General features: G+C 45.2%; 1 non-coding gene across 1 annotated transcript; it reads right to left on the bottom strand.

Moving 5' to 3' along the window:
- Positions 1-282479: 282479 nt before the first annotated feature.
- TRNAL-UAA (transfer RNA leucine (anticodon UAA)) lies at positions 282480-282562 on the bottom strand. Its single transcript has one exon. It is a non-coding gene; the product is annotated as a tRNA-Leu (tRNA).
- Between the last annotated feature and the right edge of the window lie 5796 nt (positions 282563-288358).

The raw sequence follows: 288358 nt of genomic DNA, 5'->3' as shown, positions 1-288358 counted from the left end.
CATGAAGAGAGGAAAGACGCACACCGCAGTGGCTGGAAACTTTTAACATGACATTGCAAAGGACCTGAATGTGGGTGGCTTGGGCTGAATTTTAATCACCAGGCACCCGCTTTGCCCTAAGTGGAAAGGGTGAGTTCACAGGACTGATAGGAAAGCTGCTGTTTGAAAGAGATCTATAGAAAATGTCACTTTCTTCTAATATGGACTTAGGAAATCTTATGAAAATAGAATGATGAAAGAAACATATTCCCAGAAGTAGGTTCCTCCATGAAGAAGAGCTCTCCTGAGGGGAAGACTGAGATCTTTTCATGTCTTTTAATGCTCTATTTTCAGTACTTTTAAAAGAGTACTCATTCTGAAAGCTTTTTTCTTTGTTCACTTCTTTGATTACTATTGATTTGGTGTTATGTGGTTGGGAGTCCTTTTAGGTGGAAGGGTTTAACTGACTCTTCTGGTGGAAAGGTTTTTCCAAAGAGAATGTTGCTGCAGTATTTCCTTTGGATGCTCAGAGTTTGCATTCAGTACACCTGGAAGCATCATGCAGCCTTTTCACTGGGGACTCAGACTGAGGCACAGCTAATTCAAAAGCTGTCAAATATGCATTTTCTTATGGGCAAGAGTGTGGGGCAAAATCACAGTCTGCATTATCTTACTCATTTCATCAATAGGGTTGTTCATTTGAAGGGCCTTCTTGGGTCAATGGGTAAATATTTTAATTCTTTCTTCAGATGGAGCAGGTTAGAGAAGCCTCTTTATAAGTGTATTCTTAGATAGATTTCTGAACTGAAACTTCTGTGGATTCAAAACTGAGCTTCTGACACTAAAAATTGTGCATTGGCCTCATTCTAAGGCAAGAGAGTTAATCTGTTCTGGACAGACAGGCCCTTTGGAAAACATTAATTTAAAAGTAGAAGGAAAAAAACACCCTGAAAGACATTTTCTTTATTCACAGAAAACAGAATGTCATGGAGAAAATGATGAGGGAGTGTGTGTGTAATCATGTATTTATTTATCTGAATCCCACACTGCAAATTTTGTAGGTACAGAAGATGATGAGAAAGATAAGGCACTGAAGTGATTGTTTAAACTGAAATTGAGTCTCACTGACTGCAGAGTTTGAATTAAACAAAAATAACCCAAAGCAGCAATGTAATAACCTTAAGTGAGCCACTTTTTTAAGCAGCTTATACATAATGGAATTCTCTCAGCTTTTTACAAATGTTCCACATACGTTCAGATAATCATCAAACTGATGGGCTTTCCTTGCAGACAGCTGAAAATAAACACTGATCTCAAAATGTGAGCATGTCTTCTTTCTTTTCACCATACATCTAGCTTCTATATGTTGTTCTTTATCAAAGTATCTGAGTGCTTTCAGTAGACCAAAGCATCCTGGTTTTATAGATATATAAATATGTTTTATAGCCACTATAGGGATTTCTATGCTACAATACACTAACAGTTCACCCAAGCAAGATACTCTGGCTATAACAGTGATCAGTGCTGGATGTTTCAGTGTAAAGAAGGACTGTAGTGTCTCTCTGAACTAGGTAACCTATAAATTGTTTAAAATTACCAGCGCTGACTCCTTATTATTTCCTTCTGGTGAGTGCCATTGTAGAGATAATATGCCAATAAAATAATTATTCTTAATTCTTAACTACCATTTTCAATTTCAAAGACACAGGGTAAAAGCAAAGAGCAACCTAGAAAAAAAAAATATGGGAAGATAAGGACAAAGGCTGGACCCTTCTATCTCATTAGCCTACCTATCATCTCATTAGCCTACCTATGCAAAGGGAACACCTGGATCTAGATGGCAGCACTTGGGGCATTGCTGAGAAGAGATTTAGACCCTTTGGCTTTGCTGAGCCAGGTGGGCAGCAGCAGCAGCAGAGTTTAGAAATGTACTTGTCCATGCTCTGTTACTAAACATTTTCCAAGCACCACCGAGAGCCGCTCCTTCAGCCGAGCTTGCCACATCCTCGGCTTCGAGTCTCACGGGCTGCGGAGCACAGCAGCCAGCGAGGTGCAGCATGGCGCCTGATGACAGAAGGCAAATGTGGTGCCTGTGCTGATGCAGTCTCTTTCTATCAAAGGGAAAAGTGCAGGGACTTGAAAGAGACTCCCCACGACTGAATAACACAGTGTCAGTTCCTCTAATGAATGCCGATCCTGAGTGCATGATGGGTAATTAGTGACTTTGATACCTGTGGGGAGCAGGTCATGATTTTGCTGTCAGGAGCTTCAGTGCAAGGAGACACATCATTAATCCAGTCAGTGCTGATTATTACCATACCTGCTCAGTGCAATTTCATATTGCTTTTGGGGCGAAAACCAAAAATAATGCATAGGGGTTGAAGAGTTTATGTCTCTTTTTTTTTCTTCTCTATTTTTGTTTTGTTGAGGAAAAGAAGAGCACCTCTGTGTTTTCACACAAAACTGTCTCTCTTATAAGGAGAAGAAAATGAGGGAGGGAAGGAACCTGACAAGTATCCACTGAAAACAACTCTTTAAACCAACAAAGCGCATCCGCAATGTGCCTAGATCAGTAGAGATCAATAGAAGATGATGTTACTGTGATGTCTGTGTATGCATTTGCCCATCTTACTTGTCCAAGATAGGAACAACACGTTCCTGTTAGATACATCCCAGGAGGCAGAGGAATTCAGCAGACCTCCCCGGTTCTCTTAATAAAATACTGAAGGAGTCAGAAAGATAGATGAAAAGAGAAAGAAGAAATGTTAGAAGAGGGCTAGGTTACATCCTTAGGAAAGATGAGGTAGTTCCACTGGCCGCAGTTCAGAAAAACACTTAAACGTGCAGGCTGCAGCGGTCTGCTGAGCCGTGATGGAGCACCGAGCGTCTTCTTGTCTCCCAGTGTCTGAGAAATACGGGCAAAGCTCCACTGGAGATGCGCAGTGCACATACAGCTGGGGATGCAGGACACATGCTGGGCTGCACTGGGATCTACAGCGCTCATCAAGGTTAATGAGGGGTGGCTAGTTAAGTCACTGAGGCCAAGGGCTGAGTTAGTTATACACATATCTCAGTACAGTGCCTAATTCAGTAACTGACAGTCAATCTCTTTCTTCATTTTAAATACAGTAGATATGGTATGAGCCCAAGCTTTTGCAAAAATGGGATGAGAGGGAGAAGGAAGAGATTAACTCAGAACTATTTGTGCATTTGCCATGGCTCACGCATGCTCGCTTTGTTAAATAGCTTTTCCTGGTGTGGAAATGCACTGGGTGATTTATTTCCTTTTCATAAATAAAAGATTTGGGATGGAAGAATGGCTGTTTTCTTTTATACAAGCTATTACACCCTAATGGTTGAAGAGAAGGTCTCAGTTCAGCTTCCTGTGGACTGCTTTAACTTGCTCTAATACCTGCTCTGTGGGGATCTGCTGTTGATACCAGTGTTTGTGCAGCCCCTGACCTGGAGGATTTGGATACCTCAGTATCACTGGTGATCATTTTACTTTCACAGGTCCCAGAAAATGGGAGGATAGGGTGGATTAAGTCACCTGTCCAAACTTCAGGGTAAGTATGAGGTGGAGCTGGGAATGACTCTACGGTCTCCTGAGTCCCGGCAGAGTGCTGGTCCCACCAGGCTCTACTGCCCTTCTCCATGCAGGACCATATTGGATACTTCTCATTGCACCTCATCCTTCCCAGCTATGTCAAAAGGCAGCAAAAACCCTTTCCCCAGGAGCAAAGAGAGCAAGCAGAGTAAGCATCATCCCAGTCCGACAGCTCCTGGGGTGTCCTGGGGTGTCCTCACCTGGGGACGACATGCCAGCTAAGGACTCAGCCTTTTTCATGGTTGCTTTTCAGTTAGAGCACACTGGTAGCAAAGTTTTGTAAGGGAAATTTGACCTTCTGCTGTCCAAACAAACTGTAATTTCCAGGTTTGGAAGCTGGTCTCTTGTTAGTAGTACATTTCTTGTCTGGAAGAAGATTTTTCTACCCCAGGTTATTCTCTGTGTGCACAGAGTGTAGTTAGACTTTTAGTTGGCTTTTCCTCCAGTGCAATCTTCAGTTAGTGCTTATTTATAACATCAGAGACATGAAACTTTTCCAATAATGACCCTGATAATTATAGCCGTCTCATTCAGTCTTAACCGACCAGCGATTGTATCCTGATTCAGGATCAATGGAAAGTTAAAAGAATATACTTATTAAACCCAATAAGGATAAGTTACTAGTTAATGATGTGAAAATTATGTCACCAATAACTGTGTAATTACATTCTTATTAATGCATTCAAACATCTTGCCATTTAATTGGCATTTAACAAGCTCATTATAGCAAGATAATTAGATAGCCATTAATTGTTAAAACACCGATTGACGTGTAGTATGTTAATAGATGTCTAGTGTGGTGTAGTTGTCTTGCTATATGGTAATTTAATGCTTTCATGCTCCTATGTCGTTTAAAATACACAAATGTAATGTATTATAAAATGATTGTGTATTTATTGGCAAAGTCATCATGACTGAATCAGAGTCAATGCGTTATTTGCATACGTGTTTATCTTACATTTCAGTACAACCTCTGCTGGTATTTGTAGGAACTACAATAAACAACTAAATTCCTGGCACCTCCTTTAGTCACTATGTTACAAAACGAAGCAGACGTGTCCAACCTGTGGTTCATGACCAACATGTGGCTCTTGAACCGCATCAGAGCTGAGTTCCCTGACCAAAAGAACAGCCCTGCTGGAAAATCCTGAACCTTGGTAGAAGGAAAACAGTGCTAGTCACTGAGGATGGCATCATTAGCATGCCCAAGGGTGCAACTATTTGTCAAGCCCAACCCAGCAAGATGCTGGTACCCCATGGGGAACTGTTGTCACCTCCCACCCGTGAGCCGCTGCCAGAGCGTGGGTCTCTGTCTGCGGTGTTGGCCACACAATGATTTTGGTATGCCACTTGTAGGATCAGGAAAGTTGATGCTTCTCTTCTAAGACGTATGGTGCCTGAAAATCTTATCATATGTACAATGGTAAAGCCTAGGCTCTCTTATTCTGAAGTCCTGACTGCATGTTGCTAGCAAGAGGGCTTGAGGAGTGATCTGGGGTCTGCCTTGAGCAGTAATTTTGTTGATGGCTGCTAATCGATGCACAAACATACTGACCAACCCATTATCTTAATTATCCTTCCCTATGTCATGCCTGTGACAGTTCGGTTTTTTGTGACACTCAGAAGATGATCTGGAATTATGTGCTGTCCACTTGATGTTAGAGCTTGTTCACATATGCATAATACATACCTCTTTTTTTCTAAGAAGTTTGTCAGATGCGTTGAAACAGGACAGATAGTTTAAGGATGTAATATTATTATTATGTGCATTACAGTAGCAGCTAAAGGTCCAGCCATAAATCAGTTTCCCTTTGTGCTGGGCATTGCATAAACAGAGAGAGAGGGATGCTGTTCTGAAGACCCTGCTGTCAAAATGGACTGGACAGGAAAGGGGCTAGTGGTAGAAAGTCAATGTCAGGAGGGAGGAGAGGGCAGAAATTAATATTGCAATCTATGCTAACACATGGAGACAAAAAAGGTTTTGAAGTGGTGCTCTGAGATGTCCAAAAAGCAGAAAATGAAAGTCTAGCTGCTGCCCCAATTCTCTGCATGGCTCTAAAACACTGCCATGAGTAGCCTGTTTCCATGGCACATCTCAGTTCTCCAAGTCATCCAGCACTTCCAGCCCTTGTATCTCTATTAACACCCCAGCATAGCCTGCGTTGCTGACAGTTCCTCTGCTGCACGGAGGTGTGGAGATATTCAGGTCTGCAGGGAGGAACTTCCGGGGACTGACTTGTCTGTTCTCAGGGTAACAAGTGAGTTCACTGTGCAAAACAGGAGATCTCGATTAAGCATAGGATCGTACCAGAAAAAATGAATTAACTTATAGTACATTTCCCCAGCTACCACAGGATTGGTCCCAATGGTGTATTAAGTGGAAATGATAATGTGAGCCTGATTGCAATGATGACGTGAATATTGTTAATGTTGATATCCCCAAATTAGCTCAGAGGGGGAAGTTTCATTTCGAATTTTGCAAACAGTGTGTGACTACTGTAACCTTTAGAAGAATTCTTTTAATTCTTTTTCCATTATTTTTAATTTGAAAGAATAGGAAAATAACAAGAATGACTGGTTCACTAAAAATAGACATTACGTGACCATGGAAATACGAGCTTTCCTTGAGGAGACAGTCAGCACTGCAGGGTATACAACATTGTGCTTTATTTTGCTTAGCTGTGGCATCATTCATCCAAATGTAGGTAGCTCAAAAAGACTCAGAAAATGTGATGAGTCTTTATTTGGGGAAAGTTTTAGCAAGGCACTAAGGCGAATGTTTTGTTTCTTCCAGCCATTACGATAAGAAAAGAGATTTAAGGCATCGAGAGGTAAAGAGGACAGATTGCTGTGAAAAACTTAGGAGTGGTAGAGTTGTGGGTCAGCTGAGGTGCGCAGTGCGAAGCAGTGAGGGTGGAAGAGCAGTTGCAGTGCACAGGAATGGGATGTTGATGGGTAGTTGAAGATTTAGGGTTATTGGGAGAACTTTGCTTGGGTCCATGAACGGGGTGGGTGGGGACTGTGGATTGGAACAGAGGAACATGCACAGATTTTTGGATGGTGGGGCAGGGGTTAGAGGGCTGGGTTGGGGAGGGATGTAGCAAGATGGGGGTGGGCTGCCAGAGCTTGGCCCGCACCGTGTGAGTGCCCCAGGAGGGTCTTTGGCTGGCAGCGAAGCAGGCAACCGATGATGGGCTTGGGGCTGCGGCCATGACATGATGGAAGAAGCCCTCTCACCATTCTCCTCTTGGGACTGTCTCCGGCAAGTGTAAATCCCCGTGCCATTATCTATGGCAAGTCAGCAAGAGAGCATTTATCAAAATGCAAACCTGATCTGTAGCAAAAAAGGCATCTCTGTAAGTCCAGGTCAAATAAGCTCAAAGGACAAACTTTCCTACGGTTCAGGTAACTTGGAGAAGTGCCCTTGAATGCAGTGGGAACACATGGAGATGAGCAGAACAGGTTGCTCACCCCCAGGCATAGTAATTCCTGTGTTTTCTCCACCTCTCCTTTTTATTTTGAATTAGCAGCCAAGAGCAGGTAGGCAGCTCTTGAAATCATTTACTTACAAGCCCTGATACCCATCTGGGATCAGGACAGAAATCAGATTAAGCTTGTTTGTTTGTTAAATGTTTGGGAAAAAATGACTTGTTCTAATAAGGGGCAAGGTCTGAAATCTGCTCCCCGAAGCGAACAACCCTTGTGCTTATCTGCAGCAGGAGCCTGAGTAAACTCCAATCACACCAGACTCTTCCCTCACCACCATGCTGCCTTCCCAGCCTTCCAACTTGCCCTTTACCTCCCACCACACGAAAAAGAAGGGATTAAAGAAAAAAAAAGTACTCCTAGCAAAATGCCAGGGTTTAAAATTAAATTTAAAACAGTTTAATTGCCTAATTGCTCAGCTATTTTGTGCAGTTTATTAACAGAAGCAATTCTTCGGCAGTCATGCCAACATAGCAGAAAATTGGCATTTGAGCCAGCGGGAATTAAAGAGGCAGAGTGCGGAACTAAAACAAAAAGAATGCCTCGAACCTAGTGGAACAGACATTTGAGGCTTTCATCTCATTTTTATCTCACTCCCTAATCTGCTGTAGAAAGATCAAGGCTTGGTTTTGCTTTTTAATGTGGGAATGACAGTTGCTCATCACCAGTGTCTTTGCATTTGGAAAAGTACTGGATTTCCAAAGAAATGAATGTCTAAGGAAGCAGCACATTTACAAAGAAAATAAAATGCAGTTCTTGCCAATAATATTGGCATCTTTTAAAAGAGTTAATTTGATGGCATTTTTCATAATAAACCTCACTGTTAAATGTGTGTATGTGTATTCAAACAAAACTAGCAAATCATGCATATAAATGAATGCATGCACTGACTGAATAGAAGAGATTAATATTCAGTTATAATATACCACACTCATCATATGCTCTTTCCTTACCATACAGAAAGAAAAAAAAAGAAAGGAGAGGAAAGGAGAAAGCAGTCATGATGCAAAATAAATAATCCAATATTTATTGCCTGTAAAAGAGAAATTCTAGTTGACTATGGATGATGCTATTGCTCTAATCTTTAGGGCTGCATCCAAGTACCCATCTGTGGAGCTGTCAGTATGTCCTTGCTGATGTCTCCTCTCTTTTTTTGGGTAGGCAGCCACTTGGGAAGCAATTGTCAGGTGTTATACAGCAGAGGTATTAAGAGCAGAACCCTGGACAAACTACTGGGACTTCAGTGTAAGTTTATTTCCTTTGTGTGTGAAGGATGGAAACAATTCACTGCTTTGAGGAGGATTTCTATAGCTGTGATGAACCTACTGTGTCATAACTAACCCTGCCTCAAACTGAGAATCCTGTGCGCAGTGATGGTCGCGATGATACCCAGGGCAGTTTTTGTTACTGGTGTCAGTCAGGGTCAGAATTATACCCCAATGTATTTAAAGCAGTCCTGTTGGCCATTGTGTGGCTAACTGGCATATGCAACTGCAGGAGTTATGTTCACAACCTTAATTTCCTGCTGGTGCCTGGTAAATTGAGGCCACTTAAAAGAAGACACATTGCAGGTGAAAATGAGCCAGAGCAGAGCCCTTCATTTCTGTGTTTGAAATGCATTTCGAGATGCCCCTTTGCATTTACAGGAAGGCCTGCTTGAAATAGCAGTTCCATCCTTCCAGCTATACGAACGTGCCACGGTAAATGGATTTTTCCAGATTGCATTCATCCTGTGCAATTTGGCAGATTTCCTGGAGAAACCCAGAGCATCCTTCCTGTTGGTACCCATCTCCAAGGCCACCTTGGAGGGGGCCGAGGTTGGGGTGGTGGTGAGCACAGCCCTGCCCTGTGGGGCTGGCATGGAGGGGAGAGAAGAAACCTCTGTGGTGTAGCATCACGCAGGGGCTCCTGTTTAAAGCTCTGTGTCTGCCCGCACGCTAACACACACAGGCACCAGCAGCTGGTGAATGATCAAGGCATGACTGTACCTGGGGAAAAAAAAGGGCAACACTTGCTAGATTTACTATGAGCATTGTCCCCAATAAAAGTGTTTCTTCAGTGAGATAATCCTGATGCCTACAGTGCTGATTGTCGGTAGAGTGAAAAAGAGATGCCAGCCAATCTCACCGGGGCTGTAGGCTCTCAGAGAGCCAATTGAATGATAACAACTTTATCCAGAATACTCAAGGCCCTGTTTCTACCCTAATTTCATCACTCGGATATCTCAGCTTTTTTCCTCTATGTAGAAAGGAGAGGATACGGTTAATCACACACTGTGGGTGAAGCCTGCTGTAGGAGAGCTAGGTATTATTCAGCAATGGAGTCAGAGAAGTCTAACTTCTCCCTGCTTGAATTTTTGCAAACATCCCCACCTCAGTTCTAGTTCAGCCAAAATATCTTTGATATATTTTGACATATGACATTTTTACGTATTTCTCTATCTGAAAAACTGACATTTTCCATGAGAAGCAGATATTTCCTGTGAATAGAATTATTTAGGTGCTAATTGTTTGTTTCAGAAAGCCAGTTTCAATGGAAAATGTTCACAGCGGCTCCATTCTTTCATCATGTGGAGAACAGTCAAATTTGCCTCCTCTTCTGGTGAGCTTTCATGACTCCATCTCTCATTCACGGTCTGCTTGTTTCAGCCCTTGGCTGTAATTGTACAGGGAACAAATGTAGGTAATGGCCAAATTTCCATATTCTCAGGGCAGAGAATATGCAGTGGGCCTGGTGATATTCAAACAAGTGGGTGGGATTTCAATCTAGAGATGAAGGGGAAGCTCCCAGTCTTATCATCCATTCCCTGCAGGTACGAAGGGATGAGATGAAGAACTTGTTTCTTCAAGTAACGGACAATTGGGATTTCTTCTGGATTTTAACCTCTCATCTAGAAAAATGGTGAACTGAGCACTCAACTTCCTATCTGCTTGAAGCTTCTGACACCAGGTGATGACGACACATTTATTTTCTCTCAACATCCCTGCTAATTTTGCTGTACTGAGATGGTTTATCGCAGGCCTTGCCTTTGTTGCTAAAAAAAGCGCATAGTCCCACGGGAAAACACATGTGCTTGAGCCAGCATGCACCTGATGAGGGCAGAGAGGACACGGAAAGTAAAGCAGCACAGGGTTGCTCTGTGAGCTGCAGGACGTCGCAGCAGCAGCAGGCAGTGCTAAGAAGCATGGAAAGGCATCCTAAGACCTGAAAGCTAAGATATCTCATGCCACCAAATGTCACCCAAGCTCTGTACGCCGTGGCATGTGGCACCTGCTGCTATCCTCCTGCTGCCGGACCTGGTGACGTGCCATGAAGGCAGCAGCCTCCGGCTCTCCAGAGTGCCCAGAGCAGGTACTGTGGGAGATGGATCACAGATGCTCAGTGTGCTCAGGAATTGCTGCTCCTGCCTCAGTAGCACATGAAAGAGAGCCTTGATGCACCTGAGAAGAAAGAGTTTACATTACCAAGAGCTGTGACCTACTTTTAAACTCTCTCTCTTACAGTGTGGTGCAGGTATTGAGCGTGGTGTTCATACCCGGCTGCTGACATGCACTCTTGCAACTTAACACCCAAGGGAGAGCACATTTCAAACACAGCAACAGCCTGGTCAGTGCTCTGGGGAGTTCCTAGCCATTAAATCTAGATCTCGTATAGCCTGCAAGCAGCCCCAAAGGCATCTGCTTCACACCAAATTTCCACTGATTTTGACCCCTAATTCACTTTTATTCTTTTAAAGATCGCAGCTTCCAGCCCCTGGAGGCAGCAGCTGCTGGAGGATTCACACAGCAGCCTGGGACTCCTCACGGCCCCAGAGATTTCCAGCTGAACTGGTGCCATTTGCTTTCTGTGTTGCAGTCTTTTTGCCAAGTGCATGCCCTAATTTTCTGTCCTTTAGGTCTGGCACCAGTCATCTGCTTGCAAATGCCCCACAGCACAAAGTCCACCTCTTTTCTGTGCTCCTTCTGTGATCTCTCTCTTTGGATGCAAACGCATGTTTGACAGAAGTCAAACTCCTCTGTGCCTCATGCCCCAGAGGGGTGACCCAGAAAAGGGACCGCAGGTAACCCCTCAGACCCATCTTTTTGTGTCCATGCCAAAACTCAGGGTATGGATTGCCCAGATGATCTTCAAAAACCAGTGAGGAAAAAATGGTATTTCAGCCTACTGACAATAGTAAAGAATACTTATAAAACAGGTTTGGGAAATACATCCCAATCCCCTTCCTTCGCATAGCAGCTTTGGTGAATAGAAAAGTTGACATGCAAAGTAATATTTAGTTTTGTTTTTTCAGCTTTATTTAATCACAGAATCACAGAATCACAGAATCACTAAGGTTGTTCTGGTCTGAAAAATGTTGCTGACCCTCCTCAGCTGGGCACAGGGTAACCACATCTAGCAGGCACATGTCTGGGAGAAGTTGCAGCAAGACATCTGGTGTCTGACAAAGCCTGGGAAAAAGCCAGCCCTTCATCGTTAGTGGAAGAGGAGCAGCAGGAGGGGACATCTCTGGCAGAGAAGGTCCATTGCGTTGTGTTAGGTGCAAACATAGGAGCACAGTTTGCCTATTGTGCTGGAGAGGCATTCAGGAGAGTGTGTGGCATGATGGTGGGACATACCAATGTGCAACATCATAGAGCCCTCCAGAGCCTGGGAAATGCTGGATGGAGACTGAAGATGGAGGTCTTCTCTCTCCTCACTTTTCTTTTGCTGCTGTCTCTGAGTTTGCCTGGAGGGCACCGTCTGATATGGCCGGGATGGAACGCTCGCCCAGGATGGTTTCCACCACCCAGCAAGAAGGAACGGGTGGGAGATGGAGGGTTTTGATGCTCATGCAAGTAGGGGTAGAAAGAAGTGAGGTGTAATCTCCACCACAAATCTGGCTGAACCTCTTTTAAGGATAAAAGAGTAGAGTGAATGAAGCAGGAAAGATCAAAGTGGAGGTATTTAGATGTGGATTGGAACTGTGAAAAAGGTTTGGCCTTCAGGCAAATCCAGAATTAAGCTCTCATTTTGGGTTTGATGGTAAATTCCCACCAGCAGATCTGCTGAGGCGTCCATCAGCCTGGAAAACACATGATCTGGTCCTGAAAAGCCAAGTCTTTTATATGTGGGTTCCAAGTAAAGGATTAACACTTTAGAGGGAAAAAAAAAAATTGGATCCAAGTATGCAAATCCTCACCACCCACAGTCATATATTAATATAGCTTATAGATCAGAGGGAGGTTACGCTCAGGTCATGTCTCTGTTTTCCAGTGTATCCTTTGGAGGCAGAACTGGGAAACTAACAGCGCCCGTAAACTTCTCTAATCACTGAAATTAACTGGAAAATTCAGATGCGAATGCACGGCAGAACCCCCATCTTCCAAAGTTGCTGAAATTTCAAATCCTACCTGTATCCCAGGAAAAAATTTCAATATTGAGCCAATTTCCTAGATTTTAACGTCTGTTTCCTTCATGTTTTTTTAAATAAAAATAATAGATAGTTAATATGACAGCCCAGTGATTTAGTTCCTATTGAAAAGTAAAAGTGTTATGACCCTGCATGCAGGCAATGTATCATTTCTTCTAAAAAAACCCCAAATGATAATTTCTTTTAACAGAAATGTTTTCTTTGGCTAATCCACTTCTTCAGTCTGTTCTGCTCAAACTGTTTTTCTGAGAGGACTAGCATATGATACAGATCTTATAGGATGTTTTATTTTGGACCAAGTAATTACATTAATTGGTACAGCCAATGATCAATGTAAATTAAGAAAAAAACCCAAAAACTACAAAGGCTTACCATTTCAAAGCTTTCCAAGAAAATATTTGAGTAGTGAAGCCATTTTAGGCATATAGTTAACCCTTCCATCTGCAGCTCTGTCAAATAAATCCTCTCGTACGCATGCACTTGCACAATAGCTCCATTAATTTTAACTGGTACTGTCATGGGACCAGAGAAAGAAAAGAAGTAGTGCAGTTCACTACCATCCTTCTTTCCCTCCCTTCCTCAGCTGAAATGATGAAGAATGGATCATGATAGAAACACTCTTTATAACCTAATGGATGTTTTCACGGAATACTACAGAGATACGCTGTACTGGAAGGCCCTTCTAGAAGGACATGTGGGATGAGTCCTTCCTCTTGCTAGACCCACTGGCCAACCTCCCCTTGTGCCCTGCAGATATCACATCATTAGGGCCTTCTGTGATGGCCTGGGATACAAAACTTGACTTATGGGAACAGGAGTCCCAAATGTGAACTACTCAGGGCCAGGCTGGGATAGATTTCCTCCATAGCTTTGGAGTGAGCAGATTGTCAGATTAGTAATTATCTGTGCTACAGTTTTGATGGCCGCAAGAAAGATGTGGTGCCTGTCCTGAAACACTGAGAAACTGGAAACATTATGGTTTGAACAGCTGTTTAACACAGACACTTTTGAATCAGTCATTTCCTCCTGCCCCAATAACCTTTCTCCTTAGCGAAACCTATCGACTCTAACATTGTCAGAAGTGACCACGTTCAGTGGGAAGCCAGGGATGCATCCGTCTTCTGACAGTAGGAGCTGCTGTAGTATTGTGCATGTCCCTGCAGACACCCAGATTAACGGTTTGACCTGGTTCCAAACGCAAAAAAGTGTTTGTGGCAGAGGCTTTGTCACAAAAGGCTGCCAAAATATTCTGCCAGACAGCAATAAACTCAATTTACATTATGACTTAACACTTCCATACCCCTCGTCCTCCTGCCAAGTATGACAACATAACATGCAGAAGCCTGCAGCATAGCGTAGGAAAAAAAAACCTCTAACGTTTTCAAGCAAAAAATTCCTGTGAAAGACCAACTGACTTGCTCGGAGACCTGCTGGAAACTTCTGGAAAGCACTGTTAATAATGTCCTTTCCCCAGAAACTACCTCCTGCCTGGCTCAGGGTATGTACAGAAGATGCTAGGCAAAATCACCATGCTGTGTTCCTGCAACGTTTCCCTTGTATCAAGAAACACAAAGGTCTTGGCTGGTCTCATCTGACATGGCTGTAGCAGAGCTGCTCTGTGGCTGCTGTTGGACCCAGCATCTTTGACCTGCTGTTGCTGGGGCCTCACCAAGGAAGACTTTTTTGCCCTGGCATTCCCATGCTGCTTTGCTGAGAAGAGGCTCTGCCTTTTGCGGTCAAGCTAGAGCCATTTTTTGCCCTTGCCTGTGCTGCAGACAGCTGCTCCACCACGCTATGGAAACCTCCTGCTCACCCCAGTCTTCCATCTTCCTCTTTCACTTTTCCTTTGCCAACACTTTTTCCTCCTCATTGTCACCTGGGGCTGAGATGATTTAAGGTTATGTGAAACTCATGCTGTTTAAGAAGCGCAAAGGGAATTTCAGTTGATAATCAATAGTTTCCTCTTTGCTGGTGTAGGTATACACTAATGTTAAGAGCTGCAAAGTATTACAAACTGTTTTGTTGCTCGTGTTGTTATCTGTGTTTAGATCTGACTTAACCAGCACTTCAGAGTATTTTTGAACTCTTGAGAATATTTTGCTCAGTTCCTGAAGAGCAAAGCCAACAGTCCCCATTAAGGAAGCACAACAGATGTCCAGAGGACACAACGAAGAACGGTTCATGGAAGCAGTTCAATTGCTGCTGGAATTCTGCTGTCTTCACCAGTTGCTCTGCTGCAGTGACCTCCAAACTCTGCTAAGGGCATTAAAAACACCAGAGCCAACTCTACTCAAAAAATATTTAACATGAAGGGAAACAGGTTCAAATGGAATGAAAAGCAGAGCATCAGCAAATTGTAGCAAAACACAAAATTTGCCTGTGTTTCCAGAATAATGAATGTATTTTGACTACATCAGCTGTGTCTATCCATGCAGTAGCCAGCCATACTAAATATTTTTAATGTATACAGCCATATTTTGTCTCCAGCAACAGACTAATGCTGTAATCTCTGCATTAAAACCCTAGTATTTTCTAACAAAAGAGATCCATGTCTGAACAGTTCTGATGGAGCTCCTCTTTTCTTTTTTTTCTGGTGCAGGTAAATTCACCTACATGCACATGGATTCTTATATGACCTCTTACTCCAAATGCTCAGCCTCCTCTGTCCTAATTTTAACAGCTAATGACAAAGACCTACCTATTTTCCTCCTCCCCAGACACAGTTGTGTCTCTCAGAAAGGCCTGGTGACTGTTGTACTCCAGTATATTTGAAGGAAGAATTCCTTGTTAATATGGCTTTCTGGAAAGTAGCCTGTTTGTTTATGGCTAGTTCAGAGGACAGGCAGAAAGTGCACACAGATTTCTGGTTGTGGACGTAGACACACCACAGTGTTTTGCAGTTGTTGCTCTTAAGTTCACAAGCAGTTTGGGACAAAAACTGTGCTGTGCAGTCCGGTTCTTATTTTATGATGAGCAGGTACAGAAAACTGTGTGATTTCCCAATGAGAAAATGGTGGGCACAAGCTTTCTGAGCTGGAAATGAAAATAAAGAGCATTCCCATGTGTGTAGTCTGGAACAACACCCATCAGTTTAACTCCAACAGGAAAATATGATGGTCTCCTGGGTGTCTGGAACTGTCTCAAACAACCCACCCTTCTATTACTGCTAGTGATTTGCTTTCCTTTTCAACACACAGATGCAGTTTTATCAAGCACCAAGGCTCAGTAACAGAACAGAGTTATTCACTCTGCAACTTCTGCCACCAAATCAGCCACTGTGGCCATCACCATGAGCTAACTCCATCAAAAACATCTTTGGTGATCCAGGGGGAAGAGGTTAGTGGTCCAGCTCAGCTCCTGCCAGGGAATGGTCTACAACAGTAAATAATGCACGCCTGAGGCTAGGCTTGCATCGACCTTGCTGTTGACAACCCCATCAAATAGGCTAAGGACTGGTCCAGAGGACTGTGTTCCTTTCTTGCCCTTAGAGGGTCGTGGTCCAGAAGAGTCACCCTGGGTCTATGCTCCATGCTGAACCTATGTGGATTTGTGGGTTTTGGTTTTAGCAGCTTGTCAGGCAGGCTGCTTTCACTAGCATAAGGACTGCTTTTTAAAGGAATCTACAAGGCAAATATCTTTTGTCTCCCTTGTTCTGGTAACAAAGGCAATGCAAATTACTAGGAAGGCTGAAATGAAAATGGAGAATGAAAATAATTAAACCCCTCTCCCACCAGCCATGCTGGGCTTGGCTTTCTGCTCTAGCATTATACAGTTAGAGTCAGCAGGAGCAGAGCTGTCAGTAAGAAGGACTCTCAGGGTTATCTTAAATAGTTCTAATGTAGCTAATGTTTTTTGTTGTTTCTTCCATGTGCCACCAAGTGGCCCCACATATCTGTCCTGTCAGTTCAGCACAGTCTATACAGTGAGCTACACTCTGGAGCCCCATGCATCTTGTCAACCCAAAATTAGCAATCGAAATAAGCCTTGCAAAGTACGGGGTATGTGCTGGTCCCAGAAAGACAAGCATATGCTTTTGTTGGGCCCAGACACTCATTTCTTGGTGCTGGAGAGCTGTTTAGATGTGTAAACATGAAGTTTAATGGTGCTGGGATACACCTAGCAGGGAAAAATTGCTGCATATTATTTTCTTTGCGTCTTCTTTTTAATGAGTGGATGTAGCAACCCTGAAAGAGCCAAATATTAGTGGAGATTGGAGACAGGAATCCTGAGGGCAGATACCCTGCCGATTCCCCACACAGCTCTGCCAAGGCTCTTCATTCCTGACCTGAAATGGCTTTGTTCTGGCACAGAGGCTTAACTCTGCCTGTACTCCTTTCTGCCTGTGCTCGCTTTCAACAACATTTGGCATCCCTTACATCAGCTCTGGAGCACCCTGTCTAAAGACCTCTCTCCTGACTGGCACGATGCTGTAGTTCACCAACCCATATAGCTATGATGAAGCCCCTTCTCCTCATCTTCTAACAGATAAAGGGTGAGGCACTTGTCTTGCAACCTCCTTTGCTATCACAGGTCTGCTTGAGGATGGACAGCTTCTCCCGATCCAGAATGGTCAAAGATATGATGCATATGACAGAGGAAAATGGGTGAAATCACTCAGCTGGATATGACTAAAGCCAGATATGAATCCTGGTCTCCCAAGATGAAAATCGCTTACATGTGACCACCCTGGAAAACAGTATCATGGGAGAATTTTGCAAGCACTTGGCACTGATTCCACTCTGCTCCCCTTAAGTCTGTGGGATCACAGCCCTTGTAGGAACAGAGCTTTACCCTTATGAAGTGTTTAAATATTTTTGACTGATGAATTTGCACATTATATATGTGAAGCCATATGTGACTCTGTCGGAACCGCTCCAGTTTCCTATCCCTTGCAATGTGTTGTGCTGCTTTTAGCACACAGAAACATACGCCTCCTATCACTCATATTGACATGCCATCGGTTCCATTGGACCATTTCTCAACCACTGGAGACTGGAATAGCATGGCTCAAGACAATGGATTACTCCGATTTATGCCAGATTCAACTTTTCTCTAAAATGATTAATATGTTCAAAACAGTGCCACACTGGGGTGAAAACAGGACCATGTTTTTGGTCCTTTTTACTTCAATACAGACATCTTTCAGACCTGCCTGCTGTCCATATTCAGCTTGGACATTGCAGTGACTATTTTCCATGGAGAGAAAGCCTAGAGACTGAGAGCAATGGTCTCTCTAAATTGTAAGTCTGTCTTTGGTGCCATACTAGGAGCTCTTAACACAGACATAGGGGTCCTAGGCAAGGAGCCCTGCACAAAACACTGTTCAGATATTCAGCAGAAAGAAAACCCCTGTCCAGAGCTGTTACAATCAACATGCTCAGCATCCTACTTACAAAGGTAAGCTTGGCTCTGCACCCAGCTGACAAAACAGACTAGCAGTTCAGATACCACAGGGAAGGTGCAGTATAACCTAAAAGAACAGAGTAGAACATACACCTAGAAAGCTCCTTATGTCCATTAATAGTTTTCTTTTTTTCTCCCCTGTGAATAAAGTCATAGGGAATAATAATGGACTCTGTGCTTGTTAGCAGCAAAACACTGCCATTGAGTTTTCTCCAAAACTCCTATCCTCCATCATGCAGTATCCAGAAGAAAAAGGAAAAGCAGTTCAAAGGCAGGAGGAAGTCGAAGTTCAACTTGTTGAGCAGAGCTTGATACCTTTGAATCTCATTAATATTTATGTAGGTTGGGAGAATTGAAACTCCATGCAACAAGTATGGAATAGATGTACTCAAAAATCCACTCATGTATAGACACACAGACATATCTTCCCCTGTACAAGTTAGTGGTACCTGATTCTTTACAGTTCTTACCAAATCATTGTGCCTCAGTCAGAGTTACACCTCATTTCCCCCTCCCCATAAATATATTACGATCACATAATGTTTTAATAACCTCACAGGAAAATTGAAAATAAGGCAAAGATGACAACTTATGGATATAAGTTTTAAAAGCCTGGGTTTTTTTATGCAGTCATTAAATGCTTCGAGTTGAACAAAAGGTAGGCTTATAGCTTTGTTTAGCAGCGAATTGGAAATATGATGAAATCTATAACTCTGGGAAAATAAAACTGACTTTGTCAACTAATCTTCCTTCCATTAGGCTCCACAATTCAACAGGCAATGATACTTTTTTAAGAGAATCAGTAGATATCTTGATGAATTCCCAGGCTGACCATTGACGGCGATTTCATCACATCTCTTTCATTCACAACTACTTTTAGCAAATATGCTCTTTACTGTGATTGATGGGAAAGGAATGCATATATACGAGGATGCTATGAAGAAATAAAGCCACTTCTTCAGCTTAGCTTCTTAATATGATTCTGCTTTTGTCTTAAAATTAGGGACTAAATTTTTACATGTGCTGATTTTGAACCATCTGTACCTTATTTGCTGGAATGCAACCCTTTGTTAAAACCACCTTCCAACCTGCTGGCAGCAGCTCTGAACTTTGGGAAATAATGGCTGAACTTGGCATCAGGTCTGAAAACCAAGGGTTAACCTTCACAGTTAGAACAGCCCAAACCAAACCCACCTCATCAGGAGACTCCGAATTCAGTTGGCACCCTTAACGTCTCTAACCCTCTATGTTGGTTCATCTTCCACAACAACCACTCGTCCTACAGGATAGGTGATTTTGGAGCAGTTCACAAGGAAGCAGGTGGCGTCTTTGGGCTGAGAAGCTTTCCCAGAGCAGTGTGAAAGTCCACAGCACAAGAGAAGCAGTCAGAAGCAGCAGCTGACAGGCTGGTGAAGATGCTCAGTGTGTGGAATTACAGAAGAAGCTCTGCAGGTGGCTAGAAAATTCACATGATGACTCTTCATGGAAAGAAATACTAGTCACCTTAATAAAAAAAAAAAAAAAGGTGCTCTGTGAGGCAGAATGGCATCATTAAAGTGCTAATTCTTTCTAAGAGTGATTTATTATCTGCTGAGCTAATAGATCAACAAAGCAAAACACAAAACACAAACAGTGGGTGTGATATGCTGGAAAGTCACCAACCTGATGAAGATTTACATGTAGTGATGAGAGGGGAAAAAGCCATCACTTTCCAATTCAACTCATCTGAACTTGTGCCAGGCGCAACAAGGAAATTGTGAAGATCTGGTGCATGCATAATCCGTATGAGTACATGTGTACAACGGTTACTGTGAGAAACGCAACACATGCGGAGATGCTGCACTGAATACAGGTCAATGTACAAACAGCGAGAAAGAATGATGGTGGAAGTTGGGTAGCACAAAGCCAAGGATAATGAGAAAGCCTTTGTGTTTGCGTGTGTGTCTGCATGTGTGCTGGACTTACGCTTGCAGGGGTTGTTATGAAAACAAGCTTCATCTGACAAGCTTTTTATTACTCCCGTTTAAGTATAAAATTAGGCCTAGACTTGAGCAAAGAACTCACCTTGCCTTGAACAGCCCTAGGAGGCAATACCAGAAACACAGGAGAACAGAGAGCTGCTTTGGGATAGCGTAAGCAAAATATCTAGGTCCCACATCGGCCTCTCTGCTTTCACTGTGGATGACACCCTCAAAACCCCTCTAGCCCCTCCTGCAGCCCTTTCCTTTTCCTCTTTCTTACCCTTCAGGGTGGAAACATCACACAAGTGGTGACAGCAGCATATTTCAAGAAAATGCTCCCTGAAGTTTTTTGTAAGGGGTTAAAGACCCAAGTCTGAGTAGCTTGAACAGTCCCTTTTGGTAAAGTGGCTTCTTGAAGAGCAAGAAACTTGGTCTTAGACACAGGACTATGTGGCAAAGTCTCATCCTAAGTCAGTAGGAACAATTTCTCTCTCACTAATTTGTGATCAACTTTGGGGAAACTCAGGGGATATTTAGCAAGGAACACAGGTGAGGAGAGACTTCAAGAAGCTCTCCTGTTGGCAGAAGACAGGCTAGGTAGGAGCACACAGAGCAATTCCTCTTCCATCTACCAAAATACTGGCACTCAAAAAATTGCATCTCTTCCTTACTCCCCTTCTGCAGCATCACATGACCTACTAGCCAGAGACAGAAGGACCTCCAGACCATCCAGGGGAATGGACATCCTTATTGACTAGCCATCATGACTTCCCAATGTCCCAGACCTCCCATCACTGTTTGGGCAGCTCAGCCCTCCGTGGAGCACCACTGAGGAGCTCAATGCAACACCCAACCCAGCAGCTGAGCTTCTTGACGTAGTAGCGAGTAAGAGGAAGCTGATCATGGTATAATGCAAGTGCGGCACCGGTGAAATATCTACCATATTCAGATATATAAAGCAGCTCTTTCTCAGGCTATTTGCTAATAGGTCAATGTTGCCATCTCTGTTACCCACCCACCCTTAACTGTTTTGAAACACACACTGGCATTTGTCAGTGAGATGGATAGTATGTCTTTTAGGCCAGAGATGTATTTTGGGCTGTAAGACCATGTAAATCATCCTAGAAGCAAAGGCAATGTCACGTTTTCTCCTCAACTGCAATCAATAGGGGTTCAGCATGGAAAAGAAGGTGAGCACCTGCACATGTACACTTTGAACAGACCCAACACCATCTTCCCAATCCCAGGCTTGGGAATTACAGACTTCGTAGGGCAGAATTATCCATGACATAGAAAAGCAGATGAAGACTCAGAAAAGAAACCCTTATTAATCAATAGCTGATCTCTTTAAGCAAGTAATTTCCAAATTTAGGAGCTGTGCTAGCACTGGGAGACCCAGTAGGGATTACAGCAGCGGTTTTATAGCACAGAGTTCCACCAACATGAACTTAATTTACTGAGTCTTCAGAAGGAGGAGGATGAAATCGGACTGTGGTACAAATCATGTTACTACTGTAAGTTTAGTTTGCCAGACACAAATATTCTTCTAGCCAGGTAGCCTAGTGCTATAAACTAACATATGTCACACTGCCATAGACCCGCAATTTAAAGTTTCCATTTCACTCAGTGGGAACTAATTGTTAGGTTCTGGCTTCTTCTGTTTTCTTTTTAATGTCAAACACCCATCCACTGAGAGCTGCAAATAATACCTTCCTAAGGGTAAATTGTGAGCTCATTGCTCGTTTAAGTCACATTGAGTGAGAATACTCCCTAGCTGTGCTCTGTGAATCAAAGACAGAGCACATGCAATCATCTGAGGCAGCAGCAGCAGCAGCCACATTTCCCAGAAAGCTTTGGGAAACCTGACACAATTACCGATCAATACCCTCTCCAGTTAATTGATGAGCCATGGAGCCAAAAGGGAAAAAGAAAAAAGAAAAGAAAAAGGCTATCAATAAATAATCTTGGTTAGGAAACTGAGGTCTGAGAAGAGGTGCTTGAAGTTTAAGGGAGGATGCCTGCACCCGGGAAGAAGAATGAGGGTTGAGAAGAGGAGTGTTCTCAGATAGATGTGTCTTTTGAAGATAATGGGCATAACAGAAACTGAGTAAGATGCAATGATGAACCTCAGAGAGACTGAAACCATTGGGTCCCAAAGGCAAACATCTGCTCATTGCTACAGAATTGCTACCCGAGATTCTCATCCTGACCCTCTCCTTATTCCCACTCTGGGAAGCTTTCCTCAATCCCTACCTACACTGAGCCAGGTCTTCCTTCACTTATTCAAGGTTGAAAATCTTTTCTGTGTAAAAATGGGTGGCTCTGAACTGGACCCAGTTTAGGAACCCAGCTGGTGCATTCAGCCCAACTCACAGCAGAACAGAGCCGTGCAGCTTGGCAGGACTAAGCACGGCAGAGGGGACGGTCCCAGGAAGGCATTAGCAGAAAAGTCAGATGTTCATCAACAGAGTTTCTGAGGTGGTGGTGGGTGATGAAGGACTGGAAAGGCAGGAGTCTGAGCCTCTCATTCCTGAGGGGAATAAAACTGCAGTTTTGTGCTTTAGTGAGTGTATGTGTGAACTTTGAAGAGGAGGTCTTCACTTTTATGAGCTGGAAATTCACTCATACATGTAAAAATAAAAATGAGATACATCTATAAAAAGAGGCCTCTGATTCCCTTAAGACGCTCAGAGACTCTTGAGGACCTGCCAATAAATTCTTATGAGCATTATGTATAGTGGAGAGAAAACTACCTCTGTGAACTGAAGCCCAGTGCTGCCCCAAATACATGTTACTCATTTACCCTCTTGCAACATAAATGCTGTGCAGGTTAACACACAAAGTACTTTTCTCCATTAAACCAGTTCCAGACCCCCTTCACCAAGCCCAGTTAATGAGCTGGGTGAAAAACTTTGAAGAGGCTGGAGAACAGAGCAAGCAGGTTCACCAAGAGGGCACAGGGCAGAGGCAAGGAAGTGCCTGGCTGCTGTCATCTGGCAGTGATAGCAGCAGCCCCACTGGCTGCTGCTTTTCAGCCTTGCTATGTCCAGACATCTGCAGACACACCAGCCATCATCCATGAAACAGTTTGGTATGCTAGCAGGAAAAAGAATCATCATCAGGTAGACCTTGCTTTATGGCCCTCTAGTCTTTACCACCCATCAAAATTCAACGTATGCTCTCTTTATTTAGGTCTTTCAGAGTTGCAGCAAAGGAGTTATGAAGGGGATTTTCTTTTTCCTTTAGCAGAGAAGGCTGGGACAAGGGATATATGAACATCTGACTCACCCTAGGCATTATCCATTTGCCCAGGAAAGTGCTAAAAGTTGCTGTGCACAGGGAGAAGTCTTCAAAGTCAGAACACAGGACATGTGGTACCCATTTATTCCTCCCTGTGCCCCCAGCAGGAGATACTCTGGCTGGAAGGCAGTGTTGTCTCCTGTAAGTCTCACGCAGTGGGGCCTCTGGGACAAAGGATGCAGGAGGTTCTCAGCACAGTGTTTCCATCCTGCTCAGGCTAAGCCAGGCATCACTCTCAGGGCAGAGCCAGTTTAAACCAGTGCTTTCCCAAACAGCCATGGTGAAAAACTCCAGCTGTAGGAAAGCAAGAGGGAGGTGAACTTGTATTTCTTCTAGTAGGATAGTTAATTATCAAAGAAAGCATCAGGGAAGTTGTGGTCAAGGCTCAGGGCAGGGAGTTTTGGATTGCTACCCTATAACATACCTCTTCTGTGACCTTCCGTGACCAGCTCAGAGCCTGAGTGCCCCATTTAATGAAGTGCACTTTGTCTACCTCTTCTAAAGAGAGGCAGAGCTCTCCAGGGCAGAGAGTAACTTTCTAAGGATTTTCGTACCACCTCTCTGTGAGTACATCCCCCTGCAATTAGGGCTGTAATTGCAGCTTTGCAGAAATATCCACCCTGAAGTTCATCTCTCTGCTCATGTTTGGATATGAGACAGTCATTGGCACTGGCCAGAGCTCCTGGGTAAATACCCTGGGCACCAGCTGGCCAAGGCAGTTTAATCTACTGCCACTTCGCAGCTATCAGTTAGGTGTTAGGCTTTCACTCTTGGGGGAAGCTAGCTCAGCACAGCCACATGGACTGAGATTAGAGCCCTAAACATGCTGGTATTACTTCAGTCTTTTGCAATACCAGCAGTAAGTAGCCTGCTGCTTTTAAGTCAGTGGATCAGCAGGCGGTGCAGACCCCAGTTTGGGGTAGGACACAGAGGATGCCCTCCCAGGGGTTATCAGACCCCTCTCCCTCCCAGCACACCTGCCTTTCACCCTGTATGTCCAGCAGCTCTGCACCAGTGCTTTCCTCCTGCGGAGAAGGAATGCTCAGGCAGAAGGCTGAGAAGGACCATGGCTTGCTTCCCATGTTCCCTCGCCACTGCTGGAGCAGTGCAGGGATGGACATAGCACTGCCCTAGCTTTGGGAGGAGGGAGGGAGGCTGCCAGAGGACTGGAAGCATGGTACTAGTATTACAAATACGGCCTCTATCACTTCCATATGTCGGTATCATTGACTACCGTGTTGGTCAGGAGTCACACTGTCTGTCTGTCACCCACTGCTAATGCAGGCGGATGCAGAACTGGGACCAAATCACCCTGTAGAAAGGCTGAGCCCAGAGTCCACCTCATCCCAGCTGTGGAGAGACTCAGAGCCCACAAATTAGGCCAGGCATCTCTCTGGGCCTGAAACTCAGGTTGCCTCTCTGAATACCCGCTGGAGCTCCGCTCCCAGCTCTGCGGTGCGTTTGTCCTGTCACTCCGGCTTCAAGTCACTTCACTGCATATGCCACTATTTCACCTCTCAGAAAACGGGGCAATATTTGTCCTGACTTGTGTCTTATCGGTATCAGGAGGCTTCATAACTGACAGCCAGGATAAAGGTGTTGAAAAGGGCTCCGAGCCTGTTGCTTTTATTGAACACATGGGAAAGGCTGTTTTATCAGCTGTCACATGTAGTAAAGACAACACCCTCTTGTCTTTTGGCCGAGGAGCTGACATGCTTTTGTGGGTAAACCTGGCCTTTTAAGGGGCCATTTCTGAGCCACTGGTTCGTGCTGCAGTCGTCTGTTGATGGCAGGAATTAGTGCAGGGCTTTACCTGGTTAACCCCCTGAACGCTGCGGCTGCGGTGAGGGACTGTGCATCTCCCCCCATCAGCGCAGAGTTTAATGAGCAGCCCCTGCAGAAGCTCGCTAGTTTCTAAAGGAAGGAAACTATGTGTGTGCATGTGTGTGCACACATGTGTGCGCACGTAGAAATAGGGAAGGGGGAAAAAGGGCGCCCCTTTGAAACTCCTTCTTGTTCTTCCCTTTGATGTGATGGCAGGGCTGGTGCACACACACACAACTTCATCGCTTTGATAAATCTGTGCCTCACAGGCAAGATTTCAAAGAGAATTTTCAAGCACCTTCCCTCCCCTCTCCTGATGAGTTTGAGCAGGGAAGGAGGGAAGCTGGGTGGAAGTGGAGAAGTCAGGGCATCAGCTGTGGAAGGTGCAGATGTGATAAACATCGGTGGCACTGAAATCGGTTTTGGCTCAGGCACGGGCAGAAGGATAGGCTCTCATCTTGCTTTTGTCTTCCACGTTGGTGGAAGGTGCTATGCCTCTGCGGCAGGGTCGCCAGATGTGCAAGTGAATGCTCTCATGGGTGGGAGTGGAGGGTGATCAAATACTACTCCCACCACCCTGGGAGTTTGTTGTCGATTCTGGCCTGTTGGCACGGAAAACAAAACCCTGCTATGATTTCTATTGACTCGCCTTATCATTTGGAGCCTGTAAATGAGGCTGGTGTCTCTTGTCTTGTGAGCGGTGCAGTTTTGCAGAGACCGGGAAGGGATCCCTGTGCCCCTGCATACGGGGGAAGAGAGGCTTCCCTCTATCCTCAGCCAAAAAATGAGATACTGTCTGGGTCAGAAGCGGGATTTGGACGTTATGATTAAGAAAGAGTCTATTGTAGGAGCTGGAGGCCTCCCAGGAGGAATCTGGCTTGAGAGTTTTAGAGTGAAAAAAGGGCACATGCAGGAAGAGACTGCAAACTCTAAAATGTTTGCAGGGTGAAAATTCAGTCCCATTAAAGTCACTGTGAATTTTACCATCATGTCCAAAGGTGGCTTGTTTGCCCTTTTTGGTCTAAAAGCCTCAGCTGATGCGAGAGCACGTCTTGCACGCATCAGCCGTGCAGAGTTCCGTGCTGCCGTCCCCATCAGCTGCATGGGCCATCCTCCCCTGAGCAACACACACGTCTGTACCCATACAGGAGTGCTGAAATACACCTTCACGTGCCTGGCATGCTAATGGTGGGTCTTAGAGAAGAGTCAAGGGAAAGAGGACCATTGAAAACTACCTTTAATGTACATGCAGGTAATGATCTGCATGCAGGCACGATAAAATCATCAAACAACATGAAATCTTGTAAGGACAGATTTGCTTTTGCTCTGGGAACATTACCAATTCTGATACACGCACAGCTCTGTCCGATCCTTTTCAAGAGCAGAAGTGGTGGCGATGCAGGTGGTACTTAAAAAATTTAATGCGCCTCTCCCACAAAGAACATCTTTTCTGCCAGAATATATGTGGCAGAGTTTAGCTTAACATACATGCCAGCTCCAAAACCTGCTGTTTTATTATGGGAAGCTCAGGATGGATGGACAACCAAACAGATAGATCATGGGGATCTGGAGAAACCGTGGGAAAATTCTCATAAAGTTCCTCTTACTCCCCTCAAAACGTTCAGTTCTTTGATTCCTCCTGTTCACATTTCCCTTGAAATTACGCATTTTGATGACAGTCCATTAAAAAATCTTTTTTTTTTCCAAGAAACCCCTACCAATGTGATTTTCTTAGTTGTTTTTTTTTTTAATGGGATAATAAATTACCTTCAAAAGGGATTTGAATTTTTATTTTTGGAGGAAATTGAGTAATTTTGTCATGGCAAAGTTGAGAGTAATTTGGAAGTCACTGTCAAATGTAGAGCAATACCCAATTCTTTTTCCATGTGAAACATTGCTTTCTTGATCTTCCCACAAATCTCTTTTATTTTTCTCTGCACATTTTTTATAACCACACTTTCCCCAAACAACTTACACACAGATAAGCAAAATAGTTCCTACAATATGATTCTCATGCATCTATCAAACCCCAGACTTCTGTCAGGGATACAAAAAAAAAAAAAAGACAATTATTTTATTTCTAATAGCTTAACAACCTATCCATTTCATTTTATATTGAGGGATTTGAATTTATTTACAGAGATGGTGGAATACTTGGCTGAATTAACAATTTTTGCCTGGTTTATAGCGAAAGCAGAAAAACCCTCCTATTTCATCTTTTATGTGATATTATAAATCAGCTTAGGAATTCTATGGTTTTCTACTCTAATGTACTGATAGAGCAGCATAAAGGGCTTTAGCATGAATTGGAAAATGGAAGTAGTCACTATATACAACATATTGCCAGCAAGCAATATGACATCAATGTGTTCTTGTAGCAGCAACATATGGTTTCCAAAAAAATCCATCCTTAAATATACATTGATTTTACTGAGATGGGAAACTTAGAATGAAAAACCTGTAGGAGAGAGGGTGGTGGACCTCAAATCAAATATTATGATCTGCTGAATCGAATCTAAATTTTAGATTGATCTCACAAGCAGCAGATTCTTGCCTGAACTTCTGTAGTGATTTGAAAAAGATGGTGTTCAGGAACTTTGCATATTACCACAGAGATATGCAGCCAAATTACCTCCATCTGGATGTGCTAGAGCTTCTCCTCTGACTACAGTGCCACAAGGCATCCTCAGAGCCCTGGTATGATAGATTATCTTGGGAAAAGGAGTTCAAAAGCCAGAAAGTACCTGAAATAAACCAAAATTAAAAATGCTGATATTTCCTAATAGAAATTATTAAACTTTTTATGTTGCCAAAGTTGTCTATTTTGCATCAACCCGCTCAAAAACAAATGTTGTAATGTCGGAAATTCACACAGGGCTGCAGCTTGCATTTCCCATTAGCTCTAGCAACAAGATATTTATGTAGAGCTTGTCATTGTTCCATTCAAGTCTCTCCTAAACTTTAATTAATCTGTCCTTTCAACACCCCTGCAGTCCTGTAAAGTAAGGATACAGCTGGTATTCCTTTTTGCATGATTAAACGCCTTGCCCAGGGTCACCCCAGGAGTATGAGGCAGAGCCAGAAACACAGCCTAGCTATTCTTAATCTCAAAAGGCTATCCTTCTTCAAATCTCAGCCTTTGACAAATCTTGGCAGAGGTTCAGTCAAGTCTCATCCTAAATTCCTTCAACAGTCAGTTCACATTCACTAAGAGCTGAGCTCCAGGGGCATACGATATTCAGCCAGGCTGGCTTCTGCATGTTTTCTTGGCCAATACGGCTGAGGGATGCCATATCTGAATCAAGCCAAGGCTTTGAATTTTTTGAAATTCATCCACTGCTCATCCTTACTGCTCACACCTCCAGACAAAGGGATGCAACTGCTCTTCTGTACAGCTAGAAGGAAAAGGAACTTCTTTTTCTGCATTTATTCAATCTTATTTAGCTCCTTTTCTCTCTCTTCTTACAAAATTTATAGCATACAAGTAAGCTATAAAAAGCAATGAGATGCAATTTATGCAAGTAACATGTTAGTGCACCATAAGTTCCTGTCCCTTCGATGAGTTAGGCTGGGATAAATTTTTTTGTCTGGGTTTCATGTTGACGTCTTTAGGTGCTGGCTAATGCGGCAGGTGCCAACTGGAGGGAACCTAAAGTATTGGCCTTGCAAATCAAGGTCAGCTAGCCATATAAAGACCTGACCAAAATACTGCCAAATGGCAATGTCACTGTTCTACTTTGCCCAGGGGAAAGTGCAGCCGTAGCCATTTGTTCCCTTCCCGGCACTCTTTGGTGCAACACATCTGTTGCTTCAGCTGCTATCAGAGCCTTTGGCAACTCCCTGCCCCTATCTGGTCTTTGCCAGCCTGCTTTGCATGGTAATTTGCATACCACATCCTTTCTGTGTGAAATCATGGCTAATGAAACAGGTGGCTGTCATTATTAACTGCACTTTGCTAACTGACTCCACTCCAGCACCACTACTTCTTGCAACATGCCCCGTGCTATTCCGTCCTTCCACTGCACTGGACACAGCCTGCTGATGCCACCCTTTTTCCTGCAGTCCTGCCATTCCTCCAAAAGGAAAGAATAGGCTGCCACCAACCCACCCAGCATCCCCTTCCTGCAAGCTGATTACCCCCCCAGCCCAGCAATTCTTAATCCAAACACTCTGCCATCCGTGGGGAAGGGGAAGAACAGGTGGACAGATGGAGAGGGCTGGAAAGGCTGGACAATAGCAGTGCCACAGCCACAGGAGATCTGTTACAGCGGGACCTCCGCTATGGCACAACTGCCGGAGCAGAGCTGGAGATGCTGGAAGGAAGAGCTGACCTGTGGGGTTGGTGGCCTGGCCAAGCTGGCCCCATCCCTGGCTGCTTTTTTCATCACATAATTCATTTCTCGCCTCCAGTTGCCAACGAGTAGGATTGGCCTAGGGAGTTTCAGTCTGAGCAGAGCTTTGTGGAACAGTATGAAGAACAGTGGAGAGAGAGCTATCACTCAAGAGCATCCTTGTTCCTGCAGAGCATGGCACAGAGTGAGCTTCCCTGGGGGCAATTCACTCATCGAGACATGAAGTCAAATGGAAGGACCACATGGTACTGTGGGTCAGTGCCACCAGGCAGCTCTGAAAGGCATCCTTATCTTTCAGTGTCAAACCCTCCCCACTGGACCACTAGCCTCACTGAAAGGCTTCTTGTCACAAGGTACTCAAAAAGTATGTCTCACTTCTATTTGTGCTTTAATAAGTTATGTTCTGGTCCTTTAGAGCAAACCCTTGAGAGGACATTTCAGAGTCCTCTTTGTCTACTGAGGAGATCAACCAACAATTTGAATTGAGGCTGGTTTTGAAAAAGCAGGGAGAAATTAATGGTGTATATTTTAGCATAGCACATGGCATAGATATGGTTTCTTTTTATCCTGCCCTACAACAGAATTTCCACTGTCCTCAGTGAAAACATTTCTGTATTAATGAAATATATTAAACATTACTGTAATAAACAACCATCACTATGTTTCTTGGGGCTCCCCCAGTCATGGCTCACTGTACATCATTAGTAGAACAGTAAAATAAAATTACAGCTTTATAATAAAAGAACACATTCTGCATGGTAATTTACCCCTTCAGGAGACATCCTCTCAATTCATTAGATTACAATACCAATTTTCTACAGTTCTTTGAGGAATACAATTTTGAACATGATACGCTGCTCTTGAGTCCTCTAAGGAAGAGCCACCATTCTCATTTCTATCAGTGCAACTTACACAAACATAGATATGAAATTCAACAAGATTCATCTCCATTATGGTTCTTCCCAAAAGATCTCTCCTGGGTCAAAGGACTGACGCAGAGAAACTTCAAGCTGCTCCTCTTTCTGCACCTAAACATTGTGCTAAACAAGAAGACTTGGGTAAGTTTTTTAGAATCTGCTGCAAACAAACATCGTTGGCTATGGAAACACCCTGTATTCAACAATGTTGTAAATTTGGACTTTGAGTCACCTCAGGTAGAGATTTACTTGAATAACCTTTTGCTGTGGTCTGAACTCACATTTGACCTTTTCTTTCGTAGGTGGTATGGAAGTGTTACAGTAACGAGAGCTTTCACTTGAAGGAAAGCTCCGAGAAAGGGTCTTCTCAAGCTGTATGTCACTACAAAACACAGAGTGTTTTTATGACCATGATTTTCTTTGCTCAAAGTCTTACACAGCCTCAGATCCTTGAAAATTCTCCCTTTTGTTTGTTTGTAAGGGAAATTTTGCAGGAGAAATACAATCCATTCTAAAACACATAAAACAACCCTGGAGGAATTTCAGAAGTCCAAATATTTTGCTTTTCTCCTTTAGTTACATTCCATTTGCTTGTTTGGTTTTTTTTTTTTTAGAAGTTCTTTGCATTCTTATGTTGGAATAATAGTATCTGAGAAACCACAGTCATGCCTTTTCACAAACATAATGCAGTTAAGAAATAAGTAGTAATTTAAGAATGCTCTTAAGATAATCTTGCATGGCAAATCCCTTTGTTTATGAAGATTAGAGAACACATGATAAATTTTTAAGCTCAGCATACTTTGAGTCATGGTGATATTGAAGACACATTCATGGACTTGCTGTGTCATTCTTAGCATTGAATACACCCAAGAAAAAAGATTCTTTTTATAAACTGATAAATCCTGTGCCACCTGGGCATAACCCATTTCCCTATTGACCAGTCAAAGTCATGGGGAGTTGAAGGATCTACCTGGAGACAAGAAATGATGGTTTCCAACACCCTTCCTATCAGGTTTTATAGGGTTCACACAAGAAAACCCAGTAGTTCTGGACCATCAGTTATGTTTCTATATCCCATATGAGATGATAGTTCTGCACTAAGGATGATAGTTGTCTCTCAACTTAAGCTATGAAGACCAAGAACAGGTCACGCGGCAGGGAAGACTTCTGTAGAACAGGAAGAGGAGGAAGCACTTGACAAAGCCGAACAGATTACCTGATGCTCATCACACTACTGATGGTCATTGGAGCTAGCGTATTCCTGCTCAGTGAGAGCCAGTCAGAGCTGCAGAGAGAGCTTCATATCTGTGCTAGTTTTAATTCTTCATATTCCCTAAAGAAAATGCATCCCATCCTCCACTCATGTACCATCCGTGGAAAAGGTTAAGAAACTCTTTAGCAAGGAGCAGCATACCACTGTCAATCTCTATAGCTATGACTGTTGCCATTTGCAAGGGGCTAGGGAAGTCAGGAAGCTCTTAGCCACTGACAAACGATTTCACCCAATAAACGATGTTGATATTAAGCTTTTAAAGGCTGGTAAATCTTCTGCTCTATTAAATCCAAAACCATGGAACCCATTAATTGGTGTCTTTCTTACAGTGAAGCACTGGTTCTAATTTGGCATATATTTTATGGATCACTCTACCCCTTGGTTCATAAAAATGATCTGACTTCTCCTCGCCTCGCTGGTCGAGGCCACTTTCCAAATGCCTGTCCATAATCTTAGATGAAAAATGATAGCCCTGGAAAGGTGATGTGTCAGAGGAGCGTGAGATGCACCGACACACATGCAGATGCGAGGCAGCAATCTGCTGAATTAAAATTACAGAGAGAGGAAATGATGAACCGTCTCGTTAACTCAGCTTGTCACTTCGATGGCCTCACTCCATGTAAATAAATAGGGGATGGGAGAAAAAAAAGAGCATTATTAAAGCACAGCTAAAACAAGAAAGTACTTGGGTCATCACCCACTCTAAGCGACATCACTAATGATATAGCTGTAACCTCATGATGGCTTGGTCACCCTGGCCTGACCATGGCACTTCTAATGTGTGATCAGATCCTGCAAGAGTCTGAGCACTGCTAGGGAACCTCTCAGCACGCCCAGTTCCTCTGTATTGATCATTCAAGGAATTCATCCAGACAATGCTCAGTGCTTAACAGAAAAGACCCCACATTAATCTCTGACCGTTTCCTTTTTTTAAAGCTTGAAGCCATATATGTTCTGTATTGGATTTTTTTTTCTCTTTAAGATTCTCTCCAAATATTGAACGAGCTTTGCAACACAGAGACTTTTCTACCTACTTTTAATCAGCTAGTTAAATACATAAACAAGCTGAGATTTCAGGATGCTCCAAAAGCTAAGGTAGCCGTTCAATACCAGCAGCTCAAAATGATGAATATACCACACTTACTTCTATCTGAAATGCAGAAAGCAGCTTCACACTTTAATAAAGCCACCAGGAAAACTAGAATGAAAAAGCTAGCCACATCATGAAGCAAAAACCAATGTGATGCTTTTGGAAATGGTGTCTGACCTCATGTTAAACAAGATCCTCAGTAAATCACCAGGAACCATTACTCTAGTGAAAGGGCCAACTTTCTGTTGAAAGGCACACCGAGGCTACCAGCTTGCAAGGGTCCATGTTCAATATGGCACTTCTTGTAGGAGGAGCAATACAAGCCCAAGGGCCCTTGCTTAGCTCCAGACTTGCTGGTTCTACTCTGTATTCCTAATTACACCCTGAAATTTCTTTTTGTCACAAGGTAGTTATTTCTTTTCTTATTCCAGCTTTCTTATACACTTTTAAAGCAATGATAGTACCTTCCAGCATCCATCGAAGAGCTTTGTACACAAATGTATATGCATATGTCCATATCTACATCTACCTATCTATATACATACAGCTACAACTGGACCAGGACCTCTCCTGTGATTCACTAGCAGCTCGCTGAGTTAAGGAGTTGTGCCAGTTTTTCCTACGGACACAGGGTTTTGTCCCAAACCCTTTCCTCTTAGCGTGGGAGGAAGACTCTCAGCTGAAGTCAATGCAAAGACTTGAAGAAAGAGTTTAGACCTAAATATTTCAGGGACCCAGAGCAATATTCCACACAAGACTGCTGGTAACTTGGGAAAATGATAGTAAAATAATGGTTAAAAAAAAAAAAAAAATCTTTTCCCCTTCATCCTTTCCTTCTTTACTGAAAATGAGGTAGGAAAAGGAGGCATTGCAAGAGCTCTGAGTGGCCTTCTTTGAATTTCCCCATCAACTACTATTTCTGCAGACTTACTTCTGCTCAGCTGCACATCAGCTGCACCGAGAGGGCTGGAGCACTGTGTGAAAGGCTGGTCTCATGGGCTACCCAGGCTGAGCGAATGCTAAAGCCTTTCCAACAACATTGTTCTCAAGTGGTTTCCTCATTTTATGGACTTCAGAGGTCTCAGTTATTTCAATTATGGATAACATGATCCACTTATCCAGCTGCCTGTATAAGTTCTCAGAAACTACAGGCTTTTTACCTTTTGTTTCTCTATTCTTCTCTATATATTGCATTTCCATCACTGTGCGCTACTATCAGGCTCTTCACTATGACACTATAGAGCAAAACTTGTCCCTAGAGACTGCACTCAATTTGAATGATATCACTAGCCAAATTTGATAGCCATATACTGCAAATTCTCAGCCATCAAAGGGGTTTCAAAGGAAATGTAGGAATTTGTTAAATTTTGTTTCTTGTTTATGTTCCTACTTTTCTGTCAAATACTTAGGGAGCACTGGTGGAGATGGGAGGGACTTGCTGGCAAAGGAATAGCTTTCCATCAAAAAATCAGATCAGAGGTCAGAAAAGGCTTTTCCCTGAGACATGTATGGGCATTCCACCTTTTCAGGCCTGGGTGTCCGTGCTGCTAATAACATTTTCATTGAAATCCACTTCCAGCCATCAGTTACAAGGCTCTGACTGAACCCAAATAAATATGACTACAGGCATGCCATATACGTTACTTCTGAGCATACCCCAGACCTATTTGGAGCATTCATTTAAAGCATACATTTTCACTGGACTGCTGCTGATTTGGTAAAAATCACTTTTCTTTCATCCTAACTCCTGAAAACCTTCTGCAAACCTGTCCCTCGTGCCCACAGCTGCTCAATGCTCCAAGTTGCTCGTGGGTTTTCCCCTACCCGCAGCCAGATGGAAACAGGCTGCAGGAGCCAGATGGCATGCAGGGAAGTGCACTTTGTTGTCTGCACCCATGAAGGAGTTGTCCTCTGGTAACCTTATCCATCTCTTCTGGTTGTCTTCTCCATCCTCCCTCAACGGTTCACCAGTGGTAAGAGCTCTCTTGCCCTGCAGACACAGGCTCTGCTCTCTGTGCTAAAGGAGGGTCCCATTAGCCCCCCCGAGGTCTTTATTGACATTTGGGGCAGCTATACACTGGTGGATATACTTTCGTGATCTCATCTTGATGCCCCTTATTGAACACAGCTTACAGGCAGAGGTGTGTGAAGGGTAGGAAAGAGAATGGGTGTGAAAGAGGCATTTCCTATCCGTATTTCTTTCCGTGTCATGAAAACACACCTCAATCCCCTGTAGCATTTAATCAGATCCCTTTAACTTTCCTCCTAGAGCACAGGGGGAGGGGGAAAGTCCCTGGCTAAACCCAGAATGCCATTTTGTGGCAATTTATGAACAAACAAGCTTCCCATCAAACCAATCCTTAGAAATGTCACTCCAGGTTGGCACTAAGCAGAGATTAAACGATGGATTGTCAACCTTCCTTTTTTATTTGATGTTTTGAATCTCACTGCTCCTCTCTTTCATTAAAAATGAACTAGAGGGAAAAAAAGCAGAATAAAATAGAAGCCTTTTACATCTAAAAGTCAAGATAATTATCTCTCATATCCAGCCCACTCCTCCAAGACTCTGAATGAAGCCATCATTAAAATCTGTGTCCATCTGGTGACTTTTCCACAGCTAATTAGGTGAAGAAGCTGGTTAACAGATATGTTCTGCTGAAATCTCTCTCCTCCTCTTTTAAAAAACTTCCAGACGTGGCCCATGTACAACCTGGTTGCTGCTTGTTCTGTCCCTCAGGTGCTAGGAGAACATGAGAAGAGACACAATGGGAGATGGCTGCTTTGGTGAGCTGCTCACCAAGGCCCTTTCATGGCATCAGGGTTGCAAAAAAAGGAGGAAGCGGGTGCAAGAGACAGCAGGTTTGACTTCCGCTGTGCGGGAAGCCCTTTCGGGAGCTGGTCGGATGTTTTGCTGGCAATGTTTCAGTGTGTTTCTGCGTGGGGCTTCTTTTAATACTGTGATTTTCTCCCTGTGGTTTGTCAGGCACTCAGCCAGCCTACTAAAGACTCTCTACCAGATACCCATCTGCTGCATTTGTTAGAGCTTGTCACCCTAACACCTAGGGGCTGAAAGGTATTGATTTCTCCTGTGTCCAGATGGATGGTTTGCGGGATATCCTCTCCTCATCCCGACCCTGCACCGGCTCTGCTCTTGGCACTTAGAGGACTGCCAATTTTCAGGATAGCCCCAAACTCACAAGGCGGCTCCTGTGGAACCCTCCAAAACTGAATGTTGTCCATACTGGCTATTATAAATACAAGTGGAGGAGTGAGAAAGTGCACTGATTACACTCCAGGTACAGTACTGTAGGCAGCACCGATCTTGGAGTGCTGAAACCTTCTCTAGGGTCACAAGAAAAAAAATCAGCCACCCTTACGCCTTATAAGAGATTGGATTTCATGTGAAGGACAGTGGGCAAGTATCTGAGTGTGGCAACTAATGATTCTGCCATCAAGGACCCAGGAGTTCTGGCCACTTATACACATGGCACATTGCCCAGAGTCAAGGATGGCTGACTGATGGACTTTCAGAGCTCTCTGTCCAGTCACTCATCCAACCTAGTTTTCCCTTTGCAGGCGTAGTTGGCAGAAGCCTGCTTCCCTCTTTTACAAAAATCCTGGGGCTCATAGCTCCACAGCTTATAGCTCCGTAACTCACAGCATGACACACAGCACTCCAGTTTTGTGATCAGGCATGCAAGTAATTGCTGGCAATGCCATCCCATGTGTGTGTGCAACATAACTCCATGACTACACACACATCCAACACAGGAGTTGGAATGACCCATGGGATTTTTGAGGGCTTTTCTGGTATAATACATGGTCCCCCCGGTTGAACAGTTGGGCCCCACTGCTTTGCTGCTCAGCAGTCTATATTTAGCTGTGCTGCTTGAGAATATAAACCCCTGAGAGTATGAACACTACCTTCCTCGCTCTCTGGCAAATGTCTGCTTCAGTTTGGCACAATTACATTAATATAGTCATAATTCCAGAAGGACTGTAACAAGTGAGTAATACAATAACTTCCCAATCTTCTCTCAAAAGGTGCAACAGAGGCCACAAAGACTCAAGGAAATCAGGACACACTGACCCAAAAAGTTCTGTCTGTCTTTAATTTCTCTGATTGAATTAATGAGAAGAGAAGATTACTGGAAGGATTTTCATTTTCATTTACTTCCAGAGTCTGGGTACAAATGTTAAGAGAGCCCAGAAGGGTTAATGTTCACTGGAGTTCATCTCTAGCCAACGACTCCCTGCTGCTCCTAGATTTACATCATGCAATTGTCATTATAGCTAGAGGTGAGAAAACTTGATAAAATGAGCCCTGTATGGACAATGGATTGAAATGGAGCTTGGGAAAGAATTGTAGCAAGGGAGGGATTACAGGCCATAAATATATCACAAGAAAAGGACTTTTTAGATACAATCATAGCTCACTACAGCATCATCTAAACTGCTATACATCCTGTTTTGTACTCTACCATTCATGAGCAGTATAGGAAAAGCTGTACAATTCAAACACACAAAGAGAATGAACAAAGACTATTGCCTTTAATGGTACTGCAGTTTTCAGGAACACTGGGTTTCTTCAAGGCCACACAAGGAAGGTGCTGAGCCAATTAAGATATTTTTCATATCTCGTGATAAGTTCACTGTATTGGAGTTAACTCTGCCTTGTACATCTTCATCAACAATGCAATATCCCTCATACCAATTTAATTTTACATTGCCAGCAAGATAAAGGCAATTTATAAGTTTCAACGAGCGCAGCCTGGCTGGGCTCCAATCCAATCCAGGGAGTGTAACGTTTGCTGGGGAATTGCTCGAGACCTTAATGTCTGGCATATGGTGAGCTGCTTTCATTTCTGACCTGTGCAATTAAGGTCAGCGGCAAAAATTACATTAAAACAGTTCTTTATTAATCATGTTCTGTCTAGGGCAGATGACGATGACCTCTAAGCACAGACATCCGGCAACCACGAAGGAAAATACTGTGAGTCTCAAAAGCCACTCAGTAACAAAGCTTTGCGGTAGATTTTCTTTGGTGCTTTGCCCATGGCTTTGAAACAATAAAGGTTGGTGGTCAAGTCTTGGGGGCAATAACAGGCAATCAGTGCTCGAGGGAGATCTTCATTTAGAGTGTGGTAGATTTCAGAGGGACCTGAGAAGGGAAATCCATGGAGATTTTTTATGCCTCTCTCCTCTATTGGTGAAACAGGTACTAGTTCTCCAAGCAGGTGCTAGTTTCTGAAATGGCTCTGGGTATTTCTTCAGACATATGACTGCCCTAAAGACCAGCTGCCCTCCCTTTTGACATGCTGTGAAAATGGTGTTGCCTGGAAGCTTGGAGTTAGCAAAACTTTTATTTTCCTGAAGCTCGGCTCCCCATTTTCCCCACAGAGGTGCAAATAGAAATAAATTCACAACATGCTATGAATTTGTATCATGCAGTAGGGAGAAAGAAGCCACCCCTCCTTGCTCCAAAGGAATACCTATACAGTCTTCTTCTGGACCTAATTCAAAGCCCACTTAGAGTCTCAGACATTGGTTGTATCCATTTTTGCTTGGATTCTGTCTTATTCTGTCCTGAAACATCCCCTGACCTTGCAATGTGAGAACTTGCAGCAGAGGTCTGTGGAGCTATTGACCCATTTGAACCCAAGTGACCATCAAGTCATAATGAGAGACTCTTCAAATCAACATGCGCTTCATCCTCTTATTGATGAGGCTGATTGTTGCAGTTTTTTGCTATACAATTAATGCAGTGATGTTGTGGCCCACAGTGTCATGAGCTCATTCCCATTGTCTGGAAGAGAGTGAGGCAGACCAAAGGAGCAACAGCCTGAAAGGCCATATCATTAAGTAATGCCCCAATGATGACTCTGACCTACAAAAGGGACACAGTGCCAGAGTCAGTAGAAGCAGAGTTATGCTGGATCTGAAACATGAAGTAGTACAAAAAACTCAACGCATTGGAAATGAAATGTAAAATAGAGGAATCCAGTCAAAGGCAAAGATGAATTTCTAATTTCTATAAAGAGAAGTGTGTAAATGAGGGAAAGACTATCTGAGCCCACATATCTTTATTCCAGTGTTCACAAGCATCTGCATTAGGAGCTAATAATAACAATACTATCTCATCTCCCTTCTGTTTGTTGTACATTACTAATGCTAAAAAAAGAGGAAAAAGAATGAAAACAAGGTGTTCCTTCCATATTGTTCATTAAAACCTCAAAATAGATTCAATTTAAAAAGAAAACAATAGCCAAAAAGTTCTGGTTTACAGTCAAATATGTTTACAATCTCAATTAATAAAATGAGGAGTAAAGCAGGATTTCACCAAAGCTGGCCAGCCATCAGGAAGCCATTCTAGTAAGATTCTCCCTGAAAACACCAGGCTGGTTTGGTTTGGGTTTTTTTCTGCTATCTTTGCAATTTTATGGATGGTGCAAATGCTGTGAATTTTTCTAGCAGCTTTGGTGTCTGCTTTCTTGCCAGGGTAAAGGCACACAGAGCCTCCACACTGCTGCCGCAGCTCTGTCCCAGACTGGAGAGAAGCAGATGCTCTGTAGATTTCACATCCGTGTTCAATGTTAAATAGTGAACCAGACTTAAACAAATTATTGAGAAAACCCTTTCAAAATTGAAAGCTGTGTTAACTATCCCACTCTTTGTGGGATCATGCTTCCAATTTGTTTGTTAAATTTCAAGGTTAGCGAAGAATCACTGTCATGGGAGAGGTTTTTGTTGGTAGCAAAGGTGCAGGAAAATTTTTTGGGAACATACATGTTCTGCAAGCAGAGATGGGGCACAGCTTTGTGTAAGCCAGGCTGAAAATGCTTGGGAAAGCACCTTGGATCCTTGGATTTGATAGGCCTCAAAGGTCACTGACTGTATCTGCATTGTGTTTTCCAGTTGCTGTGTGAACTAGCAGACATCGGGATGCTGAAACCTTGGCCTCCAAAGTTAAAGGAACCCCTTCAAATTACTTCACCAACATCAGGGCTGTAGCCAAAATCTTGCTGCTCATTTTGGGATGAACTTTGCCACGTTGGATCTTAAGCTATTGAGTGTGAAAATTGTTCATGGAGCAGGTGTGTATTTGCTTTACACATGTAACAGGGCAGGCACAACTCCCTCTCACAAACCATCCCACTGTGACTCTTTGGGAACTTCCATTGCTGGTGCTTAATGTCCCTGAAACTCTCTGAATAGGAGGCATCTGTTCCCAAACAAATGTCAGGCTTCACTCCATCCTGCCTACTGGCAGCACAGCCCCACTGTTATGTCAAGGAAATGTCAATGTACAGGGTTCCAAATGCTTTCTGGCCAGGACAGGTATGAAAACATCAAGAGGCTCATGAGAGGACACTTAGTAAGCTGTGGCTTCCACAGAAGCCTTTGCTTGCTAAAGACTTGTTACACAGATTATTTGTGTACTCAGATCTCTGCTGCTTCTCCCACTGACTACAGCAGACCTTTGAGACCCATGTTCCCATGTAACATGAGAAAGGATGCGTGAAAAGCTGGGACAGGGCTGAAGCAGTCTGCTGTTGGGAACACCCACCTTTCAGCCAGAACTGAAGAGCTTTTCTAGATCTGGTACTGCTGTGATAAACTCTATTTAACATGCTTTTACAGCAGAAATGTAAATCCTGGTTTCATTGGCTTCTGAGCTAAAGTATCAGGCCATTACCAAGCCTGAATGTGATTTCGATGAAAGTTTAAAAAATGCTGTGCCACGCTGTGTCTGTCTGTCTGTGCGTTGAGCAGCATCTCACAGCAGCGGTCCATAACCTTTAAAGATGCTGTGCCTGGAGGTGGAGTGTGCAGCTGCGCACCCCCATCCTGCCTGCTGTCCCTACACACGCAGTCATCCTACCCTGGCTTGCTGGAATTAGCCCTATAAGTTTTGCCTTGAATAAATGTCTTTGTCCTCCACCACCTCTCTGAGGATTATTTTCACTCTGTTTTGTTTGGGTTTTTTTTAACTAATCCCTTTTTATACGTTAGCTGCGTGCTACCCTGCCCTTTCACCTCGCTGGTGTGACCTCTTTCTCTTTCCATCTATCTGATATGTGTAGCTCAGGACTTCTGTTATCCCCGTGATAGGTTTATTTATCACACTCTAATGATTCTTCTATCCACGGTCTGCGTCTCAAAGGCTGGCTCTCGGGGAAAAGGGTGAGAGGTTGCTGTGTAGCAATCTTTGTTTATTTTAAATCACAGTAAACCACTTGAGCTGGAGAGGTGGGAAGAAGAAACCTGTGTTATCTTTTTTTTTTTTTTTTTTAAATGGAAAAAATATGCCTGCAGCCTGGGCTTCTCAGCACATGAACTTTCCTAGCCGGAAACATCTTACTGGTTGAGAGAGAAAGAAATATGCAACTACAAGATGTATTTTACCCCCACTTTATGTCTTGAGCGAGCAACAATATGTGACACATAGATCAAGATAAGTAGCTGTGCAGGCTCACATTGCAGTGAGCATGCTGACGTGATGTATTCCAGGCACAGATGAGTTCACAAGCCAATGCTTTATGCCCTTGGTCCCAAGACCATTCGCACCAGGCATGTGCAGGACCGACTCAGTCTCATGGACTGAGCTGAACTGAATCTGGCCTGGAAACAGGGCTGCTTCTCTCTGTAAACAGCTGGAGAGGGCAATGTAAAGTTTCTCCGGGTTTTAGGCTGACTGCAGGGTAAGATGTAACACCAGCTGCAGAAAGCCAGCTGATGCAAAGTTAGCCCATCAGTGTTTTTTGAGCAAATTTGAACTATCAGAGCAAGCATCCACCAAATTAGTGCTTCGCATCATGCAGCCACAGCGTACCTGGTCCAGTACTGGAAGCTTTAAATCTGGATTTATTGTATTACCAAACCAGAGGTGTAGGAGTCTATTGGTGTGGTGGGAAGTGGTTACATGTCTTCAGTCCCATGCCAAAGTGACCTGTACCTGACCAGAGTATGTTATATAGATATCATCAGTAGGAAGGCATAGGATACTGCCTGACATTTCAGTCTGCGTTGGGGATGAACAACAAACATCTGTCACAAACCTTAACAGAGGACAGCTCCTGTTGGTCAGTGCACCAATAAGAATAGTAACAGGACTAAAGATTGCAGAGATGAAAGGCAATTGGTAAAACATCTGCAGTGTTCAAGGTCCTAGGAGCTTTTCATCCATACAAGTTAAACAGCCCTTCATTTCTCCTTCTAATAACTTACAAGCCCATTAAAAATATATATCTATGTATTCCCTCACCCCTAACCCTCCCCAAAACCAAATCTTTAACCAGCTACACCTTTTAATGCAGAATCAGCAGCAGCAGCAATGAAGAATGACCCTGTAATAGCAGCCCCAGTGAGGCAGGAATTTTTTTTCCTCTGCAGCTCCGATTGTGCCTTTGAAACATCTTTAAGCATTGGAGCTTTGTCCTTTTCATTTCCTCCTCCTGTTCGTGTATTTTCCAGATAGACTCCCTGGAAAAAGTGTTTTCATTGTTATTAGCAAGTCAGACATTTCTGCTCTTTCCTAAGGTATACGTTATCCTCCTGGGCTGTGCAGTCATATGCTGCTTTGTGTCTGGACAGTACTTGGCACATGTACTCCCTGTCCGAAAATGAAATCTCAAGGCACCACTGCAATGCAAGGAATAGTCACGGTAGAAACAATCATCCTTTTTAAGAGCTCTTCTTACTCCAAAATATCCCCCATACATAATGTCTCAAACTTAGCTCTTAAATTCAGGATGACCCAGAGATTTTTAACAGAAGAGCTGATGGCAGAACTTTAGTCTGCTGCTGATAATTTTTATTCCCCTTCATTAGAAAACCATATCCATTAGCTGACTGATTTTTATGGGTCTTTTGAGTCAGTGTTTTGCTATATTGTCTTGGCTTTTAGAAATGTCAGCTCTGTGTTGTGGCACTGGTGAGGACATGGACAGGGGCTCGGGCAGGTTTCCCATGCAGCTCCATCAACCGACCTCAAATTGTGACAGGCAGCATCTCCTGCCAGTCCAGCCTTGCCTGCCCCCAAAACTCTGTCAAAGAGCCCCAGGCCTGAAACTGCCTGTCACCCCAAGAGATCACGAGGGGCTGGAGATAAAAGGACAAACTTCTTTCACCAGTAAAAAGAAATTGAGCCTTGAAGGCAGCTTCCAGAGGAGAAAGCTGGTATATTAATGTCTTCTATCCTGGAACAGATCTCAGTAAAAACCAACAAGCCTTACAGTACAAGTTTCAGTATTTTCTGTACAATCCTGCTAAGCATTAGTTATAAATCTTATCGAGTGATAGACTGTTTGTTCTCACACAAATAAAATAACAAATGGAGTGGAGATCGCAGAGAGCTGACAATCACTGCGGGCAATGCAACACTCAAGGCCCTTGGAATCAGAAGAACTTTTCAGCTCAAGAAGCTTAACAGCTCTTCATTTCTCTCTCCAGGAACTTACGAGCCCATTAAAAATATATATCTGTGTATTCCCCTCCACCCAGAAGCCTTCCTCCTTCAACCAGCTGCACCATTTAATGCAGACTCAGCAGCAATGAAGAATGGTCCTGTAGAAGAACCCCAGGGAAAGAGCTTTTTCTTTCTTTCCTTCTTTTCTTCCTTTTTGCAGATCCAGTTGAACCTCTGAAATCTCTCCAAGCACCTGGCACCTTGTCTTTTCTTTTTTAATTTCCTCCTTTTTTTGTGTTTCTAGGCAAGGTAGCTGCAAGAAAGGCTTTCATCTTCATTAGAGCCATACGTTTCTGCAGGTTCATTAAGCTCTTTTTTGTTGCTATTGGTGTGCACTTGTCTGCAACAAGAAAAATAGCCTCAAACATCATTAGTCTGCTAAAGAAAATTTCAGTGCTCTTTCCTGGGGTTTTGGGAATTTGTGCTGTGTTGAAACTTCAGCAAAATCAAGAATCTGACATCAGGCTTCTTCCTTTATTCTTTCTTATGCGCCTTATGATGGACATCGTTCCTCAGGGCCCAATCTTGCCTTTACATAAACTGTGTTGTAGTCTTAAATATAAGCCAGGGCAAACCAAGACCCTGATGTTTTTCCAAGGCAGCAACACACCTGCAATGATCGCTCCCTGAGGCGTGAGCTGACCCATTCATCATGAGGGGTGTTGACTCTACCCATAAAAATGACAGCTTAAATGGTATTTAATGATATTAGCTATTTCCCAGCTGATCATTTTAGCAGATTCATTCAGCCATGTGCAAGTTGGCAAAGCCTGGGGCGAAAGGCCACACCTGGCCATTCAGAAACAGCCCCCTTGGTAGCTGAGTGCAGGTGAAATCAGGGCCCATTTGTTGAAAAGCTTTTCATATCATGTCAGCTATCGGGAGGGCTCCAGGACTCCACTCTGCTGACCCCAAGGCACACAGACACAGTGTGTGCAAGTTCGTCCTAATGGTTTTTGGCTTGTGATCCTCTTCTCAGCATCTGTCCTGCTTACATTTGAGGCCAGTATTTTTTCCTAATTTATAGACTAAATAAATGAATCCATGACCTCTCAACAGACACCCCACCATTTCCTGCTGAACACCAGGATTATTTCTAGCTGAGTGAATTAAACAGCCTGGAAACCCCAAAAGAGCACTTAGGTGCCAGAGCCTGCATGTTGGTCCTACAGAAATATTGGCCACTGCTTGAGATAAAAGACATGTCCTACCATACCAGGACTCTGCTCTCAAGGACAACTCTCTCTTAATCAAACTCCTAATCACAGAATCACAGAATCACTACGGTTGGAAAAGGCCTGTAAGACCATCAACTAACACCACCATGCCCATTAAACCATGTCCCACAATGCTTCATCCGCACATTCCTTGAACACCTCAATCAATCATACGTCAGTCAATCCCCAAAGTCAAATTTATGTAAACACCATACTCATCTAAATACTCTAGCCACTTCACCCATCTTTTTAGATAATCCCAACTCCCAATGGGCTCTACTGGCTCTTCCCAGTATTTCTGTCTGTATGTGCACATATACTGACAACTGTTTTAATCTCATCTGCCTGTTTTCAGCAGGACCTACAAGTACCAAGGTTATCCTGCTTCTAACACCTCTCTCCATGGAAGGACCCATAAAATTTTTTGCAATAAACAACAGATCATCCTCTGCTTTCCTGGCTGTGTTTCATATATCTTCTGCAAATGACCAGTCAAGTGACAAGTTCCTGCTCTCATAAACTTCTTAAAGTGCCTTCCAGAGACATGGTGGGCTCTGCAGTGTTCTTAGCTTGCCATTGATCTCCATGTACATGGTATAAAGAAATAATCTTAGCCATGCAATAAGAAATTGGAAAGGAGAATGTATTGTAAGCATATTTAATCAAAAAAGTCCTCAGATGTAATTCCTCAAACTAGACAGAAAAACTAATTGAACATAATAACTGTGATAAAGCTCTCTGTACTTCATGACAGAGGCAGCACTGTTGGCTGAGCTTAGTCTGGCATTATGGCATATGGGTTACACAGAGAATTGTTTGCAACCGTAGGAAACAGATTACAGCCTGGACAGGCTTAACATAGACTATGTGGCCACGAATTCAACTTCCTTAAAGTAACAAGTGATTTTGAGAGATGTAGACTATATGAGGTTGCTGTATACCTAAGTGACTACATTTTTACCTTCCTCTTTAACAGTTTTCACTCTGCTGATTGGTGTTGTGAATTCAAAATTTATGGCGTCTTGAGTGAGACAGGAGATTCAGGGAGAGTAAAATAAAATGTAATTTCACATCAAAATAACTCACAGAGAAGCTGCTTCACTGACTGTGAGATTAATTGTCATATTTAATGCATTATAAACCTCTACTTGTTAATTTATATCTAGTCACCCCAAGATTTCCAGGCTGTTGCACCAGGCAGTTACTGATTCCAAGGTAGCTTGCTCTAATATTTAGGTCCAGTATGGCTATAATCCATTAGGATCTTACTACTCAATTACAAAAGGATCATTAAAAAATTATTTTATCCCATGGCATCGATAATATATCAGTTCTTCAAGACCATGTTTTATTCTGCAATGACTGACTGTGCTTTAGGAGATCAGCTTCAAAACCTTGCAATTTTGTTTTGGAAAACCTTGAAACCTTTTGAGACCTTGTTTTTGTGCACCCAGACTCCTGAGACCCATCCCCAATTCAATCACCTGCACAGATGAACACCTCTTCTTCCCCCGAATCTAGGGCTGTCCTTGTGCCACAAACCATTGGCTAAAGCATTGAGAGGCTTATGTCTGTTTGCCCATCAGCTCCTTAAGAATGACCCCTAAACATTTATTATTGTCCACTGTTAAAGACAAGAGATGAGGCGAGCTGGATCTTTGATCTGACTTGGCACAGTCCTCCTTGGAGCATAGCTTTGGCTCTCCTTGTAAGTCAGTCTACCTGTGTGTAACAGGGATGAGGGGCAGGTTTGGTAACGGTGTAAAATGAGAGTAGTATTACTGGGGCTGTGTAAAGCCAACATCCATGACATAGGAGTGAGGCTCAGAAATCTGTCTCGCAAAGGGAATCAGCTAACTCCTTCAAGATTGTCTGGATTTACGTGCCATGTTGTATTGTTGCCGCTGCACATTAAGCACATTTTCCTTCAGACAAGGGCGGATCACAACAGGCAAAGGAAACCTGTGTTTCAAGCAAATTTGAAGACTATCCATGCATGCTTTAGAGGCACAAATTAACCCTCCCCACACAGACAAACCAATCAAACAGCAATGTCATAAACGTGGAGACATCAGAGTGCAATATTCCTCTCTGACTCTGCACACCATACACACACGCAATGTTCATCTCCGGGTCAGTGGGAAAGTTAATTAGAAGAACGGAGTTTCTTGTGATGGAAGATACTGCCCTGATATGATTCTGAGTCCCCTCTCCGCTTCTGATGAATTACAAGTGACAGCAAGGGAAGTGAAGGACACCAGCAGTGACAGTTTGTCAGACACTCTCACTCTGCGTACCTTTTTTTTGGGTGGGTAACTTTTTCTCCTCTGTTCATTTTGCACCACTCACTATGACTTCCCTCATCCCTTCTGCCTCCTCTCCCTTTCCTTTCATTTGCCAGCAGGTGACTGGAAGGTGAAAGAGAGGGCAGCCCCTTTGAGCTGACCTCATGAGCTGCAAAGGGAGGGATTCGGACAGGGACGGTGCAGGAGGCATCTGGACAGAGCTTTCAGATGTGATAATCATGCTGCTGAGCAAACAACATCTGCGAATCCTGCTGGAGCATGTGCAGGACTGTGCACTGGGTTGTCGCTTGCCTCCAGACAGACAGGCAAAAAAGGAACCTAGCAGTGAAATATTTCTTTTCAAGAGGTGGTTCTTCTTTCCACCAGCCTATGCACCTCTCTGTCAATCAAGAAGTCAGCAAGTAGACTGGAACAAGGCTTAATCATTCACAGTTCTTTAAATCTTCTGTGTATTTTTGGAAGTTGTTCATCTACCACTGCAATGTTCTTGCTTTTCTCAGGGGTGTTGTTACAAGAGATGGCTGCTATCATGCTGGTACAACATGGGCTGGGCAGCAACACCCTCTGCACAGTGTGATTTCTCCCTTTAAAAAAAGAAGAATTTTAGTGGGTTTTCCACTTGAAATATTTTGAGGAAAAACTTTTTTTGAAGTTGTAAACACATTTCAATGAGTTTCAGAAGAAGAAAAGTCTGGTTTTATTTTCTTGCAAATGATTGCAAGGTAGCTTGGTTTTGGATGAAAAAAACTTGGGGGCTGTGGAAGTTTTATCAGTGCAGCAAATGCTCTGTGAGTGATTGGAGTGTACTGCACTTCTCCCAAGTACTTCTCCTGCACAGAAGCAGATGAAACACGTGGGGGCCATGAGTCTTGATCTTGAAGCCGGAATAGGGATTTCAGCGCTTATTTCAAAGGATGGAAAATTAAACAAATAGTAATAGAGAAGAGTATATGTTCATGAATCAGATTATGACCATGCCTGAGTGAAGACGGTTGGTTGTTAACTACACTCCTATTAAAGTTCATATTCTGAAAGGCTACACAGCTGCTAAATAAAAGCTGAAATAGATTTCTGTGCTAACTTCAAGGTCATGTTTCTGCAGCATTATGGAATACATTAAAATGCTCAATTTATGCCCTGTAACTCACCAAAAATATAAATGTAGCTTATATTAAATAAACCTTTGCCAGGATCTCTTCCACTCTAACTTTTTCTCTCTTGCCCTCTATATTTAATAGAAAAATGTATTTCAATATGAGAAGCTTTTCTTTACTATATTTGCTCTTTCCTCAGTGGAAGCCATCGTTGTCCTAAGGAAAAAAAAAATATATAAATAGATTTTATCTTTCCAAGTGAATGATGAATCAAAGGTCTCAAGCTTTCTCTTGTCCACAAAATACACTGACCTCAGTCCAGCTATTCATTGTCCCTAGCCTAAGAGAGCAATAGTAACAGCCCTAAGCCTAAGTTCTTTGCCTGTGAGTAGGCACGTGCCATATTGTGTGCAAGTAAGCTGGTTCCTCTTCCTTTACTTCCAGCTTAACCCAACATGGTGAGGAGAACTCTCACCATGCAGGGGCAGGAGTTTTGGATAGCAGAATTTCTAATCCATGTATTCAAGGACCATCCAAAAAATTACAGTAAGGCACTGGAGCATAAATGAGAACAACAGATGCATTTCTTTGTTGTTATTGCCTGCTGCTGCAGGAATTAAAGGAAAATGCTATGTAATTCATTAAGATGTGCTAGAATCCTTTAGGGAATGCTTCCACCAAGGAGAGTGCAGCACCCTGTTAAAAATGACCATATGGCTCTTAGGCTGGAGTGAAATTACATCTAACCAGCTTGGAGCACTCACAGAGATTGGTCATCTTGGCTCCTACCAGGGAAGCTATAGCTTCAGAAGTATATTGAGTGGGATGTCTGCTGAGTTTGTGCTTCTTTCATAGTGCATCCATCAAAATCCTTGTAAGTGAGTCCTTCCCTGCACCCTTTCCATAGGAAGAAGAAGCAGCATTTACCCTTTGAGGTAGGCTGAGACTGGAGTAACAGGCTTGGCCACCCCTGAGGTTGGGGAGGCTGAGCATCAGCTTGAGATGTCTCTGAATTAAACTGGAAATACCTCATGCCTTGCGGTGCACCTCATGTTTAAACTTGTCCAGGTATTAGTCCTTTACCATGGATGGTGCTATGGTCCAGTTCCAGAAAGACCGGCCAAAGCCCCTTGCCAGAGCACTGAGCACTGTAGGATAATCCAGAACCACAGGTCCCTGTCTGGGAAGAGTGTCTGCGGGCTGAAGTGCCAAAATAATCATTATTTTACCACCCTGCTGTTAAGTCCTCTACTGCACGGAGACCAGCTCCCAACCATTTACCTTGCTTCTTCCACCCAGACTGAATTTCACAGGACATGTATGCTTTACTACCAACAAACCCCCTCTCACTCTTTCTGCCACATCTACAGTGCTAGTGATTTTCCTGGCTCTTGCAGACCTGACAATGAAGCAGAGAGGCATTTGTTCACCTTCTTGCTACATCCCTTGGGCTGACTGGTGGCACCGTGTCCCATGGTTTTTGCCCTGAGCTGCTCTGCCAAATGGTTTCACATTTTGAAGTAGGAGAGGAAGCTGTTTCCTGCAAACAGATTATGAATTGAAATATTTCCCTGAGCTCCTGTTCACAGGATTTCTAATGCACTGGGCATCAGCTTAGCCCTCTGATGAATCAAAGTAATTTTGTAAAAATGGCACCTTAGAGTTGCATATATATTGTCCCTCTACAGCTTCCCTGGCATATTTATTCAGTTTACTAGTCAAAACTAGTTTCATGCTACACTAAGCCCAGCAGGGTCAACACCTAACCTATGAAAATCAAGCTGTCTCTTTTCTCTCTGCTTCATACATCATCATCAACCAAAGCTGGATAATAAAAAGCAGATTTTGATCCTGGAATGATTATTGCTGCTGCTGCTGCCACCTGGGATGTGGCAGGAAGAAAGACAAAGAGGGGAACACGTGAGTTTGCAGTGGTTTGATCCTGCAGACCTGGGAAAAAAGGAAGTGCAGTGGTACTTGTCATGTACAGTGAGGGCACCATGTGGACAAGGGCTGTGGGTGTCTGTGGTGAGGCTGCAGATATGGCTGTGGCTTGATGTGGATGTACAAAACCACACAAGCACAGAGAGGTTGGAAGAGCTGCAACCCAAGGGTCGTGGCAGTAGGATCTCTCATGTTCTGGTGAAGCCTACATTAAAAAACATCTAATCAGTGGCCTTCTTGGTTGCAGCCAGGAAGTAAACAAATACCAGGAGCCTTGGAGAGTTGATAGTTGTGTGGTATTTGTGTTAGATTTCTGTGATGGACCCAGGAAACTGCTGCCAACCAAGACTAGGGACTGACCTTTCAATGGACCTTCTGGGAACAGACATCATGGAGATCCCCGGTATTTCAACCATACTTTTCAGGACCTCTGAGCTAGAAGCTTCACACAGGCTGTGAAACATCTGAGAAGGCTTCAAGAATAGCTGAAATATTTGGGCTGTGTGAACCGTGAGCAAAGGCTTGTCTGCACGTAACACAGATAGGAGAGGAAAGGAATAAAGGAGTAATTTAGGCTGCTCCTGTCCAGGGCTGCCAGACACTGAGCTCGCTCTGTGACCAGCAGAGAAAATCAGGAGTTGTGTCTGGCTATCCAGCCATAAGCCATGCATATGTTAATTCAAACAAGTTACGCATTTTAAACTGATCAGTGTTTTCTCCACTGTTTTTCCCTGACTCTCCCTGATTTTCTCCACTGACAGCTCTAGGATGGTAATGTGATCACTCCCTTAGTACGGCAGTGAGCATCAGGGCTGTGCTTTGAAAATGGCCAGCAGTCCACAGCTTTTCTGAGGGATCAGGAAGTCCCAAGGCCCAGGACATCTGGTTCTGCCAGTAGCTGCAGAAGTGGGTGCAACAGCAAGGGTGGGTGAGGAAGCTGAGACCAGGGACATATACAGATCCCCACGCAGATGCATGCACTGATACTGTCTGCAGGTGTCACTGAGACATTCCGTCTTTGGCTGACAAACCCAGCAAAAACAAGCTTTCCAGAATGACCGGATACAATTCTACAGCTTGAGATAAAAAACCCAAACAACCCAAGATGTGGTAAGCAGGAGCTGAAACATCTCTCATCCTCTGCAGAGCAGGCACAGGGGGAGACTTACAGCACACACGCACATGCTTATTAAAGTTTTGAAATCATAATTAAAAGCATGCATTTCCACTGTGTGGCATATGCTGAGCTGCAGATTCAGAGCTGTACTTACTCCTGCCTGCTACACCTGCCCTGCTGCACAGTGCAGCTCCACGGAACTTCATCTCCAGTTGTCAGTTTTACATATCGCTGTGTTTAGCATGCAACCAGAGCTCCTCACCTGCCTTTCACTGGAACTCAGCATGGCCCCCCTGCTATTGATTAATTTGTGCTAATTAAAACCAGCAGTGTTTCTGCAGAAAAGAAAGATGTGTAAGTGTCAATAAATTATGGGAAATTTCACAGATTAAAGATTGCCAACTTCTGCTTGAAAATAACTAAACAAATGCTAATGACTCTCCAAAGAGCCCAAATTCACTAACAGGGCCGCATGAATGGGCTCCAGCACTCTTCTTCCATTTCAGCGTAGCTAACATTTACAGCGATGCTCTGTCTAGGTTACAAGCTGAAAGACTTTATTTTTTTCAACATAGATATTTCTGTTTTTAAAGATAATTTTTTCATTGCTGTTTGCTCCTCCTTGCCAGCTACTCAAACCAATAGGCTGAATCAAGATTTTTTAGTGCCAACAACATGGCAACCCTACAAAAATCCCAAGCAAATAAACACAGGAATTGTGACAAGCCACCAAGCCAGCAGTGCTTGTTAGCAGCTGCTGGTAATAAACCTGCTGGAAAGCAGGTGCAATGAAGGAAACTTTGTAAAGCCATAACAAACAGCTGGGGACAAGCCTAGCTTTTAAGGGGTGAAACTGGATTCAGAGACCTGAGATAATGGTAATTCAGAGCAAAGTCAGATTTCTGTTGCCCCAAAAGCTGGGGTCACAGCCCAAGTGAGCAGGCAGCAGCCCACCCGTGGGCATGGTGGCACTGTGACGGCTCTCTCGCACTTTTCTGTCCCTGCTGTAGTCTCTGTCCTGACATCACTGCTCCAAGTTTTCAATACAGCACCTTTCCTTGGTGCCAGGGAAGCCAGCAGATTGCCAGGGCAGTTTGAGGAGACATTGGTTATCAGGAGGAGCCTCCCAGTCTCTGCAGCTCACCATGGACTGATTATCCTCAGGGCTTACAGATGCGCAGTGGCTAAAATCCAAATGCACCAAAGTTTTGCAACTTCCTTGCAACTGAGGATGCAGACAGCATCAGCAACAGGCTTTTCAGCAGGGACAGTGCACTTACTGATTTTCAAGTGGGAGGAGTGAATTCCCTGGGAATGAGAAGCGTTATGAGGCCTGACACAACGCCAGCGAGGCTGAGGATGTGGGGGCTTGGCAGTGAGAGATGTGTGTGTCATTCAGGGTTAGGTTTAATGTTTCCCTCTTGCCCTTGATCTTCGGAGCTGTGCGAGGGAGCAGAGGGGAGGAAGAGCTTAAATGTCAGCTCTGGACCAAGGTGGGTGAATTCCCCAGCATTAGCAGCGGCTGGCCAGGATGAGGTCCTGTCCTGGTGGGAGCATCTCATCAGACGTGCTGAGAGCAGCTATGACAAATCAGGAAGCTCCTGCGGTTGGCTTGGTGGGATTAATTAACTCCCGCATTGTCGCTGCCTCCAATTAACTCCGTGGCTGCAGGCTGGGCCCTGCTGGGTTTTGGTGGAGAAGGACCGAGAGGGTGGCAAAGGCTGGTGTGTGGGACCTGCGTGGCAGCACAGGGGCGGGAGCAGAGCAGGGGCTTGACTGCACACATAGAAAGAGGAATGCAACTGGAAGCAGATGGAAATGTGATACAAACACAATACTGCAAAGTCACGCAGCTGGGTGCTACATAAGTAAGAATTTCTACTGCAGAGCTAGGAAGGGAAAGGGGGACCCCTGTCCTTTGGAAATGCTTCTGTTGGAAGACTCAGATTTATTAGTCAGTCGCAACAGAAGAAATCTCATCAGAACCAGTGTTTCCATGAGAAACAGGGAAGTACTGATGCCACTGTACAAGGCAGTAGTAAGGCTGTGTATGGGATATTTTGTACAGGTTATGGTTACTCATAGTCAAGACAAAATAGTCTAAACTGAGAAAGGCACCAAGAAGAGATGTCTGTTGAGAAGAGGCTGTTAGCCTGGCGTGATGGGTTTCAGCCTTTGATCTGTGGCCTCTATTTTTAAGGTCTCTAGACCTTAAAAATATCCCCCAAAAGAATTATTTGATTCCAGAACTGGGTTGCCACATGGACCAAGGACGGAGATAGGACTGACTTCTCCATAGGGAGTGCACAGTATGAGACTGAGGGTGTGTTTTGCTCTGTGGCTCACACTGCATTTCACTCCTACTGAAGAATGTACATGTGGTCCGATGTATACCTTAGGCTATAATGAATTAACCTCAAAAAGTCCATTTCTATCACTGTGACCCATAATGACCAGTATCTCAAGATGAAAAGGAGTTTATAAAATTGTGGTACAATTTAGCATTAGCTAAATTGTAATTGTAATTAGCTAATTGAAATTTAGCCTGTTGTTTGTTGCAGGAAAGACAAGAAAACAAGATTGACAGTTGTGGAAATGTTCAAAGGGCTTTAATCTATAGAAACATCTTATCAGGTATTTTATACTACCAGCTGCCTGATCTGGCTAAAAACTCCAGAAGCTGCACTCAAGAATCCAGTTTATGAGAACTGTGGACTCTTTATAACCAATCCAGTACCCAGCTGTAGGAGGGTGGACAACGCTGCACTGGTATACCCAGAAATCTGGGAGGGGATTCATTTCATGTTCCAAGTCAGAGAACTGATCCACTCATCATAGGTTTATTTTACAGGCTAGAAAGAATAATAGGCATCTTAAAGTGCAGTTCATCTCATCCTGATATGGACATTAGGACGAGTGCCTGTGTCTCTCCTTGGCTATAATTGGAGCCTGGGGTGCCCAGCTCAAATGGAAACATCTGCCTTGTGGATGTGAGATGAATCCAACCCCTTGCATACAGAGACCAAGGGTCATATTTTTGCTTTCCTCCTCAAGAGAGACAATCCTTTTAGGCTGTTCCTATTCTGAATTGCTCAGCATTTTTCTAGATGGGTGCCTATGTATTTCTCTGTGGTGTTTCAGGGCTCTCTTTCCAAGCACATGAGCATCGTGCCTGTCTGGCTGCCTGCCGTGGGCCAACAAGTATCCTCATGGCTGTCATGGGTGCTGTGCTCTTTTGTCACTCTTCCAGCTCTTGGGGAAGAAGCTGTGAACTCTGTTGTAGAGAGGGAGGAAGGCATGGCCCACAGAAGGGTAATGGTCACTCAACCCACTAAGCAGGAGAGCTGGGCAAAGGCCCCAACTTCTGATCTTCAAACTGTGCTGTCTCTCCACATCACACAATGGCATGCTTGTAGCTGAGATGGGAGGAAGAACAAGCAAGGGAGACGTGGGGTTTAGGTTGTATTGGAAACTCACTGGAAGGAAATTACAATGTCAGAGGCATTGAGTAGTGGGTGAGGCATTAAACCACGGTCATTTGAACTGAGCACGAAAGTTCATGTTCAAAACAAAGCACCTGCATTTCTTCCTTGGAAAACACATGTTCAGATTTCTTGGTTGAAGTGGATAGTTTAAGGAGATAGTGTGAACAAGGTATTTTTCACACCCTCCCCAGACCCCTAAGTCAACATCTTGCCCTCAATCCCAAAGCATAAATGATCATATTTGCCTAGACTCTGAAAGACAGCAAGGCACTAGCAGTGCAGAGACAGGAAAAACATCATGGAAGAGCCCTGGGGACAGCTCAGGTACGAGGTAAAGGAGCAGCTCGGCCAGTCTGTACAGTGGCACGTGCTGAAAGGAGTTCAGAGTCCAAAACAGAGGGGCAGAAGGTTGTTTCAGAGGTGAGGAAATTGCATGGCAAGCAATTTAAGTGGATGAAGAGGCACAGAGGTGTATCCCTCAGGTGGGGCACCAAGAACTGAAACTGCAGAGGCTGACACTGGTCAGATGGGAAGTTCATGGGAGAGCAGCATGAACCTTGCACAAAACCTGCTGCCCAACATCATTTGTCCCCTGGGAGTCCTACATCCACTCACAAAAAATTTAGAAGAGAGAGAGAGAGCTGTGTCGGCATAAAAACAGCTCCATTATGCATGGACTGTTGGCTTCCCTTTATTGCCAGCTCCTCTGGATTCATATCAGGAAGTCTGGAAGCTGCACATCCCTAATGAAAAGCAGAAGATATTCATTATTAAATCTGTAATGTTCAAATGCAATTGGTTGCTAGAAAATTTCAAGGTCTGTTTGAGTGATCCCCATGCAGCAAAACCAACACAATACAAACAATGATGAAGCGGCTCTGGCTGAGGCTGGAGATACATGTGATTGTACCAAAACTTGCACTGGATTTGCTTTTTGCTGTCTCCAAGGCTGCTGATTCACCTAAAGAGGTGACTTCTGCCCTCAGAGGCTGAGGGTGGCTTCTTAATCTGCTCTTTTCTCCTGAGCTTAGCTGGAAGCTCAGTAGAAAATATTGGGTATATGACTGACAGTGTTGAGCATAGTTGTCATTAGCCAGGCACTGAAGTGATAATGGAAGGATTATAACTTCTATTGACTCAAGGAAAATTTTTTATTTTTTTAATCCCAGAGATGTCTGTGTTTAGGACCTAATGTGCAAGAACAGAGGTGCTATGTGCTTGGCCTTCACTTCTCCTTTCTGTGTTCAGCACTATGCTAGGATCAGGCTCTGCTTCTTTCAGTGTTTCATGGCTTGGAGACTTGGGGGCTGCTTCTCCATGGGAGTCAGACGTGCCCCAGGACCATCAGACTTTCTCTCCCCAGACTTCCCTGCATGCCAGGAAAAACCTTTCCTTTTATTAAACGGTCACTTGGAAACATGTCCTCTGGACCTCTGTAACACCATCTCTCAAACTATGCCATGAAACCCTTGGTTCCTGCCAGGCTGTGGGTGCTCTGCAGTAATTCACAGGAAAGTTGGGTGCTTACAAGATATTCCACTACCATGCCTTTAAGAACAACTATATTCCTGCAGTAAAACATGCCTGAGTATCAAACCACTCATGCTGAAAACAGACTGAGCTCAAACTCAGGGAAGATAAAATGCAAATAAAAGTGAGTATTTACAATGTCTAACTAGACAACACAGTGGCAGGTGAAGAAAGGCAAGAAAAACCTAGTTAATCCAGTAATACAAGTATCAAATCTACAAAGTCTCTTTCCTTCTCTCAGCTAGCACTACTGACTGGCTGGATTTGCAGCAAGGGCCTGATGGTGCGGCTTCTCCAAAAGTGGGACTTCTGGGGAAAACACAATGACAATACAATCCAGACAGGCAAGTCTAGAGAACACCAACAGACAGTTTCAATATTCCCCTGTCTCTGCACACTGGGAAGCTTTATTCATGAAATGCCTCTTATTTTAAACTAAAACAGTACCTATTATCTGGTCTCCAGACATCTCAGAACAATGTTTTTCAACAAAGCTGTAACCAGGAGTGCTGTACTTCTCCAGGCCTCATAGCTCTCTCTATTGCTGGAAAACTGGGGGTTGCTTTTTAAGTTGCAGACTAGAAGCAGGGGATGTATTTCTGCTTATCCCAACAGGAACATTTTAGGCTTGAGTTACATTAGAAGAAATATTCTGAGGCTTCTTAAATTTTCAAGCCACCTTCCCTTTATTCATCATGAAAATTATTTTCATGGTAAACCAGGAAAGTTGGTTTGTCTTGTGAATGTGCAGATGAAACCCTTGTGGGTTGAGAGAGGATGAGAGAGCCATGAAAAACAGCTGCCTTGGGTCTGCTGAGGAGACATGAGCAAGCGCTGACGAGATGCTGAGCTGACCAGGAATTGCATGACCACATCAGGATGGCATTGAGCCAGAGCTAATATGCCGTGCTGACAGGCTGGGTTTATTTAGCTGCTTGAGCTCCGTGCCATGATACTGCAGTCATATGGGTGCTGGTCAGCTTTGAGTGTGGGCAGAATAAATCTGTGCCAGTGGGGACAAGTACACCTGCAGCCCCTGTCTCCTTCCCACCAGTCACTCAGTCTGGAAGGAGTGAAGAAATGTGTTGCATTTTCATTCCCATGTTCTTAGCGCTTGCCAGTAGACTTGAAAACTGTCCATCTTTCCATTTATGCTTTGCAGAGCAGTTTGAACTTCATGGATAAGCAAATATGAGCACTTTCTTATAACCAGGAATATGTCCCATCTGCCCCATCTTCTCAGCATCTAGCAAAATGCTCCAGTAATCAGTACTCAATAGTTGCAGAGCAGTATTTGAGGGTTAGAGGTTGGGCTTCCCTTGCTGTTCTTGAAACAGAAGAAACACATCCTGGTCACCCACTTTTGAATCTCCAGAGGTGGGTGGCTAAGACAAAGATTTAGCCAGAAATCATGGCAATTAAAGCTGGTTGAGCAATGTGCAACTCCTGGCAAAAACCATCAATGGAAGTACAAAAAGCGTCTTTTTTTCTAAATTCAGTATTTTAGAGGAAATTCAAACCCTGAAATATCATAGCCACAAGCAGAGATATTTCACATTAATAATGACCCTGTGGTATTTCATGCAAGTCAGACTTCAACCACTGCAGACTCTCACTGTCTTTGTAGGTGAGACCTCCTGCTTGCTCCTTCTCAGAGGGTTTCCTCCCTCGCAGAGGGGAGGCAATGCCCCCAGGGAGCCTCTGCCATGCCCCACCACAGAGGAGGCAGCAGATTTAGGGCATTTGGTCCATGGTGGGGAATGAGAACGAGAATTGCTCTGACAAAATCCCCTGTGTGGCAGCATTTCCAAATCAAAGTATTTTAATAGATACACAAACACACATACACTGGGGATCGGAATTTTTTTTGGCTGAAGTATTTAGGGTTGCAGTCAAAATGTTTTCATTTTTTAATATTTGTTTTTGTGAGGAATAATTGAAGTTTTTGCTGCAAAGCAGATACTTCACACAATAAACATGTCTTTTAAAAAAAAACAGTTTAGAGGGAAAATTTTCAACCATCTGTCTGGCTGAAGGACTATTGAAGAGGGAATACCAAGGGTTTTTGTAGATTTTTTGCAACTCTTCTAGACCCATTAAAAATCAGAAGCTTTGACTCATGTGAGAAAAGGTGAAGGGCACAGAAAGGAAAACAAAAGAACAGGGTCAAGTGAAATGCCACAGTCAAAGGAAAGTAGTTCTGAAATAACTATGAAAATTTTCAGTAGCCATTTTCTATCTTTCTAGTGTGTTTATCCATATAGAGCAATGGGGTATTGCTGACTATACTTGAAAAGAGAAGGGGCTACATTGTCATGTTGCTGTGGAACAGTGCTTTTCTCCATCAACACCGTCATTAAAATAAGCAGGAATATTTGTGCAGTGCGGTGCTCTTCAAAAGCAAGCATCAGCATCTACATCTGGCCCAAACAACTCAGTAGAAATTCCCCTATGCCGTGAAGCTGTGAGTTGGTTCAGGTGCACTCGCAAAAGAGAGAGAACAGCAGCAACTGGTGGTTTTTCCCCGTGGCTGGCAGCCAAGGCGTTGATTATCATCACGCAAGCAAAGGATCAGCTCATCAGGGGCTTGTTTCTCTGTGCAGCTAAGGAGCTTGGTGCAATAGAGGTTAGCTTGATTCCAGGAAAAACAGCCAAACTGGCTGGCACCGTGGGCTCCACCTCACCTCTCCTCCCAGGGCGCACCCCCTCTTTTAGCACAAATCCTCTGGACCCAGAGGCAGTGGGTAAAATGTTAGTGGACCCTCCTCCACCCCCTCTGTCAGGCAGCTTTATGTGGTTTAGCCCTTCCAAAAAAATAAAAAGAGGAGGGGGGAATCACTAAACATTTTCTATTTCAAAACAGATTTCATCTTCCATAGAAAGTAATACTGCCTCCAGCCATGTGTAACTTATTTTTTATCCAACGGAGTATATGGGCTTATAACTAGATCCTGATAGGAACCCGGGTTTAAAACATTATTCACAGCAGGTTATTTGATCTTTATTTGCTGAATGCACTCAGCTGAATCCCTATCTCCAAACAATATGAGAAATAAAATGCTGGGCATGCTTCATTGGCCAGCCAGCTCATCTTGATTTGCAGAGACGACTACATCCCTCTCAGCAGTTTCAGAGACGTACCGTATCCCAGGCACTAAGACACAGTTTTTCCTTCCTCTTTCCCCACCTGAACATTTATCCTTTCTTGCTTTTCTCCTTCCCCCAATTAGCAGCTTTAAAAAACACTCCAGACCAGCCCTTTCCTCTCACTTCACGATGACTTTTGGGAAATGGTGCCTTCCACTGCATATTTGGGGGTGCTCATTCAAAACCACTTGCCATCTGTTCTTGCGCAGAAGGTCAGATCCCTGCTCAGGAAGCCATAGGACTTCATGGCAAGATGGGTCACCTGAGGAAATATGGGTTGGTAGAGGCTGTGAGACCCTGCCAAAACTACTGCTACTTCATTTAATTAATATAACTGCTGTGACACATGTCAAGGCTGACCTTGTCTCTACCACATCAACTCTGCTGCAGCTCTAAGCTGTGCCACAGTGGACTTGGACATGGCAGGTGGCACTGGGACTGCTTCTTTCAAGAAACCCCCTGATGACTACAAACTGGATTCATTACAAAGCAGGATGGGTAAGGCTTTGCTGTCCTGAAAGAGAAGCCAGAGCAGCTTGGGGAGAGAGGCTGAGCTGCACGCAGAGGTCAGGTTCTTCATTCCCTTTGACTTTTGATGAGATACGCCTTTGAAAATCCTCCCTCAGACATCCCAAAATAAAAGTCTCCAGCTTCCAGGCCAGAGCCCAAGCACAAAATATGCTTCAAAAACTCCAGCGTGGACGTTCCCGCTGTGGCAGGGCTTTGGGGATGGTGAGCAAGCCCTTGGTGGACACGGCTGTAATGGGATGGTGTCATTAAACTGGCCAGTGTTCTGCACAGCTATTGCAGATACAGCAGGCCAGGACCACTTTTCACATGCATATCAGTAGCTCTGATGTTTCCTTCCCTGGGATGCGTTTCAAAGCCTATTGGCCCATCACAGCTAGCTCCTCCTGCTTCCCTTTCAAGACGCATCAGGAGGTCATCTTGCTGCCGGGCAATGCGTAGATTGTGTTCATTTTCCCTGGGTGACAGCAGAGCAGGTTCATTGACCCAGCTGAATGTTCCTTCACACAAACACGAATGAAAACCACCCCCTGTTGTCATTAACCAACTCGCTGTACCATGCAACGTGGCAGATTTGGCCCTGTCCTCCGTACAGCCTGGGAGTGTCACCGAGCCTGGATGGATGTTGCAGCAACTGGGACAGCTTGGTGTTGGCTCTGTGGTCTGAGAGCAAACACTTAGGTTGTGTATAGTTCACTGGGAAAAGAGGGGGAGATCTGAGGAGGCGAGAATTATATGTCTCACTTTTCTTTCCCAGTAATTAACCCTGGAAAAGAGAAGAATAAAAAGAAACACAAACCAAACAGTCAGGGATGCAGCTTTGCATGGCTAGATTAGAGTCACAGTTGGCCTCTCCCCTTGGGAACACTACTCTGCTATTAATAAAAAGATAAACAAGTCTTTTTATTTATTTATTTTCCCTTCTCTCCCCAAGTGCTTTCTCTTCTTCTGCTTCAGGGAGCCCTGCTCCCTTCCGTTAGCTCTGCAGAGGGAGTGTTTGCAGAGGGAGTGTTTGCAAGAGGCTGCTCTGGGAAAGACAAAAATCAAGGGTGGAGGGAGTGTGGGGAAGAAGAAAGTGGGTGAAAATTATTTTAACCATTTCTAGCAATCACATCACCTAGCAGGACTGGCAGAAACAATGCCCTTCATTTATTCCTCTTCTGCTGCTGCAGCTGCAGGTCTCATTCCCACAGGCTTCCTCTAACTCCCTGAGGCCACCCTGCCCTTGCAGGTACCTGTCTATCCCTCTCCACCCCTGGGGGCAGCTGTCTGGAGCCCCCTTGCTGAGCCAGAGACAGCCTTCTGGTTTTACTGGGTCCGTGTGGGAATAGGGGCTGTCAGGCAGAGCATGTGGGGGAAGAGTTACCCACCGAGGAAAAGCTAATTGCCCGTTTTCAGACAACGTGATGTTTGTATCTATCTAAACCATCAGCAGAGTGCAATGGATCTCAGCGGTTCAAGAAAACATAGAGAGGAAAAGCATGTCAATCAACGTCAGGTTACTTGTTTTGGAGGGGATTTTTGCCAATTCTGTGGGCAGGAATGAGTATGGATTGAACTGTGATAATTCTGTGGTAATTCTTTATACAAATTAGGCATTCAACTGAGTCTGAATTTTAAAAATCCGCCTTAAAAAATTCTAAATACCTGAAAAATATTTCACAAAGCTCCTAAATCAATGATGAAAACTATTTGTCAGGCTTCTTTGCTTGATCCTTAGAATGGGAAAAATGCAGATTAAATGGGAGAGCAAACACAGAACTAGTGTTGAGCTACACACACGCCTGGGCACTATGTTTGTGCATGTTTGGGGGATCATCTCATCAGTGCCTCCAGCTGTGTTCTGAGAAAAGTTCGGTTGCTGAAGGGCAGGAATGATTTGGAGAAGGTCAGAGCTTGGTGTGTTACTCCTTATTGCTCCAGAGACATACAAACTTTGAGCAACAAGCAACAGTCATCAGCATGGAGGTACCCATGATACAAGTTGTCCCTGTGCTCTGCGTGTCCCCTGGGGGAGCTTGCAGAAAAGAAGAAGGAGATGCCTCAGTGCTGCTAAGGGATCACTTGCGCTGGCCGCACAATCACCCTTGGCAAGCCTGGGTACCAGCCTGACCTGCTTTTTTCCTGGTAAGAGCAGAGCTGCAGGGCAGTGAGGAATGGAGAAATGGGAAACCAAACCACCAGGTCGCTGCAGGGGCACCTGAATGACAGAAAGGAATATCCCAGGGTCTCTACTCAGATATGACGCCAGCCACTGCTTCATCAGGGACCTTTGTCTCCTGGATCATCCCCCTGGTCTTTCCATCAGTTCTGCGTTGAACTTACTTTAAAAGTTTGGGAAATAAAAGCACTTTCTGCCTCTTTTTCTCAGCAAGCGTGGAGCAGGAAAGGGAGAGCGGTGGCTGACACTGCAGCCGGGGTGTTAACAGTGACATTAGCTGGAAAGGGGCAGCCAAACCAGGATGTGTAAAACCCCACCCAGGCTGCCCTTTAATTTGCTGTTACATGGAGTGGAAGATTTGAAAGCATATTTCTGGGTAATTAATTCAAAGAGTGATTCTAATGGCTAATGCTGTCAGTTTTGACTGCAAGGGAGGTCTGGGGCTGGAGCAGGCAGTGAAGGGAAAGGAAAACGCTTGGAGGTCAAAGGCGGATGTTAAAATATTTTGACAGCCCACATCAAAGAGGCTAACTTAATGAAAGGCTTTGGCTAGCACCTTCCAAGAGGTCTGAAACGGAATCCATTTATTTTTCTCCAGTATAGCATACATGGCTTGGACAGTGGCTTGTCCATAAATCACCATTCTCCATTTGGTCAGCAATGCCATCAGTCAGTGCCCACCAGCCTGCTCTCTGTGCCACTGCAGAAGCACCAGTAAGAGGGATTTGGTGTCTCTTGAATTTAACTCCTAAATTTTCAGTGACACGTAAGGTAAGCTCTGCCTTCATCTCTACTGATTATTAAAGCCAGTGCAACAAACGTCCTGCACCTGCGTATGGAAATATACCTGCTTCATGGTGCTGGGGAAATGAAATTAGGAAGCTCTATTCACAGTGTTATTATCTCTAGCTGCTTGGAAGGATTTAATCAAACCACTGCAGCTTGCTGATGAGGATGTCCGCAGCTTGCGAGTTTGGTTCTTCCTGCACTACATATCCCTGTGGCATTTACTAAACTCCTCCATCCTACCCCAGCAGGCCTAGAGTCAAGCACAGAGTTTGCAAAGGATTTGCTGGGGACCATTCTGCTGAGGTTTTTCAAAAGACTTGGTCAGGAAGCTGGAAAGGCACAGCTCCTGGCAGTCGTGTTCACTGGCTTTCACTGCTTTTTTGTGCTTCAGAGAACATTCAGAGTAAACAGACAGGGAAAGAAAACTTGTGAATGTGGAAAATAACTGGGTGGATATTTGATTCAAGTTTAAATTTTGAAACAAGGTTTGGGTCAAGTCTTCTCCTTTTGACCTGCTTTGCCTGTTTCCAGAGGTGAATTGAGTTCCTGTGATGCATCAGTTCATCACTTCAGCACCTACAGTTCCTACACTTGTAACAGAGTGTGTTGATAAATTGGAAGGCACATCCTTCATTTTCTGTCCTACACTTTTGTGCAGGACTGTAATCATGGAAAAATCTTTTTTCATCCCAGGCCTGGGGTGGCTGCACTTCAAGATGGGTGAAGGGATGCCATGTGCCTGTACCAATTGCGGACAGACTCACAGGGGTTGATTAGACCAAAGCTGGCAGATTTCCACTCCAATTCACTGCATCCATTTTGTTCAGCTCTCTAAAAAATACAAAAAGAAAGACTTCTGTATGCAGACATGGACATATACAGAACGACAGGTGCCAATACCTATGGTATAGACCATCACAGAATTTGGAGCAGAGTCTTACCAGTCTGGGGCTCCCAGAGTTTACTTTGAGTAACAGGCTTGTGGGTGGTGGTGGAAGACAACATCCTCCTCTGCGTATGTGCTTGAAAGCTGGTGTATCACCAAAGGACTTGTATAGCACTAGAGATGTGCAAATCCATCCACAAAACAAACACACAATTGCACATTTGCTTTGTATGCAGACTCTGTCAGTCCATAGATGAATTAAGCAAGGGCTTGCCCCATTGGCTAATCAGCTGTATTTGGGCATGCACCTGGACTTACTGCAGCGCTAAATTAAGCATACGTCTTCAGAGTCCAAAAATGTCTAGAACTTCTGGTCATGTCAATATTATTTATTTATTTATTTCAGTTCTGTAAAGCTCCTTATCCAATTCTAAAGAAGGCTGCATACCTGCAGTCAGTCCGTCTGAACACATTTTTCATTAGCAGTGCTCCAGGATCGCAAATGAACAGCAGTATCTACATATATATGCAATTAAACCATTGCTTACACAATATCCACCTCCAGGCACCCCAGGAAAATCAATAAGTAACATTCCTGGATCAGCAGCAGTCATCAGTCCCTCTTGGCCATCCGTAAATAGGCTCTCACCCCCTGCCCCAAGTGAAGGATGCAGGTGACAGAAGGCAGATGCAGCCCTCGCATTCCCCTCTGAGCAGCTGACAAAATTCCCTTTCTCCCCTCTTGTGATAATAACGGCAGGGATGGCACTGTCAAGGGTTTGCCGGCGCGTTCTGCCTTGCTGGCCAGCGCGGGCTGCTCTTCCTTCACGCGCCGCTGCCATGGAGCTCTGTGCAGAAGTTGCCTCCAGCAGCCCTTGCCAGCCCCCTTGATATTTAGGATGCCGAGTGCTGCATGAACAATAAGACTGAGGTGCTTGGGAGGAAGTTGAAACAGCTCTTCTCTCTCCCAGACTGTGACTGGCTCTCACTGGTAAAAAATAGGAGAGATTTTCGTTTAGCACTTTATTGTGAAGGGACATGGGGCAGCTGAGAAGAATTTTTCCCTCCCTGTTCCTTCTTGTCCGCTTCTGCGAAGCCAGAGAAATCTTCACCTGCTGAGGGAGGGTGTGAAAGCACACAGCAGGTTTTGCAAATGTCCATTAAGAACATAAGGTACACCCAAGACTTCGGTGTTAACTCACAACCAAGCTTTTCATGGCAAGGGCGTGAGAGCAGGTAATGTCAAGCAGAAGCGCCCTGGGATCAGAGGCAGCCTAGCAAAGCTGAGTTTTACTGATCAGGGGAAGCAGGACGAGGAAGGCAGCTTTGATTCATTCCAGCCCCCAAATATCTCTGGGGCTTTGCCTTGCTCTGCAAAAGTCTCCCAGGTCTGCTTGTTCCTGTGAGGTTTCTTTTGTCTTGCGTAGCAATCTTACAGCAGTAGCTCCTGAATGATATTAGTTGGGTTAAAGCTTAGAGCTGGAGAACATCTCCTCTCATTGGGAGCAGCAGTGAAAGACCAGATTGAAGAAACTAGATCAGAAATGAGCACAGTTATTCCTAGAGCACCAAAATCACCCAAGTACCTGGGGGCGCTTAAAAAGCCTGGTATTTAATCCTTGCACCACACAAAATAATTAGCATAGAGGAGAGCACATAATAGTAGTGTTTCAGATTCATTTTCACATGTTGTTTTCTCACTAATTTTTCATTTGGATACTTCTACATCTTTATGTTCTTTTTTCCCTTGGGGAAACTGAGGCATAGAGCAATGACAAGACTTGGCTGGGGTGGTCTGATGAGGGCCTGGAATCCATATTTTCACAACCCTGAAAACCCAAAACCAGGGAGTCCCCAGCTGCTTGTGGGCAGCCGGGTGAGGGAGGGTAGGTAGAAGCAAAAAAAATGCAGCATGGCTATTATCTCCAATGCCTTTAGAAATAACCCTTTATCCTGGTGTCTAGCAGAGCAGTCCTCCTAACTTGTTAATGCACTTGCTTGAAACCGTTGCCCTTAAACTTCTACCAGTGCTGAAGTTAATATACTGCCCTTTGCCACATCAAGCGAGGCTGTGCTGTAGAAAGCTGTACTGGGCTGATTCATGGCAAGGCTGTATAATCAAGAGATGGGGAAAACTTGGGAAGTGGCTCTTAGGAGGTACCTCCTGGGTTGAGAGCAACTTCTTTTTATGTTTGAAAAATATAGTATTTTTCTACTAAGAAAGGAGAAAGTGATGTCTACAGAACTTGTACAACTTAAAAATTACTTCAGGCTTTCTGTGAAATCCCCATACTTTTGCTGATGAGAGGATAAAATACCAGACATCTGCTCAGAACGAACCAGGGGAAGAGGGAGAAAAAGCCATCCCCACCACTACTGCATAGAGATGCTTTAGAAAGAGCCAGAATTTTACGTCAGATTGAGGATGGATAAAATGCTGATGTTGTCCCCGATCCTAAGAGCAGCTTCTAACCTATGATTAGAATGACTAATCTCACTTTCTCATACACACAAATACATACCCTTCACCCTACTAAGGATGGGTTTATCAGCCAATGTTTGTAAGATCAGCTCTAAGCTGGATCTTAGCAGATGCAGCTGAGCTGCCTATTGCCCTGTCCTGAGACTTGTCCAGATCCTGGAGCAATGCTGGCAGACACTAGAAAAATGCATAGTTTTTTTGGCAGGAGTGAAGAGGTGCAGTGTGGTGCCTTTGGAGCAGAGGCTGGAAGGGGCTGGGGAGCACTGCAGTGGCAGAATGAGTCCAGCAACTGGAATAAAGCCCAGAGGCCCCATTTAGAGCTGAGATTCAAAGGGACCTTGACTTCATAAGGGTCTTGTCTTAACCCCATGCCACAAAACCTCTGAATCCCAAACACAGCACCATTCAGCCATAGTACCAGTGAGCTTGTTGTGAACAACATTCACTTTTTGGTATGGTGCAGAGTGCATGGGACTGAATATGGGAAACCACATCTGCACAGGGGAATCATGCTGCAGGCGATATGCTAGGACTGGTCTTTTGGGAATGGATACAATGGGCAGTGGGTCAGGAACGAGGTTCCTGGAACAGCTTCACCAGGGACTGAAGAATGGGAAAACACTGGAGCACAGGTTGGCATTACGCCACATTGGCAAAGCTCTCTGGAGTGCTGGGGAATGGAGAAGCAGAGAATGATTTGGGCCAGGCTTCATCATCTGCTAAAAGTGGCGTGCATGTGTGAGGGCTGGATAACCAAGGCTCTGGCAGGTAGAGGGATAAAAAATGGCTTTTCTGTTATGTTGCAAAACTCAAAATTTCATGGGGAAAAAATATGCATGAATCAAACTAAAACAGAGCATTTGCAGGAGGAAGGATTCAACTTCCTGAAAAAAATCATTTGGGGGCTAGATTGACATGCTGCATTTGAGCTGAAACAAATAGTTCAGAATGTTTGACCCTTATTTCTTCAAAACTCTTTTTGAAAATTCATTATTTAAATGGAAAATGCCATTTTCAAACAAAAAAGTTTCCCTTAAAAATAACTTCAAAATGAAACATTGCAACATTTCCAAATATTTATTTCCCTTTGAAGGTGTTGAAATGCAGTGTTTCACACTTGCCTACAGCTTTGCCCTGCTCTTTTTTATTCAGCCTAAATAATTTTCTCAATGTAACCTGAGCAGTTTTAGTTCCCTTGAAGTTCTGCTTTTTGGGATAAATTTACAATTTCCTGAAAGAATACCTTTTCAATTTTACTTTAGACTGAAGTAAATTAGCAGAGCTGTTTTGGGGAACGAAATACTCAGTTTAGTTCCTGCTGTTAGAACTGCTGATGGTCTCCATTAACAAAACATCACTTTCAGAAGACATGGGCTCATCTGAAAGTGCATAGAAGAGAAGACCTGAAAACAGAGCTGAGAAATGATAAAAGAAAAAAAATTGACTGCATAAAAAGGCTACTGACATTTATGGGATTTTTTAAATAGCATTTAGATGGAAAGCTGGTTCCCCATTTTTGTACATGCTGGTATTTTTTCTCAGGCTATCTGAAATTTCAGGAGTTAAGGGGAGAAAAAAATCTTGCATTGCACCATATATGCCAAAGAAATGCAATACAATCTGATTTTACTTCTTTCTCTCACGCCTGAATGTGCTCATTTTTGCTTACAAAAGGAAAGACACAAAAGAATTGTAAGAAAAGGAATCAGATGGTGCCGCCCGATACTGTTTCACAGCTAAAACGTGAAAACAAGCCCAGCTTCTTCTGCCGATACTCAGGTCTCAGAAAAAGGGTTATTATTCTTTTTAAAGGGAATTCTCTTAAAGGGAAATTGCTCCGAATTCGATCAAAAGCACCATTTATTGTAACTTAGCAGAGCGGTTGCCTCCTGCTGCCAAGAGCACTGCCATGTGCCTTTCGCCCATCTCTTTAGCAGCATTGGCTCCTGGATTCACTCTCCGTGTCTCCTACCGCAGCTACATCCTTTGCAGATGGACCCTAAGGAGGGAGTTGCTTGTCGGGGTCTCATCACTTCATTATCCCCTCCTTGGATGATGCATGACCTTGAGAAATTTCAAGGTCATATGCCTGCCCCAATGCTGGATGGTACATTGCAGGCAGCACAGTGGATGGAGCACGCGGGCTTGCGAAGGCAGCGAGCACCCAGCAGCAGGCACTGTCCCTCCTGCTGGGCGGTCCAGGCTTATCCCACCTCCAGCTCCCCACTGAAAGCCCAGACCCCAGCTCGAGGGAAACAGAGCGAGACAGCACATGGTGTGCTGCAAAGACTGTACCAGGACCTATATTGCTCTCAGAAGTCTCAGTAATTAGGAAAACAAATGGTGTTTTGTGGCTTGCTATTGTTACATAAATATAATTTCACCTCCTCCTGTGTCCAAGTTTCTGGATATTCCACACGGTGTATAAGCACAAATAGATTCACTCCCTCCATCCCAGCGCTATAGCTCCTCTCAATAGGTGGGTTTCAAAGGACCAAATCCCTCACAGGCACTTTACAGAAGGCTGCTTTCCTCTTTCTCCCTTGCTATTCCTTCCTTTGCTTTCCAGAATTTAGTGGCTTTTTAGTTTGCTCGAGAGAGGGTGAAGGCCAAGAGAAACTGTAGTCCTAAAATCATCTAGTCTGAATGCTTTGTGCCTTTCTCACATGCTGGCAAAATAACATCTTAGCACAAGTGGAAGGAGACGCACTTGGGAATGATTGTTTTTTTTAAGTTCTGTCTCGGCAAACAGCCACTTACAGCATTTACTGTCTGCCACATAGGAAAAAACTACATCAGTCCCCCGTAACCAAACTAACGCCAGCCTCACAGTCTGGTTCAGCTAACGTGACCCGTCATTGCAGGCTCTCCTGCGGTTTCTATCAGGGTTAAGTCTCATCCTCCTGGCTTTCATCCTCAAATGTCGAGCACAAATTGAAACAAGGGAAAATGCTGCAGAAAGTTTCCAGCCACAGCTGGCAGGGCTGAGGCCCCACACCTAGGCAAACGGGGCAGCTGCTCCTTCGCTTTGCAAAGCCAGCTGCAGAGCATGGGACACCAAGGTACATCACTACCTGCTGCCACATCCCCCCAGACTGTAGCACCACCCCTGGTTGCCATTGAGAGAAAGCTGGTTTACACTGCTGCTTTACATCTGCTCTTCGGTTCGCAGTTTTCAATAGCACAGCAACAGGCTTCAGGAAATCCAGGGTCTGGCTTGCCTTACAAGCCTTGCACTGTCTCAGCTGAAAGGGAGCCCCTGCCTCACGTTTATGTATCAAGCAGAGCACAATACTCTAATGAATCCAGAAAACCTGAAGTCTAGACTTTGCTCATCACCACTGATTTGCTTTATAAACCTGGGTGAGTTACAGGGCTTATCTGAGAAACAGGAAGCGTTTGAATGGTTACTTCTAGCCACTTCCATAAGCTTTCAGATGAAAAGCTGTCAATGAAAACATCTCAACGAATGGGGCTTTATGCAGCTTGTGGTTATCTGAATAATCCTTAATACCAGCTCCCTCTTCCTGCCTGATTTCTGCTGTGGTTAAGAAGCCTAAAGTAGTAAGATTAAGAAGCCTAAAGTAGCAAGAAATATGCCCTAAAGCAGTCAGCTAAGGATCCTAACTTAACGGGAACATCTACAAAGGACTGAGAGCTGGAAAATTAGCTTTGCAATATTGGCTGCTGTGTCTCAAGGTACAAAGGGATTGCTCCCAGGGAGGAGGCAGCAAGAAGGAGCAAAACCTACATATCCTACTGCCCCAGCTCATAGGGCAGAACCCCAGCACAGTTTCATCCAGGAAGATTAGCACTATCCTGAAGCTGCTCTAACACATGCTATGAGACAGGCCTCACTTTCCCCTGCCCTACAAAAGAGATCAAAGTAGCCCAGAGCCAGCTGTCTCCACTACAAGAACAGTCTGCCAAAAAGCAAGGATCTGACCCTAAAAGCCTCCTCCAGCATGAGCCATAATAGGACCACCCTTCCTTTCCCCAAGGCATGACAGCAAGATACACGCCCAGCCCACCAGCCTGCCCTCCTGCCTTTTCCCTTTTATCACCTGCAGCAGGGCCTGAAAGCTCATGGAACGCAGCTGGGGGCATCCCACCAGCCCTTAACCCTTCCTTCTCTGCTCTTCTCCCACAAAACCAGAAGAAAAACAGGGTAAAGCAAAAGACACACAAGTGGAGCTCCTTGAACTTTGTAGGTACAAAATACCTTCGGGAGCAGTTGCTAGTCATAGTGAAGTGGGAACTTCTGAAAATGCAGACCAGGGGAAAATTCTGCCCTGAAGTTCAGGAGGGCAAGAGTTACATCAGCAATTCAAAAACATTTCTTTGCCCAGATGGTGCCTTGAACATAAACTGTCAAAGTCATTACTCTGACTTTATTATCAGGGTTATGTTTTCTTTATTCCTTCTAATATTCCATATGCTGGTCATATAATACATTTCTTTGTATTCCTCTTCCCTTTTATTCTCTTTGTTTGTTCCATTCATGACTTATCACCTTCTGGTGCAATTTAATTATTGGATCTATATTATTAGTACCTTTTTTTTTAGAATATAATAAAAAATTTCAGTACAAAACACTGCAAGTAATTCAATTTCCATCAGTGAGGAAGTTGGACACATTCAATGAAAAGGAGGAGAGTACCTGACTATAACATTTTTAATAAAAATATAATAGCACTTTGTACTTTTTAGCATCTTCTATTTGGAGAACATTGTGGCTTCATAATTATTAATATTGCTTAACTTTTCCATTGCTCTTTTCTTCTATAGCTTTCACAGCACTTTCTGAAGGTGAATCGGTATCAGCCTCTCTATTTTGTACCCAGGGAAAAAATGTGAAAGCCAATACAATCCAGCCAGCCAGGATTACTGCTGGGATGAGATCCCAGGCATCCTGGAGCCCCAGACTAAAGCCATTTCCATTGGATTGAGCTTTCCCTCAATATCAGCCACTGCTCATCCCTTTCCTTGAGTGCTAAACAGCCCTGTCTCCTTCCTAGATCTCCTTCAGTTACCCACAAAAGACTGGGGGCCATTGCTCCTCAGACTTGTGTCTGCTTTTGTGCATTCTGCCTTGTCCATATCTGAATTGGACTGTGTGTTTCTCTGGGCAGGACCTATGCTCTCGCTGGGGTGGGAGAGCTTCAGAAGGACTTGCTGCAACAGGAGACAAAAGCAACTCAACCCCAGAAGCCCTCTGAAGACTTCCTCAAACATCTCAGTTTACTCTTTAATCACCAGGGACAGATTCCTGGTCTGAAAAGTCAGTTTCTCTAGAAGCAGAGAATCCCAGATTTGATTGACCAAATCCCCAGTGACTTGGAGGAGGTGAATAGGGGTCAATAGTTCTTGTCTAGTACAAGATACCAAGCTATCAGGTTGCAGATTTCACACAAAAACAATGAAGCGGTTCTTCAAATTCCATGGAGCTGAGCTGCAGGACATGGATCCTATGGATGCTGAAAGTTTACATGGGTGCAAAAGATTGCCTGGATAAATCCACAGCAACAAAATCCGCTAAGAACCATGAAGTACAGAGGTGCCACCTCGGACTCAGAAACTCCCTGAGCTACAAACAGTCTGATGCAGTGTTTGGAGGAGGGTAATCATGTGGCCTCTATCCTGTTCCCTAGGCATCAGCTACTGGCCAGCACCAGAAATGGGGTGCTGGGCTCACAGTACGCTTCTTGGCAAGTACCAGGCAAGGCACCCTGGAGAGAAGAGAGTCACCTGCCGACCCAGATGTACCCACATCTCAGCACATACCATTTGATGGGAGAAACTCTGTATGCAAGGCAAGATTTACTTTTGCCGGCAGATCCCTTTGTCTGTGTAGTGGCTCCCTGACTTATCCATGGGTGCAAGGATCCTCTAGATTGGGCCTATGGATCTATATCCTGAGCAGGAAGCAATATATTTTGCTATGCATTCTTTTCAATTTCCTTACTCCCCAGTAAAATGGAAACTTAATCTGTAAGAATTAATGTCGCCAAATAATGTATATGATACTTCAAATTGGCCTGTTTGCTACTTCTAAGTTCTTCCCAAAATAGGTGGGTTCTTGCTTTTCCTATCCATAAAGATAGTTCTGCTCCTGAGGCTCCAAATGCAGCACTCAGAATGACAGAAGATGTTATTTTCTGATCAGTAAAGTGTTTAGAGAAAGAGCTTTCCTTATTTTTCTTCTTCTTCAAATACCAGTCAGTTTTCTTTTCTGTAGATCAAAGCTTTTATGGCTTTTTTTGTTTGTTTGTTTGTGCATTTGTTTCTTAGGGTCAGAAATGATTTAGAACACAATGGAGAAAAAGAAATCACCTTTTCTTTCCCTTTTGTTTTTTAAATGAAACCACTAAAACCATTTTCAGCTTCAGAATTATCACCCAAACTCAAAACACCCACAAAAAATGAGGGGGGAGAAAGACAGAAAAAAACCCTGGAAACACATTCATGAGACTAGCATGTGTGTAGCAGATTTTTTTTTTTTTATTACTAGGGAATTATTGTATCTGCAAGCCAAAACAACAGCACTCCCTGATGCCAACTCCAGCTGTTCCTCCCTTGTAAAATTTATGAGCTGTTTTCAAGAGCTTGAATAGATCTTGTGATGGAAATTCAGTGTAGCCACGAAGATATTTTTAATTGCTGCGATGTTGTCAGGTTTCCCTGTGACACAAAGCGTGCTGTTAGTTGGCTGATTAGAAAGTGTACTCCTTGAGATGCCAGCCTGCTGGGTCACTGAGCTAAAGTGAAAAGTCCAGCCAGACTTCAGATCTACTCCAAATCCTTGCTGGGAACACTAGCAAACAGGCTGACAAAGACAGGCTGAAATAGTTTTAAACAGGTTTCAGTATCTTCCCAACAAGTCCTCTACAGAGCTCCAAGTGGTGTCCTGCACCGTAGGCAACTGCAGCTAAAATGCTCATGCCCTGCGAGGGATTCTGGCTGAGCCTGAGGTAGATACAGCAGCCTGGCATCAGTTCAAAACATCTGGCCTCACTATCTTTAGGTTGTGATGTAAAAGTGACATGCTGAGCACGTTTTGTCATTAGAAGTCTTCTAGCAGGTATCATGAACGTAAGAATTTTGTCTCACCCAATCAACATTCAGATTTCATAATTATAATTTATATCTGTTCCTTCCCTAAGGAAAGACTCAATTATTTATAAAATCCTAGAAAAGACCATGGCTTTTCCATGGACAGACCATGCAGCAACATCATCAGTCCTGGACAGGTTTTTCAAAGCTAGGCTAGATATTGCAATGTTCAGCTAGCTGGAGGCTATTAGCTCAAGTACTCCACCCTCCATACATGCTTCAAGCCACCAGAAATAGAGAAAGAAGCACAAACAGATGACATGGATTATACAGCCACTAACTAACAGGCCTGTGTCATTTCTGAGCTTATGGCTTTATTTATTTTCGTACCACAGAGATCTCAAACCTCTAAGCATCTCAAGAGATGTAAGACAAAAGTCTTAAAATATCTGCCAAGGACACACAATAAAGGACATAAAAACTTAAATAGAAAATCAGAAAAGCAGTGGGATTATTAATTACTACCTTTTAAGCAAAGCTTTCTGTAGTATTAGGACCCTTTGTGGCTTGGCATTTGTAGCCTTGGTAAATTAGAGCCATGAAAGTAGTTGGCCTCTCTGGACACAGGTAAAATCAGGTGTAATACCAAGGGTTGCTAGTTAGTTCATCGTCCTTCAGCCTACTGAAGATAAAAACCGCTAAGGCCTATACTGCTATCCCCAGTTTGGCCCATGCAGAAGATATCAGGAGACATCCCCACATGAGGCACAAACTGGCCTAGCTGCCCTGGGGAGAAGGCGATGCTGTTAGTTACCAGGTCAAAGGACTGACACAGAAAGTAGGAAAATCATGGCTTTATCCTTTCTTCTCCTTTGAGATGATTTACATCCGTAGGAGTGCAAGGAGCAATCAGCCACTCTCTCTTGCCTGTCGAATCGTGGAGCATTTAATCCAAATCACTGGTAATATTTCATTCAAGTTCAGTAGACTTTGGAGCCAGCCCCAGGCTCAGACTTAGCATGCCTTTTTGGAAGCTCAGTATCTGATTATTATTAAGACGTGAGAGGCTCCTGTGTAGCAGAAGCCTTAGCATTCCTGTTGAAATGAGACTCGAGGCACTGAAAGGAAGAAAAACTAGATCTGCTGGGCTGCATCTTGCCCTGTGCTCAGGAAACTCAGCATTGCTCCAGTAACAGAGTGAAGATATGGAAGTGATGTATTTAGGTGACGAGATATTTTAGCAGGATATCATGTAACCTGCAGTTCCCAGTGCAAAGAGCATACGGAACTTGCTGCTCTCTGGGATCTTGATTAAGGATAAGCTCTGATGCTGTATATATCCTTGAGAAACTTTGTGCTTGTTCTGAACTGCGGTGGTGGTGGAGTGTCCCCTGCTCTGCCTTGTTATTTAGACAACACAAGGCACAAGGAGTCAGTGGCATCAGATGGTGGAAGCTGGTTTTACATCCCTTTCTTATGCTATGTATAGTTTTCTTGACCTAGAGAGTTACCTAAAGGAGTAAGAAGCAAGTAAGAAGATTCTTAAGCCACCACCTTTTTAGTTCTCCATCCTCCCCCACCATAGGACCTTGTTGTGAAGGGACTGGCAAGCCAAATGTTGTCAGACATCATCAATGCCTCCTGTTGTTTGGGGGTACATGGTGTTCCCTGTACCACTCCTAACGATTTGAGCTCTCCCAGCTCTCCTTGGTGTTTGGAGTTGTTCCTCCTTGTCACTCTGTCACCTTGGTGTCTTCCCACTGCTGCTGGTAGGATGTAAAGTCCAACAGCTCCAGGCAAAATGGTAGCACATGTCTAAAAACGTAGTATTTTTGAGAATGAGTAAGAGCAGAAGATTGCAGAGCGCATTTGTGTTTCCAGGATTTTATTTTTTTCATAGATTTTTATTGATATGGCTTGATATAACTGATTAAAGAAATGCAGCATCCTAGAAAATCCGGTCTGGACTGTTGATTATAACTCTGACCACCACACTAGTGGGGTCTATACATAGCTGTTTGATCTTTTACTACCAGTCTTGAGTTTGCTCAAAGGTGGTGTGAGCTGTTTTGGAGTCTGTAACGTGTGGTGGCATGTGGACTCAATGTAACATGGATCCTTCCTGAACTAGGTAATTACTGTATAGTAGGGATGGCAAACAATGACCCTTGTCTTTATATAAACTGGTAGAATAATCCATTAGTATCCTTGGGAAAGACTGGGAGAGATGCAAGAAGAGTTTGCCTCAGCCTAATGAAGTCACATTAGTGGGATGCCAAAATGTAACCCTCTTGTCGTGATCATTTTAACCCCAGGAGAGCCACAAATTCTGTATGTGCTCAGTAAAAGAGGCAGAGCTCTCCCATTAGCACTCTTTGAGTTACACAGGTGGATAGCAAAGCAAGGAGCAGAGAGCCATTGCTGTCTTTCCTGTGAAAGAAGGATTAACAAAGAGTCTGTCAGTAGGAGCCTGCTAGTGAGAGATCCCCATAATGGCAGAGCAAGTGAATAGCATGTGTTTAAAGAGCCCATAATCCTATATTTACACGACAGTCCTTAATGGCTCATTCAGAGCCATTGCAAAGAACCAAGTAAATAGTGTGGCTAGAAAGTCTGTTACTTTATATTTACTCACTAGACCGTCTGCTGTGGGAGCTGTGAATGTCATGGAGAGCTAAAAGGAGCATTCTTTTGATTATTTTTTTTTTGGCTATGAAAAGCTAACTAATAATGATACTGAAAACCACTTTCAATAGGAACTATACCTTCACTTTGCACCAGTGAAGGAGAACAACCATTAGCACACTTTGTCAAGGAAAGGGATGCATTTATCATCACCTGGAGTCTTTTCATAGAGACTGGATGTGCTCTAAAAGATACACTCTTATTCAACAAGGCGTTACTGAACTCAATAGCACTCACCTGTGTGGCGGGAAAAAATTAATTCCCTTCACTGTAAGAACTACTGCGAAGGTATAAAATGGTCTGGTTTACACATACATTATTCAAATGGTCTCTTCTGTCTTTAAAATATACTACATTTGAGACTGGACACTAAATTTATTCTCTCAAATGTTTATTCATGTGAACACTCAAATCTTCATTAAAGTCAAAACTATACACACAAATCAGAGTGAAGCAGACAGCTGATTAGCATGTGAAATGAAGGTGACATTAAATATTTGGTGATTTGCATAGCAAATAATTATAAATCCAAAGTTAGTGGTCAGTTATGAAATGGACTGTAAAGATCTGATGAAGTCCCCTCAAACAAGAAAAAATCACAGAAGAAGCCTCAGCTAATACCTAGTGTTTTAGATTCCTGAAACATTATTCAAGATTTTAGCTGAACCTTAACTAATTGATCCTTAAAATTTCCATGAGGTATCGGCAAGCACTGGAATGGAGAAAATCATTAATAAGAAATCATTTATGCAATGAATTTTTCTTTTTGTTTGTGATTGTCTACACAGATCATTAAATCTATTTATTATACAAAATGACTCACACAATTTTGTCAATAATACTTTGCTTGCAAATAGTTTAAAATTTGCAACTAGAAGGAAGAAGAGAGGAATCCTACACGCTTATTGCTGTTTCCTGATTAATTACAAAAGCCATGTGGTCGGAATGGGATGACCTATGAATTAGGAATCAGATATTTAATAACCGAATGTATCATTTTAAATTTCTCTTCAGTAAAAAATTTAAGACCTCCTATCTGAGGACAAAGGTGTTTTTTCTTTATGTTAGAGGAAATGACAAAATGTAGTTCAGTCAGTAACATATACCGATGCATGGTCACACACCTCTCAGTGTGCCCAGGGAGGGTGACATGTAGTATGGCTGCATCCATATGGGAGAAGGGGATAAGGCTGGAAGCATACATCTTCCTGAGCCTTCATGTGGCTGGGGATCTAAAACTTAAAGCCACTACTGCTACATCAGTGCCACCTTGTTCAAACAGATCTGATGAAGCTTCACACTGATGTAATTTGCTGTCTCCTTCTCCCAAGCACTCATGCTACCAGAGTCTGAGAAATAAAATGTGCCATGAGAATAAAGGGAAATGGATCAAGAATATGTCAAATTGATGTTTCCTATTAAAATGGAATGCCTTTTTGCGAGACAAAAATATATTGTGGAAAATCCAGTTTACGTGATAACCTTATTGATGCTTGGGGACATGGAGGCACAGGCCAGCAATGAGGAGTCAGGAATAGCAACCAGGACTTCCCTGGCGAGCGATCCAAAGTTTGTAAGACTTCAACCAGTGCAGGGAAAGCAAGACTATGTACAACAACAAAGTCTCAGCAGTATCATTGATGTTTTCCCAGGATAGTCTTCACAGAGGGCATTTCTGCCTTGGCTTTTGTAACACATTTAATTAACACAGCAGAATGGCCGTAAGTACATACAAAGTCTGTGATATTGGATATTGGAAGTTGGGTAGCATCCCTCTCCTCCTCTTTTCAGTATCATTCAGTCCTGTTTTTCGCACTCCACCTCTGCAGCCCCAAACTGCAAGGGGTAATTTCAGTCTGGATCCATGGTGTCATCTCTGAGACTAGCTACCAGGACTGTGAGCAGGGTTCTGTATATTTTATAAGGGTAGCAGCCCCTATCCTTAATTTGTGCCTGCCACTCTTAACGGTTTTTCTCTATGGCAGCAGAGGAATGAGGTTAGAGCAGCTGTTCTGAAGCAGTTCTTTCCTATACGCCCTTTTTCTTCTGCTGCTTTGTCTTTTCCCCCTGAGCTGATATGAAAGGACTCATCTGAAAGTGCAGCTGAAATGTCTCCATCAGCCCTGGTGAGGCTCAGGGCCACGCAGGGAGTCCAGGGGGGTTTGTACACCCCGTTCTGCAGTGGGCACCCACGCGAGAGGACTTGCTGTTTCTTAGCGTGAGGAAACCCTGGAGTCAATCCTCCGAGCCAGGCAGGCGTCTGGGGACGTGGAGGGCAGGATCAATCAGCAACATTTATCACAGGGTGAGGAGGCAGAATAGTTCATCTATTTGTGGCTTTTTGTCCACCCGGCCCGGGGAGCAGTGCTGGGCGCAGCCAGGCCCAGAACTACAACTCCCAGCATGCAGCTGGGCTGTGAAACCCTGGATTAGCCAAACCCTTCACAGCTGAGGGGCCTCGGAGAGGGCCCAGCGAGAGGGCCGGGGGGAAAAGCCCTAATTTGGTCCCTCCTCGGGACCCAGTGCCATGCCCTCACGTGTAGGGAATGACCCGTAGGACTAAAGAGTGCCTCTGGTGAGCGCTGGCTCCTGTCAGTTCAACTCCTGAGGGGAAGCAGAGCACACAGGCCCTCGCCCGGCCTGCGCAGGGCTGAACTGCAGTTAGCTTCACCTTGATCCAGTATGTCGATGGATGTCACTCCCAGACGCTGCAGTGGATCTTCTCCCACCCTGGTGTCCGTGGCCGGCGGCGGGAGCGGAGCAGCTCTGCTGGATGTGGCCCTATGGGTCCCAGTGGCTTTGTGTCGTTTCCCTGATTTTTTTAGTACTGTCAAGATACTGGCTCGATTACATCTGGGGTTCTTCACCCAGTTGCTTTAGCTAATTAAATGTTTTAAGATGCTACGATGAAAGTTATATAGACACAAGCAATTTTTATGAACTGGTAGCGTTAATTTAAACTCGATTCCAGCAGAGCATGCTGTGATGTTTCGGGCTATTAGCCCATCACTAATACAGACTATAGAATAGTTAATACCAGTCCATTCAAATCCAAGACATATTTTGATTTGCTGAATAGCTTTAATTCTCCCAAAGCTGATCAAATAATAATAATAATAACAACAGTAACAATAACAATAAAGGCAATTCCAGTGTGATTGGCTAATCTGATGGGTTTGCTCCCAGTTTATTTTTAATTTCTGGCAGCAGTGATATTGGAAATTAAAAAGCTCTCTTGACACTCAAGTGACTCGAATCTCAGACCAGATGAAATGAGGTGACTGAAGCAGCTCTGGGTCTTTTATTCTCTTCCATCATTATCACAGCTAATATGAAGAAACAGGGAGGCTGCCCAGCAGTGAAAGCTGAGGACACCCCCCCCCCTTTCCTTTTTGTGCCATCCAAGATAAAGCACTAATTATCAGGACAGCTCAAGCTCATTTGTAGGAGGAAGGGAATTGAATGCTGCTTCCGTGAAAAGACTTAGCTCCTGTGTGCCCTTGGGCAGGGATTGAGGTACTTGGGTGATTTAAGAATCCAAATTAAAACACCTTGAAGTGACAGGCAGACATCCCAGTGGGCTTGCTCGTAGGACCTCTGCTCTAGCTCTCGTTGCAAGGTGCAGCAGAAAAAAACCCCAATTTCACCCAGATCACCATGTATGGACAGGTCTTTCAGATGAGGCACAAAAACTCAGGCCCTTCTCTGTTTTGGACAAACAAGATGGAAAACTCTGAAGTGTAGGTTTACCCCAGGATACAGGGAGGTGTGGGCGGTGGTAAACACCTAGAGATTCACATGGTATTTGCTAGCAAATGACTTGTGAAGAAAAGCAATTGGATTGAAAGTCTGGGGGTGAATAAGAGTTTGGCCTGGTTCTGGCTGGAAAGGACACACTTTTATTCATGCAAGGCCTGATCGCACTGTCACTGCTGTTACTGACACTGAAAGCACGCAGCAGTGCAGGCTGATCTCGTTAGGCACAGCTCCCTAACGCAAGGGAGAACATTTAAACATTGCACATTGGTTGCAATGATCTAAAAAGATGGAGAGATTGAAGTAAAGGTAAGAGGACAGTCCAACTACAAGAAACTTTAGAGTCCATCTCATCTGTCCTTCTATCCCAGGGAAGGAGCAACTCAGTCTAAATCAGTCTTTATGGGTGTTTGTCCCACCTCTTTTAAAAAGCCTCCAGTGATGGAGACTCTGAAGACTTTCTGGCACTCTCTTCCATATCTAAAGCCACCTGCAGTGTGACATGGAGAGGAGAGCCAGAAAGAGGACAGTGATTTTGCAATGTGCTCAGAATCAACCAAAGATCACCCCCAGATCACTGATGCACTCACTCTGGAGCTGTTGAGGGAGGCCACAGTAGGAATACAGGATGGGGTTTGCAAGAGGGGCCCAAAACCCCTCCCTGGGGCAAGGAAGATGCCAGCACCCTCCTTGCTCCATGGGCCCAGGTCCTGCCTTGCTCTGCATGTCCAGGCTGCATCCACTAAGTGAATAAAAGGAGAGTTTGGGCCACAGGTCTGTCAAATCCAGCAGCTAATTCATTTGAAATAAAAAACAGAGTTTTCATGCAGGTGCTGAAGTGCTCTATCAGCAGGAATCTGTGTCTGCCATGTTCCAGATAAATGCTGGGAGAGGAGCACACCCGCCAGTGAGGCAGAACGCCGCGCTTGCACGCTGCTCTGTCATCTGTTTTGTTAATGGCTCCATCGCTCGCCCGTCTCGAGAAGATGGCGCTTACCATGCATCACAGGGATGGCTGAGTGTGACTTACGGGGCTGGGTGCTGGAGGAGAGCCATTCCCCCTTCCCACCCCTGCACCAGAGCCCCAGGAGAGATGAAACTCAGCCCTGCCACTTCCACCCATGAGTGAGAAAAGCAACGTGTGTTTTTGCTGATTGCTTGCAATAAATGCCACCAGCAAGGGCAAGAATGGGACAAGTGGGGAGTGATAGTTTTGCAGAGAACCGTCCCCATCAGGGTGCTTGGGACTCCCCAGGACAGTGGCACATCTTTGTTTTTGTAGTCTTCTAGGCACTTAATACTTCCCTTTCCGTTAGATATCACTTAGGAAGCTTCACCCTCACAATCCCACAAGTGTTTTGGAGTGATGGTTCATACTGGGAGACATTCATCGTCTTTTATCCTAAGCAAGAATAAAGCAGCAGATGAGAAGAGCGTTTTCCTCACTGGTGCTATCAGGGAGTGGTGCCTCTTCCTTCCGAGGGGTTAAGGAGCAGGGAGAAGGCTTGCTGGCTGCCACAACAGATCCCATGCCTAGCAGACCCAGAGGCCAAGCTGGTAAATGAATTTCAGGCTAATGGAGGTGGGTGTTAAATATTTGCTGTACTTGAGCAGGAGGGCCTTTGTCACTAATTACCAGGAGACATTAAAGGAGATGGGATGTATTTAAACCTCATTGTTTGCCATTAAAACATAGATTCTTTTGCTTCTTTTCTGGGCTAAGCAGCTAATACACTTCGAGCAACAGCAGAAGGGCTCAGTGGATTAATCGCTGTCCTTGAAAATAAAAAGTGATTTATTTTAATGCATGCAAATGTTAGGCAAGAGAGAGAAGCAAGTGGCCAGATCAGAGTTTTGTGTCTGGTCTCTGCATACAAACAGGCTCTTCAGCCTCAGCTCTGACCTGAAAGAGAGCAGAGGCTGGGGGACGTGCCAGGCAGGGGAGTCTCGGGCATTCCTTGCTGGTGGCCCTCCTGGCAGCCGCAAGTTCTCCCTGCAGCACTTGCCCAGCACTTGCCATCTATCCTCAGGGTGCCTGCTCCAGCACTGGGGGAAACATCAAGTCCTTCAGGCTTAAAGAAAAGCCTGGTAACTGCAGAGACACCTCTACCCACTTCTCACCACCTCTGTGCTTTCAAGATGTGTGAATTACATGGCCCTTGGTGGTTGAGTAGAAGGGTGAATAGACAATACTAACTGTACTATTAACTACAGCTCAATAACTATAGGGATCCCTTGGTCCTTTCCCTGTTGCTAAAAGTACAACACAGAAAGGCTTAAAACACTGCAGAGGATTTTTCCCAGTTTTAATGCCTGTGGTACCATTCAGTCTGGCACCCTGAGTAACACAGGACACCAGTCTTCATCAAACCCCATCTGCAAGTGCCTTGCGGCTGCCGACTCAATGAGCCCCTTGCCTGGAGAATCACTGTGGCTCGGGGAATACAGACAGGCTGTTGGCGTTCACTGTTTCGTGCTCATCTCTTTAAGCTCTGTAAGGAAATGCTGTGCAATGACACCCTTATTGGCCCTGGATGAATCAGATTAATTATTCCAATGAGAAATTTCCCCTAGCAAGTTATTTTCCTGTTCAGTGCACTTTGTAAATACAAAATGCCTCTTCCAAAATCTTCCTGTAAATGATCAGAAAATCTTGTTTTTCCAGAAAGGAAACTGAGGCATAAGGAAAGGTAAATTACTTGCCCAGAGCATAGGAAAATGTGTATAAATGAAAGAAGAACCATTTTATCAGCATGCTTATGGGAATTTGTAAATTATAATTACAGTAGGTGATGGGGCAGATTTTTGCCAGTACAGTCTGTGAAAGAGCAATTTTAAAACGTTCTCTATCTGCAATTCTCAAGTGTTTTCTAGTAGAGGAGGGAAGTCCTGAACAACACATATAACAGTCTGCACAACAAACCTGTTTTTCTCAGTTGCATCTTGTGGATCCATTAGAAATAGTCCATGAACTCCCATAGATCCCTGCTGCAGTGATTAGGAAACACTGTAGATAGAACATTTTCATCACAGTGGAAAAGAAGATGTTAGGAAATTTGATTTTAATCCAGTTCAGAACAGGAAAAAATCTGATTTCCTAGCTGTCCACCAAGCAGAATGCCCAGCCAATTTTTGTTTTGGAATTTAAATTTTATATTGCGATAGAAATTGGAAACACTGTGGCAAAAAATAAAGATGTATTTCTATTAGTGCCAAGCAGCAACTACTCATGGGATTTTAATGAAGGGATGCAAAAAAGAATGGCAGAACATTTCCAGCAGCACATCTGTGGTAACAGGGGCTATTGGCATAGGATATTAGTCTACTTTATCTTTATGCATTTCTATAGGCATGTTAAACTCAAATTATGCAGATATGAAATTTACACATAAAATTAAAATTAAAACCTCCACATATGTTACAGGGACTGAAAATTTCAAAACTTAAATATTTCGCAAACAGAAGTTACCAAAGTTTTCTTTCACTACAATTCAGATTTTTCCCTGGAAGAAGATGCTGACATTTCATTGATCCCAAGAAATTTTGGTTTTGACTGAATAGCGTTTCCCAATAGAAAACAATATTGGTATAGAGTTTCTAAGCAGCTCAAATCCCAAATCAACATTTTCAGCCCATAATTAGAGACAGACAGCTTACAGTGACTTAAATAAAGATATGACCTTTCTAGAATTTTAGCTATGGAAGGGTTGGAGAAGGCATCATGAAGTCTGATGTGACTTTGTTTGCCTACCAGAAGCACAGATGGGTTAAGAGAAAGCACCAGTTCAGGGATTTAGGAGAGTCAGCTCATCAGTGCCAACATCCCATCAGGGTTTGATACTTAACCAGACTCAAACTGCGGAAAACAGACGGTATGAAGGGCAAGGCAGTCCTTCCAACAGGAACAGCATGAGTAAACCATCTTCTTGCAGGCAACCTTACCCCAGGACATGTATGACATGACAAAACTGCCCTACCCCTCAGGCTAACTCACAGTGTGGGGGCAACAGCTGATACCGGCTGGGACTGTACATGCTTCTGGGGGATCACCTGGGAGGGAATGGGGTGGGGTGAAGTCCAGCACTCACTCACGGCAGTGGAGAGGTAAAATCCTGGGCTGTAATCCCCAGTGGATGGCAAAGATGTAACTGAGAAATGGGCTGAGTTGCTAAAGATGCCTGTGTTTTTGTATTGCAAAACCAAGGGAAAGATTGGGAGAAACACACCTCCCAGTTTATGTTCTCCTTTCTGAGGACCTTGATCTTGCCTCTTATTCCTAAGATAAACATAGGAAACTTTATATCAGGCTGGTGCCTGCTATTTTCCTTGGGTTTAGGAGGCATCACTGTGTGCTTCACCCCTGGGAGCCCTCTGTTTGCAGGATAGCTGGGAGAGCTTGTGTCCCGAGGCAGCGCTGAAATGAGGAACTTCTCCTGGATAAGCCACAAAGCAGCTTACTCCAGATGAGCCAGGAGGGGCTGAGCGGAAGCGTGTCTCAGCTGGAAGTCTCTCTTAGCATCTATTACAACAGCAGGGTTATCTTTGCTGCTGAAAGGAGATGTTACTGTGAGCTATGACAATCTCATTGAGTTTTACAACAACACTGGCAGACTAACTGCAATGAATTTAGAAAGGATGCTCAGGGAATGCTAAGCCAGTCCCTTCCTGCCTTTAGTTTGGCACCACTCATTAGACCTTGCTTTAAGGCATGATACACGAGTTTGGATTACATGCATGTGCACACACAAACACATGCACATTTTTTATTTTTGTAGGGTTGCTCACAAGGGTATAGCCATTGGGAGGTACTTTATTTTAGTGGAGAATACAGAATACTGAGTTGATTGGAAATGAAAGAGGGGACAAGAGGCTCCACTGGCATTTTCCTGAATTCATCAAAGAACAATATCAACAGGCATGTGAAATCCTCAGCATTTTGTAGCACATCAGCCCGTTAATGAGAAAACACAAATGTGGCCAAAGCAGTGATTGCAGCTCAAGTTTCTTGGATTCAAAACTGCCACTCAAGCTACAGGAGAAAGAGTTGTAGTTAGCAGAAATGCTACAGCTACTTCACCAGCACTCTTCCAAAGCCCCGAGCCAGAGGCCAGCCCTTTACTTGACAAAAGGCCACTAGAGTGGTGCCACCCCAGGACTGGTTTAGGGGTTAAGGGGTATATTTATGCTGACAGACTTTAGAGGAGGCCTGGCTAGGGCACTGCTAGGCTCAAAGTCATGCCACACACCAAGGGAGCCATTCAGGTGCCTACATACAGGCATTGCAGAAAACACCTGGGGTCGGAGATGTGTGTCAATGGTCGGTAGATGTGATACAGGAATACCATGAACCAGTGGCACTTCTGTAGCAGTTAGAGTCAAGGTGGGATGCCTGAAGGTCTTCTAAACGTCACTGTGTTTCACAACCTACATTGCTCCCCAGGTAACTCAAAAATGCTGCGGGATGCTCTATGCCCACAGCAGGCAGTGCTCTAGGTTGCTGGACACTAGCAAGGACATGTTTTCGCCTTGGCACATTCCCTTCAAGAGGAGTCCCAAGAGGGGAAGGCAGGCCAAAGTCCAGCCTGCAGCTGGTACCATCCAGAAAAAAAAACAAAAGAAAAAAAAAAAGAAATTCAAATCCACAACAGCAAGGTGAGCAGCAAGAGCTGGAGGACCAGCAGAGCACCTCTGTTGCTGGGAATCTTGCAGTAGCTGTGACTGCCCCAGAAATTGATTTCATCCCTTTCACAATGCCTTTTTCAGAGGGAAATTGGGGACCTTATTGTTATTTATTATGATCACAGCTAGATCTTCAGAGATTTCCTTAATTAGCATCATTAGACACACAGCTTAATCTTAAAATCCTGGGCTTGTCAGCATGGCAAATTAAAACTTTGGTCTTTTTTCTCTTCTATATGCTGGGTTGTAGAGTGTGTGAAGAAAAACTGGGGGTCTCCTGACAGTTTCAGAGAGTGTGGGAATCTCTCTTTAATCTTTGATGACTAGAGCAGCGTATGTAGAGCGGATGAGCGAGAAGGGTCAGTTCTGTGCCAGAGAGGAAAACCAGGGGTCACTGCATTTAAAAGAAGACCTATCCTTTTGCACACCAGATGAGCCGAGCATACGGCCTGGTGCCTCCCCCCCCCCAGCAAGAGATTTCTCAAAACCCTCCGGGAACAATCCTGCTCCAGCTAATGAACACTGAATTCTAGCAGAAAGAAACCCTACAGAAGTATCTGTGACATCCACATTAATAGCAAATGAGTTAGTTGTGATTGATGCTATTCCAGTGAACACCAAAGGAATTAATAATGATTAGGACCATTATTTTAAAGCATTACCCCCCAAAAAAACCCGAAGGGAAAACAATTAGATGTCTTCAGTGGTTATCTTTCACAGTATAGTTACTGCAGTGATCAGACACGATATTATGCCTATTAATCAACAAAATGATGGAAAAGGACGTAACTCGTGTATATCCGTGAGACAGTCCTTAGAAGCACATACCTTATTTTCTGGCCTGCTTATGAGACTGCTGGTTCCACAGAGAAATACATTGGGGTTTTTTGTTTTCCTACCAGTAGAAAGTGTCTCATGAGTTTGGAAACAGGTTCAAGAGTCGTTCATTAAAACGAAGAAAACAAATAAAGCCACCCACACTTAGGGACAGATTTTGCATTCATAGATCACATGACCCTGCTTAGCCCCACTGGGTCTGAGGGAGAGCAACCAACAGCAGATCTTTCCACTTATTGTTGTTTTTGGTTTTGCTCATGTGCTCCAAGCCCAGTAAGGTCAGTTCTTCATCAGTAATGAAAGGTTGCAGTGAGCCTTATCACTATATTGCCAGTGAGGAAACTGAGGCTCTGAGACATCATGAGGTTTTCCTGAGGTCACACACTAATCAGTACAGAGCCAGAGGAAAATCCTGATTTTTGGCATTCTGCATTAACCACTGAGTTAATAATCTCTCTTTTGTTCATCTGTGATGCGTTGATTCACTTCTATCATTAATGGGTCATGACCCAAAGTCATTGCTCATCTGTGTCATAGTCTTGCAGTGCAAAATGAGCTTTTAGTAATTCAGCTGAACCTAATGGATGGGTTCAAACACAGATGCCAGCTGGGAGAGGTCTGTGGGGTGCAATCTCTCCCCCAGACTACCCACCCCATGCGGAAGACGTGGTATTTCCATCTGTGTGATTCTTGCACTGACAGCAGGCCAACACCAGCTGCTGTGAAAGGGAAGCAATGCATTCCTGCGCCCCACAGCACCAGAGGGTGCAGGCTCATGCCCGACTCAGTCCTGGTTGGAGTTAACAGTTCGTATGGTTTATATACCTTCAGAGCGGGTTGAGTGTCCAGGACTGGTTGGGAGGAAAGATGGTGGAAAAGTGGCCAGTAACATGATGTATCTGCATCGCCCCAGGCAGGGGCAGATGAGATTTCATTATGTCTAAAGCCACAATATGCTGGAAGATAAATAACCACACCAGCATCTCTCTTCTTTTCCAGGGGGTAGATGTTATGTCCACCATAGCCACATCACAGCTGAAGAAAGGAAAGGAGGCAAGCTTGAGCACGAGTCAATGACAAAACAGCATCAACTCTCAGGACTGTTTTCTTTTCCAAGTTAAATTTCAGCCGTAATTAAACTCTCCCAGGCCGCATACGCTTGGCTTCCATTTTCCTTTTGAAAAGTGATCTGAATTTCCCAGCCAATCCTCTGTACCCCTCAGTCACAACTTTGATGATTAACATCCCCAGGCTGAGCTGAGAATCCCAATAGGAGTGTGTAATCAAATTCCTCATTGATTCCCGTGATACAGGATCAGAAGCACAATGATGAAGCAATCCTAATTTTGCAGCCAGAGCCAAATGCCAATTAGATCCTCGGCGGGTGTAAACTAAGCTGGCATTGTTCTCCCTGGAAGAGATAAGGCTGATTTATACCCAGACGAAGATCTGCCGTGCTGGCCTTTGCTGTGCTGTAACCTTGAGCTCCCACTCCCTCAGTGGCTCAGTGGCCCATATGGAGGTGGGCAAAAGTGTTTTTCCTTGATTGTGGGTGTCCATGTCTCTGGAGTAAATGAGAAATGATCTGCTTTCTCTGTCCCTATCAGTGGGACTAAGCATAGTCCTTGTTTTAAAGGTCCCTGTAGGTTGCCTGGAAGCACTAAAGTTTAGCAGTGGAAATACATCTATCCATGCCTGCCCTTATTTCCAGCCTCAGCAACCCCGCTGCCCTGGAGCTCCGTGGGGGCATGGTGTGAGTCGGGTTCCTGCACCCTTCTGCCTTGGGGAATGCTCTCCTGGCTCACGGCAACAACTCTGGCTCTTCATAGCTTCCAGAGCATCACGGCACAGCTCTGCAATGCAGGACATCTCCCCCCACCTCCCCTGGCTGCTCATCAGTTGTCACTTAGCCCTTTCTTTCCACATCTGGGCTTAGCATTGCTTTCAGAGACAAAATCCTTGTGATTCTACTACCACAGAAATCAAAGCAGGGAAGAAAAATAAAACCTTAAAATCTGTCTTCAGAAAAGAAATGTTAGCTGCATAAGGCTTTGCAGAGCCACCCACCCATCTCGAGCACGCAGCGGCCATCCCCACCGAGCACCTCCGCGGTGGTGTGCCGCCTGGCTGGGGAGGCAGCCGCTCCGAAGGGGTTAGCCTGCACCCGTACAGGAACAACCCACGTTACAAATTGCAGAAGCAAACCAGAATATATTCAGGGAATTAACTGTATGGAAAATTATCCAGGCTATTAAAAGCCACATGAACATGCTGAATATCGTGCATTTTAAGCGTACACAGAAAAACATCATTTTGAAGGGGATTATTGTTTAAATAGGCAATAGGGGTTCTAGCAGATAAGCTTCCCGCTCCTGTCTTCTCTTATTGTCTGGAGTACATTATCTCCACCATAATATTCTCAGCTCTCTCCAGGAGTATTGTCAGAGTGAAATGCTATTTTAAAAGTATATGTTTATGTTTCAATAGACTTTATAATAGCAAACACATCCACCCAACACACAGTAAGTGAGAGGGAAAAAAAGGAGGAGGAAAATCAAGAGACAGAGGTTGCAGCTTCCCCGGTATTGAGTATAACAGGAATAAATGTTACCCAGCAAAAAGTACCCTGTTTTTTCCTTCCTCCCTGCAGATCCCTGCCTCCGGAGGAGGACTAGCTAATGTGCACTTGACAATGGGACAAGGAGCCAGCAGTGCATGCCACTTGGACAATGCCAGGTCTGCGCAGGACTCCAGCCCCTCTGCAGTGTTCGTTGTCCCACCAGTTCAACAGTCCATTCATTGAATTTTCAAGCCTGAGTTTAAAAGGTGGGAAAACATCCCAATGCAAGGCCAAGTCGTCACAGGCTCCCAGCAATCTGCTCTGAATTGCAGAAAAGTTTGAGCCACCCTGAGCCTGCATCTTGGACTTGCACAGAGGCCTGGAGGCAACCTGTTGGGATGCCTCTGTGTTTTGTTTTGCTGTGCATGTCCATGCATGTGTGTAGATGGACGTGACTGGGCTGTGGCATTTATACATGGGAGGGGGCAGAAACTACCCCTGAGCCTGTAATTAACTTTGGAAACTGTCAGACATCTTTACAATGTATTTCTGAAAGATATACTGTATATATTCTGTATAGAGCGGATTTCTAACAAGCTTCCATGTGATTTTCATCTCTTGAGTGAGAGAAACCTGATAAAGATATAGATCCATTCTCACATCTTGGCATAAAATCATATCTTATTGGTTTAGATCATTCTGTGTCTTATTTTTTTATAGTACTAGTATTCTCTGGTTCCAGCAGAAAATACAAACACTCAAGAGATCTCATTTTTCTGCTAAATGGATTTGCATTCCACATGAGTTATCTCTCTCTAGATATAAACATACACACACAGATATACCACATACACCCCCTCACGTTAAATGCCAAAGACACCATTAAATATAATGTTAAAATAAAAAATCCCCAGGCTCACGCTCAAAAATCCCCTCTTTTAAGCATTCACAATTTAAAAGATACTTAAATAGACATTCTTCAAACTTGAGTCAATTTTAGCCTCTCTAGTGAAAGCCCATAAAACAAGCCGAGCAGTAATTTTCAGGGGGAGCTATTCTGGGAACAGTGCACGTGTAACAACTCCATTGTTATATATGGGATGAATGTGTTCTCTACTTATGCTCACCTAAGTTAAATAGGTCAGCTGAACGGAAGCAAACTCTTGGTAACCATAAGAAAATATTACAGAAAGAAATTAATCTGAAAAGAGAGAAGCACTTGCTTCCTCTCTGAGAAAAAAGAGAAACTACAAAGGGCAGTCTGAATACTGAATTTATGGCAAGCTTTTTCTTACAGACTCAGAGCCAAAGATCTGCTGTCAGTTACATTAGTATAAATCTGGAGCAGCTCCACTATCATCATTAGAGTTACAGGCCAATTATGTAATGAAAAGAAGTATTTCAGGCTTGCCAAAAATCTTAAATGTAGGTCCTGCTTCAGGCTGTGCAGAAAGACTAGATAAGTGGCCTGAATTTCAGCACACCCTTCACCAGCATTTTCTATCACTTACTTATTATTATTACACCTATCCACAGTATATGTATAGATTTATACTGTGTAATCAAGCATTATTTGACCTGTAGTTCTGGGAGTAAAGAGGAATTCAACCCATTGACTTTCCACGTCTTTGATGTTAAACTCTACAGACAAAATACTATTCAGAAGAGCCTGATAGATGGCTGAATAAAATACCCAGAGAGATCTTACTGCATTCCTTTGCCCTTCCTTTAAGATATGGCTGTCAAAGGAGATCGTATCACCAACAATGCTGGTGAGATTCAGGATGACCCAGGATGTTTTAGGTGGCAGGGTCCAGAGGAAGATTTTCTCTAACTTTGAGGAAATACATTGTGCTATTGACCTCTTGCTTCTCGCTCTTCCCCATGGCTTCCCAAGAATAGGTTTCGGGGTAGCAGCCACTGCTCAGTTTATAGTGGATTGGGCATTTGCACTTTCTGGTTTGGCTAAAAAGCCCAATCTTGGACACAAGGCATATTTCCCTTTAAAAGTCTTATTTAACCCTTTCCAGCTCTTCCTCTTTCCCTGTCTTCCAAATTCCCAGTACCAAAGCTGGTCAACTTCCATTAAAAAAAAAAAAGGTCATTTTGATGAACTGGCATTTACCCAACAAAAATTCTGTTACTAAAATCCTCCAACCATTTCTACCAAAATCTGAGTCCCTGCAGAGCTGCCACCCTGGCACATGCACATTCACATGCGTACACACGGAGATGTATATATATCCATGCAGGTTTCGCAAAAAGTTGGTACTAAACTCCAGCCATGGTTGGAGAGCAGGAACACTAATCAATCCTTATTTACCACACTGTTGAAAGGTAGAGTTCACAGAGTGCCTGGTGTGGTCTCTTCTTCCATCTTCCTGAAGATGCAGAATATGTAGAAATGTGAAGGGGGAAAAAAAAGGCAGGATATTCCCAGGGGTGTAATTGGCCAGCAGTGCCTGGATCATAGCCAGAAGATCAGAGGAAGAGAGGAGAGCACTGAGTAATGAATCGCATGCTTTTAATTTCACTTAAGAACTCAAAGGAGGAAAACCTGGGCTGTATCCATGGGGATTGCAATCAATAGCCAAGCAGATAACAAAGAACTGGTGCTCGGGATAGAAAACTGCCTAGGCCCATTAGTTTATTGCTCGGCTTTTCTTTGGGGACTCGCTCTTTCTTGCCTGTGTTTTTAGCTCCAGCTCTGAATCCTTCAAACACTAGGGAGCAGCAGCTTCCTTTGAAAGCCTCCTGGCTGCACGGTGGGGCTGTTGCTGTCAGCTTTTGCCGTGTGCCAGCCCTTAAAATAAAGAGAGAGAAGCAGGGGAAAGGGAGGGGGGGCCTGGTGGGAAAGCGTTCCTGATGATAATTTGATTGCATGCATTAATGATCAAAGTGTTGCAGACTAATTACCAACACTTACCTCTCAGATATTAAGTTATCATTTATTTCCCCCCCCAGCTTTAGCTTTGCGTCTACCCTATGTTCAGGATGATCATCTGCAGCCTGACACCTCGACCTGCACCCTGGCACACTGACGCCCTGGGCAGCCTGATGAGTTCCCACGCAGGCTCTTGGGGAGTGTTCCCCTCTGCAACACTGCCATGTGCTCCTTTTGGTGGATACTCTCCTATTTCAGGGGTCTTGGGGAACCACGACAGCCTGGGAGAGGGAAGCAGAGCAGGTTTTGCCATGATCTGGAAGGGTTCTTGGGGAAAAAAAATCAGCAACGTCCTCTTCTTCATCGCACCTCCAAAGATTGATCCCTCAGGGTGGGTACCTTGTGCAAGGTGCCTGTGTGGGTGCAGTCCCAACAGGGTACCCACCAAGGCAGAAATGCAAGTAATTACAGTCCCAAACAATGTGCTTTTCCATGCTGCTTCCAGCATCCATTTTAACTAGACAAATGCCAGCCTGCTGCCATCTGGTAGCAAGAGATACTAAAAGCCTCAGTGAGGAGCAGAGCGAATCTGGGGGATATTACCAGTTAAGAACACGTTGCAGAGGAGGAGATTTCTTTTTAACCTGGGCTTTTCACACTCAAAAATGAACACAAAGGACTCTGGTAATGATGGACACTGAGGAAATACTCTCTCAAATGCCCCCTCTGCCTCTGTCCACTGTGGCAGCGGAAAAGCGTCCTTGCCTCTTTCAGTGCCTCCTTTCTCTGGGGGGAGGGCAGGCAGGAGCAAATGCTGGGTTGGATTTTATTTTATGTTTTTAATTAGATTATCTTTAATTGACTAACACCTTCCCCTGAGCCATCTTGCTCTGCTCAGAGACAAAATACCATGGAATTGGCCCATTTTCCAAGAGCACTGTGGTATTTCATTTATTCCTGCAGATAAATAACCTCCACGCAGACTTGGCTACCTGCTTGCAACTACTAGAAATAACCAAAAAACGAGGACTGGATTCACAACCAGTGCCAATCAGCTTAACCTGAGTGCTGTCAGAAGGGATGCATGCCTTCTGCATGCTGCTAAGGAGCACTCTTAATGCTTGCAAGGGACTACTCCTGGGGATCTTTGGCCTTTTCCACCCGACTCCTTTCACAGGGTGAAACTAAAGTTGTTGCTAAATAAAATCATCAGAGCTGCTAGTTCTGAGGTGGTGCTTGAGACACAAGTAGGTCCCCATGACCTTACGGCTCTTTCACTCTGGAGCATGGCTGCATCCAGGGAGGTTCCCATGCACGCAGCCCGATGCTCAGCATCTCAGTGATGTTTGCAGGCAGCAGCACAACTGGCTGAAAGCATCAAGACCATGGTGAGGCGGTTTCATTGGAGTGCACACACAGCAGATGAGATGTCACTCTGTTTACTTAAACATATCGTGCACAAACTGCCCATTATTGGCATTGCAAAGTTACTGGCTGCGGGAGGCACGGCATTGTCTTTCAAAAGGCTGGAATGAAAGTGGGTCAGACATTTTCCCTTCCTGGGGCAATCCTTTAGCATAAGCAGGGATTTAAGTGTGCACGATTCCCATTATCTGTGATTGTTATACTTTTTCTCACAAAAAAAGGGCTTCATAATTTGACCAGATCTGTCAAATGCACACACAGCAACGAAAATGGCCTGTTAGGTGATAGGGGGTTGCCCTTTCAGTGCTGAGGAAGGGCTCCAATCCCGACCTGATAAACTGTGCTTGATCTTAGAGGAAACATTTTCGTGGGAGTCTTTTCATATGGGCATGCAGCTACTCTGCCTATTTTGTCACAGGGTACAGCCCAGCTTGTACCTGGGTCTCTGCTGCAGCCAAGGGGGTGGTTTCAGGCATGACCTAGCTGTTCTTGAGCTTCACAGCAGAGCCATGGGTAAACCAGGCCAGCGAAAAGCAGACCCTCCACCCAGCCAGAAGTTGTCTGTGGGATGCGTCTCCCATGAAGAGAGCAGGGCAGCGGGTCCAGGGCGTGCATGCAGGAGCTGTGTGACAAGGGAATGTCTGGACTTTGTCCAGGCCACTGCCAGTGGACCATCAGACATTCCGAAATATGGTACAACATTACCCAAAGCAGTAAGGGAATAAGTTAAGGCAGCAAAATGTCTGCCAGATGCAAGTGTCTTTAAGCCTCTGAAAAGCTGAGCTGAAAGACATTTTAAAGATGCATCAAAGACTCCTATGAGTGGCCAGTCTGAGATCACTTCCCCATTCGAGGCATTAACATTTGGTGTCAGCTCCGCTGTCACTACAAACATTAGAATAAGAAGCAGAAAATGGAAACAGAACAGGAAGTGTTGTAAAAAATCCAGTCCCCATAGTAGCCTTAAAAATTACTTCTGTGGTTCTCCTTGAAAGAGAGAGTGTTTCAAAAGTCTTTGCTGAGCTGACCTTGTTTCACGATGCTCTTCCTCTTTGGAGGATGTAAGGCTAGTAGAGGAAAAGGGAATTTCATAGAAAGGAAGTGAGGAAGGTGAAGAGGAATCCTGTATTGCACAGGAAGGAAAGACAAGACTGAAAAAAAAAAAAATTTAAAAAAATCCATCACCATCATTCAATTAAGGATGGGTGAGGGTGTTGCTCTCTTTTGGGTCTGAAGGTAAATTCTGGGTCTGTTCTCACCGCAAGATAAGATATTGCAAATAGCTTCTGATTTCTTATCCTCCCCATTTCCTGGGAACTCAGTGGTGGTGATTCTCAGGTAGCAAGACTGTCTGGCAGCCCCCGGGACTAAAACCTCTGCCAAGGATTTTGAGGTAGACTCAGAGGAAAGACAAGAAGAAAAGGAGAAAGCCCTCTTTATTTTTCTGTTTTGCTGTTTCTTTTAGAACAGCTGAAGGAATGATACAAATTAACTCTCAGGTGCCACACACTAATGAGCATTTGAGAGCTTCCATGTTTTCAGACTCCAAGGTGGGAGCAAACCAGCACACATAGAAAAAATAAAGAAACATGATGACACTGTCCTGCTCCACAAGATTAAAGCACAGCAGTAGTCAGGGAGGCAACTTTCTAGTGATGACCTCCAATGGATCCAATATTTATTCCCCTTCCATGGGTATCTGCTCAACACTCAGAAAGATGATCTTTCTAAATGCCAACTCATCCAAATCTACCCTTGATTGGAGGAGAATTCAGTCTGGCTCTTGCCTCTGTACTGGCAATAACGATTCTTCAAATGGAAATTAGCCGACAGATTTGATGATGATGCATGAGCCAGAAGAGAATACAGCTCACTCTGCCATAGCTCTGCGATCTCCTCAGGGAAAACAGGAGTAAAAATCCATTTGTGTTTGCAAACAAGATATGTCTCGAATGTTCACTGGGGACCTTTTGAGCAAGGAGGTGCCAATTTTACTGTCGTTTTTCTAGACATCACATAAAACCTGCAGCCCAAGTGCATGAGGTATTTTCTTCTCCAATAAAGACCTTTTGCCCTTGTGTCCTATACTGAAAGTGTTTCAATTCCTGGAGGAATTTTTGTCCTTCCTAATGTGATTACTAATCTGGGGATCTCTCATGCAGAAAAGGAGAAAGGGAGTCCACCGTTTGTTTATTTTCCTTCTCTTTCAAGGCTACAGATAAACACAACTGTTTGTCAGCCACACGGCTGTAGCTACTGGGTCTTCATCAAATCTACCAGGACCACATGTAGGTCAACAAGGTTTTCTCAACAAGACAGGAGGGAAGACTCAGGCCTCTGAAGACCTTACCTTCCAGTAGAGCCAGTGAAATTCAGTACTTGGGCAGCTCCGAGAAGGTACTCCCAGCTCCTTGTAAAGTTAGCTCCTCTTGAAAATACCTCGAATGCACATTTTACCCAGAATTTACCCAGAAACTGGGTTTTACTGATAAACTGAAGGGTTTCTAACAGTGTATTGTCTTTTTCCCCCCACAAGCTTGTAATTCTGAAAATGTACCTAGCGGCTAGGACAGACATTTAAGATCAGAGGCAGAAAGCTATTAGTGCTCTCAGTTTCTAATTAAGGAGTAAAAATCTATAGAAAATTAGCCATCTAAATAGGAGATAGCACCATAAATACCTTTGTAGACCTTGGGCTAAATCCTTTTGCTCTCACTGTAAATGACTGTTACCCTATGCTCCACGTTTATCTCTACAAGTGGATCTAATGTGAGAAAGCTTCATCAAATTCAAACAATGAGTATAATTTTACAGAGCAAATTAATGAGAAGCCTAATTTAAGACCATGGACACTAACTCAAAGGAAAATTTAGCCTGAATATCTGAAAACACTACATTACAGGTCTGTGAAACTGGAGATGTCTTGCTCCACAGAAAGAAGAAAAAAGGACATTTAAAACTAGACTGGAGAAAACGTCATGGCACTGAGGGCAAAGCCTGTGGTGAGAGAGGAAGACAGGATGAGTAAATAAGGCTTTTTGTCCTGAATTTTTGTCCTCAATGAAGGGGGAAAGCCTTCCCGAGTTTACGGTGACAAAGAGACTGTTGCCGCAATCTCTTTTCATTTAAATTAGCAGGTCATCCTGGGAGACACAAGGAGGAGGAGGGGGGAAGGGAGGGGACCTGCTTCAAATGACTAAAAGAAAAACAAGGACATCTCAAAGGATGAAGTGAATTGCTCAGAAAATGGAGTCACTTACATATGCCAACTTAGCATAAAAAGGCACTAAAACGCAAAAGTCCCTGAACAAAATACAGTGAATACAGCAAGTTGGCGATGTGGTCACAGGGAGTTTGTATCCAGGTACTGGCTTAGTAATTGGGTCAATGTCTGCAGATTCAGGAGTACAGGTGTCCCACAGGGAAGCAACAGAGCATGCTCGTAACCTACCCTGTATCTCCTGAATCCATCATCCATCCCCAGATAGCTTAATTCATTTAGAAGAAGAAAAAAAAAAAATCATTTGTTTCTAAACCCCAAACGAGGCAACAAATTTGACAGTGAAAGAGAGAGAGATGCTGGCTGTCTGTCCTTGATAGGCTCTTTGCTTTCCCTTGGTAAGCCATGAAAGGTAGATTAAAAAAAGAAACTGTTGTTTCAGACTTGCCTCCCCAAATTTTTCCCTTGTTGTATCTGTTCTGCTCTGTTCTCCAAGGGTTCCTGCAGGCTGTCTGTTGCTCTCTGAAAGAGCAGCCTTTACAAAGGCTGAAAGAAGTATGCATTTTGCCTCCTGCCAGAGTCCTGTTCGCAGAGCCATCTTGCTGGCAGCATTCGGACAGCAGATTTGAATGTGGCCCGTGGCATGCTAATAAGCCAGGAGGATTTGAGGAGGAGGGTTCTGGATAGGCCTGGGGTGCCTGCAGGCTCACATGGGGGTAGGTGAACATCCCTGTCTTCAGGATGACCCAACAGAAAGTCTCCACAACCCTGTTGTCCTCCTCACCCTCTTCCCCCAGCACCTTGCATGACATGAATAGCATCTGCCACAGGTTCCTCTCTCCAAGGAGAGAAACCCTTGGACAGCCAGCAGTTTTATTAGGGGGTCCTTTTTTTAATGTTTAATGGTAATATGGGGAGAGGTGGATAGAAGAAGGGACCCATCTGGCACTTGGAGAGGGACTTAGCAAGCTTTGCAGTGGTCTTAATTGCTTAATTGCAAGTGGGATTTGCTGGCAGCCATAAACTGAACTCTAATACGGAGAAGCTTCCTCCTGTGGTTAAAGAGATCATAAAGGACCAGGTGTAGAAAAAGAAGTCTGTAATACTACAGTCTCACACACAGGGTAGTGTGAAGACTCATAGGAAAGACCTTGCAGCCTAGACCAGTCACTGTGGTGGTCTAAATTAGAAGAGGAACATATCCAGCCAAATGAGTAGCTCAGAAGTTCAAGGGGCAATTGATACCTCTCTAACCATGCTGCACATGAGCAGTGTTTTCCCCAAAATATCAGCCCAGGCTAATGAAGTTATCTCATGTTATCTGCACACACACTGAAATCACACAGTCCCGTCTAAGGATTAGAAGACAATGAGTATTGTAAATGTAAGATCATGAACAGAGTCTACTATTTGTCTTCAAAGCAATTTTGCTATTAGAGAGGGAGAAGAAAACAAATCAAGCAAATTATATTTGTTTTAAAATGCTCAATCTCCTCATCTGACTCATCTGGCCAGTTTCCATGATTGTCAGGTGTGACCGCCTATACAATTCTCCATTGTTTCTAATGACCTGCTCAGACTCGGGTTAATTGACCCACTCAGACATCTTTCATTAGCTTTCTTATTTTAATAAAAAGCACTTGTGAAATTTATAAATACTAAGATGAATCAAGATTAAAAATACAGTTAAAGAAGGTTCTTACTTAGTTGTTTCCCCCCTTGCTTTTCTCTGGGTAATGGCTACAAGCAGGCAACTGGCAGTATGGGAAGATATAGTGCAACACAAAGGTTCATCTGAAGAGCATTAATTCAAAGCCCGTTGTGTTTGTGGCTATCTCGGATCAAGCCTTGAGATCATTTTAAACCTGTTGTAAATGCCTGAAAAATAGGTAATGAACAGTCCCTTATGAAGGTACTTCCTTGACCACCTGAAGCCATAGATGGAGCATTGGAAGGCATGGGAGACATGTTAAATATTTAACTCTCTTGCAAGCTGGGAGAACAACATTTAAATTAGTAATAAACTCACTGGCACCTCCAAGCAAGGCCAGAGGCTGGAAAGGCAAAACTCCCATCAATTTTCCTTGAGATACCTGTTGGAGAAACTCAGCATTTAATCAAAATCCCTCCTGAAGTTCACTGAAACTTTTCACTCCCCAAAATTCCATTGTGGGGGGAGGATTTGTGATGTGTGTAACTTGACTGTGTCTATAATATTGGCTATAAGCACACAATACATTAGCTCGGTAAGGACTGTTTGGAATTTCACAGCAAGCTGTGAACCCAAAAAGACCTTTCTCTGCAGGTGTTCAAGAGATGATGAAAGAGCCATTCACTTTGATGTCTACACTCAACCCTGCTCAGCTTGCCAGATGCCTGGACCTAGCAGCAACTAGGGCCAGAAGTGGTGGCTATCTTAAAAGACCATCAGATTGAGGGTGAGGTGAAAAGATGGCTAAGAAAGACAGACCAAAACCAAGCCTTTGGAGGACAACACCTCAAGGGTAGCTCAGCACATCCAAGTAACTGATGGGGATGTCCAGCATCTAGGCTTGACAGACACGTGCTTAGACCTTCTTATTCATTCAGCCTCCTTTTCTTCTCATTCAATGCCTCATTCCTATGCTAAACTAAACTCTCTGAATGGGCAAGTATGGCAAAATTAGAGGGCACTGTAGGAGTGAGTGAGGGAAAACCAGGTAGCAGCACCTTGGGGAGAGAGAGAAACATGTCCAGGGTATGCTGGGAGGGGTCTGCTCAGAAAAACCCTGGGGAAGTCTGCAGCCAGCCCTGTAATTGTGACAGTCTTAATAATAAAGCAGGAGCACTGTAGAAGACAGATGATCCAGAAAAAGCTCAGGGATTAAGGAGAAAGTTTTGCAGAATGTTTCAGACACCATCAGATAAGCTTTAATATCAGCCAATGCTTCCTGGAAAATAGTGAACAAATCATCTGGTGTAAAACAATTCTTCCCATTTTGCCACATTTTTCTACTTAGCTTTTAGTATTTGGGGGAATTTTTGATCTTTCAAGAACAATTAAAGGGACTGGGAGGGGGACTCTGTTCTTTTCCTCTCCATGGGTTCCAAGTTGAATTAGCTCTGTTTCCAAGTCAGTTTCTTTGTTTTAATAAGATTGCAGGCATACGTTTAAGGGTTTTATACTAACATAATTATGTATATAGATCAATAGAAATGCATATTATGAAGTAGGTACACAAGTACACCTTATAAAGGATACATGTTTTTCATACAACAATTATTACATACAGCTTAGCATTTTGGTGATTGACACAACATTATTATAACTAAATTGGAAAGCATCTTTTTCTGTAGCACCTGCCTCGCTGTTTGTTGCAGAGAAGATGGTTGGTAGTTGTGAGACTCCCCACACTATCCCTTCCCTTTTTATTTTGCATTAATGCTCTGACAGGGGAGAAGGCCCCACAGACAGCAAGAGTGGGCAAATCTTTAATTTGGTGTCTGGATTTAGATGTCTTTATGCCCGGGCCATGTGTGCACCAAGATACGCCAGGCTGCACAGCTTTTACTTCTTCCCTGCATTAAGAGGTGGTACATACTGGTAGAAATCAGTGAGAACCAGGACATCTTTCTGAAGTGGAGGACACCGCAGTTCCCATTGAATTGTGCCCTGAATGCTGGCAGGTACAACCTGTGGCTCACGTCCACCTGGGGACAGCAGTGCTTATTTTAGCATTGGTGTTAGGGGGTCTCTTGCAGCCTGCTCTCTTTGCTTCATGCAACTCCTCTCCGCCTTAGCTGTTTCCAGCCAGTAGTATGGATGGCCATTTTGGCAGGGTTATCATTCTCTGTGGTACCCTGGAGCCCAGGATACATTTAGATACTGTAATAATACTGATAACGATAATAATAAATAAAGCTGGAGTCTTAGGAGGACATTTATTTTAATGATTCCAGCTCTGCCTGCTACATTCCGAGGTAATACCAGCTATCTGTCTACATCTTCTTTAATCTGGCCAACTCATTTGAGGTAATATTTATCACATAAAGGCTCTGTGTATTTGTAAATACCTCTTCTGTCCATTCACAAGACTCAAAATTTGGATTTCCTGAAGCAGAAGATCCTCAGGGCTAACTAACCCAGGCTTGAGACATTTTCAGTTTTGAGCTCTATCCGGCAAGTGGTGAGCACTTCTCCCTGGTGCTGGGCTTGTTCACCACTCCCAGCATTCAAGGAGAACCTAGAGATTAATATAGGAGTCAAGCAGGAATACAGTGATGCACATCCAAATATTCTCCCATCCTCCAACTCTTCATGGTTCAGGGATGTATTGAGCCAGAGATGCAATCTCTTCCTAGTTAATAACCCATGTGGACTCCTCTTCCATGAACATGGTCATTCTCTCCCTGAACCTACGCAAATTTCAAAAAACCTACAGAAAAGTATTCAGAATTTCTTGTGGGAAGGATTTCCACAGCTTATCCACACACTGGGCTGAGAACAACACCCGTGTGCTCACTCTGTGCCTGCTGAGTGCTCACCTCATTTGGTGGCCCCTTGTTCCTCTCTTGGAAAAGACGGGGAGTGCTTGTTCCCTCTGGTTCACCATGAAAAGATTTAAATCTGGCAGCAGATGCCTGCACCTCTGTGGAAAACCCACTGAGCCCTCATGCAGCTTACAGCAGTCTGAGAGACATGTCGAGGGAAATTACTGGCAGCATCTCATCTGCACTGTATCTCTTAAGAAAGGTCTTGGTGAGCAGTTCAGAAACAAGCATCTTTCAGAGGACCGAGGCCTCCTTTTTTGCCTGACAGGTTGTGCTCTCACACTCTTTTTCTCTCGCCTTGTCATCCAGTGTGATGACTCATGCAAATGAAGAGCAGCTGAACTTAAATAAGAAAAGTCCTTAGGGACTATCAAAGGGCACAGAACTTGGGAAGAGGGAGGGAAACATGTATTTGCATAGTCATAATGACAGTCACCAGAGCAACAAACAATTAGGTTCTTCCTTGCTGATGAATTAACAATGCTTCAGCTACAGTATCTGCTCTGCAGTCTCTATCCAGGAGAGTCAGCCAGGCCTTCAGGTGTTTAACTAGCAGTTGGAAAAATCCTTGAAAAGAGGGGAACTTCACTTTAGAGAGAGGCTGTCCTCCCTCAGGGCGTCCCTGGAGAGGTAACTCCTCAACTCACCCACTCGGCTAATGAGTGTCAGTGCTACTCTGTGCAAAAACTCCTCAAGGTGAATGCATCAGACAGGAACATACATGGATACAAAGCCACACAGAGGAAATCTTTGTTTCCTACCAAAAAAAAAAAAAAAGTATGTATGTGTCTGAGAGAGTGCCCTTTTTTGTCCTTCATTCCCCCATCTTCCTTGCAAGCTTGAACTCCTTGACTAAAAAGGGACAGTGTTGAAATGGTATCTCTAGGTCTACAAATGCAGGCTTGTTTATCAACATGTAGCTAAACCACTATTGAAACACCATCTTAATTAATAACATGACCTTGTTAAAAATGACATCTAACTGCACGTGCTGATTCCTGCTTGCTTCTAAGTCATGTTTGCTCCCTATTCCCAGTAAAAACAAGTGTTTACACGTCACCTCAGCTCCACAGAGTGCAAAGGCAAGTGATCCTGTTATCTTCCTGACTGCGCAACCTCTATGGATGGCACAAGGCATGGAAAAAGCAGGGCTTGATTTTTGCAAGTCCCAAGCAGAGTTTCCAATGACGACTCTTAGGGAGATCATCTGCCAGCCCAGGACTTGGCTCTTTTAGTTCTGTGAGTGGCTTGAATGAGGCTGAAGATCGTATCCCTGCTGGTGATTTTTCCACACTGTTGTTTGCAGGATCGCCAACCTCAAAGCAGCAGGTCTCCCCCTGCACCAGAGCAGGGGCCATGTATGGGAGTGGGAAATGTGGGGTGCTCTCTCTGGGACCCCATGGGTCTCCTGCAGTCCCAGACTAAACCTTAATGCACAATACTGTCTCCAGAGAGCGTATCTTCCTAGAGAACCTGCTGCTCTGGGAACCTTCCCATGGACACGCAATATTCCTCCATTTTAAGGGGAGCGAGTGGCAGCATTGAAATAGCAAAACAACACTGAGAAATCCTTTCTGTCTCCTGGTATCTTTGCTACTTCATTGCTTTATAATAAATGCACATTCCCAGCTGGCCTGAGGGCCCCTCTCTCCTGCCTGGGCAGAGGTGCTATTCATTCACGGTTCATGGGGGAGGGAAAGAGTCACACGCGCTTCTTTCACAGTCGTATAGCCCAGAATCAAGAACTCTCCACAAGACACTATCTAATCAAAACCAGACACTCCCTCAGGGCACCATATACATTTAGGAAACAAGGACAGTCAGCCCTCCATGACCAAACTTCTCAATGAAGGAGAGAACAGTCCTTTTTCCACCATGCTCCCCAAGCTTGCTTGAAAAATAGAACAACATTTTCTTATCCTCCTTCCCAGTTCCCTACCCCCAAGTCCCAACACAAAAGCAAACAGAGAAATAGCATGCCTGCAGCTTACCCTGGCAGAAACACTGCTCAGGGGATGCACCTATTGCTAATTCCCTGCTGAAGACAAAGAGACTCTGAACATAACAAATGCATTTCTTCCTGACTTCCCCACGGTGGGGCTGAGGGAGGACATCCACAAACAAGGCAGCAAGTGCTACTACTAGTAAGATGAGAGAGACGATGATGGAGCAGGATTCCTGGGTTTTGTTTCCAGTCCTCCCACTGCTCACTGTAGGGAGTGTGGATAAGTCATGCTTAACCTCCCTTCAACACAGTTTATTTAATGCCATCTGGGTTTATTTTTGTGAAGTCTCAAAAAATTCATGCTCATGTTCACTTTGTTAGTGCCCATGTGCGAGATCACACATGCAACAAAAGCTAGCACCTGCCCGTCTCCAAGAACGCACAATCCTTGCACATGACAAAAGAAGACCCCTGGGATTTCTTGTGGCCTTGGCACACGGGCTGACTGAGGTCTGGGGATCCTAAGGAGTGAGGTGGAAACTGCAGTGTGACTCCTGAGGGACAGGGAAGGGTGTCTGTCATGTCCAGCTTTGCCAAAAGGTTGACATGTACAGGAGGATCTTGGGAGGAAAGAGATATTGCCCTTCTCTTTTCAGTCATCTAAGGCATCATCTTCCAACTTCTGAATGATGGGGAATGATTTGTCCATGGGGTAATACTGGTAAGACCACTTGATTTCACAAGTGCCAGCTGTAAGTCACTTTCCAGTGCTAAAATCTCTGGGGCAGAGGCAGTGTTCTTCGTTCTACCTATGTTGTGCCTAAGACTGTGAAGGCCTTAAATCCTGATTACAGCCTCTGAGTACACCCACAGGACAAACGTTGAGAGAAGCAGCAGGTTTGCAAGAAGCAGAGCCAGAGTCAGTCTGTGAGAAGGAAGAGCCACTGAGAATAGAGAGTTAAAACTAATGTGTTATTCCCAAGAGTGTTTTTCTTGCTAAAGCAAAGGGATACTTAAGGATGGGCCTTAAATCCTTCGGTGTAAAGCACCATGAAGTGGAGCATGCCAGCCCTGCCACCCCATTTTCCTGGTCCTCAGTGGGAACCCAGGACTTTCACCCTTCCCTCTCCATTACTCATGGCTTCTGTGATGCACAGGCTGCTTTGGGAGGGAAGGGGGCATCTCAAAATGGAAAACAAAACATTTAAATGGATGATGACATGTGGGAGAAAAAGAAAAAGCCCACTTTCCTCCTCACAAAGGGAAGCTGCTGGCTGATCGCTTTAGGCAATACAGAGAGGTTGCTTTGTAACACACAGTTTTCTATCCAGGGTCCTCTTTTAACTGCTGCAATAGAAGAGAAGGGAGAATCACAGAATGGAAGTGGATTCAAGGCCTTTTCAGAGAGAAATGCCCAGCCCACCTTATAAGGCTTTTATCCGCTCTTGTAAAAAATAACTAGATCTGGTTGAGGCTTACAGAGCTCCCAGTTCTCAGTGCTACCAACTACCAAGCCCAGGTGGCCAGCCTGGTTCCTTCTGGAGTCTGCCAACCACCTCTTATCCCTTCTCTTCCTCCCAGTGACTGGATTTTCTATAGCCTTCCTTGCACGGATGTCACTGTGTCAGGTCAGACCTGCGTGGCTGGCCAGTGTCTCCCCACACTGTGAGAAAACAGCTACATTTTTAATGTTACCATCACCTCACCTAGCTAAAAAGGGTTGGAGGTGATGGGTGGGGTGAAGAGATAAGAGCAAGAGTGTATGAAGCAGTAGTAAAGATGATGAGAAAGATATGACCAAATCTGGGAGATGCACTAGCTATGGGGATGTTAAAAACACCTTTGGTTTTTAACTGTACAACCCTCCAATGACTTCTTTCCTTCTCATGACAATGTTAGTCACACACTCGCCACTCCATGTACCAAACTTGGTACCATGGGAAGCAGCTGTTCATGCCAGCTCTCCCTCAAGACCCTCTGTGTCTCTCCAAAGCCATGTCCCTCCAGAGTGTCTCATTCCTCACCTCTCACTGAATCCTGTATTTTACATCATCACCCTTCTCACCAGCCACACATACATTTTCAGTAAAGATTTTAGCTGCTGAGAGTGGAAAAGGCAGAAGAATGTTGTTCTCCTGTGCACGAACTTCTCTGTGTTGCCTCCTTTAGGAACCAATCCAGGGTTTCCAAATCCCCCAGCCTGATTTCTAGTGCACAATGATTTATGAGTGTCCCCATTGTCTTAACCGTGGACTCTCTTTACATCCTGTTATTTATTTCGGGGGACCAGATTTTCTTCTTGAATGATGTGAAAGCGTTTGCCTGACATGATGGGAATTTATGAGTTGTGACTCCCAGCTCCTCCCCCAGGGCCCATGAAAGCGATGCATTGCAGGGGGCGAGGAGAGGAGAACAGTGTTTGCAGACTGAACCGAATGGACACGGCTTCCTGGTGACAGGAGATATTTATGTATTTGCCAACGTTTTAGTATAAAAATAAGGAGAGTTACTGAGGTGTGTGTGGGAGTACAGAAGGAACAGCAAACTCAAACACAGCCATCAATCTCCTGCCTGCCTGGGGTGGGGAGTGGAGGACGGACCTCAGTTACCTGTCGTTGCAAGCAACCATTACATAAGGATGCAGATGATGGCAAATTTTCCCTTGCTCCTGCTTTTTTTTTCTCAAGGTCTTCTGCCCCAAGACCTTTGCATGGAAAAACAGCTCAAAGTAGACAAGACCTGCACATGCTAACGCAGTATCAAAAGTGGTGCAGGAACATGGAGAGATGGGGTGGTGTTTTTCTGTGCAGAAGCTGCACAAAGAAGAGAGAACAATTCAGTCTCAGTGATATCATTACTCCTTGGTATCTGAAGGGACCCAGCACCAGGATTGGTGGCTAGGTATGTCACCTGCAATATAGGCAGTGACTATCAGCTTGTGTGATTTTTAACTGGCAGCCTTTCACAGCCAGAGTGGTTAGTATTATTAATGTACAGTCCCATTAAAGTCGTCCTAGGTTGCTTCCCTTCTACTTCTACCCTTTTGCCTTTTCTTTCTCCCTTGCTTCTCTCTTTCTCTCCCAGTGGTGTCTTTCCTCCTGAGCTGTCACTGCAGATGAGGGCTGAAATTTCTGCCTTTCGGTTCCATTCCACACCAAAGGTCTCATCCAGGTCAAGAACCTCTCCAGCTGCATGGGGATGATACTGAGAGCACTTTAGGCTTTTATGGGCTTGGAGAACATCCTTGTTGACTCATGAATTGCTGTTTATGTGCTCTGGCATGGAATCCAGCGGCCCCTCAAGTGTGTAATGTGTTCCTCCACCACGAGGTTTCTCCCTGAGTTTTGTGGGCATTAGCTCGGGACCCCACACAAATGCAGCATCTTCACAGCACCTCTGAGAGAGAGGTGGTGGCACAGAAGGGTCAGTCAGGGTTCTCAGGAGCTCAGCACAGAAGAGTGAGGTGCTATAAAGGGGGAACCATGCTGTCAAGAAAACTTGAAACAGAACAAAAATTGTTGATTTTAACTATTTTTGGGGGGGATTGCTTGCCTCTTCTTTTTTTTACTTGTTTCAGTAACAAGTCATTAAGCATTTGTGCGTATGTGTGTGTTCACAAATTGTTTGTGGATAGTCATTTGGCTTGTACCATTTTGTGCTTTAATTGTAAAGGATGAGCATGTTATGGAAGCATATTTCAGCTTATAGGCCACCCTGAGGATACAGTTGTCTTGTAATTCACAGTGTGTTACTGGTCAATGAAGTCTCATGATATTTATTTTATCTGTAGAAACAAAACTTCATTTTCCAAAAGCTGAACATGTCCCAGCACAAGAAGAGGATTCTGGGTACTCACATTTAGATGCAAGTACCTCTTTGCTGCACCCTTCATGCAGGTGTTCTCAAGGAGATGGATGAAAGAGGTGTGGACATGGGTCAGTCAACCCACTGCTGCAAATTCAAGACATCCCCGCCCACCATGTGTTGTATCGGTCTGACAAAAGCACCAGTCAGTTCTCGAAGTCACACGTGTTCTCCTTAGGGATCTGCAATCCAGTTGTATTCACACTGACACATGTGGCCTTGTCATGCTGGCATGTCATGAGAACAAAACCTTTTGACTGCAGGCTTTGTGCTATGAGCTCCCCACGAGAGGCTGAGAAGATGCTTCCTGCAATGAACAGTGCCCAGATAAAAAGGAGCAGATCTCGACACTGTACGTCTTATTAATTTCCCTGTTTTCACTTGGGCTGTGCATCCTGGAGGAGTGATGGACTGCTGGCTCTGTGGCTACACTGCCCCTTCCATCCTCCCCTCCCACCCCTCTGTTCAAAACAGACCAGCTGTGCACTGAAGACACAAATAACAGCTTGAGCGAGAGTCAGCAGCAGAGACCGGGAAGGAGGGTGGCTGTGTGGCACGCAGGGACTCGAGGCGTGCAGTTGCCACATGAGATCTGAAGCACGCCAGCTGTCAGGACCCACCCCTGCAATCTGCTGGTGCTCACAGCACCACAGACAAGGGCTTTAAAAAGGGAGGAAAAAACCCACAGTAGCAGTAAAAATTATTTACCCAAAGTTCAAGAACCTGTTATTAATGATTTCTCCAAGACCTGCATGCCAGCACAGTTACGAATGCCCACCCTTTCTTTGCTGCAAGCAAGGGTGAATATGGAGCGAGGCAGCACATCACAAACAGGTTCTGAGCACTAGAGTAGTTGCCTGTCCCTACTGCCCTCCCAAACAAGGATGTGGGCAGAGTGCATGCAGGGACTGGAAACCTATGTACGTTAGAGCCCCTTGAACCCTTTCTGATTTGAAGCATCTTCCCCCAGATTCCCAGCAGATGTACAAACCTATAGACCGAGTGTGTTTTCTCAGCAGAGCCACAGCCCATGGATGAAAAGCAGTTTCAGATGGCTGCAGCTGTGGGGCACAGCAAAGGACTTTCCAACAGAGCATCGCTGCTGCTATACTGCAGTGTACAGTCTGATGGTAGTTATGGTCAACCCATGCTTGTGGGTACAAAAGTGGGCAAGCTGGAGGCTAACTCCCTGACAGTGCACGCTCCACTGGGAGTGTGGGGCATCTGCAGCAGACACGCTCAGATAACCCAGCGCTGATGGGCTTCTTCAACGTATTTGTCCTCTAACTCCTCATTAGATAAGGAACATTATAGATGATGAACTGAAGAGGAGAGTCTAAGCAGGGGAAGAGCTGTACACTGGAAGATTGAACTGGGTAGCTGATCTCTCTGCTCTGAACTGGTTTCCTGAGGAGCCCAGTTCAGCTACTGGCGTGACACTGGTCCTGGGCTGAATCTCATCTTCACCATGGGGCAGGTCCCCCCAGGGTAAAGATCTTATGTTCAACACACATTGCAAAGCTATCCTGCCAGTGGCCTGCCAATATCATCTCTAGGGATAAAAAAAAAAAAAAGTCTTTTTTTGGAGTAATCTTTCTTTGGCTGAGACTGCCACCCAGGAGTTGTCCTTATGATCGTGTTTGTAGTTCCTGTCTGCCAAACAGGAACTGGATTTTAATCAACAATTTGTTTCCCTTCAGGGCATCAAGCAGTCCTGCTTACACTTTGGGATGTGACCAGCACTCCCCTACCCTTCATTCATACAAATGAGCAGTGCTGTTGCTCACTAGTGATTTCTAAGCAACTATGAGGCTAAAACTGGCCGTTTACACAATTTCCTCTGAGGATACAGGAGACAGGAGGGAAAAGCAAGGCCAGTATTAAGGAAGGCAAGGACTGAAGCCATGTATCTCTGTGCCAGCTGCTGGGACTCTGGGTGTTAGAATCACCATCGCTCACTGAAGAATATGGGGAAAATAAATGGCAATAATAACTTTTCAGTTGGGAGCTGAATTCTCTCACTCCCGCTTTCCTTTAGGTCTCTTCCAGTTAGGGCACATTTCCCTGAAAATAGGTCTAGACTAATCTAGGAATAACACCATGGGCCATGTCACAGGCGATTACCTCTAAGCGGCTCACAACAAAATGCAAACCAAGCGCTTGCACAGAACAGTACCTACACAAAGCAATTCTCTCTAAAATGCCTCTTTTCCAGGAACAAAACTTGAGGTGGTGATGCTTCTTTTTTTGGAGGGACAGAAAGACAGTTTTGATTCTTTTCTGCAGCATCTTTCACAGCTGGAGGTTAGCTTTCTTGTGGGGGACCTGTTCCTCAGTCCTGTCCCAGCAACTGGCCTAAAAGTCTCGCCAATGAACACACACACACAGATTTGGGGGATGTAGATAACATTTCTGCCTCTTGCAAAGACATGATCACCCTTGCTCACATGGATTGTTCTTGCGCAAAAGTACTGGAGCCCTCACCATGGTAGCATGCTAATTCTCAGTCTTACTTCCAGCTTCCTGGATTTAATCTGAACTTTTCTGTGTAACACTAATGTTATGGAAAATCAGTTGTAATAGACAAGGACCATTATTGTTCTTCAGGTCAAGCAATCAATGCAGTAATTTCCTTCCACTTTAATGCTATTATTTGGCTGTAATCATTTCCAGTTGAGTTTGCATGAGAATCAAGTTGAAACTGCTCCTGGTCACATTTACCTGGAAAATTTTCAAGACTCTCCTCTAGAAAATCAAGACTTTCTTCCGATGAGCTTTAATTAACAGTGATCATGATTCTGCTACTCTCTGAGGATTTCTTATCTTCCAGAGATGTCACCAAAGACACTCAAGGGATGGTGTAACTCACTGTGTATTTCTGTCTGAGAGAGAGTTCACTATGGCCTTGGATTGCAGCCTGAAGACATTTTTGGTTGGCTTTTTAGCAGCAAAGCTAAAACAGAAAAAAACTCTCTCTTTTATGGACAGTCACATCAGCCCTTCGTGATTAAGAAAACCCAGAACACCGTCTGGAAAGCAAGGCTCAAAACACTGCCAGTTTTCTTCCATAAATCCTGTTCCTTAAACAACACATCCATATATAATAGTTTAAATAAAGCAGGGCCAGATGCAGTCCAGAAACAGAAAGTGGCTAAAAAGGATGCCATTATTTAGGGCCTTCCATAATGCAACTAGCATGGCTTATATACTGGTGCAGGGGTCTACAGCCCTTTAATTTTCCTGACAGGTTTATGCCCAGTTATCCCTTCGGAGGCTGCTTTTGATGCCTCTTCTGCACTGTGTGATATTGCAAAAGTCATGCAGAACGTCAACACAGATCCCAGCTTTTTTTGAGTGGGACGTGTCTTTCCCCAACATGTTGTTGTGTGGTTTGGCAGAAGTGGACGAGATCTTACGTACAATATATCCAGGGTTCTTAAGTCAGCAGGGGCTGATTCAGACTATGCATCTGATGTGATTCAATTGTCCAGTATTTCGCCGGGTCTCCAGCTAGTTGACAGCAGGAAGAGGAGAAACTTTGACCCAGTTTCTTAAAATCATCACAGAGATGTGCTCCAACCGTATCCAAAAGCAACAGCACTTCATAAAGGCCATTGTTTGCTGAGATAGACTTGGCATGGCATCCTCGGTCCTGTTAGATAGCGCCTTCTGCATCGTGAGGATGGTGTCCAAAAGCAGAGGGACTGGTGGAGCAGAAAATTTGAGGCACACTCGGAAAAGCATGGAGTTGACTTTGCTAACCAGGTTTCCCTTGTGCTTAGCAACAGCTCCAGTGGGCCCCTGGGATTTTTCAGTAGTCGGGAGCCTTGTTCCTTGGCAGAAACATAATGTTGGCTGTTTAGCATGCTGCTGAACCTGTAATCTACAGCCAAGCAATGGCAAACGTTGTAGCCAAGTGAACAGCAGGCTTGGAAGGGGGTTGTTTTTGAGGGCTGATTTCCTCTGCCATTTGCAAAAGGGCATCCTGCAGCCAGGCCATATGATTCAGGACTCTGCCTCACCGTGGATGTGCTGCTTCAGTGCTCTGCATGTGTAAAAACCAACACCACACATGACAGCTTCAGGTGACATAAGGTGACTGTTCAGCAGGTGGGTAAGAGCCTCATTAATATCGAAGAATGTTCAGCCCCGAAGCATGCACAGCAAAACCAGATGCTGCGTATGCTTTTTCCCCAAAGTGCTGACCAATGCACAGCTCCCTCATGCACCTGACACCTTCTGCAACACTGTTTTGTTCTTCTTCTCACATCACTATTACTAAACCTCCACACTGTTCTGGCCAGCTTTCCTTTTTCATGGAGCCACTCGTGGTGGTGTCCCCCTTCAAGAGCACATGTAGGTATCTCAGCCCATCCAAGACCCTCATAATCAGGATCCACAACATCCCTCACTGCTCCTCTCCTGAGTAGTTTTGAAGAAATGGATACCAATCACAAACAATTGCTCCAAATGGCACAACAGTTTGCTAGTATGGAGAAATGATGAGCAGGACAACTGTAGATTCATTTTCACTTGTACTCTCAGCCAGAATTGGTATGGACTAATGACTATGGCAAGCTGAGCAAATTAATTTTTGCCTGTGACCTCTGCCAGGATTTTAATGCAAGGTCTAGTACACTAAATGATTACCGAAGGAGTATCTGCGTATGTGTGTCGAACCACATCAGTGCGCACATTTCTGGAGAAGTATGATGTATACTTCTAGTGTAATCCAAACTTGGGGAAAATGTTTAGTTTTCCTCTCGCCAAAAGCATGCCATGTATTTGCATATAGTGAAAACAGACACATCCTCTGCTTGTGGAGCAGCTTTACCCTCCTCCCTTCTCCCCACAGTGAAAGGTGAAATTTCTCACTCAGCACCGTTCTCTGCTCCATTAGGTCCTTATCACTGTGTGTTCCCACACCCCTTTCCCTTCCTGTCATTTCCAGCAGGCAACTGGGATCACTTGTACTAAGCTTTGTTGACAGAGGTAGGACAAAAATAAAATTGACTACAGCATAATGCATTCAAAACAAAAACCTGGGCCTCCTTTTCAGCTTGTTGAACAAAAAGCCGGGATACAAACACTTTCGGGAAATTCTAGGCTGTGTCTCAATTGTACTTTTTTCAGTTCCAGCTCCAAATGAGAGACTTTATAATGGGTTATTTTGAGATAGAGAGAGTCAACCCTTCTGATAAAAGGAGCCCTGTCCCAAGTGTCCAGATAGCACAGGGCTGTGAGACAGACATCATACACATTGAAAAGCCAAGGAAAAGAGAGATTGGTGTGTGGTTCACATCCAGGAGATGACAACACATCCATAATGCTCCCTGTTGTGGAGAGGAGTCAAAGCTGGACTGAGCTTTGGCAGACTACCTGGGCAACCCGGTGACATTGGTACCATCAAACCATGCCGGGCCACTTCCTTATGGAGGTGTCACTGAGGTTACCACATGCCCTGCCTTTATACTAGCAAATGTGGACTCTGTTGGGGGTTCTGGGACAACCCTACCACCCGTGCTATATATCTCACATCTCTTAAAAGAGCTAAGTTGTGTCCACAGATGGGAAAAGCCGACCCTTGCACTGCAAAATCATCCTGGGGTTTAGACAGGACCATCCCACATCCCAAGCTGCCGTATGAAGTTTGGCTCAGCACCACTTAGCTGGGCTGGAGTCTGAAGCATCCGTCATGAGCCCCACATTGAAGCAAATAAATACATGACAGGCAAGTGCAAAAGAAAACACAAACGCCTTGGTCCAGACATGGTAAATTCTCATGTGCTTCCTTGAGCTTCTGTCCTCACACTTTTCCTCCTCAGCCCTCCCTCCGTCTATATGTCAGACTGGTCACTATCCCTGGAGTAAACTCCATCTGACAGCAAACTTGCAGGCTGACAGCATTGCGGGTGACTACAGGAGACCCACAGATCGCCCTTTTGCCCTTGTTAACATCTGTATTATGAGCAGCACTAATGGCAACATGACAAGCTGGAGATAGATGGATGCAAACAAACTCCCAGCAACAGTCACAGGAGAATTATTTGAATCATTATCTATGTCTTCATTACCTGCCAAGGATCAGGGCATTTACTTTTTTGACATGTGCTGCTGGTCAGTTTAGTAGGTGCTGGTTTAATCTCATCCTTTGTTGAAGAGATGGGATCAGAAAGGCTTTGCCCTTGTTTATGGGAAGGCTCTAAAAGGTTGAAGGAAAGCTGAAGATCATCCCCAGCAGTGGTGCCAGTCTGTTTATAAGCTATGGGCACAAGAAGCAGAAGCTTTCAAGCTAGAAGCCAATCTTCCTCAAAAAGAGAGGACTCACAGAAATGGGTATTGGGACAGCAAATGGTAAAGAAGATCACATATGAAGTTCAGTAGGTAGACAGGAGAGCAGGTGGTGCCACTAAACATGAGCTTCCTATCAGTGTCCCAAGATTGAAGGGAGAGGGAGTAATACTGCCTAGGTGTGGGAGATGGTATGGGGATACTCCTTTATCCAGGGTGACAAAGGAACTTTTTGGTCAGTGTTGAGACCAGCTGATGGAGAGATCCATGGAGGAACATGCAGCCAGAAACTTCTCTGTAGTGAAGCAAGACAAAATGCAAAAGCTGCGTGAACTGGAAAGAAGGATGGTCCATATCTCTTTCTTTAAATATTAGCCGGATGTTTGGGTTATCCTTGCGTTACTCTGAATCACCACCATCTTTGAGGCCTGTGTCATCTGGAGGCCTCAAAACCAGAAACGAATGAAGAATGTTCTCCTCAGGATCCTCACTAGCTGGAAGGGTATTCTGCCACTTGTAAGGGTGGGATGTGGGGTGACGAAATAGTGTGAAGCACAAGCAGTATGTGAATGTGTGCTGCCTGCCTGGTAGACCTTTTGGCCAATCCATTGGAGGCAGGAATTAGCTTGCAGGGCAGTAACTTGATATCAAACTCTACAGAGCCAGAAGCCAGGGGAATATTGGGTAAATCTACAAATAAGTCTCCTTCAAACACAGAATAATATTGAATTGAAAGTCTAGAAGGAGGGCCATTTCTGAAGAGAAGCTGCAGCGGTTAAGGCAAGGTTCCTGACTCTCGCCTCAATAGCATATTTCAGCTGTGAGAATAGTTCACCTTTTGTATCCCATTCAGTCCTTGGCCTCTGCAGGCTTTCAGCTATGCTGCCAGGCAATGCGAATGTTGTTGGGTTTGATGAAATGGACAGCTTCAGGCTGGAAGCTAGACAAAGGCCAGCAGTTCATTACGCACAGGCCAAAGAGCATCTGCAAAGGGACATATGCTAGAGTTTTGCTTGGCCCTTAAGCAACATCAACTGCTGATGGATGTAATAAGATACATAGGGGGTAAAAGCTCCACAGTGCAACCAAATTCTTGTCCTGTTAAGCCATACCATTTCTAGTACCCCAATGCCCTTATTTCCTCATATAGGTAGCCAGAGACTGTTAACCCTGTAGTATATATTAACTGAATCTCTTACAGTTTTCTTGATCCTAAAGTCACCACTTTATTTTTAAGGTGACCTTCCACCAGGCTCCTAGCTGATGATGACTCCAAAGATCTCCCCAGAAACATCAGAAGCAAACTTGCCCAACTCTGTCACCAATAAGAAAATCCCATGGAACCAGATCCACCAGGGAAGTAATACAACATGACATGTGATACAAATACATATTTTTATGAAGTCAAGCCATCTGGTTTTTTTAAGACATTTCCCTATAATAGATCTCATCCCTTCATATGCTTTTCTTATTAAAAAAAAAAAGTCACCAAACCTCAAAATCCAAAGTACTGAGATTACACACAGGAAGGGTTTGGAGAGTTTCACAAAGAAAAGTAACAAACTCTTTATAAGCCATTCTGTGCTTTTCCAAAGGACCCCCAGGATTTTCTTCATTTAGATTTATGAAAGGACAGCATATTGATTATGTAACTGCCATCTGAAGTTTAATAATATATGCAAGAAGTAAATGGAGTTGCTGAGGAATTTAACTGGACTATAAATAGAGAGTGGCATCCCCATTAATTCATTAAAAGTATATGGGAAGTGTAAGGTATTCCAATTAGCATTTCATAAGATGGTTGTAGCATGTTAGTTATGAACGAGCATTTGTCATTTTCTTTTTAGCAATTAAATGATGTCTAATTCCCTTGCCAGGCTGGAGCTGTCTCCTTGGATAGCTTTCAAAGTTTCTAGAGAAGGCATATACAAAAGGTAAAGAGGTCCTTTTCTTTTATTTTTTTCTCTTTTTCTCTTTTTATCTTTTTTCCCTGCTTTCTCTCCTCCTTTTTCTTTCTCTCACTCTTTCTCTCTTTCTCTCTTTCTGCCAATTAGAAAGCATTTTTCAGACTGCATGGGCTTGTTCACCCATCATTCAGTTAAATAACCACTAGCTAGATAAATCTTGCTTAACCACAACAACTGGCCTGGTACCAGATGAGCTTGATATTTATTTAACAAACAGCGCTGTCTTCGTAGATCTACATTAGAGCCTTATTTGAAATACTTAAAGTGTACCCATTACTGTTTGCCCTCAGTGAAAATCCAAGTTCTGGTTACGTCCCTGCTCACTAGGATTAGAACTGTCACAATATTTATTTAACAGGAGGAGGCATGCTAAGCCATGCTGCAAACATTGCTGTGCCAATATGAAGAGTAACTTAGTGATTTTTACAGTGTTTCTTTCTCTGTATGTGCTCTCTCTCCATCCCCACCTCTTTCTTCTTCTTCCTGCCGCTGCTGCCATCCCCACGCTCTCCTGCCCCACTGCCCCCTCCACTCGCTTTCTCCCACATCTGGCATTTCTATTGCCCACAAAGTGAATCTGATGGAAGAATGTGTTGGAAAAAGGGCTGCGAAACCTGGGACTGCTGCTGATGGGGTGATGCATGGCCTGTCCCCTCCTCTCCTGGTGTCCCTTGTGCCCCAGACTACACTGATCAGGGACAATGGAGACAGGGTGGGGCAGAGAGTCCTGCCCTCTTGGCTCCTCATCCTGTATCAATCCACCCTTGGTGAAACTCATGCTGCACCACAAAACCCCTCCAACTGGGAGATGAGTGCCCCTTAGTTATTAGTCCAGATCATTTCCCACAGTAGCAAGGCCAGGTTTCACTTTGGGTCTTTCCCCATCTCATGGAAAAAAGCTCAATGTAAACTATGAGGGGGAGGAGTACTTTTTTTCTATATTTCACTGGGCAATGCAAATTCCCATTCCCCTCAGGGAATGCAAAAGCAAATATCCTTGCTACCAGCGCTAGGATGACCTAATCATTTCCCCTTCTTTTTGAGATAAAAAACACAGATCCCTCCCTCTGCTCTGCAAAGCCTGCTGAATTTCTGGAGCTAGGCAAAGAGAGAGAGATAGGTTCATATCTTCAACCCTCTAGAAAGACAGCTGTACGAGGAAAAGAAAAGAAGCAGTGGAAAGGTAGGAAGAAGCCTGTGCTAAGCAGTACACATATATTTTATGCTGATAATTCTGAAAGAACAAAGTTGCTATCTCAGGAAGTTAATATTTTTAGACCGATTTCCTCTGCAATCATTCTGTCTGTCAGTTCCCCTCTACTAACTTTTGAACCAGTTGGCCAATTTCAATCAAACTTGACAGGCAGCTGAAAGTCTGAGTGGCACAAAGTTCCTGCAGGATTTAACGGTTGTTGGTGCCCACGTCGAGCATAGAGACCACCGTACCCCACTGAAGGGAGCACCCCATAAGGATTCAACTCTCATGAGGCACCAGGGATAGACACCATGGGCACAAAGCAATCTTCTGTGCAGGGGACCACCCTGTATGATGTTAGCACCTGGAGCCACCACGGTTATGAGAGCTGCATAAAAAGGTTTCTGGACCCCTGATGAAAACTGGGTCTCCACAAAGAGAAGAGGTGGAGAGGGTAGTGCAGAGGAAGGGGAGGGAGGGAGTTTGTCATGTGTCCTTTGGCACAGATACATTGCAGTGCAAAAGGAAGGAGAGCTCCAGAGAACACTCTAGCCCCTTGAGGAAGGATTGAAAAAGCAGGGGAAAGTATGGTAAACCCTACAGCATCACAGAAATTAGGGATGGAGGAAGCACTGCCATTCAGTCTACTAAAAGTATAATGAGGAAAGCAAATCCAACTGCTTTCAGCTAACCCATCCTGGTCTCTGGGTGAGGAACACTCCTTTCAAGGGCTGAATTCCAGAGCCAACAGACTTGTAACAGTCAATTATCATTACAGCTACAGATGGGAAAACCTGATAAAATGAATCCTGTATGGGCAGAGGACTGAAATAGAGCTTGGGCAGGGACTGTAGCCAGACAGAGATTAGTGGCCATAAATACATCAGAAGCAAAGGACTCTAAGACACATGCGTAGCTCAGCATAGCGCCACCATTTATAAGCTGCCATGTGTCCCAATTCATACCTCACCATTCATGGGCATGCTAGGGAAGGCTGCACAACTCAGACCCAGAGTCTGCATGAAGAAAGACTTATTTCCTTTAATGTTACTGCAGCTTTCAGAAACACTGGTGTGGTTTTTTCCCAAGGCCAACCAAAAGAAGCAGCTGTGCCTGTTAAGATGTTTCTCATATGGTGTGCTAAGTCCATGTTAGAGTTAACTTTGCATCTGCATCTTCATCAACAATGCGACATCACTTACACCAATTTGATTTTACCTTGTCTGGGAGATGAAAGCAATTTATAAGTTTCAAAGAGCACAGTCTGGCTGCGATCCAAACTCAGGAGTGTAGTGCTGAAAAGAGAATTGCTGGAGACTTTTATGTCTGGCATATGGTGTGCTAGTTTCCTTTCTAATCTGAGTAATGAAGGTCAGTACAAAGTGCTGAGTTGGTCTTGTTGGCCAAGACGTTTGATGACCTGTTCACACAGGTGGGGAATTCAAAACCTAACCAACATGAACTAGGAAGGGGAAATCTAATCACTCACTTCACTGACAACTTTGAAATATGGTTTTTCTTCCTCATTTCTGACTACATTTTTCTGAAGAAGACGACAAAAGTCATGACTGGGCTGCAGTAATGGAAGATTTCTACAAGCTATGCCACATGGGGCTATTCGGTAGCGCACCTGGTGGATCCCACTAGCATCTGTGACTAATTGAGAAGATAAATCCATTTTGCTAGAGTGGTTTAGATTTCCAAAAGTCCTTCAGTCTATTCCAGCTGAGCTGATTAGAGTCCAGCTCACTGGGAGTCATTACTGTCAATCCCACCAGCTGGCCTGAATTTTGCAAGGAGAAAGAAGCAAGGAAAATACATTAAAAATGAACAAATCTATATTTCATGACTTTATGCAAACTGATTTTCCCCAAAAGGGGTCCTATTCCTAATATTGTCACATCTCTCTGATGTTGCTGTATGGCTTGGCTTGCTAGTGGATCTTCTTCAAAAAGAAAAGAAGTATTTCAAGAGTTAAGTGTCAGCATCAATGAAATTAAGGGTGTTTTGGATACAGATGAGATAAGGGCACATACAGCCTCTGGATATAGACACATGTAGAGGTAATGTATTCAATATCTAACGCAAGATCTAAATTCTTGCATTCAGCCAAGTTATATTTATCACAGACTTTGCTTCTCAGAGTACAGTCATAGCTGGAGCATGATTGGAAGTGCAGTTCATTTCGGTTACCTCAGACTACTTAGCAGCTGTATTTGCCATAGATTTTGCTCATATGCCAGTTCCAGGATTTTTCAGCATCTCTGTCACTTCTTTTGCAAATGGGAGGAAAGGGTAACCATCTTTGGAGACGACCGTGGTAGCCTGGGAGCCTGTGTTTGGATAAACCCCCAGATCTCCTTGCAGAGAATTATTTGGTTGTTGCTGGTTCTGATCCTGGTAATTGCTCACTCAGCAATGAAAGAGTGGGTAAAATCCCTCAGAAAAATGGGATGAACTGGAAGGTATGTTCCATTTTGATAAACTCAGGTCCGTTCCAAGGAGTGGACCCACTTTAGCATTCCCTAAGGTGCCTGTAGGACCACAACTGTGAGTCCATGGGGCCACGACTGCTCGGGACTTTCTGAAACAGAATTATTGAATGACTATCCCCCCTCCCACAGCAGTCAGTATCAGAGGGGTATTTCCCTCATCAGTCTTCTCACATCTGGTAGAGACCCCTTCCGTGCACTCCATCCTAGCCTAGGTTGTGATCTGGACTACCATCCTCCAGTCTATCCCCAGCTCGTGCACAGAGCAGCGACAGCCATACTGCATGGAGGGGCATCTAGCCCTGATCCACTGTCAAGACAGTCGTTCAGCTGAAGGGGAGGCCTGAGGAAAGGGAAAAATATACATTTTTGTTCTTCCTCATAAATCTGAGCAGACCCTCCCCTACATGATGTGTAAAGAGATTCTGCTGACCTAGAAAACCCAGTCAGAAGAAAACAATGAATATTAACTAAAGCAAGTTTTGACTTCATTTTTAACAATTTTATTTGTCTTAAAATACTGACACCAAACCGGTGTTAGGAGTTGCCTCATGAGACATTCAGCTTCCCAGACACCAAGGGACAGCATTCATAGCTACAAGCAGTTGCCAGCTCTTTTGCCCAGAGCAGTCCATTACCTTTGGTGATACATCCCCTCATTCACGGGTGACACACTGGACAGACACGTTGGGAAATCAGGCATTCATTTTGCTGTGGGTATGTCTACACTGCAGTCACAGCAGAGAAAATAACTTGCTGTGTGAGTTAGCCCATGCTGAGCTCCACGCTGCTGCCATTGAACCAATCCCAGTACAGAGGCATCCTCCGGTGTTTCTGCTCTTGCCTGTGGACACGTTTGTCATCTATAAGAAAATTGAGGACTGTGTGTGCAAGGCTAAGAAGGAGTATGGGGAAAAGGACAAAGAACCAGGGTAAGAATATCAGTTTAAATACCTATTTACATCCATCTCCTTCTGGTGCCGTGTCTTCCTCACCTCCAGTGTTTATGAGTCTAACATTTGTTCCCGAGACTGGTAGATGCCAGCACAAGACCCATTTCCACTCCAGCGTCCATTTACGTTGTTCTTTCCTCCATCTAAGACACTTCTTGCTAGTCCAACAGAGGGATCTGTCACCAGCCTCATCGCAGGGAGATGAGCCTCCATCAAGCCCAGAGAAAGGGTCAGGATTTTTTGTCACTCAATTTTCCTTTTTTCTTGTTCCCTTTTCCCTCTAGTAGTTTATTCAAGCCCAGAGAAAGAGCTTAGGCCCTAGCTCATGTAGAGCTCTGATGTATGCAAATCCTCCTTGTGCTCCCATGGCCCTCTTTTTTTTCCCCTTCTTTCCTTTTAATTCTAGATTTGAAAATAAAATGCGAGCTGGCTTCACAGGGATCTCTCATGTGTGCAACTTCCAATTGTGGCAAATTGGAACTGTCGATGCAAGCAGCTCAGATTTATTTATATATTTAAGAGGAAGGAGGGAGGAGAGGGAAGTGGAGGGGGAGAAGCTCGTGGTGGAAAGGAAAAAGAAAAATAACAGATCCAAGCAAAAAGGGATTTGAATCTCAAATACTGCTCCCTGGCCCATATTATCCAAATCCCTCCAGCCTTGTCCATGACTGCCTCTTGCCTAGTTAAAAACAACAGGCAAAAGATCAATAACATTTTTTTCCCCACAACGCTAAGAGTTGTTGAGTTTTGCAGCTGCCATTAGCCAACCAGAGTCTAACACCGAGACTGATGCAATTAATACTTGGTGCTTCAAAACATTAACATAGCTATTTATATAAATTAGTAACCTTAAGCCCAGGCGGTAGCATTATTACAGCATTACTAATTAAATCACAATAAGCTTAGTTTGCAGTAGTATTAATTATGAAGCTGACATAGTGATATTGGAGATCTGATTGGCCTATTGTCAGTCATTACCCGATCGGTAATGAACCAGACAGGCGATGAAAATCAAAGCCGACACTCCAACAGTGCTGCTCCCATTTCCTGGGAAGAAGGGCCACCGTTCCAGCACAGAGAGCATCAAGATCCTCCATCAAAGCAGTCATACAGTGTGCACAGCATTCGGCGCTATGGGGAGGCACGTGGGGGGAGGCTGTCTCCTGCCATCTCTACAGTCCTGAATCCCCAGGAGCAAAGGTTACTCTTCTGTATGGCTAACAAAGAGGTTGTAGGCCTCTTTTGTGAGAGCAGGTGGTTGAACATGACTTTATCACCTCTAGTGGAGACTGATTCGAGTAGATTAGAGAACATCCTTTAGGGATTTTTTTATGGCTAGGCAGAGTTAGTGTAGGGAAGGACATTGATTTGGTAAGTCCTTTGTGGGTGCCTCTGTGATAATTTATAAAGGGCTTTTCATGAAGAGCTGACCACTGCTGAGAAAGGGCAGTGGGACAAAGCACCATCTCAGGAAAGGGTCCCATCACAGGCAAATGGTGCTGTGCTTGGGGGAAAGAGGGAAGGAGGAGGTGTCAACAGCAGCAGGAGTGTCAACAGAAACCCAGGGGTGCAAATGGGGAACAGTGGCTCTAGGGGCTTATACTGGGTGCATTCCCCATTGAACACAGCATGCTCTCCCAGTGCTGGGGCTGAGGAAAGGAGAAGGTTGGTAGTAGGAGGCTGAAGAGAAGGAGTCCAGGGTGGGGAACACAAGTTGGTCTGAAGCTGCCCTTCTTTAATACGGCAGTAAGAGACAAAACAGGGACATCTGCAGAGCAGTCTCAGCCTCTGCTCTAGATAGGAGATGATGGGTCAACCGAGAACAAGAGGTTTGGCTGGGGAACCCTAAAACGTGCCTCTTTCAGACTTGTTCGGTGCTGCAGTGTCCCAGGCAGACATCTAGCAGTGGCCCCCTCTCCTGGGTTCCAGCAGGTCTCCTGCACAGCCACAGCTTCTTGGAGCAAAGAGCCCATGAAACAGAACAAGAGTACACTCAGTAACAGCCTATGCATGTTTCATTAAAGAGAGACCAAATGACTGATGGGTGTCAGTTCAATCTGCACCTGCCTCTCTTTATTGATGGACCTAAAATGATGAGCATGCCATAGAAATGCAAGCAAGCCAGCTGTCTTCCACTCCTGTTATCCACAACAGCGATTCAAAGTGACAAAACACTCAGTGTTTGGGAGAGGGAGGGCAGGTCCCACTCTCTGACTCGGAGGTATCATCTGAACTGCCCACAAAGGGGAGCTTCTGAAAAACAGAGCAAAGTGGTCTAGAGGTAATCATCCAAGCAGGTGGAAGATTATCATGGAAAGATCTGGTACCATGGAAAGATCTGCTCAGCTGATGGAATTGGAGGAGAGAAAAAATCCCACTCAGTTTCTGCACCAGTTAAAGAATTTGCAAGGTCCTGAGCAATTTGGGATCACCTCCAGCTATCAATGAGATGGTAGATATCAGCCCTCACTGCCAGCTGACAGATTTCTCCTCCATCTCAAGGGGGCTCTTTGCTTCCTTTGAAAATGTGTGGAGAGATGCTGCAGGTTGTATTTCTACCCCAAACTGCTTCCTGCATGATGCCCCGTGTCAAAAGCCGCCCTGTGCTCACAAGCTGGATCTTGCCAGCACCTCCCCATCTCCCAACAGAAGTCTTAAAACACTGATCTGCAGCATCAACAGAAAAAATGCTTTGGTCTATCCAAACCAGAACACAAAGAAAATGTAATGTCTAAACGAATCAGCACAAGGCGCCCAGGACAGAGTGCAGGATGCAAATCCCTCCACTTTTTAAGGAAGCAGATTCAGCTGCTAGGGATTTTCTCAGTGCTGCAGCGTGCAGGGCCACTGCTGCATATTCAGGGAGGGTGCAGCACTGTCTGACGTAAATCACAAACTCCTTCAGGACACCCTTGCCGGTTCACACCAACTGAGGGTCTGACCCTTTTTATGTCCTGATGACAGGGCTCCTGGAGCCGCAACCCCAAATCCATGGGTGTTTTGCAAGGATTAGGCTCTGCACACTAGCTATGAAGGGAAGGATGGACACACTCCTTCTATAGGTCCTGACTTTTAGAGGCTTACATTCTTGTTATTGCATAGGTCAGCAGATGGCACTGCTACATTTAGACTTACAGGTTTTTTTTTCTTCTTAGCACGCAAATGTGGTTTTGGTTCTAGAAGAAATGCTGCATTGCTGTTATTGCCTTCTCATTGCTGTTTGACTGCTGAAAGTCCAGTGCTCCCCTGCCTGCTTACAGCTCCCTGACCACAAGCCACTGTTGAAAACTGAGTGATGGTGGGACAGTTTGGAAGTGGGGACTCTCTACAGGTTAGTTTTAGCCAAGTCTGTTCCAGGGCAAATAGAAAGACTATTATGTTTACATTATACCCAGTTTCTACAATGTAGGTTTCTCTTTCAGAGTTGCCACTTGATAAAGATGTGCTGTAACAGTGGCAGTATCTTCAGCACTTCAGGATGTTGAGATGATGCCTGGGAATAGCTGTGCTGGTTCAATTACCCCTAGTCCAGCATCTGGTCTCTAACACTGGGAATAAGGACATGCTTAAGGAACAGTAAGTACATGTGACATTTCCCCTTAACAGTCCCCCAGCCATTTTCATCCCAGAGTTATCCTGAGCCAGATGTGATCTCTATTCCATGCCCTTAGCCAGTTTGCCCTGAAACCCATCTACCTGGTAGAACTCACAAAATCCCTTAACAAGGAGCTTCACTGCCAAACAAGCTGTTGCCTGAAGAACACCCCTTTTTTTGTTTGCTTTGAGCCTGACTCCTGTTAGCATCATTTGATGGTATCCAGCATATTTAGTGTTCAAGGGAGTGACTGACCAGTCCCACCCTCTTCATGCTGCTGACAGGTTTGTAGTCCTTTGTCATTCCCCACCAGTTCCTGCAGAAGCCGGAACACATGGAGGAGAGAGGGGTGAGAAGCAAAAACAAGCTGAGACAGTAAGATAAGCAGCACAAAAGCAGGGACCACAAGATGGTCTCAGCTCTCTACAGCCATGCCAGGCCAGGGAATGGGCCTGGGTGAGACGGGGGTCCTCATTATAATCCATATGGAAGGATAAGAAGCCACTTTGCTGCAAGGGTTGCCAGGCCAGCCTGCAGCGTGGCCCAGAGCCAGAGCTGCTCAAAATGTGAGGAGATGCCTGAAGACATTGGCAGTCATTTTAAGGAGGCAAAGACTGAGAGAAAAGAAGAACAGAAATCCCAGGGGAGAAACTTTAAAGCACATTTAGACTTAATTTGGCTGGGAAGGTGAGGAGACCCTGGAGGCATACCTGCACTGGCAATCCACAAACTGGGGCCAGAATCCAGAGGAGGCAGCTGCTTATCTAAGGCTGAGCTGGGAGCTGTTGGAGTCCAAGGAAGTTGGTAAGTAGCTATCAATGAGCACGGAGAGCCCTTGAGGGGGCAGGGACACTGGAAAGCAGCAAAGGCAATGCATTTGGAAGGAAGCCTCAGCCTCTCAAGAAAATTTGTGTTCTTTCCACTTTATGGTCAAGGAGTTGCTTTCGCCCCAGAGAGCAGGGAAAGCCAGCTGCTCTCCAAGAGCTAGTGCAGGTGGTTAGGGAGATTCAGGCAGCTGCAGACGCAAAATACAGAGCTCTTCACAAGCCTATTGCAGTACTGTGATGTGATATGTGCGTTTACAGCACCCAGGCTGGCAGCAGTGTCCTTGAGGCTAAAAAAAAATAGTAGTTGAGCCCATCTCCCACACCCTATGGAGACCCAAGGGATAAGAGTACAAACTGGTCCTTTGTCTCCCAAGGGGGATTACTCCGGAAGAAGATATTCAAGGGCCTTTGCTGTGCACTTCTGGAAAGCTGAATGAATGCCCGGGTGCTGCCATAAGCTGCATGGATGTCTGCTCAAGGGCAGAGGGCTGCAGCATCCCAGGGAGGTGCTGCTGTGCTCAGAAATCTGGAAAGTGGAAGCAAGGATTTAAATGAGGAGAGCGAGGTCTTGCAAAGAGCGTGAGAAAACACATCTCCAGACATCAGAGGGGTGAATGTGAAGGATGGTTTGGTCCCACGCTGGGCAAAGGCAGCTTGCTGGGTGTGTGGGAAGAGTCTCTCTCACAAGACTACGTTTAAACAGCTCTACCATGTTGCTACCACGTCACATGCCCAGGGAGACTGTGCAGCCCCACAGAGCAAATAGCCAGCACTGCCTTGAAGCACCTGTAGCTCTCTGAGGAACATCAAACAGCATGACAAGCATGAAGTACCAACAGCAAAGGGACACCCTTCAGCCCCTTGGATGGGATGAAGTAGTCTGTATGCCTAAACACGTCCAAAGCTCCCCCGATTTCTCTGAAGATAGTTCCTTGCCCTCTCACACCACCTTCCTATTTTAATTTGCAGATTATAGGAGCAGGAAGGAGTACAGGAGCCAAAGGATTTGTCAGGCTGAGTTGAAAGCAGCAGCAGTCGCTGTAGCAGCAGGCAGAGCCCAACCAGAAATGACCTCACAAAGCTGCTCGTCTTCTTCGTGCATTTTCATCCCTGGCAAAAGCCCTGCCAAGCCAGAGTGTTCTCTGAAGAGGCCAGGCGAGAGCGTCCAGCATTCAGGAGGAACCCACCATCATTGCCATATCACAGCTGCTCTTCATGTGTTCATTATAACTGGGATACAAGGCTGAGCAGAGGAGTCAGGACTATTTTTAAGCACCCTGGGCAGATCTTAGAAAACACGGGGTGGTCATAAAAGTATGCACTATGTTTTCACAGATGACTAGAGTTATTAATCAGGCTGGTGAAGGAAGGAAGGCAGGGACTGTGACATTAAATGAAAGGCTGTGAGAGAAGCATTGCATAGCAGAAATAGTCTTCGAGTACCTGGAAAGCATAGCTGTTTTTTATTCTTTGCAAGGGATTTTTACAAGAAACAACATGTTGGTTTGCTTTGTTTTGTTTTCGCTTGAGATGGGATTCAGATGCAATGCTAGAATCCAGATTTCACCCAGCCTGGCATTTTGGGCAATCTGTTCTGGAAAAGCTGCAGGTTTTGGAAACTGGATCCTGAGTTGGACCTCATTGCTCAGATATGAACTCAGGGTATGTTTGGAGGGAGGTTTGGTTTGATGCCAGCCCCTACATGCAGGGAAGTATGGAGGTTGACAAATACAGTCCAAAAAACCACAAAGCCACCAGCTCAATATGGCTACAGGTTTAAGCTCATCTTGGACCCTGAGACATTGAAAATGGAGAGTAAAGCAACTCTAGTCTGGGTTTGACAGAAGATGGAAATGGTGAAGAAAATGTCAAAAGCAATTTGGAACTGGAAGCCAGTTCTCTAGAAAGAAGGCAAAAAGAGGATTTGGAGGACTGATGCTTGAATGTTTGAGTCTTATCACAAAAAGCAGTAGCTGTGCTCGTGCTATGGGGCAGGGGCACTGAGGTCCGTGCCCTCCCAGTCCTGACCTCCCACTCATCCAGAGCAGGGGACCTTTTAGGGCACCCAATGTTGGTTTCCTCCTTGCCCACATATCTTTGCAAACTGAGCTTCCCAGGGAACGGGGGGGACTCCTGGGTCCCACAGCTTAAATAATCCCAGTGTGAGAACAATCCTCAGCAAAGACCTATGCCCAGACAAGATGTGATGCCCTAAAGCACAGTGCATGATCAAAAGATTGCTAAAATAGGACTGAATATAAGACAGGCCCTGGCAAAGCAGCAGATAGCTTTTGACAAAACCATGGATAAGCTGATGTTGCCTAAAGTTTCCCAAACCTCCACCCAAACTTCAAGCTTCAACTCAAAATGCTGATTCCAAGACATCTGGTTATGGCATGTATTCCTCCTCACTGCTCTGTCTCTATGCAGCCGTTCTGCATTTTCTGCTCTTCTGCAATTCTTGTTTGGGCTTGAACCAGCAATAATGTCCTGCTAATATGAGGTCGTCTTGTCCAGAAGGGTTAGCAAATGTAGAAGCGCTCAAACCTGAAGGAACCTGGACAGCATAAATGGGTCAAAGCTCAGGAAAAATATGACACCGCCTCAGATGTAAGGCCTGGGAGTGAAGGATGAGATGGGGGTAGGGAAGGACAACAGGTTAGGAAGTGAGTGCATAAAAAAGCAGGTGGTTCAATGACTGAGGTACCAAAGGTGATGGTACATCTCTGGTCAGTAAAAAAAGCAAGTTAGTGAAAAAAGGGCAAAGAAAAACAGCATTGGGGTTTGGGATCTTCTTCCACCAAATTGTAAAATTCCTGTAAGTATGGCATTAACTGACATATGATACTAAACTGTCATTCTGGCAACTGGATGCCTTTACCACTCTTTTAACCCCCTCTGGTAGTCCATTGTCCCTTTACTCATCCGCCTGTCTCACCCCAGCAGCTCTGTACCACCCAGCCCAACCTCCACCCCCCTTCGAGCAAATCAACCCATGCAGTTGCCCAGAGGCAAGAGGCAGAAAAGGAAGGGCAAAGGAAGAGAGATTATTTCAGCTTTTTTTTTAAAGCAGGACAAGCACTTACTGTTAATATGCAGAATGCCTGTATATCTCAATTATACACCTCCCACAGGGGCCTATTACAGCTACCCTGGGCAGCCAACATGTGTCAACAGAGCAAACATTGAAGGCTATCCCAATATACTCCAAAAATAAAAAGCAGAGAAAGCAGGACATGAGCCTGTCAGCAGCTGCTTCTTTCTTTTCTCCTCTGCCTCTTCCCCATGTGGTTTTCAGGTCTAGCTGCCAGGTCTATGCCTTATCATTTTAACTTGTGCATGCAATTGCAAGTCCCCCTATCTTCCCCTACATGGTGGCAATTGGGAAATTAGCATTGCTCCGTCACAGCTTATACAAGTTCATGTTACAGTTCTATGTAATGGTAGAGATTGAAAGGGAGGAAATATGCTTTCCCAGTACAGGAATGATTATTGGAATACTGACCCCAAACACACACACATTATTCCCAAAGCCTGTGTGGCTGAAAAACAGAAAAAAAAGAAAGAGAAAAATCCATCCTTAAAGACCAATAAAGCTTACCCTCAACAAAGATTTGTGCCCTAAAAAAAGGCAAAAAATACAAGCAGCCTGAAGCATTCTGTACTTTTGTTGTTAAGTTCCACTTAAAAGGTGCTCAGAAAGAGCCATGGTGCACAAACCCAGAGATGGAACAATTTGGCAAAGTGGGTGCTGGAATTGATGACCCACTTCACTCTTATAAAAAACTTTTTTACTCCTGCGTCTTCTCCTGTCTATTGCTATCTCACCCCATAGACCTTTGTGCGGTACCCCCAGGATATTCACTGAGCTGGTTTCTGGTAGAGTTTTACACCTATGCAAAAACTGAAGAGAAGTAGCTTGAATAAACAAATCATGCATGGGGAGAAAGGGCAAATCCAATTTTAGTAAATCCTTGACTGCATTTACTGGGAGGTGCCCAGTAGAGCTCACAGCTTCTGCTGTTGTTTTAGCCAGCACTGTCCTCGCACAGCACTGCCAAGACAATGCCATTGGACTCCTGCTGAAACCTTAACATAGAGCCACGTCTGACATCCTTCCAGTGGCAAGAGGGTTAATGTGAAAGGGATGCTGTGGCAGAGAAGCCGGGCAATTGTGTGTCTTTTCTGTTTTAAACTTGATTTCCTGTGATTGAGCAAGGGAGAAAAACATTCAGAATTGCTGCAAATAAGTGCAAAACATTTTGAAGTCCCCAAAGAAGGACCTGGTTACAGAGCAGCCTGTTGACTTCATATGGCCCAGAAATAGCTCTTGTCTCTGTAGATGTTTTCCTGACATATCATCCTCCGCATATTACTGCACCTTCTTGGAACTATCTTGCTCGTCCTTTCACTGTTTGCTGTCGTATCTTTCCATTATCTGAGAACATTGTATTGTTACCATTAGACTGATGCTTATCCGCTCTTTGCCTTCCTTTTTTATCTTACCTAGCCTGACTGCATTTCCTACCATGCAGGAAAATGTTTGTTGGTATGAAGAAATTCTTTCTGCCCATTATATTTTGCACTTTTTGGTTGCTGGTTCTGTTAGACAGAAAGTATCTTTTCTGTTACTTGCCACACATGGAGGGCTCAGGCAGGAAAAAACCAGGTGAGCTTCACTTTAGGTTAAAGCCCAAGGGTCAGATATAGGCTTCTCAGTACCTAGCACTTCTGAGGTGGTTTCATATCTCCCTCCTGTTGTAATTCCTAAATCAAAGCATTGAACTCTTTTGAAAATCTGATTTATTCAAAGTATCTGATGGAGAGGCATTAAAAAGAGCTCTTGGTGTGACAGTCTCTGTAAAAGGAAACCAGGTGATTTTACTCTGCCATATTGCAGCGGTGGGGTAAACTTCACCTCATCTGGAACAGGAATGCAGCAGGCCACAGTCAGACTTGGCACTGGATGCTTACTGAACACCACAAAAGAAGCTATATTATCCCACCTGGAGGCATCCACAGCTCCTAGAGGGATATGAAGGTGTCCCCAGAAGTATATGCCATGAGATGCCACCTCCTGTTGCCCAGCTTGGCTGCCACCAGATTGGTTCATCATCATCATCTATGTCTATGAGCACGAAGTACTAATGACCGCCACACGTAATAGACACAGCCACCAGTATGTCTTCAGCCTTGTGTCAGCCACGGGCAACTCAGCCTCAGAAAATGGTTTCCAGCCTGAAGATGTTACGGTAGTCTTCCATGAGACTGCTGACAGTGCTTACATTACCCTAAATCTCATTATTTCCTTCATCAATTTCCTCTTCCTTGTATAAATTAGAGTGAATTACAGTATTCATTTGGAATAATGTATAGCCACAAATGGATTCACATCAGTCAGAAAGGGTACATTTATTCATGAACACTTGAATGTTTATTTCAAGAATATTAGTGGGGATAAAAAAGCTTCAGAGATACCGGTGCTGTTAAGTAGCTGGGCATATTCCTCCTGAAAGTGTACTTGAAGATCTTTTGAACAGCTCCTATTTATTACTTGCACAATGGATTAGCTGAGCACTTCCACATGCCTCCAGACATGGGATTCTTTCCTTTTAGCATGTCCCTCCCACCCATCCCAGCAGTAGAAACAAGACTGCACAACATGGATGACCACAAGCACAGCATAAGTAGTAAATCAGAAATAGCTCTTACTCATTGCAAGCCATTTGTAGATGCACGAGCATTTAAATTTGGCTGCACTGACTATAGTTTGAACAGTTGCGAAACTGCAAGTAATCAACACTTTAATAAAACCCATGATCTGCCTGCAGATAGTCTGTCAAAGAGAAAACTGCTAAAGGACCTAAATCATTTGCAGAAACCATTTTCAGTGGATAATTTGACCAACTCCAACATGATGGTATTCATGTGCAAAAGCTCTGAAAAATCCTTTATGAATGGCCAACTCCTGCAGAAAATTACTACAGAAGATTTCTTATTGCTATGGATCAGAGCTGCTTTATATGTTCATAAAGTAGAGACAGTATCTTTAGAAGACACCTGCCCAAAGAAATAATCTGTTTGTGCAAACCACTGAGCTTTTTCAGTTCCATGAAAGCGTCTCGCTTTGCAGTGCTGCAGCAATGTTTTACACAGGTTTCAAGCATGCACTTAAAGTTTAGGTACGTTATGTGAGTATATCAATTTATTGCTATACTGAGTTAGATTCTGCCTGAAGTCTGTAGAGTTACATGAGGCTACACACAACAGAGACTCTTCTTCAAAATACTTAGCTAATAGTTTACAGGGTGACTCAGTAATTTAAGAGGATTAGTAGCTGGAAATGAAGCCTTGCAGCTATGCATAGCTTATTTAGTTCCACTCTAAATTTACAATTATACGATGGTTGTTTGGCGGCCTAGGTGAACTGAATTACCACCTTCAGACTGTTTTGTAGGAGACTGCTGTGTACTTATCACAGACATCATATGACCATCACAAATGGCTTGGCAGTGTAGCAACTGAAAAAAAAAATCCTTCAAGGACTGACGGCTGGAGCACTGATCTCTCTGCTAATGCTACACATGCAAAAGCCATGTGTGAGATGATTTTGTAGTGGGCCCCCAAGGTAAGGACCCTGATAGACTTCCCACAGGCCACCCCAAATACCCTTTGGTGCTGATGGATGGCAGTTAGCGTCAATCTGGAAACGATTTAGGGAGCTGAATGCAAAAAGGTCTTTACCCCATTTGAATTGCTGGGGCAATCTAGCCTCCCACTGTGGCATTTCCAACCTTCCTTGCAACCTTTGTTCTGAGCATTCGAATTATTAGAATACCCCATTTTAGTGAGCGAATTTTATTAACATGCTCTACTATCACCTTGAGCTTTAGTACTCCTTCACTTGATTAGCTTATCATCATAGAGCTGCTTCCAGGTGGGATAGCAGGTGGGATAGCAGGGATGGATGGAAAGAGCAGGCAGCTCATCAAAGCACCACCTCCAAGAAAGATCAGCAGTTCCTGCAGCAGAAGGGAAACATTTACTGTCCCAGAGCATATTCCCATGTTGGAGCTGCCACCTCGACCGAGAGCTGGGAGGAAGCAGCAGATCCTCCTGATGGATGCAGGGAAGATCAGTAAGAATGGAAGGAAAACGGATCCAATGTTTCTGCCTTAGGGAAATAAAAATCTACATTTTGGGCAAACAGCCAAGCTGTGGTTTAATGAATAGACAGTACAGGAGCAGGGGTGTTGTCCTGCTTCTGGGTAGATCAGAGAGGTCATTCTCTCTCCACAGGGAACAGAGCTGAAAACTTGGAAGGTGTTAGAAGTGCAATGAGCTGGGTGGAAGTCTGTACAGTGCGCACCAGGCTGGTGTGCCAGCATGGGGTGGCTCCTCAGAAACACCAGCAAGAGGGGCTCCTTGTTTTAGCAGTTGGAAAGGGATCCTCAAGGGCATTGGTAAAGAGTGTCCAGACCTGGCCTAAGCAGGGAACAGCTTTGGGCAATTACACTCACGATGCCACCTGGAAAGCTGGTCTGGGACAGCAAAGGACCTGCAGAGAGGGTTAGGGAGTAAACAGAGGGCAGCAGCACCAAGGTGAGAACAGCAGGGCACTCAGATGAGCCCAAATGAGCCCAAAGTAGCATCCTAGGAGCTGTATGGATAGCCCCACTGGGATTCTCTATTTTTATTTCTTCTGCTGAAGGGCCACTGAATCTTTTCATTTTCCTTTCCCCTGAAGAAGAGGAAAAATAAAACCAAATGGCTTCTTTTGAGGCATTCACACCCACTGACTCTAGCAAAGTTGTATTAAAAAGACAAGGAAAGGAAAATCCAATAAAGTGAAAATAAAAATCCATTAAAATTCCATTGGCTTTTACACATGGTGCTCACTTGCAGTAGGTGAATAGTTAGAGCCAAAAACTATAATCCTATGGCACACACAGCTCTATTACAAGAGGACACTGATCCAGCCCCAGCATCAGCTTGGCAAATAGCACCTGGCTTTAAGACAGAGATGCTCCTTTCTGGGAGGTGACAGACTTCCTCCAATGTTGACTTCACAGGGCTGCCTCCTGTACCTGCTGCCTGTAGAAACGGGTCCTTGTTATTTCTCAGATGCTGAATGCAAAGCCTCCTCAAAATTCAGCTACTGTAAAAAAGCTCCCCCAGCATCCGTGCTGTTTACTCCAGAGTGGTGATAATTGCCGGGGCCCTAGCTCAGACAACCAGGAATCCTTCAGCCTGATCCCTTCCTACCTCCATCCTACAAGTGCCTGCAAACACAGAACTGAGCAATAAGGGTTTTTTTGGCAAAACAGGTTGAACTAAGATGCTGTGATGAGGTTGTCAAGGAACAAGAGCTGCTGAGATTTCAAGCTGCTAGGTTTAGTCCGATTTGTCCCAGCAGACATTCACCCAGGGCTGAAGCAGTGTGCCGCATGCATAGCCCCGTTAGGGCTCACACCAGGGGGTGCCAGTAAAAAAGTGATGCCTTCTTCCCCCCTCCCAGCTGATACCAGGTGCCGAGTTCTCCAGGTCCAAGGTTTCCCTATGCGCAGATTCGGGGATTTTGGCTCAGCCCAGCATAGGAGGAACAGCCTGATTTGAAATTGCCATATTTTTGGATGCTGGGGCGATCACTTCATTGCTTCCTGCCCTCAGGTTTCTGAGGGTATCTGACCCTGCACAGCCTTCAACCAGGTTTTCCAAGGATCTTTTTTTGCCACAGGGCCTGGACTTTGGGGACCACCTGCCCAAACTAAGCTCCTAACCTGGCTGCAGATTGGTTCTGGCCCTACCTTCCTGTCTTTTCACCACCTTAGGATGCCTCTGGCTCCTCTTCGCTTGCCTCCTTTTCTCATTGACTGCTCCCCAGAGGACAATAAGCACTTTAGAAACGGCTTTAGGGATTCTCCGCAAGGAGAAAACAAGGAAACCCAGCGACAACAACCTAATCAGCAAACAGCTGAGCCAGGGATAAATTCACATGGAAAGCCTGTGTTTGTTTATTACTAATGGGTAACGGAGATGATAACCTTTTAATCCAAAACCATAATGAAATATGCATATTTGTTAATGTGCAACTATAAAATGCAAATCTTGCAAACACAATGGGGAAGGGCAAAGAAAGCACTCGGCACCAATCCTAATTTATTCCTTTGGCTTCAGACATTTATCCAAATTGAGTTGTGTGTGTAATATAAAGTCAAATGAATATGTAATTGTAATGTATATGTATAAACATTTTCATCTCAAATATGCCAACTGTTTATCATAATAGGAAGTAATACATATTTTGCCGAATAAAAGGTTACCTATTAAAATATTTTTACACTCTTCCCACCCCAAGCTTTTGTGCTGTCTGTAAAAGCTCTATTTACATAGAGACAATTTCTGATTTTCTCTTTTGAGCCGTGCTACCCAAATTAAAAAGATTTAAAAGATTAACAAAGTAGAATCGGAAAATTTTTACACAAAGTTTTTCCTTTTTCACTCTCCTCTTTTCCAAGCAGCACAGAAATTGCTCTCCTAAATATCAATTTAAAACAATGGCTAAAAAGCTGAGCAATTTCCCCCTTCTATTTCCAGCCCCCAAAGAAACAGCTTTCCCCTGTTGCTGTCAGAGTAACTACTTATTCATCTACATATTCATGCAATAGCAACTAAGCTTTATTGCTAGTCCTGGTCACCACTGCTTTTGTAAATGATCTCTTTGGCAGCCTGGCAGACTGAGAGCTAGAACCAGCTTCACACGCTGCATGTGAGATCTGTGTCAATTTGTGAATATCGTCATTTGGGAAGAGACCAGGAAAATTAAGATTCAAGACAAATCCTTTTTTCCTAAACTCACGTGAAATCAAACCTCTTCCTGCAATGGAAAAGTTCAGGTAGTTTTTCTTCCTTTTTGGTCGGATCATAATGCTTATGATTCCTGTGCTATTGTGTTGTGAGGAGTATTTCTGTCTGAAATTTAGCATGGCTTAATTGTCTGAAAGTTGAATGCACTGCCAGGAAGTCAACAGCAATATTTCCATTGCCTTTACTGAGCAGTGGACCAGAGGAGTCAAGGCAGAGCACGGTTTTGTAATCAACCTCCACCCATTGCTTCTTCCATCCCTCCTGACTCCTTTATTCACTTTCCCACTGCTGTCATAACTATATGCTGCATTTATTCAGTCCTGCCCCGTGCGTTCAGCATTTTCTTCTCTTGTCTTCTAAACAAAACATTTTCCACCTCTTTGTGTTTTCTGACTCTCCTGAGGACCAGAGCAGTGTACCAATAACCAGAAAAGAAGAGGAAATCCTGTTTCTATTTATAGCCTCAAATTCTACGAATTCAAGAGCTTTGGAGAAGCACACACAAAGTGTTGGTGACTTACTAAAACTGAGTCATTTTCCATTCTCTTTTACACATACTCCTGAAAATGGAAGGAAAGATAATTTTGATGTAGGGCTGTAACAGAGTCCCACGAAATAAGTACGGGGAATGTGCAGATTTGCTCTTTTTCCCAATGCCCTGAGCTAGACTGAAACAGCCTTATAGCAACAGGCCCTCAAACGGTCCAGCGGTTCATCCACCCGTGGCCTGAAGGTCCAGCCCTCTGCACTGCCAGGAGTCACCATCCCTCTTGCTAATGCGATTTATCCCTGGAGGGTGGTTGAAGGTTTCCTTGCTGAAATGTCTCCAAACTCCAAGGAGGCTTTGGCAGCAGCCCCTCGGGGCTGCCAAATTCAGCAGCAGTCAGAGCCACAACACAGTCACAGACTTGGAGAGCAGCTACTAAAGGTCTTTAGAAAAGGAAAGTGGTTCCTTTTTCCCTCTAGCGTTTATTTGCTCAAATCATTTATAAGGAAAGCAGCCAGAAAGCACCATGCTTAACCTGTTTCTCCCCATTTGGACCGTCCACAGAGACGATGCTCTGCAGACAGGCAGCATGACAGAAGAGGCCTATTTGCTTTTGAAGAAGGCGGGTGAAGGGGCAAGGGAGAAAGGCCAGCAGGCCAAATGAGAAGTGCTCCTCTAGAAGTCTTCCATCATTTCAGACTCATAAATCATGATGCAGATTAATGAGAAATTAATGCAGTGCAGAAATTACTGAGGGTGAGGAGCTGTCGGTCAGCAGCAGGAGTGACTGTGCGTGAGACAAAGCAGTGAAGATCTCCAAAAAGAGAGAGGGCTCAGCAGCCTGGACTTGTTCTTTAATGAGGAAAGACAGAGAGGTCAGCATGGGAACAAGATAGTGTGCGGCTGCACCAGGGAGACAAGGGGCACTATTTAAAAATCCTGTCAAAAGACTCTCTGGACTGATTTGTATTAAACCCTTATTCATATCTTCTAATGAAAAATCCTCCTGCATCAAGTCATAATATATAAGCCTTAAAAGAGAGAGAGAGCGTGTGTGTGCACAAGAGAGAGAGGGGAAAAAAAATCAAATGAGTAGAGGTTAATTTCACTATGCGCCTCCTCTGTTTGGGGAGAAAAAAAATAACACAGATGAGGAAAATAGCCTACTTTACCTCCTGTTCCTTCCTCTTCAGTCTTCCAGTGACATTATTTTAAGCATTTAACTTTCTGATAGCAGTTAGGCTGGTCACATTTTCTCTCCATTTAGTGGTAGGTTTTGAGCGCATCATTCAGTACTGCAATGGAAGTGATGGAGCAGGTGTATGATAGATGACTCACTTTCCTGGTGCTGGGGCATTTGGGGCTAACAAGTAGTTTAGCATGTTGCTGGTTCAAGCACTTTGAGTCTCTGCCAAGCAGGGCGTGCAAAGGTGGGGAGGGAGTAAAAACTGGCCTTCCTCCTTGTTATTTCATACCTAAGGGAGGTGAGTACTGTCATCTTCGAAGGTAAATTTTCTCTCCTCCTCCATAAAAAGTGTTCTCGCTATGAGTGCAAGCCAAGAAAGCGTAAATTGAGTCCTGATGTCCCAGCCCATCCATGCAAATTTGCAACGGCAGTGACAGAAACTCGTGGGAGTCATTTTGGAGAACGTGGCCGTTCCACAGCAGGTAGGGAGTCTTTATGCAAATGCCACAGTAGTACCTTCATTTATGGCTCCTGTTGATCCCACCGCCCGCAGGATGCCTGTAACCATAGCAATGGGCTCAGATAGGAGGGTTCTCTATTGTGCGTAGAATAGACAGCGGCAGCTGATGGTATCAGCAGAAAGAAGTATCCAGACAGAGCCACTGTGGATGATGAGTGGATAATGGGAGAGCACACTCATAGCCCAGGCAGATGATAATCCATAACAATGGTGGTAAGTCAGGTAGACAGCAGTGCTCAGACACCATGGGGATGGGCATGAGAAAGGAACCGAAAGAGAACAGAGGATAAATGAGGATAAATGTTCAGCTGACTCAAATGTGAATACATCCAGACGTCACTATATACCATGTCTAATAGAACTATATACACCCAGTCTAACTCCTGCTCAGTCCATGCAGGTTTTTCAGCTCTGGAACGGGGCTGGAGGAAAGATGGGATGTGGCCCCACCAGTTGAGGCATTTTGGGAACACAGCGAGGAGAACACAATCCGTTGCATTCATAAGAGATATAGCTGTGCTGGAGACGGTGCCTTTACACGAGCATTTGAGGACAAACCGCACATCAAAGCATGCAGATTTTGTTATAAGCATTTTCTAACACAATTTGAAATTCCTCCTGGCAAATGTGTCCTAACATCTCTTATATGCTCCAGCTCTTATATACTCCCATTTTTTATTCAGGGGTGTGGGAACCCCACAGGTAGAATGGACTTCCATTGAGCCTAGGTGCACCACAAGTCCCTTAGACACCAGGCAAGCTATACATTCATGTAGATATCCCCTCTAACATCTTCTTTGGCTTTTAAGAGATGTAGTCTTTAATATTGCACCATCAGGTGGAACATCGTTTTTTTAAATCTGCTCACATGCATACACGCACAAAGGATAAAATACAAGTGGAAAAAAAGAAATCACAAAAAAGACCCTATTTATCAAAAAAACAATGGCTCAGTAGTGGCGGTGAAATAGAGATATTGTTACTTAGCGATAATAAGGGAAAAAAGCCGTTGTCAAAATGATAAGGCCATTTCTGTTGTCTCCCCAAGTGATAATATCTCTGCTACCACTAGTGCCTGAGTATTGTTAGGATATTTCATGGCAAGTGTTAGACAGAATAAGTTATACACTAAGTCCACAACTAACTCCAAAGCTTCCAACTTCACCTCCCCCCATATCCCTGTTCACACAACAGCCTCTTCTTTAATACCTTTGCAGTGGTGGTTTCTATTCCCTATGGCTTTTTGTCTGCTTCCATTTAAATATAACACTGCTCCTGAGTTGGTTGACAATGTACCTTTCACTGATAAGCAGACCAACTTTGTCTTGCGATAGGTCATCAGAAAGCCAGACTATCACACCTTGAAAAATGTAGGAAATGCTGCTAAAAGTGCCAGTGAAATGAGTTGGGGTAAAGAAAGAAAGAAAAAAAAAGGAAAAAAAATAATAATATTGAAACAAGAATATAGAGATCAGCTGAAAATCTCTGGTAGACACCCTGATGTTCTTGTAGAGTCTAGAGATAAAATTTACCCGTCCAGTCAGAAGCGGAGGTTGTCTTCTTGCAGGGACTTGACACGAGTGTGCCTTCAGCGGAACATGCTTCACTTTCTCATTGCAGGGGGAGAAGAGCCAGCCCCACAGCAGCTCCAGCCCCACGGCCGCTCCAGCCCCACGCGGGAGCTCGGCAGCGGCAGGAAGGTCAGTGCTGCGCAGTCGGTCACTACCTCCCTGCAGCAGTAAACAGAAAAGAGTGAAGAGAGGGAAAAGGTCTCATGCAGAAGACAAATATTCCTTTATGTTAAATATAATTTCATTTTCTATATATATCATCAGCATTGCCACCAGCTGATGGAAACCACAGGGTGCCTGTTACCTGCAGCAGTGCTTCTCTTTATGCTTTTTTCTCTTCCAGACCAGCAGCAAAAAGCAATCACAGGTTCATGGCTGATGTCCTGTGGGCTCAGACCCATTTTCTAGCAGAGGCATGGCAGGACAGTGCAAAGAGGGTGTAAACCACCACAGAGGAGCCTCTCTGAGTAGAGGTTGTGTGGTGCCCATCCCAGCTCTGCAGGTCTGGGAGTCACTGCTTGGAAAACACTGCTTTCTAAGAGCTCATGCAGGAGGGATAGCAAGCAAACTTAGCTGGGAAAGTATATCCAGGCTAATAAATCTAAAAAGCAGCCTCATTCTCTCCAGGGAACAAGAAGTATGCCTTCGTACTGGGTCACACACAGTTTGGGGTCAGAAGCCTGTTTTCTGTTCCTGTTCGGGGAGCAAGCGTGCTACCAGGGGCTGTGTCTTGGAAGGGATGGGACAGCGGAAATACAGTGTCCCAAACAAAAGACACACAGCTCCTTGTCTCATATGCCATTCCTAAAATCTGGGATGGCATAGTGTCCTGGAGACTTCATTCCAATACTGGGAAAAGGTCTGTTTTCCAGAATTGTCCTGGCCACTGTAAGATGCATGGTAATATGTACACCTTACAGTCAGTCAGTAAGGAAAGACCCAAATCCTGGAAGAGAAAATTGCTCAAATTGCCAAATTTTGGTGCTCAATATTTAGTAATTCGGAAAGAAGCAGCAATTCAAATATGGAGCAATTTTCCTCACTTTTCTCTCTCCTGGTTGAAGGTAAAGAAACTGAGTTCCTGGCTTACTTTTATAAGTCTCACTTTAAAAAGCCTTTGTTGAAGGTGGATCTTTGCCCTGTCCTCTGCAAAGACACGAGCAGCCCCAGGCAAGTAAAATGCAGATATTAGCTGGACTGGCAGTGCGGCCAGCTTTGGGATGGCACGTGGCTGTTCATCACCCACACAGCACACGGCGGCTCCAGAGTAAAGACTGTGCCTGCCCGCCTGGGCAGAGGCATGATAAATGTTTACAAATTATTTTCTCAAATGTCTTTGCCCCCTTCTTTGGAGGCAGTTTGAGCGATGCTGCCAAAAATAAATGAATAAACAAAAAGATCACCATCCCGCAAGTTCCCCACGGAAGGTGACGTGAGAAGCTTCAGCAGCGAAGGCTGTGGAGGAAATAGATTGGGGAGGGTTTGTTTTTTTTTTTTTCTTTTTTAAATAAATATTTGAGGCACACCATGGGAGTTGAGCGGCAGTGTGGTAAGTATATCAAACACAGAGAATCCCCAGATTATCCACTCTGAAGGTATTAGCTGGCTGCGGAAAACAGCCATCTTGAACCTGTAAAATTAGGAAGGGCGCAAAAATATGGAAAAGTAAACAAATAAGGTGTGAAACAGCACCAGGAATAAAACAATCCCTAATGAGCCATCTGAATAAACAGGGTGACAAAAATCAGCATTGCTGCTGCTGTCTGTTTGTCTGTCTCCCTTCTGCAGTCTTTTTCTCTCCCCCTTTCCTGCACCCTTACCTGCTTTTGAAATGAAGCTGACAGAGAGCTACACAGCTAATCAGGGTGGGGGGGCAGCTGCTCTCTTCAAACAATTTCTTAAATGCCTCCCTGAAATCATCCATCTCCTCTTTGTCTCTGTTTTGCATCTTCCTGAGGCCTTTAAAAAAACAGGGTGTAACATGTGGAGCTTAACAGTTGGCAAACGCTGATTTTAAGTGCGTTTGTACATTTGCAGATTGATCCCAGAATGATCAAAGATAAATAATCTCCCCAGCTCCCCTTTGTAAAAACTAATGAAACTTGGGGGGGAGAGGGAGGGAGGCAGTGTAAAGCAGGGTTCATGTTTCCAGGATTTTTTTGATCACTTCATTGTAATTACTGAAACAGTTTTTCCCACCCATCCCCCCATTCCTGGCACCGTATTCCCCTCATCTCCAGTAAATATATTTCGTTAGACCCACTGCATATAACCTGGCCTGGTAATAACAACTTCAGAATCTCCTTTAATGCAGCACTCTTTATTTTGGCTGTCTATTCCCACCCTCCATGTCCTTTATAGGCAACTGCACACTGGGGAATGAACGTGGGTGACCTCCAGGAACGGAAGAATTTCACTTGCCCTCCCTCAAATGCTCTCGTGCCAGCCCAGGCTTCCCTTCCTGTGCCTGGTGCCTCACTCCTGCGAGTGAGCTCTGCTACGGCTCAAGCACCAGCATGTCCCCGGAGCTCTGCTCCTCCCAGCCTGGAAAGGGGAAAACTCCTGAAGCAGCCTTTGCTCCCCATTCGTCATGCACATGGACATCTCAACAGATCTCAGAGTGAGCTGATACTGTTTTCACAGAAAGCTACATGGTACTTATTTGGCACAATCCCTGGAAATTAAATAAAAATACAAAATTAATGGTGCTATTAATGCCATGCCTGGGATGAATAAAATTTCTAAAAGGAACCTTTGGTTAGCTGTTTTAACCTGCAGCCCTTCCTGACATCTTTGGGTTACCTATCCTGCTCATATAGTGCTATAATGAGCTTCATTTCCAGATCAGCCATAAGGGGCACTGAAGTATATTTTCTGAAAGTTCATGCTACTCTCATAGCTTTGCTAATTCACTAAGCAGAAGGCAGACAGAAATATTGCTTGGAGAACAACCATGAAAGATTACAAACCTCTGAATTTAAAGTCTTTCCGCTCCCAACTTCTAACAATTTTGCAGTGTTCGTAGGCTGTGCATACGCAGACAAATTCCATGTCCATATATGTATAAATACATTTAAAAGCTTTAGCTCTGCCTTTCACATGGGAAAGGGACGCATAAAGAAACCTGCAAGCAGAGCACTTCTAATTGGCTGCAGGGTCCTTTCTCCATCAGCATCTGAACCTAAACCCACATCAGGACCGAATCCAGGTCACAGCACAGCACCCTCATTTTCCCTGTGGGCTGCTTCAAACTCCTAGAGACAAATTACGGCGCGAGCATTTGCGGAGCTGGACCCAGGTTTGAGCTTTGCACGTGAGCTCACTATCACATTCAAATGTACTTGGTAAAATAAAGAATTCACAATGGTGCCTTTCCCACCAAAGAAGAAGCAGAAGCGACCCAAAGTCTTTGATCCTGTAGACTGTGATAGCTGTTTAGACTCTACAGATATGCCTGGCACTTTGGTCTCTGCTGGATTTGATAGACTTTATCCAAACTTCAGAAATCATCCCTGAATATTGATAAGGGAGGTTTTAGTGGAAGCATTCAGCTAAAAACAAGCCAGCAGAAGAGAGGGAAGGAAGGGAAAGAAAACATTAGAAAGGGTCATGGCTGGATTTGCTGAACAAATGAGCTCTCTTGTGACTATGAGATCTCATCATACTCCTCTCAATTTTGTTGTAGGAAGCAGCATAAGACAATGACTGACCTTCAAGTACAGTGTGGGAATATGCAGGCTGACTCTCAACAAGAAAACCCACCTAAAAGGGTATAATCAGATTTCCCCACAGGAGATCTTTTTCTACACTGCTGTTTAATCTCTCCTACCATATAGCTGTGTGTGCTTTTAAAATAGATCGATCATGCATTAAAAAAAAAAAAAAAAAAGGAGGATACTATCATTTGTGCCTGTAACATAAAATCAGCTGGAGTGGAGGAGGGGATAAGAGGCAGACTCAGCTGGCCTACAAAATCCTTGAGCTGTTTGGTTACAGGCAATATAGGTGCAATGCAGACATGGATATACATGCAGACAATACACACAGACCCGCCTGCCGAACGTCCTACTGGCTGCGTGCAGCCAGCCCTCCCTGTCCCTTCACATCTCATTAACGTCGTTCTTATTGTAACAACACATCAAGGCCACAAGGACTGGAGGCTGCATGGGAACGCGGGATGAGACAATCCCCTTCCCGAAGCTTTTGCTATCAAAACTGACAGGGCAAATGATGATGGGAAGGTGAGCATCAGCCCAGGTTTGGAGGGAGAGGCATCACCCTCAGACTGCAGAGGTGAGTTTTAAGAAACTACTCAGTCAGTTCCCATTCATTTCTGATTGGATTGAACTGCTCGGTTTTAAAATGGTTTCCAACCTTCAAGGCAGAGCAGGTGAATCATTCCCACAAAAGAGGCTTGCAGCAGAGCTGAGGCTTGAACTTGAATTTCCCCAAATTTACTCCAGACCCTTAACCACAAGGCTAAAATCATCTGAGAGAGGTCATTTCCTCTAAGGTCAAGAATGACCAACCCCTTTAAGTAGTTATAACATCAGGTCCTAACCCTGAGCCCGTCTCTCTCAGCATGAAGACTTTCACCTGTGTCCCTTAGGGTTTAACTTTCACCCTGACTTATAAGTGAGGAAGAGGAGTGTGACAGGAGGAGCTTGTGGGCTCGGTCTCTCTCAAATCTGTTTTATCAACTGTATTCACCCTGACATAAGGACGATATGTCACTGAACAATTAAAAATTAAATTCCAGATTTGTCAGTGCAGGATCAGACAGAGACACAGTCTAACTTTACTCGCCATCGTTTACGTTTTTTTTCTTGTGGTCTCCCTGCAAACAGGTCCCTGGGCTTTTTGATTTATACTTTACTATCTGAAATGCATAAAAGATGTGGCGCTTTTGCTCCCCCATGAATCTTCCACAATTTTGTTCAAAATTTTACTGAAGGTGACATGACAAATTACCGCCAGAGTCAATTTGTGCTGGAAGAGGGCATCATTAAAAAAACAGAAGAATAGCGACACAAGAAAAAAGGTAAAGGGAGGATGGGGGAAAGAATGAGTTTGTGACCTCTTTGAATATGTCACACTCCAAAGGCAGGGTTACGAGGATGAGACTGGCAGACTAATTACGCACACGCCAGGTTCGTTGATTCAGGGGAAAGGGAGAACTCAAAAGCACATTTGACCCATTCAGTAGGACTGCTCTGTTTCTTGTTATCTATTTTGGAGAGAGCAGAGGAGCAGAAAGAGGTAGGATATTTCACAGCATTGCTCAGAGCTAAGCCTCTCCAGCTTTCCCATGTCTCCATCACTGTAATTGTGCCCTGGTCCCCTCCTCTGGCAGTCTCTTCTCGTTGTCTCGTCTGACTCTAACCCCAAACTTCATGGGCAGGTAAGAGATCATTTGATTATGGCAGATGCTTCACTGTTTGCACTGTATAAAGAAGGCTTTTGTCTTTGGTGCAGCTCAGAACAGTCAAGTGGCAACAGGTAATTTGATATAAAGAGCAAAATAAACGTTTAACGTGTTCATTTTATTTTTCCAAAGAAAAGCACAGTAGCAAGCAGTATTATTATGAGTCGTGTTGCCATGTGTTACTTCTCCCACATCTTTCAAAGGTGTTGGAAGGGGAGCTTGTTTGTGTAGTGAATAGTGTCCCTGGTGTTTGCTTCTGTATCTTGTTTCAACACTTTCTGCAGACAGAAAACTTGTCTCCCTGTTGCAGTCCCGGGGACATTTTTCTTTGTAAACAACGATTTTCACCACAAATGCCAAGGTATCAGCTGGGATCAAATTCTGAAATACTTGTGAAAATATATGTTTTCACACATGGCTGCTAGCAAAGTAAATATTAGCTAGGTTATGCACAGTCCTGGATAACACTGGATCTGGTATGCTTGATCTCTATTGGTCCTACAGGAATTTTACTCTATTTATTTTTTTACTGGATCCACAGACATTCTGAAGTGCCTGACATCATGTTAATTTAGTGTTTCTATTCCTCACCTAGAGCCAATTCATTTCAGGGGTGACTTTGTACTTTCCCTTTAACTTCCTGTGGAAAATCTGTCACAAATATTATTTTTGGATGCGGATTACATGTTATAACAATTAGAAGATCCCGCATATTATTTCTGTTTACATTTGGCTTACTGGGAAAAGAAAATTATAAAGAACACATGGGGTTTAGCACAAGCAAAATCTAGTGATCTTTTAAAATCACTGCACCGGGCTTAGCAGATGCATCCTGCCTAGATGCAACCTGGAGTGCTGCTGAATTTACAATACACAGTATGTCTGGCTTAAATAGTCTTCTATTTTAGGTACACTAACAGCAGGACACAGCTGCTGTGCTAGCAAACATACCAAGTGGACCTTAATGGACATGGTCTGGTGTGCAACCAACCTATGTCCAGGTAAAAGCCAGCCTGGCTCACAGCCAGATCTCTGAGCAACATGACATTAAACTGCAGCATTTACCCAGCTGCTGCTCTGTGGAGGCTCCTTGTGGATAGCCTGGCAAGGTGTGGTGGATCCCAAGCCCATCTGGATTTCATGTGATCTAAAGATATTCCCAATAAAATATTCTTGGATCCTTCTAACACACTGTTAATTTTCAGAGGATTTTAATTGGAAAGGGCTTCCTCAACCATCAAGCCCCAGACCCCTGTTACTGCAAGCACCAGGTCATTCAACACTTCTTTTAAGACTTTGGCCTCACTGTATCTTTTGAAAAGGAGGTGGTGCCATAACATGGTAGATGTAATGATCAGAACCTCCCAACTGCCATCCTGAACTTATCTGTAGACAGTTGCCTACCCTTTTTCCTCTTTGAAGACTTTACTAACACCTGTATTTTCCTTCACTTGAGTCTGTTGATCACCCATCCTGGTGTTCTTCTCTCGGACCTTTTTTTTTTTTTTGCTAGACCCCTCCTGCAAAAAAAGAGCAGCCCAATACACAGAGTGAAATAAGAAGTCTGGGCTCAATGGGGAGAGGACTTTATCCTTCCTTCTTTCACAGCAGGAGAGGCAGGCCCTGGAGAGAGAGGGGTGAGCCTGGTAATGAACATGGAGAGGCTGCAGCAGCCACCTTTGTTCCTCTGCCAGCTGTACACTCCAGGACCGCAGGCTGCCCTGCTCCTGAGGAGATAAGGATTTTTGCTGGCCGGAGGAGCAAGCCTTCCAGGAGTGACTGATCAAGCGTGGACATCAGGTCACCCTGACTCTCTGATGGCCAATACTCTGAGGAGGAGATTTTGGATGCAGTAGAAAGTTTTGCATCTCAAGGCAGTGCGTGCAGCATGGGGAGTGCTGGGGACAACAAATGAGTGAGGCATCAGCCCAATTAGTACCAGTTTGAGCAGGAGCCATCTGTGCTACTGCACATCATTAACAGCAAAGGCCGAGTCCAGATGCATGGGCCTGAAGAGCTGAATAAAGCAACAGCAACTGGAGATCTGTGCAGGGCGGCAGAGCCAGGTGAAAAAGCAGAATGGAGAAATGGGGTCCTCTTGAAACCTGGCCTGAGATGAGCTTCTGGCTGGGACTCAGGCTGGCATTGTTCCCCCGCCATCTTGGCCTAACAGCTGGTCTCCCCACACACCTTCATTTGATCGAGTCCTTACCCTCCCCAGTTCCTGCCTCCCTCCAGTTCTAGCTGTCTCACAGCTGAATGTAGCATGCAGTCCATGCCCTCCCTCTTCGTCACTGCAAACACCCTTTGCTCTTGAATTCCTTTTATTTGTGTGAACAGCATTTGAGGACACAGATTGACTGAAATCTGTGATGCAGTATAAGCAATACCATAAATAGACTCCAGATGACCCCACAGGAGCTTAGTAGCCACCGAAGGATTGAAAACACTTTTCTCACTCCTTCCCGTGGAAAAAAGAAGCCACCTGCTTTTGTACGCCCGCAGCAAGTGCTGCCTGATAGGGCTCTCAGCCGCAACCTCCCCACTCCCTTGCTCCAAAGCTCCTCTTCTACCCACCTTCAAACCTTTGAGACCCATGCCATGTCCATATCTTTTCTGCTAACCTGCTGATAGACGGTGTCTCCCTCACCATCTTGGATGTGAGTTTGCTTCCCTTCTCTGCTGTGTCACAGGAGGGGGCTGTAATCCTCCAGGGTTTCGTTGTTTTAGTGAAAGTAATACTCCTCATCTTCCAAACTCCTCCTACCTTGTCTTATCTATTCTATACACATGCTGCTCTCTAGTAACAGCAGTGCAAGTCCAATAGTAGATTTTGTCATCTTTTGGGAGGTGGCTGATAAACTAGATTGGATGCTCAGTCCCGTCATGTAGCAGGTGACCTGTAGAACCGCTGGTGCCGGCAACGTCACCCTCGTCCCACAGGCACAATCCTCATTCAACCCTGAGACTTTTTACACCTTCCTCATTATTATTGTGTAGCAATTCCTGAGCAGAATGAGCTGCCAGGTTAAAAGGGGAACAAAACCATGTGTTTGGGATTTTTGGTGACCCTGAACGTGGCTGAACTCAGAAGAGGCGCACTTTCCATTGCTGGGTTTCACACATGTGGAAACTGGGCTTCAAGAAAGGACAGTCCTTTCAATGCTTCTCACCCCTTCTTTATCATTAAAATAAAAGATGCTCAATAAGTCACCCACTCCTCTTATCTTTTGTTCCTCCCCTCTAAGGAAGCATGAATTACAAAGCACCTGGGGGAAAGAAGGCGGTCCAGAAAGGCTCCTTTTCTTTAGGTTTATACCTAAAGCATCTTCTAAAGGAGACTCAGCAGTACAGCTGGGACCCTTCAAGCCTGCCAGGAAAGAAAAGCAACTGGCAGAGACCACTGCACAGTCCAGATGATCCCATATTCCTGGGCTCAAATTCATGCCCCCCTCCAGAAGTTCAAGGGTATTGAGATCAGATGTTTTGATTGACCTCATTATATACAGAGGGACCATCTGCAAAAGCTCAGATCTGGCTCCAAGCTTCTTCCAAGTGCAGGTCTGGGATTTTGATTTGAACCTCTGCCTAACTCATTCAATCTCTGCCAGGGCACAGCGAAAACATGGTGCAAGATACCAAGAATCCTTTCTTTATTAGAACTGCTGGACCAGATATTCAGCAGAGCTCAGCTCCTACTCTAAACTCCTATTTCTGGCCTGCCTTTCAAATGTGCCCACTATCCTATGTCTCCCCTGCAAACCCTAGCCTCTATTTCCTTGCCTATTTTACACCTATCTGTATGCCTATTAATAGAGTATATAATCCTGAAAAACAGTGAGTAGTGATGCATATATGGACTGTCTACTTTCAAAGGTATGTGGCAAGCGACCCTTCCAAAGGGAATGTGGAAGATCAACAGATGCAGCACACACCCAGATTCCCTGTAGGTCTCATACAGGCAAAACATTTCATAAATAGCGAGCAGCTGTGACAGGCCTTTTCTCTTTCCTTTATTCCTAAAAAAAGTATTGCATCTTTGAGATCCCATTGACAGCCATTCTCCCTTAACAATCTGCTTGACTCAACACAGGCCATGCTTTTGAGAGTTGTTAAGGGAGGGGTGGGGAAGACATCCCTGTACTGTTCTCTTCTTTCCTCCTTTCTTTAACCGAAGAAAGAAAACAGGGAAATAATAAAAAAAAAAAAAAAAAGGAGGAGGGGAACCTATTGGCCCCCTCCTCCCTACTCCTTGGCTTTCTCCTCTATCTTCCTGGCTGTCAGATGCTCCGACATTCCTTGCACGTAAGTGTTTTGCTTCAAAAGTTAGAAGAAGAGAGGGAGAAAGAGAAACTGCATTGCACAGTCCCTGTTGATAAGGTTCAAAGCAGAGAGAGATGCCTCAGAAGCACATGCAGTCTCTCCCTCTCTCCCTGTTACAGGGAAAAAAGAAGAGCTAAATTCCATGGCAGACTTTGCTTTCTCCTGCTGCTGTTATCTTTCCTTGCACACAGGCTGGAGGTAGGGGGAAGATAGAAACTGTCCTGTTTACCTTGCAGTTTCTCTCCACCCCCAGCCCCCTTTGAAATGCCGTCTCTAAGCTGCTTTTGCGCTCCCGATTTTTAATGGCATTTGTAAAAAGAAAGAAAAAATTCTGGACATTTTTGTCTGCCAAGTTGTTTTTCTCCCCCCCCCCCCCCCCCCCAGCTTTAAAACAGAAGCTAGGATGAGCCCAGCTGAGGTTACTCAAGGAAAACCCCTGCCAAAAGTCTTCTTTGCTGTTAAGTACTTCCCCAACCTTGTCATTATCCAACTTTCCCCTTCCTCTACCCCTTCATATATCCCTCTAATTTTCCATCCCTGTTCAGCATTGGAGTAGTGAGGAAACACCACTAAATTATCACCACATTACTCATCTGGGGAATCCAGCCAAGAATGCTTTGGCCTAGCAAAATACTCACAGCCATCTGTTTGTCTGTTGTGCTAGAGGAGAAACAAGCACACAAAAAATAACCAAGAAACACACACACACACATTTACTAAAAAGAAAGAAACCAAAGAGCCATGAAAGTCAGAAACTAGCCACTGGAACCAGCAGTCACAGAGAATATTAAGATAGAGTTTTAGTCACTTCACTGAGATATTTCAGATGAGCCTGGTGAGCTAAGAGCCCTCCCTTTATTGCCTTCAAAGGGGAATTAAAATAGCCAAGAGATTGGTGTAGGGAAGTCAGTAAAAGTTAAAGAGCTCATCAGAATGCCCCCTCACTTCCCATCTGTCTAACAGGAGCATCAATCTACTCAAGGTACAATGCCCCCTACAAGGGCATCTTAAGACAGGTTCAGCTGGAAAATGAGGTTAATTTATGCTTTCTGGTTGAGGCAGTTGGGACTCAGGTGTTGGGTGGGTACCTTGGGGTCTACAGGTGAACCATATCTGCTCCTGCCTCTGTCGGGAGCCTCCTCCCTCACAGGTGAGTTACATAGATAATTTAGAGCTGGTGTTTATCACCACGGCCAAGTAAAGCCTAGTCTCTACTTCCTTCCCTTTTTCCAAGCAGTAGAAAGCCTTTTAGCAGCAGTCTGGTTCCTGCTGGCTATGTGGGGTGGCAGCATTGTGTATGGATGAACCTCTGCTAACATGGTCTAGCCTAGAATAAGGCTTGACTGTCTTATCCCACTACGACTGATGAGGGTAGAGGTTCAGTCCCTCTTGGAGCTGATCTGTAGAAGAGGATCTCAAAGTTTGCATCCTGAAGGTGTTCTTGCATGTTCTGCAGCTGGGCTTCCTCTGTACCCTTCAGCCGAAGAGCTGGCTGTAACGGGGGCTGGAGGTATGTATGAGCTAGTGCCTGGGTTGGGGCTGGAGGTATGAGCTAGTGCCTGGGTTGGGGCTGGAGGTATGAGCTAGTGCCTGGGTTGGGGCTGGAGGTATGAGCTAGTGCCTGGGTTGGGGCTGGAGGTATGAGCTAGTGCCTGGGTTGGGGCTGGAGGTATGAGCTAGTGCCTGGGTTGGGGCTGGAGGTATGAGCTAGTGCCTGGGTTGGGGCTGGAGGTATGAGCTAGTGCCTGGGTTGGGGCTGGAGGTATGAGCTAGTGCCTGGGTTGGGGCTGGAGGTATGAGCTAGTGCCTGGGTTGGGGCTGGAGGTATGAGCTAGTGCCTGGGTTGGGGCTGGAGGTATGAGCTAGTGCCTGGGTTGGGGCTGGAGGTATGAGCTAGTGCCTGGGTTGGGGCTGGAGGTATGAGCTAGTGCCTGGGTTGGGGCTGGAGGTATGAGCTAGTGCCTGGGTTGGGGCTGGAGGTATGAGCTAGTGCCTGGGTTGGGGCTGGAGGTATGAGCTAGTGCCTGGGTTGGGGCTGGAGGTATGAGCTAGTGCCTGGGTTGGGGCTGGAGGTATGAGCTAGTGCCTGGGTTGGGGCTGGAGGTATGAGCTAGTGCCTGGGTTGGGGCTGGAGGTATGAGCTAGTGCCTGGGTTGGGGCTGGAGGTATGAGCTAGTGCCTGGGTTGGGGCTGGAGGTATGAGCTAGTGCCTGGGTTGGGGCTGGAGGTATGAGCTAGTGCCTGGGTTGGGGCTGGAGGTATGAGCTAGTGCCTGGGTTGGGGCTGGAGGTATGAGCTAGTGCCTGGGTTGGGGCTGGAGATGAGGGGACAGAGGGGATTTAACTTGACAGTGAGTATCAGTATGTTTATCTTTTCCCTACTGTTGTTGCATCGACTGCCTGAGATGAGTTAACAACTCAGAAGTGGTGTTTGAGGAGCACACAAAATGGGTTTGTCAAAATACAAATGATAAGAAAGTCCCTTAGTGTTATCAGTGTTTACTAGTGAAAGCTGGCAAGGGAAGAAAAAACCCTGACTTTTCCCAGGCTGTTAACTATATCCAGATTGTCGCTAAGTTAACAATTTATACCAAACATGAAATACTCTGTCTTTTCTATGCAGTCCGGAATTAATGATATAGATGGAGAATATTTCCATGCACAGCAATGCAGTTGCTCCAGGAGGGCACTGGAGGCTGCAGGCTGCTTTTAGCCTATTGCACAGACAGCAGAGCAGGGAGGGAGGATTTTCAACTGAAAGCAATAAAATAGTCCCTGTTATTCCTACCTGGATTTGGTCCCAGCACAGTGAAAAGCTCTTGTCTCCCTTCCTGGGTGTTTTCCAGCCTAAAGAGAGGAAACTTGGAAAACTCTAAGAAGTGAAGACCCAGTCCAGCTTCTACTTGGCATGAATGTCTGAAGAGTTGCGAGCTCTACCCATTTGAAAGATAAGGGGTGTTGTTACTGTTGAGCTCTCTCCAAGTTCATGGATTTCATCCATGTCACAAATGGTATCACATGCTGGATGCTATTTAATGCTTCCCGAACAGCCCCAGAGGTGCTGCTGAGGGATGACTTTACATTGAAACAGCTTCATAGTGCTTCAAGGAAAGCCTTTGCAGCGGACAGCACTGGCTGCTCTTCCCAACAGGCCAACTCATGCTTCGTGAAGCTAACTGGGCCACATCCATGACTATGCATTTGGCTGGGAAGATTCATCTAACATCTGAACCATGAGTTCCCAGTCTGAGAGTGAGTATTGCTGTCTGAGGCCTTTAAAAACAGCCCAGGAGTGCAGCAGGAGAGCTGGGTGCTCTGGGGTCTCTTTGTGCCCGCTACTCTGTGAACAGTCCTTGCTGTGGAGGAATGTTTCACTGCTCCATGTTCAGTCCCATTGCCAGGAGACATCGTCTTCCTCATTCCACGCAGCACACCGCATTTCCCCATTCAGAAATACCTGTGGTGGTGAGGAATTTCTCTGTGAATCACAGTCAACAAAAAACAGAGCGCAAAAATCGCATGCCCATGAGAAAAAGGGACAGAGAGAAAAGAGAGACTGGGATGTGCTGGATATGGCTTTCTGCAGCCTGTGGTGCCAATTCTGCATTGCAGCGAGGGCATTTCACAGCTAGCAGAGCAATAGTCCAAAGCAGCAGGATACCTGGAAAGTGGGTCTGAAATAATTTCATAGCTACCTTCATCACTTCTCTTTTAATTTGTAGGCACAGGAGTTCAGATGCAAACTTCAAACTTGTAATGGAGCAGTTTGGGAACAAATATATAAGCCACAATTCAGGATCTAGTTCCCCATGTGCCCATCTCGGACTCTGTGCTGTAAAAGAAGCATTAGGGGCAGAAGAATAACTTCCTACAGAATAATAAAAGTTGGAGACTTGGGCTTTGTCATCTATTCTGAAGAATGTGAGTTCACTTACCAAGCAGTGAAATAGCAATAAACTTCGCAGTAGGTAAAAGCAAACCCATGCTGGTTACCGCTGTATATTCACAGCTGGCCTCACCTAGCCTATCTTGCCTGTGGGCATGAGATCAGCCTTTTCTGCAAGTCACCTAACTCTTGATGCCAAAAAACTAAAGTTCCTGCCCATCACATCTGAAGCAGATATTTCGAAGTTAAACATCTAGTCTGTTTTCAATTTTTCCTTCAAATACCAGAAGTGATTGCACCACATTATGGACTAATCGCCTGTCAAATTTAATTTCTTAAGCTGAGGCTGCTTTAGAGCCAAGTGAATGAAAAGGAAAAAATACCCTGTCCAAACCTGCTAAATTATTATTTTTATGCCTGTATAGTTACCTAGAAATTGGAGCTTTTCCTTAACCTTTTGGTTTAACTATATGGCTAATACATTACTGCCAGACTAGGGCATTATATGCAAAATTTGATCTTCCAATAGGTCTTCATATCTAAACTGTAATAAACTGAATTTCATGAAAGTAGCGCTAGATCCAGCTAGGAGCAAAGTCCTCTTCTGAACTTATTACTCAAGATCAAACACAGACCTTCAACATAATTTCCTACAGGCTGTGTCTGTATTACCTGTTGGAACAAGTCTTCTCGCTATATATATGTCATGGTCCACCTGAAGATCTCACAGAGACATAAAGGTTTCTTAATGCTCTTCAATCCTAGGATGGGGCCTCACTGATTTATATGCATAGTGTCTACCATAGCATGATAACTATCATTGACATGGAGAGAACTGGGGCCTGTGTGTGGATTTGGGTGCAAACCTAAAACCAATCTCAAACCCAGGCTCTCATTCCCCATGATTTTGGAGGGTAGACTTCAAATTTTGACAGGGGGTTGGTGGAAGGGCATGGTCTGGTATAAATCCACACACATTGCGAAAAATCTCAGAGAAGTCTCTGTGCAAACCTTTGGTGGGAATGTCTTGTAGCTCAGCTGCTGAAGTATCTAAAATTTGGGTTTCTGTGTGGCTTGGTCTCTTGGCCCTGAGACTGTAAAAGGGCGAAGGACAAGGATGTGGGAAAAGGAGAGCAGAGCCCTTGAGCTGGGTGGGAGAAGAGGAGCCTAAAGCTGTCTAAGGAAACTTTGAAACAGCAGAGAAGTAACATCAGAGGCTCCCAGTAAAGATGATAACACTACTGCTGTCAATAACTATGATATCTTTGGGACAGGGAATCTGTGCAGTGAATCTAAAATTTCCAACTCTTCCAATAAGCCAGGTAGGTATGAATGGCATTTCTTTTTTTTTTTTTAAACCTACTTAAGAAAACACAATACAAAGCTAGAAAATTACTTAGGTGGAAGCACCGCTATCTAAAAGAAAGTTATTTTGGACAAATGCCGAGAAAAGAGGCAAACAAAAATTAAGATTATCTGTGAACCAGTAGAAAACCTTTGAAGTAACTATAATCATTCTTGATGTATTATCAGAGAGACCAAGTCCAGCTCTGATCTGCTAGTGTTTTTCATCTGCAGATCCCAATATGCTTTATAGCCTCCCTCTGCCTCCTTTCTTACAGGAAAGCAGAAGAGAAATTTGTTATGGCTGAGTGCCTCGGGTCACACAGCTAGGCAGTGACTGGCAGAGCTACCAAGTCTCCTCCCAGATGCAGTCTAATTTATTGATTTTCTCATGTGGGTGTAGCCTGTAGCTAATAAGAAGAAAGAACAGTGAACAAAAATGATTCCCAGCTCCCACCACCTACCAGAAGTGTCCACCCCATTTTGTTAATGGCTGATCTGCCCCAAAGTCTCTCTCATTTCCACCTTGCATGCCCTGGTTGGCTCAGTTATCTCTCCGCACCAGCAATTTCACTGCCCTCCATTGTGCTGAGCATCGTATCAACACTTTGTGTAGCCAGAGGTGGAAGTATTTAATGGGGAACAAGAAGGGTGTTTCTGAAATGATAAGAATACTTGTAAAATCTGTAGTTATCTGTGGAAACTATCATCAGTAAACAAGTTACCAGCCAACAGCCCAAATTCTAACTAAGCCATGTAGACATGGCCTGAAAGAAAGGCTTGAGGAAATTTTACCAAGCTTCTTCAAACTTTTTAAGTGATAATGGGCTGTGCCTGAACACAGTGATTCCCCAGCACACACATAAACCCATGCACAGTGAGATAAGGAAAGGTTTTGCTCTCATGTTGGCATAGCACAGCAAATGGCTAGGAATTCTGCTGAAGTCTCTGCCGAACCCACACTTTTCCTGAGTCCACGCTGCTTTTGTGTGCGGCTTACTGACACAAGGGAGCTGGGACAGGGAGCATTTTTAGCCCCTTCTCAAATGCACTGAAAACTCCCTTCTCAGCATCTGCAAAGAGGTTTTGAAGATGAGTGGAGCTGGTTCAGCAGCTGTCCCTTGTGAAGTGAAGAACAGTGCACATTCATCCATTCATTCAGGTCTACCACCTTTGTTGAAGCAGGCATAGTTTTCATGTGAAGAAATTGGCTATGGTTCTTAGGGCTTTGAGCAGCTTAGTGGGGCAGGATTTTAGAGAGAAGGGTTGTGACAGTAAGGGCAGTGGGTGCAGGTGAAACATGAAGTGTGTCCGCAAAAAAAAATTACCGTTCCCCTCCCCCTACTCTCCCCCCTTCTATTTCAATACACACAAGCACTGATTTTAATAGAGCTGACTTCAGACAGGCAGCAAGCACAGCAAGCATGCAGGTCTGAGTATTAGTCTGGAAATAAGATGAGTAAATAGCCTTGGGAGAATGCTTGCCTACTATCTCTCCTTGCCTCTCTAGGGAATTGCTGCTCCTCATGCAAGCTGGTTACACTGCTGAACTTGTTTCCCCTTTCTAGCCCATGTCCACCCCAGTCTCTGTGGCTCTGCAGTGCTCTCCATGAGCCTGATCTCCAGGGCAGACCTCAGCCACCTCCTGAATCCACATCCAGAGCCATCCTGGTGCCCCCCTCATCCCTGCACCACACTGTCCTTAGGAAGGAAACCTGGGTCCCAGGCTGTACAGGAGCCACAGTTTCTTCTGGTAGGTCTCCAAGGTGGATAGTCAGGGATGTAGGTCTCGCTGCAGAACATACCTGTCCCCCCCCAGTGTGAACACAGCAGGTACCTGTTTTCTCTTGGCTAGGCGCCTCGGCAGGCTTAGAGCCAGCCGGTGGGAAAAATGAGATAATGGGAGCTTGGGTGGAATTTGTGCTGGCTGCATCCAGCCCATTTAATGTGTCCAGAGAAACTCTTTATTTTTTCAAAAGAGATGCAGAAAACAAGGGATGATTCTCCATTGTTCTGCACATTACTGGCGATAGAAATGGAAAATATCCTAGGCCAAGCCAAGAGCTGCTCAACACTTTTGGGAATAGGGAGGTGTAAAAGTTGTCTGCCAGCTGCCTTATCCCTTCTTCCTGCCTTTTAGTCAAAGGATGGGGTTTATTGTGCAGCCAACAACTGGGTGCCCCACCTGCACCTCCTGCTCCTAGCCATGCACTGCATTTCTCTACTCTGCACAGTGCCAACCCTCCCATGAGCTATCTTGGGGGAATTAAACCAGCAGAGGATTATTCATGTCTTTTGTAGGGTTACTTCTCCTATCCTGTTGCACTATGCTTGAAAGTATTCCCCCCATAAATTAATGAGCTGCAGGGAGGTGTCTGATCTGGGTGTGTGTGATAAGGTATGGTCAGCACAGAGGCACAGCCCACCCTGCTTCCCTCTTCAGAGTCCCTATGACTCCTCTGAGACATCCACCCTGCTGAAGTGGTTGAGGGTCAGGCTGGAAGGCAGAAAATAGGAGAACAACCTTTAAGCCAGTGGTTTAAAAGGGTTCAAGCTCCCAAGTATTTGGATAATGGAAATACCTGCCATCAGACAGCATCAGAGAGGAATTGCTCTGGAAAAATCAAGACTCGGAGGGTGGATTGGTGTCAACAGTCCCATCTTCAACAAGGATAAACCCTCTGAACCCACTTATTCACCTCTGCAGGAAACTGGCTTTCAAAAGGCTAGTGTAAAAGGAAAGGAAGGGTGGGGATGCTCTTTATATGAACCTAGGCATCCTGCTTGAGAGTAAGAGAAACACCCATTAACTTCAAAGCCTAGCTTGTTTGTGTCTTCCTTTGAGAGGAGAGCGCCCCATGGAAGCATCTTTATTTAGAGGGCTCCGGAGAGACTTTCTGTACAGAGCAGAAAGGAGCAATGGGCCAGGAACCAGGGAGCCAGCTTCCCTGCTAATGCCAGCACTGTAATTAGGTGTGGCTGGGTCTTGCATGGGAAGGACTGGCAGGCACAGTCCCTGGGCCATTTGGGAAGGGATTGGAAAAAGTTGCCACAAATACACTGTAATGAATAATCTCCTGCCGGGCCCTGGGGGACCAAGGCAGGGTGGGGAAACTCAGAGACATTTAAGTTGATACCTAATAGGTCTTTTCCATCTCTGATTTCTATGATGTGCTGTACACAAAGCAAGAAGCAGCAGCTAAAATCGATGCACAGCGTGAGCCAAGCGGAGAGTTTTTAATCAATCTGAGAAGCCATTTATTGTGAGGATCCAACAAAGCCACAGAGATTATCACTGCTACACATGAAACTGGAACATGGAAAGCAAAAAAGGAGCATTGAGCTCTTGCTTTGTGGGGGCTGAAAAGTGTACCTATTGCCTCTGTCTTGGACTTAATAGTGGTATAGCAAGAGCGAACAACTTGGGGAGGGGAGTGGAGAGAGGGGATGATTAAGTCCTGGCTACTAATCAATGGTGGATTTAGAACAGGAATGTTTTTTTCCTCCCTAAGCTTAGGAAGAAGAGAACTTAGCCCTTAAGGAAAATTGTGTTTTCCATTGACATATCTGGGTGAAACACTGAGGAGCTGTGAGCAGATTGGCTTGTGGCTGGAGGGACAGTCCATATGAGGGCAGATGTTTGGGACATTGAAGAAAGAGTAAATAAATATCCTATACATCCATCTGATCTGCAAGTGAGAACTAGCCATTTCTCTTTCCCTCAGCAGGGTTTTGAGAGAATGAAGGTTCAAGACATTTGCCAGTAGTTGGGAGCAAACAGTGACTGCCCAGGGTGCAGAGACGGGTGCCAAACTCTCTGAATGCTCCTGCCTGTGAAGGAAAGCCACCTCTGACTCCAGACAAAGGATCTCATCTTTGCTTTGTGGTCCATGCTAGATGCACAGGTCTAAGCACTTCTAGCACACTTAAAGTTAAAACTGGATCCAGCTTCAGAGTTTGGGCCAGTTTTTTGCTGAATGTAACAACAGTGATGGCCTTCAGGTTCAGGCGAGAGCAATCGCTGTATTGTGTTGGTAGTGACTGTCTGAAGTAGCCCTGACATTTAACAGCAAGTAACTGTAGTTCATAAATAATGGCCTTACGAAGTATTGGTGCATCTCACAACATGATTACCAAGTAGATGGTAATTAAGCTTCAGCAATTTCAGGACTACAATAATCACCATTAAACATTATTGGGGGGGGCTGTAGAGGTAACGGGAGGAACTATATAATCTAATAGACCTTTACAAGACCTTTTCCATTCTCCATCTTCTTTGATGTTCTGAATGTAAAAACTGAGCAGAAACATCAATCCATAGAAATAGGGGAAGATGCACATTGTAGAGTAATTCATAGCTGCCCAGAAGAAGATGGGAGGAAAGCGCAGACTTGGCGCAGACTGCTGTCCCACCAGGAGATACCCATAGTTTCTGCACCCTCCCTGGTCCCAACTCCTCCAGACTTTTCACTCTCTCCTGTTAGGACATCAAAGGCCTGCCTACTTGCTGACATACCCAGCCCAGGATCACAGCTGCTGGAGAGGTTGCACGGGTAAAAGGACACTGAACAACATCGCATGTATGGCAAGGCCCAAAGACTGGGGTCACTTGTGGTTCTGGATCTTGCCTTTTCATCCCTACACAACCCAATGGCCGCAGTAGTTGCAGCCACCTTGGCTTTCAATTGCCAAAGAGCAAAGAGGGTTCAGGGCTTTTTTACCGCCCCGGTCCCCCTCTCCAGAAGTCTGCTGGCCCCAACACAGCCACTTTAGCTATTCCTGAAGCTGCCTTGCTGGAGCTGGCAATTACCATATTATTGGTATCCAAGCGATCTAATTTAAAAGCACACGTGGACATGCCTGTGGGGCAGAGCCACCTCTTAGTGACTGCTTTCTGGTCTGTTTTACTGCAGAACAGGATCTTAATCCCCTGTGCACAATCTGGTTGGGAAAACCATGGCTGAATCCCCATTCATAAAATACGAGACAACGCAGTGCAACAAGAGCCATTTTTTTGCTGCTCTTCAGCCACGTCTTCATTGATGTCAGCACGTATGCATTTTGCATCCCCATTTTCATTCCACAACTTCTGTGCCATGGCTATAAGAAACAAACAGGCTGAACAAGCACCTGAGAGCTGCAGAGAGGAGAAAATCCAAAGAAACAAAACATTCATTAATCTCTTTTTAATGTATCTTTTCACCCTGCCCTCCCCAAAAGGGGAGATGATGGGGGCTGGCAAGGGGGAAGGACGATCCCAGCAGAACAGCCTAACTATAAAAATATGAGTGCGGTTGCTAAAAGCCCAATCTATTTTCAAATGATGTGCTTTAATGGAATGTTGCTGTACATCTTTTGATGAGACAGGAGTCTATTTAAAAAGACAGGCGCTTTCGAATGTGCTTTTAAACCCCGTCTGTCAATTAGAACAACATCAAGGGTTCAGTGGCTGGGAAAAAAGATGACAGTAATGAAAAGCTGGGAGGGCAGCAGAAGAAAGGAAAGATAAAGACAAAAAAAAGTGGAAAAACAAAGAGAGGAGGAAAAGAAAGAAAGCAGTATTGCAAATAAATAGACAGAAAGAAAAAGGAAGTGAAAGTAGGGCAGAATAAAGATTCATAAAGAATAGGGAGGAATAAAGATTCATGAAAAAAGATTGCTCTCATTTGTCCCCAAAAATTATATATGCATTCATAGCCAAGAAGGATGCTGAGTGCAGAGAAAACAGAAAATGCAATGCCTCTTAAAATCTGATCCCTGCATTACTCAGCATCTCTAAGTCAGGGAGAAGAAAATGGTGCTCAGCCTCTCCCTGGATGGATCCCATGCTGGGAGCTCTCCCTGCAGCTCCGCCACAGACACACACAAATGTAGGAAGATAATTTAATCTTTGAGAGGCACTCAGATACGAAGGTGAGAATCACTGTAGGAAAAAAGCCCATGAGGAAATTTATAACTGGTATTAAGTGCAGGAGTGAGAGAGCAGTAAATAAGGCACTGGGCCACAAAGTGAACATCAGAGGAAACAAGCATGGGAGGAAAAGGGCTCAGTTTTGGTGCTGCTGTTGTTTAACATCCTTATCGATGATCTGGATGAGGGGATCAAGTGCTCTCTCAGTAAGTTTGCAGATGACACCAAGTTGGGCGGGTATGTTGATCTGCTCGAGGGTAGGAAGGCTCTGCAGAGGGATCTGGACAGGCTGGATCCATGGGCCGAAGCCAATTGTATGAGTTTCAACAAGGCCAAGTGCCGGGTCCTGCACTTTGATCACAACCCCATGCAACGCTACAGGCTGGGGGAAGAGTGGCTGGAAAGCTGCCAGGTGGAAAAGGACCTGGGGGTGTTGGTTGACAGCCGGCTGAAGATGAGCCAGCAGTGTGCCCAGGTGGCCAAGAAGGCCAACAGCATCCTGGCCTGTATCAGAAACAGTGTGGCCAGCAGGAGTAGGGAGGTGATCGTGCCCCTGTACTCGGCGCTGGTGAGGCCGCACCTCCAATACTGTGTTCAGTTTTGGGCCCCTCACTACAAGAAGGACATAGAGGTGCTGGAGCGTGTCCAGAGAAGGGCAACGAAGCTGGTGAGGGGTCTGGAGCACAAGTCTTATGAGGAGCAGCTGAGGGAGCTGGGGTTGTTCAGTCTGGAGAAGAGGAGGCTGAGGGGAGACCTTCTCGTTCTCTACAACTACCTGAAAGGAGGTTGCAGAGAGGCGAGTGTTGGCCTCTTCTCCCATGTAACTAGCAGCAGAACAAGAGAAAATGGCCTCAAGTTGCACCAGGGGAGGTTTAGACTAGAATTTAGGAAAAATTTCTTTACTGAGAGAGTGGTCAAACATTGGAAGAGGCTGCCCAGGGAGGTGGTGGAGTCACCATCACTGGAGGTGTTCAAGGAATGTGTAGACGTGGCACTTCGGGACATGGTTTAGTGGGCATGGTGGTGTTGGATTGATGGTTGGACGTGATGATCTTAAAGGTCTTTTCCGTGATTCTGTGAAACATTGGGCTGGGTCCTCCCTGGGGGAACATCACCTGACCTGTGCACAGGAGGTGAAAGGTAGGGCGAAGGTGCTGGTGGGCACTGTATTAGAGGTGGGTACAGCACAGAGAGACCAGGGGCAAGATACCTCTGGGTGTGAGGGTGCTGCTACTGCCGTGCTAATGGTGCTTTTATAATAATTTTGCCATTTTCTTCATCAAAAAAGAAAAAAAAAATTAAAAAGGAAAACCCCCCAAATCCCATCATTTAGCACCATTTTACACACCACACCCCACCCCGCTCCATCCCGGGTCAGTGGCAGGCTGAAAGCCTTTCAGTTCAACACATTGACCTCTGCCACTTGAACTAATGACGGAGATTGATAGCAGTAATAAGCTGCTGCAGTCTGCCTGGGTAAGGGCTGGGGGGAGATGGCACACACGCACTGCCTCTAACCCCTAACTGCTATCAGCTGTCCCCAGCGCATGCTCCCTGTGCTCGGTCACCCCATCACCACATGATGGAGTCTGTCTTGCCCAGACTCTCTCAGGGCCATCGCCAGCCTTGGTGGCTCAATCCTTCTCCTTGAGCTGGGTGGCTTTGAGCTGAGATGTCCTCAAGCTAGTTGGTAAGTCCATGCACTGGCCTCTCTAGGTGTGCGCAGTAGCAAACCCCAAGGCACCATAGTAAAAATCATATGTGGGTTTGGTTTGCTCTCTCAAGTCCAGTGCCCAAACTTATCCTGATGCAAGACTCAGAAGTCTAAATGCCCCCATGAATCTCAGTCGTAATGTCTCTGTGCCTCAGTTCCTTCCTTTGCAGAACACCCTGCCATTCAGGGTCTCATGATGCACACCTGAAGCAATGCAGGCCACATCCATGCCACACAGTAGGTACCAGAGGCAACTGCTGTCCTGCAGGAGGAGCAGAGGTTTTGGCAGAAGTTGTGTTTCACACCTTTTGCACTGTAAAGAACAGAAGCACTTGCCAAGAAACAGTCCTGAGCTCTCATTCATATCCTTGGGATTTAGAGACTTTAGTTAGTTTCTACGACTACGCATTGTTTACGGCCACTGCTGCAGCGAGCTTTAAAAAGTCACAACATTTAACATATCCAGCTCCTCAAGAAACTAAATAAATCCTTTTCCTTCTTCCCCTGCATTGCTTGCAGAGTTGTTCATAAAAGCCAGGGCACTATTTCTCCAGGTTTAATTGCAGACATTCACTCAGGTTACAGCAGACCATGATCTCAGCACAGCAAGCCATGGGCAGGGTTAATGCTACAGCTGGATGCATTACAGGAGCCGACAGGCATCCAGGTCAGCAAGTGCTAGGCGCTGTACGAAGGTACAATAGAAAGGTGAAGATACGCATGTTAAACCAGCATGACGAGGAATCCTCTCTCCAGATTAGACCCAACTGGATAGACACACCTTAATGAGTAAAACTGGAGGCTTCGTGAGGCTTTTCTCACATGACATTTGAAGAAAGGCACTTGTAATCTCTCCCTTGTGTGCTCTCCCTCTGTGGTACTGTAATTAGCTTAGCCTGCAGGGAGAGAGGTAATAAAAGGAGTATGCTAACTTGAAATACTTTATATTTTTGCAGCATCTGCTGATGTATAGTAACTTGTTGCCTCTGCTTGTAACTTTCTTATATACCTCAGTCCTATTTCTGTACAGTGCTTGTTCACTATGTGTCACCCAAGAAAACACTTTACAAGTATCAGCCATGCAAAGATGTTAATTGGTGTTAAATATTGGGGCTGGGGTTTTCTAAGGCAGGCAAGGGAATCAAAAGCCCCAAGGCTCTTTTACCTAACTCCCTTAGGCATTACTCCATATATATAATAAAAATACTGCAAAGAAACAATGGCAGAGCTGGCTGCTGTGGAAAGTTCACAGCCACAAAAATATGAACCTTTTATCAGACCTTGGCACACACAGGCATTCTTTCAAATTCACCGAAGGCTCTCTCATCAGTCCTTATTTTCCAAGGTGCGTGTTACGGTTTGGGAAAAATGAGTACAGCTCCACTGCACTGAGGCCAGTCCCCATTTGCTGTCCCTATGGCAGAAGGCCAGTCTCCCCGTCCCTTGAGGACCGGGCTCTTCCTCTCTGTGGAAGGGTAAAGTCTTCTCTCTGTTGGGGAGGAAAGGGACATCACACAGTGCTGGGGGTGCAGAGTGGGGTTAGTGCAGGGTGCAGGATCACACCAAAGCTCACAAAGACACGACCCTAGACACCGTGTCTGGACAGGCAATGTTCTGGGCTTGGGTGGCTCGGGTGGGCCAGGGTCCCTCTCTGCCTGAGCTTGCCAGCCCTGCCTTCCTTACCGCAGAGACACCAGGAGGGTCACCCAAACTCCCCATGCCTCTGCACCCTTCCTGCATAGCTGAGATAATATCCTGCCCTGTTTGGAGAATAAATGCATTACAGGCTGTGAGGTGCCCAGATACTCTGGTAAAGAGGGCCATGTAAGTACCTCTGCCAAGTGGGTATGTTTAAGCAATCACCACTCAGATCTTCAGTCATCATTACCCAGAGAAACCAGCTGTTCTTCTGCTATTTATGATCCCCCCTTTAAATCTACCCTCCCTGTGACTCAACCCACAGGCTTTAAAGTGTGCAGTGTATTGACATTTATATAGTACATTTCATACACTTCCTCTCAAAGCTTTTTACAAAGCCATGAATTACATACCTGTCACCCACTGAATTCATTCATCCAAAAAAGAAGCAGTCATTATGCACTCGGCAATAAGCCTCATAACACTACCCGCCATTGAGTTTGTATATGTGTGCACCAAAGAGATAAAGTTACTTTAATGCCATATTAATGCAACAGAGAGCAAGGGAGGGGAAGGACAAGGAGAGGGGGCATAAATGATGGGTGAGAGGGTCTGGGTCTTTCTCAATACCTAGATGTGGAGATGTAGCATATATTAACTTCTTAAGAGGCTGCAGCTGCAGGGAAGTAATTACGTGAGTGGCAAGGTGCCTCCATACCAGTCTATAGAGGAGATAATAAAACAATAGAATACTTTGCATTTGTTTTGCTCCTTTCATTCTGGGATCTCAAAGTGCTTTTTAGACATTAATTAATTCTCTTTAAAGAAAAAAAAAAAGACAACACCACCGCAAGTCTGGAGCAGATCTCATTTTGGAGATGGAGGCACTGACAGGTTTGCAAACTTTCTCCAAGCTGCAGAAAGAATTAGTGGCAGAAATAAACCCTGGAGTCTTGATTCCTAGCTCACCGGTCCACCTCATAGACTCACCTCCTTTTCACCTACTTCTATCAACCCTGCTTCTTTTTAATCAGTATTCCAGCAGGATGGCTTTCACTGCTGAGGAAAGGCTGCCTTAACTTTTGTCTCAATGAACCAAGCATATGCAGAGCATCTAATTAATATCCCTGGACTTGATTGCAGGCAGACAAAAAAAATACTCCCTCCAGATTCCAGTGATTTTAGGATGTATTTTCCACTAATCCCATGAAGCCCATCTGTGTTGAGAGGGACTGGCAGGGACCAATTCAAAGTCATAAGGACTGAACTGAATCTGCTGCATCCTGCACATGTCCTGGATTTCCCCTGAAAAGAGTAAACCCTGTGGTGTGTTATTCTTAAGCTAACTTTTACCCCAGCATTAACCCTAATTCCTCCTCTCCTGCTGCATACTGTGCTGCAATGACATTTTTGGTTGCAGGATGCACCAGATTCAGATTTTGATAATCAAAAGCCTGTCCCAACCCTCAGTGGAAATGGGCTACCCCTGCCCAGAGCAGGTGAAGAAGAAGTTGGGGAGGGGAAACAGCATATATGTTCAGTTCCATTCAGTGAGGCAACAGGTCAACCTGCCAAACCAGGTCTTGAGACATTTGGTTGAGGGACTGAAATTGAACTGTGGCAATGCGACAGTCCCTGGTCTCACTCGGAATCTCCAACCTCAGAAAGATCCAAAAGCAGGGTTGAATGAGAGAAGCCAGTTAAACCGGGGAAAGCAGTTAAATGCTTTTTCTTTGTTTTGCTACTCCTAATCTGGCTACTTTAATGTAGCCATCTTCAACCCCCAGGCATACCAAGTTCATGAAAGGTGTTGCTCTAGAAGAGGAAAGAGCAGAAAATAAAGTGTGGGAAAGAAACTCTCGTGCTGAACGCTGCCACCATCCTCACCTTTCCTATTCAAAGAGAAGCCAAGAGGAAAATGGTCTCTTTTTTCCTGGTGTCACCGTCAGGTCGTATTTCAGACTTACTTCCAGTAGATTTGATTAATTTTAGAAGGGCAGGAACAGATTCACCTTCACAAGAAAATCAGCCCTGAGAAATCCTGAGAAATCCACTGTCAGAATACCATCAGCTCATGATTTCCAGTCCATGAACCATTTCCTGGATTGTTCTGTCAGTGATTGGAAAGGATGAGCTGATGTCGACAACAGATGCTCATAAAAACTGCATCTTTGCCCAACTCCTGCTCAGGTCTCTTACCAATTACTGCAGTCACAATAATGAAGGTCATCCAGATTATCCAATGCCTCTGAAAATTTCTGGTCAGGAATGAAGGAACCAAAATAGCAATCCTGTTCTGCATTTTCTGAGTGTCTCCTTGTTCAGTACACAACCTGCCAAGCACTCTCCCAGCTTTGACAGCTTCCAGGTGACACCACCACTCAGCCTATATCAAAGCACATACGATGAGTGATTAGACAGACAATCCAGTAGATGGTTAGGCATACAGACCGATAAATGAGAATATACAGATCCTTATTTGCACCCCATCCAGTGTATCATTGCCTGCAGTGTGGTATCATCTCTCATTTCTATGGGGTTTCTGCTCGTTATGCCAGGTATATGAAGCAAGTGCAGTTCATTCAAAGCCTTGCTGTGGTATATGCTGATGCAGATTGTGTATAGCTACACTGATGACAAACCCCTTGTAGAGAAATATCCTGTCTCGCTGGGCATGAATCAAGCCCAGATTTTGTAAATTCATTTGCAGTGTGTGGTTTAGCAATGGCAGCCTCTTTCTAAATTCAAGTAATTAATTTATTAGTGTTAATGTAACTTAAACCCACCTTCCTATGTTCCTTTCCTCCAGGCTCTGGTCACAGCATTGAATGGTGCAACACTAACATGCAGGGTGTGCTTACAAGGCTGGGAAACTCACCTGGGAATCAAACACATCAGTGACCAAATGCCATCCTCCCCGTCTTCAAAACCCAAAGGCCCCCAGGGAACAGGCAGGATCTGAATCGCTGACCCTCGTGTAGCATTCAAAAGCAACAACAACCTGTCTGGAAAAATAGCTTCCCTCTGTCTGCATTAGCTGAAAAGCACAAATGTGGAATTGTTTTTGCTTCCGTGCACCGAATCGCACTTCTCAATGGGGTTTTGGGGATTAAATACATTTAAAAATCTCTCCACAAATGGCAAAATAGAACATAAAACAACAAAGAAGGCATTGCTTTAAGTCTAGCTAGATTGCAGTTATTATGAAAAAAGATATTTTACATTTCTTTAGTAACTTCCACTGCAAAGCATTCAGCAAGCTACTGCTGAGATTTTAAAAGCAATATGTTGGATTATATGCCTAATACCCACTAATTTAAATGAAAAATAGAGATAGGCATTTACATCTCCTACATATTCCATCTCTCCCTGCCCAACACACACACAGACTCGTGCACACACACAGAAATCCCTTTGGCCACGTGATGGTTTCTGTAGTGGTACTGCTGAGCTGGTTATTTGGAAAGACCAAATAATCGTTGTCAACCTGCAATCAAGAAGAATGAGATCTCAAACTGGAAGTGCAGGAAAAATGGAGAAGGCAAAATGGTTTTATTCACAGGGTGTGGACAGAAGACCTATCACCCATGCCCTAGAGATGACACCACAATTTATTTGAGCGTTAAGACGTTCAGGGCATTGGGTCTCACACCTCATCAGAGGTAACTCCTAGAAAGAAAGACTCACCATCCTCTGTTTGACCAGCCCCTTATCTCAGTCATGACCAGAATTTCAGCTGTTACATCTGCGGATGGTGCCACCGGGAGCATTCCTCAAAGCCTGTCTCACAGTTCAGGCCAGGCTAATCCTACCTGTAAGTACACTGCGTATTGAGTGTGCTACAAATGAGAAAGTTGCTGCGTGAGGCATGGTGTGTTGCAGATGAGGGCAGAGGGGGCTGAAAATTGTAGAAAATTTAAACTTGGTTCCAGTTCACAGTGATGTCAAACCACAGGAAATGAAAGCAGAAAGTGGAGATTTATGAAAAAAGTGGCAGGAGTCATTATTATGTGTGCAGTATTGATTGAAGAAGATCGTGTTGCCCCCAAATCGAAATGGCTTTTACGTGTTTGGGCCCATCCTGACAAAAACACTTTCTTCTCTGTTGACGAGGCCATGTTGCCATGGAGATGCAGGGCTGGATGCTTGGCAAAAGCACGTTTCGATAAGGCAGGTCTAATGGATATATTTTCACAACATTCACAGTTCCTTTCTGCTCATTTTCTCCTGAGCAGACTCGTCCACTTCTTCTATTTTGCCACTTGATGAAAAAATATCTTTTTAATCTTTTAATTTAGCTTAGATTTCCCTCCCTCCAGCACCAGAGCTTGGCAATTAAACTACTTATCTGAGATGCTCCACACCAAGGCCAAGTGCCTGCTTTTCATTATCAAGTTGGGTGGCTTGTTTTCACCCTCCCTCCTCCATGTCTGAACCTCTTTGCTGCTTGCTGCATGTTATAGATGTTGCGATATGAGGAGCTTATAGTTTCATGCTCTTGTTAGTGGAAGAGGCCATAAGTTCATCTCTTCTTTAAGACAGTCCTTGTGAAGTGCTTGGGACCACAAAGCAATATTGTGTTGGCTAGTACATGTCCTGGAGCATACACTGACCCTGTCTCTGCCAAACCCATGGATGCTAATGCAGTGTCACCTAGAATAGAGGCAGAGTTTATTTAAATGTTTTTAATTCTGGGTGTCTTTGGTTTCGTTTTAATACAAGCAAATGCAAGTTTCTGTTAAACTAACACAAACGCACGAGCAATTTCTGTGCATATGTAGGTACACAAATACAGATGTTCCTACACACGAGTAAGTTATTTTACATCCATTTCCATTTGAACATCTTTTACCAGTTCTTTCCATTTGAGTATCTTTTGACCGACTTCTAGAATCTGAGTTTCTTTTGCAGGAATAGCCAACAGGCATATTGACTAGAAGGGATGCTTACAAAAACATCCTACTTGAATGGAAAGAACAGTTTGAAAGAATATTTTCAGTAAATGAATTGAAGAAATATATATTCATGCCACAAAATGCATTTATGCCATATGGCCTCTGTGACCAATTAAAATTAGTCAATTCCTTTTGGATTGGGGATACTCTTAATGAACTTCTGAAGAAAAGAGCAGACCATAAAGTATTTGCATCAGCAAACAATTTCAAACAACCAATTAGCTGGAGAAATCAACACCACAAGCATAGAAAATTCACAAACAGAAAAAGAAGCAAAATTCGTCTAATAAATTATTCATCATTAATTATTTGTCCAGTTTCCTTTAGATCTAGTTCAAGTTATTACTGATTAGTTATGGATCCATTTACCTACTAGGTCAGACTTGATTGGGAAGTTCAGGAAAACCATTCTCTCTAGCGGTGATTTGAAAGCAGCTTCCAGGAGCTGGTAACTCAACCTTGCATCACCAAGTGACTCTTACGAGCTCTGTTGGTCCAGCTGACAATAACGCAGCCCAGTTTTCAATGGCAACAGTCATCAAAGAGCACATTCGTCTTTTTCCCCCCAAGTCAGGGCTGAGGCACTCTGTTGGGTCAATATTTTGGAGGCGTCATTGTTCAGCATTGTTCAGGACATTCAGTGAGTGCCTGAAGGACTGCAGGCACCAGGGCTGTCACTCAGCCATGTTACAAAGCTTGGGGTGTTTCTTCGTCCTTTTGTACATGCTAGTGGTCTTGGAAAAAGAAAAGAAGAAACGAGATTGAGTATCATAGGATTCTTTGTTTCTTTGGCTTTGCCTCTGTCTGGGCTGTATGTTGTATAATAGGGCTTTGGCCCAGGACGTGGGCTGTGAGATGTGAGGCAAATCCGGTAAGGGAATAATCATCCAATAAGCAAATTCATTTCATCTCCTCATGCTTCAATTTTCCCACCCACAAGACCCTGCTAATGATACTTCCCCTGCTCTAAGATCTTTGGATGAAGGGGGCTGTGTATGCAAAAAAACCAGCATTAACTCTTTATAAAGGCTAATCCTCTTTGTCTGCTTTAACCACAGAAGCATGCAAAGCTCAGTGTTAGATGTGCCTCTGCAGTGCAGAGGAGCTATAATTGGGAGCTTGGAAAGGTAAAGGGGAGCAGGGGCAAAGATGGCCAGAAGCAGCTAACAGCTTCAGTAGGAGGAGAGACCAGGTAGGATCCCGTGGATCAGACAGTGGATCCTGAGGGAGGGATGTGATGAGGTCTATGGGAACATGAGTGATGGGAAGGCAGTGGAGCAGCACTTTTTCACCACGTTGAACAATATTCATAGCAGATTTAAAACACATAGAAAACAGTCCTTTCCACATCACTCCTAGTGACACTGGGATTGTCCCCAAGAGCTTGTTATCACCACAAGTGGAACTGGTTTTAGCAGTATCCCTGACTGATCTACTGACTCTGAGGGGAATTGCCAGACTCCCCCACCATCCCTAGGATTTTGCAAGGTTTTGAAGACCTGTGCACAGTTCTTTCCTAAGCACCAGAAGTTTGCAGCCGCATGTGTATGCCTGTAAATGCCCCGGGGGTAAGATAATACCAAGACTGAGAAAGCATTCTATTAACAGGTCATCTACATCTGCATATGGCCATATACAGCCAGTGGATGAACGCATGGATTACTTTGGTTACCTTGCCCAGCTGATTACAGGATGGGAGGTGGGAAAGGAGAAGGTCTGAGTACACTGATGCCTTCCTTGTAGATTTTCTCTGTGGAGTTTTCACATGGTCATGCTTCATTGATAAAATGAGTCCCAGGAAGGTTTATTCATTTTGCTGCTTATTGTTTTCTCTAACAGGTGCAATCACTATAATTAGGTCTGTACAACGGCATTTTCTTGTTACTTGAATTCCTTCTGTCTCTCAGATGCTCCTGGCTATAGCACTTCAGCGGCTGCTGCTTAGAGAATGAGTGAAAATGAGTTGTTTCCTTTCCCTCCTTTTTCTTCATTCATCCGTATAAAGCCAAGAAAAACACAGCCTCCACCTCCCACAGATCATTTGCTCCTTGTCTTTCCTGGGTTCAACTGAAGATGTTACCAAATGCCCTCACTCGCCTCTGATATAGGCATCACCCTTGAAAACGCAGCACAGACCAACACTAGGGACAGATGCAAGCACAGGAGCAAGAGCATGGCTGGTGTAAGACGGGAAGGAAAAGACCAAGGCTTTCCCTGGACAGCTGCCTTTTGCCCCCAGGTTGGGAGGGACAGCGGACAGGTAGATCCACCATTCACTCTCCTGAGTGATGGCAGGGCCAAGGGGAGCATGGTAGTGGGAGTACCACACACAAGTCCTGCAGGAGAGGTGTTGGGAGAGAGATTGACATCCAGTGGTTGAACGGGTGTCTACTACATCTTTTGCTGATTTAGAGGCTGTATTTCTTTCCTTCCAATTTAATGCACATACATACATATCCCATCAGAGAAATGGTGTAAAACCAGGCAGGGCCCAGTTCAAATATTCAGGAATATGAATCCAGTTTAAACAGCAAAAAACTATCCTTTAAGGCCCCAGTAAACCAATGCTTTCCTTCTCAGAAAGCAGTGAGCCTGCCTAAAAAACAAGGCAAAACACATCTCTGTTGGCACTGTACAGAAGTGGGATATTTTCCCTGTCATTTTCTTGCCTCATTATATGACATGCCAAAAATGTAAATTCAAATAGTGCTTTGGAGCAGGGTCTTTCTGGGAATGACAGGGTTGCAGGTTGGCAGTGGCCTCAAGGCCCAATCGGTTTGAGGCTACAAGGAGCGACATCGCACTGAGAAAATGAGCCTCTCAGGATAACAACTGGGGGGGTATGTGCTGTTTTCAGTCAATCAAGCCCAAACTCAGCCACGGAGTAATCAAGCTCAATTCAACTGGCTTCTGCGTTATTATTGTTATTATTTATCACTTAAATTACTGGAGCACCTTGAGGAGGCAACTAAAATGAGAGCAGAGAGGGCTGGTGCTGTACAAAGATATAATGAGAGCGTGGCAGTCCGGGTGAGCACACAGGCTGCAGAGACAAGGCTGGCGACAAGCAGGAGAGAAATGGGGTTGCAATTAGGCATTGGCAAGGTTAGTCTGTCTGCCCCATGGGGAAGATCCTGTTCCCTGATCTCGGGCAGGCTGCTCAGCATCCAGCACGCTCAAGTCTCCCTCCATAGCTGGTGGAGACAGATGGCTGTGAAAACCTGGAGTCCGATAGAGGTCCTCTGCGGAGCTGTGTGCTCCTCACCATGGAGCAGCATGGGGACACCACCCTCCTACAGGTCTGGGCTGCAGTGAAACACAACAAATACCACCGCCCCCAGGCTTGATGCATGCTCATAGCCTTGATAGCTCATCATACACACACCAGTTGTTTCCATGCAATATCCTACACATACAGACACACATTCCTAACAGGCTCCACTAGCCCTTCAGGGCCTTCATCTTTCGTATTCTTTCTCAGATATGGACTTTCTTATCTCACTGAAGTCGTTGCCTGCTGCTTGCTTCATCCAGCCATTCCCTCAGTGCCTACCACTCTCAATAGTAAAGCTGATGTGTCCCTTGGTATGTCAGCAGGGGTCTGTCAAAACGAGGCAGGAGTCAAGTCCCTTCCCTCTGCCTCACTGCTGAGCTCACACCGACTGTCATCTGTAAGTAATATGCTAGACATGTTTCTTTTTTCAGTAAAAAAAAAAAAAGTAATTTATTTTCTAATTACAAAAGAATATAGGATAAAAAAAAAAAAACCTGAAAGAAAAGAAATTATGACTACCAGATGGCAAATCACCATTTAGCAGGAGCAGGCAAAGAGAGGACTCAGTCAATCACAGGGTAAGTGATAAGACACCAGAGTGAACTACCGAAAAAAAAGGCAGCTCATTACACAAAGCACTAAATTATTCTTATTGGGACTTCTCCTCCTTCTTTTCCCCTTTCTATTTTTTATTCTGAGCCATAAAGCAAGTAATTCCACTGAGACCCTCTTTTAAATGATTAACATTTCCATTTTAACTTTTGTTTTTGATTGTGTCCCTTCCATTAATCTTTCTGTCTTTTTCTGTGCCCTGCTGTTCACCTCATCTTCTAACTTTCTAATTACGTCGGCCCGTCTCCCTCACCCACAAAAGCAGCCATAAGCCCTGCTGCTGGTGGGAGCCTTGGATGGATCAGGCCAAGGTCAGGGGCGATGTCCCATCACAGCATTACCGGAGACCCCAGCAGCATCATGGCCCATCAGCATCAAAGAGACATCCGGCCGAGATTGCCTCCCTACACTTGTTTGCATGGATGTTCAGGGGCAATTTAAAAACCCTTGATAAAGAGACAATCCTGAGATATACCTGGCCAGCAATCCCTGCTTGACCGACATGGGAGCTGATGATATCCATGGCTGGCTGAGAGCTATTTCTGGCTTTATTCCTTTCTACCGAGCAGCTAATTCATCGCTGGGATGAAAAGTTTTGGGCAGCACAGTGTTTTCAGCCAACATCACAGCAGCGTCTGCCTTTGCTGTTTGAGGAGGCTGGATGTGATCCATGGCTCCCTTTCCCCAGGGAAGACACTAGGGAAAAGGTGGTAGGTCAAAACAGACTATTGCCCAGCTTTGCACATACCTGGGTAAACAGGAAAATGGAGACAGCATTGATTATTGGCTGATGGCACACATTGTGCCACGGGTATCAAAAGAGCTGCGAGTTGCTGGGCTGTGTTCCCATCCTGCCTCTGATCCTGGCCTGTGCCAGGACATTCCCAAAATCTACTCCTACCCCAGTTTCCCTCTGTTGCCAGAAAGGTAAATATTATTACCTTCCTTTGCAAAGTCCCATGTAAACCACTGACAATATGGAGCAAGAGCTCAGGTTTTTACAGCTGCCCCTGGCACCAAGGAAGCCTGTTCCCCTTGGGGCAGCCCCTCGGCAGGAGCGAGGCAAGCCACGGGTGTTGCTAGCCCATAAATCCCACTAGCCATTTCCTTGCCCTGTTGGCATTTATAGCTCATTGACGTGTTTTAGGAGCGTTAGGCAAAATACAGATAGAAGGCATTTTATTACTCATATTTCTCCGGCCTTAACAACAGAACACAGCGCAACTTGCTAATAACCTGGGCTGAAGCAAATGCACTGGTGGCACCAACTGAAATGAACACAAGGCCTTGCAAAGGAGGGAAACTTCAAGCACTCTCAAAATAGCCTCTCCTCTGCATTTCAGCCCTGCCTGACCCCTTTTCACTGCCACAAGGGCTGCAGCCATGGGTGGGTGTAACCGAGCATGGCAGCCTGCATTTGCAGGAACCAAGTGTGGTGCTGGGGGAACGGCTGGGTGATGTGCCCTTCCTTGGCTATAAAAGCAGTGTGGGTGGGCCTGCACCACAAAGTCCCCGGGGAAAGGGGGTGAGGGGGCCCCAAGGCCCAGGCCCGGGCCCAGGCCCCAGGCCCTGACTCTAGGCCTGGGGCCTGGGCCACAAGACCTCTCATAGCGCTACAGGCTGCCTCAGTCCATGAGGAGAGTAGTTGTTGAATGACGCAGTTTTGCCTTTTCTAGAAACCATGCAGGCAAAAGGGAGACATTTCAGTCAATATATAAAGTACTTTTTAGCAAAATGGGAGAGGTTTAGCTTTGAGCAGCACAGGGGCATCACTTAACTGTGGCAGCTTGGGAATATGGGTACTCGCTTGTCAATAAAAACCAAATCTTGCACTTGAAGCAAAAACAAATTAAAATTAATTAATCAGTGGAAAACACTTCATTTGAACTGGGAAAAGCAGATACAACTAGCAAGTCTAGGTGGACAAACAAGATAATCAAATCAATATCCACACTTTTCTTACTGGCTCCCAGCCACAGGCTACAAAGTGAAAGCAGGCGTGTGGATTTGCTTCGTTTCTATTAGCTATCAGCTGGTTCCATAATTAACTGGAATTCAGACCTGCTGGGGGAGTTATTGCCCTGTCCCTGGGTGGATCTTGTCTGTGCGAGGGGGGCAGCTCGCTCCTGCTGCTTGTGTCTCCTAAATCTCATCTTGCTTCTGCACACACCTCGTTCCTTCCATCTGAACCAGAGCTGGCTGCGAAATGTAAATTGTAGGAGGGTGGTAGATACTGAAGGGATCAACCCAGTTCACGGCTGTACCAGCTAATCAGTGCCATTGTCAACAGGAATAGCTGTAAACGAGTAGGGCCAGGTGTAGGACTTAGTTAATAATGCTCTAATTGTGACTAGATTACCGGGCGCTGACACAGGGACAGGGCTGGGGAAAGATTTTCCTTCTTTTTTTGTTTTTATCTGTTTAAAAATGCTGCTTAGATTTTGCAGATGGTAGTCAACTTGTTCAAGTGCCAGAATTATTTGTGCCCTCTGTGGGGAAAACCCCCAGTGCCAGGGTGGGTCATAGCCTCTGTGCATGCTTCCATAAGCAGAAAAGCTACAGAAAATGCCTAATATATTTAGGAAGAGAGCACCTGTTCTATCCACCTGGTCCCAGCAGCACATTGGGTCCTGTGGGCTGAAAACAAAGCTGATTTTAATTGGTTAAAGATGCCCTATGAAATTTGGGCTCTAATACTCAAAAAACTGGCATCAGGAGGTTGAAAGTTTCCCTGTCTCTTATTAGAGATAGCCCAAGAGCATCTCAATTGAAGAGAGCAGAACTTTTATTTTCTTTAGTTACGCTTTTAGTTATTATTTGATATTTGGTGTCTGCAAGAAGAAGCCATCTTGGTCCTAGACCTGGCTGGATAGTGAGAAGAAAGTCTCATAAATACTCACTTAAAACTGTTCCAGATTAATTCCAGTGCAATTCTTTGTGGTTTTTGCTTCCCACAAACATTCAAGTGAATGAGTTTTGCTAGGAGGGGTGGTAACCAAAAAAGACAAAATTTCAGAGAAGTGTAAAGAATGTTTGCCAAAACCCCCCAAGTTTTTCACTTTGAAATTATAAGCAGTTTCAGTAGTGATTAGATCAGAGCATGAAGAGTTAGTGTCATCCTGCTGAGGCTGAGAAACGTGCTGTATCACCTACCTACTCAAGCCAAATGGGGCACGTTGCAAATTTCAAGTATCACCAATGACTCGTAAGTCAAACAAGTGGCTTGGAAATTCACTGAAAAAGAGTATATTTAACAAAAAAAAAAAAAAAGGACAAATGACAAGCAGAGCAGGAACAGTTCTGCCTAGATCCACATTTCATTGCTGATGAATGCTTAGCTTGTCTTTCCTTTACCCTCCATGCCTTTTTTCTGTTCTCTTTCTTAATTTTGCCCCTTACTAGTTACACTTCAAGCTTTTTGTTTAGGCAACAGAAACATGTATTTCACCTGCAGCACTTTCTTATTGCTGAGATGAATGTGGATCTCTTTTAGAGGCTGGAAAAAATCATTACTCTGAGATTCAGGGTCTGTTTGCTACTCCAAAAGCTTGTGAAAGAAGGGACGTTGAGTCCCAATGATCAAGATTGCATGTGCATGTGTGTGTGTGTGTGTTTGCATTCACACGTTAATGTGCATCTCCGTGGTTCTGCTCCTTCCTCACCTCCCTTCCTCCACCCAAAGTCTAATTAAAACAAGAATGCACCAGGCTGCCTTTTGCTCTGTTTCATCTCCTGATATTTTTATGTTAAATCCACCAAGGAAATCTCCTGGAGCCTTTGAAGTCTTGGGGTGTGTGAATAAAGATGTCACAACGGTAGACACAGGGCTTCTTAATGAGGACAGAAGGTTTGATGTCAGAACACTTCAGTGCCCAAAGGAAAGAGATGCTCTCCAACAAGCTCTCCCTTTCTCTCTCTCCCTCTCTTTTTTTGTATTCTTGCTGCAAGGGCCTACTTATTTTTTCCCCTCTTCTATATTTTTTATTCTCTCCCCACCTTTCAAGGAGGAAGGGAATAAATGAGAGGAAATGCAGGGAAAATGCGCAGTTTTACAAATCCTATCGTTGTTCATGCCACCGTTTCTTTATCTCATTTCAACTCAATACCATCTGAGGTACCAGCCCCATCCAGACTCCTACTGCCTCCTTTCAAGTCTGGCCTGAGGTAACAGACTCTCCCTCTGCCTCTGTCTCTCTCCCAGCCAAAAAGTTCTGACTCAGGGAAGGAAAGTTTAGCTTTATCTAGAAGAGTTTTTGCTTGAAACAATCCCCATGAAGTCAAAGGTTAATTTAATATAACTGAGAGGAACATCTGATCCCTAGAGTACAAAATTCATTCTCACAAGCCTGGACAGTGACAACAGCTCCAAATACTCCTTAGGACCTTGATGTGTTTGAGCTGATCTATGTCCACTTTGAATTTGCCTGCTGGACCCTTATCCCTATTGCTTTCCCCCACTGCATCTGAGAAGTCAGCTTGTAAAATCATGGGGCAAATAGAAACCAAAGAAACTTATCTCATCCCATCATTCTCCACCCCATGTAACCAGCAGAACAACAGGATGCCATTAAGGCAGGGTTGGACATCCTCTTGAGCATGTCAGTTTTATGGTGGAGAAAGCTTTCAAGTTTCATGGGAAGAAGGCACTTCCTACACATGGGAAATGCCTGTTGGAGCCAGGTGTCCCCTCCCCTTTGGAGTGTGCTGTCCTCTGAGGGAACTGAGTTGTTGTCTTGTTGCTAACCTCCCAGGCAGGATCTCGTTCACACGATGACCGGTCACTACTAAACAAAGCCCCACTCTCAAATTTGAGATCCCTCCTTTGTGTGCTGTCCTTAGATCTGGCCACAGCATCCTGGACGAAGACGTTCTGGCTTGCTCCTCATTTCTCTCCCAGCATAATGGGTTTCACTGTGGCCTCCCCCCCATGTCCTTCCCTCCTCTGGACCATGTGAGAATCTCTTTTCTCTTCTCATCATTTCTCTGCATCATTTCTTATCCCTCATCTTCACAGTATCTGAGCACCTTCCACTCGGCACACTTCAGTGCAGAAGTCTACCACATGCAATGCAATCGTCCCAAGGAGAGGGTAGTGTCAGTGGCAGGGGATGTTGTGTTGGTGCTGTTTATGTATGTACAGGCTCCTGCTCTCATCCCCTGGACCAGTGAGCACCTGAACGAAAGGGCTGAAACCTTGAATCCTCAGTGACTCTGAAGTTCATGTCTTCATGAGAGATGAGGGGGAGTACTTTCTGCTTTGTGGTAGAGAAAAGAAAGTTTGGGGCAATGCTGTAAATCCAACCTAGTGGCTGCAGAAGCCAATTTAGCTGCTGAGGATCCTGTCTGTGTACTTTTTCATTAAGCTTAGGCATAGCTGGAGTTTTTGCTGCAAACCTCCGAATTTCAAGCTCAGCATGAGTCAGTCCCAAAGTACTGAAATATTTAAGGGCTTCTTTCACTCAGGAGCTGGATTTATTGACACCAAACGAGCTGTATCATTTTTCATCTAACAAAACCCTGATGTTTGGAGTTGGTAGTGATGATGATGATTGTTTGAAATTAAGCTCTTTGCATTGACTGACCACATCTGCTCAGTTCCATCCTTCTGAAATAAGACACAATCTTCCTTCCCCATCAGGATTCCTCCTCAAAGCCTATTGCCTTCTAGCCCCCTCAGGTGATGCTAATACATTTTAATAGAGACGTGGGAGCACACTCAGCTCCTCGGTTTGTACTTTGATTTAATCCTCTAGGCCTGTGGACTTGCAGTCCCACTGCTGAGAGATGGCTGGAGGAGGGAGGTGAGCTGGGAGAGCCCACCCTGCATGCAAAGGGACCTGGCACAGCAGCTGGGCTGGAGGTCCCACGTTGCAAAATACCTGTACAGGTGCAGGACGGGTGGTCTCATAGTAAGAGGAAAGTGAGTGCTTTTGCTTTGCAATTTTGTTCAGAAGGGAAGGTGGGTAGTCAGCCCTTTCCCTCCCCCTCAAAGAAAATCACAGCGATCTTTTTTTTCCTCTTTCAATAAAACAAAGTGCATAGACTCAAGTGATTCACTTTAATGGTGTATATTGCCCAGAGAAGTGGAGGTTTGTGCTGGAAAATATAAGAGCATGAGCTGAGCTCTGACCCTTATGTTTACGGCTGAAACCTGCTGCAGCCATCAAAGGTGCCCACCATTCCCCTGCCAGAGGATGTGACCCCTGAGGCAGAGATTTGGACAAGGTGTTTCTGCCCACACAGTGATCCTCTCCATTCCCCAGACAGTGATTTACCATCAGCCTCTGCACTGACAGCAGAAGTTAAGGCAGCAACAGTGAGTGCTTATCCCAGGCAGAGGGGCAGGGAGACAGCTGGGTTGGTAGCCTGCTATGGCAAGCTCTGCCAGAGGCTGCCTGTCAAAATGAAGCCCTGCTCCGCCTGTCGAGCTCAACACTCGTTGTTATGATCTGGCCTTAGACCAGGGCTCTGACTTTGCTGTGCTCAAGACTGTGCAAATTCAGCAGAGTATCAAGTTATTTGCTCTGGGGCTGACAATTTTTAAGTGAGTGTTAACTAGTCTGATGGGTGTATGCTAAGAGCTCAGGTTACCATGTAGTTTTATCTATTTACCAGCCCCTGTGCAGGCTAGAGCACCGCAAAAGCCTGGTCTGTAAACCCAGCAAAATCCCAGGGAAGTGCAGGGCCAAATCCCACTTTCCCAGAGATGGCCAAACCTGGTCTCTGGATCACATCACCCTTCGAAACAGAGAGCACTTGTTTAAGCCACCCAGGTCCCTACCACTGAATGCATTGCTTCCACCGTCGGACAGAGGATTAAGTCCTGCTCAGGTTTAAGGTCACCTCCTCTCCCAGACTGCTTGAAGCCATCTGGTTTTTGTGCCACTGACCTTTGTCAGTCCACATTAATTCGCAGGGACTGGTGAAAGAGCTCAAAACTTGCTTTTTGCAGAGCCATGAGTCACTGCTGGGAGCTAGATGGGTAATGAAAAAGCTGTTCAGTTTTGTTTTGATTTCCAGATCTTCACAAATAAATCCCTGCTCAGGTCCAATCAGATTGTTGCCTATAAAATTCCCTGCTTATTACTTTGATCCTGTTTGCCTGAAACTCTCATCTCCACAGCACTGCAAGCCAGTATGCTCCTACAGCCCCAATTATCAGCTATGGTTTGTGATTTTGCGTCATCGACCCTCTCCACCCCAGCATGTCAGCCTCCTTGCTTTGCTTTTCCACGTGCTTCTAAACATTTTGGCATCTTCTTCCAAAGTCACCCTGTATGCAAGCAACCTCTGGCCCTGTTTTATAGTAAACCCATGGGGTTCAGTGTCTCCAGTCCTCCCCATCTAAACCAAAACTTTTCAGCGATACACATGCCTGGCTTGTGGAACCTGAGCTATAGCCAGACCTGTCAGCGACTGTGGGAGCACGTCTGCTGATACAAAGCACTAATGGCTCATGAAAATGATTGATTGACACTAATTGAAGAAGTTTCTGGATGGATCCCTCTGTCACCAAAGCCTCTGGGAGGAAAATTGGCCCTCCGGCGGCACGGTTAGGAGGGAATTTGGGACAGACTGCCTGCGGAGGGAGCTTCCCACTGCACATGCCACAGCCCCATACCCAGAGCTGGGCAGGGAGGGAATACGTGTGTTATACACCACTTAGCCTTTCTCTTGCCTGGAGCCCCGGGTTGCTGCAGTAGCACAAATGCCATCAAACTGCTCCAATCTGATTTGCTGAACTTCAAGGGGTCCTTTGGTATTCACAAAAAAAAATACAGAGTTTCTTCAATTCATTCTGGAAAGTATTTTCTTTCCTGCTTTGTTGGTCGTGTGATTGTTTGCTTTACTCTGCTATTTTAAAAAGTCTGTCAGGCAGCCACAGAGGAAAAAGATTTCCACGTGACCAGTCGTGTGCCGTGCAGAAAGAATAGCAAATAGTTGTACTAAGCAGTCTGCCAGCTCTCCGTAGTGAGGAAGTTAGCCATGTGAGCTGGTCTCTCCATCCATGTGAATAGCATCCCTAGGGATGGGGGACGCTTTTCAAATGAAAGGCTCCCTGCCAGTGGACCTTCAGTTTGGGAAATCCCATTTGGCGTGCTCATGCCTCAGCATCCTTTTGCTGTGCTTTCCCCCTCCCCTGAAGTGTTACACTGGCAAGAGATGGGAGAGACACTTCTCTTGGCCGGGTCTGCAGAGCCACATGATTTCAATGCATCAGTTTGGATGAAGGGAGAAAGCTGTCAGAGATACAGATGGGCGGTCAGAAGTCAGGGTCCCCTGGGGGAATGACCAGTGACCTCTGTTATTGGAACAGACATAAATACAAGGGGTCTTGATTGCATCATTTATAATTAATCAGCAAAATTGACACGAAAATAAATAATGGGAAAGGGTCTAAAAGAGATGGGGGAACCAAGTTATTCAGGGCTGGCCATGCTGCTACCTCCTTTTTCCTTTGCCCCTCTGTAACCAGATAGCTCTAATGAAGATAGCTGTGGGCCAAAGGGTGCAATATCCCACATTCTTGTTCTGATCTTGTCTTATATTTTCTCCAGTAAGGATAGCTGCTGCACTAGTATTTGGGGATTTTGACCTGTGATTTGCTTCCAAAACTAAATGACTGTAGGCAAAGGGCTGAGGTCTCGTATCAAAGAATCTCATTATGCCCAGTGCACATATAAGGAGATGGAGCATAAAGGTGATTAAAGTATCTAAAAGTCCTTCCCTGACTCTAATGCTTCTCTGTGCATTTCTGATGCCAGGGTTGCACATGTAACCTTTGCCATCTGCAACATGGACACCGAGGAGAGCATGCAGCTCAAATTGTACATGAACAGACACTGAGACCTCAGACCAAAGCACACCCACTGCGCTTCTAAGAAAGCTGGGATGCACCTATGCTTAGATGTCTCTGGTCTTCCCAGGATCTATGAAAACAGGTGAAGCAGAAACATTTGCCAGGATTTGAAGTATATGGAACAAACCACAGCAGTGCCCCTTGTAAGCATAGAATGGAGCGTAGCTGAAGCCAGTTGCATCCTCTCTATGGGTGAATGCTTTCAAAACAGCTGTAGACTTGGGAATGGTGAGGATGTGTCCTTGGGCAGTATTTCAACAGCCACAGGTTGTTCAAGGTCCTTTGATATTGTGACTGGCTGTGCATCAATGTGCCAAACTCTTCTAGCAAGAGCTTCTTATAGATGGTGATGTGGGGATCAGGCAAGCTGGCAAAAACGGTGTGTGTTCAGCAAAAATTCGGCATCCCCTTTTTCCTACAGAAATTACCGCCATTTGAAGTATCCGCAGTAGCACTGCAAGCCAGACCAGCTGTGTCTGCATAATTAACTCAAAGTTCAGATGAGATTTGTTCACAGAATTGGGGTGGGAGGGGTGAGTCAAATGTGGTTTTCACCACAATTTGAAAAAAATTGCAGCTCTGTAGAATTCTGACCAACATCCCCTTGAAAGTTGCCCATGTGTAACACAAGAAGGCCTGAGTGATTTACCCTCTGGTGTGACCTCAAAGCAAGCATCATGCTGACATTGGCATCTGTGTAAGAATCAAAACAAGAAACCTTGCAAAAGGAAACCAACTCGCTTCAGTCAGCTCCAGCAAGCATCACAGTGAACTTGCTTGATGTCGAAAAGGCCATAAAACACCTGTTTGGCATTGCTTTGGATTGCATTACTACTTGTGCCTTAGATTACTGGCCTGGAAATACTCTTCAAAAGCAAATACACTGCCTATCGCTTCCAGTGCATGTGTTTCCTTCCACACATCATGACCAGTTGCCCACTCCTTGTCTTGGCTCTGTTTTGCAGATCTTATGCCAGAGGCTGACCCAGCCGAAATCTCTGTTTCCAGTTCTGCAGAGTGCATCACAAGCCTTCAGCTTTTTTGTGGTTACTGCTTTTTCAGGAGCAGAATACTTTCAATATCCTTATTTTTTTAAAATCTCACTAAATTCAGAAGTGATGGGCATTGACCCATGAAGTTCGAAGCAGCAATGCTTCTTGGAGGGTGTTCCACTTGTGGGAGTCAGTGACTCCCCTGATGTGCAGAACAAGAGTTTGACTGCCTTCCATATAGCAAATATGCACATTGCCAGATCCTGATCATGATTACATCTATATCAACCTGCTTAAAATACCATTGGCTGCAATGACAGTGCAGGATGTGGGCCAGATGCTGTACATTGCACCTGATAGTTCCTGCTTCCAACACAGTGAACTACCTCTCCTTCAAACCTCTTCCCTCTCTCTTTCTCCTCTTTCTGGCAGCCTGTGTGGATGAAACTAGAAAGTTTCCTGCTAAGTTTTTTGCTTGCTTTCCTCTAACCTAACTGCATCCTCTGGAAGTCTAGTTCAGGCTTTCTACATTGCACCGTTATTCCCCTAAAATCTAAAAGTGGGCTGGTCATGTCAGCATGTATGTAGCTTGGCCTTTTCTCTCTCTGAGAATGAAATAAGCAATATTCCACATTCCTCCTTCTCTAGTGAGCAGAGCTTCTGATGCCTGGCCTAGGGTTAATCATAGGGTTAACCAAGTCATGAAAAAATATTCAGAGAAAATGCAGAAGATTTCTCGCTTTGTTGGACCAAGCAATCTTTCTTTTTTAAATTCAGTGTCACAGGGCAGCCAAACAGATCCTTCTTTCACTGTCGCTCTCTTCTGCCGTGGGTCAGCAACATGATGTACTTCTCCTTCCTTGCAACTTCAGAGCATAGCAGAGAGTTGTAATTTGCCCTTTCAGAAAGACAGCTCAGTTTTCCTTTGCTCCACCGCTGGGTTAGGGGAAGCCAACCAGCAAGACCCAAAGCTGTGGCTTGTCAGCCCAGATTGCACGTGCCTTCTGAGACGGGGCAAAAGAGAGTTTCTTTCTGTACCACCCCTGTTTCAGTGGTGATCAAAACAGTAATGCCTTTCTGTAGCCAGAGTTGTCTTGGCAGTTTCTGGCCCAGTAAGGAGCAAATGACACCTCTGCTGGGCCCCTGTATCCCAGAGGGAGTCATGGAGGCTTGAGACAGGCTATATAGAAGTGCTACTGATGCCTCTAGTCTACTGAGATGCCTCGTCTCTTTTCCTGAGGGAGATTCCCTTTGGGAAGGTTGAGGTACCCTGTGAAGTTAGTTCTAGACTGTATCTGACAGGGGTATCCCCTTCCATCCAGTTCTATCCTCTGAAGTCCCCTTACCAGCTTCCCAATTTTTCCCCACAGCCGGGCTGTTCTGATTTCTCCTGCCTTTACCTGATGCCTGCTCCTCCTCATTGCTCCCACCTCTGTCCTTGGCTGCTCCCACCCTCAGGGCAGAGCAGTGCTTATTTGTACCTAGCTGGGCAGCATGCAAAGCTTTCTGCAAGTTTTAGGAATGATTTTTCAAGCTGTTATTTATTCCCCAAGTCAGCTCATGTCACACTCAGGAGGGCGACATTGCCTGTTGCCTTTCACAGCCAGCATCTACATTTTACTTAAACTCTGTGTACAGCAAGGGAGCCTTGATGGGTGTGTGCACAGCACTCTTAAATTAGCTGGTGCTTGCATGTTATTGACAACCCCTTGTTACTGCTCCTATTGCTTCCCACTTTTACAGTTCATCATGTTAATAGGGGAGCAGCCACACTGAACGTCCTGGCTCCAGATTCAGAGTCATGGGCCCTTCTTTACACCTTCAGGAGGTGCAAAATATGCCAGATGAGGGGAAGTTCAGGAATGTCCTAAGGTGTGTGTTTCTGGGGTGGGCAAGCAGCCCAGGATTTTAAGCAAAGGATAGGTAGGGGGGAAGAAAAAGCAAGAGGAGCAGTAACACTCTCAATAATGAATTTCTGCATCCTGATGCCCTAATGACCCAGCTGGTGGCGAGGCCTCGGCGTGCTCCACTGAGCTCCCAGCCCACAGCACAGCTCGCCCAGCCACCCTGCAGCGCTTGTGCACCCTGGGGCAAAGCCCCGTTGCAAAGTCTAGAAACTGCTACAGAGAGACGCTCCTTTCCAAAACAACTTCTTTTTAAACGGCCTTGTAATCTGGTGGGAGTTGATCCTTTATATCACTTCTTTTAAATTGCCTTCTGCTCATCAGCTGTTCTTTAAGAAATGAACAGACCCATCTTCATGTCCTGTCCTGACCTGCTGGTGGCTCTGAGACGCTGCCAAGCAGCTGCCGCCTTGCACCGCAGAGGGCTCTTTTCTCAGGGAGTGGGGGTGATATCTGTAGACTTAAGGTTTCAGAGTGCTTCCTAAACTTCTAGGATAAAAGCCACTGGAGAAATGTAAAACATTAGTGGTATTTTAAGAAAGTGTGTGGGTGTGTAGACACAATTAATTTTCTTTTTTATAGGCTTACGTGGATTATCTCCATCTCTGAGGAAGACGCCTAGATCTATGGAGCATTGCTCATCCCAGAGGAGGGCACCGCTCTGTTTGTGTTAACAGAAAATGCCATCGAAATTAACAGTGCAGGAACACTGTTGTGGTCAGGCTGTGTCAGCCCGATAAATTATCGCACGCCTGAGAGGCAGCAGGCTCAGAATCACTCCGTCCTTCCCAGGCCAAAACAGCTCTTTCTTCCTTGTGAAATGCACATGATAGCAGTCGTAAGGGATTTTTGTCATTTTAGTCCCCCAAGATCAGAGAGGAGCTGATGCGACTTGGAAATACACTGCGTAGGATTAAACAACGGAGGGTATGCGTGCTCGCACACACGCAGGCAGAGTATCTGCTCTCATGCTATGTATTGTTATTGACACACTGCACCTTAATGGCTATAATGTCAATGGGCACTTTGGGACCTTTACTCGTGGATTATTAATGCATTAGACCACAGTTTTTATGGGTTATTGTGTCAAGAGCGGAGGGAATGGATGCCTACAGTATATGGGCAGAATAAGGATATCTTTTAATCAGGGCTGTGGTATACACTGTGAGTGCTGCACCTTAGAAATCTCGTTACTGCTCCATCGTACCTGCTCTCAGCAACTGGGATCTCACTGCAGCTTGGAGGACAGCATGGAAAAAATGACACCATCAGAGAGGAAAAGGGACAGTACGGGAAAAGGAAGAGATCCTCATGACTGTAGCTAGGCAATAGTGCATTGCTCTCCCAGGCTGTGGGGAGATTATTTCCTGGCACTAGCCACTGATACCCTGAAACATGAAGATTAATAGGCTCTTTATTTTATTGTTAGTAACTGCAGGTGCTGCTTTTATTTATATAAATGTGTGCTGCCTTCCTCGCTGTTGGCTCAGCCCAGGACGAATCCTCCCATGAGACTTTGGGGAGAGAAACTTCCTCATGCTGCCTCTGCCTGAGAGCAAATGTCACACCGCAGGCCTGAACGCGAGCGTGGGGGGTGTCCCCAAAGCCTTTGAAGGTGATGGAAACTGCGGGTGCCCAGTGCTGTTCAAGGGCTAGATCCTGTCATTTTAAAGGGCCTTTTTGAAGGGGAGAGTGATGTGGGTGTGACCAGACTCTCCGGCTAAACTTTTCTGGGTAAATAGGATACATATATTTGCCAAAGCCCCGTTTGACAAGACATAGTGGTTAAATCTGTCAATGAAGTGGAAAGGGCAGTATAACATTGTTCAGACACCCTGAATGAAGCCCTGACTACTGTGCTGGTGGAGCAGGGGAAGAAGGGAGATCCTGAGAGCAGTGTGGCAGGAGCAAGGAGGACACGCATGGCACTGCATGGTCGGAAATGTCCTCCCTGCCATTTTAGCAATACAGTCACTTCCAGGTCAGGCAGCTTAGAGCAGCAAGTGAAGGGCAGCTCAGCCAAAGAGCTCTTAACAAGAACTGTGGGTTCATTTCTGGCAGGAATTGCCATCTTTCTCGTAATCACTACTGCTCCATTACAAGGAGACCTGGAGATATTATCCTCACACCGAACTAGCTATTGGTCAATAGAAAAAAATTATCAGCTGGTAATGGAAAGAAAACCCATATCACAGGCTTTCCTCCTAGGGATTAGCCCTAACATATGGGCTGCAATGGCATGAAGCAAGAAAAGAGAGGCACAGAGGGCCTGAACCCATGGGGATACCAGTTCTCCAAAAAACTGGAGGGCAAGAGATGACAATGACCCAGGAGGGAAGCTTCTTATTTGCAAACTGCTGTCATTGCACTTAAGGCCCATGTCTTTCATTTTCTCGACTTCTCATTCTCTTAACTTCATATCTGAAGGAGGCAAAGAAATACCCCAATTTTCCTGACAATGCTGAATACAGTTCGACTTTTCATCATGTCATATCTGGGCCATGGAAAGGCCCCTGCTTTTATTGTGTGACGACACGGAAATTACCGAGTAATTACAGGATTATGCAGCACCCTGTAAATTAAATGTTACCTCTTTACCTTTTATAGAACAAAAAATAACCATGTAATTACCTAGTGAATTAAGCTGTTAAGGTCTCATGGTAATTATACATGGAGTCAAAAGCTCTGAGTTCCTCTGGTAGTTACAAGTAAAGAATTATCTTTCATTTTTAAACATATGTTGCAGTTGGATCCCAAAGCCTGCACATTTCCATTTTAATAACACTATGGCCTGCCCAAATGAGAAGAGGCATATGTCTCCCATCTGAGTGTGCAAATAGAGTGAACATGTATATATAAAATAGATTGGACATATGCAAAACTGACCCAGGTTCATACCAGAAAAATTATATGGACTGAAATGGAATACTAACAGAGGTAAAACGTGATTAGTCGGATGATAATGTTTAAATTTATGTTTAGTTTCCTAGCACTGGAATTTGTTTTCACAGGAAGCAAGTCAGTGTGATGCTATTTTTAATATACACGTGATAATATTTTGAAAACAGACACTCAAACCACCCACTGGGAAGCTCTGTCCCCTAAAGAGAGGCTCAGGACTTGCCGCGTGTAGGTGGGTTTTGCCATGTATCAGCAAGGAGGGGATGACTGTGCAGGCAGGAGAGCCCCGTGAAACCAAACACATTGATGGTGTGAACTTGGTGGATGGTCCTGGCTCAGGTGAAGAGGTTTTGCCACTGTCTTTTGGCAGTAATAGGACAGAGCTCTTGGGTGTGCTGGCGTGGGACCCAGCCTCTCCAGAGGTAGCCAAGGAGAGACATTGTACCAAAGAGCTGCAAAAGGAGAGGGGCTAGAGAGGAACAAAGGTTTGCTGCCTTGTGGCAGAGCCCATTCCTGTCAAAGGAGCTGCAGGAACATGTTTCCCTGCTTAAAAAGTGCTGCCAGAGACCCGGGTCACTGCAGCAGTTGCTGAACATGGAAAAAGCTGCAGCGTGACCAGAGACCATCCAGGCTGCTCTGACCAAAGCAGACAGAGACAGAGTGGAAAGCTCCAAGGCACCAAGCAAGCAAAAGTAGAGCACCATCGGACCAGTGATTGCAGGTGCTAAAATACATGGTCAGATTTTTATCAAGTATGAGGATCTGGAGAACATAGGAATTGACATTCTTGTTCTGTGTATCCTCTGCTCCGGTCAGAGCTGGCTAAAAATAACCTTTCACTATTTTAAGATTTGCATGGGGTTTCTACCTGTTCTGCATAACTTTTTTCTTGATTAATTTTTAACCAGACAAAGTCAGACCAAAGTCTTTCAGGTTTTCTTCTCCTTTCTTCAGTTTTTCTATTTCCAGGTTTTTAGGAACACATTTAAAAAAAATCCCAACGAACTTTAATGGTGAAATAATAACTAGCTTCAATGTTCTTTCAGATTGAAAATAAACATTTTCATATGACCCCAAACCAGATTCTTTGGCTTCATAATTTTAGATCCCTAAATCTGAAAAATGGGATGTTACAATGTGCCTAACACTGTCTGAAAGGTGCAGTACATTCACCTCCAGTGCTTCAAAGATGCGTTATGTGCACTTACTAGCTAATTTTATAACTTGCTTTGAAATATGTAGCATGTTATGTAAGTGCCTGCTTTGGTAATCATGGAAGAAAATACAGAACCAGGATAGGGAGCTGGGTTTTTCTTTTAATGGCGCTTAACACTGACATTTTAACTATTAACATTGTGTCTGCAGCTTCTATCACAGACCTAACTATTTCTGCTACAAGTCATCCCCAATCCAAACAGTAATTGCTCCAGGTACGAAATGAATTGAAGTAATTATCTTCTAATATTTTTATTTTGCATTTTTTCTTGTTTTGGTTTGGATATGATCAGCAATCCCCTGTAACACTGTGTTTCATAGTGTTTAAATCCTGTAGTAATGCTGAACACAGTAATGTGCATTTACTTCAAAGAGTCATTTATATCCCCCAGTAAGCAGGTAGTCTTTGCCATAGAGATGCAGGGGTGTTTTGGTGCAAACAAGCTTTTTTACATGGGGTTTTTTCATGATTCTTTCCCCTTATGTCCATCAGTTTTACTGCTTTGTAGTTGCTATCCGGTGAATATTAAAAAGCACCCTTCGGGATTAGATCAGAAAATGGGGGGAAAAAAAACAGGCTCCATCTCACTCCCAGTCTCTTGCGTAACATCCCTTCATCCTGACACAGATTACTGCTAGCATTGTACTCTCCCAGTTCCTCTGCCTTAATAGCCTTACGTCTCATTCGAAGTGAGATCAAAGAGAGAAAAGTACCAAAGGGCTTACATTCAATTAACAGGAAAGGGGCAGGCTTTATACGTGCTCAGCAGAAGCTCTGATTGCAACAAACTGCTGACTGACTATCACGTACTATCGCTATCAGCATGTGTAACACCAGCCCTTTCCCTGCCACGCTGAAAGGTGGTCTGGAAAGGTAAATGGAATTTTTGTGCTCTTCCTGGCTGCATCAGGATGGAGAAAGCTGGAGAAGCCCGTGGCCCTTCACAGTGATGCTCAGGAGGAGGAGGGGGCCTCTACCTCCCACTCTACTTTTTTTTTCTCAGAGCTGCAGACTGGAAACTCTCTGTCAGCCCTTGACCGATGTATTGGACAACTAGAATTTTTAATGATGAGTGATTTCCCACTGCTCTCTTACATGGATCTCAGAGTTAGAGGCTTAGCCTGCGGCAGTCAGAAGTCCTAGGGCAAAAGCTGAGACTTTTGACCCTTTCTGTATATTTAGAGTGTATCACAATGAAATAAAGCCCTTCGCATTTCACAGAATAAAGTATCCCCTTCTGCCCTTCTCCATATATTTCTGGCATTAGGAAAAACTGAAAAGCTGGGTATCTGAGAGCTAGCTTGTGATTAGGAGGCATCTGGGACTAGCCACCGCCATAGAAGATACGATACTGGGAAGACGAGAGTCTTGACTCACTATGGCAGTCTGGTTTTACAATTTTTCTATTTCTCCTCATGAAAGGCAGAAGGGACAGTTGCAGGACTAGGAACTGGATCATAAACGTGGGTAAAAAAATTAAAGCATAAAAAATATGGGGCATGTATCACAAGGATTTTACTTTTTGAGCACTGCTGAAGTGAGAGAGTGCATCCCATCTGCTACACACTCAGTGCTCATTGCTATTAACTCTGGTTATGTCAAAACTTCACATTTCCCAGGGTTCTGCATATAAAGTTTGGAAAAGACTTTAGTCCCTAGCTTTGTGTGACTGCTGGAAATTTTCTTAGTATTATTTTTTAGAGCTCTGAGGCAGCATGGATCCCTATTTGTATTAAACCACTCTCCCCACTGAGCTGATTGCTGAGATAACCTGCAGACGGAGCTGTCTGAACTCAGGTGACCTGGTTACATCTGCATGCAGCCCTGTTTTGCATTCTTTTCAATTTACTTGTATTGCAAACACAAAATCTGTTCCTAGGGATTCAGTACCTGGTCTTGACAGGAATATTCTCAACTACTTTAACCTTTTAAAATTTTCTGCATTACTGTGGGAGATGACCACTCCACACATTGCTCACAGGTTAACAGTGCTATAAAGAGCGCAGCTGGTCAGTGGAATCAGAAAACACTGAAAAGGTCAAAGCATGCAAGTACTGCAGAGGTTTCCCTCTAAATGAGAGTAGCATGTGACCTTCACTTAACCCTTACTTTAAATGATTGCAAATTAAGTTGGACAACTTAGCCTGAGCTCTAAAAATCTAAATGAATTGAAAGATGAAACTATATCAAACAGCTTTCCATCAGTGTCAGGCAGTGTTCTCCAACACACACATACCAGATAGACATTTCTGTTTGTGAGCCTTACTTACCCACTGAGATATATTCAAATGAAGCCCCATTAACTTCACCAGTGCTGAATGACATACATGCATTTGTACCATAATGCAGTTGCTTCCTTGAACAAAGGCATATCTGACCAGGGCTCTTTTCTACAAGGTGTTTTTTAATCTTCTCAGCTTATGCAGGACTTACAGGTATAATACATGGTGTTGCATAGCAGTCAAAGCAAGGATTTCAGCACTATAAATCCATCATCTGCTTTTCATCAGCCACTTGTCTGAGCACTGGCACTCACGTCAAAGCTTCCTTTGACTTCAGCAGGGCAATGTCCAGTCTCCTGGGCTCTAGGCACCAAATGCCCACCAGCGATTAAATATGATGACAAAATAGAAGAGCTCTGCAGCAAAGCATCCCATGACACTCCTCATCTCAGAGCTTCATGACTTCCTCCATATGGTGACACCAGAGCAAAACCAGACATGGGGACCGGTGGTCTTCAGGGAGACCTGTGCATGGAGTCCTCTGTGGGGCCCCAACTTATGAGCGATCCCCTGTGCCTAGGAGCAGCAGAGCCGGTGAGACCTGCTTGTGGCTAAGGGATGGGATCCCCCAGCTAAACCATGAATATTCTTTAGTCAGTCTGTTAATGTGAAGAGAGGAGTCCTGAAGAAGACATGGATTTGTGCGACACTCTCAGCTCTTCTTATCAGTGTTCTTTAATGCAGCCTTTATTTCTTTTATTCCCTGAGCACCTGCCTGACCCCTTTTTTATTCCACAGCAACAAATGTGAAAGCAAAACCATTTACTGAGCTGCAAACCCAAGAATTTCTTTTTTCCCACCCACATAATCTATACCCCAATAACAGGAGCTAAAGCAGACACCTTCACAGAAACACCCCTCAAAACAAGTTCTTAACTCCAGTAAGAAGCCAATTCTTTACAAATTTAGTTGACATTGAGACAGGGCAGTAGTGGTGGGGAAATGATGTGTCCCATGAGCAGCTCAAATTTGTTCAATGCCATGGTCAAGAAAGAGCTGCTCAGTGTCTGATTTACCGGCCAAGAGGATACTCTACTTTCTGAATTCCCATGGAGATGGCCTGATTTCCATAGCAACTGGATTCTCTCCCTTGCCTTTCCTTTTAACAGGTAGAAACACACTTACATCCTGAAAATGCTAAATTGTTGTGAGTATTTTTGTATTTTTGAATGCCAGTACACTTTCTGGACGATGGGTTGAAATACAGGAACCTTAATTACATATTTCTATCCACCTTTAGAACCGGTGGTGACTTTATCTTCCATCTGCTCTTAGGATTTGTTGTGATGTAAGCATGAAGTTTTCTCTTTTGCTTTCTTTCTTCTCTTATTCTTTATCATTATTCCAATTTTCTATTGGACAACTTGCAACGCAGGGTGATGACTATTGAAGAAAGCTCTCGGGAGAAAGAGAGCATTGATAATACCAACTAACAGCAATATCCAAAATGCATGGGATATATTTCTACAGAGAGAGGTTGATTCAAACTCTGCCCCAAAGATGGATTAGAAATTCATGCTATAATTCAGTATGTCAGATAGGAGATCATGTCAGCATTAAGTATATACATTATTTGTCACCTGTTTGTTGAGGCTTTTAGTGGTTTCAGGTTTTGATTTTATATGCTAACTTGAAGTGTCCTCTTTAGGTCTGTCCTTCCTCAATACATCTCCACCGCTTCTCCTTTCTAGACTACAGTTGAATGAGTACAAGGAATAAAAATAATCCACAAGTAGATGGTTTAACTGGGGAGTTTCTTATAGCATTTGTGAAGGGATTCTTAGGGAATAAAAAAGGACAAACGCTGCAAACCATCTCCCCAAAGATCTGCTGGGGACACGTAGAGGACAAGGAATCATGGAAATAGGCTTTTGGATAGTAGTAACATCACACATCAATCTGATTCCTTAAGGAAGAGAGTGCCATGGGCATCATGAGCCATGCTTGGGAATTGCAGGTCTTAAAGGGCAGGGCTTGTACCTTAAATTGCATTTGTGAAGGACCAGAGAGTTGGTGTGCTCTAGAAAGCACCAGGTTTATGGCAGTGTGGACTGCCTCAATGACTGGTACAAAAGTTTCTGCATGGCGATGGGTGACGACATGATCAAAGGAAGGGAAGCAGGAGGTGATGAATTCAGATCCCATGTCTGCTAGGATGACTGAAGTTCATGAAGGGTATTCCTGGCAAGTAAAGCCATTTGGGAATCCAGGAAGAAAACCAAAACCCATGAGGTGCAGAGAAAATGAACAGTGCTGTTACAGAGATGCTTCCCCTTTAGCCACAAATCAGAGGAATATGGTGCCTGCACTGAGGCTGAATTTCACAAATATCCCTTTCATGCAGCAGTCTGGCCCATGCCCCAAACCTTCCAGTACTTCAGTGCCATTTCTCCCCAAGCACGCATTGCCCTCTTTCCCCTCAGCTGGCAATTAAATAGTCAGCTGTGGTAGTCCAAGGTGCCATGAGAACATCCTGAGGTCCTGACAGCACTTTGCCAATTCACTGACCTCCATTATGTTCCGAACCGCGAGAGGTTACACCTGAAATCAGCCTAAAAAATTGGCTGATTTTCCTGTGACCCCCAGTCTGACCTTACATCTGAGTTTACATTTTTAAATCTCACCATGAGCTGCCAGCTGACGTCCACCCTCCCCTGCAGCTCCCGCGTGGCCACTCAGTTGCCGTTGACTCCCCTCCATTTTGCAGCCCCACTTGCCCACAGACCCTCACCCACCACCCAGCCATGCAACAGAGGGGTTTCCCTGGCTCTCCACCATGAAATATCCCTCTCCCCTTCTCGCCCCTTTCCCTCCTTCTTCTCCTTTCCCCCTCCACAGCTAATGATGAAAGCCACAGAGGAAAGCATAGCAAATTGAAATAAATGAGAGCAGAGGAAGAAAGGGTGAGGTTGGAGAGGGAGGCAAGGAGTGAGCCCGCCAGGCCCTGTCACTTCAGCTGCCTCGAGGGCCACGGGCAGAGAAGGGGAGAGTGACAACGAGGCCAGAGCTGGAGCAAAACCTGGTCCTTGGCGGTGGCAGGAGCTTTATAGCCTGTGACCTTCAGAGCACTTAGTGCTGATGTTATCGCTGATGAGGAACACTCAGACGATAGCATTAGGGTTGTTGTGGGGGTGGGAAGGGCATGCATGTGCCTGGGAGTAAGGGGAGAGCAATGTGGGGTGGAGGGGCTGCTGCCTATGTATGCCTGCACGGGGAAGGGCATCGCAAAGACAAAGATGCAGGGCTTGGTTCTGGCACTGCAGCATCCACGGCTCCCACTGAGCACCCCGGGAGCAACCTGAGGAAACCCGTCCTTTGGGCTTTTCGGAGACATGCCCATAGAGGGCACTGGTTTGTCAACGAATCTTAGAGAAAAGAAGCGTTTGGGTAAGAGATACACGAAGGGCCCAAGCATCTTCTTGTGTCTCCTGTAGGCGGGTTTTTTCTGAGTTAATGATGGACTGCTTCTTTTTTTACTTCTCCTGTCTCTTTTGAAAATGCAGACATTGCTGGGAGGTGGGAGAGGTGGCTTCCCCTTCCCATTTGCTAGAGGAGCAGATGGCCCCACAGATGATTTCTCCTTGCTTCCCTCTGTCAGTAAAAGATACGTAGCCTAGCTCTGAGAATACCATTTCTTGGCAAAGATGTCCCTGAAAAACAGCAAGGAAATTCCCAGTACTGTGCTTTCATGCTTCTCTATACTCCTTTTTTATTTCTTTAATTCTGCTGATAATGGCAAGGTGCACAGCTGCAGCTGCGTTTAGTTACTTAGAAGGCACGTGCAATGCTTGGACGATGCTGCCAATAGCCTGACCCCAGGGGAAAACCTAGGGGAAGGCTGCAGACTCGTGCCCTTTGCCAGATCCCACGGCAGCTCTCAGGAGCTCTGCCTTCCACCCAAGGGACAGCACCCACCTCCCTCCAGGCTGGCACAGGGCTGGTAAAGCAAATCTTTCAGGGCAGATCAGTTATTGAAACCCAGGTTCACTGTGGGGTGTGTGTGCATGGGGATGCAGCGGAGAGAACAAAAAGCCCTTGCTGCCCTCCTTTCCCGGGTGGCTCTGCTTCCTCTGCTCCCAGCTAATCCCACTCCTCCCGGGCGAGACCAGCAGGGAGGAGGCCCATTAGCAGCAGCTCTGCTGCAATGTCTCTTTAAAGGAAGTGTCAGGAATAAAGATTTACCTGCGGGTTTAGGAAGACAATTATTGTGCGTTAATTAAATATGAAATGACACTTAAGAGCATATCCATTGCCTTAACAGCAACTCTCTGTAATAATAATAATACTTAGCACTTACATAGCTCTCTCCATCTATACAGCGCTTCACAAACATTAACTAATGAATCCTCACAACCTTTGTGTGAAGCTAAAGAGGCTGCTGGCATGATGGGGGGGGGAAAGAGGTGATGTATCAGGGGAATAACCTCTTCTTGGCCTGCTGCTGCTGCTGCTCTTCAGGCTGCTGTGGTTTTCATTCCCCCTCCTTTCTGTCAGCCTTCCCCTAATTGTACTTCACTCCAGCACCATACGGTGGGCACATCGCACGGTGAAGAAGGACGTCGGCAGTGCAGCGAGGCGGTACCTGTGTTCACCGCCGGAGCAGGTGCTGATGCTTCCCTGGCTCCTAGCGCTAGACTCAGAGTCCCCAGGCATGGCAATAAGTCTATAGCATCCAAAACTGCCTCCTGTCCCACCCCCTTTTCCTTGGGGCTCATCGAGGGAGCCTAAGAGTGGGTTTGCCTGAAACTGGAGTGTTTTGAATGTGGTTGTGAGAAACAACATTCTGTATTGGACATAAACATCTGTAAAATGCAGGAGTTCAGTACTACGGCTGAAATAGTCTGGCTTTTTATAAATCACTTCTAGTGAAGTCATACCTTGCCTTCAAGTCTTACTGGGGAAGCTGAGGAGCCTCTCCTGAGCCTACTTTGCTTCTCCAGAATGGGATTTTGAGGTGAAAGCCCAGCTCTCCTGGCCAGTGTACCTCTGTAGGAGCCGACCATCTCCTGGCAGACATGCTCGGTCCACCCTCTCTGAGCTCCCTCCACACTGATCCATCCTTTGAGACCACTGCTTGACCCAGAGGGGATGACAGATGCTACACATCTGGGCTGTATCACCCTAACCAGGAGAGCATGGGAAGGGGGGAAAGATGGGAGCAATGGGTCAGGGCTGTTAGGAGCGAGGAAAGTGGTTAGCCACCCCTTTTCAGGGAGGGTTTTTCTGCACAATCCGCTTCCAGACTCTTTTTTTCTCAAGCTCATTCCTCTTAAAAAGGTAATAAATATTCAAAACATACTTGCTTAGATTAACAGCTATACTCTAACAGCTTCAGCACCTACAAAGCCAATGCCTGAGCATATCCACTAAGCAGTTGTCAAACTGCATTGCTTGTAACATTTAGGGTTGGTTTGGAAGGAGGTCTCAAGGCTACACTCTACAAAACACTCTGTAGTGGCCAAGGGGGAAAAAAAGACAACGTGACCTAGAAAATCTTGTCATTTTCAAAGTTCCCTGATTCTGCTGTTATTTATTTAGCACTATAAGCCTACCAGATCCATTTCCAAGTCATTGAGGGTTGTTTTTATCTTCCAGAAAGGTCTCAAGCAAGGCTTCAAGTTTGAACACACTAATATTTTCAGACATAGTCCTGTCAGCACCAGTGATTACAGCTGTGTTCCCGGCTAACTCACTGGTGGGCTTCTTGGGGTTACATTTAGATATGAAAATGTCACACGGTGCTCCCTGTAGCTTGGTGCAATATCAAAGATTGCCTCCAATGTTAAACAGAATCTGGATCTTTCTGCATAGATCACAGTTATCTTGGGTTTATGTATTGAAAAGCCCTTGATAAGCCGATAGGAAAAATTTATTTAGTGTGTGAGAACTCACTTGTCCAGCCCTAAAGGTACAGACCGATGGAAGCCAACCACAAGTCATTTATTTATGCCTCAGTCTTTGCTGTCTCAAAAATTGTCTTCCCCCTGCTTTTGACTTCATTTTGCAAATGCAGCTCCTGACCTCAGGGGCTTTTGGAAGATCAGGTGATACCAGCAATTCTGGCACCCTGCTTTGGCCACAGGCAGGTGACAAGGTTGCGTGTGTTTGAGTTCAGGTCTCCAGCAGCAGGACCGTTTTGTTGATTCCTCGTGAGCGGCTCCCACGTATGGCGTGACTCTGCAGGGCCCCCGCTCCATGCACGGAGGAGAATTGCATCGTGCGTACCTGCTTATTTGCACTCGTACAGCACAGGGAGCAAAACACACGGGATCCAGCTCATCCAGGGCTCGTCCTTCAAACCCCAGGAGATTTCCCCAGCCTTGGGCCAGGGCTGGCTGGAAGCGGCCATTCTCCCACCACATCCTCACACCCACATGGTCTGGAGCTGGGATCTTTCTCCTCCTTCACAAGTTAACAAATTGGCCATTCCCTGAGAGCGGATAATTTCTTCTTAATGGTATCCATTTCTCAGCACGTACTTTGGCTGCCAGCTTTTGAAGGTAATTGCATTGTTATTTAGTAAAGCCAAAGGTGCATTCTTCCAGAGAGGCTCTGGCTGCAAGCAGGCATGCGGAGGGCTGGGCAGGAGACGGCTTTGCGTGCTCTTGTTACAGCAAGGTGTCACTGCAGGCAGCCAGAAGACAGGGATGGATGTACATCTCCCTCCCCACTCCCCACTCTTTTCCTCCCCAGAGAAGAATCTGTAAGAAGCCGTTTGCTGCAAAATAAAGATGGGTACTCCAGTGCTGAAAACACAACACAAAATGTTCCTTTTTCTGATAAGAAAGTGATGTCACAAATGACCTTATTAAAAAAAGGTAAAATGCTTGTTTACTTAAAGCACATGTTCAAAGAGAGCAAGGAAAAATGTGGCTTTAGGATATTTTTCTTTCTCCTTTCTCTTTCCTTCTAAATGAGATTGAAATACAGTTTCACATTTGCAAGGCCCAATGCCCTTTCTGCCAAGAAATCCATTGACAGTCCAATCAACAGACATGTTCTGGTTACAGGAATCAGGCATCAGTCAAAACGCTTGAAAGCCGGATCCAGCAAATGCAGCAGATAATAGTATTGAAAACAGCTGGTGGGGGAGATGAAAAAGTAATTGGAGTATAGGTAAGAGCAGGTATAAGCAGGATGGATCGGCATATTGCTGACATGAGGAAAGGAGGAGGCAGAGGGGGAGAGCTAATGAAAGGGGTAGTTCTAATGATAGAAGTAGTTCAATGTGTCAGGCTTTTGTTTTTTTGAGGGCTGAGAGAAGGATTTATCTGTGCAGAGGCAACTCAGCCTGGGGGATTTATACGCCACCTACACCACAAGTCCCGGCTAGCTTCCAGAGCTGGTTCAGCCCCACGATTTTGCAGGGTAGATCTGTAGTAAAAGGCTACATGGCATCAATGGGGAGGACCACGGGGCTGGACTGGCCATGAAAGTGCTGGAGCGGATGCGGTGGTGGTTTGCAGAGGGGGATCAGAGCGGGGTTAGCAGACTTAGCAGCACGGGGTGAAGGGCCTTTGTGGCAGCCGCGGACAGACAGGGCTACAAGCACTCCGGGGGTACTCATTACTGTGAGCAAAGCAGCACTGGTCTTTGTGTGCTAAGGGGCTGCATCACTAAATACAGTCATTTCCATCGCGGCAAGCCCTAAAATTTGCTGATTTCATCCCAAATGTAAAAATCTAGAGAAGACAGGAGTGAAAATGAACAGAATAGAATTTGATTGTATGGACTATATCTCCTAATTTATTCCAGAGCCCTCGCTAGTAAAATACCCAGACTCTGATTAGAGCGGTGAGCACGGGAGAATTACTCACTTCCTATGGGTAACATGACGAGCAAATTACCTGAATTTCTTGTAAATCTGTAATCCTTTTTTGGGACTCAGCACTATGGAAATTGCAGAAAGAGGCTGTTGATCTCATACACTGCGGTATGTACTCCCTCATGCTGAGGCTTGGGTGGGTTCACCCTTCGTACATCCCCGTCTGGGTTATTTTTGCATCTCTTTAGATTTGCCTTCTCTATCCCACTGCCTGGAGCACTTGGCTCTGTTTTCTCTCCTGGCCCAGAAGGGGCCATTGTCAGGAGCTGCTCCATCAGGGGCTGTGCTGCGAAGGAAGTGGCATGGAGAAGGGGGCAGTGAGGTATGCAGGGGAAGAATTGAGCACTCTGTAAAGACAGCACAAAATATTCCAAAGTAATTCGGATCCGACTTGAGCAAGCGATAAATGAGAGCAGCATGGCAGTGACAGGTCAATCAAATATTTATAGAACTTCATCCATTAGCATTGCAGCAGCAGAAAGGAAGCAATGAAGTCAGGGTGCTCCCAGACCTGCAAGGGGCATGCGTGGCGATCAGCTTCCCCAAAATCTTCTGGCATGTGTGTATCTTCTGTCTTGTCCTGGAGGGGGTCAGGACAGACAAGGCGGTGGAAGAGATAAAAAGAGGTTGGGATTACGCAGCACTGTATTTTAGAATAAATTCCTCTGATCTCCTTGGCTGGATTAATGTATTTGCATACTGGTGAAGAGATACTTGTACCAAAATGATGGGAAAGCTGAGTGGCGTGTGTAGGTATATACATGTATGTGTGTACACCCTGGGAAAGGGCATTAGGTTTTGCAGTTCTCTGGAAAAGCAGTTGCTACAATCAGTGAAATGCCAGAAAAGGTTAAACCACAACAGCTATAAACCACCCAAGAAACCTTAAGGAGAGAGCAGAGTGGAATCGGAAAGCCTATTTTTAGGATCACATGACATGATTTGATTAATATTTTAGGAGGCAGTTATCATATGCTAAGAAACTGAAGGATTATTAGTAGCATCCTAATGTGCCTACTTTCAGGGTTTTAACAAGGGGATCCCAACCAAATTTCTCCCTCCTCACCTTTGATCAATCCCATAAGCCAGGGGTGCAGAGAAGTGACACATGGATGCACTGAAAGGTGCAAAGGGTTGTGGAAAAGGTATTCATTTGATTTCAGCACTTAAATGGAAATGCCACGGTACAGCCTGTGCTGAGGCAGGAGGCAGTAGCACACTGCAGACACATGCAGAAGGAGCCGTGTTTAACTGGGACCATCTCTGCAATGCTCCCAGACACCAGCAAAGCAAGGCAACGATAGGCTGGTGAGGGAAAGGACTACCCTGGTCTCCAAGTGGTTAAATAAATGCTTGACTTTAAGCACAGGAAGGATTGCGCTGAAGTCCCTCTTTGACCTGATGATGAGATCTATGTGCCTGGTCACATAAATGTGCATCCTGCCTCCCTTCTCAGGGTTCCCAGGGCCATTCCCATCTCTTTTGCCAATTTGGGCTTCATTAAGTGTGATCTACACATAAATGCCAGTGCTTAACTGTGTGCTGGATCTGGGACTCATGTGATGCCTGTCTGATGCTATTCACCGAAAGCTGAATTCCTGTGAATTCAGGAGGAATCTGGGAAGGGAAAAGAGCTCTTTCTTCTTCATTCACTGATCTTCTGACAAAGTTTCATTCATCTGGCCTGGGAGCTGTAGGGATGCCATGTGTTGGAGGCAACCAGTCAGCCAGGGGGATGAGGCAGGGCCCAGCACTCGCCAACAGCCCGTTTGCTGAAAATTGATCATCCAAAGTTGCATGGGGAATTTGTATGAATGAAAGAAAAGACAGCCATTAATTGGGATCAGTGGGTGAAGTGTCAGCAAACAGAAGAAAGGGATACTTTGGTGACAGTGATAAATGCTAGCAGCTTTTGGTCTCATTTGGAGGAGTGAATTGGAGCGAAGACTTTGTAAGAGAAGGAAGGAATAAAAAGACAGTGGTCTGATGGATGTTACAGCGGAAAAAAGGCTCAGAAAACAAAAATTCAGCTGAGTGGTTTTAGGGGCATGATCAGAGGCAAGTCACAAGGGTCATTTCCCAAGGCTGAGAGGGTCATAATTTTTTACACCCCCAGGAATAAGCCAGCAGGCTGGAAGGGGATCTACTGTGTGGCCCCTCCATCTCTGCACTAGGTTGCCTCTCAACACACCCTAGTTCTCTGCTGGTGGAAGGCATTGTGGCTTCCTGCAGTCCAGAGAGCTACCTTACATTGTGGCGCCTGAAGAACAATCCCTCCTCTAAGAGATTACTGCTCCAGTCCAACCCTGGCGATTCACAGGTTACCTCACCCTACGAAGCCAGTCCCAAAAACCATCCTGCTTTTCCCCCACGTGGTAGCTTTGCACCACCCATCGCATTGTGCTTGGTGGTACATGAAGTCACCAGGCACCGGTGCCTGGAGAATGGACTCCCCCTGTGCTGGTCACCGTGCCTGCGGCTGCAAAGCTCTTGGGAGCAGTCATGGGGCTCTCCTGGTTGAGCAGCACAGATGTGAAGGGTCTGTGCCTTCTGGGGGTGTAGAAGCCCTGTGGGTCCCAGCTGTGTGTCCGGGGTGGAGGGACAAGGCAGCCCTGCAAGCACAGGCTCTTGGCAGGCACCGGCATGCTGTCCACTCAGGGCTGGTTTATTTTTGTCAACCAGCCTGGCAGATATGACTCAGGGAGGAATTTGCCTGCAAACCAAGTGTGTGCAATAACAAGATGCCATTTCCCGAGTAATTTCTCTGACCCTCAACAGCGTTTCAAAACGTGTCTCAAATGCAATTGGCACCTCTGCACTGCCAATTTTAGAAACGTTTTGCTTTGGAGGAAGGACTGGAGCACAGAGGTGATTATCCCTCCCCTCCTGGCAGCTTCAGGAGTTGTGCGACTTGCAGGGAATGTCAGAGATGAACAGCATGTAAAAGAGCTCCAGCAAATGCTCTTTCCCAGAGCACCACGACGTGCCTCTGTCCTGCTAGTTTAGACTGTAGAGGATCTTTGCCCCTTACAAGAGAAGAGATCCTGGCTGAGGTAGCTCAGACATCCATCTAACATGCCCTGAGACAGTAGCACCGGCGACAGAGAGAGGGACTGATTCTGCTGTCAGCAGTGCAGGCGGGGAGCCAGCAGAGTCAATGGAAGTCGATGTTTACTTCTGTTACGTTGCTTCACGTAGACACTGATAAATGTTATGAATTTAAAAAATTGAGATTCACATTAGTTGCCTTTAACTCATTTTAGATTTTCTGCTTAGCTTTATTAAGTAGCTTTTAAAAGCAGTTTAACCTCTCCGGCTCTCACCGCAACAGCCCTGTCTCCCAGCCTGTCTCGTGTCAGGAACAAAACCAAGCCCTGGATGCTCGCAGGGAAGGAGGAGGGCTCTAGGGATGGAGCGGTGCATCCATCGGGTGGGAGAACCTTGGCAGAGCAGGGAGATGAAGGAGGGTGGTGCAAGGAGGTGTCAGCCGTGCCTCAGGGCCAGTTTTGGCAAAGGTGGCAGTTCCTTTCAGAGGGATGTATCATGAGGCATCATGCAAAGCTGAAGAACCAGAGATATTTCTGCTCCCCTCAAATACAGGCAGAGGAATATTAATGCAAGGGTTTTGTTTTCTCTTTCCTGAAGGACCATACAGATAGGCATGTCTAGGCACTTTCAGGCAACAGATCTTGGGCTGATCTCCTGCATATTAGTGTAAATCAGGAGTAGCCCCAGCGGGGTGAACTCAGCATCCTCCTGATTTTTTAAGGCCTGATTCAGCTTTCCCTGAAGTCAGTGAGAAGATGGCAGCTAACTGCTCTTGAACACCTTGTTGTAATATCCATAAGATGCAGTAAAACAATCCACATCTCCCCTGTTCCATCCTAAACTCTGCCTGCCACCTGCCATTTCATTTTTCATGACACAATTATAATTCTTAATAATGCCACTGCATTTTTTTTTGGCTGAAGAGACTCTGGAGACCCTGTCTGAAAGAAAAGCTTCCCCATCTCCTCTTCTCCATGCCTGCAGGTGTATCTGTATCATAGAAAGCCCTTCCTAAGCAGCTCTTCAAAGACACTCACAGCTTCGTTTCCTCTAATCTAGATGCACTTTTGACATCGCTAAATAATTATGCAGTTACATAGTAAACTGGTGGTGGGAGATGTGCAAGTGGTAAATCTCTGTTCTGGTGGCTGAAAACACAGTAATCCTGCCTATTGTGTGAGGCAGCAGTGTCCTCCCCGATTGCCTGGAAACTGAAGCAGGGGAAAGCAGGGCAGAAGAGTAATACTGATTTATGGGAGACTAACCTCTGAGATAGAGATCTGCTCCCTCGGGATTTTTTTCCAAGAGATGACACCACACATCTGCAGGACTGGGACCAGGAGAGGTAAAAGCCCGAGTTCCTATAAGCAACCAAAGGGGACCAAGTGCTCTGGGGTGGGGATGTGCCTCCAGGGACATAACTCTCTTTCCCTATTGGCGTTTCATTTTTCTACCATTGATTATAACAGGAGGGGAGAGATGGAAAACTCATGTAATTCCCTGTCCTTGGGGTTGTGGCCTGGGGGAAGCTGATGCTGTCTTATCTAATAAGGATGTGGTGCAGCCTGGATCATCTGGACTCTCCTCTGATCCTTTGGGAGTCTTGTCTAAATGAAAAGTACAGAAAGGAATTAAAACTCCCCTAAAAAAAAAAAAAAAACAACCAAAAAAACACTTAGCTGATTTTTCTGCTTTCTTTTGAATGGTGACTGACTTTATATCAGGGCTCTCATGCCACTTTGGGGGGAGATTGCTCAGCAGCAATGTGAGAGGATTAAGCTGCTGCCTTTACATCAGGGCAGGCTCTGCTCTGGCGGGGTAAGGCAGGAGCTGGTACAGGGGTGACAACAGTGGGGATCAGCAGAGAAGGCTGACAGCAGGTTTGCAGCAGGCAGATGCCCTCTCCATGCTGGAGCCATGCAATGGCCAATTCAGCACATTAAAGAAACCCTCTCAACCCATTGTATGTGCACGCTGCTCCTGGTGCAACTGTCACACAGGGATGTGACAGCACTGTGACATTCACTCGCTTTAAGCTAAACCAGGCCTGGCATACACCTTTCGCTAAGCTTAGCAAGGAGCAGAATTGGCCAGAGCTGGAGGGTGTCCCAAGAGCTATGCTAGGTGCAACCACGCCAGCCTTCACCCTGCTTTTCACCTCCTGCTGCGTGGCACGTTTCCTCAGAGCCCATCTCTCTCAGGATAGGATAAGAGAAGAGTGTTGACTGCAAATGTGGACTGATGTGCCAGACAGCAGTGGCAGGTGGGAAATGGATATATTACATCCCAAAATGATGCATCTTCCCATTCAAATCAACTCACCAGTGCAGATAGACCAAGATCTGCAGAGAACGCTATTTAGATGGGGAATTTTATTCAGATGGCATCTGAATCTTATTTTTTCTTGAATTTAATTTTAATTAATTGTGCTGCCAAGGGTGAGCTGCAATGGCCTCTGTTTTTAATTTTTTCTCCCCAGAGTGGATGTCCTTAAACTCCTTCCTATAATGATGTGGTTGTAGCTTGCAAAAAGCCAGTCTGGATTTATTATTCTGCCTCTTCCCTTGTCCCTTCTAATCCTAGAGAGAACATTGCAATGACTGCTGGTTAGAAAATTAGTTAAGTGAACTGTATATTGTATTCTCTTTCTGTATCGCTCCTTATTAGGGAGAAAAGATAATATAGTTCCCTCTCTCCCCTCCACTCACCCTGCATTTCATGTAGAGCTCATGTAGGGAGCATTTCAACTGACTACTGCAGCCTGCTTGCAAAATGATGCACATCTCAAAGCCCTTAGTATAACTCTCGACTTTTGGTGCAAAGCGCAGCAAGTAGTATCGTATGTGCAGAGAAAGGTGGTGGTGAGATTTGCTACTGATGCACGGGTGCTAAAGAAACAAGCCTGTCAGGGTCACTTCTGCACTAGGCAAGCAGCAGTCTATCACCTGTCTCATATTTGAGCTCTGGTTCTGCAAGCAGTCAGTATTTTAGGTGTTTGCAATACAGCGTTGCAGTTTCCCTGCAATACAGCGTTGCAGGGTCCATATGGTTGGACTCCTCCAACTGAATATGCTCTATTTAGTGGGTCCCAAAGCAGAGTACTGCCGCGACAGTGAGCTGACCCATGTAGCTAGCCCACATATTCAAGAAAACCCTGAAGAAAAGATGCTTTCCACCAGCTGCAGCCTGGCAGCATGAATTCTTGTCATCAGGGGAGTGCCCACCATGGAAGCCTCCTCCTCCAGGTGGTCCATGCACAGTGTTTGGAGATCAAAAACATGGGAGGACTGCAAACAGGGGCATGTACAAGGTAGCTGGTCTCTTTAGCAAAGTATGGACAAGACACCCTATAGCCTGGTTGAAAGTATTGTCAAAATTAAACTGAATCTGTAGTTGGTAGAAAGCCAGAAATGTCCTTGTAAAACATTATTGCTATACAGTTAATAGTGGATTTTGCTTGTCCATATGGACCAGTTAAAGGAAGGAATTTTCCCGAACTGAGTCAATATATTGCACAGGGGCTGTTTTAAAAGAATATATGACAAAAGGTTAGATGAGCCTGTTACGAGAGTAAACTCCCAGAGAACTAAAAGGACAGCCCCAAGGAAGGCCAACCTGATAAGAATGGAGAGCTATTGAATGAAGATACTCTTTGCACTCCAAATCCAAATATACCTGATGCAAGAGCAAAGCTTTCTAAAACAAATCCCTGTGACAGATGAAGGATTTAAGCACAGCCAGGTTGTCTGTTTAATGAATTCCCAGCATTTTACCCCATCGAGGGAGGAGGACCCAAACACTGCTGTTCAGAACCTTTTTCATGTGGATTAGAGCAGCCACAAATGACAGAAGAATAATTTTGCCTTGTTACCCTTCTTCACAGCTCATCTGTCCTACTTTTTACTTTTAAAGGAATGAGTAGTTCAGAAAAAAATCCAATATTTATGGATGCTCTGGTTCTTTTAGACTCACTGACTATATGTAAGCCATGAACCTAATTACATATTTTAGGCACATACGTAATTCTTTGAATGTATCAGGAAAAACTTGACTTGGAAGCAAGGAATATGGTTCAAAATGAAGTCATACGCCCTTTCCTGTACCAGGCCACAGCCTATCCTTCAGGGACCTTTTCATCTGGAGATCCAGCTCCTTTCTGGTTCACTCCTGCATTAAGCCAGGCCTGCTGACAGGAGCTTTATGAACCGGTGGAAAAAGAAGGCTCAGTGGATTATCTGATACACCAGGGAAAAAAAGAAAGGTACAGATCAGTCCAAGAGGATGCCATTTGGACTGCACGGGGCGTCAGCCACCTTTCAGGGGGTAAGAAGCTGAAATGCCATGTGCAATGCAATTTTCAGTCATTTCTTTCTTTGATTTTGTTTTGAAAGTGGATATTGAAGCACTGCACGTGGAGCATTTCATAGTTGATCTCTGCTCACAATAAATACTAGGCCTCATGGCTAACCCCAAACAGCTTGTAAGGAACAAGAGTCAGAGGTATGTTTTTAGGTTTTATTTAATGAACTGATCCACAGTTGAAAGAGAAGCCCTTTTATCTTAAAACAAAATTGAAGCCTTTTATGCCTCTGTCTCTAGAAGCAGCCACGAGCTGATGCTGGATGTTTGTACCCAGCCTTGCTCCCTCAGCTGTCACTCTGGCCTGGCTGTGCAAGACACTCCAAAGAGAGTGATGTGGCCTGACAGCCATAAGAAACGCTGAAGTCCCGAATGAAAAAGTCTCCATGTGTACCCAGTATTGTGCAGCCCAGCCTTCCACAGCAATTTCTGCTACAAACCCATGCCCTCCAGCTGATCACCCTGCAGCCCTGACTGACATCCCACAACGAGTGGCTTCTCCAGGAGCTGCCAGGAACGAATGATGATCTTACTTGATGATTAGCTTGCTGGCTACCAAATTCCTGCCCTCCAGGGACCACAGCCCAAGCAGTGACTGTCTGAAAGGAGACAAACTGCTCCAGAGGGGTCAGGTTCCCCTTAGCTCCTGTGTCCTATAAGCTCTCTGCGGATCTCTCTGGTAGATCCCTATGTCTTAACTGGCTTTAAATGCCTATTTTTGGCATCTGAGTTTCTCCCCAAGAATTAACTGTGAATAAATGAATCTCCCCTTAGGATTCACAGAGGGAAAATGCATTGAGGAATCTACTGGGCTAAGTCCAAATCCAGCTCAGATTTGCCTTAGGAGCAAATCTAAGCTGTCCGTCTTCATCCTTGACCTTGTTTCCTTTACCCTGGCACTTAGGAATCCCCTTGCCCAGACTAAACAGGCTAAGAGATGCCGGGAGTAGGTGTTAGCAACCATCTAAGTGAAGAGTTGCTTTAAATCCAGACTGACTTTCTGACTTCTCCTCCTGTTCTCCTGAGCCACCAGCTATGGAAATTTTTCATCTCTGATAAAGCAGATTAGCTACTGGAAATGTCAGAGAGAGGCTACAGATGGCTGCACTGTGTGGAAATATTTCCTTGCTAGCCCTGGAAGCCGCTGAACACCAGACCCCAAGAGAGATGTTCCACCAGTCCATTGCATAAAGTGACTTGGCCTGCGAGGCTGTTAATGCAGGAACACCCCAATGTGCTCTGTTCAGTGAAGTTCGCTAACAGCAGTGAGTCAAACATACAGCAGCTTTGTAGAGGGGAGGCGGGGCAGGTTTTTTTCTTTTTCCTACTTCCATTTCTTTCTTCTTTAATTTTGGTAATGGATCAGAGTCAAATGAGCAACATCTGGCAATTAGCACATCCCTTGCCTGGCTCCGATCTGATCTGCCACTAAGTTCTGAGTGTTTGCCTTTATTTTTAAATGGGTGGCTGTCAGACAGAATTAAATGGTGCCTAAAGAAGCACACAGACATTATAATTAAAGGCACACCAACCTTGACAGGTAGCTGGGAGTGGAGTTCAGAATTTCAACTTTTCATGGGAAAGAGGGCCATTGGCATGCGCATGTGCACTTAAACTCCATGTGTTTCCCCCAGCTGATCTATCCCCAGGTGCTTTTTATACACCCGTACTTGCAATTAATTGTCTCTTTGTCTGCTCCATTTCAGCAGCCATCCAGCCCAGTATTGCGAAAAGAAGCATACTTTAAATCTAGGAATAAAGCTGGAATCCATTAGCTGTGATTGCATGTGCTTCTGTGAGGCTTTGTTGTTAACAAGGATAGAAATGATTTAATGGAAAACAGAACAGGGAGCATAAACCTGCTGGCGCTCAGAGCATCCTGAAACCATGTAGTCTGTAATCCAAGGCAAATGCCTTCTAGCTAGGAATGAAATGCCTGGTGCTCTGGGCAGTTTCCTGCCAGGCCATATTATTATAATCATGGTCTTCCCCCAAGTCCATGATCTCTCGTTCTGCTCCTTCTAATTCAAAGAGGGTCAAATCTTCCTCCTTTCAGTATTGACTCATCCAACTCACAAGCTCAGCTGACTCTTTTGGGGAATAAAGGGAGCATGGAAACTGGGTTCATCTGCTACCTGCTCAGCTTTGACCCCAGTGCTGAATGGAGGACAAACATCATCTTAATAGGTTCTAGCCTGGCCTCACACCCTTGTTAAGAGGATTTCAGGCTCTGAGGCTGCCAGTCCATCATCTTTCCTGTCGTTGGCTTAGGGCTGTAATTGAAGGGCATGTAAGGTGGCGACCAATGGTCCCCTCTCAGTCTTAGGGCTGGTGCTAGCTTTACGGTGGTGGGCAGAGCTGCATTCCTGATGGGAAGGGCTGTGCTGCCATAGAGTTTCTGTGCTATCACATAACTGCAAGTTTGGATATCACACCAGGCAGCACCAGCTTGGAGAGTGCAGCCTCCCCACATCTTGCTTTCTAAATCCGCACCTGCCACAGTCTTTAGTTTCTTGGTGGTTTCACCTGCTGCCTGTAGGTTGAAGTTGGACAGCATTTTTACCAGATTTAACAGTCACGTCATCCCATCTGTGGTGGCTTCAGTAGGGTGATGCTGACAATCTGGCTTTTAAGTTTTCAAGCAAAGATTTAAACAAACTCACTCCACTGATGCTTGTATTACCTTCACAGTACTTGCTTTGCTGACTCAGCTTCCTGAGATCAGCATATCCCGTTAGCATCTGACAACCTCGTGAATGTGCTTCCAGCTGCCTATCCAACCAGGGTGGTTTTCCTGCCCACCCTGGAAACCTACTGTGAATTTTGTGCAACTTGCGTTAGCATCCTAGGGAAGAAGGAAGCAGACAGAAGGAGTTAGGAGGGAAGGCAGGAGTAGCACAAGCATGGTAAAGCAAACATAAGGCCAATGATCACTTGAAGCTGGCTACACAATCCCCTGCTTGCAAGAGCTAGCAATGCTTTAGCACTGAAGAGCCTCACCTGAGAAAGGCAAGGAATCATCCATCGCCCTTGTGCACCCAGCCCAGCACCCTTGTTCCTCCTCCCGGCTGCAAGGAGGAGGTGGGATGTCCCACTGGTCCGAGCTCACCTGACACGCCAGCATGACAGGATGAACCTGCCTGACCTGGGGCAGTTAGGAGGCTGTGGCAGATAGCTTTGCTGCTTGTAATGGATTGAGATAGCAATGCTGAGGGCTCAAAGCCAGGCTATTTGGTGGGATTGTGTTAGGGAATAACCTCCCTCCCTGTCTTCTTGCTGCAAAAATGGCCGCAGATGAAAAATGGCTGAAGGAAAGTAAATCCAGGGGGAAAAACACCCGAGGGATGGTACATCTCTCTTTCTGTCCCACACCTTGTAACTTCTTCCCACCCTACTCCCTACCTTTCTCCCTCAACTTCCGATATCTATCTCTTTCTTTTTACCTCCTCCTTCCCCTGCTCTCCTCCTCAATCCCTCTCCCTGTCTCTGATGGATGGAACCATTAGTGGAATCACTGTAAATAATGTGTAAAGTTAGAAGTTACAACAAGGTATCTCATTAAAGCCGCTTCACTCATCTTACTTCCCAATTAATGTTTAAGGCTTCGCTGGAATGCGGTGACAATATGTCACAGCATATCATTGTGGCAGGCGACAGGAAGTTAATAACCCACTGGCCCTTAAAGGAGCCTTTAATGTCAGCTGCAGAGGAGTAAATAACATTGGTTTCTTCCCTCCCACCTATCCCCCCCTTCTTTTCTTTTTCCTCTTTTAATTCGCTGCAGGAGTGAAAAAGTTTTGTGCTGAAATAACATCATTATCTCATAAAGCCATCTTCCCGCAGAGGCAGGGCACAAAAGGTGTCACCCAAGGGACTCTGGGATTTTTGGCAACGTGACAAAGTTGCTCCAACTCCCCACCCCGAAAATTCAGGAACTCATGGGGTGTTTGCCTTCACCACCCTTTCTGCCTCCATTCAGGGCCTCTTTCCTTCTTTAATAAAATAAATTCCCTCATCCTTCTTTTCTTAGTATTAATTTCTACCCCTTCCCACACCTGCAAGCCCCTAAACACAGCTTCACAGCAGCAGTGTAGTCAAAAGTTTCCTTTCATGTGTAACAGTTTTATCTACCATTATTGAAACTTTTTTCCTTTGACATTGTGGCTTTCCAGGGGACGAGTCATCTTTGCCTTTCATTCCTCTAAGTACCTGTTCACTTTGAGTGCATTCACTGCTCTTTACCCTCCTGTTGCCACGTGATGGGGCTTGAGCCCTCCTGAACATCAACCGCCAGAGACTCCAGACTGGGAGTGATCCCAAGCGGCTCCATTGGAGTCAAGGAAAATGTTCCAGTTCATCCCAGAGCTGCCAAAACTGGAACTGAGCTCCTGATTTCAGAATAGGTGGTGTGGCACCAGTGTCACTAGCCTGGTCCCCTCTGGGGATGTAAAGAACCATTAATCACACTTTGATAGAACATAGATGACCCATTATTGGAAAACTGTTTTGTAGATATATTTCTCCCATGAGGAGAAAGAACAAAAACTGTACATATCTAGCATTTATTTTAAAAAAATTACAGGAAAAGTGTCTAGGGGTTGGGGAATGAATCCCACAAACTCTGCTCAGCTCAGCCACAGACCCGATACATCATGCATGGATTTCTCATGGCCTCGATTTCCTTCTGTACAGGGGGTCTAAAAATGTTTGCTCTCCACACCTGCTTTATTGCTTTAGTGTTTGGAAAGGTCTTTCAAATTTCAGGCTAAACAGACAAGTGTTGTCACTATATAAATACTTATTCTTCTTATTGTACAAGGGACATTACAAATATGTCCCTAGACTTCTGTTCTAATAATAGGAAAATTCAGGATGAATATCAGGAGGAGGTTCCCAGCAATGAGATTAACTGTTATTGCAAAGAGGTCCCAAATGAAAAGTCAATGTTAGTTCTTTCAGAGCATTTAAAACTTCACTAGTTCCAAAATTTTGGAAGGCACTATTCTCCTCCAAGAGAATAGGGATGACTAACCAAGGTGTGTTGCATCTTCATGTCAGCCTGAATGGGCCATAAAACATACTGTGCAGCACAGAAGATTGAGAGATCTCAGGAGAGAGTCACAAGTATGAGAGGATCATGAATCCCAAAGAGCGCAGGCAGTAGCAGGATGATCATGTAGCTGAGTCTTAAAGCAGCCAGGTTTTGGTCCAAGCAAACATGACAACAGACATCAGCACCTCAGATCGGAAAACACAACTGAATGGAAGGAGATGGAGTTCAGTGCCCCTTTGGAGTCCCGAGTAAGGTGGGAACTAAGAGAGCCTTGTCTCGTGGGGAGTGTGGGCAGGGTGAGGTCTCCCTCAAGCCAAAGGCAGGGCCTGGTGACATGTGTCTGAAGCCCTGTTTGGATCTAGACCTTCATCCCTCCAACTTGCTTGGGCTGTCCATAAAGGTGACTAATTCAACCACCTGTTTCTGCCTCCCTGTGCTGCTGAAAGTTTAATGAATTGGAAGTTCATGCAGTGCTTTGAGATCCTCAACAAAAGGCACTGCAGAAATGCAAATGTGCTCAGTTCCTTGCTCCCCCTTCTCTAGCTCAAATACGTTATTGATTTGCTCACTTACTAGGGGCCACTTGTCAAAAGTATAACAGCATTAGCAGCACTTGACGTAATAGGGGAATGGAGAGGTCTGTGATTAAGTTTAGACAGCCTTGTTTGACTTAGTTAATTGGTTAAATATATTCAGTTACATGTGATGCTTCAGAATTTCAGCTCCAATAAGGTATAATATTAATTTTAATTAAAGCTCAACAGAGTTGGCCAAATATTTCTATTTTCTGAGTATTTTTCTTAATCATATAATTCATATTCTTCTATAACAGGGATTCTGGTAGTAACTAAGGCCTGGAACATTTTGTCTGACCATGGAGAGGTGAAAGAAGAACTAGATAGGCTAACATTGAGAAGTGAATTTATTAAAAGCTTTTTTTCTAAGCTGAAGAACAAATGAGGTGGAAAAAGGAAAAACTCCTCTCCACTTCAAGATAGGATTAACCTACATCTTTCCTGACAGATGTTTTTCTGCCATTTCTTAAAAATCTAAGATTCTCATGAAAGCCATAACTGCAAGAAGTTGCACCTCCTCCTAAGTCTGCCAAGGAGCCTTCATGTTGACTGTCAACCCCGGACAATTCCTGATCATTGGTTGCTGTTTCCTTTCTGAAGATCTGCATCCACCACAACAGGAAGGGCAAATAGCATCCTCTGGGTTGCCTTAGCCAAAGGCCCCTAAAAGTGGGGACTCTTACCACAGATGCCTGAATATTTCCAGAGAAAGAACTGTTTCAGTTTCCTCCTTAAGGAGACTCCCATAGGACACTGAGCCCCATCTCCTCCAGTTCAGCATTCTTCTGGGGAGGGGATGTTTGTGCCAGGAACATGCTCACATGAAGGTCAGATTTGCAGAGATGTTCCAAGCGGCCAAGAAACTTCCCTTAGCTCTTACCTGGAGAGGCTTCAGTCTGGCTTGCCCAGCTGCTGTCATCCTTGGGCCATGAAGATCTCCGTCCAAAACATATCTGTAGTTACATGAGGAATGTGCAAGCCCCAGTAACACTGCCAGACTGGTATAACTGGAGCAGCCTCACCTGACCTCTACAGCATAGTGAGGCATCCAGCAGGTGTTCAAAAGGGGGAGGTGGCTACCTCCAATGAACCACGTTGACGTAATAATTACACGAGTCGGTATTGCCTTCTTAATGACAGCAATTGAAAGTGCAAATACAGCCACAGCGCATTAAAAATAGCCCAGTGCTCCCATGAAGCAGCAGCTGCATTTGAGGACTTTTCCCAATGCAGAGCTCTCAGGACCGCCCCTCTGGCTTTCCTGCCAACTCCCCACCCCTCTGCTTAGCATTTCAATTATTTTTCCTTCTCTGTCTTTAAATGCAGACTCAAAGATCTGAAAGAAGAAAGATGGAAGGCAACTCTTGTGCTGCCTACTGACCATAGCCTGGATTTCTTTATGTTATCTACGTAGACGTCAATTAAAAAGATGTGGTATTTTTCTTTTGCAGTGTTGGGATCCAGTTCTGCAAGCCTTTAATTATCTGTATAGGTGGAGCCAGGACTGGGAGAGGGTGGAAACAGCATCTATTCTTTCAGCTGCTCTGTCCAGCATTCAGCTCAGGTATTTTGAGCCTAGTGATGAAAAATAACCCCCTTTTGCAGAGTTTTCCTAGTACTCTCTGCTGCAAGACCATCAAGGTTCTGATCTCCTGACTTCCACAGGACCTAAATGGCCAAGCACATATATAAGCATTTTGTTGAACAAGGGCCCCAGCTTGGCCCAATGATCACACCTTATCTAACAGCTGAATTCATAAATCTTCTTTAGAGCATCTGTACATGGTAAAAGATATCCCTGACACAGCTGATAACCCTCAGCACCGACTTCTGCTGCTGTACTTCTGACTATATTTAATGACACACCCTACTCTGACTTTTTATCACCTATTAATGGTACATCTGACCCTTAGAAACAATGCGGAGGGGTGCCTGTAGTGGAAGGTGCGGTGCCCCATTTCTTCCCAGGGCTCTGGCAGGAATTCTCCAAGTCCAAATGACATGGCTCATTGCCAGCTTTGGGGCCAATTGCTCTCCCTGCTCAGATCTTCCTCTAATCCACATTGGACATCAGAAGGATGGATGAATGGGCAGCCTCCAACATCACACAGAAGAGACAAGAACAAAATCCTCTGCATTGTGTTAAGGATTCATGGCAACCTGGTGCCTGTGTGGTGCGAGTGTTAGCAGAACCACGCTGTCGCTGGCGTTTAACAAGTACAGCAGTGGGATAATGCATAAAAGGCCACAAGCAGGTTGGGACCCCTTGTGCAGCAGCCCAAAGGAAGAAGCCTGACATCTCACTCTTGTTTGGGGTGTCAGAGAAACCAGAGTTATGTTCTCAGGGGAGTCAGTCATGGGGCTGGAACGGAGTGAGATATAATTATGGAATAACGCGTGTTCTTTTCCCACCACTCCCCCCCTTTCTAAATTAGCTGTCATGTCACTAAAAACGTTTCTGTGTTCCACAATCAGTCCACTTAACTGTAACAAAGCAGTGCAGATCTATCAAACTCACAATGAGCTCCGCTAATGACCGCTGAAATTACCAAATCAGTCCTGCTTCCCAACACCCTGGCCTTACCTCTGTGCCTCTCGTCAATCATCGCTCTGCTTGTGGTCCTGCTTGGAGGGAAAGGAGGATGTTGGAGGCCTCATCTCCAGCCGCCTGACATGTTGTTGCTTTGCCATGCAAAGCTGTTCTTCTGGATGCAAAGTGTTGAGGATTTTGGGTTTATGCCTTTTTTTACTGCCAGGGGGCTGCTGGATGCTGGGGAGGGCTCTAGGCAGTCACTGGAGGCATCAAAGGGAAAGCAGCAGAGCTACAGCCAGCAATAAAATACCAGCAGAGTGCATTGTTCCTGGTCCCTGATTATGCATTTAACTGCATTGCTAAGCACATCTTGGGTTTTTTTCTTCTTTCTTTTTTTTTTTTTGGTAACGGCTTCTCGGAAGTGCAATTGCGCTGCTATTCAGATACAATGTGGCTTCTATTCTCTCTTCCAGTTTTAATTATGTGTCCGCCACTGCTCCTTCTCCAAGCTGGCAGGCTCTGAGATTCATAATTTCAGCCTGACACCATAGTAACCACTTAGTTTGATTCAAGACTCTAATGTCATCACTGGCTGGTCTTGAATAGAGCAGGGAGAGAGGGTGTAATTTGAAGGCAACATCACATAGAAACTGCAATTATTTCTCCCTTTCGGAGGGAAATGTAAACAAAAGGTCATCACTGGTCAGTGCTCTTCATTTCCATCCTCGCACACTGACAAGCTGACTTTTCTGTTTATTATTTATTTCCTCACCCACTCGCATGCCTCCACACCAACACCAGGAGCAGCAGCCAGTGTTAGTTATCACCCCTCTGTAGGAATGTGACTACACCCCTGGGAGAACTCCTCTGCTATTTGAAAATGGCCCCAGACAGCTTTTAAAACCACTCTGGGGTCCCATGAAGAGACCAGAGGGGACTGTCTCTGCTGGAGCGTGCAGCCACTGCAGCCCTCCACAGCCAGATGCTACGGCAGCCAGCTCACACCAGTGATGGGAAAGCCTGGCTTCTGCTGTCCTTGCGAGAAAGGGACTTGGTTCAAAATCTGTTCTCACTCTTTTTGCCTTCTCCCATGCAGATCCCATGTAGAATTTCCTATGTCGTTCCCCTTAAAGCTAAATATGTGAGTCTCTCATCTGGAGATCAGACTCCCTGACTCCAGAAATGACCCTCTAGCCCCCAAAAGCCATCCTGTCCTCTGCCAGCTCAGAGGGATGCCTCATGGTCACACAGGCTCATACTGAAAGAGCTGCTGGGCAGTAGTGCCGCAGTCCAAGATATTAGCCCATGGTCCATGGTTTGCCCCATCTCTGGACACAACCTTTCTCTGATCCCGCTGGGAAAGGCAGAGACACATAAGACGAACATCAGAAAGACAGATGAATGTGTGCACACAGTGAAATGCAATCCACTCGGCAGCATTCACCGCAAATCCTGCTGCACTAAATGAAGCTCTCCTGCCTTCCCCCAATGGCTCAGTGATAGAAAGGAGTTAAGTGAAAATAAATGCTCATATCAAATCACAGGTATTGATTTTCTGAGCTAGTAAATGAAGGTGCTTTATCTCCGATGGGAGATTGAATGTCTGTGTGCCACGCTTTGCTCCATTTTCATAAAAAGGACGGCATGGTGGAATTATTTTACCTGGCTTCTCATAAAGTGTAGAGGGAGCAGATTCTCATGTCAATGACAAGAGGTATCAATCAGGAAAAATGCCATGACGACGATGGAGCCATTGAGGATTGTCAATGGAATAACGTGCCTGGGAGGCCGCTCTTGGACATCGGCTTGTCCTTCAGCAGACGTGGCAGTGTCTTTCACAGGTCTCTGTAGTCCCCTTCCCTCGCCAGGTGATGGGGACAGGCAGTAACCTGTTCTCCGCAGTTTTTGCTTTGCTTTGCTTAGAGTTAAGCTTACATCTAAATCATTTAATTCTAGTGGCTGGTTTAAGATGAGAACAAGGGTTTCACTGCTACTTATGCCTGTTTTGGGCTCTAATGAGTTCTGAGCAGGATGTGATATTGAAATTACAGGTACATTACATTTAATAATCTGCAGAAAGCCTTAAAGGGAGCTGTCCATGGCCTTGAGGAGTAGTTTAGAAGATCAAAGCTGGCTGATGCAAAGTAATTCATGTAGATAGGGGGAAGTCACACTCACAAAGGTCCTTTTGGAAACACAACCTCTTTTTGACCAGGTTCATCTACACAGGCATGCCTTGAAGTGAAAGAGCTAAATTTCTGCTTCTGAGATCTAGAGATCTGTGTTCAAATCTTCCATCTTCTCTGGCAGTTACCCATCGTATCAGGCAATTTTCTGGCACTAGCAATTCATCTCTGCAGCCCTCCACCCATTTCACTATGGAGTCAGCCCTGATGTATTTTGCTGCTAATGTTTTTCAAAGTGGAAGAGGTTAAATATGTATAAGTATACATACAGTATACAATATGTATACAATATATATACAAAGAAGCAAGTCATTAAAAAGCAGACCCCATGCTTTTGCAGCAGAACATGGATCTTTCCGGTATAAAACTGTGCTGCTAACCGCATTTTCCCTCTCTGCCTTTCATCACCCTGCACATCAAGACAGATCAGAGAGAATCCAGTTTAACCCACCAACAGGGAGAAATGAAATGGCAGGTGGATTTCAGCCAGGAGTGACTTTTGCATGGGTGAGGGATGATGAGGAGACACTCATGTTCCTGACTGGGACCCTGGCCACCTTTTATATCCCCATAGTCTTAAGTAGAGAGCCAAGCCTTGAATCAGTTTCCAGAGGCACAACCACTGATCTTAAACTTTGAGGCTTCTCTGTGTCAACGTGAAGAGGCTTGGGATGATATTCAGAGTTTAAGAAAGGCTTTACCATTCTGAACATGGCCTGAGGCTATTGCTCTGTCCACTCCTAGCCTGACAATTTCTACTGAAGTCTGAGTGAACGAGGCCAAACCCAAGTCCATCAGTTTGGTGGAGAAAAGCTCTTTTGTCCTGTTGTGGATTTCCACAGCACAATAAGAGAGAAATTTGGCTCTTGGTTATTAATGGTTGAATCTGAGAGGTGGGAAGTGGCAGTATGTGTCTAAAGAAGTGACGATGTTCACTTTGCTGGGAAGCAAACCTACAGTGTATGGGAAGCATATCAGACACTGCCCCCATTGTCCCTTCTTCCATCAGGTATTGAACGTGGCCCTGTAGGGGAATGCTGTCTTGATGTCAGGCTCCCAAAGCGGTCTTTGCTGTGCGGTTGCAAAGCAGCACTGTGATGATAAGAGAAACAGTTTTGTGACAGCATCCTTTGAAATTTACTTTATTATTTCTTGGTTACTGTACAGCCCTTCTCAAGGTGGTATGTGAGCATCTTCCAGGAGCTCAGATCTGCTCAGGGAGGTGGGCACTTGAAATAAATAAATGGAACAAGGCACTCTTTTGTAGATCTCGATTGAAGCAGTCAAGTCACTTTTGTCAGAGCCATGGGGCAAATAGGTGAGATTTCCTTTTTATTCCCAGTGGGAGGGTTGAACATAAAATGTTATCATTCTGTTTTGGTAGGATTTTGATTTTCATGATGACAGTCATATGACGCCACCAAGATTTGTTAGCCTCTCTTTGCACCTGGTTGTCGTCTTTTTATAGTGGAGGAAGAGAACAGGTTACTTTTTATTATTATCACCCCACCCACATGTCTGAGGCATCTTTTTCAATAATCTTCTTACTGCAACAAGCAGACACGTCGCCCTATACAACCTCTCCATAGAGTGTGAACATCAATCCTTTCTTATTAAGCTGAAGCTAAAATGCTCATAGACAAACTGTTAAAAAGAAGAAAGCATCCACGCTGTGGTGGAAAAGGTAAAATGCAGTAATTGTCCAAACCTTTCAAGAAAGAATGTCTCAGTAGGGAGGGGAGGACCTTTTTCCTTTCTGTGGCAAATTGCCAGAAGACTCCAGGAAACCTCACTTCACCAATATTTATTTATTTTTAGGCACAAAATCACCTTTATTGCCCTTGATTCCTGCAAATTTGTTCCAAAGGCAGAGAGGTGAAGCAAATATTTTTCCCTGACTAGCTTTCTGCACATGCTATCCCTATCTCACATTGCTGTACTTTTTTGGGTGCTTTCTGAATCTGGTTTATTTGCAGTGTCCCAAAGAAAAAATGGCACTTACCTGTCATGTCTACACAGCAACAAGAGAGAGAATTGGAGCATGTGTAGACATATATATCTGATTAAATTCAGGCTTCTAAGTTTAAGCTAGTCACCCAAAGCTCCGTTCTTATAGTAGACAGACATCTCATCAATATACAGTCAATGGAGCCAGAGGTGCAATTCATCTCATTCCAAAGTAGATGCCTAAAGTAGGTCACATGAATCACACCCTTAAGAGCCTATTTCTCCCCATTGACTATAGAAGGATCCTAGCATGACTAAATCATTTGAAACCAACGTTGACTGAAGTGACTTCTATCCATTGCGCAATGCCACTACATGCCCTTGAATGCTCGTGTGAGCAGCTCTTCTTCCCTGACATCTCTGATGCTGTGGTTTTGCTGTTGTTGTTACTTGCCCCAGGAAAGCAGGACAGGTTCAACTACAGAGGGAGACAGGGCTAAAGGCACAGGCCTCACTGAGGGATCCTGAGGCAACTAGAAGAGCACTGCAGGCAGGATAGAGCAATGCAGAGAAGACAGTGCCCCTAATGATATTTTTATCCTGACCTTGAATACAGTCCACCAGACCTGTGCAGGACAGAATAGCTTTATGAACCACTCCTCTGAAAGCATCTTTTGGCAATCAGAGATGGCTAGACCTATGGAAGTCCTCACTTATCATCATCATCACACCTGAAGTAACCAAGGGGCAGAGAAAGAAGATGACAACATGATTAAAGCACCGGAATATAGGATCTCAGCCCTTTTTATCTGCTATGCTGTATCTTTGTGACTTTTGGCACTTCACTGCCTCTGTGACTCCATTTCCCACCTGCAGCACTGAAATAATTGTCTCTTACTTCCCCATCCTCAGGTTTATCTCTTGGACCACAAGTGCTAAGTGACAGGGGATGAAGACATAAAACCATGGCCCAGTGCGTTGTTGATCTCTGGACTCGATACACAGCTTTAGTCCCAATAGCAATAAACATAAGAGTCTGAAGGCTGGGGAAGCATCTGAGCTTGGTTGGGAATGTGAAATGGATTGACTGGGCTATTTTGTTGGGGAAAAAGCCTTTTTCCTTTCTCTGCCAGGAGATTCTTTAAATGACCTTTAGAAACAAACAAACAAACAAAAACCCAAACAAAACAAAGCCAAACTTAAGCAAGACAGCATGAAAACAGAGCTGTGAAATGCTCACCAGCCTGCTCAGGTCTAACCAGAAGTCTTCCAAAGCAGAATCCAAAAGTCAGACATGATATTTTGATGCCTAGTGAAGATAATTTTTTAAAGAAAAGGAAAGAAACCTGTTACAGGTTGAACAAGTCAGTGCTTCTCACAGCTGTTTTAACGAATCCAGAAAGACAGTCCATGTATTATTTAAACCATCCAATTTACTGAACAGCTGAAACAGGTTCTCTCTACAGCACTCAGAGTTGACGAGGCCTCACAGAAAACTTTGCAAAACATCCTGCTTTCAGCCAGTTCTGCTCCAGCCATAGGAATTTCTGCTCCCTTGCTTGGATCATTTGCATGAATAAAGGTCTTTGCTTCTGTCACCTCTTTCCTGCCTCAGAGCAGAACCTCTGGTGATAGCAACAGTCACCTGTGCTGCTTCAGAGAGAGGTGTTGTAGAGCTTCATGGCCCCAGGCCAGCGCCTTCATATGCAGTGATGACTCTACTGGCAACATCATAGCACAGATGTATCAGAGAGAGCAGGAAAAGATGAGCCTTTAATAACATCTATTCTGAGATCTGTTGGAACTGGAATAGCAGACATTAGCTGGAAGGCAAGTGCTCCCATCCATGGGTTTGAAAAGAGAATTGTGTTTAAAATCCTTTGCAATATCCAGCCAGTGAACTGCCCATCTGGAGTTCCTTGGGTATCAAAATGATGCATATGCCATAAAAGGAGGTAGAAGTCCACGTGTTTCCAAATAAAACCCACACAGGCAGGGCTCTAAGAAGCTGTGAAACTGGGAAGTAAACCAAACTTTCTCACCCTTCAAATAATCTTGGGTTTTCATTTTTCATTTCAGCCTGTGCTTGGATGAAAGTTTGCATTTTTTGTTGAGGTATCAAAACAAGCTCTTTGTTTCCTCAGTAGCAATCCTTTGCCTCTCCTGGATTTTCTCACGTCTGAGTCACGAAGTGATGCGTTTATGTTGGAAATATGTGTGAGCAGATCTTCCCAAACTAGTACGGGATTGGAGAGAAGCAGCTGAACAACTACATGCTCATACATGCACAGACACACACACAATGGACCTATCACAGCTAGTTATAAATCTAATAAACTGGCAAGCACTGCGATCCTTATGCTGCCCATAAATAATTCACTGCCAAGATGCTTGTAGGAACAGCACCTTCTGCGTAGTCCATGGGAAATTCTAACGGGTACCAAGCCCTGCTGACTCCGGTTATTAATCCTGTTTATTGATGCAGTGCCAAAGGGCCAACACAGAATGAGCCCCCCTTGGGCTAAGCACTGTATAAACACAGACTCTTGAGTTTAAAAGGACTTTGGGAGGAGAAATCTCTGGTATAACTATGTTAGCCCAGCCCCAGGACTGTCAAGACTCGAAATTTCTTTCCTCTCCAAGAAACAGCAATAGCTTTTAGGCAAAATTCTCTGCTTTATGTTAGTAATAGACTCAAGCTGCTGAGTCTGGAGTCTGATAAGGATGTGAATGTCTTCAGCTCTAAAGGATTTGGATGAGTTTTGCTCATTAAAGTGGTCTCTTTGCAGCATATTTCACCCCACTGGGAGGAAGTGGCAGAGAAGAGAGGAAGATTTTGCCCCTTCTTTCGGGAATGCTTTGTTTCAGAAACATAATTTGCCTGCCAAAATGTACATGTTCACAAACAGAGGGACTGCCCTGCACTGGAAATTTGCAGAAGTCCCACACCTGGTGGCTTTCCCACATGCTGCTTCGCTGAAGCATTTGTGGGGAAGAACAGGGACCAGTTTCTGTGCCCCCTCAACCCTGGGTTGGTTTGCCACAAAGAGCCAGGGAGGAGAAGCCGTGGAGCAGGTACTTTCTACAGCAGCATTAATCAGTGAAGCGAACAAGATTTGTTTCAAGGGGCAGCTGAGCAGCCATTAGACCGTCACCAACCTTTCCCTGAAATTAGACATTTATACATATGTGTATAATATAATCTTGTAAGCGATAAAGCAAAGGTTGGTTCTACCCTTTTCCAAGGTGGGTTTCCCAATAATGCCTTAAATGAAGTGTCTCAAATAAGGATTTAATTTAGACTCAATAAGGAGAGTTATTGCTCTGTAATGAAATAGCAAGTAGTCATTGCAAACACATTTAGTGAGGTTTAACAGACTCCTAATAGATATGTAGAAGCTGTGGCCTGGCTAGGAAAGTTCAGTGAGTATCTTGTTAATCTTATACAGGTATTTTCTTTTTTTCTCACTACACAATTATTATTTCATTAAATTTGTATTAAGCAGCAGCCATGGATGGGAAAACCCAACTAGTTCTCCAGCACTGGCTGCTATTGTCACCGCTCCAAATGATTATGAGTAGTGTCACTTGGAGTTAAATTCAATGGTGCTGTCCCTTCCATGGCCTGATAAATGTATTAAATAGAGGCTGATGTCAGGAACTGGAGACCTGAGTAGGATCAGGTTTGGAGTGCAGGGTGCTGATATTTCATGAGCTGCTTAGGAGAGATTTCTAACCTGAAATATGATGTCTGCACCACCTTCAGTAAGGACCTGTTTCTCTTTGGAACACAATAGGATCACCTATGAGGTGGTGCTCAGATTTGAGGATCCTGTGGATCTGAGCAAAATAAAACCAGGCTTGGTTTGGGGCAAGGAGGCTCCCCTGGGACCAAGGGGGCAACAGCATTTGATAGAGACATGGTTCCTCTCCCTGTGCTCAGCCACCCACCCCTGGGGCTCACCAGGTTAGTGCTCTCCTCTATCTAAACATGAACACAGAAAGCCTTTGGGCTGCTGCCAGATCAGGTCGCCAAGAACTCTGCCTTAGTCTGCTCCTGTTATTTGCAGAAGTTTCTGCCACAGAATTGCCTCTCCCAGGACCTCCTACCTGCCTATTAGGCATTAACCTCAGCTAGATGGTCTCAACCCAGGGCAAAACGAGAAGCTCAGGCTTAAACGCAGCAGGTAAAATAGAGGATGCAGGTAGAAAGCAGAATCAATGACTTCTTTAAGGGAAAAATCACAATCACACCCCATGCTGTCACAAAAAAAGCCATGCCCCAGCTAAAAGAGGAGAGAATCACACTTTCCTTCCACCAGCCAATGACTTAAATTGATCTAATGTAGGAAGTCATCCTGGCTAATCCTAATTTTATAGGGTCTAATGGCTGTCGCTTAGCTGTGATCACAGTTTACCCAGTGTGTGAAAGAGACACAGCTCAAGTTAGGGTGGATGCGAAGGCAAGTGAGAGATTATCCGCTTTACAGCTGTAGAAAATGAGGCAGGAGAAGGGGGTGGAGGGGAATAAACCCACCCTTATTGAGTAAGGCAGTTCCTTAGCACATCACAAACTGCATGAACGATCCTGAGCAATTACAGAGATCTCCGCTCTGTATTGGTTTTAAAGATTACTCTCCCTGTAATCTGTCTTTTAGGATCTAAATGGCCCGTGACAAAAGGCCTCTGATTAAGCGCTTCTTTTGCTTTGTTACACTTCTGGGTGAAACTGGTGCTCCTGAAAATAAAATAATTGAATAAAGATGAAAAGGAGAGCCGGCTGATTGCAAATGTCCAGTGCAGGAAGCTCTTCAGCATCAGGTCCAAATTTGTTGGAATTTTAGCCACAATTCATTCTGGGTCGAACGTAGCATTCTACTCAACCAGAAACAAAATGTTTAATTTTAGGTTTTGTGAAACTTATTGTAGATAAGTTTAAGATCTATAAAATATCCATACAAAAAATCACTTAGGTTACTTTTTTCTACTTTGAGGAAAACTTTTCCGGTATTTTAAAACAGAAATCATTCACCAAAACATCCAAAGCTGCAAAATTGTTTGGCTGATCCATGCCTGCAATTCAACAGAAAATGCTCATGAGTGAATCCATTCAACTTTACTACCAAAGGAAAGTAAGCTTCACATTTAAGTTTCTTTTTCCAGTGGGATTTTACAAAGCTAAGAAGAGAATTCTTTTTTCTAGTTTTCTTTAAAAATTATCCAAGAATTAGCTTTATAAGGACTACAGAGGCTGCAGGGGGAACAAGCAAATTAAACGTGCTAAAACCAAACACAACAAACATATCAGCATTGTCTACACTTGGGGAAAGGAAAGATCTAATCGAACAGCACAGTGCGCAGGGAGACCATCTTCTTTCCCTTTAGCAATCCAAGTACTCACTGTTATATCAGTGAAGACATGCTTTTCAGCCATTACAACTTGTACCGATCCCAGCCGTTTAGCAATACAGGACACACACAACCTCAGCTTATGGCTCTGCTTTTTGCTTTCCCTTAGGACAGGTGAAACACTGCATTACACAAATATTGTACAAGCAAGTGGCATCTCTGCTGAATGATGTGGATGATGCTTGCCGGGCACATATATGGCTGGAAGGCAAAGTCCTGAAGTGATGAAGGATGCCTTCGTGGAGGAGTCAGGGAGGGGATCTCCTCTTTCCTCTGAGATGGCCATCGTGGTCTGTTAGAGAGGAGACACTTTTTCACACATGCCATCTAAACTGCATACAAAATAGCGTTGCCACAGGGTGGAAGATAACAAGCTTGAACGTCTCTCAGGACTCTGCTTTTGAGAGGGCTTGTTGGCAAATTGGCAATAGAGGAGAAGGAGCAGAGGAAGTTAAGTCCCAGGGACCGTGTCCACAGCACCGTGCACAAACACTTGAGCCAGCAAGGAGGTAAACATCGCTGTGCTTTGTCAGAAGCAAGAGTTGGGATAAAATCCTTAGCTTGGTGAGTAAGGCAATGCCTGTCACATACAGCACAACAGTCTTTCTCTTTGCCACTGAAAAAGTGACTTATAACTCCCAGGTCACCAAGCAGAGGGAACCTGGGTTGCAGAGTGTTGCTGGTACAGCACATGCTGTAATGCAGAGAACAGGTCTTTTACTGTCTGGGAAAATAATTTCTCCTTCATCTCAGAGGGAGTTTTTCACAAGCCCTGGATCCATTAGCAATCCAAATAAACATCTGTTTTTCATAGGTTCACCCAGTTCTCATCCAGGGAACTGAATGTAAATTTTGGCTATTGAAGTGTTCAGGGTCTGGGCCACTTGTTTGTTCCAACTGGCTCCTGAATTAAGCAGCCAAACTGAGGGGCCAGAAGCATCCCAGTGAGCAACTGGCCAAGACCCTGTACCTATAAAGCTGATGGGCTGAATTCTGCTTTTCTTTGCTCACCTACATATACACCCCGAAAGGTCAGGGAAATCACTTCACCCCATTAATTCAGGAATAGCAGGCAAAAGCAGAGGAATATCCGAAAGACCTCTGTGTTTTTCAAGCTTATACATTGCTGTTCCAATGGAGATAAGAAGTGAATTTTCTCCCAGCCCCAGAGACCTAAAGACACAACAATGTCCCTACAGATGTCAGAACAACTCTCTCCTTTAAATCTCCATGAGATCTTGAACAGCTGCTTCAATATTCCTTAGAACAAAAGGGCAGTTGGTGTTCCAGATGTTTTAGCTTGCAACTGAATGATTGCTTTCTTGTCTCCCCCCAGCATCCATCCCCATGCTTTCTTTTGCAAGTCTGTTGTCTAATTTGCAAGAGCAAATCACATGAGCACAAGCTTTTGCCTTTCACCTCTGCCCCATCCCAGCCCTAGCATTCATTAGATATACAACAACATTCAAAGGAGATACCCCATGGATAGAAGCAGGAGATAGCTGAAGTTTCTGCTTTTGGGGAACAGACTCTGTGGATAATTCTTGAATGGGGGAGATTAATAGAGGAGTAGAAAACCTGTAGGTTTACTTATTTAGCTCCTTTCCTATCAGCCCTTGAACAAACAGCAAAAGATAGCCACAATTTACCTAGGAAAGAAGGCAAATAAAGCAGGATGAATGCTTGTTTGATAAACTCATCCCTCAGCCCCTCAATCATTGTTCCATAAGGTGAGCATAAACGTGGTGTACCCACCAAAAAGAAGCATTTCCAACGCTCACCATCAGAAAGGTGTGGTAGACAGGAGGAGGAAAGTGGGAGGCGAGAATGAGGAATTGAGCTATCTGAATTGAGCTTGCAAAGCCACACCTCATGAGCTACCCTCTCCAAGGTGTCCAAGCCCCACTTGCCCTGGGAGGCTGTACCACAAACCTATGGACATTGCAGTCACTAGAGCCCTGGGCTGGGGCATCGCAGCCCTTTAATGCCAGCTCCACTGCAGGAAATGCTTGGATAGGGCTGGCTCCTTGCTCCTTCCAATGCACAAATATCTTTGACCGCAACTCTGGGGAGAGAGGAAGTTGTCAGCAAAGTAAATTGCTTTTTGGATTGCTTTTTGTCCCATTGTGAGAGCTTCACTTTAGGAGCTATCATGGGAGGGGGTAACATGGTCAGGTGAAAACCTCGCATCCCAGAGGCTGCTGTAAGGGCATGGTATATTAATAAACCAATTCCTTGCGGCTGAGGCAGGAGCGCAGAGCAGCCACTGCTTCTTCGGAAGACTATAGTTTTCTGCTGGAGGGGTGGGGAGAGAAAGACCTATTTTATACCTAAATAATAAAAATAATAAAGGGAGAGAAATAATAAATAAGTAAATCCTGCTTGATAAATGCATTATTAGCTGTAGTAGGAGCAATTACAGGGAGAATGGGAAGTGACAGCTGCAGGCCCCAGATAGCCAAGGCACAAAAGGGGACTTTTAGAGAAATGTTCTTCAGATAATGGGTTTGTTTCTCATCTAGTTTGGGGAGGGAGGTGGCAGATACGGGAAGCATTAGCAGGCTGTGCCGCACATAGGGAACAGAGATGCTGCTGCAGGAATAATTTAGGTTTGGGTTTTTTTTTTCTTCCCCAGAGCATCTGACTTCGCTCCCTGCAATCACCTGAAAGGAAGTTGCAGGGAGGTGGGTGTTGGTCTCTTCTCCCAAGTGACTAGCGACAGGACAAGAGGAAATGGCCTCAAGCTGCGGCAAGGGAGGTTCAGGCTGGATATTAGGAAAAATTTCTTTACTGAGAGAGTGGTGAAGCATTGGAAGAGGCTGCCCAGGGAAGTCGTGGAGTCACCATCACTGGAGGTGTTCAAGGAACATGTGGACGAGGCATTGTGGGACATGGTTTAGTGGGCATGGTGGTTTTGGGTTGGTGGTTGGACTTGATGATCTTACAGGTCTTTTCCAACCTTAGTGATTCTGTGATTCTGTGATTTGTTTAGGGCAATGTGGGTTTCACTGTCCTTGCCCTCTCTGCACAGAGCTGTTCCCATAAAGGGAGGGAAAAGAGGGTCCTGGGATTAGCTGTTCCCATAAAGGGAGGGAAAAGAGGGTCCTGGGATTAGCTTCTTTATAAGCATGTCTGTTGCAGGACTGAGAGCTCAGATTAATAAAATCACGGGGGGGCCGCTGGAAATGGGATCACAGGTTCTGGGAGTGTCTGTGTTGGGAGGGGCAGTGGAAATTTGGTGGCAATAGCCCAACAGAGACAATCTGGAGTCTGCTATCAGGAGGCCCCTTCCTTCAGATATCTCAGGTCCTTGCAGAAGTCAGGTCTGCGCAGGAATATCTCATTCACCAGGCATCTGTTTGCTTTCCCCAGGTCAGCCTCCCCAGTACATTAAATCCTCTCTCCCTTTAGCATAGCCCAAGTCCGTTGCCTAAAGCAATGCATTTTATCACAGCAGTCTTGCAGCCCCGGTGGACAAAACCAGCATCTCTTCCACTGTGACTAACTTCTATATTTGTGAGCCCTGTGTAGCCTGATCTTAAACCTGTGTCTCCCCTCTGCCAGGTACTGCTTGGCTAGGTCATGGAGATGAAGCACCTTGATGGGGATCATAGGGAATCATTCTGCTCCAGACCTTCCACCAAATATTCAAGCTTTGGCTGCTGAGAGTTCACTATAACCTCTTGCCTCAATGCTTCTCCCACTATGGATGAACTGTGGACAAAGCAAAGTAAATCATATCCATTTTTTTCTACTGACCAGCTCTGTCCATGCCCGTAAGACTGGGATTCAGAGCTCTGCCTGTTGCCCTTTTCCTGTGAGGCACACAGCTTTTGCTGCTCTAACCCATGACACTTTTCCAGTCACACAGTAATGAAAGCTTTTGGCCGCTTCAGGAGCATGGGAAAGCGTAGGTGACGGAAGGTGGAGGGAGAATGACTCCCCCATATAGCAGTACGCTCCATAATAACAGTATGAGAACCAGTTGCAATTTGCTGGGGATGATGACACTGAGGTCAGACAAGCTGTATTGTAATTTTTGTCCAGGAAAATGTAACCAGACATGACCAGACAATGAAGGATCACTCTTCCAGTTATTATGAACAAAGAGCATGCAGTGGGAAATCATAGAAGCCTCTCTACAAGACCCCTCTGCCTTCAGCTTAGCTCCATCTCAGCCTAATTACACGGCCTGGTTTGCATTAGTATTGTCTACTGGCTCTCCCATGTCCCCTTCTTGCTGTGTGTCATTCAGAGCTATTAGCACAGATTGCACAACCATACTAGGGATTCCTTGAGGGCATATATAAACTTTCCATGCAAAATATGATCAGTCCAGCCTGAGGCAACACCCAGGAAGGAAGATTTCATCCTGAGTGGTTAGAATTTAGAAAAGTTGTAAGTAACAGAAAGTGGGGTCTAATAATAGGAAATGCTAGGCAGCCTTAATAGAAAGAACATTATGAGGCCTTTGCATATAATGTATCGTCTCCAAGTTAATTGCTCATCAGTTCAGTACATAAACAAAGACTGATGCTGTGACTGTGCAAGTGGCAGGGCTCATTCCACTGTGAGTTTCTTACTGCTAAAAAAAGACTCGCTCTGAACACCATGCCCTGCCTGTCCATGACAGCAGTGTGTCTGGGAGAACAGCTTCCTACAAAACCAGGTGGCCTTCCTGGACCTAAGGAGCTGGGGGTCTGTCACCCTGCAATGGCTGTTCTCTCTCCTGCCAACAAATGTGTCTGGCTGAAGGAGGGTTACTGCAACGTCTCCTCATCTTGAATGTGCTCCCTTCTCTGCCCCCAGGAAGGCTTACAGTCAGCTCTTTGGTAATTGCAGCTCCTGCATGGTGTTTTGAAACCCTGCCAGTTTTGCTTTTGTAAAAACAGACACCTACAGGCACTGGGACAGAAGTACTGGCCCTGTCAGTGCAGTGTTGTTAGAGCAAGGACCGAGGCTGGGGACAGGGAGCATCCTGCAGTTAGGATGTGCCCAGGGGACCAGAGGCAAACCCAGCAGTGTCTCCGCCTGTGTGTAGGAATATGTGTAGGTCTGAGGCTGGAGGTCTGATGGACTCTGAGGGAAGAGCAGTTAGTAGGTGGGATGGAGGGTAATAAAACAGGACTGCGAGGGCATCATAGAAATTACAGACTAACCACAGATACACTTGGTTATTCGTTTCTTACAGGAATCTAGATTCATCCCATCTGAAGACTGGTGGGATAGATTCATCCTACACGGACCTCTGAAGGTGCCATCTGGAAATACATTGGCAAAACCAGTTGAGAGCTAAGACCAAATTAACAGACCATTGAAAAGAGGAGAGAGGAATCCTGCTCATGATATCATGATTTGATTTGTAGGATTTTGCTTTTCCATCCATTTTGCTAAGCCTGTGTGCACAGGGCTCTGCTTATCTCTCTTGAAATGTTACCATAGGGTGCTGTGCTGATTCCTCACTGCCATCCTTCCCTCACAAATGAGCCCACTGAGACTGGGGTGGAAAGGGGAGAGAAGGGGGAAGCAAAATTACTCAGTTATTGCGAGAGATGGACAGTGGGTGTGTGATCCTTCACATCCAGGAGAGGTCAGTCCACACCAAGTGGAGCATCACTTCTTGGGCATGCCCTGCCATCTCAGGAGTGGTTGTTCCTATGGTGGCAGCTGAACCTCCTGCATGGTTGTGACACAGCTGGAAATGAGATCACTTGTCTCCCAGGTAGTGCCAAAATTTAGCCTATTCCCACTCTTGTGCACAAACAACTAATGGGAAAGGGCGACTCAGTCCCAGGGCTCAGCGCAGCCTCGCTGGGGCAGCAGCATGAAGGACGTGTTGCAGGGAGATGCCCAGTGCCCAGAACTGACCCTCACATCACCCACAGAGATATGGATTGCTGGACCTGGATCCAGCAATCCAAACCATTGTATCCACAATCCATGGGTACCCTTAGGTACCACGAGATATCGTAGGGCACTATTTCAAGAGCTGTTTTCTCCTTTCTCCAAAGACATACTTTTTCTGTGCTAGATGTAAAGACAACAACCCCATCTGGGAGGCTGGAAAGGCTATTGCCAGCACACTGGGAAGTCTGCACAGCCATCCTAGGCAGCATTAACATCCTTTCTGCAACTGTTTCTGTTTGGTCCCTGAGGCTGTCCAGAATATCTTTGCCAGTTTGCCAGTCTCCTAAATACGTGTGCATGGACTTCATGGGCAAGAGCAGGAACCTGACATTTACTAGCCAGAGACAGTAAGATCAGCACCTTGCAACTAGCCTGATGGGTCTCTAAGTCTTCACCAAGCCTGTGGCCACCACATGGCATTGAAGACTGAATTTGCATGGTTTGCTAAGCATCCTATTAGCATCCCAGTCTGTCCCTGCTGGAACAGAGCTCCTTGGCACTTGGCTTGACAACACTTTCTGAAGTAGCCTTAAGGATTATCCATGAGAAATGCCCAAAATCTGGTATTCCTGATCACATGAATGACTGGTCTCACCTGGAATCATATGGCAGGAGGCATGATGAAGTGTTGGGCTCTGGCAGCAAATAGGTCTAGACAGATCACCAGGCTGTTTCTAAAGGGCAGAGAATGAATGGCCAGAGGTGAAAATTGTCTGCTCTCGGGAGTCCACTGTTTGCAATAGTCTCACTGCCCAGGAAGGTAGTGTAAGTTATCCCATGGCAAAAGATATTCTAATTTGTCTTTGGCTCAGCCTGCAAGTCTGTAATCAGTGCTGTTAATCTTTAATAAAAGGGGTTCACAGGAGCCTTTGTTTATAATGACACGGTGGGTGATAGCTCTTTCTTGTTATAATACCCTCTCAGAAAACATCTGATGGGGAAAATATCTCCCTTGACAGTTTGCTTAAATTTTCATTTGCCAAAATGCTGAATAAACTTCTTATTTGTCTAATGGAACTAGAAGGAATTGTGACACTTTTATTGTTTGTTTACCTCCTCACTGGGGCACCAGCTAAATTGAAGATGTCATCACACAGCAATGAGAATCAAGCTTCTTAATTTAACTGATTAGTTTGCAAACAAGGGTCTCCAAAGCACCACTGAGCCATACAGGCTTTACAGTGACCGCAAACTGAAACACATCAGTGAACTACAAGAAGAAGCAGCAATGCAATGGGGAGGTAATCCCAGAAAAGCTGCTTCTTTTACAAGGTATCACACAGAAGCACTGGTCAAACGGCATCTGTAAAACCGGCAGCGAGAAGACAAAGAGGGCAACACATTTTCCTATAAATCCTACATAATTAGCAGCTGCTGCTGGATTAATGCTAGCACTAATTCTGAATAGATGGGGGGGACTGGATTTCTTGCCTGAATTCCTTCTATTATCCAGTCTTTTTTATGCCTTTAAAACCAGGAGTAGAGTTACTCTCACTTTACACTGCACTAAGCAAGAAGAGAAAGCAGCAGTCAGGATGCAGACGGAGGAGCAGTCACCCATGGATCAGTGAGATTTTCAGACAGATCAAATGTTGAGCTTCAGGTAATTGGCAGAGATCCTTTAATGTCTGAGTTTAACACTCACCTACTAGAAGAGAACACAATTAGGCAATGAGATGTGAAAGAATCTGAAGTGCCAGGTATAATAATTCAGCTGTAGTAGGCTGTTCAGTGGAATGCTGAAGGCTGAGAGCTGTCAATTACACCAGGGGTGAATTAATACAACCAAATTCATGCACTGAAGCATCTTATTATTGCTATGATCACATTTTATTATGAAGCAGTTTGGGTGAGGTTATTTTTTTAAATTTATTTATCTATGTTAATTTTGTACAGAGGCGAATAAGTTATGAGTTGGGAATTGTATTAATTTCACTGCTTGGAAATATTTTAATAACCGATTAGGTCGTTTGCTAGTAGTTGCTTTTTTTCTTTCCCTTCTTTCTGCTCGTTATAAAATAAGTGTTTTGTACAACAAACACCGTGGGGTAGCAAACCATAACCCCTCTTGGTTCTCATCCCACACAAAATTTACTAGTCACTCCCTAAACTCAGCTTCCTGACCATATATTTCCTTGCCTCCCCCACGTGCAGTTTAAGGGCTGGCCTCTCCAGTGCAAACAGAAGTGGATTGCACAGTCCAGAGGGAGGTGTCCCTATCCTCCCCAAGGCAAATAAACTGCATTTCACTCTTACTGCAAGCAGCACAAGGGGACTCAGCGGTCAGAACCCACATTGGAGAAAAATCGTAATTCAGCCACATCCAGCAAATAATGTCACATACTGAGGGCATGATTGTGTTGCGCCATCCCAGCCTACCATCAACACCACTGCTCTTTGCAGACCAGGCAGGCTGGAGGGGAACCGCATAGTTAAGGGAAGCTGCTAAAGCGCCTTTTGCTTCTAGGTGATGGTATCTAACCTGGGCTCACACCCAGCTGAAAGTCACTGTTGTTTGGTGCATATTTGGGATTGGTAGGAAGCTGTCCCTTCACAGGACATGGCATGGAGAACACCAAGTGAAGCCAGGGACCATGTAGATAGCTTGGACATGCCACGGGAGACTGCAGGCAGGTGGCTGATGCTTGTGCGCTTGTCCTTACGGTGAACGATGCTCCTGGGGTCCCCAGGCAGCGCCTTGTAACTGCACAGATCCGATCTTTGTGGAGGAGGAGAGGAAAAAGGCAGGGTTGGGAGAGGAAGAAATAATTTCTGTGGCCTCTTTTATTTCTTTCTTGTTTGTACAAAACTAAGCAAGGAAGAAACAATAACATTTGAAAGCCCAGCTGTCCTGAGATGATACTGAGAGAAGTTTTGTCCATCCCATTCAAAGAAACAGAGATGTCGGAATATTTGCCACTTTTACAACTTAGACTGAAAGTCTCAGACAGTCTAGAGGCATTAATTAGTTCTTCACCTTGAGAGGACGTGCTCCAGGATTTTCCTCCTCCACCCGCATGGCACAGGTGACATGAGTTTTGTGGTCTCACCCCCCTGCTAGATATTTATCCGTGGTGGACCAGGAGTGCCTGCAGCAGACAGCCACAGCCCCTGCCTCCGGCAGGTCACTCAGCCCCCAGGCTGGCTCTGCCTTTCCAGCCACCCGCTCTGAACAGGAAGAGCCTTTAAGTGCCCCAAAGTGAGAGAAAAGGACACTCCGCTTCCTCGGCCACAGATACTCCAGCACAGGCTCGACAACTCTAGCCGCTAACATCCGGAGCTTGGAAACTTAGAGGAATACTACAGTAACATTTTTCTTTGGCTTAATTACGGAAATAGACAAATTGGAAATTGGCCCATCATGAAGATAAATAGCAATAAAAAAATGCAGTTGAGAAAACTGTTCCTTCTAAATTATAATTAACCACCCACCAGCAGCTACCTGACAGAGGTGAGAGGGGAGGCTGCGAGCAGCCCCTCAGATCGGCCAGCAGCGCTTCCCGTGATGCTCCTCGTTACTGCACCTCCGGGGCACTTAATGCCCCATTTTGCTTTCAGTGCAATTATAAAAAGCCGCTTACATTTGCCACCCCCCCTCTTTGTCTCCCCACCCCAAGATCTCTAATAGTCTAAATTATCAGCAAATTGCCTATTTGATAAGGGCAAGCCATTTTGCATTGAGAGCTGAACTATTTCCCACTTCTGGGGGATAATATTAGGCAAATAACAAGCATCATTCTTTTGACATGTACAATTATTTGCCAAGTGTATGTTTGAATAGCCTGCTCCTTTGTGTGACAGGGTCCGTTCCCCATTAGCATACTTGACAGATGAATATGCTGGGTCCTTGTGGAAAACCTGGCAGTAACCATGGTGATTGGGAGACAATGTTTTGAGTGAGGGATGTATTATCAATTTCAACTGGAAGTAAAAAAAGTGTATCGCTAACGAGCTGATCTGCAATCCAGGAGAAATACATTGTTCCCAGGTAATTAAGCCAACCTTGGTACTAGTTTTAAACTCACATAAATTAGAGGCAGAGGTGTCTACCTATTTTGTTGTTTTGCTGGTTCCTGATGGAGGTTTTTCTCCTTGATTTTTAATCAAAGTTCTCTTTGAAAGAACTAAAGAGTGGTTTTCTTCATGCTACGAAGTTCTGAGGGGCCCAGGTCAAAGTCGATAACCATGACACTCTTTGTCCCTGGGTATGTTAGAGATTGGTGAGTGGTCAGCCTTGGAAAACAAAGCTCCCAGAGCAGGTTCTCTCTTGACCATCAACTTTTGGGTTACCCTGGCTTTATCCTGAGCTTTCTTTTTGGAGCTGTGGAAGGAGATGTTGCCCTCATGTCACCCTAGTGAAAGCAGGCAGATCAGCAGTGGCTGTAGAGATATCCTCTCCTAACCTTGCTGAACCAAAGCCTTTGATCCCCGGGATCTTCCAGATCCAGGGCATGCCGCAGCTGTTCCCCTTTGAGAGGAAGGGGCTGATTGATCCCGTGGAGAACCCCGCTGAATGCCTCCCAAATATTGGTTGCAAGATACTCCGTGAACAAAACAACACTGCTCCTGCAAACAGTGGGGCAACCCCCAACCGTACAGGGTCAAGGAGAGAGAAATGAAGAGGGGGGAGTGTTTGCTTTTGCTGACTGCACAGCAGAGGGGGAACCTATCTTGTTCCCAGCTTGTGGAGATGATTTCATCTCCAGAGTAGCTCCAGTGCTTGCACTGAGTCCCAGCCCCTCCTATGCACACAGATGTCTCAGTTGAAGTCCTGTGGGGAGAGGCAGACAGATACCACCACCCACTTAGGGCTGGTTACCTGGTGCATCTAAAGAGACAGCTCTGGATGCAGCACTAAACCCATCACAGGGAGGAGAGACATCCTTATGCCTTCATTTGATTAGGGAGGCTGCTCACATACCTCTCCCCTTTGAGAAAGAGACCAAATAACCTATGCATAGCAATGCTTTGCCTCGAATCTTGCCCATTTAGATCTATACAGAATAGGTGAAAAGCATCTCCATTTTGTCCTGGTAGTTATTTTGCATCAGCTTTGCCTGGGGATAGGCTGACACAAAACCCAGGCAGGGAGGAACAAGACCAGCTTTTCCTCCATGCTCTGCTAATAAAACCAAGCAACCTGTTTGAAACCATTGCCCGGTCCCCCTCCAAACCCCCTGAATCCCTGTAACACATCACCCCGCTTTACTGAAAAAAAGGCAGATTATAGAAACAAGGTTATTATTAGCAGTTTGATTAGGAACATATTCTCTACAGTTCTTCATTAGAAGGAACGTCCCTGCCTTTTTAGACACAAATTTGCCCTCATTTCCCACACACCTGGTGCTCTCTCGCTTTTATTATTGTAAAATATCGACTTGGAAAATGCTGAGTCAGGTGCCTGAGGTCAGAGAAGGTGGTCTTTACTGGAGTAATGAATCCTTCTGCCTTTCAGGGCATTCTTCCCTTGCCTTTTTCTTGTGGGTCTTTTTCAGGCAAATGTTTGATTTTTTCCCCCACCCCCAGCCTCTGTCCCTATCACTCTCCCTGTTTTGGACTTTGGCAGGTTGAGAGCTACAATTAGAGCCAGTGTTTATGGCGTGGGCCATATGGCTCACAATGCAAAATAGCAGCTGCATGGGAATCTCAAAATGAGCCCTCCTCAAGGTCACCGTGCACATGGAAGCACGCGCCCTCCCAGGTGGGACACGCAAGCTTGTCGCCAGTCGATCTATGATCACGCACGTACCCATCGAGTGCCTCTGCTGCAAACTAATGCCGGAGCAGCTGCAGAGCACTAATCATGTCGCAAAGGCGGCCGCTTTGCACAGCGTTGGAGCTGGGAACGTGGGGGGGTTCTGCCTCCTCTTTGAGAGACCAGCTGCAAATTCCTGCAAGATCGCAGCACTGCAGGGCGATTTCTCTCATTGTGGCACCCATGTGGCTCCCAAAGCTTCCACACAGCCTTGGTGAGCTTGGCTCTTGGGAGTTGCAAGTGTTTCTGGGGTTTTTTATGGGAAAGAAGGGAAAATAACTACAAGACAGGCTGAAGTCACCCAGGAGCACATGGTGCCTTAAATGCGAGGTCTAGGCCAGCACTGGGAATGACGCTTGCCTTTTATCAGAGGGTCTTTTAGAGGAGGTTTGGCTCCCTGGGAGGGCAGAGCACTTGTGTACCGCTCGTGGAGAGCCACACAAGGCAGGGGCTCTTGGGGCAGCAAGCACCTTGCTCTCCTGAAACAGGCAAATTTCTGCCCATTTTTGTTGCTGCAGTAACCCTCTCCTTCCCATCCCAAAGATAACTCACGGTGTGACATGGCAAGCACTGTGGCCCTTTGCCTGATCCATAGTCTCAGCTATGCCGGTCATGAAAACACGGCAAAAAAATCCCATCACTGCAATTATGAATGTGTTGCACCCATGTCTAAAGAGCAGAGCTTTGTCTCAGATTAGGCAGATTTTTTTTTAGGGGAGGAGAGTTTTAAATCACTTATTTTCTGTAGAAATAGCCCTGTAAAAACAACCTGAACATCTTCTGCACCCAATTGCTTTTCAGGAAACCTAGTGCCAAGCTGACCAAGATGGGATTTCCTCCGGGTCTCTCGTGACACTAGCAGATATGCTTTTAAAGATGTCACATTCATAAAAGAGCAAGAATGTGATCTGACTAAAGCAGGCACTTCCCAGGCTGTTTATCACCCTCCGATAAATGAATGAGAGCATTTGATGCTTACAGGCTCTAACTAGACCAGAAGGGCACTCTCCGGGACCGCGCCAACTGCCCTGCTCTTCTCAGAGAGCATAAAAGTGCATGTCCCAGGGACTGACACACGGGCCAGTGAGCAGCTCATCATCCTGAAGGAAGCCGGGGAGCTTTACATATCGCATGGCATGGCCCATCTCTGAAATGCAGCCATTGCTGCATTTCCAGGATGTCCCTGTCTAACAGTATGTGGCAACACCACACAGCAGTTCAACATGGGGAGGGAGGAAGGCTGCCACAGCTACCTAAAACTGCCAGGAGAAATTAGCCCAACGCTAGCCTTTCTTCAGGACAGAGCCTCCCAGCCCTCTCACCAGTCTGACTGTCGTGGCTGATGGAGGACCCAAGGCTTTAATTCTCGCCTAAAAAACAGCAAGCGAGATCTTGTCCGCCTGTGTTAAGGATTGCTCCCCCCAAACTAAATCTATATGTGAAGGGATGGGAGAGGTTTCCCAGCTAAGCACTTCATTCCCGATGCTGTTATCTGTAGTAACATGTTCAGTCTTCATATGGTGCTCACAAAAAGTAACAGATGTGGAAAGAAGACGGCACATATAAAATTTCTCATAATATTATGTAAAAAGTTTTATCAATGGGTCTTTAGAATTCTAAAAGAGATAAGATGTGCCTGAAACTAGAATAGTTAAGGTATGTAATAGAAATGTTAAGTGAAAGAACAAGAAGAACGAAAATAACTTAACATCTTGCACTACCTTGTGATGTCCCAATGTTCAGTCACAAAAACCAGGCACTGGGTGGCAGTGAAAGAGAAAGGCAGAGGGGGTGATGAGGCAGAAGTCAGACATGTTCCCTCCCTTGTAGACAGAATGCTTAAACCATGGACATCTTCCTATGAGTCTTTAACAGCGCCTAATTTAGGTTTTACACTATGTATTGCTATGCACGTGGCTGCAGAGAGCAATTGGAAACATCTTAATGAGGTACTTGGGCTCCTTATATAGTCCAAGAAGAGAGCTGGTGACTGACAAACAGCTGAGAAAGCCTGGGAGCAATCAGAGCAGCTCTGCTCTGTAGAAAACACAAAGCACAGCACAGTATGAACTTTCTCCCTTCAGGCAGGAAATAATTGCCTACCTTCCCAATCCAGGGCACTTCTGTGCCTACATGTCACTGGATAAAGTTTTCAGCTGAGCAAAGCACAAAATAGGAATTAGCCATCTTCAGATTTTATCAGTGTGGGATGGAGGCTTTACAGGTTGCTCTTTGGGGTGCAAATACCCCCTGGCACTTTGCTGACCAGCCTCACCATGCAAGGCTCTGAGGAACTGCTTGTTAGAGAGAAAACCCAAATCTGGTGGTGAATTCAAGGTTCTGCAGGCAGAGTTGCTCAGGACCACACTGTTACCTGCATCCCTCTGCTCCGAGACTGACAAACTGGGTGGTGAGGGGAAGAAGCGACCAATCCACTTTCCTCCTGTGATAACCCCACTTGGGCGAGATGCTGACCTGGGCTGTCTCCAGCAGTGGAGACACCATTTTGGACTCCTTGACATTCCCACTATGAGGCAGGGGCCACTGGTGCTGTCCAGGTTTGAGGTACCCAGCAGAGTCATGTCCCATCCCGTAACGCAGGCTTATCTGGGCTGCAGCAGCCAACTATTCCCAGAGAGTTCCAGAATGAGCCTTACTATTAGACATAGGCCTAAAGACACATTAAAACATAATGAAGTGTCTTAATCACCCTTTACAAGCTAAATTTATCACAGGGAACCCTGTAAAATGAAAGTGAAAGAGCAATTCCAGAACAATGCTTACCCAAGACGGATTGAGAGATATTATTTGTTGTTAATGAATGGTAAATTCATTGCCGTCTCATCCCCATGAACGAAATTTGTGGGGACATGGAGCAAGGGCCCTGGGCTGCACAGAAAACATTTTGCAATCAGCTCACAGCACCTGTTTAAACTGCCTGGAAGCTTGGTTACACTGATGTTCTAATGCCCAGACACGGGCATGTCTGCCTCAAAATCCTCTGCTAACCTGGGGCTCAGTAACTTTCTGGTCCCTTAAGATTCAATTGACTCCATCAGCAGGATTTTCCTTCACAGAGCCCAGGGGGAGAGCACAATGATTTCTGCAGCTTCTTTAATGAAGCCGAGACATCTCAGCCTAAGTGGTATCTTCCCCTGCATAATTAAATATTTGGCAGTGGCTAAATATTCGGGGTAGGTACCCTAGATACGTGATGTCTGCTGGGCTGCTGAGCTCCTGGCAGTACTGTAGGTAGGAAGCACCTGCAAAGTTGCTGTCCCTATCCGTGTGCATCCCCACCAGATGATGCAAAGCACTGGGGACTTCTGGCCTTTCCTCTCCCCATCTCCCCACAGTGCTCTCAGAGCTCCCACCGCTCCAAACCTACACCATGCACTGCAGCCAAAGGGCAGCACAGGCAGACATCTCACAGGATCTCTCTCTCCCACAGGCTGGCTGCTTGGGCATAGCCCAAACCAGCCTTCAACGCTGCCCTGAAGAGCAAGGGTTTGATGAACAGGCCAGATGGACCACATCCCACCGGGCTTCATTACAGACCTTTGCTCTGTTCAGCACAAGTGGTGAACAATCTCTGTCCTCTAGATGTGCCCTGGATGTGTGGTTTTCCTGTAGCCTTAATGACATGTGCATGTGAATGCAGAAAAATCCATAGACAAGGCAGAAAGGCTCTTTGCTCAGATCCACTTGAAGTCTCCAAGGGTCTTGGGGCAGGGGGAGCACCCAGCTACCTTTCCAGCTGAGCAGAAGCCCTTGCCTCCTACTCTCACCAAAGGTGCATCCATTGGGCAAAACAATCCAAGCTCCTCTAAACAGAAGGGGAATGAGTTTAAATAACTGGCTCTCAAGCCCAGATCCACCAGGCATCTCATATTCTCCCATTCCCATCTCATGTGTGCCCTTTCTGTGTGCCCTTCTACCTCTTTGACCATAAATTTAAGTCGATGTGCTTTAAGTCACTAGATCTCTGCTCTTTGCCTGCTCTAGCCCTGGCCACTGCAAAGCTGAACTTTTCTTCACAGGGCTAATTTCTGCACGAAGCAGCAGGGGCAGGATGCACTCTCAAAGGGTAAATGTTTTAGGACTCTTCCAATGGACATTATAGGAAGCCTCAAAGCACAGCTGGAAAGGTCCAGCTCCCTGCTTTACCACTGATTCACTGCATGAGCGTGGATAAATAAATCATTTCACCTCTTTCTGCCCCCATATAAAAAGAACTCATGGTGCCTTTCCTTTGTCAAGCACCGTGAGGGTAAAACACACTCAGAGTTTTATTAATTCTTCTTTTGGGCTCTTGTTGTTACGATGATCTGTGTGTTCATGCACCTTTGAAGTAAATATCAGCAGGAAATAGAAAAAGAGAGCTCCCCAGCATCCAGGGATCAGACAGTCCCATCGACTGCAAACACAGCCTCATTTAAATGAGTGGGTGCTGCACACACACAGCAGCTGGGACAGTCTGCTCCCGGCACGGCTCAGCTAGATGTCCCGAGTAACCTCCTGGACACACAGCCAATCAAACTGATGGTGCGGGAAAAGAATCTTTCTTTATACATTTGCAGCTCTGCCATCATCAAAAGCCGATGGCGTAGCATGACCTTCCTGCCAGGAGACGCTGGCTAAGCTGTGTATTTTCCTTGAGGGTCTCATATATCGTCCTCTTCTGAAACACGGCTGAGGCAGGTAACTGTTTGTTAGGCTGTGTGCTGTGCACCTACTGGAAGATTGTACAAATACAGCATCTTCTTGTCCTTGAAGAGCCTATAAATAAATGGGCTCTTACCTTGACTGCAGGCTGCAGCATTAGTCAACACTCAAGCAGTTCATTTGTAAATTTGTGCACAATAGAATCCAAGACACTTGAAAAAGCAGCAGAATGTACCTTTTTTGTGTGCAAGAGGATTTAGCGCTTGAGCAAACTGCCGGACTAATAGGCCGAGAGACCAAAGGTTCATATTTATCCACAGCAATACAGCTCAGACAGCCGCAGTGTTTGTGCTCCCTCCTTAGCTGCCCCAGCAATGCCTCTAGAGCTTTCCGGGGATGCTGCAGGAACCCCAGCATCCTCTCCCAGCAGAAGATGGTTATATCACATCATGACTATCCATCCCTGGGACACGGCTTTTTTATTTGGACTTGCAACCTGAGAACTGACAGATCTACCTCCCTCCTTTGGTCTGGCTTCTGAATGGAAAACTTACGGTCTGTCTTATCTAGCTCTGGGTACTCAGCACACCTGAAAAGCAGGTCCAAAGCAGTGCACAGGAGCTGGATGTCAAAACACAGTATTTCTCTGCTGGTCATTTGTTTTTTAATACATAATGGTATAATACTTTTTTTCTAGCTCTTATTAGCCTTATAGCTGGATGACTTAATTTATTCCTCATTGACTGTCTTCAGTCTACCACTTCAGTAATTTATATTGTTTATGGTCTTGCCACTTTGAGTTATTTAAGTTTGCAAAGTATTTTGGAGAGATGTTTGCCCAGTGCAACGCACCATGTCACCCTGCCGCGTCTTGTACCGCTGCGATTTCTGGCACTCCCGCTGTACAGGAAAGCAAGGGACAAAACAAAGGGAGGCCTCAGCCTTGTCACCTGCATGAAACGAGCCCATACTGATCAGTCTTGTTTCGTGAGCTACCGTCTCTCACCTCAGTTGCATTGTGTGGGTTCCTGTGCTATTACCGAGGACCAAGGACAGGCTCTGCACAAACGCCTCTGAAGGAAGAATTAAAAACCATCACACGTTTAGTGAGGCTAAATGAGTATTCAAATTGGCTAATAAAAAAGTAATGAGGAATGCCTGCAGCCCTGAGCCACCTAAAGAAAATCAACAAATGCCAGCTACAATGCAAACACTTTCCGTAGTTGGCAGTGGGGACTTCAAAACAAGGCAGGGAGGGCTTGTGGGAACAGCAGAGGAAAACGATACAGGAATTGCAGCTGCTGGAGGAAGCGCAAGGGAAAATCATGGGGGAATTTTTTCACTGAAGGCAAAGACAGAGCCACTCCAGGGAGCTCCCAGCTGAAACAGGGCACAGAGCCAGACTCCTGCCCCATCCTCCCCGAGGAGCTCCAGGAGGCAAACCTCTCCTGGGTATTGTATGGTTTCCTGAAAGCTGAGCAACGGCCTGCCAGGATTCCTCCTCCAGCCCGAAAATCCTTTGAAAGCAGGGTCTCCCAAGGATGTCTTCGGGTTTGGGTTCAGGTTCTTCAAAGCCATACCCAGGCTGCTGGGGGGGATGCTCCACCACCACACATGGTTTCATGAAGCATAAGGCTATGCCCCCACTGCATCATAGTGGTCCTGTAGCATGGTCCAGCTTGGGATGCTTATCCTGGGGCTCACCACCCCTAGAGATTTAGCCCACAAGAGGCTCCCTTCCCAGGAACAACTCCCCCCACCTTTCTTCAGATGAGCAGACTTCCCCTCTGGTGCTTCCTATATCCTTCCATCAATGGTGGGAGCTTAAATTCCAGGTCTGATGCTGGGATAGATAAAGTTGGTGAGATGCGTGCTACTCAAGGGAAAACACCTTGGTGCACAGCATTGGAATAGGCTGCCAAGCCACCACCTCCCTCAGTCATCCCAGTGAGGAGGTAATGGTGGATAGGTGTGTGAAGAGAACTATATTAGAGATTGTGAAATGCTCAGGTACCCTGGAGACCATATAAGTATCTATGACAAGACAGCAAGAATAATTATCTCGACAGCTGTGGGTACTGATCAGGAGCATTTTTAACAGTATCCTGTCATGTTTGGATCTATTACTACAGTCCAATGAGGTGTGATGCCATTTTTCCTGGTGATGGTTTTCCTTCCAGGAAGCATTGAAATGCACTTACATTTCAGTAGGTATCTTGAGGGTCCTTGGCATATTCTGTCCCTCATTTAAAACTCAAAGGACCTTTTAAAAAATGGCAAGCCAAAGAACTTGAGTCTAGCAGACCTGTGGGAATAAAGGCTGACTCTGTAGGGGTCACGGTGTTAGAGTGTAAATGAGCTCAAAAGCAGGCCAAGCAAGCTTTAAAATGCACACTTCAATGGGTAACAGGATTTCCTGGCCTTCCAGGCTCAAAATCTTTCCCTCAGCAGGCTCTCTTATGTTATTATCTCTTCTGCTTGAGAACAGTGGCTTAGCAGAGCAGCCAAACTTCAACATGTGAAAGAACAAGGGTGGAAATGTTGAACAAAGTGTCATCCTCAGAGTACCCCGAGTTCAAACTGGGGTGACAGTCTGCAGGTTGGCACTTGTGTCTTACCAACACACTCCTCTAACACCCTCCAGAATGACACCTTCCCCTTTGCAAGAAGCTCAAGGGCCAGCAAAGGAGAGACAAGTAACATTGACTTTTGTACCACAGCTAGGAATGACAGAAAAGGAGTGTGAAATAAGAAAATCCTGGAAAAGACCCAGGGAATATGTGTTCCAGAAACGTATAATCTGTAATTGGGCTAATTCTGATGTATTTGTGTCTCCAATTCTTTGTTTCCCTGTTGTCTGTATAACTCTTGATTGGAACATTCGACGTTGCTTTTGTGAGTTCCTAAATCCAATCCTCTCTGATGATGTACATGAATGTGCATCTGATGGATGTTTTCCAGCACCTTTTTGTTGGCTCAATTAAGGGATAATGAACAAGAATTGTTCCTGTTTGTAAAATATCTCCTGCTATTTCCTGCTTCTCAATTGGTTGGACAATGTGTCTTAATTAAACACAAAGCCTTGTAACATCTTTCAGGGGAGCGAGACCAAGACTGGGAAGACAGGAGGAAAAGGAGGAGGAAGGGAGAGGTGAGGGGCTTTTGTACTTTCAGTGACTTGCTTCTGGAGGCATAGTTGATTTGTTGCAGTAATGTTCACACCTTGCATTTTTCTCTGAGTCTGATACTGGGGGAATAGATAAGGACATCAGAGGAACCTCCACTGAGATCCATAACTCTATAGAATACCAAAATCGATGCCTCAGGGAATAAGAAATGAGATGTAGAGCCTTTCGTTTTTAGTCATCAGACAAAATCCAGTTCATCTCCCAAGGTGCAAAGAGAAATAACCATCACAGGATACCTGTTAGGTTGTCTGTAATATAAGCTTATAGATAACACATAAGAAAAGTAAAATAAAATAAATAAAATAAAATAAAATAAAATAAAATAAAATAAAACCAAACCAGAGGACACTGCAGTGTATCTGTCTCAGCAGAGATATGCAGGAAAGATGAGGTCACAAATTTTTACTGAACTCATCACTTTGGGTTGATATATGCCAGGGTGGGGGGGTGAAGCTGTCTTTGCACTGCCTCTGCTGCTGTGTGAAGGGAGAGTGGGCATGTCATGTCATCTTTCACCAGCACAGAGTTCATTTATTACATGATTTTAAATCAAATCCATCCAGATCTGAGCACAAGCATAAAACATGCAATTTCATGTTTTAGCCCAATTAAAGATATTATAGAGTGTCATCTATTCTGCCCATAAAAAAGCAGCTTTAGCCTGATCTTTAGCCTCCAAGATCTCCTCTGTCACCTGATCAAACATGTCTGTTTTGTCCTCTTCGGTTAAAACCCAGAATGGGTTTCTGTGTGGCTCCTGTGGCATTGCGCCCTCAGGCTGATAGATCAGCTGCTCCCCTGCCTCGCCTGCTATTTCCAATGAACCGCAGGGTGTGACATTTGTCGGGAGCATCGGATTATGTGCTGCGGTGCCATCGCTGACTAATCGGATTCCATCCACCCTTCTTACTCGCTGCCTTCGCCAAACTTTCCCATCCGCAGAGGATGAGGGGCGACCGCAGGAAATCCTCACCCCGCACGGAGAGCCTGGCCCCTGGTTTAAGTGGAGCCATATGTTTAATGCTTAACACACAACGCTGGCAAAGGAGGGAGGCGATAAAAGTCTTTGGAGCCTGTGTTACACATGCAAGTATCGCCTGTGAAAGGCAAGTCTGTCTCCTTTGACACTGCTTGTAATCCTGATGTCATCCTCTTCACTCCCTCTCACACACACAGTGTTTATTTTGTCATGGTGCATCTGAACACAAGACTAAAACCGTGTGGGGCAGCAGAATTTTGCACATGTTCCAAAGCCAAGTCTTCATCCCCACAGAATACGTATGTTTAAATATAGAAACGGGGAGGCATGACAGAAAGATGAGGGAATGGCATCTGGTTTTTGTCATCCTAATATAACTCCGTAGTGGCATCTGTGAACCTAGAGCCGCTCCAGCTGAAATAACTGGCCAACCCTTCCTGTCTGCTGGGATATCCAGGGCAAACCCATGCCCTGAGCTCTGCTGCTTCTTTATATTTTCTCCAAGGAAGCTGGGAGCAAATAGTGGATCTGTGCAGCAAAAATATTCCATTTTCTCTAGTGTACCTAATCCATCTGCAGCTGAGAACGAGGAGATACCAATAGGTGTTAAACTCCATGACTTAGCGTGGATAAAAGAAGGCACGTTAACCCATCTGGATCCTGGAATCATCTTTTGGTTCACAAAATAAAGAGCAGCAGCATAAGCATCTTCCATTGCTCTGCCTCAAAGCCGTGATCTGCAAGCACCTTGCCAGATAAGAAAGAAGAGTTGAATTTCCACGGTCCCCTCAAACCCAAGCTTCTCTGAAGCCACCAGTGAAATGATGGGCTACTTTGTTCTCTCTGTTGATACCATGTAAAATGTGCTTAGGTACTCTAGAGATGGAGGCTCCTGTAACAAGGAGATAAGCTTGAGGTAGTGGCGGCTCTGGTGATAGGGACAGCGATGTCTGAGTGCTGGACACAATGCTGAGGCTCTCAGGAAGACATCAAATGGGCTGATAAGGATATTCCCCATCCAGGCAGAGCGGAGACCCTGTGGTCAGACCTTTATCTTTCCCCCCACATGGGCTCCCTGCTCTCCTTTGTGATAAAAAGCCTTGTGCATAGACCAAGGAAAATAAAAAGAGCCAAACATCCCTGGGGCGCTCCTTCCTCAGGAGGGGGTCATGCCAGCTTGGTGCTCTTTCCCCTCATTCCCTCCTTTCCTCCTCAACACCCTGTCTTTTCCTGGCTCTTCCTCTCTTGTCTGTGCCTTGCCCCAAGAGTCAGCAAAGCCGGGGACATCCTACATGGGAGCACTGCTGCTCTGTGCACAGGAGATGCCATAGGGTTTTTTCTTTTTTCTACTGCAACTTAAAAAAAAAGCTGCTGGCCACTCAATAATTAATGCTTATGAGCACTGATTCAGCATGTCAGGAAGAGAATTTTGCACTCTTATTGTAGTCTTTTGTAATTGAATCTTATGCTGTTATATTAGTGTGGCCCCAGGTGAGTATGCAATAGCTGAGGGGGGAAAAAAGGTAAGATAAAGGAATTACAATAGAGCCAAGCTAATGTGAGAACAAGGCAATGTCTGCTGTGCCTCAAGGTGTTAAGTTAATCTCTGATAAGTTATTAACTTATTAATGGGCTGAGAAGGGATGAACTACTTTTCATCCAAAGTCCCAAGTGCTCCTCGTTTTCTTCCACATACATCTCCTTGTCAACTAATTCTCCTTCAGTGCTGCTCCCCCATTGCTCTGCCTCCCTTCCTCCCCATATCCTGTTTCAGCCTTAACGAACTCTGCTCAGAGGAGCTCCTCCATGGAGCGATCACATCATGCTCAAAGCCTGGGATGTGGGGACTGCAGGAAAGACTCAGGGGCAGAAATTGAGAGGATGAAGACTTAAGAAAATATTACAGAAGTTTCTAATTAATCTCTCCTCCTATTGTTAACTAATCACGGATGTGGAAAAACAAAGAGAGAGGTCAGTGGTCTTCAGATTAAACAAAAGGATTCAGAGTTACGCAGCTCCCTCCCAGCTCTCAATCCAGCACTGGGTTCACAGGGAGTATTTCAGCACTCAGGGCCTGATGTATGGTGCATTATCTGAGACCATGGCATTTGCCAGCCCTTCTTCTGAGGTTGTCTTCTTCTTCTTCATAGTTCTCACTGATTCCAGTTTCTCCAAGACCAGGTCCCAGCTCGCTCTCGGGGAATGTAATTTCTTCTCATAGTTGGATTCATTTTGCCACTGAACCATCTCACTCATCCTCTCTTTTGAAGCCACAGTGAGGTTAACTGCTGTGTTGGAAGGGGGCTTTTCCTCACCGTCCCCATTGCAGAGCCTCAGAGCACCGATTGGAAACCCCAGCTTGTTAATGTACTTTCCTCCAGGTCTCTTCTGCCGAGGAGGGACATCTCCCGATGGTGCAATGAGGATGTATTAAGCTGGTGATCACAAGGTTTAAAGCTCCCTTTTGAGTGTGGTTCAACACAGGACGGGTCCAGGGTCTCTGGCCAGTGCCATTCCCTTCATCTGGCCAAAAATGGAAAGGGAAATGGTTTAAGGGTGCTGGGGATGAGTGGTCATCCCCTTGGCCCAGAGGAGCAGGCTACAGTGGGTTGGCATATCAGCACAACAGGCTTCTGACATCCTGACCGGACCAGGGACCACCCTGCAACACCCCACCAGAGCATGACACTGTTTTTCCAGTGTTAAAGATGAACTGTGCTTTCAATTTTCCCTTAGAAACTCAAACACTGGTGCTGAGGTTGCAGAGAGCAGATAAAAATAATACTGTTCATCATAATCTGCAGAAGACGATGAATCTGATAATTCTTTCACACAAAAAATCAGTGACCTTTCAGCCAGGGAAAGGCACGGGTCATTGCATGCCTTAGCACAAAGCAGGAGGCGGATGGAAAATAACCAGCAGCCAACTTTGGAAAAACACCCAAGGGGGCTTCTTTGAATCAGCTGAGGCTTCAGCCCAAATCTTACCATTTTCTCAGAGACAGGTTGCCATCTCTGTCTGTGCTGCTGCTGCTGCACGGGGTAGAGAGCTCACCGGAGCATGAAGAGATCGTGATAAAGATACACTGGCTGCCGTCCTCCTTCCACTGGAAACAGGCTCAGCTTCGTATCCAGATGACATCTCAAACACCAGCACCAGAGAGGGGGGAGGGAGTTGCTCTTTCTTTGCCCTTTCTGTTTTTGATGTTATGATTATTATTTGCAACTATTTATCACTAGGGCACCTTCTCAGGTGTATAAATAGAGGCAAAAGAAGTCCCCTTTCTGCTCCCCGCTTCAGTGCATGCACCTCTTCCATGCTGCACCCAGGCTGGTTGAATTGTTCAGTAGATAAAAGCCTTTGTTGAAGATTCCCCTGCATTCCCACTTTGTGAGCCATTCCCATGCCAGTTCTGCTTTCCAGCAATATCAGCTGTGCATATAAATTTTCAGACTCATCTGGATGAATCCTCTTCTGCCAGCCAGCTGTTTGAAAGCATTCCCTGAGACTACGTGCCGTTTGCTCTGTGGGGGCTGGCTGGCACTGACATTCCCTGGAATGCTGCTGTCCTGCCAGGATGCAATGCACTTGGAAGGGGTAAAACACCTTCCAACTCCAGGGCTTCCCCACAGTGGGCTATTTCGTATGCAGGCTTTTCTAGCCTTTCGCAGGTGACAGCAGCTTCAAGATGGTCTTCTGTCAGCTGAAGTTCATAATTCATGCTAGCCTCATGGGAGAGTAACATAGGAACCATTACCAAAATACTTTCTGTGTCATGAAAGCAGTTACACTCAGGAAAGCAAGACTGAGTCTTGCAGGCATCCAGCCAGCAAGAAGCAAGGACCTACAGACAACCAGGTTAAAATTTGCACTCTGTCCCAGATGCCTCATGAAACCTTTGGTGTGTGGCTTCACTGGGTCTCAGTTCTCCCTCTGTAAATGTGGGGGAAATAACAGCACTGTCCCACCTCACAAAGGTGCTGTCAGGATGAATACTCCAGTGACTGAGGTCTTCACATCCTCCAGTATCAAAGGCCACCGAACACTTAAGAGAAACAGTTTTGCTCCAAGAAGGCAGTATGAGCAAAGCCAGGGATGGAAAAAAGGGTTTTCCTGCCCCAAAGAGTAACTTTGGGGAAGAACAAGGGTGACATTACACATCAGACCAACCTCAATCCAAATTGTCATTCCCATTCATGTTTATGAAGTGCTGAGGTCTGTAAGAATTTTCACAAAGACTTAATGCTTGGCCAAATACACAGGAATCAAAAAGAAATTGTGAAAACCTCATGGTTATGACCACAGCATAAATACAGGGAAGCAATCCCAGACCACAGCCCATACCTCATTGTCAGATGGAGATAATCATCCAAGCAGACTCCCAAGCGGTGAACTTTGGTGACGAATGGGAGGTAAACCTCCTCACGGACATGGGAACGCAGGCATCCTGTGTGTTTTCTGCATGAAACCATAAATCATCCACAGCATTATAATGGCTGGAGAACAGATAAAGGCTCTCTGTGAAGCTGAGCAGCAATCTGAGGCCTCCTTTAAATGCAGGAGTTGACGTCAAGTAGTTGGTGCTCGGTTAATCCACCTGGTCACACCAACTGCTTGTGTGAAGAATCTTATTGTGTAAGGAGTACAAACCACAGCACTGGTTTACCACCTTCCTCAGCTCAAAGGGAATCCACACTCCCCCAGCTGAAGAAAGCAACAGGGCCCAAGTGACCACCACCGGACTACACTAAAAACGAGTCCAGCCCAAACTTGCATCTACAAGCAAACTTGGTCGCACAGCTTTTGGTTTGGAACTTGCTCACGTCTGGCTGGTTTCCCTGAATGGGCCAGCTCCTGAGGGTGCTAAGGTGGTATGATGAATGGAGCCCAGCACACAGGAGTAATTCAATACAGGTTTGATTTGCTTACTTATCAATACCTGTTGCCAGACAGAGGAAATATCACTTATCCCCTCCATGCCTACCTGCCTTTGATCATATACAAAACAGAGAGGATACCTGATATATAATTGTATGCTCTCCCCAGAAGAGAGAAGTGGAAGTCACCGCACATGTATTGCTTCCCATGTCCCTTAACCTGCACTTACACAGCCTTTTGTGTCCCCAGAATTATTGCCCTCTGATGCAGCATTATCCCATGTTGACTTGTTGTCATATTCATGGCAGCATTACATTCCCTGGGGAAAAAGGGCTCCTGGCAGTACTGCTTTGAGAGACCCTTTATTATATTGATGCCAACAGAGATTGCCTCTTTGATAAATGAGCATGTACCTATGAATAAATACAGGAGTACATTTTATATGTATTGTATATCTGCAGTGACAGAGAAGAGGTTTGTGCAGGCGTGTGCTTTTAATATGCATGGAGGACACAAGGCAGCAGTAACTGGCAACCATAGGTTACTGTGTATATATATTCCAATGACAAATGGAGAATCCCAGACAGCCATCTAGACAAGATGTTTCCATTGCATCCCTTTTTTGCAGCAGTTGGGAGATACCCACTCTGCACTCTGACTGGGTAGGATACTGTTTGGATGCAACAGGACCTCTCTGTGAACGTGAATTTGCAAACTCAGCTATGCTGGCCTGTCTTCTGGTCTCTCCTGAGGCAAGAAAGCTAAGGGAGATGGAGCTTTCCACATATTCCCAGACTCACACAAAGAAATGAAAATTATTGTCCTCTTGGGAGATCTTCCTGAAGGCACTGTGTAAGTGTGGTATTATCACTGGGACGCTTTGGTGCACACCAATGGTTGGGAAGAAGCAGGTCCAGAATGGTTCAAGGAGCAACGCCAGACTCCAAAGCCTATTTTGGTTGCCCAAACCTCCAGATGAATGCCACCACCTCTTCTATAATCCTGGGCCTGAGAGCCCACACCAACGCACACCTGAGGCAGAAGTCTCAGTGGAGAGCAGTGCAGGACACCACCATGCAGAAACAATCCCCCGCAAGACATCAAAGCAGGGACTGAGAATATCATCTCTCTGAAGAGCTCAAAGGGGAAAACTTTCCCCTAAATGTTTAACTGAGAGGTGCCGGGGAGCTGACCCAAACCAGAATTCATCCTCTAACTTGACTCTGCAAGAGGGGAATTGGAAGGGAAGGGAGAGAGCACCTTAGCCATTCTCTTACCTCCCCAAAATGAGCTCACAGTGTCTGGAGGAGGGAATAGCAGCCTGCCCCTTGCATGGCATCTTGCCACCTGACGCCTTGCCTCTGCCCAGGGAGCGAAGGAAACTCATTTCCCAGCTCTTTCTGACCCTGCCTGAACGGCTCCTTGTTATATTCTCTGAAAAGTTTAGAAGTTGTCTTTGAATACCATAACAGCAAGGTGATGGTTACCAAGGGAACAGGCCAGGAGAAGGTCAGGCTTTTCTGGGTATTTTTTCATGCTTTATCTTGGCTGAAAGTTTTTCCAGACAAATCAAACAGGTGTCTTTCCATCCTGGAGAAGTAAAGCCATCATCTGCGTCAAAGAGGACTGCTAAGAGGGGAAAGGGATAGCTCAGGTTTCCCACACCTGCACACCTCATTCTGGGGGAATTACCCTCAAAATTGCCTGTGATGGGAAAACACTGTACTACCATCAGCAATCACGATTTCAATCCAGGGACATAACTAGGAGACCTCTGTGGTGATGAGTTTAGAACAGAATTTGCTTGGAGGCCATGGTAGAGGTACAGAATTAAAACATCCCCAGAGCATAAAATAGAAGACTGAACCAGCAACTTGCCTGAAGTAAATCAGCAAAGCCCTTGGAGCTCTTGCATTTCCATGGAGCTGTGTTGCTTTCACCAAGAGAAAATTCAGCTCTCCAGGAAAGATGGTAAAGCTGAGATCTAAACACATGGTCTCACACACCAGGGCATCATGCGGCCACAAAGTGACAGGGATTTGGAGCAATTTCTGCTGTTACATGAAGCCCCAGATGTGGAGTTAATATTGAGGTAGCTAAAGAAGAGCGGAGTCTGATGCTGCACTTCATGTGCTAATGGCTCAGCATGGTTGCCTCCTGGCCACAGAGGACTGGACATCTGCTCTTTTAGGAGGGTGGTTATCCAATGACCAGGTGCATTTTTCGTGCTGCACGTGGCAACTAATGTGCTGCTGTTACTAGTAACATCTTTGATTTGCAGTGCCGCTGTTACCCCAACAGGCTGCCTGAGTTAAGTGAGATATAGGAACAAGGAATGGCCATTTTAAGTTCCTGGTGTATGTTGAATGCCAGCTGCTGCCAGTCTTTCTCCTCTAAGAGCCCTGCCAAGCATCCTTATCCTCTGCGCTTCAGTTTGGATCTCTTTCAAAGTCCTTCACTAGGAAAAACTCTTTTGCTAATGAAAACCTATAGCTTTGCTGGCCCCAAGTGTGAGTGCTGCTAATGGGGGGTCTCAGGAGACCCTGTTTCTGTATAGCAGAGCCACTTGACATTAGTCAATGTTAGTTGCCCTTCCAGTCCCTGACAGGGTCAGGCAAACAAGCTCTCCTTAGCAAAGAGCTGGCTCTACTGAACATCTAAATGTCAAGGCAGGTCAGCCAAGGTGTAATCAGCTCTCATGACATAGCCATGAGTTGCAATGCTTTGTACTGGTGGCCAAGCAGACTACTGCTGGGAATGAAACTCTTCCGCAGCTCTAAAAGCTGCAAACACAAATCAAAACTCTTACCTCCAGCTTGGCCTTCACAAAAGAAAGCCCAGCTAATCGGGCTGATCAGTCAATGACATACAGTTTTCAAAGAACAGATTTTGATTTGCAGACAAATATGTGTTCCCAGCACTGAGGTGCTTGTGGCTTGTGTTGAAATAGATGTTTTAGTGCTGAATTGCTGGGACTGGGGGCTTTTGTCTCCTCTTTCTCAAACAAAAAGTCAGTGCAAGTGGCCTTCATGGTCTGTTCATGCACAGCCTGCACACTCAACGAGTGTGTGTGTGGCAGGGGGGGAAGCGAGCAGTGGGAGTCTGCCAGTGCAGGTGGCCCTGAGCATAGCCCTCACCAGCACACATTCATTAGGTGTTGGACAGGCACACTTCCAGCTGATTTATTGATATTTAATATTTAAATACCAGCTGATCATTCAGCCCTGGTGAGTAGATGTTCACTAACAGCAGAGGAGCCATCTCCTGCCAGCCCACCCAGCCACTTAATGCCAAGTGCAGAATCTTCTCCTTGCTCTCTGGGCTCACTGGGGACCCTGCCACACACAGCTCAGCTTCTCCAGCCCTTGCCTCTCTTTCCACCCATCCACCGTGCTTTGCCCATGCCAGAGGCCTCTTAGGATTCACAGCATCAGGACCCAGCAAGGAGATTCACGCACGATATCTCCTAAACAGGACTGACAAAGCTCTGTTCCCCTCCTGTCACCCTGTGGGGTAAGCAACATCTCCACTGCTGGTGTCCATATGTTTACCAGTGGCATGTTTTGCTGGGCAGCTCTTTAGCCTTGTCCATTTGTCTTAAGATTGCCCTTTCTTAGCAAGCAAGGACCCTGCCTGGCATCCAACAAACTGCATCCCTCCCTTCAGTGCCCTTGCAATAATAATTCACTGCCCTGACACATGCAGCTGGAGCACAGGGGACCTTGTCAGCTTAAAAATCACTGCCACACTTCTGGGACTCTGAATCCAGCAGTACCTGAGATGACTGAAACAGGAAGAGTTTTTGAAAACCAATTTGCTCTCTGCTCTTTCTACCTCTTTGTTTGCATTTTCCATTTCTCTCAGCTTGGGGGATGAGGCTCGGTGTTAGGCTCACGTTTATCAGTGCTTGGCTCCCCGATTGTCACTTTACAGCCTGTCTGTGGGCCCTGCAGGTGGCACTTGCTTTCTCCTAAAGAAATAGCACCCCCACAATTTTTCTTCCAACTCCTGTCCAAAAAATAAATAGTACAGGAATGTTTCTGATGGTGTCAGGCTTTGTAATAGTTCATTCATTTCAACCCTAAATTTGGGACTAAATTTGAGCTGGCAGTAGCTTTTTAATATACAGGACCTGTCTTATTACATCTCCGTCTAATGCATATTTGGGAGCTTTCCCTGAAAGCTCTTGTATAAAGGAGTATTATGACATCAGGAAGTCTAAAAGTACCTGAACTGCAGATGTGATAAATTCAGCAGGATGATACGTGCCTGGAATTCGTACTTGTCTTTTTCCATTGGCAAATGGCCGCCTGGGCTCCATCCCCTGGGACAGCTGTAGAGAACAGCCAGTTTGATGAGCCTAACCAGCCATTGGATGTCACTTTGGCTCCACACTAATTCAAAGGAAACAGCATTTATCTGGCAGCCCGGCAGCCAGCTTTTCGGCAGCTGAGAGTTTAATTATCAAAGGTTCAGGCGAATCTTGCTCTTGCTATCTCAAACCAGCTGCTGCAGAAAAAAAGACCTTCTGGCCCCATCCAGAAGTTTGTGAAGCTCTTGCAAATTCCCTTTTGCTGTTAAAATGAGTCCCAGCCCATTTGCCCTTTCCTGTGAAAGCTCTGGGCTTGACGCCACTAGAAAAAGGAGACAGTGAAAATAATACAGTGGGGAAGGGCTGGATGGGGCTGAGCAAGCAGCAGCCAGGAATGGGAGCGCTGGGCAGATTCCAGCTGGTGCCTTGATCCAGCTGTGGGGGTTTGCACTGATAGATGGACATGGGCATGGCTTCCTCAAACTGCAGGATGCTGTTCTTTCACAGCCTCATTCTGCAGTGATGGAGCAGAGCCACTGTCTGGCTTGCGTTCAGTCCAGGCTAGCTGTGTTTCCGCTGGTGGACCTCAGCCTGAGCGGTCTCAAAGCAAAAAGCAAGGGCTACGCCTTCCCGCTCTCTGTCCCACTTCCACCCTTTGGCAATCCCAGTGGGAAGGCTGGGGATTGAACAGGCCAGAGCTAGCAAGCTGAAGGCAAGACAAGAAGAGAGAAGTCTCTGCAAAGGCAGCCTTTTGCACAGTATTTCTGCAGGAGCAAATGCCAGAAGGTGCACCAGGGAAATAATGGGGGAAAAAGGTGACCCCCAAGTGAAGCCACTTTTCCCTCCAAGAAGAGGACAAGAGGCCAGTGTGGAGGAAGGTGGAGAAGGCGTTGGTATTGTGGGGGGATGTCCTGCTCCACTCTTCACTCATCTCATCCCAGTGCCTCAGAGACTTGTCATTGTTCCCCCATGTCAGGGTTTGGGTAGCCCTGGATTCCTCTCCCAGCCTTGCTATCAACCACAATCAGCCCAAAACCAAAAGCTGTTGATACTCTCCCAGGTTCTGCTCAATATCCGGATCTACCATGTAAGTGAGACACTCAAGACCTGAGTGAGGTGCCATTTCCAATAGATCCTTTGCACTTCTGTGGCAGGGATGTCCCTGCACTTTCAGTCCTGCAGCGACTGGTTAATAATGGGGCCACTTAAGTGCCTATCAAGAGAGTTTGTAACTAATGTGCTAGTGATGCACCTGCTTTTCGTTATTCTCAGGCTTTCCGCAGACACAATCAGACACAGTTGGCCATTCTCAAGGCACATTTATCTTTTGAATATGAAGGCAAGACACTCAATTATCTTTTTCAAAGGTAAGCTGAGATTCTGGCGAGCAAATTAGTTATCTTCCCCATTCTTCTTCAAAATGCCATCAAGAACCATCATAAGCAAATACTATCAATCACTATCTGTTTTGCCCAGTCTGCCTGAGTTATCAGTAAGGAACCACATAGGGAAATATGTTCTCTCCACTCCTCACCAAAGGAAAGGCTCTCCAAAGCCTTTTTTTTGTAGTTTTTTTCCTGATTTTTGTAGTTGAGACCCCAGGCTAGACGCCATATAACTAGTGAGCTCAGGGCATGTGTGAACCTGAAGGAGAGGGAAGGAGCAGGAACCCATAAATATCTATTACTGGTTGGAAACACTGGGCCCTCCCTGCCCCTTCTTCACCAACTCAAACAAACTTGGAATCCACCCAGCCAACTGCTCCAGATGGAAGAGAAATACACCCTGTAGCAAGTTCCTGCTAGAAATTTGATCTTGGGCTCCCCCTTGTAGTCCGGCACTGTCACTAAGGCCAAGTTGCCTTGGGTGTCTCATTTTTCCAACCTGCGTGAACAAAAGTGTTTATTTAACACCATCTCTTCAGGGTTTCCTCAGCTCCCTAGTCTCCAGACCTGTCAGTTTACTTACAGCATCACCAACTGCAAACTGATTAGTCCAGTCCCCCTTCTCTTCTCCCCCATGGTTATCACTTTTATTAACAGCAAGGGAGTGATAATGGGGAAAGATGATCAAAGCTGCTGGTATTAACGCAGGGGATTAACGGTATTTATATTCCTGATCAGTGCATTCTCAGTGTGGAGAGGGAACCGCCACAAATCAGCCTTTTCCGACTGAGAGTTGCTGCAGTGCCACTACCTAAATAGCTGCTGGCTAATGAGTCCTTTGCGGCTGGCTGAGGGAACAGCTCGCTTGCTTGGCTACTTCCCCCACAACCTAATGCACCCAGGCTTGCATCCACAATGGCATGCAGGCACCTGATCTTGGGTTTCAAACTGCTCTTGAGGTCTCGGGGGCAAAGTCCACTGTTGAGGTCAAGCCAGCTGGTGCTGAACAAACAACTGAACTTTTGTGGCCAGTTCACGCTGGGATTGCTCATGTTATCACCGGAGGGAAAAATACAACTTACATCCTGGTGTGGGACTTTGTGGGCGGTTCAGTGAGGACTACACTGGGGGGGCGAGAAAAGACACAAAAAAAATCCGTACCAGGTATTACATGTAGGGCAGGAGGCTGAAGTCCTCTGTAGCCATCCAGGGAGAATAGACAATTTAAAGCCATAGGGTATTGTATATCGATTCCACTGGGATTCCAGCAGCAGTTCAGCAGCAGGCAGGGATTCAGGGAGAGGAAGCAGGATCAGCTGGCCTTGGTCAGTCAAGGTTGCTGGCCACCACCAGCCAAGCAAGGTGAAGAGGTTTCACCTGGCAGGGGCTGGAGACCAATGCAATGGGCAAAGAGCAAATGTAGAGTATCGAGACCAGGGGGTCAGGTGAAGGACGGGGATGCAGAGTTTCATTTCACATTGAAGAATGAGGACACAAGGAAGCTGTCCACTTCTCTTCTGCCTCCCCTGAGGATTCTTTCAGGGGGTACATGGCCCTCATCCTCAGAAAGCCCACAGACAGGCCCCATTGCAGCACCCCCTCCCAACCAGAGAGCAATGCACAGATGCTCAAAGATGACCTGAGGAACCAGGCAACTCTGTTCCAAACCATCCAGTCTGTGTAAGCTGGCCACACTTCAATATTGAGCCAAAGAAGTTCATCCAAAGCCAGGGCATTCTTATAAATAAATCTTGACAAAAGGCAGGAAGGCAGATGTCTTGCCCACCAGCTTTGGGCAGCTTTTGGTGTCAGCCCAGCAAGAAAAGCACAACCTGGGTTTGATTTGCAAATTTGAACACTGCCATCTGGGTCATAAAGTGCTTCCTCAAGAGAACTGTCTGGAGACTGGATGGGAGCTCTTCTTCTTGATTATTACTATTAAGATATAAGGATCTTGAACAGTACCTTTTTTTTGCATATAATTTAGGGTCATTACTCCCTTCATGGCCAGCTAGAGTTATCTTTGACTAACCGCACAACTACTTCTTTCCTCATAGCCCCCTGTTGTTCATCACTCTCTCTCTCTCCTCTATGCAGTGTAATAATGTCGTAAGGGTTTATTTATATCATCATAATTGGTTGCTGTGGATACAACCATTATGTCACAAGTATAGGCCAGGGAGTTTTGGCTGAAGAATGAATTACAAAGGGGCCATGGAGGTGAGCCCTGCTGTTTTAGTGCACGCTCCCATCCTCCCACTCACACCATGGACTATCTGCATCCACACGCATGCCCAACTCCACCTGCAGATATTGGTCCCATATGTGGCCATGTGTAAACACAAGCTGACTTGCTCTGGCAAAATTTCAGAGCTGAGGTTTTTATTTACATAACAGGGCAGTGACAACTGAGGGGAGAGGAGACACAGTTGTGAATCACAGGAAAAGGTTGGAGTCAGTTGGATTAAGGCAGAGGGCAACAATGATGCTCCTAAGCCTCTTCCACCCCACCCACTCCCATTCTTTAGCCTCTCCCCACATACATGCACAGTAAAAATCCCTCTGGAGGGGGTTGCAAAGCCCTGGGTGACCCATGGGGACTAATGAACACTTCACACAACCCAATTACTGTTACTCACTCATGAAAGCTGTTGCAGGTCATCTCACTGTCTCAGGCTTGTAGTACAGCTCAACCAAGATCTACTTTTCTGGAGAAAACCTTTTGTCCCATAGGCTACTTCCAAGGACATGACACCTAGTACAGTATAACAGCAGCCTGTCATATAGGACAGTGTGGACTTCTTATACACTCCACCTTCAGGATGTATTTCTCAGCAGGTCATGGTCTGCTTGTGTCATATATGATCAGAAGGAGAAAACAAGAGATGAAGACAAGTGTTTTCTTTCTGTGCCTGCATCCATCCAAGGTCAGCAAAATCACTAACAAACTGCCCTCCTAGCCAGATCTGATTGAAGGTGAATGTAGAAGAGCTGATTGGCATTAGTGGACTCTGGATAAATGGAGCTGTTCGCCTTGGGATTGTGAGTTCAGAGGAAGGTCAGTTCACTGTTGACCACCATTCATTAGCTTCTGGCAGCGACTCAACAACTTCTGTGAAATAAGGAGCCAGTCTTGGCTTGGGTCCCAGTGGAACGAGCATCAGTGTCACTGCAGTTGCTGTCCTTGCTGGACTTTTGGCTGGCTCCACGGGGAAATAACGAAGCAATTCAGAGAGCCCATCCTCATGGCTTAGCACCTTTCTGGGAGATCAGCCTGGAGTAATGCAGGGGGAGTTACTGCTGTGTCTCCGTGTAGCTAGGCACAGAAACGACTGCTGATCTCCAGTTCTGGTTGGTGGGTGAAGACCAGAGGTTGCCACTGAAGACTTAAAGCAACAAAAAGTTCAAACTAAAATGGGGTAGGTGGGAGAAAGGTCAAAATCTCCTGTGGAAGAAGTCAAGAGAAAGGCAACCAAAATGACTGCAGAGCAGCTGATGTGAGGACAGGAGGTGGATGGTGAGGTTAGAGACTCGTGTGAGGACCCCTCTCTGCCCCGTGGCTGTTGCCTACCTTTGGTATTGGAGGGCAAAGGAGATAAGCCTTTCCCACCCCCCTAGCTCCCTTCACCCCATGCCCAAAGCAAGTGCAGGGTCTGCAGCCGTAGAGCTGCCCTATAGCCCACTCCTCTGTGCTCCTGCATTGCTGTGGCCACATGAGAGCCCAGGGAGAGAAATACCAGCAAATGAACCATCCAGGTGGCCTGTGGGTCTTAAATTGAGCATCCCAGTATATACTGAAATAAATGCAATAAACCAGGTCACTATCACTTGCATGAAATTCACTTATTGTTTTAAATCATCATTATCACCATCATAATTAAAATCAAGCAACAGCTTAAAGAAACTAATGAATATTTTTATATGTGAACTTATCACAGGAAGCGGGGCGGGGGGGGAACGTAAAGTGAAAATGTGCCTGTATTGCTAATAAATATTATTGGAGGGACTCCCAGCTTTTCACATTACCACAGTGTGATATGACAGCCTATAATGGATTACTCAACTGCCCGAAGCCATTGTAGGAATAAATCCCTTTTAATATTCATGTGCGGTCTTTGAGAAAATAGATGTAAGCAGTTAATACTTTTCTATAGACAAAACAATGCAGTTTATCAAAACAAAATGTGTGCTTGAAAACAAAAATTACAAAGCTCTTGGACTCATTCTTTTTTTGCAAATCAGAAAAAATAGGACCCCAAAAAAAGACAATTTGGGGCACGATGGTGCACAGAAAAGAAGATGGGGAGGGACAGCATATTAGCAAGGGTTTGTAGAAAAGGGTGAAAGCCATGAGAAAAGAGAATGAGTGGTTTGTGAATCTGTGGTTGTAAACAGGGCACCGAAGCAGGGTGTTGCGGGAGGAAGGTGTTGGTCGGCTGTGGGGCTGCTGGTTGCCCTATAAAGCACTCACTGTGACAGCAGGGAGTATATGGGTGGCAGAGGAAGATCAGGCGCTTCCCTGGAATGAGGTGCAGTGCTCTGCGAGGTGCAAGGATGCTAGGTGATACTAGGGCTTAGCCATGTTTATAGGAGGGTGAAAGCTATAGTAAAAGAAGCTAAGAGGAAAGCTTGTGCAGGGCCAGCTGAGGGCTGCTCCCTCCCAGCCCTCTGCTCCATATTCCTGCTTTTTCTTTTGCAGCTGATCTATAAAACCAGCCAGGTTTTTATCTCTGGTTTGTTTGGGGTTTTCTTTCTCCCTTTACACAGCGGAACAAGGGAAGCAAGCAGCGGTGCAGAGGAGCCTTTGTGCCTTTTTGTGTGGTAGGGAGTGAGGGAAAGGGAGGTTAACCCTTCCTGCCCCAGCTTTTTGTAGGCAGTTGACGCTTGGAAAGCAAAACCCTCTCAGGGGCTGGGGGGAATAGTTGCAGCCTCTTGGAGGTGAGGGGGCAAAAATGAGAGACTTGATCTTACAAAACCAGGTGCAGCTGAGATGTGAACCCAACTTTTACTCGGACGCCATGATCTGTGGCTATAAATGGCTGTAGATGCATCTGAAACTGTCAGGGAGAGAGAGGCAGAAACTCTTCAGTTCCTCTCCTGCTGTGAGATCTAGGCAGCAAAGACAAGCTTAAATTGAAGCATCAAGAACAAATAAGACCCCCCTGGGACTCATGCTGCTTTGATATCTGTGGCTGCCTGGTGGGCAAAAGAGTTGACTCACACATGCCTTCTGCTTGCCTGTGTTCAGAGAGAGCCTGTGATGACAGCCTTTGCCCCTAGACCAACACAGCAAAGGCGGCTCAGGGTCTGCCTTGGATTCTGGTAGAGTTCAGCTTCCAGGCTGAAGGAGACACCATGTTCTTGAACCAAATTCAGCTCAAAATGTAGCCCAAGAGACCAACACTGCTCTGAACGCTGCAGGACTTGGCCAAAGCCATGAGTCTGCAAAGACCCACGGGATGCTTAACTTGACCTTCTTGCCAAGTGCCACTGGCTTCTATGGAGCTGCTTGGAGGAATTCAGGATGGCCCTGTGTTGAACCAACCACAACACCCTGAGATGCTCCCATGCTTGAAAATACTCTAGCAGGGCAGGCAAGGGGCATGATTTTTTAAGATATCCAGTTTTACAATAGTAATTCTGATTATCAAGACAGGCAAAAAATAGATGAACTTACCATGTTAGCATGTCAGACCAATCCGCTTAGCTTGCTCAGATTTTGTTCTCGCATCATGTTCATGGAACAGTGGGGTTCCCCATCTGGGCAAAGCTTCAGCTGTGTAACCATTTACATTGCCAGCAGTGTTGGAAAGACTCTGTAATCAGAAATATTCCAGGAACACTTGTGCAGACAACGTTTTTCTGCATCTCTTTATTAATTTATTATAACAGAAAGCTTGTCGCTGTAAACACCAGGAGTGTCCCTTTAAATGCCAGATAGTTTTACAGGCTGTATTGGGTGATATGAAAGTGGGCCACTTTTATAGGTCACATTCTTCTTTGAAATGGTCCAGGAGACAATTGGGAACCAGAATGGGAAAAATTCCTCCTACCCACCTCCTTCCAGCAGAGCAGAGGTGTGTCTTGCTTTGAAAGGGAAAGAGAAAGTTTCACCTTCTAATTGTCGTATTGAGTAGCTCATCGACTGCACTTTTTGTTCAATACCTTTTATACCACTCAGATTGTCTAATCAAAGGCTTTTTCCTTCCTTGGCTTAGCTTTGCAGCCTCTAGCATTGATCCAAAATCAGAAACGAAAGAGGAAAACAGGCTCTGGGAAAAGAGAACACAATTAACACCCAAGCGGCTTCATTTTTTGGGGTGCCGTTAAACATCTTGCACCTCTCAGTCTATTCTCCCATTCTTTTATTTTTCCCTTTTGTGTTTAGAAGGTTTCTTTAAGGAAAGCCTTTATCAGCAGCTCAGGGAGAAGATTAAAGCACCCGTCACAGAGAAACAGGTTACTTTTTGTGTCCAAGTTCTTAATCCACTTTATTAAAATGTTCCAAATCTTCCTCCAAGAGGAGAGATCAGAAGGACATTTCCCTGTCACCCCTGGCATGCCTGCCTTCCGGATACTTGTGCTTCATTAGAGGCTGAAAAAAAAACAAAGTCAAGGCAAGGAAAAGAAGAGAGAACAAGACTGGTTAATACAGGATGTGGAGCCTTCCACTTCATGGTCACTGGTACTGCTCTGGCCCCAGGCTGGAAGCAATTGAAAGCTTTTCCCATCTGAAAGACACGTGTGAATTGAGTCAGAGATCTCTGAGTATTTTTACCTTTGAGGTTCAAAGAAGAGAAGAACATTTGCAGGGAGCAAAGCCAAACATCCATCCAGCCTGCTGTCCCATTGCTGATAGCAGCAAGGAAAGGGCACAGAAAAGGTGAGGATATTTAGTCTGCTTTGCTGTATACTCTACCTGCTCCCACAGATATTAGGCTTGGTATTTCCCACCTGAAATAACCTATCTCTGTGGTTAATAAACCTTGATGGCTTTTCTCCCATGACATTGTCTAATCTTTTTTTCTGAATGTCCATAACCCTCCTCTGCACTAACATGGCCTTTTCAGAGCAAGGCTGAAGGACATCAGCACAAGCTGCTGTGTGGGTGCTTCTGATCTCTAGGGGTGCCCAGTGAGTCACTTTTTGTGATGTTTAGCTTGAAGGCTTTCATATTAAGACCCCTGGAAACAAAGTGTATGATTTCTCTGGGCAGCCTCAGGAGATGTCTTGGGAAAAACAAGCCTAGATCAGGTCTGAACCCCATCTTGGATCTGCCACCAACTCCTCACCCCGAGATGCTTCATCCCAACCCTCCTTTCCCTTCCCTTCGCTTCCCCCTCAGGCTTCTCACATTGGATTTTCACGATCTGTCTGCCCTAATCCAGAGATATGGCCACAACATAGTGCAGGCAATCTCTGAGATGCACCGTCTCTGATGGTGGAAAACTAAATTAAAGGTGGGATAGAAACTGCCACAAATAGCCATGATAGAGGTCTAATGAGGTAACTGCCATGATGGCTTTTCCATGTACCCTGTCTTGGATTTAAAAGGCCACTTGTTTTGCATAAATAGCTGCTATTTTGTAAAGCAAGTGTATATGATGCAGACACTCCTCACACTTCCTCAGGGTGCAATTACTTTCTTATCTGTCTTGTACTGCTGTTTCTCTTCAGCTGAAGTAAGTTATCGAGCGTGAGACTGTAGGGTTAATCTTTTCAGTAGGGAAAGTCTAAAAGGGCTGGAGAAAAGCCTGGCAGTCTAAGAGAGCAAAGAGCAAGGAGGTGACATCTTGGCAGGCAGAGACGAAGCATAAGGTGTTCCTGAAAGACGACCATCGCATTTCCCATCAGTGCTGACTCATTAAATGGCAGGTTCATTAAAGGTGAAATACACACAAACTACAGCTTGAGCAGTTTCATACTCCACAAGGCACCTATGCAATTGGCTTTTCCCCTGCATCTTGACTCTCCTGAGTCAAGATTATCATAGTAATTTGATTTTAAAATGTGTCATCCCATTAATAAAACCACAGTTGAAGGCTACCTTTTATTTATTATTCAAATTACGGTAGCTCTGCAAGGCCTCGGCTGCAATGTAGCCCTGTTTAGTTAGAGACAGTCTATCTGCAACTCAAGAGGTAAGTCCCTTCTGTTCCCACCCCAGACACTGCCACATCACCAGGGGAGATTCCCAAAGAGCTGCAAGGTCTAGGTGTGGGGCCCTGTTGATTTCCCTGCACTCCCGAGTGCCTTCAACACGCCTTTGCCGAATCTCCTCTCCAGTCAAGACGCCAGTGGAACACTGCAAGAAAGGGAGCCCAGAGCTAAGATCACTTGCAACAGACTCCAGCCACTCAGTGTCACTGCTGTGACTTAATCGCAAATCATCCCTTTTCTGCTTTTATAGCAGGCATACTACTGCATTTTGTATCCACTGACACTCCTGTTCCAGGTACGGCACTGTACAGCAGTCTAGCCTGCGGCTATCTTGGTGTCCCACGTTTATCTAGTCTCTCCTGATGGCCTCCACAGCATATTTGCTCTATTTTCAAAGCCTGTTTTTGAGCTGCTTTGAATTCCCTTTGTGCTTAGAGATCTGCCTTGCTCTTCGAGCTCCATGCACCCTCACTGGCAAGGTTTTTCAAGCAAGGCGGTAGCTGGAAGTTGTCATTGATACGTGATGCAGAACAAAATCCAGCTCGCTCGAATGCAGCTAGATTGGCTCAGCGGGGCTGACAATAGATGAACTGGGTCTTATCAGCGAAGGGAGCAGATACAACACAGGAGCAGCACGCAGGGAGCAGATAGGAGCTCTGCGAAAGCGGACGGCCTGGCTGGTGATGGGGGGGGGGTGGTGGGGTGGTATTTTTTTTTTCCTGGCTGTTTTTGAGGCTGTTGTTTTAAAGCTGGCACCTTTCTGACCACAGCCACTGCATTAATGGGGAAAAGAAGTAAAAGTGACAGACAACCTGATGGAGGAGTGCTGTGACGAAAGGTCTCAGCGGGGCGCGTTTGTCCGAATGAGCCACTGCCTTCCTGGGCGATTTATCCCTTGCTCCAAATGCATTTGCTGGATTTAATGACAAGTTGGTGGCATTTCTGCAATTAATCCTATCAAAGGGAGGTGATTTTACACGGAGCTGGTCCTGTATTTCCTACCCTGTGTTTTTGTTTATGAGGAGAGGGGCTGCCAGCTATCTCCCAAGTCAGGGCACTACAGTTCATGGCAGTAACAGTGGGTTATTAACCAAGTGTCTTCTCCTGACATCTGAAACCAGCACAGCTAAAAAATACAACCTCAGATTGGCCTAACAAGCAATCTCCAAAGTGTAAATATGCAACAGTGAAAGAAAGTATTTCTTTGCCAGTGAAACACTTTAATGAGGGGATGGCTCAGCAAATCTTTCATGCAGCTGCTTTTCCCGCTGCGGATAATGAGATTTATGGTAGGAGGGAGGGGAGAAATAAGCAACGGGGGGAGTGCAGTCCCTGTGTGGTTGGGTTTCACCTCGTACTCTGGTTTGGCTGGTCTGATCATTCTGCAACTCTCCTTTCCTTGGATAAACCATTAACGGTCCCATTCACTGGGGACTTGGAGACAGGAACGGAAGTAGCTCCCAGTGCCAGAAGTCATGACTTGGCTGAGAAAAGAAGGAACAATCCTTCCTTCCAGTGGGGGTACTGATGACGTATACCCAAAGCTTTTAAATATCGAGTGCTCTTTGAATACTGATGGCCTCTTTTGGAGAGAGATGAACAAAGGAGAGATAGTCAATGGAGATGATGTATTTTTGCAATTCTAAGAAGCTTTTCCATATTCCCTTCCAATGGATAGGTTCTTAAGCTCTTTATCCTTCTGTCCAATTAAATGACATTTCTGATGAATACTAGTCCCGAAACCAAAATCACAATACCTGGAGAAATGGGATCCAAAAGAAACAATTCTCCTTCCTGACAGTGGTGGACTAAGAGGCAAAAGAATAACATGCATTTTCCAGAAAACCCTTCCTAATGATCATAACCTCCAACAGCAAAGTCCTTTCACAAAACACGATCCTTAGAAATGCTATTAATAGCAAACAAACCTCACCAAAACAAACTGTATAAAACAGCACATTGTCAACTGATTTACAAGCCCTCTGAGCTGGTCCTTGAGACACTCTTCCTGTCACGATGAAATTTTCACTCCCCTTGGACCTGAGCTCCCAGCTGGAAGAGAAAGCTCACACCCTGACTTGCCCGTTGGCAGCAATGTACTCATCTGGGGAATCTTCTCTATTGGTGACAGTGTAGAGCAATTCTTGTTCTGACGCCACATTATATTTTGAGCTATTTAATAGTCATAAACCCAATAATAACTGTCATCTGACTTTGAAAAAAATCCAAAATATCTCTAAAAATTATTGCTGTTACCGCACCTTGGTGTTGCAAACGGAGCCCTTCAGTCTGTTAGTTGCTGGGAAAAGGTTTCTCCAACATCATCTCCAAAAGCACTTTCTGATTCATACTTGTTTGCAAAGACTCTGAAGAGAGACCAGCCGGACACGGAGACTTGAAGAAAGCTCCTGAAGGAATGCGAAGGTCTTGCTGTTGAGGACATGCAGGTGAGAACATCAGCAGAATACATAAGATGCTTTGCACTTTCCTTATTTATCCAAAAAGCTATTTTTGTTTATTAAAACCTGGTTACTAACTGCATCTTGCCAATAACCTGGAGTGCTTGCTTGGTTAATTTAAGCAAGCAGAGCTTTGACGAAGTAATTTTACCGTCCTCGGGGATCTGCCAGCTTATGCCGGTCTTCACTATTTCAGATGAAATTGAGTTAATTTTCGCTGAAATTGCTTCTTAGCAGACAAACACATTCCCCATCATTGCGAGCTTATGCCTCTGCAGCTCTATTATTCTTTAATTTACACACCCCGGCAGCGAGGGATTAATGCCTGAGACATACAAAAGGCTACAATATGGAGAGGAGAAGGGGAGGAGAGAGTGAGAGAGTGGAGCTCTGTAGGGAATAGGTAATGGTGTTTCAGTTTCATAGTCAAAACATTTAAAGTTTGGCATTAATACGGAGTCAACTCTTGTGTCCTTTCACTCTGGAAATGCATCCTCTGAAGTCTCAAGGCAGAAAACACCTCAGCTGCTCAGGCAGGGCAGAGTGATGGCAGGTCCCTGCAGGACTGCCAAGTTGAGAGGGCAGTCACCGGGATATTACAAACTGCTCCACATCAGGAAGTGATTGCTGGGGGTCAAGGTGGTGTGGAGCAGAACCGCACAGGAAGGCCAAATTTCACCTTTGCATCTGCCACAATGCTCTTGCTTCAAACAGGAGTTCCCCCAGGAAAATGCTGCTGCCAGGGCTCTGAGGATGCCTTCACATGCTCAGAAATTAAAATGCTGGGTTCTCATAAGCATTCAGACAAAAATATAACTAGTGCCAAAGCACCTGCAAATGGGTGGAAAAGGGGGATTCCACTGTCTGGCTCTTCCAGAGAGAACAGGCAGAAGTGCCAAGTTCAGCAGTCCCTGTAAAGTCTCTAGTGAGGTTTTAGAGTAGCAACATTTTAAGGTAGTCCCTGCTGGTGATTGATCAGAATAGCAATTACACTTTTGTTATGTTATCACTTCAGTTTTCCTTCCTTAATTAAACAGATAACTGTTTCCTCATTTATTGTACACACCTCTGAGGTACATACGGGTTATTGGCTAAAATAAGGCAATGCCATATCATGCCATAATGTGATGTTTAAATTCCCTGTCTTCCTTTGAAGGCCTGCCCCTCCTTCCCCTTCCCTGACTACTACCAGTGCCGCATCAGTGCCATAGTACATACCAAGACCCCACTCCACTGCCTACGTGTCCTACTTCCACACAAACATGTTCATGCTTTCTCCTTGCTATCCTCCACTCGTGCGAAGCTCTCTATCAGCCTACGTTATTATTCTGCCTTCGAATATTTTCTTGTTTCCTCCTTCGCTATGATGCCTACCAAATCTGGACACCACAAGGAAGTTGCTGATGTGCTGGACCACTGCATCTTACACTAATATTATCTCTTTGTTGTCTAACACCCAGCAGTTCTTCCTGCCTTTTTATTAGATGGTAAGCTCTTTAGGGTAAGGGCAATCTTGTGCCTTTGGCTTGGGTACCCTGTCATCACGGGTGTGCACCATGAAGTCTACAAATTTAGCAGCAGCAGAAGAAATGTCTTGGGCTCCAAAGCAGGGCAACTGCATGAAATATGTTCTTGTATTTGAAATGTATATCTTGTGATATACAAGAGACCAGACAAGGAGGGTCCCTTCCAGGCAGGAACTCTTTCTGTCTTCAGCCTGAGAGATGATCGAGTGAGATGGTTTTTGCTACAGAGTATAACAGACCTTCCAGCACCCATGGCACACCAGTTTGCCTTTCAGGGCTCCCCAGGGATAATTTTTCCCTTCTGCCAATGTCCCTGGTGTTTGGCGGTGAGGCCAGTGGAAGGCATATTGCTTTTCTCCTCAGATTGTGGGCAACGCTGACCCCTTTCTACCACCAGAATGACTACACTTGAGTCTGCCTAACACTAACACATTAAGGCCAAGTTTCCTTTATTTGATAATGTTCCCTCCTGAGGACTGGTAGCTGTGGATGGGATAGCTGTGGGGAAGGAGGTCCTTCAAGCATAATTCATGTTGAAGAAAATGAAAGGAACTCTGGTTCCCCCTAGAAATAACCTCACCATCTTGCAGGGCTAGCATCAGCTCTGCTGCACAGCTGGGAAATCCCAGCCTCTGGAGCAAGTCCTTGCTGAATCCAGGAATAGGTCATGGTAAGAAAGGAGATGTTACTGCTTTGCACTAAAGAGAGACTCACAAGAAGCACCTGTGCAGTTAGAGCAAGACCAAATCTAAGAACAAGAGAAACCCCCTCCCCATTTGCAGAAGAGGAAAGGGAGGGAAAAGCAGGAGAAAAACATTAACAGAAAAACAACTTCATTGAGGTGAGTGGTAAATACTGAAAAGCACAGGGCACTTTCAGCCACCTGCAGCTGGGGTCCAACTCATATTGGCTGGTAGAAATTCCCTCTGTGGATCTGCACACTCGTCTCTTGAAAACACCTGAGAATTAGCCTAAAAATTTGTATTAAACCAGTGGTCTAGTAGGGCAGGGCAGCACCAGCAACATGCCAACAACAAGGATGAGCGGTACCAGGCTCAGGCCTGGTATACTTTGCCCTCAGACAGGTATACTTTGTCCTCCCTCTGCCATCCAGGAGCAACTTCTGCCATTTTCCCAGCAAAATTATTTCAGAAATCAACTCCTTTCAGCTCAGCTGACTTTTAGCCTCATGCATTTTTATACAGTCTCTGCAAGAATGAGAAGGTTATTTACATTTTTCAATAAGCCTGACAGTTTGAAAATAATTGGGGATTTATAATGGGTTTGTTTAGGTCTTTTTGTCCACTTGAATTCCAACTGCTAGTCTTAGGCCTAACAAGCAATATTATCTCTATGGTGATGAGGGAACCTCAACAGGAGGCCCTGAAGCCAAAGAGGAAAGCACTGGTGTGTTTTGTTATGTTATTTTTTTTCCTTTAAACCTGCATTTTAAAGCAAAACCAGCATAACAAAATTTAAAGCAAAAGCAAAATTCCTTCAGCCATCCAGCGCTCATGACTCTGCCTTCTTCCACTGGTTCTCCCAGGGGCACGTAAGCCAGTGTCTGATCTCTATCAAGGTATTTTTTTCTTCCTGATAAAGATTTACATTTATTTGTTCTATTATGGTTCTGAAATGATCTTAACCCTGATTTTTCTTTTGGGGGAATCAGGGTGTTTGGTGGTAAGGATGGTATTAGCCTGCAAAACTCAAGGTCTGGGATCAGATTCCTGCCTCTGAATCTCAAGGACTCAGTTCTGCTTATTCCTAAAATGGAAAGACAGCTGTACCTGGTGGAAGAGAAAAAGGAGTGAAAGTCGAGAAGGCATCTGATCCAGTTGTGATAATGGAGTTTTCAGTGAGGACTGCTCTCAAAAACAGAGACTCCTGGGAGTCTCTTTGGCTTCCTTGACATTGCTGAAGGACACTACTGAGTCTGCAGTGCGGATTTGTCCCAGGCTCCTCTAGAGAAGGGCTGCTGACATATTACGGGAGATATGCTCTGAGCCTAACTTTCAAATTGGGTCCTTGCTTCTTTGTGCCTCAGCTCCCCAAGTTCTTAAGAAAAGAAACAGTGGTCCCTGTCTTCTGCAAGAGTAAGGATATAAATGCAACAGAGCTCAGCAGGGTTCAGTGTTGAAATGGAGTAGGAAGTGTCTACCAAAACCCGCAAAAAACAGTGATAATGAGGAAAAAAACCCCTGATCAGCGGGCATCAGCAGATGGGTTCATTTCAGCAAAAGCGAGCACCAAGCAGTCGTGTTATGGGACATACCTGACTTTGTCAAGGGCAGAGCCTCTCAGTTCATATCTTCTCCTCCCTGTGCCTCAGACTTCCATGACATGCAGGGCACGCCAGCGAATCGCTTCCCATGCCCCACGTTGCTACTCTTTTCTCAGAGCAGCTAAAGCTGTGGAAAGAATTACCTTTATAAGCAATACAAAGAGGAGTTGAGATGTTGCCATTTGCCATTGCTCTTGCTTATTCTTGGCTGTGCCGCTTTGGGTTGAATCCCATGCAAGATATACAGTCAAGGCGTAGCTTTCTCCACTGCATCTCAGGCATGGGACTGTGCAGCCTTATTTCCTTCTTCCATGGGGCAAAGGAGGACAAAAGGAACAATGCCATTTCCCAGCTCCCGCAGTGCCAGGAGGGGTATTCCAAGCCCTCTTGCAGCAGAGAACCATAGGAGCAATTCCTTGCCCTGGCACCAAGACCTGGCACCCACGGCGGTGCTGCCCGCTTCTTGCTGTACCTTCCGAGTACGTGCTTCATGTGTATGCAACGATGCACAGGTCTCAGCACCCTGTGGAGGGCAGCAGGCAGGGAGGGGGCTGCAGGCAGGGAGCTATGGCTGGTGGGGCACATGGAGGGAGGGAGGGGTGGAAGCAGAGTCAAAGACAGGGAGAGGAGATAAAGAGAGATGGGATGGGAATGGGAGAAAGGCAGCAGGGGGGAGAGGGGGAAGTGGGAAATGAATTGAAATGAGTTAGAAAATTCCGGGCAGATGAGCTTGAGCATTCAGCAGCTGAGATGTGGGGCTTCATTAGTACAGACCGACGGAAGATAGAGACATTAAGGAAGGAAATGTGTGACTCACAGGGGAAAATGGGAAAAACAACACACACCATAGCAGCTGCTCTGTTTACTTCAATTAAAGAACAGCTCAAAGGGTATGTTAAGGGGAAAGGAGGGAGAAGCAAACAAAGGCACAAACAACAGAAAAAAAAACCAACCGGATGAAGCAACTGTTACCCTCAAGCACTTAAATTAACTGACTCAAGCATTTGAACATGGAGCCAGTGTTCCTCACCTTGTGTCTCCAAACAGGGGCCAAGCTGCTTGCTCTGCAGAGCCGGGCTGCAGCAGGAGCTGCTGGCTAGAGGCTGCGGTGCTGCCTGAGCCACGTGGAGCTGGGCACGAGGCAGCCAGCGCTCATGAAAGCACTGTCCCAGCTATGGGGTGTGGAAGGAGAAGGTAGTTTCACTTAGCATGGCTCTGTGACACCTTGGGAATGGGCGAGCAGGGCATCCCGCTGCACCTAAATCACCAGCCACAGCGTGTCTGAGCAAGGACGGGAGGACTGCAGCAGTGGGTGCGTTAAGCACAACCATGACTCACAGCAGAGCTGTGTTGGCCAAAGGGAAGCACATTGCACTCGGCTCCAGGGTGGTGGGGGATGCTGCCGGAGCGTCTCTATCCTCTCGGAGCCACCTCACAGCAACCCAACTCACCTGCCACAGGCTTTGCTGCCAGCATCAGCCAGAGCTGGGCAGGATCTCGCAGCCACCTCATCAACCACCACACCTGGCCAGGATGCGAACACTTCCCTTACCTCCTCCTGTGGTGTATGAGGATGCAAAGAGTTCACTGAGACCATATTGTGCTGTTTTTCCAGAAAAAAAAAGGTTGACTAATTCCAGTCAGAGACCTTAGTTATTTCAGCCACACTGGACACACTAGTTGGAACAACCTGGCACTGGACAAAGAGGAGAAGGGGCAAGGTGGCTCCCATCTCTCCCTTCCTCCACTAATTGGCAAATGTTATAGTAAAAAATTCATGGATTCCAGTGAATCCCGTTTTCAGCTTTCAGGTGATAAATGTTGGAAGTGAAGAACTGAGTGGACCTGGAAGAGCAAAGGTGAGACACAGGAGAAGGAAGGGACGGAAGAAACTTCCGCTTACAGCTTGCACCAGGACAAAAAAGTGTTAAGGATTTATAGGGGAAGAAAGTTTTCTCTTTAGAACCTGCTAGCTGCCATAGACCTCTGGTTTCTTTACCGGTTCTCTCACGTAAGAGGTTTATCACTTTGCTCCAGCTGTGACACCAGCCTGCAAGGGTTAGTTGCTTTGCTTGGTTGACTGAAGCCTCAAATCTGGAGGCTACTGGGTCAATCCCAACTCACAGCCTTCCCAGGTGATCAACAGAGACAACTTCACAATGTCAGAAAAGGTCTGCTTTCATTTTTGGTTGCGGAAAATCTTTGTTCAGATTTTATCCTTCCCTCCTTATCTTTGTGGATGTTTCCCAATTCCTGGATACAGCAAACCCATGACCCTTGGCTGACTCATTCCCTATACAAGCATAGCAGTGGATTTCATGACAAAGTCCCATGGTCTCAGGATAATTACCTGCCCAAAGTCTCAGATGGAGTGCCTAGATACAAGCAAACTCCCAAACTCCTGACATTTATCACTCTAAAGAGCAGCCAGCGGAAAAGCGGCTCCTATCAGATAAGAGGCGTCAGTCAAGATTTCAATGTATTTGGCTGCAGCTTGAAAAGGACACATCACAGTATATCTGCAAAACGAAGCATGGTGATTGTTAAATCTCCACAGCGTAGGAATCAGCACAATGGATCCCATCTCCATACGTGATAATGGGAAACTCATCATACTCTTATGTGAACTTTAATGCCAAAAAAGTTGCCACAGAGAACCACCGAGGACACAAGGGCTTTTTCTTCAAAGCTTCTGAGATAGGCAGCATTAAACGTGTTTGCTTTGAGCTGGCTGTGTGTTAAGCTTCCTTTCTGTCCCTTCATCTCTCCCCAATCAAGCTGTGTCTCAGTCAGCACCCGGTTGTTAAATTCTGGATGGATTAAAGAGCATGAGAAAGTGCTTTTTTTAGGAAAGCGATGTTTATCCATCACTCATCTGGGTGAGTGTTAAACTTCAGATCTTCTGCTCCTCTGATGATTGTTGCATGGTGGTGCATTCAGAGTCTTTGCTTTGCACAGTGGTGGGGATGTTTGATCTAAAGGCTTCTCTTTGCCCAAGATTAAATCTGAATTTGGATCATCCTTTGGGGTCTAATTGTGTAGGATTTTGGTGGCAGTGTAGCAGGGCCACAGACTGTATTGGCAGGAAGAAGACAGGAATTCCCCAAATGACCTGACGGAGCCCAGGAGATTTCAATAACATTTTGGGCAGAGTAGAAAATGAAGTTCAAAGACAGCAAAAACAGCTTTCCTTGTTCAGTGTTAAAAATGAAAAAAGAGGGAGGATAATCTCTCTAATAAAATTCCTAGAATTCATGCAGGGTTTCAACTAATGCCAACTTAGAAGAAGTATTGACCTGTTTCAGACCCTCTCTGATGGAGACGTGGGTGGACAGGGATCAGACTGACAGTAAGTTCCTCAAAATTGCAAAGTTTCAACACTGCATTAGGCATAATTACACCTGTCAAAGATTACACACTCCTGGAAATTTTCTGTTGCAGAGCTAATGGCAGAAGGACTCTTGCAAAACCCTCCACATAATTTCTGGATGCCTCAGGCCTTCAGAAACTATCTTGACAGACAGATGATGTCTTGCTGTGCAACAGGAGGCTCTGGTTTAACTACAGGTGGTGTTGGACCAAATAGTTTGAAGCACCATTGCTTTTCCTGATCTGGAAAAGTCCACTCTTTGCATTTTGTGTCACCTCTTAAAGAGATATAAGAAATATCATGTCATAAAATGACCACCTGCCAGTTAGTTCCTCTGGTCTGTCACTTCCAGGAAAGGGCAAACACTTCAACACAGCAAGAAAACACATGATGATACTGGCTTGCCAGTTAAGACGAACACCTGGTTTCTCCCTTCCTCAACCCTTCAAATGACTTCTAGAAAAAAAAAAAGGAGACGTTTTCCCCAAAAAAAAAAAGTATCCCTGTATGGGACCCAAGCACAGCACTGATGGTAGCCAAGAAATACATGCAATAGCTACAATATCACTCCCTGGTTCAACCTCTTGCCAGCACAGCATTGCAAAGACGACATGACGTTCCCCCCCAAGAACAGCAGCTTTCCTCCCCACAAAAGAGAGCTCAACCAGATTAAGACTAAGTAGGAAGGAAAGGCCTGTGTCAGAGCAGGACAGAAACCACAGGGCTTGCTACAGCTTCTCCTCAGCTCTCATCCTGGTAGATCCCAGTGCCCGCCTTGCCTAGGTGGGTCTGGAAAACTGTCTTAGAGATCCTAGAAAAAGATAGAGTATGCCACGCACATATCAGCACGAGTGAGAGCTAACACACACAGGTATGTCAGCATTGCATCAGAGCCCGCTAACCACACTGCAGATGAGGCTTTTTTTCCTGCCCAGTGGCACTTCTTTCACTGCCACACCACCACACGCTTCCAGCTCAAACTTCACATGCCCTGGGGAGCAGGAAGGTCGGCACTTGGTGCCAAAGGATGACACGTTGAAATCCTCATCCAGCTGAGATTAAATTAAGGGAGAAGGGATGGAGCATGCCAAACGCAGTGAGCCTTAGACAAATGCTCATTGTCTTCACTGGGATCTGGGTTTAAATAAGAAGGAGAAATTCAGGATTTGGCAGACTGTATGTAAAACATTGCAGAATGACTGCTATGTGCATGCAGCTAGTTTTCATGCATAATATATATAGGAGCATACCATATGTTTAAAGCATCAGGCAATCGGGCCCATCTTGGATCATGTTACAAAGCTTTCCTACAGTGTTGCATTTGTTCTAAACAGATGCATTTCTCCTTGCCCCCCTCCTCCCCCGCAGCTTCCCAGCCTGCCAACACTCACTTATAAGGAAACCAGGTGTCCATCTTTAAAAAAAGAAATAAATCAGTATCCAAAGGAATCTGTCCAGGAAGAAAGTAAGTGCCCATCTCTGCTATTTTTGTTTCAGACAGGAAATATGTTGCCAAACAAACTAACAAACGGACAAACAAGAATCAAAACAAGAAAAAGGGAGACATGAAAACTCATAGGAATTAGGTTCTGAATTCTGCAAAGCCAAATGCTAATTGCGCCAGTCCTCAAATGCACAGAACAGATGAATTCAAGAACAGAAAGTGCGCCAATGATAGCAGATATGCTCTGGATGAAACATGTCCTGCATTGGTTATGAGAAGGGCTGGATGCTTTTGTTTTTAAAGTGTATGGTTTGTTTTTATATTAATTCATCAGCAGCATCACAAATCTCAGGGGCTCATCTCCACTCCTTATAGGTGCTTTGCATATATGGTTGGAAAAGAACCACCATCTGATTTGTCTCGTTGCTGCTTACTGCTGTTGCTGTGTTACCCTGCTAGGGAGCTTTTGGCAGACCCCTCCACATATCAGGAGCTCTGCCGGGCCCTGGCTCAGCCCCAGCGGGTGCTGGGTGTCCCACAGCAGCGCGAGCGGTTCTGCCGGCTGGGAGAAGAGCCCAGCATCTCCCAGCGAGATGGGTGTTGGCAGCGGCTGGGCAGGGATGTGAAGGAAACCCAAGGCCAACACACCCTGTGCACATCACCCTCAAGAGTAGCTCTGTCCTCCTGCAATGCTTCAAGAGACATTGCCTCCATCAGTCCCTGGGGGAAGAGCAGAACCACCTTGCAGGCGAAAGCCAACAGGCTCAGCAGCAGAGCAGCTGGGAAACGCTTGCAGCTGGCTCCCTATCCTTTGCATGGAGTTCCCTCCACTCGTGCAAGCTCTTCAGGCCGTGTTTTATATCCTAATTAAACTGAAAGAAAAGGAATTGGATAACAGTCTCAAAGATTTGCAAGCTACATCTATTTCAGAAAATGACTCATGTTCCCACTAGTGTAGCTCATCAGGTCCAGCACATGCTCTAATGTGTGGGACTAATAGATTTGTAACAGCGATATCTAATATGAGTCTGTTCCGGTTACATACTTATCATGGGTCCTCGCAGGCTTTCCATCAAAGCTGCTGAATGAAAGCACTTTTTATTAAAGAAGGAGGGAAAAAAAATAAACCTCTTCGCCCATAAATCGCTCAGCACATTAGCCCCCAAAACAATTCACTGAGGCAAGGTCATATTTCCCTTACATTAATTTAGATCCTTGGAAAGTTCAATGAGATGAGAAGACAAGACAAAACACAAGAGCCTGTGTCTTTGGCTGCCATGAATCAGCGTTGCTTCTCATCAGCTGAGAATCCAACCATATAGCTAGAGAGAGCTATAGGAAATATATAACAATTTCTTTACAGTCTTGGGGTCTGGTAATGATGATCCATATGTTGCTTTATTAGTTGAGAAGGAAGGGAGCAACTACAAGGACAGATGACACTTGGCAGGTGAGAGCGGGTTTTACAGCCCCATGGGAAAAGCCCTTTTGATTTCAGCAAGCTCGAGTTTGTCCCATGGTGTTGGGGGTCACCACAGTTAAGCGGAGGGAAAATATTTTGTTGCTTTGTTTTATTTCCAGGCAGTATTTCAGTGGGACAGGTCCTGATGCCAGTCTCAGGTGGGAGTAGGGCGTGACAAATCAAGTCACAGAGGGACAGGCTTAAGTGAAATATAGTCACGATGATGCTGCTCTGCCTCTCAATTATCATCCGCTGCTCTGAACAGCAAGGAAAACTGCCAGCTCTGAACCCTGTACCGTGCGCTGTCCCTTTGAAACCGCAGCTCTCTCCTTCATGTTTACACCCTTCAGATATTTTTAGACTTTTTTTTCCACACACAGAAGTACGTGTTGTCATCTTGTAGCCTCATTTAGCCGTTTGAGGCTTCCCACATAAATCAGTTTTTCCAAACATCTGATCATTTAGTGATCAGAAGGCAGAAGGGGTGGTCTGGTCGCTCTTCTTTTAGCTTCCTCCCAGGTCTCATTATCTGGTCACGTTGTGGTGGCCGGGACTAAGCACATAGTTCCTTTTGAGGACAAATCCGAACAACATAGGGAAGGGCTGTTTCCTTCCCACGGCATAATTTGCCTCCATGGAGGCAGACCATTTTATTTGCAGTAATATACTATTTCAGACTGATCTCCAATTTGTCATCTGCTGGCACCTCAAGGACCCCTTCTGTACCTTACCTGGAACTGGTGGAAAATAGGTTGCCAAATAGGTCAAATAGGTTGTTAATTTCTGATGTAGTTGGAGGGGGATGGTGTTCCCTGAAAACTCCTTATGATTTAGGATTAATTCTTTTTGATGGAGGGAGCTTGATTTTTTAAATTATTTTTTACCAATCTTCTCCCCAGGGAAATAAGGTTTTAATCTGCTTCACCTTGAGGCCTTCCAAATCTCTTCTTTTTGTGGATTGTCTCAACTATTTTGGATAGCATTCCTGTACATACAAATATTTGGGAGGTTTAACAGCAAGCAAATATCAAATTAGAGTAACAGATTTTTGGGCATGCTCTGGTCCAACTAGACAGACAACTAAGCACTATTAAGTGTTCTGTCAAATAATTATTCCCATAAAATTTCATTCTCCATAGCAGTCATGTTATCCAGATGAAATCCTTGGTCCTTCCTCAAAGCAATTTCTCAGAACATGCTTGTTTTCCCCCTCTGGCACCATTAAAACAAGCCACCCCAGATCATGAAATAGAAATGCATTCAGCCCATTATTCTGGGAAGAAAAAGCTGTTTCATGCCAAATCCAATTATGTAGCATGTTTGTAACTTCATTCCAGAAAACCTTTGGAGCCAAATAGGTCCATGTTAGCCATTATGGGGCATTTCTTAGCAAAAAATCTCCTATTGCGGCAGTCACTCCTCCCTGTCCCACCCTTGCAATGAACTCCAACAGCTGGCAGATCTGAGTTGGCTGTTGACACGAAGGTGAGAAGTTGGGTTGTTTGGACCAGCATGACAATTACTCAAGGCTTGACGAGATCTCCCCCCTTCACCCACCTTCGACCCCCGGCGCTTCCCAGCACAAAGAGCAGAAGCTTTGCAACTGGGACCCGACCGTGGGTTAGTGCTTCACTCTTCATCAGGTATTACCCCATCACTGTACATGACAGCTCTTGCCGATGTGAAATGCAGTCCTGCCTCTTTACGGGCTCCATGGGTTACAGAGGGTGGTGGGTAACCATAGAAACGATGTTGTAAAACAGCATGGGAGTTGACGTGTAATAAACTGCTACCGCCGTGCAACACCTGAACAGAGCCCTTCAGGAGGAGTCGTTATAGATGCACTAGTAATGGGTTTGAGCAGGAATGTCCTGTGCAGAAAGTCAAGCATGGGCTGGAGGATGGATTTAGCATGAGAAGGCAGGCACCACTCATTAATACCACTTAAGGTCCTTAAGTTAAGGCCCAGAAACCCACTATGATTACTCTGTTTTAATTCAGCTTCTGAAAGCAGCAGATGATGCTGAGCTCTGCTCCCTATCCCCACACACCTTTGGGGCTGTGTTCACTGAAATCTCCTACCAGCATGAGTATGACCCCACAAGCCTGGTCAGAATTTTCTGGAGGAAATCCTCACTCTTATGGGCTTGTTCCAAAGATCAGATCATGGATGGAGGACACCCATCTGATTACACAGAAGCAATTAAATACAAGATATCCTAGAAATAATGGTATTCAGTAACCTACAGTAACCTGTAGAAGCAGGTTCACAGATCAACATCATAAAAATATCAGCTTCTATTTTTTCAAATAGAAGTTGAACGCCAAAGGTACTCCAACAGACATGTCACACCAAGGAGCTTTCAGTCTTAACACTGAGCTTCCTGACTTTTTCTTTCAAGACATTCCCATGAATCTCAGCATACTGTGGGGACTCTAGAAGGTAGACCTATAAAAGCCATGGCTTCAGGAGGCGAGGAAGAGCAGATGCACTGGGGACAGTCACCATCTGTACCTGAGATTTCAGGCCAGCATTATTCCTTCTCTTGCCACACCTACATCTTCAGCAGCAGAAAACAGTGATGCAAGTGCAACACAGTCCTATGCTGACAATGGTTTCTGTCTGTGAATTCTCCTACACACAGGACATGATAATAAATCATACAGAGAGCACACTGATCAATTCTGGCCAAACACTATGTTAGTCTCCAGGGCCAACAAACCAGCACTTAAATAAAGTTTCCTTACTGAACACGCTATGCTGCAATAAAAAAAGTTCTTCTGCATCCCAGGCAGGTCATTCAGCCTCCTGTGCAAGGCGAATGTCAAAAGGATACACATGTAGGCATTAGGAAATGCTCCCACCTGATGTTCTCAAAGTGAGCTCTCTAACAGCTCAATGTTCCCCCTGCAGTTCTCCTAATAATTAATGGAAAATAGAGTCCTCTGGGAAAATTGTCACTGGCTAATTAATAAAAAATGAAAACGAAAGAGCAAGAAGAAAGAACAGAGATGTTACAGAAAGCCTGAAAATTGAAAGAGGCGGACTTACAGTTATGATTTCCTTCCCGGTCTCAGAGGGAACATAACGCGTGCTCCACGTTCATCAACGGCTCACCCAGGACTCTCCGCTTCTTCTATTCACACTTCTGAAACAAGAGACATTGTGATGGAAATGTTCACACCTTGTCACGTTTCTCAATGGCCCTGCACGTACAGACTTGCTTGCACAGGTAGGGGAATGGCTGTCAAGGACAAATCTCCAGAGCCCTGAGGGGATCTATTACCAGGTGATCACTTGAAAATAAAGGTCGCTGTTTGTTTTCTACCTGTGGGTTCAACCTGCTTATCAGTTTGATGGGGGTGGTGCATTAAAACTCAGGAAAGTTGTCCTTTCTCTAACAAAGCAGTGATGAAATGTCCTTGTGCCTCAGCATCTCTGAAATGCATCCCCAAAGAGTGAATGCTCTTCCTCATGCTCAACCACGTTTATCTCACTGGTCCTAAAGCAGACTAGAGAAGAGTTTAAAAAAATCCCCAAACTTTCAAGGTCAAAATTTATGTCCTCTTGGGAAATGGGGCTGGGAAACCATTGCTGGAAATGCCCAGCTCCCAGCGCTGTCTCCACCTGCAGTTTGCCAACACAAGTGCCTGAGCTATCACAGTTGCTGGGGAATCCTGAGAGGGAAGAGGATGAAGACGGATGGTTTTATGATTAAGCCAGAAGACAGGGATTCAAGGGATCTGGCGTCACTTATAGACCTCCTGCACTGACTTTGGGCAAGTCAATTAACCTCTCTGTGCCTCTGCTTGCCATCTGTAAAATGGAGATAAGAGACTTCCCTACAGCACAGGAGTGTTCGAAGGAGACTTGTGCGCTTGACAGATGCTCTCATCCGATGCCAACAGGAGTCATGAGATTTCATTGACAGGAGAGTGATGGAGTGGAGAAGACCCACTGCCATTTGGGGTTATGTAGCTTTGTGAAAACTCAATAGGTGTCCATTCTGCTTCCCTCGCCACCTCCTTTGCACCTGTCTGTCTTCCAAGGCACGAATGCTCTCTTCACCCAGCACTGGCTCCGATAGCAGTTGTGGGAACCCACAAGTCTCATAGGATGCTTCCCATCCCTCCATGAGGGTTCAAGCAAAAGTAATGGGAGTCTCAGAAAAAAAAGCCATGGAGAGGCCAGCCCTGCCTTACCCCTGTGAGTGTGGAAGTGCCGAAGGTGAAAGGCTCTGCTGCCCTGGGTCCCACTGCCCTTGTGCCCACAGGGCACCAAAATAAATCCCCACTCCTGGAGGGGCATCCTGCCCATCGCAGCAGTGCGAGAGGCATCACAGCTGGCCTGGCCTGTTCATCTCTTCCACCACACCACAGCGGCTCGCTAATCCCTCCAAACCCTTTACAGCTCTGCAAACAAGGGAACATAATTTGCCATTATGCGTTTTGATTTTGATTTCTGGTTTTTTTTAAGACATGAGAAAAGAAAAGCATTCCTGTGCTTTCACAGAGAACGCTATATTTCCCCTACCAGCTTCACAAGACAAGTTAAAGCATCTAATCCTGATGCTGTCAGAGCCTGCCTGACCCTTCTCTGCAAGGCTCGGGGGGAGGTTTTCTTTCCCTCTCCTGTTGGGCTTGGTTTTTTTTTCCTTGTATTAAAATCCCATAGTGTTATTAAAAGGAATTGTTCAATTCCTTTAATTGGCTCAGAAGATAAATTCTTCCCTCAGCCTGGGGGTCATGGCCATCAGCAGCTATTTATTAGCTGCATTGATTGAGAAGAACAGCCTTTAAATGGAAATAAATTGAATTCTATGGCAAAGAGGATTCCATACAGGCTATTAATGTAAGACAGGGAGCTTAGCAGTTTTATTTTTTATTTATTTGTTCCCCTCCTCAGCTCCTAGCTATCCTCAAGCTCCCAGCTACTACCCATGTCTCCTACCAGCCATCCCCTCCTCATGATGGGGATTTCCTTACCTACATGGGTGAGAGCAGGCACAAGAGTGATGGTGATGATGGAGACTTGGATGAGCTCAGGGAGGCTCCGAATCAGGTCCCCAGGAGCCAGTGGAGGAAGGAGGGGTGATGGGGAGCAAGACGAGATGTCCACATGCATGCACAAGAGACATGAGAGGGGGAGCAGAGCTCTCCCACACTCTCTGGGGCATTTTCATTATATTTTTGCTTTCTCCATTGCTCAGGGATTGTCTTTGCCACCCCCCTGTCAGTTCCAGAATACATTTCATGGTGCTCGCCTTCATTCCAAAGTTTAATTGCTTGAGATTGTTGCTTGTAGGCTGTTAATTTATTAAAACCAGATCTCCTGTATTACTCTGGAGCCCAGAAGAATCATTGCCTTCTATTAAAGGCAGTGGCGCGTGCCCGCTTGTCTTTTTTCTCTGGTCACCTCTGTAATTGCAGCCCTCTGCTAAGATGGAAAACTCCCCCCTACCAGCTAAGCATCCTCCACAGGGCAGGTTCAGCTGAGGAGCACATACAGGAGACAAACTCACACAGGGTGTAAACAGATACAACTTCTCTGATGTCCACGGAGGAGTGTGTGATTGCATTGAAGACACACAAAACCTCTAACCTGTTCGGGTCACATTTCCCCAGGTGGGACAAAAAGTGAAGTCAGGTGCTCCTGGCAACAGATGGTCACTGGAGGCATCATGCAGACCAGACCTTGCCAAAATACGATGATGGATCCCCACACTATCCAAAGGAACCAGCACTGCCCTCACCCAGCTAAGCTGTGCCACGAACATAGATGGGAGTCATATACAAGGAGATGTAGAGAGAGATATATATACACAAACATATATATCCATATAGCAGGACAAGAGGTATATGAGAACAGGTGGCTGATACAGGCCAGAAATTCCCCACTTCTCAACCATCATCTCTCCAAAAAGTCCCTCCATCTCTGCAAGGCTGCTGAGCTGCCTTCATCATGCCCTGACCCTGCCTTTGAAGGGTTTCCTTGGAAGCCCCATGCCCATATCTGATTCTACAGAACTGCTCAATAGCATCTAAAATGCAGAAGTAACATCCCCTAAAACATTCCCTGAGCCTGGTTTTCAAGCTTATAAAGGAAGGAAATCAACAGACAACTGGGGGATGGAAAATCACCATATATTTGAGATACTGCTGAGCAGCACTGTGGGCAATGTCTGCCTCTCTCAGACAGTTTTCTGAGATCCTGCCATCACAAGAGGCAAACACCCCTCAATATATTACAGGGTCAACAACCCACACAGCTACCTTGTGTCACGGCACAGTCCATATTTTAAACACACGGTGTGTGGTCTCCCTCGAATTTGCGTTCCTCTGATTTGTATCCTTACCTAGATTGGGCACTGAGCTCCACTGATGTAAAAGTGCAAGCCCAAACATGAGATAAAACCATCACCAAACGATGGGACGAGGCAGTGGATCCAGCCCAGCTGGGGGATGCCTTGTGGGGTTTCCAATATCCCCAGCCTGCCATCCTCCTGCAGTCCAAAGGTCAGCGATGCTCCCCAGGGCACCCAGACAGTCCGCGACACTTTTCACAAAATTGTGTGTCTGGGGCACAGCTCCCAGCACATGCAGGCAGGTGCAGGCAGAGGCACAGGCAGAGGCACAGGTACCAGCTCTCGTTACTCCCCAGCAGGCAATTATAACAGTAGCTTTACAGGAGTAAAACAATAACATTTTGTTTACCTCCTAAATAGTTAGCTCATTTTAGCACTCTGCCTCCAAGTGCTGGGTAATGACGGGATACAAGACAGGCGTTAGCTTTCTGTACCCAAAACAGTGTGGGTGCAGCTGTGACTTTAAAGAAGTTGAGAGTGGCTGCTCCAGACTCCCAATCCAAGAAGTGGTGTGGCTGGAGGTGGTGGTATGAGCTGCACGTTGGACTGAATGCGAGGATTTCTCAGGGAGACAGAGTTGAGGCAAGCTAGACTAGCTGCTCTGGTGCCTGTGGACTGGCTTCCACCTACATCTTTTGAAGCTCTGGCTCCCTGTTCCTGAAACAGCCTGCATTATTCTAGGACTGCTTTGCTTTTACCTAAGCACTTGATTTATTTTAAGTACAAATGTCCCAGGATCTAATCTGAGACGTGCAAGCAGGAGCACACAGCAAAAGATGGCACTTACAAAGATCCCAATAACCCATTTCATTTAGATTAAACAAGGCAGTTATTGTGTTTTAATGTAGGAATTGATTATTATTAGTATGTGTATTGAGCTTAACAGCTTAGATTTGTATCTATTTCATCACTGTTAATCTTTGATAAATATGTTTTTAATAATCTCTAGGTATTTATTGAACATAAAACTGTCTTGTGAAATTGAGAGTAAGATTGCTAAAGATACTTATTGTACACTACTTCAACACAAATTCATTATTAAAAACCTTTCACTGAGGTTTACTTTTAACCACAACATAACAGATGTGCATACTGCATACTTAATCTGTAATAAATATACTTGTAATAAACTATTGATATTTAACCTGCAGTAACCATCTTAATAAATATGATACATGGAAATGGCTATTGGACAAGCTGCTCTTTTTAGCTTTGTCAAACACTTGGAGGATATGGGGTGAGAAGAAGGAAAGCTGTGGCCTGGTAGAAGGCAGTTTATTTGTCAGTCCCCCACAGCCCTCACCTACCCTGGCCACTGGCCTCATTGCTATTTCAGTCCCCAAATCTCCAGCCCCACGTTCCTACATGGCTCTGCCATTTGATCTCAGTCCTGAGTCAAATTAACACTTGGCCCCAGCCGTCCGTGTGACTCCGGCAGGCTGTGCGATACAAAGGCTGTTAATTCAGCTCCTGGTGCCCTCAGATGATGCTCTGTCTACCCAGTAGTTTTGCAAAGTGGATAAACATCCTCAAGGGATCAGGAACAGACCAGAGCCTACCCCTGGGGTGGAAAAAGCACAAGCTTTGTGAGAATATGGATCAACAGAGAAGCTCAAATGAGATTTCAGCTTTGAACCCAGCGGAGGCCACCAAATGCCTTTGACACATGAACTAGACAGGAGTCTGACTCCAAGCCATCAGAGGCAAAAGACTTGACCTGCAGTGCTGCTTAGACCCCCTGGGATACTCTCAAAGATGTATTCGTCATTCTTTGCATCACTTAATGACTGAGGTTAGTTGCAACAAGACAGTTCTAGTGGATATGCACAAAATTTCACTCCCAGCACTAATCAAATGGGAAAGGAGCAGACTAATTCCTCCCATGTCCTCTCCTCTGGGTCCTGCCCCATTTGCTATATGGCCACTTGTACAGGCCCTGTAATCCTTCCTGTAGGCCACCATCTGATTCTCATATATCAGAGAGAGCCAAAGATCTCAACATGCAACTTCTAATTGAGCTGTATCATCTGCCACAAACATGAAATTAATGGTCCTACATCATAATCATAAATTCATACATAACCCCATGCACCAGCAAATAACTCTTTGCAGTGATACTACAATGGTAAGCTGATTTGCAAGAACCGCACGCTACCCAGGAATCCTAATTAACCAAATTAACACCATCACTTCAAATCATGTCCCAGCAGTAGGACATTTCCGATTGGCCTCAGGCTGGAGCAAAGCAGCCAAATGAAAACTTGACAGCATCTCCGCGGGTCCAGCAGGCTAACCCTTTACTGAGGGAAATATCTGCTGTCCATCCATGCACACAAGGGAGCAAAAAAATCTCGCGGGCATTTGTAGGTACTGACCCGAGACAGACTACAGCATAGCGATGCTGTGCAACAGAGGAGCAGTTCTGTTTCTCACGCATTTCCCAAATTTAGCCAGCAGCATCAGGAACATCTTCCTGCCATGCTGGCTTGCTCCAGGGGGTAGTGACACTGCCAAATCCCCCTGGGGAGTGCCAAATAGTGCTTTGGATGAGCCAAGCGGTGGGTCTGGGGTCATGCAGCAGAGCTGGCAAGAGAAGCCGGTGTGGAGCAGTCTCCACAAAACCCAAACCCATCTCCCTGAACCCATTTGTTTGCTCCGGTTTCCACCTGCGACTTGCCTGAGCTGTTTAGAGCTCAACACCTTTTTTTCCCACTTCAGGGTAGTCAGGTTTTTCTATTTCTGCCATGGGAAAAACAAGTCACTATTTTGGGAGCATGTGGGATTCAAGCCCACAACGGTCTCAGCACTCCCTGCATCAAGGACGAGAGAGGTAACCTGTGTGCCAGAGGGACCGGCTCATGTCTCTCTACACTAGGGAGGCTCCGTCCCAACAGGGTCCTCACGTTGGGGCGTTGAATGGCCTCTGCTCCCCGGGCACAGGGCCCAGAGCTCCCATCCCTGCTCTGAACTGATGCTCTAAAAGCTGGGGTGGGAGTTTTGAACCAAGAGAAAAAGGAGGCTCCTACCAGAAGTGGGGTTCGAACCCACGCGGGCATGCGCCCATTGGATCTTAAGTCCAACGCCTTCACCACTCGGCCATCCTGGTGGGCTGTAAGCTCTCCCCTGGCCCACCGGTTCCTCCCCTTGAAGGCACACACCTCACCAAGTCCTCGAGGTTCCAACCTGAGACACTTCCCAAGTCCAGCAACACCTTGCCCTCCTCACTGCTTTCTTTTATGTCCCCAGCAAATTGCTGGAACAGCTCATTGGGAGGCACTAGGTCTCGTGGGCCATGAAGGATGGCACAGCCCCTATGTGCCACACTAGATCCTCGTGCAAGGACCATAGTCACCGGTGATAACGCTGCCGGGGACCCTAGTACAGGAAGGGCATCTCTGGAGGGTCTCAGCCTGACCCCACTGGGTGCCCGGGGGGAAGGGAGCAGCTCTGATAGCCCGACAGCACTCAGCCAGACACGCCACGTGGTTAAAGCACCTCGGGTCCCACTCCTCACCCTCTCCAGTCTACCTTCTGCTAAGGCATTTAGCTGCGAAAGACAGTGGGGCAGGGGAGTCTTTCTTTTGGGGTGAGGTACAACTTTTTTTGCTGTCTGGGGAAAAGGAAAAAAAACCACCACAAAAGCCTGTGTTGAATCATGTGGGATTCAAACCCACAACCCCCAAGTACCCATGTGCATGAGGTCTTTAGCTCTTAAGCCACAGGAGCCTGATAATTTCTGTCTCTGGTATCAGCCACCCCAACTCTTCCCAGGCCAGCACCTTCACACAGGGCTGCCATCACTTTGGAGGGACACTGCAACCTGTTCCCAGGCCTGCCCCCTCCCATGGGATCCCCATATGATGTGGGTCCCTGCACCCGGCTTGAACAGGCACAGACACCGGCGATGCCCACACAGAGAAACCTGGCCAGGCCCTTTCACCAGAGGATCCCATCTACTGGAGACATGCTTGGCCAGGCTGTCCTGGCCCTGTCCTGCTTGAAGATGAGAGCAATTCCCTCCTTGCTTCCCCAGGGACTGCTCAGGACTGTGCCCTGGGGTAGCTGAGCTGCTTCAAGGTCTTGTGGTTGACTGCTGCAGAGGTGAGAGGCACTGACCAGAAAAAGGGATGGTTTTGGGTCTCAAAAGAGGGTGGCACAGAGCTCCTCAGCCAGAAGGGGTCACCCTGGCCTCCACAGACAATTCGGGAGTGCTAGGAAGAGGGACCCCAGGCATCCCACTGGAGGATGCTGGAGGTCCTCAACTCAGCAGAGAACTGGGCCAACCTATTCACATGCAAAAATGCTGCCAGGAGGAAAATTCACCCCCTTAGGTGCCAAGAGGGGACAGCAACTTTCCCTGCTTCCCTTTTACCCTTTGCATTACAGTCACAGCAATCTGCCGTGCTGGTCTGTGTGTGCAGAATCGCAGCTCAGCATCCCTGGATGCCTCCAGTTGCAGCGCCCACATTAATATCAAATGAAGCCGTGCTCACAAAGGGTGTTGCGCTCGCCAGCTCACGAGGAATCTGCTCCTAATGAGCGACTTCAAAGCATTAATGAGCTTGCAAAGCTCTCCTCTTCGTTTACAGAGCTGGACCTTGCACGCTTGGCATTAAGACAGGGGTCACCCGTCAGGCGAAGAGAATGCGTGTGCATGTCGGCGAATATAATATATTTGTCATCCTCTAAGAAGCAAAGATTAATCATGCCCTCTCCGAAAGGAAGCTTTTACGACACATCTGCTCTTCACAGCATGGAGAGAAGGGACCTGCCCGCAAGGACGTCCATGACCCACACTACTCAGATCCCCATAGCACCCAGTGCGACCAGCCTTGAAGTTAACATCCCACCTTAACCCTTTGGGTCCAGGCTGGGAAATGCTACTTGAATTGGCAGGCTGAGGGGTGAATAAAGTGGCGGAACTGCATTCCAGTGCAGGTTTAAGGTATGCATGGAGAGAGTGGTACGGATGTGTGAGAGAGCAGGTTTGACTGGTGCTTCCTGCTCTGTGGCATCCTCCCAGCACAGGCAAGGAAAGGAGATGCTGGCCCAGAACAACAAGGGCTGCACAATGCATCTCATGCTCTCTCCAGGGACCACTCTCTCCCAGCCACATCCCCTTCTATGAATCCCTGAGCTCCCCATAAATCTCTGCGTTGAAACAGCCTCCAGTGCCTGCCTGGCTAACAGCCCAGTTGCACCCATTTGAGGAGCTGAGCCTGTCCATCTGCTGAGCTAGGAGGAGGCCGTGCAAACAAACCATGCTGAGGGACCAGTGGCCAGCCTGAGCACAAGCCTGCTGCTGGGCACTGCTCGTCCTTCCTCCCAAAGCCCCTCAGCCTCTTCAGCCTTTCCAGAGTCCTCTTGCTGCTGACACCCTGGTTGGCATTTGTGCTGCCACACGAAGGCTTGGAGGAGGCACAGGGCAATGAAATACTGGTTTGTTATTGCACCGCTATTGCTGAACCTTCAGGGCAATCTCCATGTTCAGTCTAGTGGCACTAGCATGGGGGCAGCTCAGCTTCCTCTGCCTGGTTCAAACTTACCATGACATGTATCCAAGGGCATCCCTAGCACAACTTGGCTGTATTTAAAAATGCAATCCTGAGCAGATGCTTTCCAGTGTCTTCCATGGCTGTGCATCATCCACGAGGTTGTTTGATTTCACCTGCAAACCTGCACAGAGTGTTGGCTGGCACTTCGCTGGGTATGAGGTCAGCCTTGCATCCGGCAGGGTTGTAACATCAGCTGAATTACCTGTAGCATCTTGGATGCTTCCTGTGCAATCCCGAGCCAGGCTGGCTGTACCTTTCTTGCAGTATCCCCATGAAATGGAAGCTTGAAGGTGACACGGCTACAAGCTTTCAGAACACATGTTCTGTAAGAGAAAGACATTAATAATGTCCTGAACTCAGAAAGGTGTTGTCCTTTAACATTGGCAATGTTACAGGGAAAGCAGTTTCTCCCCTCACCTTTTCTCCCTCCAAGAGATCTCCTGGCACTCAGTGTCTTTTCAGTAAATCTGTGTTTAATTTAAACAGCCACTGGAGGCAACCACCATCCCACATGTTAATACTGCAGCTGGAGAGTGGCGGATTGGTAATTAAGAAAAAGAAAAAATCCAAAAACTTACAGTTATGAGCAAGACAGAGTAAAAATGGCACTTTAAGAGATTTCAGGTAAAAATTCTCCGCTTTACTGATGCAGAGGCAAAAATAATCTCTGCGTCATCACTTTAGAAACTAGTTGGAAAAGAGAAAGAATAGGACAGTGTTCTCCTCTGTGCTCCTCTTATGCCCTTTCCCTGCTATGAGAGCGGTTCAGCATGTGGGTTACGACCATCAGGAGTGCTGTGACCCAAATGTTTGCCACAGATCAGCCCTACCAAGGTCATCTTAGGTTAAGTGAGAGATGACAGCTTGGCTCCACCTTGCATAGCAGGCTTTGGGGGGAAAATTCATGCTTCTTATAGCAACAGGGCTCCTGTGTTATGTTCATGTAGCAATTAGTGAGGAAGCTCTTTGAACTTTGTCAGATTTTAAATACACTATTGATGTCCTACATGTAACTGTAAACTACCACATTTTGAGAGTAGCTGGAGTTCACTGACAAAAAGAAGAGTTGAACAAGACAGCATTACTATTTAACTGGTCCTCAGTAGGTTTCAGAATAAACAGAAAAGCAAGCACAGAAGATCACTCTTCCTTCCTATCTTTCCTGCCTCTTGAGAGGCAGTTCAGGAAATCAAGCTGGCTTCGCTTTGTATTCAGAGGGTTGGCTTTCCAGAATGGCTAGAAAATGTATGTTGTATTCCTATGGGTGAAAGCTTATACTCTGCAGAATTTGACATGATGCCCCGCTGCCTGTTGGCTCAAGTCAGCCTCTGTGGAACTACAAACCTTACAGTGCTCTATAGCTCAAAAGGAAAGGTTTTCCATGAAGCTTGCAAATACTGGTATTTGGCCAGAAAACCAAAGACCACTTACTGTGGGTACACAGACTGGATTAAAAACCAGTGGAGTTGTGCAATTACAGGAGGTTATTTATCCCAGAGGGAAAATATGTTTTCTTTGTTGAGTAAGTTCTTTCAAAAACACCAACAAAACTCCCATCAAACCAAAAGCAATGCAGCTACTAGAGCTAAAATAGTAAGTCATAGCAAGTAATGCATTTGTCTACTTTCTCCTGCTCATGAATGACCTCCCAGCTGTTTACAATTTTTCACAAGCTATTGCTAGCCTAAATTACTCTCCCAGTTATTTTCCACAAATATTTCTTGGACAACAGACAGTTTCTCAAAAAATTAATCTTGAGGGCTCTGAGTACCTAGGCTTCACACCGTTGTTTCTACTTTGGTTCTGAATGGGCTCATAATGATATGTCTGGAGTGAATGGTGATGGTTCAGCATTTCAAAGTCATCACCTACTCACATTCAATTATTTCCATAGATGTTCTGGACAGGATGCACAGGTAACTCATCAAGGTTTTACTTTTGTTCAGTCTGAACTAGATTTTGTGAAAGATGCCATCGTGGACCCATCTTTCCCTGCCGCTGTTCCATGCCTCTTCCACCATCACTTACAACACGGAGAAAATGAGTCACAGCTGTGCGGAAGAGAAAGCTCAAGAACACATCAAGGATCACAGCACTGTGATGCTGATGCCTCAGATGCTTGAGTGCCCAAATCAGGGAGTCATAAAGGGACCTGATGTAAATGAGACATTCAGTGCCTGTTCATTTATTCTTGCCTGATGCAGTCAGACAGAGTTTTTCTACAGTCACTGCAGAGAGAGAAACCTGGCTGATCCTGACTTGAGGCACATGATCTTTGAAGACCCCTTCCAGCCCTGCTCTCCATACCTGAATTTCAGCATATATTGGTCACCAGGTATGTGTAAACCGGGCTCCATTAAGGGCATTCCAAAATCACACTAGAAAAATGTACGTGTTGCATATTTTTGGCTGCCTTTTCACATGACAGAGGAGCCAGCCGTAGTAAACAAAGGCTCAATGGAGAACTCCATCCCTTAAGCATTCATAACTTAGGAAACACTGCATGCTAGTCCCAGAATCAACCCAGAGGGGAAATGAGGCAATTGAGTTATCACATGGACAAATACCAACAGCAGAGGCTTGCATGTGCCAAAGAAGTCTCCTGAAATTATTTACATAGCTTGGACAAAATTGTTGTGATGAATGGGAAAAACCATTTGTGCTCCACCTGCAGCATCAGCCCTGCCCACTACTGCTCGTTATCCCAACAGGGAAGTGTGCAGGGAACATATCACATCCTGGATGTCAAGGTGTATCTGCATGAATTCCTAAAATGACATGTGTTCTTTAGCCCAGAGCTTGGCTCCAGGCTAAGAGCTAAATTTGATGTTCTCTGCGGCTAAAACTTCTTCAAAAATCATTCCGGGTTAATTAGGGAAGGGAAATTTTGGCTGCAGTCTGTAAAAGAAGATTGGCTTGGGAAATCATATGAAAGTCATGGGTTTGCAAGAGCAAAGAGAAAGAACAGGCTCATTTCTAAAAGCGCTGCACCTAAGAACTTCAGAAAAGCACAGAACTTCACTGAAATACAATAAAAGGCACTGCCTAAAAGCAGAACATCTCCTTTGGCTCAGCAGATCCTCTCCCAGAGGCACCACATCATTCCTGCTGCTCACAAAACGGCTTCTCTCTCCTTTTAATAGTTTTATTTTTAGGATTCTCATATTTAATTCTCTCTTTTTCCTTATGTAAGGTGCTTGGAAGGGCTGCAGTGTCAAACAATAATTACATCAGAGAAAATTTAGAATCCACAGTGTTAAAATAAGTCTTTGCTTTTGACAAGTGAATGAATGTAGGAAGTGAGGGGATGCAGTTTTATCAAGGAGAGCACCCAGCTGACAGTGTAA

Source organism: Gavia stellata, chromosome 12, assembly GCF_030936135.1.
Source record: "Gavia stellata isolate bGavSte3 chromosome 12, bGavSte3.hap2, whole genome shotgun sequence".
In the NCBI taxonomy this organism is placed as follows: domain Eukaryota; kingdom Metazoa; phylum Chordata; class Aves; order Gaviiformes; family Gaviidae; genus Gavia; species Gavia stellata.
The sequence above is the reverse complement of the archived record's forward strand: the minus strand, read 5'-3'. Positions and strand labels throughout refer to the sequence as shown.